Raw genomic sequence first — 288358 nt, forward strand, 5'->3', positions numbered from 1 at the left:
AACCTTCCTCTCACACCACCCACGAAGGTTTCCGAAGGTTAGTGCAGGTTAATTTGTTTCTTTTTCTTTATATTTTGTATTTTATTTATTATTTTGTATTATATTACAGTATTGTAATCATTTTTATGTGAATATTTTAGGATTGTGGAACGAATCATCTGAATTTCCATTATTTCTTATGGGGAAATTTGCTTGCACTTTGGATTACAAGCATGTTTCTGGAACGAATTATGCTCACAAACCAAGGTTTTACTACCGTGTTCTAATATGGGTAGATTTCAGTAGGTGTGCTATGTCAAAAAAGAAAACAGTCATGGGAGAGTTTGGGTTTGTTCTCTTTACATGCATACAATATTTAACTTCATTCAATTTTCCTGTTAGAAAACAATGGCAGAAATGTTTTATGGAGTCATCTCTCTTGATCACAAGGCTCTGTCTAGGCAGTTGTCAGTAGAAAGTGTTATCAACTTGACTGCTTTTTATGAGGGTATTACTTTTACATTTGCTTGTCTGTGCTGACCTCAATCTCTGGACTCTGTCTTACTTAAGTGGGCTTTTGAGGCAAATAATAATTTAAGGCTCTTCTTTTGAGGAAGGGTGAGAAGCTCTGCCCATCCACTCTGTCTGCCCTTTTAGGACTTCTCCCCTTCAGACTTCCTTTCCCTCATTTCCTCTTTCATTGTAAGCTGCTGATCCACTGACACACTAATTGGTGCATCAGTAGCCTTTGGCTCACTTATCCCACACCCCTTCTACCTCCTGATTTTGCTTCTGTTTCTTCCTGTAGGTCATTGAAGATCTTCCCTTAATCCTGGTGTTCAGAAACCTCACAATGATGTGTTAGGTGTAGGCCTTCTTTTAACTCATTCTGCCTAATATATTGTGTCCTTTTCAGTAGGAGACTAGTGTCCTTCTTCCATTCTGAGAAATGTTCCCATCTTTGTGAAATATCTTACCTTTTTCTGTTCTTTTTAGAACACCTTTGAGTAGTGGGTGGCCCCACTATTTATATGTACCTTTGCATATTTAGAAATGGATAAGGAACAATACTGCTCTCTTGCCCTGCATACCACTTTCTCCTGCCCACTGAGAATCTCGATCTTCCCCCTTGTTTCTCAGGGTACCATGGTAGTTTTCAATCCTACTCTTCATTACAACCCCTCTGGGATGGGGCTTAGGCACGCCTTTAAAGAAATGGGTCAGATCTCAGGTCTACCATGTATGAACTAGTTCCAATTCATTTAACCTTTCTGGCTCTCAGTTTCCTTATCTGTAAAATAGAGATAATAGCACTTACTTCATATGGTTGTCAGGAGGATCATATGAAATAATGCTTGTCAAGTGGCTTGTTACAAGCTGGTGGATGCTCAATAAAGACAGTATGACAGACAAAGTAACAGTTGAAATGTAGCACGTGCTTGGCAATGTATCAAATCCTTCATGTGAATCACTCTATCTTCAGAGCCTGTTTAGACAAGTATGTTTATTATTCGTTTGTGAGTCCACCAGGTAAGAACTGTTTTAATTTATTTGTGCTGCATTCTTTACCTTGTGGTATACATATTTTATGTACTTCGTAGCACATTTATGCTTCTTACTCTACATTTTAAAATGTTATTTACTATTTTTCAATGTTGTTTATCATGTGTCATGTTAATAACTATTCCATTAGGTTGCTTTCTGTAATTGACTTAGTCATTCTACTAGTGTCGGACCTCCATAGGCAAAGAACAGGTTTCTTCGAAGCTTTTGATGTGTCCTGTCAAACTGCCCTTCAAAGGTTGTGCCGTTTTGGAGTAACATGGGATAGTTTTTGACGTAGCTGTTTTAATCTCTAAATTCTCTAATTCTAATTCTGCTCATGCATACATGAGCAGGGGAGAGGCAGAGGGAAAGAGAGAGTCCCAAGCAGGTTTCACACTCAGTGCGTAGCCCCATGTGGGGCTTGATACCATGACCACGAGATCATGACTTGAGCCAAAATCAAGAATCAGACACTTAACCTACTGAACCGCCCAGGCACCCTCTTATTCTATTTATTATTATTATCATTATTTTTTAATGTTTATTTTTGAGAGAGAGAGAGAGAGAGAGAGAGAGAGAACAGTGGGGGAGGGGCAGAGAGAGAGAGAGAGAGGGAGACAGAATCTGATGTAGGCTCCAGGCTCTGAGCTGTCAGCACAGAGCCTGATGCAGGGCTCCAACCCACAAACCGTGAGATCATGACCTGAGCTGAAATCGGACGCTTAACCAACTGAACCACTCAGGTGCCCCTCTCTAATTCTACTTTAAAGTGGAATGGAGCTTGTGTGAAGTGTTCCTTAAGAAATTAGAAAAATGGCAGTAATTCAGTCAATCAAGCAATTAACCAAAAAGCATTTATATATTGTATTAGGAATTGTATAGAAGTCCAAAGTTAAGAGTGTGACTAAAATTGTAATAGTGATAAAGAAAAAAAAAACCCCAAAGAAACCTCTGGTCTGTAACAGGACCTATAATACTGAGTTTCAAGTAGTCGGTACAATTATGCAAATTATTACATTGTGTTACAAGCTGCTAGTCGTGTGTGTGTGTGTGTGTGTGTGTGTGTGTGTGCATAAATAGAGAGGGGACTTCTTGTCCCTTGCCTTCCTTGAAAGTCAGGACCAGCTCTGGATAAAAGCTGTTACACAGGTGAGGTTTATACTGGCAGACAGCCCCTTCCCACAGGGACTTTGCACTGTGTGCTGTGTACTACCTGTGGAGTGTCTCCCCCAGGAGCCACCAAAGGACACATGACATAGGCTGGGGACATTCAGAGTCTTCCCCAGATTGATTTAAGGAGGTGGATAGAGAAAAATCCTCTTTCCACTGGGGCCGTGAAGCTGGAAATCTGGGCTGCAGGGGCTCCTGGTGGCCATTTCTCCTGACTGCAGAGAGGCAATTTTGGACAGCAGGCTGAAAGCCACAAACATAGATGTTTGTTTCTAAACTAATTCCCACTTCTTCACCCGTGTCTCAGATGGCATTCTGTCCTGCAGTCTCCGAAAGGCACAGTCTCTCTCCTCTCTTGTGTTGCTCCCCCCCACTAACAACCCCTCTGCCCAGCGGTCCTGTCTTCCTCCTCAGCTCTCACTCTTTTCCTCATTCCAGCCAAACCTTTTGAAAGAGTGTCTACACTCATTCTCTCCACTCATTCTCTCCACTCATTCTCTCCACTTCCTTATTTTTCGCCTCAAGCTACTCCAAATGGGCTTCAGCCCCCATCCCTCTACAGAAACAGCTCAAAGATCACTGAGGATGTCCATTGCCATCTCTACATGGCCACTTTTAGTCCTTGTTTACTTAATCTCTTGGTGTCATTCGGCCTAGCCCACCAATTCTTTCTTGAAAACCCTTTGATTGTTTTTCACGATACCTGGATATTACATCGTCCTGGTTTTTCTCTTATGTCCCTGCTGCTGCTCTGAACCCCCTTGTCTGCCTCTCCTCCATCTATACACGTTGGAGTTTCTGGAGGGGTCTATTGTAGGTCCCTTTCTTTCCTCATACTACACTCTACTCCCATCTTTTCTCCATAGATGTTATCCACAATTCTGGCTTTTTATTAAAAATTTTTTTTTAACGTTTATTTATTTTTGAGACAGAGAGAGACAGAGCATGAACAGGGGAGGGGCAGAGAGAGAGGGAGACACAGAATCTGAAACAGGCTCCAGGCTCTGAGCTGTCAGCACAGAGCCCTATGCAGGGCTTGAACTCACAGACCGTGAGATCATGACCTGAGCCGAAGTCGGACGCTTAACCGACCAAGCCACCCAGGCACCCCCACAATTCTGGCTTTGATTGCAGATCTACATACCAAGGGCTGCTCACTTTAGGTCTTTAGCTCAGACTGCATCTCTGAGCTTCACAAGCAGGCAGCTGAGTGCCCACTTCAGATTTCAACTCAAATGTATCGGGATGTATCAAACCTGGCATGTTTCAAATTGAACTGTCTCTCCACAAATGTGCTCTTTCTCTGGTGTTTCCTACTCACCAATGGCTCCCCGGTCTGTACGGACACCTTCCTCTTCCTCATTCCCTCCCTTCTGTCCGTCACCAAGGCATGGCCATTTCACCTCTCAAACACCCCTCACATCCATCTCCACCTCCATCACCACCACTCAAGTCTCAGTCACCATCTTCTCTCCTCTGGACTTGGGCATCAGCTTCCTAACTGGTCTCCCCACACCCATGCTTGCTCCTTCCAAGCCACTCTTCACACAGCCCTAGAAAGATTTTTTTTGAAGTTTGTTTGTTTGTTTGTTTGTTTGTTTAAGCAGTTGTTACACCCAAGCGGGGCTTGAACTCATGACTGAGAGTCCCATGCTCTCCTGACTGAGCCAGCCAGGTGCCTCCTGACCCCCAAGCGATATTAAAATACAAATCTCATCCTGTCCCTGGCCCTGCTTAAAAACCTTAAAAGACTCTTACAAAGAGTCTTCCAGCTGCCTACAGACCATGTCCAAAGACTTTCCCAGGATTTACCAATCTGGTCTATCTTGGACACTGACCTACCTTTTCAGGTGAATTTCAGTCACTTTCCCCTCACCTTTTTTTGGCTTCAGCCACACAGAGCCCTCCCTGTTCCTGAAGGAGGCCAAGCTTTCCTTTTTCTTGGGCACCCTGAACAAACTGATGCTTCTGCTATGTACTTCTTCAGGGGACCCTTTCCTGACCACCCCCCTCCAGGTTCCATTGTCTTATTGCACCTGAAGCGCTTCCTTCACTGCACACCCTGCATGTGTGATCTATTTCATGTTTCTCTAGGCTATGGGACTAGAAGCCCCAGGGGAGCAGGCACCAGGGCTGTCCTGCTGATAGCTCTGTCACCCCTGCCCCTCCCCCCTGTGCCTGGTGCTGATGGGGCAAAGATGGAATATCTAGTGTCCCTCACATCCCAACCCCAGGGTAGATGTGCAGCTGCCCACTATTTGGGGACTGTCTTTTTTTAGTGCCAAAACCCAACAGCAGCAAATCTTTCAGCGATTCTTTTTTTTTTTAAGTTTATTTATTTATTTTGAGAGACAGCAGGAGAGAGCAGGGGAGGGGCAGAGAGAGAGGGAAGGAGAGAATCCCAATCAGGCTCCAGGCTGTCAGTGCAGAGCCCCACCTGGGGTGGAGGTGGGGTGCTTGGGCCCCATCTCCCCAACCCTGAGATCACGACCTGAGGGGAAATCAAGAGTCCCATGCTCAACCGACTGAGCCACCCAGGCACCCCTCTTTCAGTGGTTCTTAGAGCTAGAGCCCTGCTCTCTTAGGACAGGGTGACAGAGGTGGCTCAAATGGTCCCCTTGACCTCTTCCCCGGAGCACTTGGGCCAGATGGGAGCTCCCAGGATGTTTGGAAGCTTGTTTTATAAGCCTTACCTAAAGCAAAGTGTCATTAGGATGATGTGCTGAATCCCTGCCCTGTTCTCTTGAAGTTTTGATGTTTCTAAGACAGGTCCTCCCCCCACCCCCCCAACCCGCCCCACTCCAGACAGCCCATCGTTCTTACTTGTTTTCATAGTGTAGTGTGCCTTCCTTCACACGTGTGAAATTGTGGAGAACCTACTTAGGGAGCCCCAAACAGGGCTTTCAGTGGAGGGGGCTAGGAAGACCGACTGGCTCTTCAGACCGACTGGCTCAGAACAGCCAGACGGAATGTAATTTTCTTAAACATCGCCTAGGCTTTATGCAAGACAAACTGGTTGTGGCTGGCCCTCAGGAGCAAGCTTTGCGGTGGAGCAGAGCGGACGGAAAGGTTCTCCCAAGGGCCCCAAAATTACTGGAGCCACGGGTGGGAAGGAACAAAAGGCTGCCCACTCCAACACAGCAACAAACTGGAATGTTCCTCGGAGAGGTGGTTTCTTTGGCGCACACGTGCCAGGGGCAGTGTTCGGGTGTGAACATCTTCTGCCTTCCCTCTGCCGGGCAGACCGGGAACCACCCGGAGAGAAAGAGAAATCGCACATCTCATGTCTGTCTTCAGAACCGACCTTTCCTGCTCTTTGTGCAACAAGGCACACCTCTCCAAGGAAGGAGGCGGACAGGATTTCCATCTTTACCGCCGCCCTATTAACAACAACAACAAAAAAACAACCGTGTAATTACTCTCTGCAGGAAAGGCGCACAAACAGGATGGGCCCGAGCTGAACCCGGGATGAGCCATCCCAGGAAAAGATCAGGAAAAGGAACCTCCCCACCGTGCGCCCGCCTCTGCCCAGGGCCTCTCCCAGACGGCCAGGAAGGCTCGCGGGTCCAGCTCCTCGGGTGGTAAGGAGGTGCCGGCGACTCCTGGAGCGCAGGTTCCCTGTTCCTGCACCTCCTCCCCTCCTTCCAGCATTCCCTGGACTTGACTCCCGGGCCTCAGGTGTTGGCGCGCGCTAGGCCTCGAGCCCTTCCCTTTTTCGCCTGAACCTGGGGAAGCATCTAGCCCACAGGGCACGGCCAGACCCTGCGCGGCACGGAGCGCGCGCAGAGCGGGACCAGCGGGCCGGCGTGGGAGCTCCCCGGCTGCGTGCGCCCGGCCGCCGACCCACCGCCGGGCCCAACCGGCTGTGCGCCACGCCCCCGGGGTTCGAAAGGCGCGGGAGCCGGCGCAGGGCTTCTGTGAACTTGGAGCCTGGCGGCGCGAGACTCCTGCCGGGGATGCGGCGGCAGCTGCTTCCTGGTTTGAAGCTCGCCGAGGGGGGGAGAGCGTGAGCCCGCGGAGGCGGGGGCAGGAGGAGAAGCAGGAGGAGGCGGGGGCAAGAGACGCTTGGGGCTGGAGCTAACCGGACGGGTCGCTCCGGCTCTCCGGGGAGAGGAGCTTCCCGGCCCTGGAGAAGGGGCGAGTCCTGTGCGAGCCCCCGGGAAGCGCCTGGCGCTCAAGAGGGACGATCGGGCTACACCGGCTCGCGGAGAGCTCGGCTGCGGGCTCCCCTCCTTTCCACCTCGCGAGGGAGGGGGCGAGGGAAGGAGGGGAGGGGAAGGTCCCGCGGAGGAGGCAGAATGGCCAGTCGAGGGGGGCTTGGCCGCTGCTTTTCCCAGGAGCTGCCTCCACTCCTGCGGCTGCCGGGAGGGCTGGCCTGAGCAGGGGCTCCAGGCTCTCCCGCTGCGAGCCAGCGCGGCCCCCCCGGGCCGGGGCAGCGGCGCGGGCATGACGTCCGGCAACATGAAGTTCAATGGTTACTTGAGGGTCCGCATCGGCGAGGCTGTGGGGCTGCAGCCCACCCGCTGGTCCCTGCGCCACTCGCTTTTCAAGAAGGGCTACCAGCTGCTCGACCCCTACCTGACGGTGAGCGTAGACCAGGTGCGCGTGGGCCAGACCAGCACCAAACAGAAGACCAACAAACCCACGTACAATGAGGAGTTCTGCGCCAACGTCACGGACGGTGGCCACCTCGAACTGGCCGTCTTCCACGAGACGCCCCTGGGCTATGACCACTTCGTGGCCAACTGCACTCTGCAATTCCAGGAGCTGCTGCGCACCGCCGGCGCCTCGGACACCTTCGAGGGCTGGGTGAGTGACTGTGATCCCTCCCCGTTGTGTCCACTTGACTTCTTTCCCCCCTCCACTTTTCAAAACTCGCCCGGGTCCCGCTTTCCCAGCCTGTTGCCGAGCTCCGCGGCAGAGGGAATTCCCTTCAGATTTGGTCCTCGCCCAGGTGGCCGCGGCACTGGTGACGCGACCGCGGTGGGTGTGTGAGGGCTCATGTGTGTCTCCAGGAAGCCAGGCTGGACACGGTCCCCTTTGGGGATGGCAGCTTGGGCTAACGGGAAGTTAGGGTGGAGGCAGTCAGCCCCCCTCCTGCCCCCCCCCCCCCCCATGCTCAGACTTTGGGTAGGGCGCCCCAACTCTCCTCACATGGGTAATAACTAAGGAAAGGCGAGAAGATGTGATATGAAAGTGACTTGATTTGGGCAAAGTACTTAAAGGGCTTCTGAGAGAAAGCCATACATTCTCCCAAGTATTATTCATAATGTTTATGGATACGTGTTCGTTCAGCTGCTCAGACGTGCACACGTGTTTCGGCATGCAGATCCATTACATCCCATGGGTACATTACCTACACTGGCAGGGATCAGAGTTCCTGGGTCTGCACGTTGGCACAGCTTTATTGTTTAGCAGTTTTCCAAGGAGAGGAGGTTTATATGTGTTCGCAAGTAACTTCAGCAGCCTGAGCGGTGCGGGTCTTATAGTGCGCCGTTTCTGCTCCTAGCCGTCTGGGAGCTTTGGGAACTCCTTAGCAGTTTGTGGACCACCCCCAGTTCTCCCCGCCTGACCTGCTGGTGTCTCTGTGTATTGACCAGTAATTATCCACAACTTCCTGCTTGCCACTTCTTTTCACATGGTTCCCATGAGGCAGAATTTCTGCTGCAAATGATTAAATTTCTGTTAGCTTTTGCGTCTTATTCCTCATACTGTCTTTGTGATACAGGTGTTCTTCCCACTTTTACATGATGAAGTGATAATTATACTGAAGTGGTCTGGCTTGGCAAAATAAAGCCGTTTGAAGACTCTCAGAAGTCTAATGGTTTAAGTTCTTCTGGAGGATGCCAGTTTTGAGCCCAGAATGTGAATCAGTATTGAAAACCTGTTCGAAATTAACACGTGATAAGATCAGATGGGTAAAAATGAAGACTCATTTTAATATTATTTATGCTTTGAGGAATTGGTAGTTTTACCATATATTCTGTAAAATTACAGATGGCTTGTAGAACTATCTCTTAAATAGGGGAAAACATAATGACTTTTTAACCATATCATTATATGGGGTTAATTTCTCTTCGCTGAACTTATTTTATGAAATTTAGAAGTGGATTGGAGAGGAATGGCTAAAATAAAGTTAGAGACTTGCATTTTATCCTTTGAATTTCTGGACAGACCCAGGTGAGCCTAGGAATCCAAATGGAATTACTGAATTAGTGTTTGATAGGAGTTAGGTTGGGAAAGCTCTAGAGGAACTGGGTTCTAAGTATGGTGGTGTAGACTGGCCAATGGCAGTTAGAAGCATGGCCTCCGCTAGAGAACCTAGACTAGTCCTTCTTATCCCTGGTCTGCACCTTGACTCACATGGGGAACTATTGAAAATCCCCACTTTTAAATACTCTAAGAATCTCTGGCTGTGGGACCCCAGGGTCAGTACTTTCAGACTCTCAGGTGATTCCAATGGGCAGTTAAGGTTGAGAACCTGTGGCTGAAATGAAGACCAACAGATTAGGACTGGAAGAAGCATATGGTAAGACAAGCCAGGTTACCTGACATGGTAGAGATGTACAGAACTGCTTATGGCCCCACTGGATGAACAAAGATTTAAATGTAAATTAAATATCTATATTTATAATTGTCTGAATTAAATATGTTGCGATGTTTAACACACTGGTGGTGTTTTTGAAAACATGAATGTTTGGTTGGATCTGTCAGGATTTAAAAGACCTTGAAACCAGTGATTTGTCATACATTTATATTCAATGGGGGGAGGGGCAGAGGATTTTTGTAAACAGTTCTGGGTATTTTGAAACTGAGGAAAGGATAGATAGAATGGGAAGAGTGTTTCCTTACATTTTAAGAAGAATCTTGTTAGGAAAATATTGGGAATGTATTGACGCTTGTTTTTTGAATGATCCTTTATAGATCTAAAGGTGGTTTTTAGGTTTAAAATTACAGAAATACTTATTTATCTTTAGTATATTAAATTGAAATGTGTAGTTTATTCAGACATTTACAAGTAGATTATTTGGTTTTACTCTACAATATATTCATGTGGTGCAATTGGATTACATATCTCTGAACTTTAATAAAAGGAAACCTAGTGACTTAATTTTTGCTAGTTCATGAGTAGAGACCCAAAAATAGAAAATACGTTTATCATTAGAATAAAACAAAAAAGTTATGCATTCTTGCTTAATGTACTTTCTAAGTATCAAGAAAATCAACAAGATTTATTTTTGGACCAATTTTGTCAATACTACCTTCTAAGCTTGATGAAAGAAGGGATTAGATTTATTTTAATGTGGTGTATTCCTAGTACCAAGCACAGTGCCTGACCTGACATGGATTAGGCAATCAAATATTTCTTACCTGATTATGTATTTCATTTAATCTACATAAAAACCCAAGGAGGTGGGTGGGATACAGTTAAAGAAGTTCTTAAACAAAAATTCACAGCATTAAACAGTTAAATTAGAAAAGATCTCAAAGACCTAAGTGTCCACCTGAAACTAAAAAAAAGAGCAAGTTGAACCAAAAGTAAGCAGAATGAAGGGAATGGTAAAGATAGAAGTCAGTGAAGTAGAAAAAAGAAACAATAGAGAAAAATCAGTGAAACAAAGAGTTGGTTCTTTGGGGAGGGGGGAAACAATAAAATTAATAAACCTCAAGCCAGAATGATCAAGAAAAAAGACAAAATTACCAATGTTAGGAAAGAGAGAACATCACTATAGATCGTACAGATGTTAAAAAATAATAATATTATGAATAATTTTATGTTAATAATTCCATAATTTAGCTGAAATAAATTTCTTGAAAGACACAGACTACCTGTGCTCATTCAAATAACTTGAATATTTTTATGTTTATTAAAGTCATTGAATTTGTTGTTAAAAACCTTCCACAATGCAGACTCAAGTTCTTAAAATGGATTTACTGGTAAATTCTGTTATATATTTAGGAAAGAAATAGTGCCAACTCTACATATCCTATTTCAGAAAATAGAGAAGGAGGGGCACCTGGGGGGCTCAGTCGGTTAAGTGGGTGACTCTTGATTTTGGCTCCAGTTGTGATCTCACGGCTTGTGGGATCAAGCCCCATGTGGGGCTCTGTGCTGATAGCGTGGAGTCTGCTTGGGCTTCTCTCTTACCTCTCTCTCTGCCCCTCACCCATGCACACATGCTCTCTTTTTCTCTCAAAATAAATAACCATTAAAAAAAAAATAGAGAAGGAAACACATCCCAACTATTTCATGACCCTTATACCAAAACCTGATGAAAACATTATAAGAAAATACAAGTATAGACCAACACCCCTCGTGAACATAGATATAAAAATTCTTAAGTTTTAGCAAATCAAATCCAACAATATAGCAAATGGGTAGTACATCATGACCAAATGAGGTTTATAATCAGGACTGCAATTTAAAAATCAGTGCAATTCTTCATATTAACAGAATAGAAGAGGAAATTGGTGTGATCATTTTAATAAATATAGAAAAAGTATTTGACAAAATTAAGGATCCATTTATGATAAAAACTCTCAACAAATTAGTAATAGAATGGAACTTACTCAGCTTGCTGAAGGACATCTGTGAAAAACCTATAGGTAACATCTTAATGTTGAAAAAAGGAATGATATTCCCCTAAGATCAGAAATGGCAAGGATGACTATTCTTATTTCTGTTCAACAGTATGTTGGAGGTCCCATTCAGTGCATTAGGCAATTTTAAAAAATAAAATACATAAAGATCACAAAGGAAGAAGTAAAACTGTCTTTATTTGCAGACAGCATTACTGAGTAAATATAAGCTCCACTCACTGAAATCACACGGTGGTGAATGAATCTTTCAAATAATTCTTAAAAACCTCTTTTAAGAGGTATTCTTAAACAGTTCTGCACAAGCATCACAGATTGGCCATGTGTTTTACTTCTGGATGACTGTAGAAAATCCTAAGATCTCTATAAAAGGGCTACCAGATCTAACAAGTGAGTGTAGCTGGGTGGCAGGATCTAAACCAATATACAAAAGTCAGTTGTACTTCTATATACGATTAGTGGGCAACTGAAAACATTGAAATAGAAAAAATACAATTTTTAAGAGCATCAGAGATAAATAAAATTGGGTAAATGTGATAAAGGATATGCAAAACTGAAAATGACAAAATATTGCTGAAATGAAGATCTAAATTAATGGAGAAGGGGTACTGTGTTTATAAGTAGGAAGATTCAATATTGTTAAGACCCCAAATCTTCCCAAACTGTTCAATAGATTTATTGCAATCCTAGTCAAAATCTCAGCAAGCTTTGTTGTAGAAGTTGACAGACCAATTTTAAAATTTATATGGATGTGCAAAAGACCTAGACTAACCTAAGAATAATTTTGAAAAAGAACAAGTTGGAGGACTTACACCAACTGATTTGAAGACTTACTGTAAATGCTACCATAATCAAGATAATGTGTTATTGGAGTGAAGAGAGTCCAACAGGTCTGTGGGATGGAAGAAAGTCTAGAAATAAATCCATGCATATATATTTGGTTGATTTTTTTTTTTTGACAGAGATGTCAAGACAACTTAATGGGGAAATAATCTTTTCAGAAGTGGCACTTGAACAATTGAATAGCGAAATGGAGAAATATGAGCGTTAATCTTTACCTGACACCACACACAAAAATTAACCCCAAATGGATCATAGACCTCAACATGGGAGTTTAAGTGTAAAACTTCTATAAGAACACAGAAGAAAATCGTAGTGACATTGGGTTCAGCAAATATTTTTAAGATAGGGCACAAAAAGCACCAACTATTAAAAAATTAAATCAGACTTTATAAAAATGAAGAATGATTGCCTTTCAAAAGACTTAAGAAAGTGAAAAAACAAGCCACAGATAGGGAGGAACTATTTTCAACATTAAATCAGAAGGAGGACTTGTAACGTGAACATATAAAAGAACTCCTATAACTCAATGAGAAAAATAGCTGCTTTAAAAATGGGGCAAAGATTTGTATAGGCACCTTCATGGAAAATAGCACATTAGAAGATACTCAAAGTCATTAGTCATTAGTCAGAATTAGAACCAAAACCCATTTGAAAGGCTCAAGTAAGAAGACCGACCGTACCAAGTGTTAATGAGGAAGTGGAGCAGCTAGAACTCCCCTACACGGCTGTGAGGAATGTAAAATGGTTTAGTCACAATGGAAACCAGTTTGGCAGTTTCTTAAAGTGTTAAACTTATGCCTACCATGTGGCCTAGCTAATCGTAAGTATTTACCAAGAGAAATGAAACCATTTATGCAAAGACTTATACGTGCATGTTCATAGCTGCTTAATTTTGTAATAAAACTGGAAACTATTCAAATGTCAACAGTTGAATTAAAAACATTCTTTTACTGAAGTATAGTCGACATACAATGTTATATAAGTTTCAGGTGTCGAGCATAGTGATTTGACAATTCTGTACATAATGCAGCGCTCGCCATGGTAAGGGTAGCGATCATCTATCACCACACGATGTTATTACAGTGTTATTATATTCCTTATGCTGTACTTTTCATCCCCATAACTTACTTATTTTATAACTGGAAGTTTGCACCCCTAAATCCCCTTCACCTATTTTGCCCATCCCTGCAGCCCTTTCCCTCTGGTAACCACCAGTTCTCTATATTTATTAACGTTTTGTTTGCTTGTTGTTTTGTCTTTAGATTGCACATACAAGTGAAATCATCTGGCATTTATCTTTCTTTGACTTATTTCACTTAGCATAATATCCTCTAGGTCCATCCATGTTATTGCGAATGGCAAGATTTCATTCTTTATGGCTGAGCAATATCGCGTGCACGTGTGTTTGTGTGTGTGTGTGTTTGTGTTTGTGTATACACACCACATCTTCTCTATCAATGGATGCTTAGGTTGCTTCCATATCTTGGCTATTGTGTATAATACTGCAGTGAACATGGTGATGCCTGTAATTTTTTGTGTTTTCATTTTTTGGGGGTAAATAGTAGTAGAATTACTGGATTATACGCTATTTCTATTTTTCATTCTTTAAGGAACCACCATACGGTTTTCCAGAGTAGCTGCAGCAACTTATATTCCCATCACCAGTGTATGAGGGTTTCCTTTTCTCCACATCCTCGTCAACACTTGTTATCTCTTGTCTTTTTGATAATAGACATTCTGACTAGTGTGAGATATCTCATTGTGGTTTTGATTTGCCTTTCTCTCATGATTAGTGATGTTGAGCATCTTTTCATGTGTCTGTTGAACAGGTGAGTGACTAATGAATTGTGTACCCACACAATGGAATACTAGTAAGTAATAAAAAGTGATGAACTATTCATATAGGCAACAATATGAATGAATCTCAACGTAATTTACATTGAGTGAAAGATTCCAGACAAAAAGGGGTATATACCGTATGATTTCATTTATGCAGAATTCTAGAAAATGAAAACCAGTTTGTAGTGATAGGAGGCAGATCAGTGTTTGCTTGGGAATGGGGGAGGGAGGTGTGGGAGGGATGGGCTACAAACACACAAGGAAAATTTTGAGGGAGATGAATGTATTTATTATTTTGATTGTGGTGATGGTTTCATAGTTGTATCTGCTTGTGTTCAAGCTCATCAAATGGTTCACTTTCAAGGATGTACATATTATTGTATGACAGTTATACTTCAGTAAAGCTGTAGGGGAAGAAACAATGAGGATTTTACCAAAGATGTTGAATAAGTGACCGAATGAGGTTTGAGCCAAGGCTGACTCTTGAAAACTACATTGCCTCTTCAGTGCAGAAAATATTTATCAGAGTAAGCGCATACCAAATTCATTAAATATAGTTTCTGATTTTTTGGACGTAGTCTCATTCTCTAATTCACTGTCCGTTTCCTTTTCTGGTTCTTCTAGAACTGGCTGGTTTTGCACAATTTCTTGGATTTCTGAAAACTGAAAGTTTGTCTACATTAAAACTTTATTTCCGTCTTTCGTGTATTTTCTCTTCATTTGCTGACTGTCCAAATGGGTACCAGCAGCTAATACTTATTTCAGAACATGGGGAAATGGGGGGAGGCAGGAGGAGCTGGAGGCTGCGTCATGGAAAGACCTTGGCATCCCCTCAGGAAGGAAGGACCTGCTTGGCGGGATCTCAGGCTGTTTTCCTCCTTCACCCCTCCTGAAGACATTATGTTCCCTGCAGCACTGGAAGGCTGCTTTTCTCTGAACTTCTCTCAGTGAGATACCTTTTGGTAGTCCTGTCAGGCGAAGCAGCTAGGTTACCACTGGACAATTAGTGCTTACCTTTTCCCCTGATTTCTGGATCCAGGTATATGAATTGATAGCACGTAAATTCTTCCAGATTCATTGCCTAGCGGTTCACTCTCTTTTGTACTTTGCAGTGCAACTATTTATTCTAACAGTTATTTCTTTCCGAGCCAGATGGTCAGGAGTGTCCAACATTAACTCACAGTGGTGATGGGAAAAACATACTTTAGCTTCTCTAGGGAGCTTTGTCCCAGTGAACACGAATTGTATTGGATATATCGTGTCTTCAGTTTCTTTGTAAGAATTTTGCTGCAGTGAAGCTGGCTGCTTCTCATCACACAGGTTGTAGCTCAGAAGTACCCCCCCCCCCCCCCACCCCACAGAGAGCATTTTCCTGACCACATTATTATCTTTTCATCCTTCATCACACTCATCACTCTCTGAGATCGTTTTATTAATTTCCTTATTACACCTTCCTTCTTTAGAGTATAAACACCGTGAGAGCAGGAATTCCTCTTCTTTTATTCACTGTTCTAACCCAAGCATCTGGAGCCGTGTTCCGTAGAGTAGGCACTAAACAGTTCTCAAAAGAATAAATTGCTTAAATGTGATTTTGGAGCAAGTCGAGTATAAGTACTTTGGGAACATCTTTAAACAGTTGATTCATCTTTCAAAAAGAAATAAAAGTAATTGGGCAGTGACCAATTTTTACAATTATTACCATGTCCCTTTTTAAAAATCAATTGATGATGTATCAATATATATATACTTGAAATATTGGGCTGCCCCTTTTATGCCCTTTGAATATGGTAATAGATTCAAAACTCCATATGAAAAATTCCTTGCTTTTGCATAAATTTAAAAAACCGTGACTTTGTGGATCCTGAGAAACTTAACAGAAACCCATGGAGGAGGGGAAGGAAAAAAAAAAAAAAAGAGGTTAGAGTGGGAGAGAGCCAAAGCATAAGAGACTCTTAAAAACTGAGAACAAACTGAGGGTTGATGGGGGGGTGGGAGGGAGGGGAGGGTGGGTGATGGGTATTGAGGAGGGCACTTTTTGGGATGAGCACTGGGTGTTGTATGGAAACCAATTTGACAATAAATTTCATATATTGAAAAAAAAAACTGTGACTTTTAAGTCTGTTAATAGGTTGTTATTTCTTTCGCTGGTAATTTGCGAGCCCAACATGTTAAATTTGGGGCCAAAGCAAGAAATAAGCCTTCAACCTTGGAGAGTTAATGAGGTTGGTGGGCAGAGTATGAATCATTTCATCTTACGTAACTCGTTTGGTATCTAGCAGGTGTTCAGATTGATGATTCGTCATGATAGTAAAAGTGCGGTATATTTTTATGAGATGGGTAGCATTTACTTAGAGAGGTGCCTTGGATTTTCTGCAGTCTCTTTTCTATTTTTTTGAAACAATTGGCTAGATCAGGTTCTCCTTTTATGTTAACTGCTTAGCTCTCTTTTATTAGAATATGAGAAAATTGAGGCCTGAGTGAAAACTCAGTGCCTTGACCACTCTTTTCCACTCTTAATACTGCTGTATCCAAAATGAGTTTTCTCCATTGCCAAGCTCATAGTCATTCCTTTACTTAATACCTTCAGTGGTTGCCCGTGCTCTTGGATAAAGCACACATCTTTAAGATGTATAGATTGTTCTCCATGATCCAGGCCCTGATTTCCTCTTGCACCTTATTGCTCACCTCTGCACAACCCACACTCTGCTCCAGTCACATCTTTCATCCTCAAGGCTGCCTGTTAATTCCCACCTATGCCTCAGGTCTCACTGTAGATATCAGAAAACTTTTCCTGACATGCCAAGTCTGGGTTCTCCTCCTAGTGTTCCCTCAGCATCCTGGGATCTCCATTGCCCATCCTCCCCTCCATCCCGAAAGAATGGCTGTAAGAATGGATTGGGCTCTCGTGGAAGTGTGTGACATTGGTCAGAAGGATGTAATAGTATGGGTGATTAACTAGGATTTATCTCCCCTGCTCCTGGGGAGTAGAGTAGTACTCTAACAGACTATTATATTACATGTGTCTGTATGAAATGCCAAGCCGTAGGTGAGTCTTCATCCACCATTGGGCTTGTCCTATGTTCTGGGCACTGTGCCCTACCCTGGAAGGGAAGTGGACAAGAGAGGCATGGCCCCTTCCTTCGTAGGCCCTGGAGTTTTAAGGGGGAGAGAAATCGGAGGAGAAAACCAGCAAGCAGGAAATTTCAGAAAGGAAGTACTAAGTTACTGTGGATACATGGTTTGAGGTAATCATGAGAGCCATTTTTCTGGAGGGAAAACAGCTGATTTTAAAGCCCCAGCACAGATAGCCACAGGCCTACTTCAATGAAATGACTGTGAAATATCATTCCTCAAAAGAAAAGGAACTTTTGACCTCACAGTGCTTTCCCAGAGAGACATCACAGGTGCCCTTTTGAAAGGTAAATGTTCTCGGCCCATTAGAAGTGTTTCCATCTTTGGAAAGTGACAAAGTTGCCATGCCTGTGAACAGATGGCCTGACCCGAAAGAACCCTGGACTCCCAAAGGCAGACAACAGTGACACCTTATGTGAACCAGTAAATACCTTAAGCTTTGTGCAGATAGTAAAAGAATCATAGATGTTGAAGCAGGAGGATTATCTGGTTCAGGACAACAACAAAAAGCCTGCCGATGAATTCATTTAGCAGGGGTGTTTTTAATGTTGAGTCTGAAGATCTTTATTTAGTTTTGTGGTCCTCCAGTTTGCCAGACCCCACCACTCCCTGAAAAACTGGCCCTCTTCACTCATCACCTGCTTGGGTCTGGAGGTTTTTGAGTTTTTGACAACTACTGTAGCTCAAGCCTTTGTTTTCAGAATGTGGGAACCAAAGCTATAGCCAAAACATTACTGTTGCCCTAGTTCACGTGATGTGTGACCCACACATGCTCATACTTGTAATGTAAATATGTAGATATATTTACTTAGATTTATTTAGATGTATATTAATTTAGTGATGAATACATTAAGTTAGATTTATATTTATTTAGATAGTTATTGACATCTATATGTTTGTGTCCTAAAATTTTAGAGGAACTTGGCTTATTAGTAAATATAAATATTTAAATCTAAAAATATTAGGAGTTAACTTTAACTGGAAATCAGTATTATATTAACTTCCCAGTTAAAAAAAAAAATCCCTCTTTGTATTTCATTCCACATCTCCCAGCAATGTATAAGTGCGGGGCTGTACTGGGAGTCAGGAGAGTTGGGTTCAGGGTGTGGTTTTGTCATCTGTCAGCTGTGACCTTAGGCAAGCCTGTGTGTACCAGGGTCTCAGTTCCCTGGTTTAGATCATACAGAGGTTACACTAGAATGTCTCGAAGGACCCTTCCATCCGTAAAGCCTCTGCCTCCTCTGTGTTTAGGCAGTTACATCATTTCTTCTCGTTTGGGGTGACTGGTTGGGTGTTAAGCAGTCAAAAACTTTGATACTAACTTTATCAAAGTTAGTAACTCCTAAGAATTGAATTGGTCCAAATCTAAATTGCTCAGGCTTGAAGAGGATGTAGCACATGTCTAAATGACTTTTAGCATTGTTAGTGATGTTGGTGTTATTTCCCTGGTTTAGAATCAGCCTTAAGGAATTACAGTGGGTCCTCATTTCAAGACATGCAGTTATCTTTCTTGATTTACACTAATGGGCTCCTTGTCCTATAGGGTGGTTGTAAGTTATGTCCCTGTTACTTGTTTTCAGAGAGAGACTGAGAATCCCACTGTTGGAGCTTTTGCTGGAAGCCATTCTCACTAGCATGGTAATTAATGTTTTGTAGTCACAACATGTCTGTAGCCACCAGTCTATATATTCACCTTAGGTGATGACAAATACTATAAATCACTTGTAGAACAGACATTTTAATTAGATGGAGGAATGAGCCCAAGGGTATTGGCTATTGTAGTGTTTAAGCTATGTCAAAGAACTTTATGAGATGGGAAATTTTTGCTGAGAATCATGGTACTATCCAGGGTGATTTATCAAGATTATTGTTTTTAGTGTATTTCGGTAAAATACAGCAGCAATTGTCAAAGCACATAGAACTTTTTGTAGAAAGACCGCTTAGTAGAGTGGTCAGTATTTTTATTAAGTGCTGCCTTCTGCAGAATTCCTTCAATTTTACATAAGCTTTACCCTTGCATCTTACAGGGAGGAAAATACCTAGAAGGTTTAGTTTGTGCTTGTGGGGAAAGAAAGAAAAGAAAAGAAAGAAAAGGAAAGAAAGAAAGAAAGAAAGAAAGAAAGAAAGAAAGAAAGAAAGAAAGAAAATTAAGAAATTTGCCAGAGGATACGGGCACTTGGGTGGATCAGTTAGTTAAGCTTCTGACTCTTGGTTTTGGCTTGGGTCATGATCTCGTGGTTCATGGGGTCTGCCCAGTATCAGTCTCTGCGCTGAACATGGAGCCTGCTATGGACCCTCTCTCTCTGCCCCTTGCCCACTAGTGAGCGCTTTCTCTCAAAATAAGTAACAAAATTTAAAAATTTGTCAGAGGATGGACAACAAGAGCCCATCATTATATTAATAAAATAAGTCATAGGGGGCCAGTGTGAGCATGTTCTAGACTCAGCCCCTGTTCTATAAATGCTTAAACCCAAACCCCAAAGCTGTATTTTCATTTGTAAGTCATATTTATCCCTTGTACTTGCATAGCACTCTTTCTATCTCCCTTTAATAGCACTTAAATATGATGTTGTACCTTGTCCTCACATGAGGCTTTGGTATCCTTGTCTGTGATGTCATGGGCCCCCTTCCTGTGGCCTCTTCCAGCATCAGAGTTATGTGGTTCTAGATATGGTTCCATTGGACAATGAAAGTTTTGCTTCCTTCTGAAATTTCTTCTGGAGACCGTGCTGCTGATACTCAGATTTGTTCTAAGCTCTGAAATTATTTTTGGAAGAGTGCACAAAGGTCATAAATATATTAGCATAATTCCTCAAACAGAATATATTTATTAATTTGTCAGGTGTGGATCTCTTAAATGATTTATTATATTTTGCTGTTGTTCTATCATAGTATGGAAGAGTTGAGAACAGATTCTCAGCAGAAGCAGTGCTTCTGAAACTGGTTTTGAGTCCTTGACCCTTTTAGTGATGATGAAAGCTATGGATCCTGTTTCTAGAAGAATGCATATATGTGCATATTGACAATGTGCTGGGATCAGTGTCACCAGATTACTGGTCCCCAAAGCCTGATGGGGTTTTGAATTTAGAAACCCCCATTGGAAGATATAAAAAATAAGGCTTTTATTAATTTCTAATTCCCAGGGCATGATTCTAATCTTTTCCCCTATATTTGAGGACATTTTTCACTTGAACTGATTATAGCAGACAATTAACTAGTTGAAAAGAAGAGCTATACATTTTAGAGAAAGCTATGTGCTTAAAAATGTATTCTCACTTACTTTTGGCTCCTGGTAAAATATACTAGATGATGACCCATTTTAAGACTTATTTGGTTGTGTTATTTAGGTATTTTCAAAAGCCTCTATTTTTGAAGGGGTTTCTTTGAGGTTTGCCGTGGATGAAAAGTTAAAAAAAAAAAACAAAACAAAACTAGGACAGTTTGAGTGACTTTGCTTGTATCTTTTGTTAATACCAACTTTTCCCCTATGAAAAGAGCTAGGATATATCTGTATACTTAAAACATTTGCCTTCTTTTTGAGCTGTGATGAGCATTATGGTGAATCGCTGTGTTGGTCCAAGACAAAACGATGAAATCAGTGATGCTGGTCTGCTGCTTTGGTCTTGTGACCCCTGGTCTCATATGGTCTGAGTCCCTCTGACCCAATAAGATTTTCTGATCTTCTCTTGAGTTTCAGCTCACCTCACTGACATGTTGGGAAGGGACCTGATGATGGTAGAAATTGAGCTGAGTGAAGGTTGTCTAGATTGCAGCCCCCTAGCTGGTTAGAAGTGAAGTTAGAATCTAAGTCTGAGGACTTGAATCCAAGTCCCAGGCATCACCGCAGTGTGTGGTGGGGGCAGCAGAAAAGCCATTTAACCATTCATAGATCTTTACTGAGCGCCTGCTGTGTACCCAGCTCCATCTAGGAGATAGGGCAGAGAGCACAACACCCGGCGTCTTGGCTCCCACAGAGCTTCCATCCTAGTATGGAGAGGTTGATAATAAACAGGCAAACAGGTCATTATGAAAATAACAAATGGTTGTTAGGTGCTCCCTGGAGAACTAAAACAGGGTGATATGATGGAGTGTGACAGGATGACTGCTTTACCTAGAATGGACAGAGAAAGACTCACAGGGTGAGGGTGACGTTTTGGCCGAGACCTGAGTGATAAGCCCCCAGCCGGCAGAGGGATCAGCTAAGGCAGAGGCCCAAAGGTAGGAATAGGTTTGACATGTGGAGAAACAAAAAGGAGGTAATGGAAAGAGGGTAGACTTGGTATTACCAAGTTCAAGTTCGGTGCATTCCCCCAGTTCTGCTACAGTGAGCAGGTCCTTAATCTCTGACAGTTTTCTCCTCTGGAAAATGGTGCTAATGTTAGCTACCTTATAGGATTAATGTGAAGATTAGATGTAATAAATTAAAAGTGCCTAGCACCAAGTAGACCCTTAAGAAATATAGCTTTGATTACTTTTTTTTTTGATAGCTTGGGTTACTTTTAATCTCCAAAGGATATTAATATTTTAACAAGAGCCTCTGAACATAATCATAATGGCCAAGGAAAGACATTCAGATGGTTTCATTTGAGACAATGGGGTGGTTATTTAAAAGTTTTCCGGGGATAGGGGGTAGGGTAGGGCGCCCCTAAAGTGACACAGAAGTATTTGCTTAACTCTACTTCCTTCAGCACCATATTTTCTTTCTTTCTTTCTTTCTCTCTTTCTCTCTTTCTCTCTTTCTTTCTTTCTTTCTTTCTTTCTTTCTTTCTTTCTTTCTTTCTTTCTTTCTTTCTAAGTTAATTTGTTTATTGTGAGAGAGAGAGAGAAAAAGAGAGCACATAAGTTGCAGCGGTGGGGGTGGGGGGAGGGGGGTAGAGAGAGAGAGAGAGAGAGAGAGAGAATCCCAAACAGGTTCTGAGCCATCAGTGTGAAGCCCGACCAGGAGGGCTCAATCCCATGATCCATGAGATCATGACCTGAGCTGAAATCAAGAGTCAGATGCTTACCTGACTGAGCCACCCAGGTGCCCCTAGCCCCATATTTTCTAAAGGAGAAAGAAAGCAAAGATTCTGAATTTAATTTCACATTTTTGTATTTCTGAATGATCTATTTATTTTCTGTAGACTCATACATATTAATAGAAAGTTTTAATTCTTAGAGGGATAGGATAATTATTACACTGTGGTCATGTAACTGTTAAGGCCGCAAAGTGTTTCTCTTTTCTTTTCTTTTTACAAAACTGTAGACTTATGGATGAGAATTAATAAATAAGGTGCCAGTAATCACGAAATAAAACCTCAAAAATTATGAATAACTAGATACAGTTGATTCTGACCACTGAGAGCTTATTTGCTTTATTGACTATAATTTTGTGAATTAGCTCTGAATAGTTTTGCCTACTTGAGTAATTTTGGATAATGCCTATTTTGGCATCTCCTTGATCTCCAGAGTATCTCTGACCTTCCCTTCAATATCCGTTTGGTCTGTGTTTCATGTAAAAAGATACATTAGCCTTTGCCTAAGCCACGTAAATTAGGATACAGGATCTACAATTACAGAGTAATAGTACAAAGTACAGGCTTTGAGGAATATTTATTGGACAACTACCATAATTATCAATGCATCATAGTGTGATGGTTGGGTGTCAGCCAGATTGGGGTTCAACTATTAGTTGTGCCTCTCATTAGCAGAGGCCATTCAACCTCTGCGAGCTCCAGCTTTCTCACCCTAAGATAGCACCTACCTCCCAGGCGTATGTGAGAATACAGTGAGGACTTACGTAAACCATCAAGCACAGCGTGTGACATGTAGCACTGCAGAAAATTATCACTGTCACCATAACCACCGCCACCATACCTGCCAGTGCTTAAATAATGAAGTCGCAGGCCCAGCTTTTTCTGAAATCAACTCTGAAAAAAAGAAGACGTTTATTTACGTAGATGTTTAGAGTTTTTAGTTTTAGGGGATTTAGAATTTGGAGTTTTGAGAATTTTAGAAGGGATTTTTGAGTCCAGCCTTCTTACTCTTTTTGCTTTTTATTTAAGATTCTGGAGGGTAAATCAATAAGATGTTCACTGATGGATGAGGAGATGGCTTCTTTGCCCTGGAATCCTAGGGATTTGGGGTAAATTCTGTACATACGCACACTCTGAAAGATGTAGCAAGGAATCTGGGGAAATGAAACTGGAAATGCTATAGCTACCATATTGGCCAAAGTTAGTTTATGCAAAGCCTTGAACTTGAGTCTGCTGGCTTGCTCATTTGATGTTGGACAGATAGAAGAGTCTGAGTTAGTGTGAATAATACATCAGAAGGAAGTAAAGTTGTAATATTTGGTTGCAAAGGATTGAAGGAGCCCTTTCAAAAGCTGAAGTGAGCATTTTTATAACTGCAGTTAAGGGAAATGATGATAAATAGCCTCTTTCAGTTGGCATTGAAAGATGTTTCCTTGATTTAAGTTGGAACATATAATGCTCATCATTGGATGTAAATTTTTCTTTCATGCTTTCAGGGAGGAAAACTATACTTAAAAAAATTTTTTTTAATGTTTTTATTTATTTTTGAGACAGAGGGAGACAGAGCATGAGCAGGGGAGGAGTAGAGAGAGGGGGAGACACGGAATCTGAAGCAGGTTCCAGGCTCTGAGCTGTCAGTACAGATCCCGATGCGGGGCTCACACCCACGGACTGTGAGATCATGACCTGAGCCAAAGTCGGATGCCCAACCGACTGAGCCACCCAGGCACCCCTAAAAATGTGTCATTTCAACTTGCGATTTATGGATGAAATCAAGGGTACCAACAAGCCAACAATTTTGGCTTGCAGAAAAACATGAAGTCCCCTTCCCCCACATTGACTCATTTTCAAGGTGATTTGATACAGTTTTAGCTGTTGACTGGCTACTTGTATTGGGTTCTAGCTCCTTCACAGTCGATTTTAAGTTTGAGGTTTCTGATGTATGCATATTTAATTTTCAGAACAGAAGTTTCATTTGCTCCATAGTAAGGCCCAACAGTGTTTGCACAGATGTTAGCACAGTCTTGGTTTTGGGTATTCAGAAGCCTTAGTTGCCTCTTTGGCTGTGCAGAGAATATATTGTTTCTGAGTCTCCGTGCTGGGCCTCCTCACTATCTTATCATGCACATCCTGTACTCAAGTTGTGGTTGTATTGATTTGCTGGGGTGCTGCTGTTGCAACTGTCTGGGGGTGAATGAGAATGTGTTTGTGGGTGTCTGCCCTCGCTTCAAGCTGACCTGCTACTTTCTGCCCCGTGGTACCATTCTCTGTGTGAGGGCCTCCCTCAGAGACCCTCAGCCTACCCCCAGTCCCTGGCCAAGTGCCCTGAGTGTGATAGGGATTCAGGAAACATTTGTAGAATGAAGAAATTCCTCATTGTTTTCATGTCTGGAGTCTGATTCAGGATTCAAACATTGTCATTCATTTTTGCTAAAAGATTTTGTCTTTAAAAAATTCGTATTTCAGACAGAGACATGAAAACTTTGTGTGTGTGTGTGTGTGTGAGAGAGAGAGAGAGAGAGAGAGAGAGAGAGAGACAGAGAGAGAGACAGAGACAGAGAGAGACAGAGAGAGAGACAGAGACAGAGACAGAGAGTTTAAGAGCAGCCTCAGGACTAGTTAAGAAAGAAGGAATGTGCCAGCATGATATTTATTCTCTTTGTTATTTAAATAAATGTAAAAGGTATGTGAAAGAATAGCTGAATCCCAGGTTCCCCAAAGAAAATGTTAACTTTTGTTGAGGTGATAAGAGATGGTTTTCAAAATAGGAAGAACTGGAAGGCTTAGACTATCTTCCGGTACACATATGTCAGGAATATATTCATGACAGCCCGTCGCCCTTGGTGAGAACAGGACACCAACAACGGACATAAACTAGGACATGGTTTAACTGTGACCTTGAAGTGATAGCTGCCTTTTAAGCTTCTTTTTTGCCTTCAAATATCCTGTTCTGGCAAAGTAAATAAGGGACCCCTGAAGTTGCTTCATTATGACTCTACAATGTGCGTTTTCCTCTCTGAAATGAATTTCTCACAGCTCGTTGCTGACTCCTGCTGTAACTTGGTCCTGTTGAACTTGTGTATGTAGGATTCTGTTTTAAAACAGGAAACATCATGATTCTGAAATTGTTCATGTCAAGATATTGAACGAGTCTTTCCATTACTATCGTTTCCATTAAAATTTTGAAGTCCAGTTACTCAGTGACAGTCCGGCTTCAGCAAAGTTCACATGACAAGGAAGAAACCCATGGAGAGAATTGGCAGAATGAATAATAAAGTGTCACTTTATTTATTTAGTGTCACTCTCTTCAATCTCCCCTTCTTCCTCTTAGCCGGACTCTTGCTTTCTTCCTTGTCTCCTCCTTGGCCCATTATTTGGAAGAGCTCAGGTTAGTCAGTTATAACCAGGGAGAGCCTGTTTGTGTCCCAGCACCCAGATCATTCTCTGTAGGCAAGTACACCCATGTCCCGAGAAAACTGAAGCTGATGGAGTGAACTTCCACTCCCACCTGTGACATGTCCCCTCTGGCCCTGCTTTCCCTTGCAGACAGACTTGGGGTGAGGTGAGCTTGCTGTTGGGGCCCACCCCTCCAACTGCCTTGTCGGGGTCTTCTCCATGTCTTTCCTGGGTCAGGTGTTCCCTGTCCCATACCTTCATCCTCTCCCTTCCTCTGACACCTTCCCTTTTAGAAAGAGGCCCAAATCTCCCTAAACACTCAGCCTTCCCAGCTCCAACAGAACGAGCTGCACAGCCCTCCCATGGCCTTGCTTGCTTCCCTTTCGAGGTGGGGCTCGGTGTCTCCCCTCATCTCTTCTCAGTTTGCATGGATACCACTCGGGCAAAGCCCGGGAATGACTATGCCATCATGTCACTTCTTATTTGTCTTGTTGGTTGCTGCTTTCTCCTTGAGGTTCTTTTAAATATTGGCATTTCCTGGGGTTTTGTCCTTATTGCTGTCTTCTTCACTTCAAATGATCTCTGCTTTCACAATCTTAACCGTATTGTGCATATGCCAAGGACTTGCAATGCTTTGTCTCCCATTTTTGTCCCCGAGCCCTCTTCCTGCTTCTGCTTCTAGGACCGGGGCAGCTCAGGGCAAAGGGCTTTATACTCTGTCTCCATCAATCCTCATGACATCCCATGAGGCATGAACAGGTACCAGGTAGCTGTACCAGGTAGAACATGTTCTACCTGAGGAAACTGTGGCTTAGGGAGGTGCCAGAACAAGTCCAAGGTCTCACATCTAGTATACTTGCTGGGAAGACCTATTTGGACATCCATGAGGCATCTCCAGGTCAACACTGTCCACAATTAAATATTCCATCTTTCCCCTTAACCTGCTCCTCTGTCCATTTACTTGGAACTAGTCTCAGCATTGTTCAGTCCTCTAGGCATCATTGTGGAATTTTCTCTCTCTTACCCATTTCGCCATTTCTATCAATTGCCAAGTTCTGCTGAACCGGCTCACTAAATACTTGTTGAATCAATTTCTTCTTTTCCATCAGTACCACACCTGTTAGGCCCTTGTCCTATAGGTGGGTTATTGCAATAGCGTTGGAAGTAATCTCCATGAGTCAAATCTTGTTCCCTCAAGTCCACCTTCCACAGAGCTGCTTGGATGAGCTGTCCACAGCTCAAGCCTAACCTGTGTCCTGATGGAAATCTTTTAAAGGCTTCCCATTGCCCATAAAGTTCAGGCTTCCTGGGAAGATTCCCAGGAGTCTGGCCTTGCCTACCTCCCCTGTTCTGTCTCCCACCTCTCCTCGTGTCCAGTTCAGGATGTACATACAAACAAGCGAGTTAGGTTTTCTTCTCTTCTTATTTAATTCACTTCATTTCCAGTGCATATTGGGTGAGGAGGGCAGGTATTCCTTTGTACCTTGCACAGAAGGCTTGTTATATAACAACACTAGAAAAGATAAGAGGATGAAGGAGGTTACACAGAAAAAATATGTCACTCTCCTTGTAACTACAAACACACCCACTGACAGGCCTGAGCATGCATATGCACATGCCAGGACGCTTCCATGTGTCAGCTGACAGCCTTCACTGAGCACCTGCTATGGACAGAGACTGTGTTAGGTGCTGGATGGGCAAAGTTCAAGTTGCTCCCCTTGGTGGTGGGGAAGACAGCACAAGCCCACTGTTCTATCGGAGAGTAGTTGAGTTTAGGAATAGAGATGTCTGCGGTAATAAAAATGAATGTTAGGGATTGCAAACCTGGGCATTGAGAAAGGACTTTCTGGAGGAGGTGATATTTGAGTTCAGTGTTCAGGGTAAGTCAGTATTAACTAGGTTTGAGGTGGTACAAATACCTTTCTCCATTTCCCCCTTGGAAATTGGTATTTTTCCCATGGAATTTTTATCTATATGGGTCATTTTACACAGAGCTACAATACTTTTTTTAAAAATATTTTTAAATATTTATTTATTTATTTTGAGAGAGAGTGTGTGAGAGTGCGGGGGAAGGGCAGAGAGAGGAGAGAGAGATCCCCAAGTAGGCTCCGCGCTGTCAGCGCGGAGTCTGACCCGGGGCTTGAACTCAAACTGCGAGATCATGGGCTGAAATCAAGAGTCGAATGCTTAAATGACTGAGGGGGGCTAACAATACTTAAGTGCTTTCTAAAAGCAAATTGTTCCTGGTTCATTCTATTGACAGGAACACAGTTTATGAGGGTAGGGGGATTGTCTTGGTCTGTTCTCATTTATTCTCAGTGCGTGTCCCCTGATAGGTGCTGAATAAATGGTTGAATTGGATGCCTTGGGGTGAGGGGTAAGAAAAGGTTCTCCTCTTTACACCGGAGGTGGTAAAAGTCAGTGTGAAGTTGAGACTCGTGTAGGGGTGGCCCTGTGGTCGTAAGCTTGGTGGCTTGCCCCTGTAGTAGAACTGGGCTATCTCATGGGAGGGGCAGAGTGTGGTCTAGATGTCCAGCTGTCTTCTGAACACGAGTGCCAAACTCATTTGCAGGTGGAGGGCGTGCCCTTTTAAAGGCTAACCCAGTAATTAAATTCAAGCAGAAGGTTGCTGAAGGTGGAGCCAACTCATTTATTAGCATATAATATGATCAACCTAACTCATATAAACGTAGCTTATTGTGGTTTGTCCTTTCCTAACTGCAGAAGAGCCTTGGAGAGATGCCCTTGATTATGAGTTAGTCAATGAGCTGCTGCTTGAAGATCTGAAGATACCAGGATATGTCATATCTGCAGGTTTTGTGCTTTAATTAGCGAGAGAGTTTCAGCTTCACGTATGCGACGTTAATATTTATTCTTGGCTTCGGCTCTGAATGTTCCGCCCCAGACCCACCATTCTGCTGGACTCCATCATGATGCACTGTTGGTGCAAAGCCTTTGTTTTTTCAGAGGCCTGTTTCCACCAGAAGAATTGCACTGTAAGTGTTTCCACAGGAACTCTGCCCTTCGCCACTGTCATTGTTGTGGCTGCATGGCAGAACCCACAGGGTGGAGGTGTCTTAGCCCTCGTTGAAAATGCAACAGATCTTTCCATCTCTCACTGCACATTTTCCAGTGTGTTCTGGTCCAGTGTGAAGTCTTAAAGCCAGGTTTACCGATTACCACATAAGAACTGATCGTTAGATGTCTTAAATGATCTGTTGAAGACTAGCATTCAGAAAAGTCACTTAGAATTTCTCTACCAGCTGACCTTAAACAATGCCCTGTAGAAGCTGCTTGTGAAGGTCCAGGAACTGGGTAGCATCACTTCAAGACAGAGAAGCTTTACCTCTGACTGAGGCAGTAGCTTCTCCGTGGATCAGCAGATACTGTTCCAAATGAATCTGTGGTTCCTCTTGCACAGGCTTCTTGCCTTTACTTTGTTTCTGAGTGCCTGCTTTTTTTCTGCCTTTACTTTTTTTCTGAGTGGCCCGGAACAGTCCACTGTTAACTGTGCTTTGTGCTTATTGCCTGGTTGGTGTTTACAGTGGAGCAGTCCCCACAGTAGTCTAGTTATTCGGATTGATAAGTGAAAGGAATGGCTCAGAGGTTAGTGTATTATCTGGAGAAAGGTTTAACATTAACTTCAATTAGGAAATTAATGAATCTCCAATGATTATAGCCTGAGGGAGGGATCTTCCAATAGAATGGCCCTTTAGAGAAATAGTGACCAGCTCATTGAAAAAGAAGACACTAGGCTGGATAGAGAAGACTTCTGTGTTAAGACTGGTCAACTTCTCTTAGAAAACTATGAAAAGACTACCCTATAAGGAAAAGAGGGTCTTAAATTTTATTGGTGGGATTTTCATTCGTTCTGGAGCTGTGATAAAATAAGAACTAGACAATTTCAAACACAGAACATGTATCTAATGTGCACTGAACATTATTTTTATCTAAATGTAGTACCTGGCCACTTTTTGTAATCAAGCGGTATTTTGAATAATAGTCATTGCTTAACTAAAGCGTGTGACACATAGTGAAAGTCCAAAAGTTGATTAAAAAATAAAAAGAGTTTTGCCTATAGCTTTGTTAGACTGAAATGGGTGGAATCCTATTTGGCGTCAAGGAAACAGAGCTGGATTGTCTAGAACAGGGGTTTTCCAGGTCCCCATCTTCTGTGTGGAAGCAAGCCTGACTCCTTGGCTTTCTCCTGGGCTTAGGATCCTGAGAGGTGTTTTTTTTTTTAATTCTTTTTTTTAATTCATAAAGTGAATTGACATACAGTGTTATATTAGTTTCAGGTGTACAGCATATTGATTTGACAATTCTGTACATTACTTAGTACTCACCATGGTAAGTGTCAACACTGTACAACATGTTATAATAACTATATTCCTTATGCTGTACTTTTCATCTTTGTGACTTGTTTTATAACTAGAAGTTTGTACCTCTTAATCGCCTTCGTTGATCTCATCCCTCCCTATCCACTTCTGGCAACCACCAGTTTCTTCTCTGTATTTGAGAGTGGTTTTTCATTTGTTTTGTTTTTTTAGATTCCACATGTAAGTGTAATCACACAGTATTTGTCGTTCTCTGTCTGACTTATTTCACTTAGTATAGTACCCTCTAGGTGCATCCATGTTGTTGCAAATACCTTTCTTTTTTATGACTGAGTGGTATTCCATCTGACGGTTCTTAAGTGTAACTCTTCTAACCCCAGAATCTTGTCACCTTCATGCTGCACAGGTATTTTATGCACGGTGGCTCTTCTGGATGGTGACTTCTACTTCTAGCAATCTCCTCTCATGATCCTAAAATTAGGTCAGTATACCTTTGGAGCACCATTGAACTTGCCATGTGAGGGACACAGCTTGCTTGTGGGCTTGGGACGGAAGAGGCATAGCCTTGGTTCTGGCCATTGGTGAAGTGAGAGATCTCTGAAATTCTCCCAGCTCTTGAGAATTCTGATGTCATCCACGTCCACTGCCAGGATGGCTGCTTCATGACACTGGCTGCGTAAGAAGAAAAGGAAATAAATACGAGAGACCTAGCTTCGCTGAGCCCATGGGAAGTAGGGCAGCAGTCAAGTGCAGTGGTGCCTGGCATTTCCCAGCCGCGTCAGTACAGGTGTTTTGTGATGCAAATCAAAACAGGCAAAAGGGTCCACTCTGTGCCAGGCATTTCCACAAAAGGAAGCTGTTGTGTGACGCGTATAGCACACTTCAAGCAGGGATTTTAGTGGCCGATTTCATCTTTTTCCCCCTTTGGTGATTTGTTGCATGACGTGCTTAATGTTTATAACTCAATTTCAAGAAAAAGAGCTGGTGGAAAGTGCCAGAAGGTTGCTGTGTGACCAAACCTGCTCTTTTCAGGGCTGCAGAGCCAGCTGTGAGGCCATCAAACAGCTGCAGATACAGCTTGGGGCAGCGCCTGGGTCTGTAATCAACAGGTTTGTCTGTCAATGAGATAGATGGGGTGGTCACTTCCAGGTCTGCTCTGATGAACGTCCTGACCCTATTGATCTCTGCTTGGGTGAGTGTGTGTGTGTGTGTGTGTGTGTGTGTGTGTGTGTGTGTGACTTCTAGAAGTTCCTTCCGTGGCTTGTCTGTGTAACCTTCTGTTTTAATCAGATCCACATTTGCTAGCTCCTTAAAGCTCTAGGAACCAAGGAACCTTACTTACAAATCATTCAGGACAAATTTTTAAAATTTTAAATCCCCGTGACTGTCCTGCACTCCAGTTGAGTGATTGAGGCTAGACTGGAATTGCTTACCAACTATGTGGCTTTACATGACAGTTTTTTGGGTTCTGCTTTGGAAGAATGACCTCAGACATGCTAAGGGCTCATTTCTGTCCTTGTCACTATACTAGGCCGCGTACTCATTCTCTCTCAGTTCCTTTTTCTAGTATATTTCCTCACAAATCATTTTCCTGTTTCCACTATTTTTAGGGTAGCCAGTCCTAAGATACTCACACATAGACAATCTCCCCTCTCACCCCCTTTTCCAGAGAGCACGTTTGTGGAGCACCATCTCTCCCTAAAGTCTCTGTCACTTGGGGTCCCTTTGAAGCTGGCTTTTGTAAGAGTCTCTCCTTAATACTTAATTTCCCCAGACTGTGTAGTATTAGACCTCAAGTAAAAAGGGAGGAGCTTACATGAGGTGTCCAGTTAACGTTGACCACTATGCAGAAGTAGTATGTCGTTTGTATCTTTTCCTCATCCGTGGACTAAAACTTGTAACATGTATTTATGGAGAGTAGATGGACAGAGCCTCCAACAGCAATTTGACGGTGATGGGAATCAAGTGTGCACTGTGCACGCTGAAGAGGACAGATGATCCTCCACCATGAGTCTCAACTTGTTCCTTCTAAGAGTTCTGCTACTGTGTCCAGAGGGGCAGAGAAGTGATAAACGGGGCGGGGAGATGGGGTAATGCCTAATCATCGTAGATAGTAAGGGTTAATTAGGTGCCAGGTTGAGTGCTCACATGTGTTAACTCAGTCTGTTGTCAGAACACCTTGGAGATAGTATTTCTTCTCCTCTATTTGGGAGGCAGCGGAGGCCCAGAGAGGGTAAGACGCTTGCTTCGACTTAGTGATGGAGCTAGAGTTTGAGCATCTGTGTAGAGCCACCAGCCCCCATCATGCCCACTTCAGGTGATTGATAGGAGGCAAAACAAAAAACTGCAAGATGAACTCCCGTCTATTTGCCTTTTAAGGGTATCTATTTCTTAGTTCTGATAAAGTGGTAGAGAAATTAGCAAGGGTTTAATTGTTTATAAGGCCCCAGAGAGGAAGGATGGATGTCTTCTGCTGTGTGTGATTCTACCGCAGATGACAGGTCCTCAGATAGCACAGCGCTTCCCCACATTAACGTTGGCAGCTTAGCAATTTAATGAGTGAAGTATCAAATGATCACAGAGCACAAATTTGATCTCTGGGGTTAACCTCCCTTCAAACATTGCACTTGCTATACTGGACACTTCTTTTATCTTTAACTGTGTGTTCTCTTAACTGAACAGTGAATTGCTAGGTAAAGGCACAGTTGAGTGTGTCAGCACAAGTGCACTGCATCACGTTTTGGATAGATTCTACAAACAGTAACAGGAGGTAGCCAGAGGCATTTCCCAGTGTTAGAGGCTGTAGCCCACACCAATGGCCTTTTTTCTCCTTTGAAGATAGTTTTAAAATTGGGAATGCAAGGTGGTGCAGCCACTCTGGAAAACAGTATGGAGGTTCCTCAAAAAACTAAAAATAGAACTACCTGATGACCCAGCAATTGCACTACTAGGTATTTATCCAAGGGATACGGGTGTGCTGTTTCGAACGGACACATGCACCCCCACATTTATAGCAGCACTATCGACAATAGCCAAAGTATGGAAAGAGCTCAAATGTCCATCGATGGATGAATGGATAAAGAAGATGTGGTATGTATAAACACACACACACACACACACACACACACACACACACACACACACACACTGGAGTATTACTCGGCAATCAAAAAGAATAAAATCCTGCCATTTACAACTATGTGGATGGAACTGGAGGGTATTATGTTAAGTGGAATTAGTCAGTCAGAGATAGACAAATATCATGACTTCAGTCATATGAGGATTTTAAGAGACAAAACAGATGAACATAAGGGAAGGGAAACAAAAATAATATAAAAACAAGGAGGGGGACAAAACAGAAGAGACTCATGAATATGGAGAACAAACTGAGGGTTACTGGAGGGGTTGTGGGGGGCGGGATGGGCTCAATGGGTAAGGGACACTAAGGAATCTACTCCTGAAATCATTGTTGTGCTATATGCTAACTAACGTGGATGTAAATTAAAAAAATAAAATTAAAAAAAAGTTTTTAAAAAGATAGTTTTAGATTAGCGATTAATTGGCCAATACGTTCACGACTTTGTTGAAGCAATTATTATGTGTCTGAGGTTATGTTAGGCATGGAATGTGCAGAAATAAAGATAGGTTCTCTGCCCTCGAGATGCTTATCTAGGGAAAACAGGTACATGACCACTTTTAGGGATCACATATTTTATTGTGTGTGTGATAAGACCTTGATGCAGAAGTCTGTAAAGGAATAAAACTTTCATGAGCCAAGCAAGTGAGAGCCAACACTGCCACTGCACATCTTTCTGCCTGTGTTTTGTGAACCATTCTGTTAATGTGAGCTTGATTTAAAGTCTCCCTCAGTCCTGGACTTCAACCAAACAGCCATTATAGGAATGATCTTTGAAATGAGTTATTTTCCCTTAGCATTTAAGTTCTTCTCGTTTATCTTTCATTCCATCATTAGCGGATGACGTCAACATTCTCACAAGTCATGTTTAAGCATAGTTTAGGGATGGTGTAGGGGTTTTACCAGATATTTACTTGGGCTTGTCTGCTGCCCCTTGCTTTATAATCTGTTCTTCAGTTTATCTGTCTTATTTATTTATTTATTTATTTATTTATTTAGTCTCTTTGAATTTGGTTGGCAAGAGGTGGGCTGGGGGGAGGGAAGCCAGTAATAGGTATTCCTCAAACTGAAGGGATTTTGGTGAAAATTCAGGAGAGGCCATCATACTGCTGCTAATCTAAGGTGGTTTGATTTTGCCAAGGTAAAGAGAGAATACTGACTTAGTTGCTTTTTAAAAATGCACCTACCCTTTTTTTTTTTTTTGAGAGCGAGCGTGCACACACACGCATGCGCATACGCACACGTGAGGCGGGGAGGGGCAGAGGGAGAGGGAGAACCCACAGGCTCCACGCCCAGCATCCATCACATCATGACCTGAGTGGAAATCAAGAGTCAGACGTTCAACCCACTGAGCAGGTGCTCCCAAAAATGCACCTACTTTTTATTTAACTATTTTCCCGGAGCCAGGGGGATAGGGTGTTGCGGTGTAAATGACAATTTTGTACTGGTAGTATTTTTCTGATTATCTTCAAGGCTGCATGAAAAGCGTCCATGCAGGTGTATTCATGCTCTCCTCCGCCTTCATCCTCTGTCTCCCTGGCTGGGGTGTCCATACCCGCTAGTTGCTGGCCAGAGTACGTCTTGCCTGCTAGGAAAAGAGTGGTGTTTCTGGGCCTCCTGGAGCATCTGTAGTTTATTCTGAAATCTCAATTTTCTGGAGCTCTGTGCTCTTGGCTTGGATTTAGTTACCCCTAAGTGGTGGTGAATGTTAACTATAAGCTAGTGGAGGTGATAAACCTAATGTAGACCCCTCAGAGGTACTGAGTCCTTTTTCATCAGATTTTGGTTAGTAGTGCTTCTGTTTTACACCCCAGAAGCCTAATATAACTAGCAGTGAACCTTGTTAGTAATTTACATTGGCAGATCTGAAGGGTTAGATATTAAAAATCTGTTTTACACCGGCAGTGTTAACTTCATTCAGTCGGCGAAGTTTCCTGGGGTGTAGGACAACGCAACCACCTTTGGCCAAAATAGAAAGGAAGAGGACCCAGGTTTTGTAGGCAATGGCATTAAAGACACTTTAATGAGCATGGGTGAGACAGTGGGATGAAGAGAGGGGATGAATGGGTATGGGGGGAGGGGAGTTTATGCCATTGGGCTCCCCAAACCCATTCCTCCAGGTGCCGACAGAGCTTAGAAACCCACAGGGGAATTCCCGGGGTCCTTTCCATTCCTCTTTCTGATGAGATGTTTGACCGGTTTATTTGGTAACCAGGCTTCCATTTTGGTCAGCACTGATGTTTTCATGTCTTCCTAAATGTCAGACCGCACGGTTGATATTCTCAGGGAGGGGGTCACAGCCAGAGCAGTGTGCCATAGAGAAGGCTGATTGTGGCTGTGTCCGGGACTCCTCCTACTTTCGAATGGTCTGGAGGCGTGTGGCCAGAAAGCGGGTTTTGAACGAAGAGAAGGAAAGGGCCGGGTGGATGAAACCATGGGGCCATTTAAAACATGTGGTATCTGGAAAGGTGGGAGGTAGGACAAGGCTTGTTGGCAGATGGAGGGAAACAAAGGCTTTGCCTCCACTTCTGATGTGTGAGCCTCAGGTGAAGGAAGCCACTTTTCTATTTTGATTGTGTTGAGACAGAGAGAAGCTTCTCTCGTTCTTTATTGGGTCCAGTAAAAGGGAAGAATTTTTATTACCTATGTTCTTAATTTTAGGAAGCTGTGCTCTGAGCTGGTTTGCACACTGGCTTCAGTATATAATTTCTGCGGCTGACCTTTTCCTCTCCTTCCTCTCTGTCACAGTCACCAAACGACATTTTCAGTAACCCTGGGTAATGTGGCCTTTCCTGTGAGTCCTCCAGGCTCAGGGTTACCACCTCTGCCCCCACTTTACGCTTTCATCCCAACTGGCTCTTCTGCCTGGTGGCACTTTGCACATGATTATTTGTAATTGATGAGTCATCCCCCTGAGACTGTAGGCATCTTGAAGGCTTGAAGGCAAGGTCCATAGTCCGTCAGCATCATCAGCCGCCAGCACATGCCTGGCACACAGCAGGTGACCACTGGGCATTGCTTGTCCGGCCGACAGACTGACGCAGAGGCAGCTGTGGGAAGTGTGGTTCCATGGATTCATTCCGCGAATTTGATAGCATGATGGGGGAGGGGGAGTATCACTTGATACTCTTAAAAGTCTGCGCTTGAGACTTGTAAGTGGCGGCTCGTTTGCTTAGCCCTTTACAGGTTTCAAGGTGTTTTCCCTGTTTCCTACTCTGACCCTTCCAGTGATTCTCTGAGGCAGCCAGAGCTTCCCCTCCATTCCTGAGGAAACAGAGCGGTTTACACAGCCCGTGACCTATCTGACTCTAGCCTAGATCTGACTCTAGATACAGTGCTCTTTCTGCTGTCTCCTGCTGCCCTCTCCACATGTATGGAGGACTATAGACCAGTCTTTAATACTTCTTAGCTTATTTGATCTCCTGTCAGTCTTGTTGAGGTAGATATTATGGTCCCCATTTTACAGATGAGGGCATGGAGGCTCTGAGAGGTTAAGTAAATTCTCTAGGAACACGCATCCAGTAAAAGGGGGAAGGAAGGTTTGGGTGCAGACCCAGTCCTGTACTGTGGGAGCGTAGAGCTGTTGCCTGCACACTGTGCCAACGGAAACCTGCTACTGTTCTGGTGCAGGGTGGGGAACAGTGCTCGTGGCTTCAGAAATTCTGGATGGTGCCTAAGTATATGGTCGTTCCTGTGTTCGTGGCTGGGTCACAAATACTGTATTTAGCAAGTGCCTGTGCTATGCCAGGACTGTGCTTGGGATACAAATATGAATACGGTAACTACACAGAGAACGGTGACAAAATAATCTGTTATAAATGTCCCAAAAAGGTCTGCATGAAGTGCTATAGGAATCAGAGCTGGGAAGATAACCGACGTTTGTGTAGCACTTTGTATGTTGTCTTTTGAGTTCACTCCTATTTGCATTCTCTCTCTCCCTCCTCCCTCTCCCGTCAGGGCTGAGGATGAGACTGTAGCCCATCCAAAGGCCACCCGTCAGCCACTGGGCCCCAGAAAACACCAACACGTGCATTTGCCAGGCTGCTTTGTACACAGTGTAAAAACAGAGAGAAGGGAACTGACAGATATTTAGATCTATGGGCTTTTATAGAAAGTAATTTATTTGGTCAGAGTTTATGCCTCATCTTCAGGTTCCATACTCCTCGAGAGACTAAGAACATCTCATTGCCTTTTGGAGCCCTATCTGAAACAGACTAGAAAGTGCGGTAGGGTCTCTCTCCTCACTTCTCATCAGAGTCTCCTGCTTCTCCAAGACACTGAAGAATGTCCTCTCTCCCCCATGTCTGTGTCTACTGGGGAAGCTCAACAGCCTGCATGACTATGCTTTCCCCAGCATCCTGGGGAGGAAGGGAGGGGGATATTGTTACTGCTCCTTTGTGGGGTCGAGGTGTCCACTGTGCTGACCGTGTAAAAGCCCTTCTCTTAGCTTAGAGCCTCATGTAACTTCAAAATAACCTCGCTGACTTCCATCTTACAATACTCGGAGATCAGTCCCCTGGTGTCTGGGGGTGGGATTGTACAGGTTATTCTCCAGCTTTCCCTGTAAGAGCCAGTCTGTTCCAGGCAGCCACAGCTGTGGAAGTGGGTAGATTCTGGAAATGGGTGGGCTTTGGTGAAGCACCGCTTTGCTTTGTGTTTTAGGACCCCAGGGTGCATGAGCACACTGCATGTGTTTTTAACTTCTCAGTCAATTTATAGAATTGAAGCAGTCCTCAGGACATGGCAGAGGTTTTGTGATACTCTGTTGAAAAGCTTTCATTTTCCCCCACAGGATTGATTGGGCTGTAGCTCCGGGTGTCTTGAGAGAAGGCTGCATTACTGTAATTTATTTCCACAGTCTTTGTGAGGTGGGGGTTCCTTTGAAGGGCCGTAGGATTCTGGAAGTATATGTTTATAAACTTTATTCTCACAGATGGTGCTTCTAGCAAAGGGTTGGCCAAGTTGTGTCCGTCCCACTTGCTGCTGTAAGCGTGACGGGGAGGGGGGTAGACATGGTGGTTGGGGCCTGTGTGGAGGAGGAGAGGGAAAGGCCTGCTGATATTCTGTAGATTCACTCTTCTTTCCTCTGCTCTTCTGTATTGTGAATTCCAGGATTTGGATATATATGCACATTTTAGATTTGCTTTATGTAAACGAAAGCATACTTGCTTGTTGGGAGGGACACATTTGAATGAACCAAGTGGTTTTGGGGGCACAGCGAGGGGTGGGGAGATTCTGGAGGAGACTCGTCCGGTGTTGGTGGTTTTCCAGCTGGTAGAATAGTGTCAGTGTTCTTCGATAATGGGGTTAGCTCTGTGGGGCCCAAAAAGGCAAATCAAGGTTAGTAAAGAGAATGACATGCTCGTGGCCTACGGTGGCTTGATTTGAGAGAAAGCAACCTAAATGTGAACATCCAGCTTGAATTCTTAGTAATTGGGGATACCTGTCTCTGTTTAGCGACAAAACTATAAAAGCACATGCTGCTGAGTTTGCACGGGTACTGTTCACAGTGGTGGACGAACAGACTTCTGTATTAGCAGCTTGCACTAACCCCGGGAGCAGTCTGCGCATCTGCATGGAGAAAGCTGCTCCCACGGTTTTCATAGTTAATCGTGCCCTCACCTTTTGGGGTACGGAGTCTCAGAGCAGCGGCAGTGAGTGTGGTAGGAGCGCGGAAGTAGGACCCTGGGGCTCCGGTGGCAGGTGGCCTGCTAAATGGCAGCAGGAATGTAAGGGAGTCATCACCTCTGTCTACCCCAGGTTAGCTTTCTAACAGAAAAATGAGGCTGTTGTCCTGAAGAGCCTTTCTGGCTCTGAATTCTGTGATACCTGTTCTTTGCTTGTAGACTTCCTCCCTAACCATTCCTGTGGGTCTCCTTTTGAATTATTTACCCTTTCCTTAAAGTCAGGGTTCCCCTCATTCTTCCTGTCCTACTACTCCTCACATGTGTCCAGATGGCTGTTAAAGAGCACAGTGAATTGATGTGCAGAGATATCTCTGATGTATTATCACGTTGGAAAATCTAATTGCGGAGAAGTATTTATGGTATATGGTCTGCTTCTGAAATAGTGTTAATGATAGTAATATTTGTACAAGTGTAGGGTTTTTTTTTTTGTTTTTATTTTTTTCAGAGAGTGTGTGTGTTAGGGAGGGAGGCAAACCATAAGAGACTCTTAAAAATTGAGAATAAATTGAGGGTTGATGGGGGGGTGGGAGGGAGGGGAAAGTGGGTGATGGGCATGGAGGAGGGCACCTGTTGGGATGAGCACTGGATGTGGTATGGAAACAAATTTGACAATAAATTTCATAGTAAAAAATAAAGAAAGAAAATTAGCATGGCAATAATAAAAAAAAAAAGGAGAGAGTTTGTGTGTGCGAGGGGCAGAGGGAAAGGGAGAGAATCTTTTATTTTTTAATTTTTTTTTTACATTTATTTATTTTTGAGAGACAGAGAGCACAACTGGGGCAGAGGCAGAGAGAGAGGGAGACACAGAATCCAAAGCAGGCTCCAGGCTCCAAGCTGTCAGCACAGAGCCCGATGCAGGGCTTGAACCCACAAACTGTGAGATCATGACCTGAGCCGAAACCAAGAGTCAGATGCTTAACTGACTGAGCCTGAGCGCTTAACCAGGCGCTCCCCAGAAACACACTTGACTACAATAGTTCAAGTAAGGGATGTAGACTTGGGGGTGCCTGGGTGACTCAGTTGGTTAAGCATCTGACTCTTGGTTTCGGCTCAGGTCATGGTCTCATGGTTCATGAGTTCGAGCCCCACGTTGGGCTCTGTATTGAGCGAGGAGGGAGCCTGCTTGGGACTTTTTCTCTCCCTCTTGCTCTCTCTCTCTTTCTCTCAAAAATAAATAAAATAAACTTAAAAAAGTGTGTTTCTGAATTCAGGATTTTTCAATCTTTCATAGGGCCATGTGTCATCCATTAAATAATGGCTCTACTAAGGGGGTTGGATGGCACCCTGTAATCAAAAACATTAATGCTCTGCAGCGACACATGAATATTCACACTAAGTGGGATATATAAAGATTACAAATGACATTATGTATGTTCAAATCAGATTTTGACAACAAACGTTATAAAAGTGTTTTGGGTTTGGAGTTTTGTTTTGTTTTGTTTTAGTTTATTTATTTATTTTGAGAGTGAGAGAGAGAGAGAGAGAAAGAGAGAATCCCAAACAGGCTCAGCACTGCCAGCACAGAGTCCAATGTGAGGCTCGAACCCATGAACTGTAGGATTAGGACCTAAGCCAAAATCTAGAGTGGACACTTAACCAACTGAATCACCCAGGTGCCCCGGGTTTTGGAGCTTTTTGAATAATAGGACAGTAGATAAGGGATTGTGGACCTGCATAGCCAAAGGGAACAAAATCTTCCAGATTTTGTTCCAAACCCTTAGCAATAGTTTTCTCGGGTGGAGAAGTGGGGTGGAGTTATAGAGGACTTTCATTATCTAAACTGTGTTTTTTCCAGTGAGCATATATAATTTATTATCAGAAAAACTAGAGATACACATAAAACATAGGTAGAAACACACTTCACAAATCTATAGCAGTGTTTTTGTTAGGACATTAAGATTCAAATGATTTTTCTTAAGTTTTCAAACTTATGAAGTGGTCTATTTTACATACACTTGATTCCTTTCCTAGATGAGGGTGTTAAAAAGAAATATGTGATACTTAAAATGCCAGTGGTGAACAATAAATCCCTTGGGGTCCCGTGTGGGGAACCAGGAGCCACTTCTTCCTTGCTGATTTGTACATACAGCACATTATACTGACCTATAAAATAATAAAAATCGTATGGAAGAAGCCAATGATGATAGCAAAAATATAATGTATGGGAAGAGACTTTATAGAAATATAAGGCCTTATGGAAACGTAAGGTGTTACTAAGGTAACACTGCAATTCTTTGGGGACCGGAATGGATGCAGTGGGTGGGAATGAGCTTTGTCTGAAAATTGACTGGAAGAATTCCTTCAAAATAGAAGGAATTTGCAGTTTTATATATGGAATGTAAATTGGATGGTTGCTAGTTGATTAATTTTATCAGTTGATATGTGAGGACCTGTATTATTCTTAATTTTCACATGTTTTCATCTTTCTAAAGAAAATACACTTATTATCTTTTCCCACTTAAGTGCATAATTAGTTTTGTATGTTGTCCCATAATAGCTGCATAATATTTCAGTCACTTCTTCACATGATTTTTTTTTGTTCTGCTATTATTTTTTGTTCCAGATAACACCTCTCTGTTCCTGTAGTTCTTCTTCTTCTTTTTTTCTGTGTATACGGGTTGTGTTCCTGGGAGAGATTTTCTGAATGCTGTAAGATCTTGAAGTTTATCCCATAAATGTTTATTGAGTGCCTACTATTTGTGAGGCTCTGGAGATACAAAGATGAATTTTTAGGACCTATGCACAAGCTGTGTCCATGTCCCAGAACTCTCAACCCATTACTTAGTTAATTCTCCATTTAAATTCCACTTCACCAAGAGGCCTTTTATGAGTCCCCCAAAGCAATTTAGGTTTTTTGTACTTTTCTCTCTCGTATAATGACATTTGTGAGTACACAGTCAATCTGGGACTACTTGTTTGATTTCTGTCTTCCTCATTAGACTCTAAACTCCGAGACAGGTCTCAGGTTTGATTTGTTCCCCCTGGGGGCCTCTATACTTAGTACTATATACCTGGCATAAACTAGGTACCCAAATATCTCTAACAAATTAATATTTGAATAAATGGATTACGTGAACAAATATTTGAATGTGTTCCCTTCTTTGAAGAACATTAGAACCTGTTCTTAGATTATTAGAGAGGAACAATAGATTGGATTGATAATTTCAATGATGTGTAAATGCTTTACAGAAAATAAGCTTTTTTCCTCTTTGCAATGAAGTCGCTAGAGAAGGAAGGACTCACTGCCAACATCTTATTCAACGTCTTACAACCTGACATTTTCCCGTACTCTCCAGTACTCTTAACTCATCTTAAGTTCTTTTCTGCTAAAGCTATTGCTTTTCTGTATAAATCCTTTATCTGTCATCGCATTACACACCATTAACATTCACCTGTTGGACTTACTTTGACATCCTTGTTTTCTTATTTTCATCTTTATTTATTTTTTAAATGTTTATTTTTTGAGAGAGAGAGAAAAAGAATGAGCAGGGAACGCAGAGAGAGAGGGAGACAGAGAATCCCAAGCATGCTCCACGCTATCAGCACAGAGCCCAATGTGGGGCTCAAACTCACAACCCATGAGATCAGGACCTGAGCCAAAAGCAAGAGTCGTATGCTTAACTGACTGAACCACCCAGGCACCATTTTCATCTTATTTTTAAAAATATGTTTCAGGATATTTAACTGATCTTATCTGATAGTAATACTTATTTTGGTCTTTATGCTCTTTGAAAAGGTGTGCCTTGAGGGAAAGGATAGTTTGATTTCTAATAGTGTCTAATACAGATTCATGCAAAAGAGGGGTGGTAATAAAGCTTTGGTAGGAGACTTTAAAATATCCATTTTCTTGTGTACACTTTAATGTATCCCTTGTGTCAAATGGAGGATTCTTTTTTATTAAGGGTGATTATAAAATAAGTAAGTAATGGACTAAAATTTATTTTCTTGCACGTTTACTAAAAACATGCACGGAATAATTTTAAGGGAAGATTTTGGAGACTCGTGTTCAAGGTTGAAATCTTTTGACTACTCTTGCTTTGACTTAATTGTTTACTTTCTGGGTGGCTTTTGAATTCAGTTTTTGGGGAATGTTATTATTCAGGACCGACTGTTACTATTGTTATGTCATGATTTTATTTGCTGCCACTTCCGCATTCTAGTTCACCTGAGACCTGGAAGGTCTCCACCAAAACACCTGTATAATCCAGTCTGAATTTAGAAGGTGTCACTGGTGAGTCTCAGGTCCATGAGACTCGAATGAAGTCTTCTATAATCACAGATCTCCTTATACATGACAGAAACTGGCAGGTGACTCACCGGGGGTGGAAGCCTGGAAAACAGCCTGCCAAGAAGGGTAGTCTTTCTGGTAACACATTGCCACCCTTTTGAAGCATCCAGGGAACCTGAAGAGCAGGAACTGCCAGTCAGACTGACTGAAGGCTTGGCATTCTTTCATGGAAAGATGACAACTCATCCAGGGTGAAAGAGGAAGTGGTGGTGGGGGAGGGGGAGGGCATGGAACAGGAGGGTGACCTGACATTTCCATTGTTTTGGAGACTGCTAGCTCTAGTGCAGTGGTTGTTTGGGGGAGGGTAGGCATTGGAATCTTGTACTTCATTGTTACTCTCCTAAGCAGATGTGCTGTGCCATTTTGTCGAGGAGAACGTGGACTCATCTTATCCTTGTGTTGCTACAGAATCCAGATTGCTTGTGATTCCTACTATTCCCCTCACACTGAGTCCTGGACTCTGCTGATGATAATTCTAGCATCATTAGAAGAACTGGGATTCTCCTGTGTCAAATTTCTGTGAAATTTGAGAGCCAAAAGACTTTTTATAGGCTGTTTCTGGCTTTGCCATTGCCATGTTTTGAGTGTCAGTTGTTTTTAGTTTCAGTTTATAAGCTTATATAATAAGAGTCAAGCAGTTTAACTGTAGCTGTAGTATTTTTTGATAATTTTTAAAGTGCTGTCTTGGGAGATCTTCTGGGGAGAAGAGTTACTTCTTGGTTCTTTGTTACTGTGGCCAGAACTCACCCAAGAGTAGAATGAGAACCAGTGGTGAGGAGGCTTCCCAGAAAATGGTGGGTTATCTGAACACTAGTCAGTTCCCCCAAGTCAGTGGTGGATCTGAGCTTCTGCCATCTTTGGCTGGCAGGACTCCCTTCTCCAAGCCTGCGCCTGGGCCACCAAGTGGTGCTGGGGACACTCACAGCTGGGCAGGTTGGTGCTGCCCATTTCTTTCCCTTTCTAATGATTATTCCAAGCAGTTACCGTTGTCTGGAAGACCTCTCCACCCCCTCACTCAGATGACCTTGCATCTGACTTCATTAATAACTTGAGCTTCCTCGAATGATCACCAATTTCCTGTCCTGATGCCTGCAAACAGTGTGTAGTCAGAGTTAACTTCATCTGCTTTGCTCTGGTTTCTCCCACCCCTCTGGCCTCCTCCTGGACCTTACTGTATCATCACTCGTTGTGCCTTTCTCTTTCTCTAATTTTCAGCTTTCACATCTTTACTGTTTCTCTCCCATTGGCTGTGAAATGTCCTGTGTCTCCCATTTTTGTATTTGTCATACTTACTAATGATTGATCTGTTTGTCAGATCCAGTGGACAGTGCTGCGGTCCTTAACATTCTGGATCTCTTTGTTGTGTTCAGTGCACCTTGTCAGATCTCTTCTCCTAGAGTCTGGCTTCTGGCATGGTCCATGCCTCTGGTTTTCCCTCTGTTACTCTGTCTTGTATGCCCTTTGTGGGCTTCTCTTCCTGTACTCACACCTTGCTGTCGGAGTTCAGTTTGGGGAGTATTTCCCACAGACTCTGGCTTCAGGACTTCATCTGCTCACTGGCTCTTTGCCACCACCCATGTGTCCAGGATCCCATGTCTCTGCCTTGCACAGCAGCACGGTGTATAGCCATCTGTTGGTTGTCGTGTGTATATCCGAAAGGCTTCTTAAAGATACAGGGGCTGCACCCACTTCTTTTCCTCCTAAACCTCCCCTTTCTCCTGTCCTTTGAGACGATTGCATGATGGTGAAGTTTTGGGCTCTGGAATCAGACACATCTGGATTTGAATTGCAACTCTGCCCCTTCCTTGATGTTTGGTCTTGAACAGGTTATTTAATTCCCAAACCTCAGTGTCTTCCTTTTAAAAATGGGGATGGGGCACCTGGGTGGCTCAGTTGGTTGAGCGTCCGACTTCTGCTCAGGTCATGATCTCACAGCTCTTGAGTTAGAGCCGCACGTCAGGCTCTGTGCTGACAGCTCAGAGCCTGGAACCTGCTTCGGATTCTGTGTCTCCCTCTCTCTCTGCCCCTAACCCACTCACATTCTGTCTCTGTCTCTCTCAAAAATGAATAAACTTTAAAAAAAAAATTTTAAAAAAGCGGGGGGATAAAAACAGGATCTATCTCAGAAGGTTCCTCTGAGGCCATCCCTAGTGCGTCAGTATGGTGCCCGGCTCAGAATACGAGTGTGATAAATACTAGCTGTTACTGGTAGTGGTCTCTTCATTACCCTCATCACTGAGTCACCCTGTTTAGCTCCTGGATCCAGCCAGTCACCTGGTGTGGCTGATTTCTTTTCCTTTTTCTTTTTTTTTTTTAAATGTTTTTATTTATTTTTGAGACAGAGAGAGACAGAGCATGAGCAGGGGAAGGGCAGAGAGAGGGACACACAGAATCTGAAGCAGGCTCCAGGTTCTGAGCTGTCAGCACAGAGCCCAACACGGGGCTCGAACTCAGGAGCTGTGAGATCATGACCTGAGCCGAAGTCGGACACTCAACCGACTGAGCCACCCAGGCGCCCCAGGTGTGGCTGATTTCTAATTACTGTTTATTTGCTATTTCTGGGAATTTTGGCGTTTCCTCTTGTCTTGATTCTCACTACTAATGTCTGCGTGCAGGCTCATATTGTTGCTTTCCAATATAAAATCCTAGTCTCCTGCCTTTTATCCCTGCAAATTCTGTAAGCTACCAAATGGCCTCTCTCTAACAGGACCTTTCCCCAGGCTGAAGCCCTCTGGCGACTCCCATTTTGTGCAGATCAAAGACCAAGCTCCTTAATGTGGTATACTTGGCTTTGCCCTGGCCTTTGCTGACATTGTAGCCTCTTTTCTCACCACCCTCTTCCTCTAACTTTATTCTTGAGCAACACCGTCTTGCTATGTTCCCTGTGTCTACCATGCCATTTAGGCTGTGTCTTGTTTTTATTATCCACATTGCTTGGAATGTTTTCTTCCCTGCCTTTGCCTTACTAACTCCTCCTCATGCTGAGGACTCAGCTCAGGTGTTACCTCCTCCAAGAAGCCTTCCCTGACCCTCCCAAATTGGTTAGGTAACCTTCCATAGAATCCTGTCTTCTCTGTGCTCATCATATACTTCCATGCTAGATCATGATCTATTTATGTGGTTTCCTTCCAACCGAAGTCCTGAAGGGCAGAAACTATGTGTCACTCAACTTTATATTTTTTGCGCCTGGCTTGATGCTTGACATGTAGTAGTCTCATGAAATGTTTGCTAAATGAATGACTGAATTCAAGAACGAGCGAACCTCCCGATGACCTTGGTTTCCTGTTTGTGTGGACGACAGTGTTCTGGGGCAGGGCTGGGTATCAGCAGTTCACATCATAGCTGGGTGGCCACACCTGAGGTGGACACCCTAATATTCCTTCCTCTGAGTCCCTAGCCCTAGATCCTGGAGTGAGGCTATCAACTAAGGAGTGTCAGAGCCTGAAAGTTATTCTTGTGAAGAATGAAAGAAAATATATCACATTATTTGGGTTAATTCTAATGTTTTTTTTTCCTCATAGAGCACTTTAATGTTTTAAAACCTATGGTAACGTTAATACTTTCTATTTGCATGAGCACTTCCCTGTTAGGAAACACTGCAGGTGTGAAGTTTTCTGAGTAGTGTTACACCACAGTGGACCTACTTTCCATCAATATGGAGATAGAGAACGTGTATACTTTGAGACAGAACTTCTTTAGAGATGTAGACTGATCTATTTGAGAGACTGCCTGTTTCCTAATCTTTTATTTTAAAAAGATCATGGCCAAACACTAAAAAACCTAGATCATTTAGAACTGTGCTGCCTGACACGCAGACCGAAATTCAGATCCTCAGTCACATTAGCCATATTTCAAGTCTGAATAGCCACATATGGCCAGTGCCTCCCATATTGGATACCTCAGATATAGAACATTCCTATCATTGCAGAAAACTCTGGTTTTGAATGTAGGAGTCTTGATGGACAATATCAAAGCCACTTTCCCACAGAGGGAGTTTTACAGAGCTGTGAAATAAGAATTTTTACCGGGAACATCATAGAATTGCTGTATCATTTTATATAGTGGATGTAGCATTACATCATCTTATCATTTGAGCATGTCTCTATATTCAGGGACAACAACATTCAGACACCAAATAATGTTATATTGCCTATCTGAAAGTGTTTTCTTATACAACACAAAAGGGAAAAGAAAGAACACAGGTTGAGTAAATTGAATTATTTTTCTTGCTTCACATTATCAGAATAACTCAGAGGCTAAAATGTATCCTGGAACTAAATATTTACATTTCTTTTTTTTTTAATATTTATTTATTTTTGAGAGAGACAGAGACAGAATGCGAGTGGGTCAGGGCAGAGAGAGAGGGAGGCACATAGTCTGAAGCAGGCTCCAGGCTCCGAGCTGTCAGCACAGAGCCTGACGCGGGGCTCGAACTCAAGAGCTGTGAGATCATGACCTGAGCCGAAGTCGATCACTCAACCGACTGAGCCACCTAGGCACCCCAAATATTTACATTTCTTAAAGAAAGTCTTAAGCCGTGTGTGTGTGTGTGTGTGTGTGTGTGTGTGTGTGTGTATTTGGATGACAGAGAAATAAGAGATCCGTACCCTTGGATAATATAAAAATACTTTTAAAAATGAAATCAAAACAAAGGACAAGATTTCCTTTTATTTTGCTGCCCAGTTGACTTATCCACTTGGCTTCCAGTGGCCTGAAGAATTCAAGGAGCATAGGTTTAGTGCAACTGGAATCGTGGTAGGAAACTCTAACTATCTTGTATACCATGGAACTCACTAGAATATTTCTTTGTGGAGCAGGGTCACTGTAGACCAAACACCTTGGATATCAGTACTGTAGAGGGATTGGAGGGATAGGAACCCTCATTCAGAAAGAACAAGAATGACAGACCTGTGCAGCTCACTCACATGATTGCAGCTCACAGAGAGGTGTGGTGTGAATCATTCCATGATGAAAGACCCCAGGAGACCATAGGTGACTCCCATCTGCTTGGCTCTTGAAGCTCCGCTCAGAGGTTGTAGCAGGTGTTATCTTTTTTGGATTAAGAAATTCTCTTTTGTTTCATACCCACAACGTCTTTCCCTAGCCTGTTCAGCGCAGTGCCTGGAGAAGTTCTTAGGTTTAACTTTTTTTTTTCTTTTTTTGAGAGAAAGAAGAGAGATGTGAGCTTGAGGGTGAAGGGGATTGGATCTCCCTACTTTTACCTTTCTGTGCCTTTTCCTCTTGAAGTACTTCATTACTGAGGAAAAGAATAGAGGGTCTGTAAGTTGGAGTATGGTATGGAAACGTTTATAAGAGATGAAAAGCTAAGGGTGCTTGTTCTAGATGATAATTACAATGGTTGTTCTTGTGTAGAGGAAGGGGGTTCCTGACCAACGTGAAAACCTTTCAGGAACAAGTGAAACAGAATTCCAGAGAGTCAATTATTTGTGAACTTTGTGGGTTTTCTAAAACTTTCAGCTCTGTCTCCTTTAATGCCAGTGAGGCTTATTTTATACCCTGGATGTCCTCTTTTGAGAAGAAGCCGTACAACTGAGTGTTCTGAACTTGGGCTTTGGAGTAGACAGAGTGGAGATGGAAACCCATGGTCACCGCTTGGACATGTTTTTAAGCTTTCTGAACCTTAATTTTACAGCCTGTAAAATGGGAATAGTGATGCTTACCCCCACAGGCAAGAGAAGGACATTTCCATGTGTGGAAGAAGAAACTAAGTCAAGTTGACTCATTTTCTGAAGGATCTTTAAAAATTATTAAACATGCTATATTCCTTGATTACTTATATGATTACATCTGGTCACATATTTAAGTTTTACCACACATATGCACTTAGTGCTATAAAAGCATAAACAGAAAGGACTCTTGATGAAATCAGTGACATAGTTTCAGAATCTGTGTTACTTTAGGGCATTAATCTGAAAATAAAATTGAAGGTGATCAAAAGGATGTGTTTTAATAGCAAGTTGCTTCTTGAGACTTCTGTATTTATTTAAAAGAAAACAAAGGGGTCAAGGGAAATGAGGAAACTAGAATATTCAAAGGATATTCATTTAGAAAAACAATAAAAACCCTTGATGATTTACACTTTTTGCTGTTTGGAGTAGTATCATTGTTTACTGATTTCAGTCCAGCCTAAGCAGAATAATGAATCCAACTTCTCTTCCAGAGAGTTTTTGAGGACAGACTGCTCAGTTTTGACTGATCACATACATTATTACAGATTTGTAAAAGTCAGGTTTCATGTGACTCTGACACAGAGGAGGTGGAGTAATCAAGTGTTCCTCCCTAGAACACTATGTAGTGCTCATCACAGGAGGAAATGAAGTTCCTTTTTCCTTAATCCTTGGGCTGCTTATTCCCGAAGGTGTGTATTCTGTTGAAGCCACAGCAAATGCTGATGATCCTCTTTGTATCTGATAATGGGCTAATCCCTAAGGGTACAAAGATGGATAAAGTATGGCCCCAGTCTCGTGGTTGCATGTCATGTTAAGGAGGATGTGGATGTGAGTACAGGTGATGTCAATATCAAATCATGAGTGCCATGACAGGTTGCTAAAACAGGCTCTTACTGCATGTGAGAAGGAGGTCAAGATCAGGCTTGCTTCCTGGAGAAGTCACCTGCACTGAGTCTTGAATGAGGAGTAAGACTTATATGATGAATGGGCAAGAGGGAAAGAAAAAGATTGTAGGCTAAGGGAATAGCCTACAATGTTATGGCGTTAAACAGCTATGTATGCTTGTAAGTTCAGGCGTTTCAGTATTGATCAAGTATAAAGCATGGGGTGGGAGTCAAGGGCTGTAAGGGGTTTGGTGTAGTTGGGGGCCAGTCCACAAAATCCATAGTATAGTATGGATAGTATAGTATAGTCCATAGTATATATCAGATATATACTATGCGAGGGCTTAGACTATATGCTTTAGCTGATGGGGAACCATTGAAAAACCCCATTACAATGGGGTGTAAATGGTCAGATTTGCATTTTGGATGGGTTGTCATGGCAGCATGGTGGACCATAGATTTGCAGTTGGATGACAGGAAGCTCTCGTGGTAGGCCAGATGAAAGGATCAGACATGCAAGAAAGGAGTGAAAGAGCTGGAGAGAAGATAGGTTTGAGAAGTGCCCAAGATGTGAAGTCTATATGATTTTGATCAATTGGCTAGGGGAAATGGATGAGATGGAAGGGACTAGAATGTCTCCTAAAATTCTGGTGTCATTATGGATCTAGGGAATGTAGGAGGAGTAATTGACATTGGGCTAAGGTGATATATTGATTTTTCACGTGTCCACCAGCCAACTGAATGTGAGTCTGAAGCTCTGGGAGGGTGGGTGACTGGAGATATGTATCTGTACAGAGGTGGTAGGTAAAACAGTATGAGTAGTTTGATGCCCAAGGAGAACACAGATGAAGGATGGAGTCCCAGGGAAGATCAGACAAAAATGGAGGGATTGGTGAAAGAAGGCCTTCGTAGAGAAATCTCAGAAGGATGGTTCTGAAGGTGGACTCTGTGGTTGTTATGGAAGCTGGGAGGGGAGACCTAGCAAACCCTAGGCCACCATAAACATTTGATGAGATAGCGGGCAAAGTAAAATGGGATTGAGAGCTTGAAAAAATGGAGATTATTTGGAATATTCCAGTCACTGAAGGACATGGCAGAGGAGCTGATCAAGAAAAAGTGAAAGAAAAGTGAAGAGGTGCTGAGACCTAGCCAAGATTAGAAACTGAATTTACAGGGGCCCCAGTGTACATGGCTCCCGGCACTGTATGCCGGAGCAGAGGCAACAGATCGTGAGATTGGTCCAGGGTGGATTTTCGCTAATCAGATGTGGCTGAAAAGCAAGGTGTGAGGATGTTGCAGGGAGCAGTTGATAAGAGTTGGGAATGAAATGTGCCCAGGAGGGGCCTAAGAGGCTGGAAGGAAACAGTTCATGGTTTGGGGAAGGCTCTGTAGTGTGAAAGACAGGTGTAGTGGGAGAAGGGCAGGGAGCTGTAGGGTGGTGTGGAGTTCAGGACAGAGCAGTTCCAGGGTGTGGGAGTGGGTGGCAGCAGTGGCCTGATGGTGAAGGCCAGCTGAGTGGAGGAAGGCCAAATTGGGTAGAAAAAGGACTTTGATTACACTTGGACAAATTTGTAAGACTCACCCTGAATTACGAGACAATGTGTAGAATAAAAAATTGTATTTGGATGTTTATGAACACAAAAGATAGAAGGGTGTCCTAAATATTTTGAGCAGCCTTCCTAGATGCAGGGGGCATCTCATCTGAGTATCTCTGAAGACTTCTGTTGGGATTGTCTTGTCATTTATTTATGGTGTGGAAAAAAGGCTGAGTTTATGTCTCTTTAAGGAGTAAAATAGGGAGAAAACTTTGACAATGGATATGATTTATGATGCTACTTTATATATTTATACTTTTCAAAGTTATTTCATTGATTGCTATTTAGTTTGGTGTTTCTGCATGACCTATTAAAAGTTAATTTCCCTTTCTGTAGAGGGAGGGAACACATAACTCACATATTTCATTGGGTAAGAGAATGAATTATTAACAAAAAGAACTGAACTCTCTAAAGTAAATTTGAGTATTTTCCAGTGCTAAGGAAGGCAATAGATTGAGGCCGAATTATATGCACTTCTGTGCAATCCTATCTAAAGTTTTATTTTCAACTTTATGTATTTCTGTGTTTAATTTTTTTTAAGCTTCAGGCATCTATGTCTTCTGAGATTTGAAAAAATCCAAACAAATCACATTACCATGTATTTTCTGGAGTCCTACTGTGTGCTGGGTTGGTGTGAGGACAGAAAGATGCATTAAGACTTAATTCTGGCCCCAAAGGACTTCACATTCAGTCAAAGAAACAAGACATAAACACAGGAAAAGTTAGATAATTATGCAGGATTTAAATAGCATGGCATTACATGACTAATAGATGCATTGTTCAGGCTGCAATTCCTACAGGAGTTCAGAAGAAAGGTCATTTCCGGCTGTGACGGTAAGGGAAGGGTGTAATGACTGAAGAAATGAAGGGAAAGAAGAAAAGGGTTAAATCGAAAGACTGAAATTTGAGGGACACCTGGGTGGCTCAGTCGGTTAAGTGTCTGACTCTTGATTGCAGCTCAGGTCACAATCTCATGGTCACAGCCCTGAGTGGGGTCTGACGCTGTGTGTGGAGCCTGCCTGAGTCTCTCTCTGCCCTTCCCCCTGCTCTCTGCCCCTCTGTCTCTCAGAAAAAAAAAAAAAAGAAAGAAAGACTGAAACTTGGGAATTACTAAAGCCTTGTTCTGCAACTTCTCTACCTTTTGTCTCAATTTCCCAATCTGAAGAGGTAATGACAATGTGCTGCCTCCAGACCGTCAGAAGGTGAGACCGTGAGGGCAGAGCTCCTTGCAAATAAGCCCTATTTTTTCCATAGTGTGTAGGAGGTGCAAACTACACACCTTGGGAAGGTATGTGAAGTTTTAGGTTACTAGGGTGTCTTTTCTGTTGTTGAAATTTACCAAGTAAGATGAAAAGAATTAGTATATTGCCAAAAGTTTGGCCTTTTTTTTTTTTTTTTCCTAGTAAGGAAAGACTCCTAAAACTCTGAAGACATTTTAAACAAACTACTAGACAAATTCCTACTTTGGTAAAATGGTTTCCATGTTTATTTCTTCATTTCTTTGGGAAAAAAAAATAATGATTCCTAAGGAAGCAAAACAGGAGAGGAGCCAGATCCCAGTTAGGAGAAAAATAGCATGTAATTCACCAGTTCACCTGGCATCTGTGAGGAAGTGCAGTGGAGGCTGTAGGTTGGCTGATGGCCACTTCGGGTGAACCCAGCTCGACCTCTGGCATTTTGGGGACTCTGGCCTCAGAGTTCATGGGCATCCTGAATATAAGGACACGGGTGTCGGTCATTTCAACCTTATTGTTAATTGCTTTGGGAATACGGATGGTATTCATTAGGCAAGGGAGCTTGTACCCAGCCAGCTGTGGACCCTTCTTCTACAACCAGCAATCCTTCATCATCTCTGTATTCTATGTTTATGTGTATTTTTATACTTGCCTCAGTCGCCAAAGGCTCATCAGTGTAATGATGATGAAAATGGAACCCTAGAACTTTAGCCTTAAACCACAACGTTCTTCTCTGTTGAGAGTGGTGGCTCCTTCTGCTGTGGTCTTGCCTTCTTTCTTTTTGTTTTAAAATTTTTTTAATGTTTATTTATTTTTGAGACAGAGAGAGACAGAGCATAAATGGGGGAGGGTCAGAGAGAGGGAGACACAGAATCCGAAGCAGGCTCCAGGCTCTGAGCTGTCAGCACAGAGCCCGACGCAGGGCTCGAATCACGGACCGTGAAATCATGACCTGAGCCGAGGTCGGACACTCAACCGACTGAGCCACCCAGGTGCCCCTTTCCTTCTAAAATAATAGCACTAAGAGGCACCAAGTGTGACATGTCTGAAACAAGTATTTGGATGAATAGGGAAACTCTTCTTTTCCTGAATGTATCTACTTTCTCACATACTCCACTGCTCCACCCCTTTACTGCATCTGGAACTGGTGGCCCAGGGGTCATAAGCAGGACTCTTTCCTACTTTGGCAGGTTGGGGATGTAGAGCTAAGAGAAGGCAGAAGGTGTGACAAAGAACAGGAAAAGGGGAAAGAGACAGGAAGGTGAAGAAAGCATGCATTACAACCACAGAGACAGGGTAGAGTCAGCTTAGTAATTCCTGGTGTCGTCTGCCCTACCCCAATCTAAATGTCCATGTCTGACTCAACATCTCCAGAGGACATGCACCCAGGAATACCAACATGAGATGGTGCGACTCGAATATTGCATGTGTGTGTGTGTGTTGGAGGTCAGCCCTGATGTAATTGTCACACAGGTCACGATGGGTAAGGTCGCGTACAAAAGGTGCGGCATGCCGAAGTTGTCCCTGGGTGCCGCTCTTGTCCTGAGATTTCCCTGTTCTCAGCACCCAGCTTGGTGGCTGGCATGCAGTAGGTGCTCAATAAATGTCTCCTGGATGACTAATTGGATGAATGAATGTTAATTCTGACCCCGTCAGAAGTTCTATGACTTGGAATCATTCTAGAAAGAATTCCACCCAGGGCAGAATAATGTCCTGCTTTTGACCTTCTTGTAACAACTACAAGTAACGTGTTACCCAGATAGACTATATGCTCCTAACCTGGGGTCCTTGGAGGAGCCTCCAGGTGTCTGAGAGCCTTATGAAATGGGATTTTCTAGGGAAGGAGCCAGAGGAATCTGTGACCCAACCAGGCAGAGCAGAAGTGCTTTAACCTGGATGAGCCCTTGTGTGTGCATTACAGCACCCTCTAATCCAGCATCTGCTATAGGTTCCTGACATAGCCCACCCTTCTCTCTTCCCTGGCTATTACCAGAATTCCCTGAATTAGCCTTCATTATGAAAAAAAAAAAAAAAAGGAAGAAACCATCTTCTAAGATGATCTTGCCTTCCTTTGATCCTGGGGTGTGTCCTACCTGGCTAGAAGGCTTCATGCTAATGTTCCTTATGCCTAATGGAGATAGGAGGCGGATCCTCCAGAAGGATTTGTAAGGGAAGCCTTTAAAGGCAGGGCTAACTTTATGGAGTCACTGCCCAGCAGACACATGTTATGTTTGTGAAATAACAAAGGAAGGATAACTAGGCCAGAGGTCAGAGGATTTAATGCTGATGTGCCTTTTGGCAACTCATGGAGCTCTCCTGTAGGTATTTTCCTTCGGTAGAACCAGGGCTGGTACTAATTACCTCCTGGCTATGGACCTAACATGGGTTGATAGCTGGAGTGTGCTATGGAGGTTGAAATGTTTTTGCAATTAAACAAAAATTAAAAATAGAAAGATATTTGATTATAAATGGTGATTTCTTCCTTCTAAAATAAAGTCATTAAAAATGTTTGCAGACTTTGAAGGTGATATAGTTGATGGGGGCATCCGAAGCACAGCTGATAATAATTGGTACTTATGGGGAATTGTTTGAAGGGTATTGAACAATGCATGCGTGCATTTATTCCTCATTCATTTATTCAAAACACTTGTGTCCGTCTGTCTACTATGTGCCAGTCCCTGGGAAACCTACTTTAGCCCACGCTTCCTCTTGTCACCCAATCTGTATACTTGGCCATAGGGTTTTGGATTTTATAAATCTGCTTTACTCTGACGAACACGACTAGAATTTGCTGTGTAAAATACAGCACTGACTTACGGTTGGGATATTTCCAAGGTTTGTAACCACTTCCGATGTATCCTATGTGAAGACTCGCTTGAAGCAGTGGTTCTGAAACTCCAGTGTGAGCCTGTGTCAGAGTCACCTAGAGGGCTTGTTAATGTGATCACTGGGCCCCACCCCAGAGTTTCTGATTCACTACATTAAGGGTGGGGCTAGACTTTGCATTTCTAAGAAATTCCCTGGTGATACTGATGTTGCTAGTCTGGGGACCACACTTCGAGAAACACTACATTAGGAACATTTTTTTTTCTTTCTTTTTTTTAGACTTCAGGTCCTTGGAAGGACCTTGGAAGGTCCTTGGAAGTTTCTTCTTGAGAAACTGGTGTAGTTTCATTACGGTTAATGTGAATCATGTTTGTGAGGCAGGTTCCCTTTCTGCTTGGCTTTAGAAATTCAGATTCAAATTTGCAGCTCAACTTTGATAAGAGTTAAATTGTTTACATTTGAACTTGGCCCTTGGTCTTGATCTCCTATTTCATTTTCCCCATTCTGATTTTTTTTTATTTTAACCTGTTTACATCTCGCAGTTTTATTATATAACTTCTGGTAAATGGACTCTGTTGTGGAATATAGTATATATTGATAAATATAATTGCAGTCATTGTTCTTTTCTTGGGCATTTGGCTTTCAAATGAACTCCAAAGTACTACGTTTTAAGTGTTTAATGCATTGGCTCTGGGAGTAGTTTCTCCAGAAGGCTCAGGTTATTGATAGCAACTAACCAGTGCAGTGCATTAAAAAGAAAAAAATTTGATAAGAAGATGACAAAGTTCTCAGTAAAAAACATATTTTTTTTTTATAAAACAACTGGTGCATAGATAATATGATACAATATGTATGCAGAAAATTACATTTTTTAATGAGTTGCTCATAAGCAAATTACACAGTTACTTAGGTGGTTGGGTGGACAGAGTAGGATGGAGTAATGAGAACAGTGAAGGAAGAGTAATTATAGTGGTTGCCAGACTTGAGTGGGCATTGGAGTCCATCGCGGGAGGAGCTGGTTAAATTGGCTGCTGTTTACTGGGCCTGGGCTGGGGGCCTGTATTTGTGTGGAAGTACAACGGGAGACTCCGGCTTCAGGGGGGCAGGGACCTGGAGAAGTTCTTACGGCTCTTACTCCCTCGGCATTGAGCAGAAAAATGAAAAGCGGGGCTGAACCCCTCCTCTGAGTCCATCCATTTTTTACATGAGGCGTTCCTGTTCAGATTTTTCTACAACTCTTGGTGAAATCAGATAGTGTAATGGGCATGATGTCATTCGCATTACACAGCCTCAACTTAAAAAAAAAATACTCATTATATTAGACGGTAGTTGGAAGCCGTTTGTAGCTGATTTCTCCTCTCTCTCCCCCCTTTCTTTTCTTTGTCCCTTTCTCCCTCACTTTGTCTTTTTTTCCCCTACTTTTAGCTTAAGGGAAGACCCCCTATTAACAACTTGTCTAAGAGCAAGTAGAGAAAGGAATTCTTCTAAAATAAAACAAGTCTTGGGGTTCTCACTGTGGGCCTTCTCCAGGAGTATGGGGGTAACAGAACACCGCAGCATGAAAGCTGGCTGAGGTTCAATGTGCTAACACCATGCCAGATGGGGCAGGTTAGGAACGGGACATCTCAGCCTTCATATGGTAATGTTACATACACAGTCAAAAAAGGTCAGGTGTTCTTTAGCACAGCTGTCTCTGGCTTTCTTTTCATCCCTTTGGTGACAGAATCAAATTTATCAACCATAATATTGTTACTAATTCAGACTTTAATTTCTCTAAAAGTTACCTAGATTTAGCCCTCAGTGGAGGCAGTTTTTTTTTTTAATTTTTTTTTTAACGTTTATTTATTTTTGAGACAGAGAGAGACAGAGCATGAACGGGGGAGGGGCAGAGAGAGAGGGAGACACAGAATCGGAAGCAGGCTCCAGGCTCTGAGCCATCAGCCCAGAGCCCAACGCGGGGCTCGAACTCACGGACCGCGAGATCGTGACCTGAGCTGAAGTCGGCCGCTTAACCGACTGAGCCACACAGGCGCCCCAGGCAGTTTTTATTTAAAAGACATTTTTCTTAAATAGACATTTTTAAATGATTGCAGATTTCCAAAAAAATTGGAAAGCTAGTACAGAGAATTCCCATACACCCCACACCCAGTTTCCTCTGTTATTACTATCTTACATTAGCATGGTACATTTGTCACAGCTAATGAACCAATAATGATGTATTGTTCCTAAACTCTATAGGTTAATCAGATTTCATCAGTTTTTACCCAATGTGCCCTTTCTGTGTGAGGATTCCATCCAGGATACTACATTCCATAGTAAAACCTTGGATTGTGCGTAACTTTTTCTTCGAGGGTTCTGTGAGTCGAGCAAACAGTTCTAATAAATTTTAACTTGATAAACGAGTGATGTCTTGCAAAACGAGTAGTACGTGATGCCAAATGTCACATGATCACAACTGCGCCAATGGTTCTTGAAATTCATTTTGATACACAGGTGTTTTGGATTAGAAGCATGTTTCCAGAACAAATTATGCCCACAAACCAAGGTTTTACTGTATTTTATTGTCATTATTCCTTAGTCTCCTTGAGACTGTCAGTTTCTTAGACGTTCTTTGTATTTGGTGAGCTTAAAAGCTTGAGGACTACAAGTCAGGTAGAATATCCTTCAATTTGGGTTTGCCTAATATTTCTCTGTGGTTAGACAGGGCTTATGGAAGGCTTTTGCAGAGGAAGACCACAGAATTAAAGTGCCATATTTCATTACGTCACATCAATTACATTGCTACACATTACATACAGGAATACTATCAACATGATTTAATCCTGTGGATGTGGACCTTGATCACATGGCTGAGCTAATGTTTGTAAGGTTTCTCCCCTGAACTTACTCCTTTTCCTCCGTTTCTGCACTGTACTCTTTGGAAGGAAGTCACTATGCAGAGCTCACACTTAAGGTGTGATGAGTTATGGCCCACCTCCAGGAGGGGGGCAGTACGTACATACATTATTTGATAATTTTCTGCATTGGAGACTTGTCCTTTCTCCCAATGTATGTATGTATGTATGTATGTATTTACTCATTCAGTCATTTATTTAGTTCTCTGTGGACTTATGAATATTTATACTTCAGGTTATATACAATTCTGCATTATTTTTTTGCTCAAACTCTTCCAGTTTTAGTTTTTGGGAGCTCTTTCAGCGGCTCCTTTATCCTTTTGTGAAATACCTCCATCGTTGTGGGTTTTTTTTTAAGGCTTTCTTTTTTTTTTTTAATTTTTAAATGTTTATTTTTGAGAGAGAGAGAGAGACAGAGTGCGAGTTGGGGAGGGGCAGACACACACACACACACACACACACACACACACACACACACACAGAATCCAAAGCAGGCTCCAGGCTCTGAGCTGTCAGCACAGAGCCTGATGTGGGGCTTAAGCTCACAAATGGTGACATCATGACCTGAGCCTAATTCAGATGCTCAACTGACTGGGCCACGCAGGTGCCCCTTAATGCTTTCTTACTCTTGCTGGCACTACCTGGTGTTCCAGGCTCATTGTATATATTCCTTAATGCATCCCTGGAATCAGCCATTTTTTCAAGGAGCCCTGGTTCCTTTTATCAGAGAATGGAATTAGAAACCAAGTTCTGGAAGCTGTGTGTGCATGTTGCTCATTGGGTGCAGGGCCTTCCAGCTGACAGGTCAAGGATATGGATGTATGTGTCCTAACTTTTATGTATACACATATCTGTATTTCTGTGTATATCCATATGTAGCTGTATTAAGCAAACATGAGTTCATATGGATGTCTCCAACTCCAATGCAGTACCACATGGGTCATTTTGGCCTTTCTCCCCTTGTCTGCAGACTCCCATGCAACAGTGAGAAGCTCCCTCCCACCACCCTCCACCCATCCATTGCTCACACATATAGCGGTGTCAGAACGGTTAGCTGGGATCATTCCCACTGCTCAACTTTAGCTACAGTTAAGTGCCTCCTTTTGCCTAGAGTCTTCACTCCCAGAGTTACTTAGCTCAGCACCTTTTCCCCTACTCCCTTCGGTGAGGTGATTTCATACATTTTAATACGGTTGATTCTCATGTTGTGGTCTGCATTCCATCCTGGGATCTCTTGACCTCCTAAATGCTTTTTATTTTTTGACTGCATTCAGGTTCATTGTGCTGTGAAGTTTTAAGGGTTTTGACAAATGCTTCGTGTCCTGTACCTATCATTATAGTATCATATGGAAGAGTTTTACTGCCCTAAAAAAACCTCCTGCCCTAATGAAGGCATTTTAAAAATGATTTCTTATTTTGAGAGAGAGAGAGAGAGAGAGAGAGAATATCCCAAGCAGGCTCTGTGCTGTCAGCGCAGTCTGTCGCAGGGCTGGATCTCATGATCCAGGAGCTCATGACCTGAGCTGAAATCAAGTCAGATGCCTAACCAACTGAGCCACTCAGGGCACCCCATGAAGGCATTTTTAAGAGTTTGAAAGTGTTGCTAGGTAGAAGAAATAGAATAAATATTAGCAGTTTCTTATAGGACAAGGCAAGGCTGGCAGGGCCTTGTCATTTGCTGCTTTAAAAGAAGGAAGTAGTGTGGGATGGGTTTTCCATTTCCCTGAAAAGCCCCCAGAGAGTCCCGGTTCAGGTGTTTGAGTAGCTCCGATTTAGATCTGGGGTGGGAAGTGGTGGTGGGGGGGGAGGATTCTGTCTCAGGTTTCTCTTCTTACTTCCTAAGCCCATCAATGGCCCCAACTCACCATTTCATTTAATATCCAGTTGAAAGTCCTACCAGCCAGTTGTATCTGAAAGCGGATCTGGTTTTAATTTCACCTGATGTTTAGAAACTGGTCTGCTGTCAGCCTGTCAGCTGGCGGATGCCCTCGTTGGGTTGCAGCTGTGGATGGAAACTAGTTCCTAAAAGCAGACGCTTTAGGAAGAAGTAAGAGAATGGAGCAGGTAAACTTTAGGAAACCTTCTTGTGTGGTAAATATTCATTAATCAGGCTTCTCAAAAAGACATAAATGCTGTAGGATTCTCTTCACAGGATGGTGGGAATGGTAGTTGAGGCCCTAAAATCCAAACCTAGGTTAACCTGCCGCCAATTTATTACGTCTTTTCCCTCTGGGTGACTGTGCAGTACGGTGGGGATAATGGTGCTCTGCTTCTCCTTACTCAGAAGGCAGTTGTTGGGGCGCCTGGGTGGCTCAGTCGGTTAAGCGGCCGACTTCGGCTCAGGTCATGATCTCACGGTCCGTGAGTTTGAGCCCCGCGTCAGGCTCTGTGCTGACAGCTCAGAGCCTGGAGCCTGTTTCAGATTCTGTGTCTCCCTCTCTCTGACCCTCCCCTGTTCATGCTCTGTCTCTCCCCGTCTCAAAAATAAATAAAACGTTAAAAAAAAAAAAAAAGAAGGCAGTTGTGAAGATAGATGGCAAAAAAGCACGTGGAACTGCTCAGGGTGCCTCACGTGACTGTGGTGTCTTTCTGCACTCTCTTCTTTCTCTTTTGCTCATTCTGCTTTCTCCTATCCTCTAAACACGGTGTTGGCCCTTGACCCTTTGCTCTTTCAACTGTACCCTCTGTCCTTGGGATCAACTATCTTGTGGCTCAGTTGTACTTTTGCGTGGGTGACACGTAAAACTCTGCCTGGCCCTTTGTTCTACGTTTCAGACCCATCTATCTTTTGGCCAAACATTTCTACCTGAACCTGTCCTTTCAAAATCAAGATGTTTATAAATTAGAGTCATCCACACCCAACTGACCTTCTGGATTCTGTTACTTCTTCCAGGCTGTCTTACAAGCTTCCGATCCTGGAGCCTTTTTGGCTTTTCATCATCTTGAACCCTTAGTCTCCAAGTCATGCTGAGCTCCTCTTGCAGTGTTTTCCTCCTGTTTCCTCCACTGCCAACCTGTATGGTTGGAATAGACCTTTAACTGTGCCCGCTATAACCCAGTCCAGTCTGCTCCCTGCTAGCTTGTCTTCTAGCCTATCCTTACTATTACTAGTCTCATTTTTTACACTTAAATTTAAACTCAACTTGGCATCCAAACCTTGCATTTCTAGCTTTACCTTCAAAACTCAAACTATATAGTATAACTTAACTAAACTACATGTTCCTTCCTGCCTTTGTGCTGTTCTCTCTGTCCCTATCTTGGCAGGGTAAATTGTAGAGGTGGAACTGAACTTGCAGGGGAAGGTACAGGGATCTGGATGCACTTTAGCTTAGCATGAGGAGGACCTGTCCAACAGAGCTGCTAAAGATGGGATGGGTATCCTGGAAGAAGTCCGTCTGTTACCTCCCAGTTCCCAAGCCTGAGGACCCTATTGTGCCCTTACCTTCCTCCACCTGTGCAACATGTGGCTTCTCTTCTCTTTTGAAGCTGTTTTTTCTCACGTGCCACAACACCGCACCTGGGTGAGGCCACTCACCTCTCAGATTGCATCTCTGGTTCTTCTTTCTTCCATCTCCTAAATGAATTTCCTTTCCTGATTCTCCCTTTCCTGTGCTTTTTCTTGAAAAATTTAGTGGCTCTTAGTGATCAACTTTTGAGAAAGATTCCCAGATAAGAACCCCATCCCTATCTTCACAGTTTGTCCTTATTTCTAACTTCTTGCTAGATGTTTCTATTTGAGTACCTTGTGTCCAAATTTGAACTCATTTCCTTCCTTTTAAAACATGTTCCTTCCCCCTGCATTCCTTGGTTGGTTGATGGCAACAGAGGTTGGCAGACTTTTTCTGTAAAGGGCCAGACAGTAACTATTTTTGACTTTGTGGCCATAAGGTCTCGGTCATGACTCCTAACCTCTGCCTTTGTAGCACAAAAATACCCATAGATAATATGTAAACAAAGATAGGTGTGCTGTGTTTCAATAAAACTTTACTTACAAAAATAAGCAGTGGGCTGAAATTGGCCTGTGGGTCATAGACCCTAGGTTACCCAGCTCCAAAATTCAATATTCCTTTGCCTTTCTACTACTTTTGTTTACTCACTTCAAATTATTTTTAATTTCTGCTGATTCTACCTTTATGAAACTTTTCATATTTCTAGACCATAGTGATTCTCCGTTCGTTGGTCTAGTAGACCAAATGCCCCTTTTACTTGTTACTCTCCATTAATTTGCATAATCAGAAACCTCTAGTGATGGCTCTTCGCATGCATAATAAGGTTAAAGTTTTCCCAGTGCAGCAGCTTCTATGGTTTTGCCTCCAACCTCCTCTTAGTCCTCTGAATGGACACTCCTCCATGCACACTGGTCTAGTTTGTATTCCGATATTTGTTCTACCTCTGCTCATGATGTTCTCTTGACTCACAGTGGCCTCCCCTTCCACTTACTGTAACTTGATTGTTCCTTCTCTTGATCTGCATGTGCTTTTAATGTTGTCCTTACCTTTTTGGCTGAGACTGTACTGGGCTGTATTTTATATTTTTCTGGCCTTCCTCATTCTTCATCTGCAGTTGTTAAGCCGTAGATGGTCGATTGACATGGGTAATGATTAAACTCTGTCTCTCCTCCAAATCTGCTCATCCCTTTGGAGTTCTTGTCTCGGTTAATGGCACCAGGGACCACCATTGGCCCTAGAGACTCTGTGGCTACTTCTCTTTCATCTTCCACTACACTTCGGTTACAAGGTTTGGCTGCTTCTCTCTCCCCTGTCTTTCCTCTGTCTGCCTCCTCCTCTCCATTCCCTCTGCTGCTGGCTTAGCTCAAGTCAGTGCCATCCTTCACTAAGACTGCTGGACTATTCTTTGAATGTTTATTCCCATCACCAGCTTCTTTCTCCTTATAACCCCAACACTCTATAGGTAGGGACCTGTCATATAGATGTGATCCTGTAACATTGCTGACTAAACCCCCTCAGTGGCTCTCCATTGTCCTAGGATAAGGGCTAACTTTCCATTGTGCCATGAGGCAATGATTGGTCGAATACTCTTTCCTCTCCAGCATCGTTCTTGACCTGTTTCATTGACAGAGTCTGCATTCAACCGTATGTAACACCAATAGGTCCTCTATGCATTAGTATATACTTCCTCTTCTGGTCTACCTGGAAAGCTATCTGAATTTCTAGGAAGTGCATAAATGTCCCTTCTGTAGAGCTTTCATTTCTCCTTCCTTCTGGAAGACCAAAAAGAGTACAGGTGTCATAACCATTTGGGAGAGACACTTGGGCTGGAGGTATTTTCTGGTGTCCCTTGAAATTTAGAGTCTTTTCCAGTTGACCTAGAGCCTGAGCAATGGCCATTTAAGTATAAGCGAATAAAGCATCCTGAATGCTTAAGTATGCTAAATATGTAGTTTTGGCTTATTCCTTGATTTGGTTTTGCTAGAGCTTTTGCCTTCTTCCTCCATTATGATGGATAGTGAGAGTCAACAATGTAGAATAATTCTGGGTGTATTTATATCCTTTAAAAAAATAATCTGACATCTTCAGTTTAAAATGTTAGGATGGGGGCAGAGCAGTGGGGGATAATTATTTCATCACAAATATTTGATATATCCCTGTTCACTCTAGAAAAGTAACTTAACATCTGTGGCAAAACTTACTAGACTCTATCTCCTGCTATTTTCCCTTTTTTGTGAGAGCTTCCCCTCAGAGGAGGAGGCTTCTTGTGGCGCTGACACCTCTTACCAGACAGCCACAGAGGCTGTGGAAAAGGAAGGAGGCTGGAAGGCTGCTGAGTAGGAGGTTGGGCATGGACAGCATTTGTCTCCTGTAGCCAGGGTCAAACAGTCACCTGTCCGTTTCATCTAGTGCCTCATCCTGGCAAGTGGAGAGTATGTTCTCTTTCTGGAAGGGTCTATGGAGCAGGAAAGAGAAGGGTTGAGATCATGAAGAAAGTGCTCCTTTAAAGTGTTCTTTGATATGGGGGATATGCGGTATGGTGAGGGAACACAATTACTATGGTTCTCTCTCTCGCTTCAGGATCTGCTTTGGAGTGAGGTCCTCGGGGACATCCTATTGGAGGAGAAGGAAGGTGCCTCCTCGGTTTTGGGGGTGCTATTCAGAGAAGCCTTTGCCGGTTTCCAGGGTGGGTGTTTGGCTTCTTCAGAAGGGCTTGGCCTGCCCCTTTTGGTCCATTAGGAGCGCTAGCCTCTCTGGACTGCAGTGGGGCCTGGGCAGGGGCCTTCACAGCCTCTGTCCTCATTCACAGAGGATGCATCAGGTAAGCACAGAATTAAACTACCTGGGATGTAACTGGGGAGGAACCGTAGTGGAACATTTTGAAGAGCCTAAGGCGACCTTCATTTAATTTACATTTTCAGTCCATTAGATAGTGGAGTCAAAGACTGACAGAGAGACACAGCACTTCTCCAGAAGACCATTTCTATCTGTACTTAGCCCACTTTTGGCAGAGAAAACAAAACCTCTCCTCAGAGATATCCAATCTTTACTCTTCAATCAATCAATCTTGATTTTTCCTGATGGGCAGAGAAACTTTGAAAAATTAATTTTAATGCACCAGACTTTAACTTCGCCCGAGATACATCGTTTATGCTAGAACATAGAGGTAATGGAGTGTCAGTTAAATTTATAATGGTTTTGTGGGTATGTTTAGCTGGGCTCGTGAAGAGTTATCATGAGCCTTAAGTGTGAATTTCAGAGACAGATTCTTTAGTAGTATTGAAACGTCTTCACTTGCTCAATGGAGTTCAGAAATCACTTCTGACTTGGAACCATAGATATGAAAAAAAAAAAACCAAACAAAACTTAAAGTCTAGTCCACCAGATGTCCTGCCACCAGAGCTGTGGTCACAGCCTGGGGCTCTATGCCCATCCCCTTTTCTGACCCTAATGGAAGGCCCAGACTTGGCGAGATGAGGACATAATCACTAAAATAGAGATAGTATCTTCCTTCACTTACAACTTGAGTCAGATTTGATAAGCCTCACTCTTCTGTTCAGTTTTTGCCACCTTTTTCTGATAATTTTAATCTGTGATACCTCTTAGTGTGTTTTTAACTCCTAAAACTTGTCTGATTGTTAGATGAAAATAGAAAATCAGCAGGGCTGTGGGATTTGCCTCATTCACCCCCTTTTGCTATAAATGCCTTCCCACAACGAGGGGATGCGTTGTCTGTCTATAGCACATGACACTGACTCGGGTCCTCCAGGCAGATGACTAATGGCTCCTGCTCCAGCACAGATTTGCTATGCTTAGCAGCTCCTGCCTCATACCCCCCCATGGGGAGCCATCTAGTGACACCGTCAGGCTGGTGCCACTACCACTGGCCTTGGCAGTGAGGAGGCAAGCCTGGAACACTGAGGAAAACTGGCATTTGACAGGGAGCATCCTCAGGTGCTGATGGCATGAGTCTTGCCTGAGTTCCCAAAGGAGACAGGTGATGTGATGACCTACCATGCCAGAAACACAGGCAAGCTGGCATCAGGGGAGCAAAAGGCAAGGGGTAAGCCTGCAGTCACCCATAGACAGATGCCATCACACATTGCAGCCTTGAGACAGGCTGCTATGGAACCAATATGTGATCTTCATTGAATCTGGGTCTTGTCTTGGCCTTCACTGCTGGTGACCTTGGTCAATTCCATTACCTCTCTGAGCCTCCATTTTTCCCGTCCGTATAGTGGTGGTGGTGATACTTGCAGGTGGTGAAGGTGAGAAACAATGTAGGTCAGGCACTTAGCTCCTACATATTGATAAACTCAAGACATAGTAGCTGTTATTTGTATTATTAAAGAACACAGCTGTATATTTCCTTGTTGGAGATATGAACTCTCATTCTTAAGCCTGATAGTTTCAGCTGAAAGAGAATTGTGAAATGCTTTATCACGGTTTTAGGTGGTTACTTATCGCTAGAGAGCAGGACTGAGAAAAGTTATAGAAACAAGCCACCAAGCCAAAAATCTGAATCTCACAGATGTTTGGCTCAAGGCCCAGAGTCTAGGTGAACTTCTACTTTTGCCCAAATAAAGGATTGTTTTTTTTTTTTTTCTTTTAGTATGCTAGATCCCTCTGCTTATCCCAGGACAAGATGAATATTAAGTAGACAGAAGGTTCCTGTCTATGATCAATTCTAATGCCTTTTGTGAAGGGAAATGGTTGTAAATTATTACCAGTTAATTAAATGAGTGTTTCCATTGAGTCCTGTGTGTAGGCTTTTATCTAAGCCTGTTTAGAATCGTGCAACATCAGAGCTAGAAAGGTTTTTAGACAGTCCTCTCATTTCATGACCAAGGAGACAGAGTCGGGATGTAAGTGACTTGTTCAGCTTCTGCCAAGTGATGCCAAGGGAAGGCAAACACAGGGTAGGGGTGTAGAGGGGAGGGAGGGGATCCTAGAGATCTAGTGGGAACATCAAGCAAACAGAGCAGGATGCCTAGGCCGTGGGCCCATGAACTCCACATGCTACTGGTATGCCTTGGTGTCATTTTGGCGTGCTTTTATATTTTGTGAAGTGCTCTCACATGTTTATTATAGCATGTGGGGATATTATTCCCAATTTATAGGTGATGAAATTGAGGTGATCAAATGCAGCTTCCAATTCAACTCATTAGACTAAATCAACAGATATTTGTTGAGTGTTTATTTGGTTCAAGGTACTTTGCTAGGCCCTTTGGGGAACATAAAAGTGTCAGATCCTGCTGGAGTGGAGCTTACAGACTTACTGCAAGTGACAAGATATATGAAATTTTATCTAATTGTTCAAGGGCATAGGTGAGTATTCAGATAATACTCAAGATAGGAATTTTGAGACTAGAGGGATCAATGCTCATGTCAAGATCTTCCTGGAAAAAGTTCCTTCCTTCAACTCCTATGGCTGGTTCATTTTCACCAGGTACACTGGGTTCCATATCCCACCGGTAGCCCTAGGGAGCTACTTTGGGAAATCCTGAGCACCTGGAGATAATCCCAGCCCTAGGAATAATTCAGTAAAGGTTTGAATGAGTGGCTAGGTGAAGAGAGACTTTCCAAGCAGAGATAACAGCATGAGCAAAGGAACGGCTAAGCCATGGTGAGGAGATAGGCCTGACTGGATGAGCAGGTTTAAAGAATGGAAGCTTGAATAAGAGGTTTGGATAAATTAATGTGGAGGCAGTGAAAGGAACCCAGGTAGCCCAGAAAGCCAGGTGGAGCGGCTTGAGTTTTATTCTGAAGGCACCGGGAAGCCAGCTGAGGCTTCGAAGGGGAGAGTTTGATGAGAGTGGCCCTTGGGAAAGGGTATCTGGGTGGTGAGGTATAGACTCTGTTTTCCTACCATAAAAGTTTTTAACTTTGATGCAGTCCAACTTATCACCTTTTTTTTTGTCGCTTGTATATATTCTTGTACTTGATGTCATATCTTGTACTTGGATGTCCTACCTAAGAAACCATTGTCTAAACCAAGGTCAGGAAAACTTACTCCTATGCTTTCTTCTAAGAATTTTATAGTTTTAGCTCTGTCATTGGGTCTCTGATCCACGTTGAGTTCATGTTTACATATGGTATAAGGTACAGGCCACCTTCATTCCTTGGCATGTGGATATCCAGTTGCCCTAGCACCATTAGTTAAAAAGAATATTCTTTTTCCATTTAATTGTGTTGGTACTCTCATACCCCGTGGTAATCCTTCCCTATCACTTGTCCTATTTTCCTTACCCTTGCCCCCAGGCAACCCCTGATCACTTTTCTGTCACTATAGATTAGTTTGCCTTTTCTAGACAGAATGTACTCTTTTTTGTTTGGTTTCTTTCATTCAGTATTCTTCCATGCTGTTGCATGCATCAACAGTTCATTCTTTTCATTATTGAATGCTATTCCAGTATATGGCTATACCACATTTTAAAAACTCCTGTGAGCATTTGTGTGCATGTCTTTGTATGGACATATGCTGTCTTTAATCTTGGGTATATACCTGGAGCGGAATGGCCGGATCAAATGGGAGGTGTGTGTGTTGTGTAACTTTTTAAGAAAATGTCAAACTGTTTCCAGAGTAATGGTGCCATTCTACAGTCACATCAATAGTGTGTGAGAATTTCAGTTATTCCGTATTTGTGCAAATAGTATGGTTGGACTTTTCAATGTTAGCCATCCTAAGAGGTATATATTGTTATTGCATTGTGGTTTTAATTTGCATTTCTCTAATGAGTAATGATGTTGAGCTTGTTTTTATGTACCTCTTTGTCATCTGTATATCTTCTTCAGTGAAACATGAAGTGATGAAACCCATCTTTGAAAAGTTAGATTATTCGTTTTATTAGTGAGTTTTGTAAGTCCTCCATTCTGGATACAAATACTTTATCAGATATAGGATTTACTCCTAATCTGTTTTATACTATTTTCAACTATTTTATCCTAATCTGTGATTCATATTTCATACTCTTGAGCAGGTCTTTCAAAGAGAGAAACTTTAATTTTGATGAAGTCCAATTTGTTATTTTTTTCTTCCATGGATTGTGCTTTTGGTTTCATATCTAGAAAAATTTGTCTAACCCAGGATCCCCCCCAACTTTCCCTTGTGTATTTTTCTTGAAGTATTAAATTTTTAGGTTTTTCTTTAGGTCTGTGATCCATTTTGAGTTAATTTTTGTGTAATTTACAATGTAAGAGTTGAAGTTCACTATTTTGCATATAGACATCCATTGGTTACAGCGCCATTTGTTGACTTAATACTATTTGTGCATTATAATGTCATTTTTAAAAAGTCCATTGTTATGGGTGAATGGATAAAGAAGATGTGGTGTGTGCGTATATATATATATATATATATATATATATATATATATATAATGGAGTATTACTCAGCAATCAAAAAGAAGGAAATCTTGCTGTTTGCAACTACATGGATGGAACTAGAGGGTTTTATGCTAAGGGAAATTAGAGAAAGACAAATATCATATAACTTCACTCATAGGAGGACTTTAAGATACAAAACAGATGAACATAAGGGAAGGGAAGCAAAAATATAAAAATAGGGAGGGGGATAAAACATAAGAGACTCATAAATATGGAGAACAAACAGAGGGTTACTGGAGGGCTTGTGGGAAGGAGGATGGGCTAAAACGGGTAAGGGACATTAAGGAATCTACTCCTGAAATCACTGTTATACTATATGCTAACTAACTTGGATGTAAATTAAACAAAAAGAAAAGTCTATTGCTTTCTGAGTTTTGACAGCACCCAGGAGTGCCCTTCTGACCCACAGAAGTGGTCTATTGGAGAGAAGTGTTAGTATAGTTATTTCTCCCTGAATGTCTGTTACAGAAAGAATGCTAAATGTATCCATTTCTATGTGAAGCCTCCCTAACACTCTGGCCTCAGCCTTTTTCTGTTGGACATTCTCTCAGTGCTTTAGATGATGACATAGCTAACCCATGCCCTGACATTGGAGGCCGTAAAGCTGAGAAGGAAAATTATTTGAACCAAGTGGATGTGGGATGTAGCAAACCTTGGGGCCTAGAACAAACTGTAGTTCTAGGGAGAAAATAGGAAGCTCCTAGGATTTTGGGCCTAACCACTACACAGGATGTGGGAAACAGAGCCTGATGGCACATAGAAGAGGTGCAGAGGTTTTAGTTGATAGCAAACTCAACCTGGCTCACTAGGGCTTCTCATAGTGCTCACGCAGTCTGTAGCTGCATCAGCAATGGACAGTGTCACTGACAAGATCAAGGTTGGTGTTATTTTGCTCTCCTAAGGACCCAGTCATACCTACAGGCTGACTACCTACAGGTCATACTTACACCCTTTTTAAGGGTATATGGATAAATTAAGGCATATCTGGAGGAAACTGATCTGAATGTGGAAGGAGGAGAAAACCATGCCTTGTAGGAAGCTACTGAAGGAGCTTGGGATACTTACATTGTGTTAACTTATTTACTCATTAGTTCCACGAATGTTTCAGTCCTCTTATGTTCAAGGTAGATTCTAAGGGACAGGGCATAATGACTGTAGCATGATGTGGGTTCTAGCAACGGTGTCTAGAATGGTGCAAAGTTGTCCAACTGCTTGAAGAGGTCTGGGAAAATTGGGGCGCCTGGGTGGCTTAGTTGGTTAAGCATCTGACTCTTGATTTCAGCTCAGGTCATGATCTCATGGTTGTGAGATTGATCCCTGCATCAGGCTCTGCACTGGACATTAAGCCTGCTTAAGATTCTCCCTCCCTCTCTGTCTGCCCCTCCTCCACTCGTGCGCGTGAATGCATGTTCTCTCTCTCAAAGGGAAAAAAATAAAAGGTCTGGGAAGGTCTTCCTATAAGGATGAGTTTTGAGTTTTTTCTTTTAATTTTTTTTTTAATTTTTTTAATTTCTGATGGAGACTGAATGTGAATGGGGGAGGGGCAGAGAGAGAGGGAGACAGAATCCGAAGCAGACTCAGAGGAAGAAACACAGAGGAAGAAACAGAGGGCTTAGCATGGTTTAAAGGCAACCCGAGAGAGAGAAAGAGGTGTTGGAAAGAAACGCACGCGCGCTCGCGCGAGAGAAATATGTTGGAAAGGAGTCTGAGAGAGAAAGAGAACAGTGAGAAGATGAGGAAAGTGGGTGCCCTGGAAATAAGGAGCAAGGAAATCATAAAGAAGGAAGCTGTCAAGAGGATCAGAGCTGCAGAAATGAATGGACATGAAAACACATATCTTTGTATTTGACAGTGGTTTTTTCTTTTTTTTGTATTTTGTATTTGTCATTGGTTGCAGAAGCTGTTTTGATGCCAAAAGGAGGCAGAGGATCAGAGTGTAGGGGTAAAATGGATGTTTGAAGGTATAGAGGGGAGGCGATAACTTTTTAAATAGTTGACTAATTTTCTTTGGCTGCCAATTTGGATAATCTTTTGGGTACAGATGATAGGACACCCTACTCAAACTGGCCAAAGCAAAAGGAATTTACAGGCTCAGATAACTGAAAAGTCCAGAAGAATCAAGCCTTGCTGGATCTAAGGATGTAAATGACAATAAGACCTGGTCTCTTTCTGTCTGTTGGCTTTCTCTTTGTAACTGGCTTCCTTCTTTAGCCCAATGTGGTGACAGGAAGGGTGCCAGACACTCCCAAGTTTATGTCCTTCTAGATTAAAGCTCAGCAGAAGTGAGATCTTGTCTCTTCCTTATAGATCCAGGATTCCTAACTGGATCCAGTTAGATTTTGTGCCCACACCTGAGCCAGTTACTGTGGGTAGGGAATAGTGATTACTCAGATGATTGGTTATAGGGTATGTGTCAGCTCCAGGCCAGCCATCGTGGCTGGAAGAATTCAGTGCCTTGACTGGCAAGGCCTGGGTCACATGTCCAATCTGGAACTAGGAGTAGAATCCCAGCCGTACCATCTGGACCACCATAAGGGAGGGATAGTTCTCAAATCAAGCGGAAGTGCTGTTCCTGGAGGCTGGAATGGATGTTCTACTTGCAGAGAAAATAGCCACTGTAGCTGTAGAGGAAAGACTAGTATCAATGCATGGAAACTAATGGTGGAAACACTTCTGCTTTTGGAGAGAGATACATTTTTACACCAAAACCCAGTATACTCTTAAACATGCGTATGAAACCGCAAACAGCAGTTTCACAGCATAGCACTTTTCCTTACTGTGTGACATGCACGTATCTTCTGTTGCAGAATCCCTGTTGTGTGCAACCCACGCCATTGTTTTCCTGTCAGACTGATGGTGGACGAGTAGTTTGTAAAGCCCTCTTCTAAGGTCAGGGGTCTTAGCTGGGCTAGGCTTGATGCTGGTGTTTGAGGCTGGCTTTTCCATGGTGACGGTGGCAGTGGTCAAAAATGAGGAAGCAAACCCGTTTTACTTGTGAGGGCTCCTGATTCCGTGTGGTGGCACCTCCGGCTGTCAGAGCAGCTCTGGGCCCGTGGGGGTGGAGTGGCCTTCTTTGTGGGCCCGCAGGGCAGTGTTGCAGGGAGTTTACGGGCTGGCCGTGGACCACAGGATCTCGGAGGCGGCCCCGGCAGTCTGTCTGTCTGTCTGGAGGCTGGCAGCAGCTCCTTCTGTGCCAACAGCAGTTTATATTGTGAGTTGAATGTGTGTGCATGCCTGTGCTTTCTGCCAGGCCTTTATATTGAAGATGAGGGAGTGGCTTGTAAAAATAACATATTTTTGACTTGAAACAAGTCAAGGCAGAGAGTGGAGACAATTAGAGACTGACATCCTGTTTAGTCATCTCTCCAGAGAGCTCTATTTTCAGAACTGTTCCATAAAGGTTCACAAGTGGTATTAAGATAGTTAAGGGGTTATTGTTAACTAAGCGGTAGTCATGAGGTAAGTAGCCGGTTTGAACACTGGGGTGATCTACAGTGTGGTAACACCGTGACAGCAGATTTTGTGCAGAAGAATGGGGGGTTTATAAGAATAGGCTGTTGTACAGGTGACACTTTCTGAGTCAGAGCAAAACAGGCATCTTTTATTTGGAAAAAGTATGGAATTGGAGCGTGGTATTAAAAAAATATGTAAGGTCAATGTGTTTTTTCCACCAGTCTTTGTCACCTATGGGTATAGTAAAAACAGTAAATAGCACTGTCAAGGCTCTTTGAGCTCATCTGGTGGAAGCCATGCCAGAAATGCTGAATAGTGATGTCACTGACTTTTGAATGAGAACAGCGAAGCTTGGGGTGGTTAAAGACCTTGCCCAGAGACCTGGACCAGCTGGGGCAGTCAGGCTGGAGGCCATGTCCTTGCCTAGTTTGGACACGATACCATACGATTTGCAGCTTCTTTAAATGTAATATTCTACCAAAAATGACCAGTTGTATCTGTACTCAGCTTCTCTGGACCTCTCTCTCTCAGATGAAAAGTGAAAGGCAGAAATGGAGCTGACAAGATTTTGACAGCTGTAAATTCACATATTGGGGGCCAGAAGAACCTCACAGTCCAAGGCCCAGAGGTGTTCTTGGGGAGTTCAAGGTTAGCACGCAGCACGGAGAGGGCAGAGCCTGTCTACCTGGAAGAAGTGTGATCAGAGCAGATCTAGAGGGCGCTGCCCAAATCCGGAGGCATGCTGCATGAGGGTCTTTGGGAACCCGAGTGTGTGTGGAGGATGAGACCTAGCTGGGAGACTGCAAGCTGCCTCGTTTGCAGAGCGGATGTCTTGATATCTCAGAGCATAGATTAAGAGCTTTAAAGGAAGTTGACGCTCCGGGAATGAGCAAGAGCAGTGCATGCAAAGCTCCTGAATTGCCTTCCCTGGTGCTTCCTGAAGATGAACTACACTTAGAGAAAATGGTAGAGATGGAGACAGTCTTCTCCTACTTTTTACTTCCTAAAAGGAAAGGTTGCAACTGACTATGCCACATTTGTTCATTACCTTGTATGTTGCCATTGTTTCTCTATTTCATACACCCGCCATGTGGGTTAATAAAATGTTGCCCTGACATCAGCTAGGAATGTCTCAGAAACAGTGACCAAGTTTTTGCGTACTTCTCAATAATATCACAAGGAGCCAAAATGGAAGAGAATACAATTTAAGACCAGGAAAACTTATTGAAAGAACTGTTTCTCTTAGATTTGCTTTTTTATCTTTGTAGTTTCTTGTGCACTCGTTTCTTATTCCCCTACTGTTGAATGAAAGACTGCTGAGGTCTGATTTATGGCTGTGATTTGCACAATGTAGACCTCTTTGTAAAGAATTATTTGAGGCCCTCAAAAAAAATACTTTACAATTAGAATATGACACACAATTCTTTTCTCTTTCTAGGTGGATCTGGAGCCAGAAGGGAAAGTATTTGTGGTAATAACCCTAACAGGGAGCTTCACTGAAGGTAAGGATGAGTTTTGGCTGTTCCTGGTATAAGTTAGTTCATACACAGTAAGAATTTCTAACATGGAAATTATAAAAAGAGCATTTTGTAGAAGATGCTTTAGAAAATTGTTTTATGTTGGGTGGGCTGGTGTCTTGTTTCTAAGGATCTATTGCTTTGGGTTGCCAGATTCAACATATTTGCTAAATCTGACAATCTCGTGATTTAACATATGCACTGTTTTATTTTCTTCATCATCATTTTAGCCGAATTGGTTCTTGCCTCTTTTCGTTCATGCCTACTAAATTGTGCTTCAGATTTTTGGCTTGGGGCCAACCTTTTAGTTTGCCCCTGAATGTGTTAAAAATTTAAGGATCATGTTCCCTTTCTTATAATCTTTGTCTCATTCTCTCCTTTAAAGGATTCTATTCCTCTTCCACCTCCCATCCCTAATTTTTTAAAAAATAAATGAGGTAAAATTTACATATAGTGAAATGCACAGATCATTGGTGAAGAATTTGAGCTTTGGCAAATGCACACAACCATGTAAACAACACCCCAATCCAAAATAAAGAACATTTCCACCACTCTGAAAGTTCCCTTTCTGCCCTTTCCCAGTCAGCCTCCCGATGCAATAAATGGGATGTTTTGTTTTGTTTTCTCACCGTAGTTTTTTCTATTCTCGAAGCTTATATAAATGGAACTACATAGTATGTTCTCTTTTGTGTCTGATTTCTTGCGCAGAGCATAATTTCTTTGAGATCCACTCAGGTCATTGTGTGCATCAGCATCCTGTTCCTTTCTATTGCTGAGTATTCCATTATATAAACGTAGTAGAACGTGTTTACCCATTCTCTTCTTGATGGACATTTGGAGTCTTCCCTATTTTTGGTTATTATGAATAATGCTGTTTGCCCATTCTTATACATACATTTTTGTTGACGTACACTTTCATTTCTCTTGGGTAGCGATGGAATTGCTGGATAATAAAGGAGATACATGTTCAACTTTATAAGAAACTCTTAAATGTTTGGGGTGCCTGAGTGTCTCAGTCCGTTAAGCATCTGACTTGGGCTCAGGTCATGATCTCGCGGTGCATGAATTCTCCCTCTCTCTTTCTGCCTCTCCCCCACTACTGTGCACACGTGCCTGCATGGGCGCTCTCTCTCTTTCAAAAATAAATAAACATTAAAATTTTTTTAAGAAACTCTCAAATGTTTATCTAAAGTGGTCATATTTTTATATTCTCACGGGCAATGTATTGAACGTTCCAATTATCCCATATCCTCACCAATACTTGGTATGTTTATCCTCTTTAATTTTAGAGATTCTAGTGGGTATAAAATAATATCTTGTGGTTTTAATTTGCATTTCCCTGATGTTGAATACTTTTTCATGGGCTGATTGGTCATTTTCTTCCTAAGTGCATGAAGTCTTTTGTTTTCTGAAACTGAGTTTGGCTTTTTATTATTGATTTATAGGAGTTGTTTGTGTTTCTAGATAAGCATTCTTTGTGAGAAATTTGTATTGTGAATAGTTTCTCCAAGGGTGTGGCTTGCCTTTTCACTTTCTTAACACTTGAGCTGAAGTTTTAAATTTTTCTGAAGTCCAGGGACACCTTGGTGGCTCAGTTGGTTATGCATCCAACTCTTGATTTTGGCTCAAGATCTCACAGTTATGAGATCAAGCCCTGCCTCAGGCTCAGGGCTAGTGTGGAACCTGAATAAGATTCTCCCTCTCCTTTTGCTCCTCCCCTGTGTGTACTCTTTCTCTCTCTCTCAAAAAATCAATGTTTAAAAAATTTTTCTCTGAAGTCCAATTTATCAATCTCTTTTTTCATAGTTTTATATATTTTGTATCCTCCTTAAAAAATCTGTCATAGTGTCACAAAAATATTCTCCCATTTTCTGTTAGAAGCTTTTAGGCTTAGCTTTTATGTTTAGGCCTGTGTTATGTTATATTTAAGTTTTTGTTCCTTCTTAATATTTGTGTGTGAAGGGGTTGACATTTCTTTTCTCCATTCTCTAATCCAGTTGTTATACTACCTGCCATTTGTTGAAGACTTTCATTTTTCCATTGGATCACCTTGGAGCAGGGGCAGGGCAGAGAAAGGGAGACAGAATCCGAAGCAGGCTCCAGGCTCTGAGCTGTCAGCACGGAGCCTGACATGGGGCTTGAACTCATGAACCGTGAGATCATGACCTGAGCCGAAGTCGGATGCTTAACTGACTGAGCCACCCAGGGGCCCCACAGTATTTAAAATGTTGATGTCAGTTTTAGAGTCAGCTTATCAATTTCCACACAAAAGCCTGTTGGATTTCAAATTAAGTTGTATTGAATCTATAGGTCACTTTGAGGAGAACTGACATCTGAACAATTGTGAACATCTACAAATCCATAAACATGGTATATTTCTCCACTTACCATTGGCTTTTAATGTTTCTCATCTATACCAGTATTAACATTTCTATATAATTTTCAATATAGAGATCTTGTACATTTTTAAAAATGTATTCCTAAGTATTTTAAACTCTTGATGCTGTTATAAATGGTATTTAGAAGTTTTAATTTGAAATTGTTAGCAGAATTGTTAGCAAATTGTTAGGAAAAAAAAATGAATTTTTTTGTTTGTTTCTTGACTTTGCATCCTATGACCTTAAAAAACATCCCATTATTACTTCTACTAGAGTATTTTTTTTGGGCGGGGGAGATATCTTAGGATTTTCTCTGTAAATAATCATGTTGTCTATGAATAAAGGCAGTTTTCTTTTTCTTTCCTAATACTTATGGCTTTTATTTCCGTTTCATGTCTTATTGTGCCTGGAGGCCTCTAGGACAGACCTCCTTGTCTCATAACTAATTTTAGAAAGAAGGAATTTAGTCTTTCCCTACTAAGTATAATGTTAGGTGTATGCAGTTTGTAAATACTTTTCATCACAACTGAGGAAGTTCTTTCAAGTCCTAGTTTTCTGATCGGTTTGTTTTTTTCTTCTTTTTCTTTTAAATCAAGAGTAACTTAAATTTTAGCAAGGGCTTTTTCTTATGGTTTTTCTCTTCTGTTCTTTATTTTCTAGCAGGCAGCTAAAATACTGGTTATCACCTTAAAAGCCTTGTGAAGTCTTTTGAGAGTGGGATTTTTTTTTTTAACCCTTCCCCCTTAGTTCTTGGACAAATTCCATAGTCCTGGGACATAGTTTTCACTCATAAGGTGTAATCAAGTTGGGGTTTCAGTAGAAAGCCCAAGGTGTTTTAAGTCCCTTTAACTTTTTGGGACTTGGGCTTCGGACTCACTGTCCTACAGTAAGAAACAGAAATCTCATTTCCTTTCTTTCAGCCTTCTAGTTCTTGCTTTTTGTGGACCTTTTCGAATCTCCCATGCACATGCACAGATTGGAGGAGTTAATAGATTTGGGGATTCTTGTCTCTGTGGCCTTCTTTTCAGGTGTTCTCTGCTCAGTTTCCATTTATCTGTTTCTGAATCTTGTCATTTTACTCCTCAAGCCGATGAAACCCTAGCTTTCTGTTTGAATTCTGTTGATTTGGCCCTTTGCAGCCGGCGGAATAATCTTGGGAGATGGCCCATAAATAATGGATCTTGACCAGTGCAACTCCCTTCTTTCACGTGTCAGATTCCCTCCAATTTCTGTCCTTTTTTGGTTGCTCTCCAGTGTTTTTAACTAATTGTTTTAAGATATATTTTATAGAGGCTTTAATTCTTTTCGGTGGGAGGGTTAGCCAATTAAAAACTACTCCACCATTACTAAAATCTTTGTGAACGTTTTTAAGCATGTGGCTTAGTGGTTTGTCCATTTGATGTTGACATTTTGCAAATTGGTGACGCCTTTGAAAATTGGTTTTCTCTCCTCTCAGCTGACTGTTCTTATTCGTGTGGGCGAATTGTTTTAATGTTAATGTTTAATTTTTCTGTCGTCTCAGTTGTTGCATCTTATCAGATGTTTTGCTCCAATATGGAAATTAGCAGAGATGTGGGATACTTGGACATGAAAAAGCAGTCCAGATTCCAGTTTGACCTTTTTGTTTTGCTTGGTATCTTGTACATAGGGGGTTTGTGAGAAAAATGAGTCCACTGAGAGTGCAAATAAAATAGAATGTGATATCACAGACCACTGTCGCTAGAACATTCTCATAGCACGTGGAACATGGCCAAAACCATGGTATAGACAAACCCAGGCATGAGAGAAGTGACAGAGTGGGAAGTGGGTGAGGTTCTCCATGTGTTGAACTATCTTTCTGCGCTAAGTTACATGGGAGTAAGGCCATGCACATTAGACCACATCTGGACGTGCTGTAGTCATTATGTGACTTCTTTTTTTAAGAGTTATACCACCTCTGTAGGACTAAATTATATTAAGGTTCTATCCTCTTTAAATGTACACCGGCAACACTAAAACACTGGCACTGGAATTCTTACAGATATTCTTATTATATTAATTTATTAGTTTTAATGATAAGAAGAAACAAATGCCAAATATTACTAGGGCTGGGTTCTTACCAGGTCATTGCAAGGGTAGCCCTTTTAGAGGTGACCCTGGGTAAAATTGGGAGGCTGGCCGAGTTCCTCCTTGGTAAATCCTACATCCCCTGTAAGTTAGTTCTTTTTGCTCTCTGCCTTTAACTGTGTCTTACTCCGGTAAGATGCCTAGTGATCTCCTCTCTCTACAAACAGTTGGCAATAAGGAAGATAATGAATTCATGGGCGAATTCACACTGAAGTGATAGTGATCAATATCTTGGTACTCTACTCCTCCTAGGTGTGGCTGCATATTTTAAAAGATGCTAAAATTGATGTTTTATCCATGAGAAATAGATTTTTAATGTTGACATTTCAGGAGCGGTGGCATCTATGTGCGGGATATATCTTAGAACCTCGGATCTATTCTCTCTAGACTGTGGGAGCATTGCCTTGTCATGTTGGCTCCTAAGCTGGGGCACAGCTTGGGTTTGCACATTGCTGCTGCTTTAGAGCACAGCTCCCTTGTCAAATGAAGAGGACGTGATAGCTGCCTCTCTGTGTTACATGAGGAAATGGAGCCCCACCATGTACCTGCTATAGCTGTGGCAGCGGCCTGAGCCTGGCAGTGTGAGAATGTCCCTGGTTTGGCTTCACTCCTGTCAGCCACTCTAGGTTATCCCTGGCCATAAAATGACAGGCTGACAGGATATTTGGAGCTCTAGTTCTTATCTTTTTTTTTTTTTAAGTTATTTTTTTAATGTTTGTTTAGTTTTGAGACAGACAGAGACAGAGCACAAGTGGGGAAGGGCAGAGAGAGAGAGAGAGAGAGAGAGAAAGGGAGACACAGAATCTGAAGCGGGTTCCAGGCTCTGAGCTGTCAAGACATGAGGTTCGAACTCATGAGCCGTGAGATCGTGACCTGAGCTGAAATCAGATGCGCAACTGACTGAGCCACCCGGGCGCCCCTAGAGTTCTAGTTCTTATCTTGGATGCTGAAGGACTTTATATTAAAAAAGCACTATGAAGTCGGGGCTGCCCTGTGCCTCGGGCTGTCAAACGAGCATCAGCCTGGGATCCCTGAGGGATGGTCAAAGCTCGAGAAATATCGGTTGAGCTTCAGGGTGCATCTGAGGCTGTGGTTTTGAAGGTCAGATGTTAAAATGTGTAATGCTTTGCAAACTGTAGAGTGCTTTATGAAAGTATGCTAGTGGGGTTCCTGTCTCCATGTTCCTATTATGGTAACAAGACCCCTGCCTGGGACCCCATGAATACTCAAGCAGGTTTGTTTTATTTTGACATTATATTTTCAGAAGCCTCAAGAAGTTAGTGAACAATGACTAATATGCTCCTGACTTATCTCTATGCCTATTTTCCTTTCATGACTTCCTTTAGGAGTTCTGCCACCAGCTCAGATTCTAGAATTCCAAAGCTCTCCTTAAGAAATTGCTTACATGGGGCAGTGATCTGCGATATACAGGACTGGTATTAGGAGCTGCTGACTACTCCTCATTTCTTCCTCTCTCATTTTCTTATCTGTCATTAATTACACTGAAATAGCAGCTAAGGCAAAAAAGCTTTTATTAAATGTAAGACATGACTGAGAAAGGACATGGGAAACACCTGCTGGGTGCAGACCTGTGATTCGCCACAGATGCTGGGGAGATAAAGATGAACAGGACTTAGGCACTTTCCTGAGGGAGCTCGTAGGAGAGAGGGTAGACGCGCCCTATGTGTGCAGGACAGGCACCCAGGTCCCACCATGGGAATGGGTCCAAGGCATGGTCGTGGCGTGTAGGAATGTGTAATCAGATCAGCCAGAAGGTTTTAGAGAAAGCTTCACAGGGGAGGTGATGTTTAAAGGAAGTTCAAATGATAAATAGAAATGTGCCAGGAGGGGAGAATAGTTTAAGAGGGGAAGACAGTTTGTACAGAGGCACAGAGGTGACAGAGCAGCAGCATGTTCCAGAAACTGAAAGTAGTGGGGAGGCATCGGAGTTTGAGGAGTGTGAGGGAGATGTGGCCAGACACGTGGGAGGGCCTTCTGTGATGGTTTGCCTGGAACGGTCACAGTTTTGTCTCCTGTACCAGGGTAACTATTAACAGGGCCACCTTTCACTCTCAAAAGCTTAGAAGATAAATTACGTGGGCATATCACTTCTAGGTTAGTAGAAGTGATGGGTGCCAATGAAGAGTTCTAAGCAGAGAGAAATAAGATCTCCTTTGGTAGCAGTGGGTTCCAGGGGCTGGGAGCTAGGGGGTGTTAGAGCCTAAGAGGAGACAAAGGTGTGGAAAGCTTTTAAGAGACTATTAAAGTTGTCTAAGAGAGAGCTCCGTAGAGCCTGGTTTAAGTTGGAATCTGTGGAGGTGGATGGAGAGAAGGGGACAGCTGTGAGAAATGTATACATAGTATAACCAACAGGAGTTGGCGGCTCACTGGATGTCAGGGATGAACAGGGATGAGACTCAAATGATACTGTGGAGTCATTCACCAGGGTAGAAATAAAGGAATGGAAGGTGATGAATTCAGCTTGAATAGGTGGAGTTTGAAATGCTTGTGGGAAACCCAAGTGGAGATGTCTAGGAGGGATTGGAAATAAGAACGTGAAGTCTGGCAAGAGATCTGGTCCCAAGATATAGCTGTAGGTGTCAGCGAAAGACGGATCTATGGCCCAGCAAGGAGATTGAGAGACAAAACCAAGGCTGACTGACGGCAGAACTCTGTGGAACACCAGCACGTAATGACTCCAGCTCATGGATTACAACCTGTCCAATCGCTTCTCGGCCTTTTGGCTAAGATCAAACATACAATCTGTCCCACTCAGTCAAGCTATGTTGAGGGTTTACTGAATGAACACCCATTTTGTTTATATATATATATATATATATTCATCACTCATTCAGTAATGTTTGAGTGCTTACTGTGTGCCAGGGACTGTCTCACCAAATAGCATAATGTCTTTCAAATTGGCATCAAAATGTTTGATAATGAAGTTTGAATAAAGAGCAGCACACAAAAGGCTTTGAAAAGTAACGTTTGAATTGGTGTTAACTGTAGTGGCTCCAAAGTTTGGAACAGTGTGCTGTGTGCGGGTTTATTCTTAAGGCTGGGGTAAGAATGAATCTGCTCAAAAACCTACAGAGCTCCTCACTGAATTAAGATGGAACATGAAAAACTCTTCGTGTAAGTCCCGCACGGAGCCGAAGGCATAACGTTATCAACCGCATCAGAAACCCATCACCATTGTTCATCTTAACAAAGGCGTTGCTCTTGATCAGATGCAGAATTCCCCTAAGCAGCGCTGTTGAAGTAGACACGGACGAAGTGATTTGTTATTTTGAAGAAGCTGTCTTGTGTGTCACTCTTTATTTCATTCTGACTAAACCTTTCTGGGGCTAACAACTGGATCTGCAACCTAACCAAGACAAAATTGATTGTGGTGATGCAACAGACCTAGATTTCAGTGCCACTGCTGGATGCTGACAGAATGGCAGGATCTGGCCCTGTTTATGATTGTCACTATGTTGGAATAATTTTTACCTAGAAGAGGGGAGTGACCAAACCACAACCCAAAGAAACCCAACCGAGATTGAAATAAAGGAATCTGATGAAAACGCATCAGAGTGAATTGATAACTGCTATACTTAGAAGAGAAGTAACAGAGAGAAATTAAGTTAAAATAGTGATATCTCCGTGTGAGAACAAATCAAAAATATGTTGCTGCATTGTTATCCTGCTAAGAAATATGGTGTGAGATTTTAAGATTAGGTTTGCATAAGTGAAGTCTGCCTGACTTACGGTACCTCAAATTTAAATGGTTGGTCCCTAGAAAGAAAAATACAGTCACCACCATCTGTGAGGTAGCTCTGCTTAAAAAGTCAAGCCTGAATCTGGTCAGGCTTCCAGATCTACTCACCAGGTTAGAGGGCGGGAACATTTTTTTTTTTTTAATTTATTTTTAATTTTTTTAAATGTTTTATTATTTTTGAGAGAGACAGAGAGAGACAGAGAGCAAGCAGGGAAGGGGCAGAGAGAGAGGGAGACACAGAATTGGAAACAGGCTCCAGACTCTGAGCTGTCCGCACAGAGCTCGATGCAGGGCTCGAACCCACAGACCAGGAGATCATGACCTGAACTGTAGTCCGCTGCCCAACCGACTGAGCCACCCAGGTGCCTCGAGGACGGGAACATTTTAAATGACACTATGGGATGTTATCAGCAAAATCTAGACTGGAAAATTTTCCAGTATGAGAGACTTGGTTTTTTTCAACCACAAATTAGAAGAAAGAAAAGAGAGGGTAAGAAAACCAAAATAACAGAAGAGTGACATATTCACCAGTTTCAATATATGGACCACATTCTATCCCAATTCAAACACAAATTGTAAAACAGACAATAACCCCCAGGAAAGCACTGAGGAAATGGGAACAGTGATTGGAAATTATTAAGGAATTATTAATTAAGGAATTATTAATATTATTTAGGTATGATTATGGTATTGCAGTTACTTAAAACAAAAAGGGGGCATCTGTTAGAGATAAACTTTGAAATATTTACTAGTGCAATTGTTTGATATTTGACTGGAGCATTTAGTCCATTTACATTCAGAGAGATTATCACAAGATACGAATTTAGTGCCATTGTGTTACCTGTAACGCTGGTGTTTCTGGTGGTGGTCTCTGTTCTTTTCTAGTCTATATTTGAGATTTACCTTAGAATAATCAAGAAGTGGGAGGAGGGAATGGGGTACAGATAAAATCAGATTAGCCATGAATTGATTGATGAAGCTGGGTGTGGGCTACATGTGGGTTTGCTAGACTCTTCTATTTTTGTGTGTGTTTGAAATTGTATTTAATAAGTAAAAAATCAAGATAAAACTTCACATTAAAAAAAATCTATTTCCTAGACAAAAACCAGAATCTGGATTGCCTCTGTATCATCAATATGATGCTTTAACTTCAAACACGTATTACCTATCCTCATTTATAAATTAAAGCTGTGTTTGTTGGCTCCTTTTTTTTTTTTTTTTTTTTGGTCTCTCTCTATTTGATCATTAATTCCCAATTTTTATATATTGTGAAGAGGCAAGTTAAAAATTATGACTAAGGTACTTCAGTACATTTTTTTAAAGTTCTAAATAAACACTAAGCCGTGAGTCAAAAACGGCAGGTAGGAAGAGATGAGTAAGATAATTCCCTTCCTTCCATCGTACAGGTCTCACTTAAAATGAATGACAAGTAAATCATCTCCTACTAACAATTACATAACATTTTGTACTTGCGAAGTTTAATTTTAAGATAGTTTCCTAAAAGAATAAAGTAAATCAGAAAAATTAACCGTAGAAGTGTCTTTATGAAGATAGTAAGACAGAAGTTCTGTGAGGACAAGCTTTTTCTCCAGAAATCCCCAAGCATGCATGAAGGTATTCTGTACCAGAGTTTGTTTTGGCAAGGGGTGGGTGGGTAACTTCTTAAAAAACAAAAATACAACCTGACCAAACAGTTGTCCTTTGTGGATTTGAAGCTTGTCTAGAAAACTTTGCTAAAACTTGGACTTGCTTCCCTTCTTTCAGACTCTTACTATGTTGCTGGATATTCATTTCTCCTGGGGAGAATATGGAAGGTGCACTTGAATTTTGGGATCTGTTTATTCTTTTTGCCAAAGCAGTGCATTACTGTGTAGAGTAAGGCCTGATTGTTTTATTTTTTTGGGGGGGGGGCATTGCCTCAGTTTTTAGCTCAAATTTCCTGTGTCAAACCATTGGTTTAAGACTAATTAAGCTCTGTGCTCAATCATTGTGGCCTCATGCATGAAGGCAGATCAAACATGTTACCGTTGAAAGCTGCAACCCACAGTTTCTCACTGTGTCTAATGCTCACAGTGAATGTCAGTTTTATAGGGAAAAAGGTTATCTCTGATGGAGGTTGAGGTATTCCTTTCTCATGTTTCAAGCCAGGTGACAGCATGTTGATTTAATTTTTTTTAATTTAGCTTTTATACCAGTGTTTCATTCCTTTGCTATATTCAGCCTGAGAAGCGAGGGGGCATTTCAGTTTTGGTCCAAGCGGTTCTGTGGCTACCACTGGAAATGAATGCCAGGTTGAGGAAAGGGCAGGAGAGAAAGAGGCTTTGAGGGAGTGAAAAAAGAAGGGAAACTGGAAATGGGAGATACTTTTAAGGGAGGGAGGCTAGTTGTCCAGTGTTATAGTTTGCCTGCTTCTCCTCTCCATCACAGCCAGTTCATTTACTGAATGCCTCCTGAGGACCAGGTACTGGGCTTGGCCTTAATTTAACAAACAGCAGCGGTAGTTGTTGTTTCATTTTCTTTCTGGAAGCGGGATGGCCTCTTATCCTAGTAATAGGTGACCTCTCTATTTCATGCAGTCCTGTGTATTATGTCATTTGCTCCCCACACCAAATTTCAGAGGCAAATGGTGAATCCAGCTCAGAGACACTGGCTGCCGTGGTCTCTTGGGTGGTAAGTGCCAGACGCAGGCACAGCTCAGACTGGGGTGCTGAGGTCCAGTATCTTTCTAGGTCGCCCGGTTATCTGGGAGGCATTTTGTGTTTTCTCTTTATTCTACCTTGGAAGGAACCTGTCTTCTAGGTGGTATAATCTCACCCTCCTTAGAGTTTTGTCATCTTTTGGGATATGTTTTTGCAAGGCTTCCCTTGGGTTCCTCGTTTTTAAACTTAAAGACTGATGTTCACCTGGAAAAGGTGCTGTCTTCTCAGATGTCAGACATGGATCAGAGAAAGAATGAGCTTGAGATTTGTTCAAGTTTTACCGGGATTATCAGTAGGTTCTCTTAATGCAGATCTTAAACTAGAACTTGGAAGGAATTAAAAAGTGAATAAGTTCAGCCTAGGGTATGATCGGCATATTTGTGTAGTTATACCCCAATCACCATTGGCTTCATCCTGACTACTTCTCTTACTTTCATTAACTGTTGATGGAAACACTCTTAAGTGGTGGTTTTATTCAGAATTTTTCGATTGCTTCTCAAAGTAAGGTTAGACAGACCTCTGAGGGTTCTGAAGACCTATTCAGGAGGTCTGTCATTCAAAACTATTTATTTATAATACGAAGATGTTATTTGCCTTTTTAAGTGTACTGTCATTCGCTCAATGGTGCAAAAGAAATGATGGGTAAAACTGCTGACACCTTGGGATGAATCAAGACACCCAGCTATGCAGTTAACATTAGTGTAGCCAACGTCTTCTGCACTGCCAGACAATTGCAGTGAAAAAAAAAATAGTTTCACTTAATGTCTTCGATGAAGCAGTAAACATTAGCAACGTATTAAGCTCAACCTTTGGCTGTATATCTTTATAATCTGTGTGCTAAGATGGGAATTAGGCATAAAGCGTTTCTGCTACATTCTGAAATACTATCATGTCTCAAGGAAAAACACTTGCATGATTGAGTTGTTCGCTGAGCTAGTTGTTTGTTTTTCGTGGAGCACCATTTTTACTGGAAAGAATGACAAACTGTAGTAATGGAGCTTTGGGAATTTCTCAGGTATTTTCTTTAAACTGAATAAAGTGAGCCTATTGTGAATGGATTGTTTCCAGGAAACAACTGTGATTGGATACCAGTGATAGAATTCGCTCCTCCAAGACATAATTAGAATTTTGGAAAACATATAGCTACCATTATGAGCTTGTCAGCTTGCAATACTTAAAAAAAAAAAAAAAAGACTTGTCTCATGAGTTTGTTTTTGATATTAATTAGCAATTGTGTTTTTAAATATTGTATAGTAAAATGTGTCAGCATTTGGAAGAAGATCTTTATGATTCAGTGAATTCATATCTTCAAAATGACCGATGCAAGGTGTTACGAAACCATGTATGGGTTCGAACACACGAACCACGAGATCATGACCTGAGCTAAGGTCAGATGCTTAACCAACTGAGCCACCCAGGCGCCCCTTGAGTCTTTAATTTTTAAGACTATAAAATGCTACTGAGACCAAATTATTTTTAGAATTTATAGTTTAATTTTTCCCTTTATCTTTTTTTCAGAAGCCCAGCACTTTTAATTTAGTGACCACAGAAAGAAGGAACTGACAAATACTTGTGTATGTTGTATGGGGGACTGATGTTAGGTGACAATCAGGTGATACAGGTAACAGAATAATTCAGCAATTTTTTGACACTGTCATCCTGTTTTTCTAGTTATTTTTACTGTGCAGTGAACTTTTTCAGCCAGTTACAAACCCTTTCTCATTAAAAAAGAAGGTCCAGAAGTGACACCCAAACAACTGGAAGCTGACGGTGGTTTCTAACCTGGGAGATGGCCATTCCGGGTAGCTTTATGCTACACCTCTGCTTGCTTCCAGCAGAACAAGGCAGTCACAGTACTTCTGAGCAAGTGGTTAGAGGTGTAAATGCTAAAAGCTGAACCTCTAAAATAGCTCAGAAATCTATGGACAGAAGTATCAGCACGTTCACTTCCTGGGGCACTTGCTTATTAACTAACATGCTGCTTTGAAAACACAGAGTCAGACTAGTCTCTTAATTTTCTCAAGCTTCATTTTGTTGTTGTTGCTGCTGAAATTACATTAATGTGGTATTCTTTGAGTGGAACTGAGATTTAGGTAAAACAGAAATGAGTTAATTTTTTGATAGAAAAATTAATTGCTCCAGAGTCTATTTTCATTATGCTTCAGTCTCCTTTCTAGCAACCCCTGACCTCTCAGCTCTTTGTTTCAGATGAAGAGCCAGTTATCCTGTCAGCCCTTTGCTTCGGTTTTCCCCAATAACTCCTTGCCCTGTGTCAGTGGGCAGGTAGAGAGGAGGAAGACCTTTTTCTTCCCTTCTCTCCTGAAACTTATCTTCAGCATCATGGATTCATCCTGGTGTCTAAGATTTCTCTTCTGGGGCTCAAGTCAGTGCTGAAGGACTCCCTGTAGGAGGTTGAGAGTATGTGTGTGGGGAGGTGGGGGCACAGTGGGCTTAGATTTTTGTAAGTGGAAATTTAGTTCTCACATTATTTTGGAAAAAATCGGTAGCTACCTCTATGAATTTACATTTGGTTACAAAATGCACTGGGCTGAGCAATGCTTGTAAATTATTACCCCTTGGGTCTGATGGATCAGAAGGACTATCCACATATACACACAGAGAATATGTATGTGCGGTATTATGTGCAGTATGTATGCATGTGCTTGTTAATGACAATAATTGATTCCCACAGAATTCAAAGTTTGGTGTGTGGGAGGAGACAAACGATTAGATAAATTAACATAATATGCCAAGTGATAAATGCCATGGAAAAAATAAGACAGGGTCACGACAGAGAGGAGGGTTGGTGTGTGTTGTTCTTTTCCTATGAGATGGCCTTTGTGCCAGAGATCTGAAGGGAGGGAGGGAGTGGACATGGCTGTCTGGGGGAAGAAGGAACAGGAAGTACACAGACCCTAAGGGGCGGGGCATGGTTGGTGAGTGAGAGTTGCAGCGGTAGAGGAACATGGCTGGGCTATGACGTCCTGGGAGGTGCCCGGCGTCCTGGCTGGCATAAATAAGGTCAGCACCCTGGTACTGTCACTTCCCTGTTGGGGAGCATGTCTTGTTACTTAAGTGAAGTTCACTTATATTTGATGCTGGCTGATTGAACATAATCTTTTCTCCTTTGGCTAGGGTCTTGAAAAGCACCATATTACATCCGTTTACAATGATTTAACGTAAGTTGCTGGAGCCTGAACTATTTTAAGTTCATCTTGAAGACTTTCCCAAGTTCTCTGAACTCTAGTGTGGTTTCTTATTGTTCTAAGCTAAATTAGGATCCATTACACAGCTTAGTAAGCATTAAAAGTTCAGATCAACTGTTTGGAGATCCATAACAAGTCCGTGCACCTCTCAATATAATGAGCTATAATTCAATTCTGTTTGTGTGGGTTATTAAGAAATTACTTTTGTGTACTTCACCCACTTAAAAGAGAGAAAACTTAGGCTTAGCTGGAATCTTCTGTTCTTGAACTTGGGTGGGAACTATCATTTGTTGGGAAGTGTTTTGGTTTTTATTATTATTATTATTATTATTATTATTATTATTTTTACTTAAGTAATCTCTACACCCAAAGTAGGGCCCAAACTCATGACCCTGAGGTCAAGAGTCACATGTTCTACCAACTGAGCCATGTAGGTGCCCCTTGTGAAGTGTTAATAAATGTTAGTGATACATCTATTAAACATCTGGGGAGGTAAATAGATTGGAGCTTGATCTGGGTGCTCTGTTGGGACTTAATATATAACTTTTAGAAGCTTAGTTCTAATTGAATTTTGTTGATACTTCCTGTTTCATGTAAACGAGTATACTTCCAATATCTGAGTCCTTGGATTGGGATTTACCAAGTACTGAAAATAGGGCCTTTAAAAACTATGAGATAGCAAGAGAGGATCTGTTTTAGAGCAATGAAATCACTTAAGAATTTTGAAAGATATAGAGATTCTCATGCTACAGACTGAATTGGAATCTCTGGGGAAAAGGCCAGGGAAACAGATTCCTAATAAGCATGTTGGCTGGTTCTAATGGTTATCCACATTTCAATACCCTTGTTGTATCCTAAATCATTTCTAATGTGATTAATGGAAAATTTTGACAGTTGGGAAGTTTGCTAGTTGAAGAAAAAGAACATGTAGGAAAAAGAAAAAACCAAAGACGGGAGTATATTACTTCAGTGTAGTCTTTTAAGTTGACAAAACACCTAATGTTTTCTTTTAAGAGCTTTTAAAAATACTGTGACATAGACAGGTCAGGTTATAGTTTTTGTGCTTTTAGGAGGAGAAAATGAGACTCAGTGCTAAGGGCCTTGCTAATGTCTGCAAACACTCAGGGCTAATGCTGAGACTCAAGCCAGGATTAAAAGTGGTAAAAGCAGGCTGGGAGTGTTGACAGTATAGCCTATCGGCTATTGGACTGGAGACAAGTTATAGGTATTTCCCTTCTCTTAGAGCAACTGGGACCAGAAAAAGGCAATTTACAGTGATTCTAGTTACAATGGAAGCCAACATTACAAAAAATGTAAGTTTCAAAGGGTTTGCTTGGTACTCCACCTTTGAAAATTATGAAAGTCAGTTTCTTTCTTATATTTATCAGGGTTGAGCTTACAATGATACCTTTTTGCTAATTCTTAGAACCGAGAACAGATCAAATAACTCAGATGTGTACTTTTCTGACTGATTTGAAGGCATGATAACATTTTCCATTTCATGATAACTTTCTCAACAATGTCATGAAAAGGGATATATGTAGAAGTATTTGAAGACATCATCAGTTTCTCCAAAGGCTGGGCATGGCTCCATCGGTGTTGATCTTTTCTTCATTGGTGATGGACCTATACCTGGATTTACTGTATCAAGGGTTTGTTGTGATTGGAGTAGCTTGTCAGTGAATTCATGATCTACATCAGCTACAAGATCTCACTTTGATCTGGTACCTAATTGTTATTGTGTATGTTGTTGCATGGGATGTATCTGATACTCATACTGAGAACAGCAGCCATTCATAGGCAGGTCAAGAACAGGGTAGGTGTAAGCAGGGAGGAATGTCTGAGAAGGGACTCATTTAAAAGTGCTTAGTCTGTTCATTGGCGACCAGTTTTATGCTTTGAGCATTAAGTTTACCTATATCAATATCACTATTGTGGGGATTTGGGGTAATGAAAACTCAGATGATGAGTTAGGGTATAATAACTCTTAATGCAAGTTGATAGTGTTCGGATGCCGTTCTGTAGAAGGGACTGCATATCCCGGTATCACCATCTTATCTAATGCTTACTTAAAATCTGCCCAGGTGTGTTCGATTTGGCGCATATATACTAAAATTGGAATGATATGGAGGAGATTAGCATGGCCCCTGTGCAAGGATAACATGCAAATCCGTGAAGTCTTCCATATTTTTTGTATGATTCCTTTGACAGTTCATATGAAAGTTCCTTTTATAGTTCATAGTGTCATGTCCATCATAGGGAAAGCAATGGAAACAGAGAGTAGATGAGTGGTTGCCTAGGGCTGATGGAAGTGATTGCCTTTATGGGTGATGCAAGCGTTCCAAAACTTGTGGTGATTGTTTCGGAATTGAAAAAAAAAAAATCCACCAGGTAACGATACCTGGAGCAGTTCTTTATAACAGAGGACTTGAGGAAGGATTCGCTGACACAGACCGAAGCTTATCTCTGGGAGAGAACCATCAGGATTTTATTAATATATTAATAAGTGATGATTCAGTAGTACTCTAGTATTTCCTGCTGGCCCCTCGGTGAGGACACTGTGGGAACATTCATCCAGGATGCAAAGAGAACAGTTTCATAGTTCTGCTCAAGTGTACCTGTGACAGGTCATGTCTTGTTCCACGCCTCTGCCTCAGGTGTTGCGGGGCCCCCGTTGGAGGCCTCTGATTCCTCCATTCTTGGTCGTTGCCTCTGGGAATGCTCGTAGGTCACTCTAAATCCAGTCTTTATGGGCCTTCTCTCTAATATGCAGAATATTGGCTGCGTGCTGGCTGTGTCTGTTTGGACCATGAACTGCTCATGGACTGAAATGGGCCCATAGACCAGCTTTGTTTTGCGTGTGGCCTAGTACAATGTTTTTGAAGTTTTCCCCTGTGAACTCTTCAGACAGGGCAGGGCTCTCCAGAGCACTGCCTTAGCCAGCACCTGTTGTTGTCCGAATTCCCTCTGACGTCACACCTCCCCGTCTCCATCTCTCACGTTGTATCTGAGCATTTGTTCAGTGTGTTTATTCAGCGCTGTATGGTAGCTATGGGGGCACTTTTAATCGTCTTTTAAGGGGAAGGATCACTTCTTTGCTGGAGTCAACTGAAAAACACTTTGGCTTTGCTGAATACCATAAAGGTTCCTCTCTTGGACTCTTAGCACCCCAACCTACCCAGAGGATCTCCCACTTACAGCTTGGGGTGATGCAGAGTTTCACTGTTCTGAGGAGTTTGGGGGAAGAGTAAAGAGAGAAATCTTTGTTTTGTTTTATAATCCAGGAGATAAGTCAGGCTTTATTTCTTATTTTTATTTATTTTTTATTTACATTTTGTTATTTTTTTAATTTACATCCAGATTAGTTAGCATCTAGTGCAGCAATGATTTCAGGAGTAGATTCCTTAGTGCCCCTTACCCATTTAGCCCATCCCCCCCCCACAACCCCTCCAGTAACCCTCTATTTGTTTTCCATATTTAAGAGTCTCTTCTGTTTTGTCCCCCTCCCTGTTTTTATATTATTTTTGTTTCCCTTCCCTTATGTTCATCTGTTTTGTCTCTTAAAGTCCTCATGTGAGTGAATTCATATGATTTTTGTCTTTCTTTGATTAATTTCAGTTAGCATAATACCCTCCAGTTCCATCCATATAGTGGCAATTGGCAAGATTTCTTTCTTTTTGATTGCCGAGTAAGATTCCATTGTAGATATATACCACATCTTCTTTATGCATTCATCCATTGATGGACATTTGGGCTCTTGCCATACTTTGGCTATTGTTGATAGTGCTGATATAAACATGGGGGTGCATGTGTCCCTTCGAAACAGCACACCTGTATCCCTTGGATAAATACCTGGTAGTGCAATTGCTGGGTTGTAGGGTAGTTCTATTTTTAGTCTTTTGAGGAACCTCCGTACTGTTTTCCAGAGTAGCTGCACCAGTTTGCATTCCCACCAGCTGTGCAAAAGAGATCCTCTTTCTCCGCATCCTCGCCAACATCTGTTGTTGCCGGAGTTGTTAATGTTAGCCATTCTAAGTCAGGTTTTTTCGATAGTAGGTCACTTTTAGTGATTCCTTCAGCTTCATGAATGCCCCAAAACTTCTTTTCTGGTGTTAGTGTTAATTCTTTCCTTAATAGACTCTTACAGACAGAATGCCCTGGGAAATCCTATCGAGGATCTCTTACTGTGTTTGAGATGTGAGGTTGGTGGTGGAAGGGCATCAGCTTCAGATGAGAGTGACTGGCTCTGCTCCCTGTATTTCCTAGCTGTGTGGCCTTGAGCAATGGTTGCCTTACATGAAAAACATGGGGCTAGTGGCATCTACACCCAGGGTGTTGTGCATAAGCAAGCATGCACACACCCACAAAGGGCTGCATTAGGACCTGATGCAGATTGTGTACCTACCCACTTTGGAAGGAAATCCATACCCAAGTTACTCCACATACTTTGTGGAAGTCATCTAAAAGGCACTAAGAAAAGTCTGATGACATAAATCTCCTTTCTTGGACATTGTTTCAAATCCTAGACAAACACTGAGCTTGGCACGTGTGTCATATTCTGGGAGGGTGCAAAGTACATCCTGGTGTGTGTGTGTCAGAGGGCCTTCAGTAGGAGTTACCATAGTCAGTGAAGCTGTGAGTGGGAGAGAAGGTGTGGAAGGATGGCTACCTGTGAGGGGAGCATTACTTTGCCAGTTTCCTGCTGGCTGGGCCCTCGGGAATATATGTTGCCCCTATTCCTAAATCTGCCCATTAGAGCCAATGCTACCCTTAGCCCTAAGTCACTCCTTGAGGATCTAGATAATGTCTAGATTGATGCCGCTGGCATTTCCTTGTCAGGACTGATTGTGTCATGGATTGTGTGGTGTGTGTGTGTGTGTGTGTGTGTGTGTGTGTGTGTGTATAGACCAGCCCTATTCATGAGCAGCCCCACTGCCATGGGTGCTTTATAGGAATGTTGATAGGACAACAGATAGGGATTAGAGGTCTATTCTCCTGTCTAGCATGACCAAGGGAGCAGTGGATCCAGGCATTCCCTCTTTGGGATTATATTGAAAACCAGACTCTGTGGTTGGTTAGTTCTTTAAGCACAGATGCACAATTGCAATGAGTGCGTTCTTCCAATAGCTATGTTAAGATGCATGAGTTAATGTTTTCAAGACATTTCTAGGTCCCAGAAAGAAGGTGTGTTTTAAAGGCAGATTGTATAAACTATTGGCTATTAATTTCTTACCTCTAGAGGATCCAATATTAAATGCCAGGGCAGACATTGTAAATTGTCAGGCAGCATTAGCCCGTCTTCTCCACCTTTTTCCCCAGTACCAGGTTTTTGTTAGGTCTGGTCACCAGCCTGACCCAAGTGCTGCCCATCAACTTGGAGAAGCCCTGGGTATTTACGTTGTTGTTTATTCAAAAATTGCAGTTGGTTCACTCCATGCGGATATTTTTATAGTATTGGCCTCTCCCCAAATATTTGCCTTAGTTTATTAAATTACTTTCTCATTTATGAGTTAAAGTGTGTGTTGACTTTCGTGATTTTAATTGTACAGGCTTGGTTGTCTTTGTACTTCCAGATGGTGTCCCTTGTTTGAGTCCATAAACGGGGTTTGTTTGCTTGCTGGCTTGTTTAGGGCTTAACCACCACCCAATTCCTTCTTAAGTTAAAGATGGTGTTATTATGTTCACGTGAAAATCCATTTTAAATGTACAACTTAATTACTAATTAAAATAGCTCCTGTGCATTTTGGAGGCAAAACTGCAATTTTGTTGCATGTGAAGGAAGAACATGCACTGAAAAAGGATGAACTTTTGTGTGGATTGTAGGTAGAATATTATGAATCCAAAGGACTGAAGGTAGGCTCAGCTGTTTCTGGGAAACCTGATGGGTATCCCCAAGGTACAAGTAAAACCTTGGTTTGTGAGCATAATTCATTCCGGAACTGTAATCTAAAGCACTCATATATCAAAGTGAATTTCAAGAACCATTGGCTCAGTTGTGCTCATGTTCAGCATCACATACTACTCATATTGCAAGACTGCTCATTTATCAAGTTAGCGTTTATTAGAAATATTAGAAATATTCCTTTAAGGAATAGAGGGGGAGGGTCTGCTGCCTATAAAGGCAAACAGAGTCAAGATCTGGGTGTTTTTTCCTACTTTTAGCATCATTTCTGGCCCATGGAGTATAATGATGTAGGCTCTTGTGGCTAAATTGCTCCTTCTTCATCCCCCTCATATTCTCGGATGCTCCCTCTTCCCCTCTGTCAGGGGGAACCCAGTGGGCTTCCTGAATTGAGGAGATAGATCTGAATCCAGGAAGAGTATGGCAGCTGGAGGACTCCGATAGAACACCAGGAAGGAGACAGTTACCCAGAGAACGAGAACTCCAGGGAAATACAAAGTGTCCCCCTTGAGGATTCACTTGAGTGCTGATCAGTATATAGGAACTACCTGAGGCCAGGGAAAGAGCCATCTAAAGGATCAGAGAGAACTGTTCTGGTGCTTGCTCAGGGCCAGGAATAGTGCCTGTTACTACTAGCCAGACTATAAAACCTCAGGATTCATGGAGCATTGGGTTGAGTACATGGAAGGGTCTTGGCTGCCTAGACTCAGCACTGTTGTGGCTCACCTAGCAAATCTAAAAAGCAAGATCTGATAGGATCAGACTATTTCCAAGAAACTTGACTGTGTCCTCAAACAAAGCTCAAGAGTATTTATATGATACAAAACTATCCAGTACTCAACAGGTGGAATCCACAATGTTTGGCATCCAGTCAAAAATTCCCAGGCATGCAAAGAAGCAAGAAAATACAACCTGTAATGGGAGATAAATCAGTCCATTGAAAGGAACCCAGAACTAACACAGATGTCAGAATCAGCAGACAGGACATTAAGACAGTTATGATAATGATCCCATATGTTCAAAAGTTAAATACAGAGATGAAAGGTTAAAAAAAGGAAACAAATTGGATCTCAAGCATTATGTTTCTTTTAATCAATCCTTACGTTACTTCCTTATGTTTCTAATCCTTATGTTACTTCCACCAAATCCACATGACCCAAACCTGGTCCCTACTAATGTATCCAATTCCTTAGCTCCTGCTGGTCCACTTGGTGTTCTCTTGAGCCCAGACTCCAGGGTCATTACTGCAGTACTAAGTCAGTGATGCCTAAGAGTTAGCTGATCCTTTAATCCTCCTTCATGCTTGCCATGCCCATGCCAGACCTGCACAGTCATCCTACAGTCCTGGTCCTGGGACAAAGAATGCTGCTGGATCCACTGGTGTAGGACTTCTCGGTGTACCCAGAAAAAATCCTAGTTTGCTTCTTGTGGGTTTTTCAGGGACTCCAAGACCCTCATATCTGTAAGCCCTTCTTTTTTTTCTTTTTCTTCTTCCATTTATTTATTTATTTATTTATTTATTTAGTCAGTCTTCAAAATTCTGATTCTATACTCTGCTGAGAAAAATCTGGCAGTGACTTGCATCTGTGTATATGCATTGTCCCTCAGTCTGGCCATCTCCTGTCTGCCTTTCTGCTGGCTGCCAAGGAAACCTTTCTTCTCGCAGAGGCTATACCCTTTACCTGGGCAGATCCAGCCTCTCTGCCCTCTTGCCATATTCTTGCTTCCTCACTTGTCTGACTACACCTTGCAGGGTCCCTTATTCTCCCTTGGTTGCTTCTCCTTTGTTGATGTTGATGGAGAAAAATTCTTTGTTTGATCCTTGGCTACTATCCTATGTCTTTCCTCCTTGTATAGCCAAGTATCTTTACAAATCCTCTATACTCCTCACACTCCTTTTCTTCTCATTCTCTAGTTCTCTCTTGTTCAGATGCCTCCTGATTACAAAAAGTGCAGTCCTTTCTTAACAATCTTCCACTGTGACCTTCCTGCTGTATTTGGTTCTGCTTACTCTTCTTCTGAGAGCTTACATCACTCCTATGAATCTGTGTCCTTTATTCTGAGTGGTGGTCCTCCACACCTACAGCTCCTTCTCCCACTCCCTTCAATGACAACTCAACCTTCATCATGCTTTTCAGGACCCCCATTTACTCTGTGCCTTGATTCCTGTGGAATCAAGAAAATCACATCAGGTGTGACCTCCCTGACACACGTGAGACAGATCTGGGCTGCAGACATAGAGGCAGGGATAGAGAGCAACAGGCTGAGTGGAATCTCCAGATGAAAACAGTTCCCCATGTTTAAAACATTTTTAAGTAAAGCTTTATGCACATTGTGGGGCTTGAACTCATCACCCTGAGATCAAGAGTCACCTGCTCTACCAACTGAGCCAACCAGGTGCCCCCAAAAAGATCCCCAGGGATGTGAGTGAGGACTACATCCTGCTCCTGACCTTATCTACACTCCCACCCATTCTCATTCTTTAGCCTCTATCCCAGAGGACCTGTGCTCCTTCAGGGACTTCGCTTCCCTACCTCTAACTTCTCCATTTCCCTTACTCTTGGTTGCTTTCCCCAACCTGTGAATGTGCCAAGCCTCCTCACCCTAAATGTCCTCTAGCACTTCCATGGGCAATTCCAATTCACGTCCTCTTTTTCATCCAAATGTCTTGAGAGTGTAGTCTGTGTACATTGTCTCCACTTCTTTGCCTTCTGTTTTCTCCTCCAGCTACTACTGAAGCTCTCTGGCATCCTTCACCATCATCTACTCAATTAGCTCTTGATGAAGTAGCAAGGACATCTGTGTTGCCAGGTCGAGTCAGCAGCTTTCGGTTCTCATCTTACTGGAGAGCTCTATTGCATGTGATGATGCTTACACTCCTTCCATTTCAGGGCCCTACACTTTTTGGCTTCTACAACTCTGAAGTCTTCTGATCATCTCTGCACCATCCTGACTCTTCTTTCTTTGTATTTTTGGACTTCTCTCCCTCCCCCTCCAGTTTATATTCTCCAGGGTCAGTGCTCAGCCCATGGCTGTACTCATGCACATCCCTTGGGATCTGTTTTCATCTGGGGATTTCACTCTGCCTGTTGCTCTCTCCCTCTGCTTCTATGTCTGCATCCCAGATCTCTCTAATGAAGGCCAGCTACCATTGCCCAGTCACATGCTGGACATTCCTACCTGAGCTCTCACTCATTCTTTGAATTAGCAAGCATGCATCTTCTATTCCCATGTTTTGTTGAATATGATGAAAAAAAAAAAAAAACATTCCCCCTCAGCAGGGTGCTGTACTATTCTAATCCTTCTCCCATTTCTTTGTCCTTCCTTTGTTTGCTTAACAGGCCTCCATTCCTCATTCTCGATCTTAAAAGTGGGGACACCAGGGTGACTCAGTCAGATAAGCATCCAACTCTTGTTTTCAGCTCAGGTCACGATCTCACGGTTTGTGGGATTGAGCCGGGTGTGGAGCCTGCTTGGGATTCTCTCTCTCCCTCTCTTTCTGGCCCTCCCCCACTCTGGCATGCGTGCATGCATACACATCCTCTCAAAATAAATAAACATTAGGGGCGCCTGGGTGGCTCAGTCGGTTAAGTGTCCGACTTCGGTTCAGGTCATGATCTGGCAGTCCGTGGGTTCGAGCCCCGCGTCGGGCTCTGTGCTGACAGCTCAGAGCCTGGAGCCTGTTTCAGATTCTGTGTCTCCCTCTTTCTCTGACCCTCCCCGGTTCATGCTCTCTGTCTCAAAAATAAATAAATGTTAAAAATTTTTTTTTAAATAAATAAATAAACATTAAAAAAAGTGGACACCCATCCTCATAAGGTCTTTCCTCTTGGGGGAGACTGTCAGTTTTTACCTTTAGCCTCATTTCTTCCCATGAACTCTGGTTCTATGGTATCTTTCAAACACCTACAACTCAGACCTCAGTCATCATCGTCCTTGCCAGTCAATCGCTTCTGCTTCCTCCATTTCTGTCATTGCTGCCTCTCTTCTCCTGGACACCCAAGCCTGAAACCCACATATTTCCTCTACCTACATGTTTTGTCTCTCTAACCAAAGCAAAGGCAGTTTGAAGTTTGCGTTCTGTTGTGTAGCCTGTACTCCACCGACTCACCATGCTGATATATGAAGCTTTAGTGAAGCAAAGAGAAGGTAGAAGGAGAAGTGGTTCCTACCGTTTCCCATTTTAACAAGCATCTGCAGAACCTCCACCCTGTTCAACTTTGACATTTAAGTAGTTATGTCAGAAATGATATTTTCGGATGAGATTTCCTCTAGACTTTTATTTTCAGCCAGAAAGAGAGCTAGGGGACAGGATTAGCCATTCAAAGATGAGGATATAGAACCTGTTTAATGAGGCTTCTCATTGGGGATATTTTCAGGAATTCTATTAACAGTACTTACTTTAGATTATACTATGTGAAATCTAATTTCCCTTTGGGTAGTGGATTCCTTTACACTACATTGGACCAATTCTATAACTGTCCTGTTACCTTCATTTTTTCTTTCAGCTTTATTGAAGTACAGTTGACAAAACTGCAAGATATTTAAAACGTACGTCATGGTGACTTGATACACACATACATTGTGGAAGGATTCCCACCACCTAGTTAATTAACACATCCATCACTGCCTTCAGGTTTTTTTTAAGTTCTCTGTAACTGTGGTAAAAGACACATAATATAAAAATTTACCATCTTAATCATTTTAAGTGTTCAGTTCGGTGGTATTTATTATATGTGCGTTGTCGTGCAACGACCACTACCATCCATCTCCACAACTCTTTCTGGAAGCTGAATAGAAGTTTTATAGAACTGAAACTCTATGCATTAAATAATAAATTCCCATTCCCTCCCCTGTAGCCACTGGCGGCCACCCTTCTTTCTGTCTCTGTGACTCTGACTACCCTGAGTATCTGGTATGAGTGGAATCATACAGAATTGTCCTTTTGTGACTTGTTTCACTCAGCACGATGGCCTCAAGGCTCATCCATGTTATAGCAGGTGTCAGAACTTCCTTCCTTTTTAGGACTGAATAATAGTCCATTGTGTGTAAATACCACACTTCGTTTATCTATTTATCAGTTGATGGGCAAACTCCTATTACTGTTTTAGACTGAGTCCTGTTCATTTTGAAAACTTCAGTCATACACAGCTGAGACCTCCTTGGCTCACCTCCCCCAGGTTTGGCCCAGCTTCTTGGAGTGAAGAAGAGGGTGAAGTCTTTTTGTTTGTTTGTTTTGAGGTATAATTGACAATATCACATGATATTAGTTTCAGATGTACAAGGTGATATGCTACAACTAGATATTGTGAAATGATTACCATAGTAAGTCTAGTTAATGTCCGTTACCATATATAGTTACCAAAAAAATTCTATTTTCTTGTCATAGAAAATTTTAAGGTCTACTCTCTCAGCAACTTTCTAATTTTTTTAAATGTTTTATTTATTTTTGAGAGAGAGAGAGAGAGCGCGCGCACACAAGCATGAGCGGGGGAGGGGCAGAGAGAAAGGGAGACACAGAATCTGAAGCAGGCTCCAGGCTCCGAGCTGTCAGCACAGAGCCTGACACAGAGCTCGAACACAAGAGCTGTGAGATCATGATCCAAGCCGAAGTTGGACGCTTAACCGACTGAGCCACCCAGGTGCCCCACTCTCAGCAACTTTCAAACACGCAAAACGGTATTAACTATAGTCGCTGTGCTGTGCTTGACAGTCCCATAATTTATTTTATAACCGGAAGTTTGTATCTTTTGACCCCCTTCAAGGACGGTGAAGTCTTGTCCTAAGATCTAGCATCCTCTCCCCTTCTTGTCCCCCGAGAGTGATTTTCTTGGAGCCTGTCTCCTCAGCTTCAGGTTGGAGTCCTTTTCAGGTTCATTCTGACGTTGGGGGAGTGGTACAGAACTGGTGTATCGTGGGGTGGCGGTGGGGTAGCTGTCTCCAGAAAACCCTAATGGGAGGGAGCCCTCAGAACTTAGATGATGGCTACTTAGTGTCTTTTGTCCTGGGCTGAGAGGAAAAGTCCCACCTAGCATCCTGCTACACTTAGAAAATCAAAGGGGACCTAGTTCTATACATTTATGAGGGCAGCCCACAGGGACTCCAAAATTCTGTCTTTCTCCTGTCTTCCTCCTTTCAGTATTCTTCATACCTGAAAAGGAGGGGCTTGGGTCCAGTATAGGATGTGGATTAAAGCCTCCTCATTAATCACTGACAGCAACTTCAGTCTGTCAAGACAAGACTGGTCCTCGGAGTAAGACTTCTTTGAAAGAGCTTCCCTCTTATTGTCTGTACCCCAGACAGCTCTACCGAACAGAACCCCTATTAGCGTCTTCCTTTTGGCAATCTTTCCTGATCTCTCATTATCAGTTGAAACAAAAGAGCCTTATTTCTAGGGCTGTTAGTACAGCACAGTGGAGGGAAACTCTTTAAATGGACTGGCTTAGTGGTTTCTAACCCTAGGTTGGTTATCGAGGCCTTTTCTGTATTTCCCCGAGTCTTGTGTATGTGTAGCTATTTGAACCATGTCTCTCGGGACTACTAATATACTTAATGGAAAAATTCAGTGCATTCAGGAAAGTCTCTAATTGGGTTTAAAAATTTGTTTCAGAAGTATCTAAACACTAGTTGCACACGTTAGACATAGTTTGCATTCTGAGAGGTTGGTTGTGGAGTCCTCCTCCCTTCTAAGGGGCTCACCCCAGCAGTTCTGGACCCACAGCTTGGGAATGTCCCAGGACCCACTCTTCTTAAAAAGAAAATGAAAAAAAAAAAAGCCTATAGTGTGATTAAATCTTTATCTTCTAAGACTTGATAATCTAAATGAAAGCGTCTGGGTTGAAAGTGTGTTTGTGTTTGCAGTTTATTGTGTGTGAGGGCTTTTTTGTGTGGATCCTTCTGAGGACTGATGAGGAAGCCACACCAGGGTTGTTTCTCTGCTGCAAGGGTTGAGGCAAGGTCATCCAACCCGCTGATTGCACTTGAAAAGGGAGAGTGTGTCTTTTGCCACCTCAAAGGGCAGCTGTTTATTGAATTTCTCCACCCTCCAATTGTTTTACATATGGAATGGTTCCTGGAGAAAGATCTAACATCTGCACAGGCCTATCCTGTTCCACGGCTGTGTTTACTGAAGCGAGTTCTGTACTCACATTCATACACTGCAAGCCGCACGTACAGCGTGAGGAAGGGTCCGGCCTGCTCTACAGTTTGGGGAAGACTTACTTGGGAGCATGTCCAATGGTTGACAGGTCAAGCTCATTCATCCATTCATTGAATATTAGGTTCCTGGTGTGCCAGGCCGTAGGACACAGGCTACCGTGATCAAGCTCACAGCCTGGAGAGGAAGGTGGTCATGTAAACACAGTTCAGGATAGTGTGTTATGGTTAGTGCCCAAGTGCCCTGGGGCACCTCTTGGAAGAAGGCTTGATGGCTTTTGGAGAGAGAGAGAAAGAGATGGAAGATGAAGCAGGGCTTAGAGGGCCACGCGCGATGTGTCATGTAGGTTCTGTCTTTATATCTGGAAGGATTAGCCTACGCGTGGGCTGTTAGTTTCATTTGCTGAGAGACACCTCAGAGACCCTCAGAGTAGCAGGAAGCCTTCATGATAGGGTAGACAGCTGTAGTTATCCCCTCAACCTGAGAATCAGAATTATTCCTTTGGTTGGCATCAAAAGGTGCCACTTAGTCCATGGGTTTTGCATAGGAATTAGTAAATAGAGAGTTCACCAGCAATGACTGAGTGCTGCAGGACCAAGGACCGAACATTGGAGCCCAGGCCATTTTCCATCCTGGGAATTATGCTCTGCCCCTTCCTAAACTCCCATTGTGGTTTCACATGAAGAGGCCATTGTTCACTTTCCTTCCTAAAAGAAGCAATATATTTAACTTCTGGCTCTCTGCCTAACTGATGGAGACCTGATCTCTATGGAGCCAACACCCGTGGCTTCCCATCGGGACAAGCCCTCAGCCTCTGTCTGATCTTTCCTACTTTGGTTGAAGTTACTGTGATTCTACCCTGGCACAGAAGGAGGTTTGCATTAGGTCCTACTAGGTGGCTACAGCTCCTTGATTCCCACTCAGGGTTTAACAGAAAGAGAGACGGGGCCTTAGCTCTTTATAGCAGCTAGACCTATTACGGGATTTTAAAAGCCAGCGTCGGATGTGAAAATCTGTACTATCTGAGCACTTTGAAGCTCAATACAAAAGAGTCTTTATCATGTTGTTGAATAGTTTGGGTCCCGGCAGGTGTCCTAGAGCAGAAATTTTCAAACTTATTTTTAAGCAACAAAATACTTTTTTTTCCCCAGATGAAATCTACAGAATCCAAATACTGCAGGGTTTTTTAACTGCCACAAATGACCTTTGGGGTTGGATAACTTTTGTTATGAGGGCGGTGCTGTGTACTGTAGGCTGTTTAGCAGCATCCCTGGCCTCCACAATCCAGATGCCGGTAGCAAACCACCCCACCCCAGCTGTGAGAGCCAAAAATGTCTCCAGACACTGCCGAATGTCCCTAGGGGCGAAATCACTCCTGGTTAAGAACCAATGCAATACAATATAAAAAACTGATTTTTTCTTTTTGTTTTTAAGAAAGAAGGAACTGATTCTTTGGAAGGGAGATTAAACTCCTTTAGAACCTGCACAGGGTCCCTGGCCCTTACTGTGGGAGGAACTGGTGTAGAGCTCTGAGCCAAACAGGTGCACCACCCTAGAGGGGTAGGTCGTCATTTTTAAAGCCTGGAACACGGGAACTGGTTATCAGTACAGAAAAAAAACAAAACAAAACAAAAACTAAAATGAAAAACTAAAATTAGACAAATCCTATATTTTAAACCCAAATATACACTGAACTGCTTTATATATATAAGTAGGCATACTTTGTTGGCGTACTTGGATGTGAGAATAAGGGAAGAGAGCTGAGTGTTGTCCACCTAACTCCTGGGATTTGGCTATTGCAGTTTGTCATGTTTTGCCACAGACTTGAGCCGAAAGCCTGTAGTTCTCAGTGGTGGAGCTCACCTTTGCTATGTGAACCCTAGCTTCTATGAGACTCTGCACAACTGGCTCAGCTCACGGAGGCCTGGAAAGGTAGGCTAGCACCTGCAGCCTCTTCCGGCCAGACTCCAGCCGAATCCCAGTTTGGACCACAGTCATTTCAAAGGCATTGGATGGAAGTTTTACATTACACGTCTGCCCTTCATACTCAGGGATGCTAACGTGTGCTTCTGTATATCATGTGTGAGTGACCCTGCCTCTTCTCCGGAAAGCCCCGTGTGGTCTCCTTTCCCCTGCTGCTCTCAGCACCGTTGTGGGGGGGGGGGGGTGGTCACTGGGAGCTTGGCACGTGCCACTCGTACATTTTCCTCATGAACCCAGGCTGATGAAAGTGTTGTGGAAACCTGTCCCACAGGCAGACTCTGTACCCCAGGTATGTGGGCGTCAGTTAGTATAAAGAATTCACTCGCTGGTGAGTGAGTCACTCTCACCTGTGGGAAGATGCTCAGGGAGGGAGGGAGAGAACTGGCTGCCTAGAGGGCTCAGCTTTTGTTGGTCTAGCCAGCAAACTCACTCTAACCCCATGCCAGAGCTGGAGCCTAGCGTTAAGTCTCAGCGGAGAGCTTGTGCTTTACGTGAGGACCCGCCCCTTATCCTTAGTGATCTGTTTGGCTGCTTGGCTTGCAACAGTCTCTTGGTGAGTAGAAAAATGTTTCATTTTCCCCAGAGATCACATGATTGCTACAGTTAGCCTTGGAAACAAAGGAGCAAACAGAACTTATTTTATCTATATGTCCATCTGTGGATCTCCAGCCCTTCTGAGAAACCCTGGGCTTCAGGAGCCCTGCAGAGGTTTGCTCCGAATTCCTGAAAGAGGCTGATAAGAGCCTGTTGCAACACCCTTCCATCCCCCCTCCTCTCTCCTTTACCTGCCTCTGTGGGCTGGAGAAAGGGAGCTCAGGGGGACCCGAGACCTCTTACTTACCTGGGTAAGGGACTCGAGGCTTTTCCCGCAGCACCCTCTTACTTGCAATGGGGAAGCTTGCTGTAAGAATATTTGGGAAAAAGAAAGGTTTCTCCTCTTGGCTTAAGGTTTTAAATCGGTTTGATTTACTTCAATTCAGTCTCTGGTGTGGATTACTGCCATCACATAAATACAGAAACCATTGAGCTGGAAATAGGTCCAACAAAGGTTACCACTGATACATCAGTTTATAGAAGACATTATCTAGTAGGTGGTTTTGTGAGTGACCCAGGGATATAATTGGCGTGTTTTGAAAAGGGAGTGGTTTCCCAGAATGCTCTCTTCCCCACAGTGTCCTGATAAATGGCTGCATTTCCTGATCTGTGCCCTTTCTCCACCTTTTATCATGAAAATATACAACCAATTTTAGGCATATGAAAACTAAACACTATAAGATTAGTAGGTTAATAGCTAGGAGTTGCAGAAGATACTCTTACCTTTATACATTATGGTGTATGTTTTGTTTCTGTATGTGTGTTCTCTATTTAATCATGACAAACCAGCCCTGGGACCTGGGTCTCTCCTGGCCTTATCTTGAGAGAACTTAGGGAATCTCATAACATTTCTCCTCTATATGAAACCTTTTAGTGCCTTCCTGTGATCTGTGAAAGTCCAGCCCCTTCTTCCCGTACAGGTTTGATAGTAACTTTCCTTTAAAATTTTTTTCTTGATGTTTATTTATTATTGAGAGAGCATGAGCATGGGAGGGGCAGAGAGAGGAGACACAGAATCCGAAGTGGGCTTCAGGCTCTGAGCTGTCAGCACAGAGCCTGACGCGGGCCTCGAACCCACAAACCACAAGATCATGACCTGAGCCGAAGTCAGACACTCAACCGCGACTGAGCCACCCAGGCGCCCCAGTAACCTTCCTTTTAAATCTCATCTCCTACTAGTCATTCATACTCTCTGTAATTTAGCAATAGTAAACTACTTGTAGGTACAGGAATCTGGCAAGCTCTTTTATACTTCTGTTTACTTTTTCATGTGAGTGTGATTTTACCCATTCATTCATTTATTGCTGTTTATATGCTGGACATGGGAGATACCCTAACCCCCCACCCCCACCCCGCACACACCCCTAGTTCACAGTCTAAACAGGTAAATGTGAATCTGTGTGATAAGACCTTTGGTGTTGATGCTGGGGTTACTTTAAGGAGGACAGTCGAACCCTAACTTGAATAAGGTTCAGTAAAGCAAGTCCTGAAATCATTTTAGTTGGGGGGTAGGGTGAGAGAGGAAGGAGAGGAGAGAGGAGGGCAGAGATCAGGGCAGGCGTGGACCCCAGGGCCAGGCGGGGATGGATGAGTGATGGGGTTTTGATGGGGGCAAGGTCAGCTGCAGGTGTGCTAGTTTGTCCTGAGCCCCGAATGCAGCCAGTGAATGCCTTTTAAGCAGGAGAGTGTCAGAATGTGAATGACTCACAGAGACTTCCCTTGGGTATTTCTTCTGCTGTTCAGGCTGTAGAGTCAGGTCGGGCATCACCTCTTCTGTGTGTGCTCTTAATTCCCCAGCACCATCTGGGCTTCCTCCCCCTAGACATGCAGACACAGAGATAGGGCAACTATTGCGTTTGTATTTTAACTGTTTATTTGTGTGTCCTTCCTGGTGGGGCACTGGTTCTTAGAGTTTCAAGTGCAGATTCTTGGTCTCCAGATATTCCGATTTAGTGTGGAATAGAGTCTGCTATAAACGTTTGATTTAATAAGTGAATGAAGTTGCCCAAATTTAGGTATGAAAATAGTGTTTAAGCCTAAATTAAAGCTCACAAATGATTCTGACGCCAGGTCCTTTTAAAGATCACTACACCACAGGTGCCTCAATGAGACGGCCTTTGAGAAGCAGGCAATCCCACTGAACCATAGCATTCTAGACACCCTGAAATGGTAACAAGGGATCTTTAAGTTGTATTTATAATTTTCAGTTGCATGTTAGTGTCATGTGTAAGGATATCACTGATGGGTATAGATGCTCATTATGATAGATTCTGGGAGGATATAAAACTATAAAATCTTACTTTCTAAGAAATTTGTTCCACTTGAGAGAAAAGGCAAAAATATGTAGGCAATTGAATAACTGTGCAAGACTGCGAAGGCTACACAGAGTGCTGCTTGTGGACGAGCATTAGAAATTTGCTCTTCCTTTGCAGGTCTGCAGACAGCTTCGGGTGAGGAAGTACTTTTTTGAGGATTGGGTTTAGGAAGGTGAGAAGCCATTCCTGGTGAGGGGAGTGACCTGGGCAGAGTCTGATAGGAGGAAGGGCCCTGAGTGGTGAAGATCCCAGTTTGACTAGAGCACAGGTTTGTGTCAGGGAGGCATTGGTGGTTAACCTGGAAGGGGAGGTTGGTCTAGGCTCCAGAGGGCTGGCCTTCAGTGAAAGGCTGGGGCTATACTAAGCTTGGGGATATGTGGCCATGTGGCACATTTTAGTCCCAGGCAACTTCAGCTCTTTAAAAGTCTGTTGTCCTTATCTCTAACTCCATTCACCTTCTTAACCAAAGTCATGAATTTCTGAATCTAAGGTAATGACCCTGCACTCTTCTTTTTTGGAGAGCACTGATCACACCCCTGAGTTCCAGGTCAGTGGAAAACAGACCAAGATGCATCATGGGACAGTTTCGTTTGGCTTTTTCACAGGGAAGAATGCTTTCTTGTCTCTGCCTGTTCTGTGTGCGTGTGCCCCACATACACCGTCAAGCTGTCACTTTCCCTGTTGTGCAATGCATTTGCCAGTGCCTTCAGTAAAAACATTAAAAAAAAAAAATCAAGACTCTGATTTCTTTGTTTATTAATCTAAAACACCAGACACATGATCTAGAATAAGCTTTCAGTTCATAATGACCCTGTCATTGCTGAAGCCAGATTCGTAGCTCTTTCACAAGCCTGGGCAAACAGTCTCACTAAGAATGTTTTCATTAAAGGTGTCTCTTCTTAATAACCCTTTGATCCAGGGTAATTCCTTTATCGTCTTAGATGGTAATTTGCCCCAAGGAAGTCCAAGAGGCTTCCCATGAAGACTTGTTTTGTTTAGAGTTCGACACAAATACTGGAAGAAGAAAGCCTTCTAGTACTATTATTTATATAGTTTTAAGTAGAAAGCTAGAGCTTGTTTAAAAATAAGTTTTTCTGTTCAGTCATTTACCTGCAGTTATGGTATGAAGCTAACATACCTGTTCTTGTGTTCTCAGGGGAATTTTCTCATACAGCTACAAGAAAATGTGGAAGGTTTTGTTTGTGGAAATTTGACTCTCATCTCTTATGCGTTATTGCTTCAGGAATGCACTTTACCAAAGTGGATTAGGGACAGTTTGTAATGCGGAAATATAGGTAGTCACAAAAGGAGACCAGGCTCTCCTCTCTAAAATCCCCACCTTGTTACCAGTCTACACCAGATGCTGAGAATCACTAAGCCTGTTTATTCTCTGATTTGAAGCTACAACTGTTGGAGACCCTTACCAAAATAGGTTGTTTGAGAATTGATCCACTTTATTTCCACGAATAGAGCATTAACCTGGCACATTAACACCCAAAATGTGTCACCTGTGTGAGTGAGTGGGTGCTCTTTTTTGGGGAAAGAGAAAATTTCTGTGTCTATTGATTACAGAAAGTGTTCCCCACTGGTTTGATTCTGAGATTCAATCATTGCCTATAAAAGTAGAAGAATTGTTTTGCTAGCTAGCCTAGTTCCCTAAATATCTCTTGAAATACCCCTTTTTCGGATTAACCTTTCAATGACAATAGTTTTTGCTTTTCTGCACAGATGGTTTAAAGAATTCTGAATGCCATAGTTTACATCCCCCCCCCCCCCCGCCCCCCGCCACCGCCTTATCCGGAGTTCCACATTCAAGGCTAAAGGTTAAAAATAGTTCTTTTTTTTTTTTTTTTAATTTTTTTTTTTAACGTTTATTTATTTTTGAGACAGAGAGAGACAGAGCATGAACAGGGGAGGAGCAGAGAGAGAGGGAGACACAGAATCTGAAACAGGCTCCAGGCTCTGAGCTGTCAGCACAAAGCCTGACGCGGGGCTCGAACCCACAGACCGTGAGATCATGACCTGAGCCGAAGTCGGACGCTTAACCGACCAAGCCACCCAGGCGCCCCAAAAATAGTTCTTAAAGGACACAAAATTAAAGCAAGGGGGAATTATCTCTTAATTGTTGTAGAGAAGTCCCATAGTTCTACAGTGAGTATACAGTTGATGTGGAGAATAGAGTGAACCATGAAAAGCTTCATTCCTTACAGATCAAGTGCAACAGGCTCCTATCTTCTCATTTGATACAAATACAAAACGGAGAAAAAGTAGACTTGAAGGCCAGACAGAGCACAGAGGCTCTTTAGACCTCTTTCATCAGTTACTACATCACATTAAGGAACTAATTGGTAAGCTTTTGGGCAGCCGCTCAAATAGAAACCTTTAGAACTATGGGGTGCCTGGGTGGCTCAGTTGGTTAGGCGTCCAGCTTCTGTTCAGGTCATGATGTTGCGGTCTGTGAGTTCGAGCCCCGTGTCGGGCTCTGTGCCTACTGCTCAGAGCCTGGAGCCTGCTTTGGATGCTGTGTCTCCCTCTCTCTCTGCCCCTCCCCCACTTGTGCTCTGTCTCGCTTTGTCTCTCAAAAATAAATGTTAAATTTTTTTTTTTTTTTTAAAAGAAACCTGTAGAGCTGAATTAGCACTCTATTTCTCAAGGGCAAATGGTGAAGGTTTATAAATGCTTTACAGGTAGAGGACCTGCTGGCATGTACTGTTTTTAATCTTGTGATCAAAGATGGATTTGAGGATTGTTTCTGTAATACATACAACTAAGGATGCTACTACTAAATGAAGAAGATGAGCAGTCACACCCCTTGATGATGTTTTCAGAGCCTCAGGGAATCCTGGAATATGTGTCCCTTGGACTTTGCTTTGCTTTGCTGTTGACTGACTGATTGCAGTGGCAGTTGCTAAAATCAGATGTATTTCAGTTAATAAAGAACTTGACCATGATGTTAACCAGACCCATTCTAGAGAGGCCAGGAAAAAAAAAAATCTCTGTGGTATGTGCTAGGAATTATAAAGGGAGACAAAGTAGAATCATTGTAATTTAGATTATTCTATTAAAATTCAAATTTAACTGTATTATCTTATTCAGCTAAAGATTATATAAAAAACCTGGCAAAAATATGATTTTCTATGCTTGTTTAGCCAGAATATGCATGGAATTTTAAAACATAAGTCTGGATATTTCTCAACACCCCCTGCCCCACCAACACATACATATATATATATATATATATATATATATATATATATATATATGGTAGAAATGAACTGTAACCTTTCTGAAACCTTCTTTGTCTTATTCAGTTTGGACACAGTCTTGGTGAGAGTTCTCAGGTGAATCCCATGGAATTAATAGTAGAGGAATATATTTCTTAATAGGAAAAACAGTTGCTAGCTTATTTTTTTTTTTATGTTTATTTATTTACTCTTGGGAGAGACAGAGCACAAGTGGGAGAGGGAATGGGAAGGAGACACAGAATCTGAAGCAGGCTCCAGGCTCTGAGCTGTCAGCACAGAGCCGATGCAGGGCTCAAACCCACAAACTCCGAGTACATGACCTGGGCTGAAGTTGGACGCCTAACCGACTGAACCACCCAGGTGCCCCAACAGTTGCTAACTTCTTTCCAAAAATGAACAGCATATACCAGAAAGTTGTGGTACAAATGGAAGACAAACAATTCAACTTTTAAAAAATGGGCAAAGGAACTGAACATGTTTTCAAAAGAAGAAATAGCTAATGTCCAATAAGTATGTAAAAACATGCTCAACGTTTTTAGGCAATAGAAAAGTACAAATTTAAACCACAGTGAGATACCACTAATGGCTAAATGGCTAAAATGGCAAAGACCAACCACCCTAAATGTTCATGAGACTGTGGAACACTCAAACTTTTCCTATTGTTGGTGGGATTGCAAAATGGTACAGCTGCTTTGAAAAATGGTCTGAGATCCTAATGAGCAAATAAGGATCTTAGAATGTTTTATCTCTACTCACCCTCCTCTGGCTTAGGTACAATTGGTTGATATTTTAATGTTTTATTTATTTTTGAGAGAGAAAGAGCAAGCAAGCAAGTAGGTGAGGGGCAGAGAGAGAGAGACAGAATCTCAAGCAGGCTCCAGTCTCCGAGCTGTCAGCACAGAGCCAACGAGGGGCTCGAACCCACAAACTGTGAGATCATGACCTGAGCTGAGGTCGGACACTTAACCAGGCGCCCCCAATTCATTGATATTTTAGATGTATTTTTTATTTTTCTTTTGAAGCTCCGTTAACTAGACATTATTACTTATTTCATCATTGTTTGTTTATATTTAGCTAAATGTGTATAATTTTTTTCCTCACCATTTTCTTCTGTTGCTCAGATATTCCTTGGAGGATCATTTTTGTCCCCTTCAGAGTAAATCCTTTAGAAGTTTATTTAGTGAAGGTATTTGATGGTGAGCTATCTCAGCACTCTTGAAACATCTTTCTTTTGCCCTCATTCTTGAAAACTACTTTCACTGGTAACATATTCTTAAGAGTTATAAAAAACTTCACTGTGCATTTAGCTCGGCTTTTTCCATTTGCAGAGAAGGCCTGCCACTGGGCACAGAAGGAATAATGACTGTTCCAGGGTCCCTGCTTCCAGCGACAAAGTGTGATTTCTTAGCCAGATACTGGAGATGCCCACTGTTCTGCTACATTTGTGTCCACTCCAGGGTCACATCGTCTGTCCTGCTACTCAGTAGGAGTCTGTTGTGTTACAGAAGGTGGTTTTCTCGTTGCTTCCCAACACCCATATACATGGGCTTGTCATTCTTCCCAGACAAAAAGTCCTCTCGTAATGTCTCTACTTGGTTTGAGCTTCACTCTTCTGTCAAGGCCTAAATTGAATGCCATCTCTGCTTTGGAGCCTTCCCTGACCACCCCAGCCCTCAGGTATCTTTTCCTACCCTTTGCTTCCCTAATACCCGGACATAGCACTTAGCCTTGGTGCCTTTCATCTCAGTGTCACTCGTTTCTCCAACTAGAATGTAAATCCATCTAGATCAGTGGTCTCCAAACTTTTTTTGATCACGTGGATGTCAGAGCTCAGCATGCCCTCCAAATATATGTATGTTTTCTTTTTCTTCTTTTTAATTTATTGTCAAGTTAGCTAACATACAGTGTAGTCTTAGCTTTAGGAGTAGATTCCCGTGATTCATCACTGACATTATGTTTCTTCATAAAGTTTATATATATGTAATACTGTGTATGTTATAAACACTATAAAGGATTACAGAATTGAAATGAAGAGTATGAGAAACACACAAATGGGAGTTCCAGTAGTTTCTTCCTGTACCTCAGCATAGCAACTCAAGAACCTTTGTGAAGTACTCTTACCCCTACGGCTTGGTATTCTTGGCCCTAGTAAATAGTAGACAATTTGCTAAGTATTTGATGATGATGAGGCACCTACTAGGAGTTAGAGTAACCAAGTCAGAAGGTGAATATTAGGAGTTCCTTGAACCTTATGTTCTTTTAACTCTGGACATTGGTACATATGGCTGCTTCTTTTTGCAACATTTGTCCCCATTTTTCCTGATTCACCTCTTCTTCACTTGTTCTGAAGTTATAGCTTTATTGTGCTTCTTAAGAAAGGCCATCTCTGATTCTCCCACATCTGGGTAAGATTCCTGCCCACCCACACTCCCATGGAGATTTGTACTATGCAAAGTAACAGTTGTTTACAATCTTCCTCCAATGCTAGACTTTCAGTTGAAGATACTACTATACCTTGTTCACCATTGTACCCCTACCTCCCATCACAGCATCCAGCACTTAATAAAGGTTCAAGACTTGTTGGATGCATAAGCATATGATAGAAAAAGAAGAAAGAAGTTGAGTGTTCCTAGAGCTTAGGACTAACGCCATTGCAAAAGATAGCCTGCTATTTAACATCCACAATGGAGCAGAATGCCACCTTGTCCCCAAAGTGATTTGTGAATGAAAGACAGCTGAGGGTCGAAAAGCCCTGTTCACTCATTTTTTGGTGGGAACCCTAGCAGTTTGTTGAACTATTGTGTGTTTAAACTGTAAATAAACATTTACTAGATTATGATAAATGGCTGAATTAAAACAAATATCTAGACTTTTGTTGGTGTGGCAGGTGAGCTGATACTAAATACTCCAAAAGATAGAGGCATTTGTCACACTTTAGCCTGATATTTGAAGTATTCTTTTTTTTAATATATTTGAAAAAAAAAGTTTTTTAATGCTTGTTTATTTTTGAGAGAGGGAGACAGGGAGGGGGGAGGGGCAGAGAGAGAGGCAGACACAGAATCCGAAGCAGGCTCCAGGTTCTGAGTGGTCAGGACAGAGCCCAACGCGGGGCTTGAACTCTCGGACCACGAGATCATGATCTGAGCTGAAGTTGTATGCTTAATCAACTGAACCACCCAGGCACCCCGGAAGTGTTCTTACATACCTCTCTGACTTTCCTAGAAAACTATGAACTCTTATTCACAATGTAGACTGGGTTATTAATCGTAGTCAATAAAGAACTCTTTGAGTGGATTTTTAATTTTGTTTCCCTCTAATTTAAGGCATAATATAATCATCAAAAAGCAAACAAATAAAAAAGCCAACCTAGTAGCCAAGATATACACTTGTAAATTGCTAGCCTCTGACAGGAAGTGACCATATGATAGAAATGACATTTGATTAAAGCAGCTGTCTCCTTGCCTTTTTTTTTTTTTTAATGATCATAAAAAGCTGGCTGAGGTTCAAAGCTCTGGTGTTAGTGTTGCAGGAAATTGGGTTATGTGATAAAGATATTTTACCTTTAGTCCTGGGTTTGGAATTAGTCTGTGTATAATGAGCAATGGCACAGTGGTTTTAAAAATCATGTTGAGTCAGCAGCATGAGGGAGGTAGCATTGCTCTCATTCCAGCCATGTAGTTGGAGAAGGAAATGATTAGGCCTCATATTCCTCCTGGCTAATATCCTGTAAGGTTTTTCTAAAATCATAAAACCAGAACTTGAGGGCTTAGAAGAGACCTCAGAAATCTACTCGTGCAAAAGAGGGGAAAAAATTGAAAGGGAAACGGAATAAACCAAGCTATGGGGCAGGATTCTTTTTAGTTCTCAGCAGGAAACACATGTTTATCTGGAAAAGATTTTGGGTGGACAGGTTGTTTGTATAAGAATTTTTGTGTGCGTGAGGAAGGAAGACCAACCTGAGCTTAGAGGCAGGGGTGGGGGTGGAGAAAGCTGTCCCTATGCTTCAAGTGAATGAGAAAAAATGTAGAGATTTCAACCAGGGAAACCCTACTTTCACAGGGATTATCTGCTAATGCTGTTAGCTTATTTTTAAGTTTGTTGTGATGTATATTCGTTTTTATAAGATAGAATGACCAAATGGTAATGTTAGTATTAATTGCTATAAAAACGAATAGCAACTCTTTTTTTAATGTTTATTTTTGAAAGAGCACAAGTGGAGAAGGGGCATGGGGTAGGGGGAGGCAGAGGATCTGAAGCAGGTTCTATACTCACAGTAGCCAGCTTGACACTGGGCTTGAACTCAAGAACCATGAGATATGACCTGAGCCGAAGTTGTCTGCTTAACCAACTGAGCCACCCAGGTGCCCCACACATAGTAACTTTTAAAAATTATGGACAGCTTATGTCCATGCTAAAACCTGCACATTGGTGTTTATAGCAGCTTTATTCATCGTTGCCAAAACTTGGAAGCAACCAAGATGCCCTCCAGTAGGTGAACGGATAAATAAACTGTGGTCTATCCAGACAATGGGATGTTATTCAGCACTAAAAAGAAATGAGCTATCACATCATGAAAAGACATGGAAGAATATTATGTGAAAGAAACCAATCTGAGAAAGCTATATACTGTAGATTCCAACTGTGTGACATTCTGGAAAAGGAAAACTCTGGAGACAATAGAAAGATCAGTGGTTGCCAGAGGTGGCGGCAGGAGGGGAGAGGGAGATGAATAGGCAGAGCACAGAAGATTCTTAGGACACAGAAAATACCGTGTACGATGTTCTAATAATGGATATATGTTGTTATACATTGTCGAAACTCATAGAATGTGCAACACCAAGAGTGAACCCTGAAGTAAACTATGGGCTTTGGGTGATTGTGATGTGTCATTGTAGGTTTGTCCTTGGTAAACAATGTACTGTTCTGGTGAGTGACGTGGATAATGGGAAAGGCTGTGCTTGTGTGGCATCAGGGAGTATATGGGAAACTTCCATCCTTTCCTCTCAATTTTATTGTAAATCTGAAACTACTCTGAACAACTAAAGTCTTTTAAGAAATAAGATTGGAAAAGATATTTTGGGTGAAAAGTAGCTGGCAAAACAGCATGCAGGGTACGACGCCATTTACTGTATGTCTGAATGGTGTGTATATTTGTCATGTTTCCCAAAATATTTACAGCAGTTATTTGTACAGTAAGACTTAAGATGATTTTTTATTTTTTTATTGTCTTTGTGTTTCCTTTTTTAAGATGATTTTTTTAATTTTTTTAAAATTTTTTTTTAATGTTTATTTATTTTTGAGACAGAGAGAGACAGAGCATGAACAGGGGAGGGTCAGAGAGAGAGGGAGACACAGAATCTGAAACAGGCTCCAGGCTCTGAGCCATCAGCACAGAGCCCAACGCGGGGCTGGAACTCACGGACCATGAGATCATGACCTGAGCCGAAGTCGGACGCTCAACCGACTGAGCCACCCAGGCGCCCCAAGATGAATTTTTTAAAAGAAACTTTTGTCTTTAGAGTTTTCTGTATCATTTGTATTTTCTATAGTGTTCATATATTATCTTTATAAACAACAACAGCAAAAGAGCAAAAAGACATTTTATGTATTGTTCTCTGCACATTATGGTTTCATTGTCTTCTTACATTAAACTCAAAAGACTCTCAGGGAGACAGGAGAGATCATGAGTGAGATATTTGCTCCCCAGGTAAATTTAGTAATGCAGGATAAAAGAAAAATTGCCAGATAATTGGAAAATGCTAACATTTTTAAGCACATATAACCAAGGTACTTACTCTAACTTAAGCTTAGAGTTGAAGGTAATGCCATTTTGAGGTATTTTCCAGATAGTCAGGAGGACAGTGAGAGGCATAATGTGGGACGTGCTTTTATATGATCCAATATGAACTTGACGAAACAAACACGTTTCCTCATCATCCTGAAACCCAGGGTGATCATCCACTCAGCAATGTTTAACTTTCATTAAAAACAAAACAAAACAAAACAAAAACAAAAACCCCTGAAGAATGAAGAACTGGCAGCTAGATGTCTATTTATGGAGGAAATCAGTGTGGGTGGGAGGGGGGAATGAAATATTTGTAGAATCACAGCAACAGGGTAGAAATTCATACCATTTTGCAGAAAGGAATTGTAGGATCCTTGCTTTTGGTAATAGGGAGCAAGAGGGAATTTCTGTCATTAAATTATGTGTGCAGAAAGGAGTAGGCACAATAATAGTTGAAATTACTATAAGAATTTTCTATTTATACTTCACCTCATTCCACACAGTTTGAAGCAGGGTTAGAAGGTATATATGGCAGCAAAATACAAACAAGAAAGCAGGACAAGAGTAGTATAAATTCATTCTGTGGCAGATGCTATGGATGTCCTGTCCATATTTCCTCTCAGGTCAGAAAGGAAGGCTGGAAATACTAGAGAATTAATGCCCCCTGTCCCTGAAGCAGCCATCAATCACTGATAGATGGGAGCTGGAGGCTAACTATTCCAGTTTTTCTGCCCCCTTGAGATTGTTCTATTGATTCCTTGAGATTGCTGAAGGAGCCTAGTCATGTAGCAAGAGAGGGAATGGGTTCCTGAGAGCCAATGGATGTTGGGTCAGGGATTCTGGCACTGGTGTCTACTGAACAGACTTTGTAGAGGAGTGTCAGATCTGCTGGCTTCTTGACAAAGGGAATCCTAGTCCTCCAAGGTTGGCAACAGGGAGACCTGCCACCTGGGAGATTTGGCTAGATCTTGTATCCCCAGATCTTATATCCCAGGGTTCAGCTTTCTCTGGGAATTCTCACTTTTCATGAGGACCCTCTGTCTACCATGGTAGCCTCAGAGGGTGGCTTGTCCACTTTAATGTACTTTCTGAAGCAGAGCTCAGGCCTTTCTGGACCATGTAAACCAGGCTTACTGGCAGAAACTGAAGTGTACATAGAATAATATGCATTAGATAATCTCCCTCACAAGGGATGTTGAACACATTTTGTATGTGCTGTCACAACTGGGCTTACTCCTAACCTACTTCACTCTGCCTCTGCAGAGCCTTGTGGACACCCCATTCTTGGGGCCTCAAGTCCAGACCCCAAAGAGTGAGGACAAGGGGGAAAGATTCTGTCTCCCACCTAACTATGGCCCCCCTGGAAGCCATTTTGCTGCCTGAAGATTCGACTTTTCTCTCAGATGTTGGACTACCCTTTGGGGAAAACCCACCCCCTTTACCTTATTATGGTTCAACTAGGGCAACTACTGTAACTTCCATGCAGGAGATTTACATAGGATGTAGCAGGGGAGCCGTCTCCCTACAGAGTGTGACCTGATCTGACCTATATTTCATATGTGTAACTGGATGCGTAACTGGGGAGCAACCTTATGCAGAGAGTCTAGTTGGGAAAGTATTACATAGTCCAGATGAGAGGAAGAAGGTGGCATGAACTATACCCGGTGAGCATGAGAGGCAGAGATCTAGTCAGATCATAATAGGTTTAGTAGAACTTGACAGTTGATTGGTTGTGGGTGGAGAAGAAGGATCCGAAGACATTTTTAGTTTTTTTTTCTGGATGACTCCAAGGATAGTGATACTATTATCTAAGGGAAAGAGTGGGTTGAAGAGGCAGGGAAGAGGGCTCAGCCTACAAATATAAATTTGAGGTAATTTGGGATACCTTGGAGAGATGCCGAGAAGCTACTTAGAAATGTTTAGTATCTTTCTCTGTGTAGTTAGAAGCCAGAACTAGAGCTGTTGATTTGGGAGTCCTCAGTACAGAGGCAATTGTTAGCAATCAAGAGAACATGTGAGGTCTCTGAGGAGATGAATGAGCATCCAGGAAGACCAGAAGAATGGCATACAAAGGGCCTTGGGGCACACAAATTTCAAGGCTGGGTAGGAGAGAAGAGCTGGTGAAGGGGACAAGAAGAAGAAATTGTAGAGTGAGAGGAACCAGATGCTGTTGGAGCCGAGGTCCTTTTCTCCAAGTACCGAGAAGGGGAGAGTTTCTACTTTGGCAGTTCTCACGGATGAGAGAAGTGGAGACGGAGTGAGGAGCCTTTCTCATGGTTCTTGATGGAGCTTTGGTCACACCTAGGAGCTCTGTTCTAATCACCTGCTGCCAGAGAGGCTGGAGTGATGGGTGAGGATGGGCTCGGCTTTCCCAGTGCTATGGCCATGAGGGCACTCGGGAGAGTCAGTCTAGTAACAAATGATTTGTCTCTCCTCCTTTTGCCAATGATAGCCATCCCCATGATGCCCGATGGAAGGTGTTTATGCAGGCTGAGCTTCCTTGGAGGGAGCCAAACCCCTGAGAAACACCTGTGCGTAGTGCCCGTGGAGTCAGGTCTCCTAATGCGCTGAGTCTAATCACTCTATCTGAATTTGGAAATAACTATGAGTCATGTGGTGCATGCTTTTCAAAAACAGCAGATTCTGTACTGCTTAGTGTTGGGGGGGGGTGGCTTTTGCATGCCATTTTGAAATATGAATGCTCTTTTTTTAGTCTTTGTTGCTGGTGCTGGCATAAAGTCCTGCGGCCTTCTCCCGATCCTTGGGTATCAAATTTTTCTTTTCCAAGCAGCTGCTAATCTCAGTTAATTTATAAAGTCATCCTTAATTAATCAGAGGACTAGATACACAACTCCTCAGATTCTCTCTTCACTCAACACCCACTAAATGCTCTCACCCACAGTTATGTGTACTTACTGTAGAGGCTCATTTAAGTTGTGTGTTTGCCTAACACATGTCCTAATCTCTCTCTGTTTATATCATTATTGTCTCAGACAGGAATCACCTGATGTTAAATTCTTATGCATCATTCTTTACGCGCACAGTTTTGTGAGCAGACGGTTGCTTATTCAGTGTGTTTGATGATATTAAGCAAGATTCTCTCACGACCTTATCTTGTTGCCTTTCAGGAATATATTTTGGAGAGATAAACAATATAAGACTTTCTGGTGCTTTCTTGACTAGCAACTTGCTTAACTCTAAGGTCTTCCTGTTTGTTTTTCTCGCAGTTATTCCCTCCCTCATGCACAAATGATAAAACAAATATCTCAGGAAAAGGAAAAAAAAAAAACGTTGGATAGCATTACTCAATAGTTCAACTATAGTAAACAGCGTCTGGTGACCCCACTTCTATCAGTAGCTGCTTGACCTCACTTAACCTTCCTGTTAGTTTCTGTTTCCTCACCAGAAAATGCATTACTTTCCAGGGATTCCAGGAGACCTGATGTTCATAAAGGACCCTGTGCGGTGTGGTATTACCCATAAAGCCCTGGGATAAAATCAAGAGCAGAGGATTTCTAGTGGTAGTCCCAGCACTAGCTAGCCAGATCAACCTTGGGCACAGAGTTCAAGGTAATGGTTTCCTAAGTAGTGATTCCTCTTCCAGGCAATTAGGTGATTGAATTAAATCCTTTGTGCTCCTTGATCTCAGTGGTAGTGTGAAGTAAGTGTTTTAACAACAATCATGTGACACTCTGCTCCCTGCCAGGTACTTTTCTAATTATGTTACACTTACTAATTCAGCCATCATCCAAGTGGCCCTTTGAGGAAGGTTCTCCAAGTGCTTCATGTTCTACAAATGAGGAAACTGAGGCACGAGAGACTCAACATTCTGCCCAAGGTCACTCAGCTTATAAGGGCAGAAGCAGCCTGCCTCAACCACCACATGCTCCAGCCTGTTGTGTAGAAAAGCCACACAACTTCTTCAGCACGGCCCCTCAAAGACGAGCCACAGATCTTCGTTAAGATCTTAACCGCAGTGCCCTTGCTGTTAAGCAAATTCAACTTAACAAAGTTAAATCGTAGTTTTACACAGAATCAAAGTCATTCCCTTCATGCCTTTTATATTCTGAAAGTATTTATTTAATTCTGAAATTTAAAAGGTGCTATGCCATGGACTTTCGGTCTCTGATTTAATTTGCTTGCAATCATTTGAAAATTAGGACATGTGATTTCTGCTGTAAGAAGTACTTTCAAATATAGATTTCTGCAGCTGGAATAGAAAGCTTTAGATTCAGGTAAAGCAAAAAGCTTTAGGTAGAGCAAAAGACTAAAGAGGATGAAGCGTTTACTATTTTTGAGAAGTTAAGGCAGCTTTACAGAGACTTCACAGAGTCAGCCCTCCCCCACAAGGCCTCAGGCTAGCAACACATTTCAGTCCAATGAGAGTTTTTGACATGAAAACTAACCCTGCAGTGCTTTGGTGGCTCCCAGTCGCTTGTGCCTTTTAGAGTTAAAAGAAAAGTGTGGGGTGACAATCCGATTTTGTGAAACAGAATTTTGTTTCAAAATAGTCAATTTTCATTATATTTGACCTAATTATTCTCTACCCCATGGATGGGATGGCTTGTCAAAACCAACTCTGGGTGAGACAGATCAGGCAGGGCTCCAGGCCTGCCCGGCTCTGAGCCTGGAATGTGAATTTCCCTGCCGGGCACTGAGCCAGCTTCCTATTTACTTAGAGGCGGTGAGCACCTCGGGAGCAAAACAGAAGTAGTGATGCAAGTTTTGGCTGCAAAGGCTGTTATGGTTTGCCTAACGTGTTCAAAAAAACATGTGATCTGAAAGATGTCCCCAAGCCTGGGTTGGTTTGAGGCACAAAAGGATTAAATAATCTTTTGTTAGTCGTTTTTACTCCATCCTAAGGCAATAGGAGGCAGTGCAAACAGTGAGGAAGTCCCCTGTGCGCTCTGATTGTAAGGTGAGGGTAGAGACTGAACCCGGGCAGAGTGCAGTTCGAGAGCTCTTTCTTCCTGTCCGTGACATCCGTCAAGAGAATGTGACAGTGAAAGCCATTTGAAGCCATGGGGGGAAGGGGTACCTGTTTTTTTTACCAAACATCTTTCAAAATCCCAGGTGTGTGTGAGTGTGTTTTTGTGCTTTTATTTTCCATTTATTTATTTTGTAAATGTTTGTTTATTTTTGAGAGCGAGCACGCGAGTGAGGGAGGGGCAGAGAGCGAGGGAGACAGAGGATCTGAAGAAGGCTCTGTGCTCTCAGAGCCTGTACGGGGCTGCAACTCACGAACCATGAGATCATCATCTGGCTGAAGTTGGAAACTTAACTGACCAAGCCGCCCAGTTGCCCCTGTTTTTGTGCTTTTTAAACAAAAAGAGGCACCTGTCCGAAAGAATACAGAAGAGGGAGGAGTGAAGTTTAGTTAAAATGACCACATAGGAGATGCTTCTGAGGCATCTGGGATACCAGATGAACTCTTTCCCAGTGTTGTGAGTTAAAGGAAAAGATTGAGGTACACTCCCAGATTGCTTTGGGAAGAGGAAGGGTAGGGACATTCAGAATGTAGGGGTGGCTATTTAGGCTCTGAGATAGGTAGGATAAGCCCGAGTTAACTAACTAGTTGGAGGGAAAAAAGAGGAAAGGGCATTCTAGGAGGGGTAGAAAGCAGGAGAAAAGGCATTAAGTGCTGACCAACATGGTGGACGGCTGCAAGCAGTTTCTTCCTAAGTCCTACAGGCTAGAAGGAATCATTTGGAATATTCATAGGTCTTGTTACTACTGTGGCAGTAGCTGTTGAGGGGGTGGGGGAACATGATTCAATTCAAGAAATATTAAAAATGCAAGTGAGCTGACCTTTTAACCACTCTTCATGGTATTAAGGGCTTAAAAAAGTAAATTCTTGATAATTAGACCCCCGGAGAGAGTTTAATTTGCATCTAGATGTGATAAGTATTTAGTAATTCAATACACATTTTGCATTGGCCAATATTGAACTAGGTCTCAGGCTGGTGATAACATATGCTAGATATAGTGTGATCGTTAGACCAAATTTTATCATCTCTCCAACAAAGGAACATTAAAATCTGGTCTTTTGTCATTACTAAATGGCTTCTGGAAATACTGCAGAAGAGAGCCGTATAGTAGAATGACTTCAGTTCATAAGTGATGCTTATGCAGAATTGTAAGACTCTCAGGAATATTGAATATGACACTATCCCTATAGGGCTGAGGACAGGGAGATAGTTATCTCCTTGAGACAGATGGGAAACCTGAGAATGAAAATAATTAGGCTGCTTGCCAAAGGTTGTACACATACATACCCCAAAACCAAAACTCAAGCAGGTACATTTTTAACTGTGCCAGAGCCTCTGAAAGCATTGGTGTCTTAACCAAATTCATTTTCACTATTTCTACTTCATTCTTGGAGATTTCTTATGTAAAACCTAATTTTTACCATTACGTAGAAAGTAGTAATCGATATCTATATAGTATATATTCTTCCTGGCATTTTTATAGGAAAAAAAATCCTAGAAGTTGAATTGCTGAATGAAAGGAAATGCACATTTAAAGTTTTGACAGGTATTGGGGAACCTGGGTGGCTCAGTCAGTTAAGCATCTGACTCTTGATTTTGGCTCAGGTCATGATCTTGCCATTTGTGAACTTGAGCCCCACGTGGGCTCTGTGCTGACAGCACAGAGGCTGAGTGGGATTCTCTCTCTTTTGTTCTCTCTCACTCCAAAATAAAGAAATAAACTTAATAAAATAAAAATAAAAATAAAATAAAATAACATAAAATAACATAACATAACATAAAATAAAATAAAAACTTTGACAGGTATTATTAAATTGGTCTCCAAAAAAAATATTCTTGGAGTGCCTGGGTGGCTCAGTCGGTTAAGTGTCTGACTTTAGCTCAGGTCATGATCTCACAGCACGTGAGTTCAAGCCCCACATCAGGCTGTGTGCTGACAGCTCAGAGCCTGGAGCCCGCTTGGAGTTCTGTGTCTCCCTCTCTCTCTGCCTCTCCCCTACTCACACTCTGTCTTTCTGTCTCTCTCAAAAATAGATAGGGGTACCTGGGTGGCTCAGTCAGTTAAGCACCTGACTTTGGCTCAGGTCACGATCTCACGGTTTGTGAGTTTGAGCCTTGCGTAGGGCTCTGCCCTGCTTCAGATTCTGTGTCTCATTCTCTCTCTCTGCCCCTCCACCACTTGTGTTCTGTCTCAAATAAATAAATGTAAAAAATAAATAAATAAACATTAAAAAAGTATTCTTTTTTTTTTTTTTTTTTTCACTATTCTTGAAATAGCTACATGTGTCTGTCGAATACTACCAGGGGCCTACTTCTGTGCTGAACACTTTGAATGCATTACCTCCCTGGAAAAACCCTATAAGGAAAGCACTACGTGGTTTATGGATAGGAACATTGAGGCTCAGCAGGGTAAACACAGCCGGAGGTGGCAGAGCCGGGACTGGACCCAATTATACTCCTACCCGCAGAGAGGGAGGTGCCTATTTTCCCATTCCCTTGCAAGCATGGGCACATTAGCAATCCTTATAAATATTTGCCAATTTAAGTAAAATATCATTTACCTCCTGATTCTTACGTGTTCATCTTGGATAGATAGGATTAGACATCCAGTGTGTTTATTGTCTGTCTGCATTTATAACTTTTATGAATTGCCTATTCATCTCCTCTGCCCCATTTTTACTAGATTGTTCCTCCCTTATTAATAATTTCCACATATTATAAATAGTAACCCTTGGTCATGTGTTGCAAATCCTTTTTCCCCCAGTTTGTTTCGTTTAGCTTTCTGTTTTGTGTCTTTTGCCAAATAGAACTTTAAATTTCTTAAATTGCAGATCTGTGAGTCTTTTATGGCTTTAGAGTATTGTTGTCCTTATCCCATCCCAGGACTATGTATTTTTTCCCTATGTTTTCCCATTTTTCCATATTTTTTTCTTTAACATTAGCCTGAGATGATTTTGGTGTTAAGAGTGAGGTAAAAATAATTTTCAAAAGGCTTACTAGTTGTCTAAATGCTCTTTATTAATAATCTATCATTTCCCACTGATTTGAACTGTGTTGTCTTTAAGCAAAATTGATTTCTAGCTTTGGACTCTGCAGATGGAAGCATGTTATGTCAATCACTGTAACTTTAGAATATGTTTTAACATAGGGGACAAGTCTGCCCTCGTTAGAATTTTTCAACAGTTTTGAAATATCTATAGTACCAACTAAACTCTAAAAAAGCTGTCGAGTTTAAAGACCTCCTTTGGGGATATTTATTGGGATTTTGTTGAATTTAGAGATTAGTGTAGAAAGCATGAACAACTTTGTAGTATTAAGTCTTTCTATTTAAGAACTTCATTTTTACATATCTTTTCATAGTCTTCATTTGGGGGTTTATATGTTTCTTCATATAAACCTTGCACTTCTTTGGACAAATTATTACTAGATAGTTTGGGTCTTGTAGCTTAATGAATGGGGATATGTTTTTATTATATATTCTAAATGGTTCTTTTGGTATACCAAAAGAACTTTGACTTTTAATGATTTATCATTGTCCATCTTACTGAACTCTCTTTTTAGTAGATTAGGCTAACTTCTCCTGAGTTTTCTAGTCATATATTAACTCCAAATCATGGCATCTCTGCCTCCTTTTTTCCTGACAGCTTTCTTTCCTTCTTTCGTTCTTTTGTTCTTTCTTTCTTTTGTTCTTTCATTCTCTTTCTTCCTTTCTTTTTCTCTTTCTTTCTTTCTTTCTTTCTTTCTTTCTTTCTTTGTCTGTCTGTCTCTTACAGCTTTGGCAAGTACTTTCAGGATAATAGTAAGTAATGAGATGATAATTGGTCTTATTTGTTATTAACTTTCATGGGATTTATTATTTTTAAAAATTTACCATTCAGCTTTTGATTTGTGAGCATATTGTTTTAGTCATGTTTTAGTCATGTTAAGGAAACAATCTACTCTTTTCAAAAAGTTTTTTATTGGAGTTAAATTTTATCAAGTGCCTTTTAAAAATATTGAAATGATCATTGTTACTTTCTTTTACCTATTAATAGAATAAAACATAATAGATTTTCTAATAATATGCCCATTGTTGTGTTCCTGGGAAATTTTCCACTTGCTCACAGTGGGTATTTCTTATAATAGTGCTGAATAGTATAGAATTTCCTGTTATCTGAGTGTCATTGCTACCTGGAAAGGTGCACATAAAACGAATTCTTCAAAATGAGGAGTTTGTTAATATTTAAAAAGTTGGGAAGGGGTTTGAAAAACACAACTAAAATTATGAAAATCTTTATTGAATGCATTTTGTTGTTTTGTCATAGGCACTAGTTTTTGGAGCAAAATAATTTTTTCAGATAAAATTCAATGGCAGAATACTATATGTTTTATTTTTGATTAGTATAATGAAGTTTTCAATAGGGTATTTTTAGCAAGTGTTTGAGACTTCATCAGTTTCTCAAGGGCCTCTCCTAATACATTAATATTCAAAATTTTCTCTCAAAATAACTGTCATGTCATTTTTCTATATCAAATTTCTTTTGTTCAACTGTTAACAGATCTAACTCTATCATAGCCCTATCTACCATTGCCTTCGGGTGTGAATCTCACCGTACTCAAACATGACTTTCCATAGACTACATGAAAATTCTTCAACTTTTACAGGATTTTCAGTTTTACTTTGCAGTTAATTTATATCGCACATTAAGATGTTCACCACATATAGCATCACACCCAAGAAACTGAGAAGACAACGTGAGGGGCTAGAGTAGATGCTGTTATTAAGTGGGAAGGAACATTTGTGTTGGGGACTAATTGTCAAAGAATGGGAAAGAAAAAAATCCCATACCGTGCAAATACTAATATTTTCTAGTATTGCTTTCCTGTTCACTTTGTAAGTATACAGCCTTCAGTAGTGAAAATCTCTGCATCAGTATTCATGAACGAGCTTGATACGTAAGCAGAGGTGTACTTTTCCTGAAGTCCGTAATTAGAGGTTAGGTGGTCCAGAAAGTGGATGAGAGAAAAAATTTTCACTAACCTATAATGTAAATGTAGCATTTTCTCCCATTGTTCACTAAACCACAGAAGTGTGAGCAGTGTTTAGGATGTTCTCACGATAGAAATCTTGGATATTTTCATTATGTTAGTTTTTATAGATACTTTAAAATGTAACTAGTACTTCACTACTACTAAAGTAACTACTGCCCATCACTTCTTCACAATTACGATGATCAGGTATGCCACTAAGTATTTAATGTATTTTAATATAAATTTAAATATATATTGTTCTTGAGGTGCCTGGGTGGCTCACTCGGTTAAGCGTCCGACTCTTGATTTTGGCTCAGATCGTGACCTGATCTCATGATCTCAAGGTCGTGAGATGGAGCCCTCCAATGGGCTCCAGGCTGAGTGTGGAGCCTGCTTAAGATTCTCTCTCTCCGGTGCCTGGGTGGCTCAGTTGGTTAAACGTCTGACTTCAGCTCAGGTCATGATCTCGCGGTCCGTGAGTTCGAGCCCCGCATCGGGCTCTGTGCTGACAGCTCGGAGCCTGGAGCCTGCTCCAGATTCTGTGTCTCCCTCTCTCTCTGACCCTCCCCCGTTCATGCTCTGTCTCTCTCTGTCTCAAAAATAAATAAACATTAAAAAAAAAAAAAGATTCTCTCTCTCTCTCTCTCCCTCCGTCCCTCCCCCACTCACACACTCCCAAAAAAAAAATATATATATATATATATATATTATTCTATCTCACTTAAAATATATTTTGATACTTGATTTCCTTTGTAATTATGTGTGTGTGTGTGTGTGTAGTTTTTTTTTTAAGATTATAAAGGTTGACTCTGAGAAGGGATCCATAGGCTTACTTCACTGGACTAAGGAGTCCGCGACATAAAAAATGATTACTAACCCCTGATTTTTTTTTTCCTGTTATATCTTTAGATGTATCTGTTTTATCTTTCGGTCCTAGGATTGTATCACATAGTTCCCTATAAAAATACAGGGTGCTTTCTTTTCTCCTCTATTCTGGAACAGGTTTCAACACTAGCATCATCTTGTTTTTAAAGGCTAAAAATAATTCACGCATGAAACTATCTGGGCCTGGATGATTTCGAGAGGCAGTCCTTAGAAAATCTTATCATTTTTTTTTTCTAAAAAAATTCATCTATTTGGTTTATGCAGCTCAATTAATTTTGGTCATTTATGTTTTCATGGAAATCTTCTATTTCTTCCGGGTTTTAAAATTTATTAGATTTATTCTTGCATCTTTCTTACATTTTCCTTGCATTGAAGTGATTAATTGAAAAGCATTATTTTATTTTAGTTCATTTATTTCTTTTTGAGAGAGAGCGAGTGCAAGTGGGGGAGGGGCAGAGGGAGAAGGAGAGAGATAATCTCAAACAAGCTCCACACCCAGCCCAGAGCCCACGGGGGGGGGGGGGGGGGGGGGGGGGGTGCTTGATCTCACAACCATGAGATCACGACCTGAGCTGAAATCAAGAGTTGGACGTTTAACCAACTGAGCCACCCAGGAGCCCCAGAAAGCATTATTGAGGAAGACTTTCTATATCTTGGGAAAGTTAATTTACTATCTTTAAATGGTGAGCAGTTTTGATTCTTGAGGAGCCACCATTTGTAAAATGTGAGGTTGCAAGAGGAACTCGGCACCAAGCCCAAGTGAATTTCTACCCATTCCAGGTTAACAGAGATGGTGTTGAGACTGATGCTTTTGGGCAGCACTCTCACTGGGCTATGGCCATTCCCTCCTTCTGTTGGTGAGGATGCCAGAATGAAAGGCAAATAATGAGAAATCTCTTTTACCTGCTCATAGTTATAGCCAATCTATGGACCTGAGGTCCCATCCAGCTGGACAGGAGCTAGAAGTCCAGGCTAATGTCCCATACCGGAACATTAGAACCCTGGGGAACTCATGGTGTGTGCTGGGGAGACTGGTCCCAGGTAACCAGTTCTAATCAGGCAGTGGGTATCTCAGAGTTCACTTAGGTCCAACCTTACAAATTCGGAGTCCTAAGATCACTAGGAAGCATGGGGATGTTCTGGGGTGTTGTGCATCGTGAAGAAAGAAGAAACAATTTTGGAGAGTGTTTGGAGCTATTACGCTTTCCCATATGTTAGGTACAGCTAGATTTGTTGCACATTATTCTTTTCTCCTTTCTTTTAATGTACAGCAACTCTCCAGAGAGACCGAATCTTCAAACATTTTACCAGGAAGCGCCAAAGGGCTATGCGAAGGCGTGTCCACCAAATCAATGGACACAAGTTTATGGCCACATACCTGAGACAGCCCACCTACTGCTCTCACTGCAGGGAGTTCATCTGGTAAGTGGTTCCCTGGCTTCTCTCTTCCTAGGAGCTTCTTTCTATAATCCAGGCCTCCTCTGCTTGTGTGTGGTTTTAGAAGGAAACATGACTATTAAGAATTGTTTTAGGATCTGATTTTTGTCTTTCATTCTAATATGTTGACCCGGCGATTTAAATTGCCAATGAAAAACATCTGAACCATTTGCAGATCCAAGTTTTAGGTGTTATTTCTTTTTCCAGTCCTTTGGGGAAAGGTGCTAATGAACAGGAACTGGTTAAAAAGCAGTAATTAGGGAAGCTAATCAATCAGTACATAGATAATCGATAAATTGGATAATCAGCCCCTGAGTAAGAGAGAAAATAAAAAAGTGTGAGTCACATGATGAGTTATAGAAATTAACTGTTGCAGATCAAGTAAGCACACAGTAATCTTCAGCCTTATGGTATGTGGCCAAAGGTAATAACTTTCAGTGATTGTATACTATAGTCCTTGGCATTTAGGGATTGAGATAATTAACAGTTAAGAACTTCTAGATCAATTGGGGCAGCATCTTATTATACATGTGACTGAAGCTTAAGCCTCAGTGACAAATCTATAATGTAAAATAAATTTAAGTTAATAGTTGCGTTCAATTAGAGCTAACATTAAGCACATTTATTTAGAAAGAGGAAGGAAATGCCCCCTCACACACATCCGAACATATACATACAAACCCATCTCTGCGGTAGAAAAGACTATTTAATCTCTATAGCATGAAAAGAGAGCCTTGTTGTTTGTTGGAAACTTTTGTCACTTTAAGTCAAAAGCTCTTGGTTCAGAGTAATTTTTTTGAGTATTGATTAATGAGTTTGTATTTCGTGGGGTTTTGTTTTGTTTTGTGATGGCTTTGGTTTTTATGCCTTTTAGCAGTCAGGATCCAGGGTTAGTGTTCCTGGAATCTTAAATGAAGAATAGAGTCTTATCTAAACCAGAGACCCTAAGCTGGCTGTTGACACGATGCCTACACATGTGCCGTCACAACGCTCATCTTCAGAAGCAGGCTTCTGCTGCACTTCCTACTGAACAAATCAGAAGCTCTGGCATCTTTGAACCCGTTTTCTGCCCTTGCAGTAGGTCTGAACACCCGAGGTAGCTGCCATCCTCCTCTCCTTGCGGTTTGCCTGACCTACAAGGTCTGTCACTATTTCATGTCACACCGTTCTGCCTCCCTCCTTTATGTGACCTGCCTGCCCCTTTGGGCATTTGTGGTGGCAACCTGTGACCTCAACTGACGTTCTTAATGGAAACTTGTTTGGTAATTTCACGAAATGTTTTCCACCAAGGAAACATTAACTCCCACTCAACCAGCCTTCGATTGCTCTCTCTCGCTCTCTCTCTCTCTCTCTCTCTCTCCCCACCTTGCTCTCTCTCACATGCACACAATATTGATATATGTGCCACATATTATGGTTAAGAATATGGACTCTGACATCCAGTCTCATCACCAACTAGATGTGTCAACCTAGTTAAGTTATATAATTCATCAGTGTCTCCTTATTTGTAACATAAAGATAAGGGTTTTTTTTTTTTTTTTTGCTTGTATAATAAACTTCTATATAGCACTTAAAGTACCAGGCACTATTCTAAGCATTTTACATGATCAACTCTCTATCTTCATGATAACCCTAAGAAGTAGGTACTGCGATCATTATCGCCCTTTATAGACGAGGACACTGTGGCCCAAAGGAGTTAACAACATGCCCCAAATCATGCCTAGGCCATCTGGTCTGTGCTCTGAGCCTTCCTGTTATGTGTGCTGCCTCACATGACTTTTGTGAGGATTAAATGAGATGCTATATGTCAGCAGCTTGGCTCAGTGCCTGGCACAGCCTCTGAGCTTAATAAAATAATAAAATGTGTTCTCTGTTAGATGACAATGATGATGATATCACCACCCAGAGAAGATATTTAGGGAGAGACCAAGATGGTAGCTGTGGGCCTGAAGGGTCTCTTGTGGCGACACTTCTGTCCCCGCCCCCCCCCCCCCATTGGACTCCAGGGGGGTGATGTGGGCACAGGGAAGAGGAAGGGTGCCCCAGGCCAGGCAGCCGCAGTGGACCCCTCTGTTTGCTTCACTAGCTGCGCGTCTTCATGCGGATGGGGGTGAGAATGCCAAAGAAGGTGGTGGAGTGACGCTTCAAGCTGAGACTCAGTCACACAAGCAGGCGAGGACCCGGGTTTGCCGTAGGGGGAGGTGGTACAGCGAGGATCGCCGATACCCACCTGTGTGTGTCACTGGAGCATTCGAATCGGGTGACTTCCTCTGTGTCTCGTGGTAACAGACAAGCGCTCAGAAATCACCTCACCTTTGCCTCTTCTCTGAAATTGTGTTTTTCATACAGGAGGAGAGGATGGCATGCGCTTGTTTTCCTTAAGTACTATGCTTAGAGGAGCATTGTTGCTGAAATATTTTGACTGATGATAACTTTTGTTCTCTATTTGTCTTGAACAGGGGAGTATTTGGGAAACAGGGTTATCAATGTCAAGGTAAGAAAACACTTTTGAAAACCATATTTAATCTTGTTCCTGTGTTAAAAACTGATTATACTCAGAGGAAACAGGATACATTTCATTAATACTGTGATAAATAACTCAGCGGGTCAGGTGAGACCCTACAGAATTACTGCTTTTTAGTTGTGGTCTAAACTTTGGCTACATTTTAGACGGCATAGAGGGGGCATTTTTATTTCTAAAGCCCAGATACCTAATAAAGTTTAATTGTTTAGAATTTTGTCTCTGCAATAACATGAAAGCACTAAAGGTAATGTCATTTTGTGAGCAGTGCCTTTAAATCCCGAAGCTAAATTGTTGTCTTTTACAACCCCAGTGTTAATAGAGGTGAGAAGTGGCACAACATTGCCTGTTTACCTGCAGAGGGAATAGAAACTATTATCCCAGCTCCTTTTTCATTTTCTAACTCCAAAAAGAAGAAAGAAAAAAGAAAATGTGAGAATTGTTGAAAGTTAGAAACAAGTGAAAGAAGGCTCTTACTTAGATTTAGCCAGATTGGATTGATTTGTCTTCTATTTGGCCCTTTCTTGTTGTTGGCTTGAACATCATTATAGTGTATATATGTATGGTACCTCTTTTCTTGATTTGTACTCTACAGATGATTGGTAAAATAGCGCTACATATCCTGGAGTGGTAGCCTCCATGGTAATAAGGAAATTCTGCCTTCTCTTCTGGAGAAGGTGAGGTAGAACATTATTTCCCTTAGAATGGAGTAGGACACACGCTTGGATGTAGTTTTCATTTTCACATGTAAGCAATTCTGCATTTTCAAATTTGGAAAACAATACTGTTATGGCAACAATAATTGACTTTATGCTGTTAATCTCAGCCTCAGATGACAGCATAGTTCACAGGTGAGAATTGATGTCACTTTTTGGCACCTCTCCAGCACAGGGACATGCCCTTTAGTCACCTCTGGTCATTCTGCATAGTGCCAGGATATTTGATGGGCTGATTTTTAGTGGGCCACCTGTTGTTGAAAGAGCAGGAAAGACCATTGGTCAGGAGAAATGTTCACATCTTGTTAAGGGGCATAAAACCAAATACCTGGTTGAGAAGGGTATACCATGTTAACATTAGTCAAATGAAATAGACAAAACAGATTTCAGAACAAAGAAAATTTTCAGGGATAAGGAGAGGAATTATGTAATGATAAAGGGATCCATTTTTCTTTTTTTTTTTAATATGAAATTTATTGTCAAATTGGTTTCCATACAACACCCAGTGCTCATCCCAACAGGTGCCCTCCTCAATGCCCATCACCCACTTTCTCCTCCCTCCCACCCCCCATCAACCCTCAGTTTATCCTCAGTTTTTAAGAGTCTCTTATGGTTTACCCTCCTCCCTCTCTAACTTTTTTTTTCCCCTTCCCCTCCCCCATGGTCTTCTGTTAAGTTTCTCAGGATCCACATAAGAGTGAAAACATATGGTATCTGTCTTTCTCTGTATGACTTATTTCACTTAGCATCACACTCTCCAGTTCCATCCACATTGCTACAAAAGGCCATATTTCATTCTTTCTCATTGCCAAGTAGTATTCCATTGTATATATAAACCACAACTCCTTTATCCATTCATCAGTTGATGGACATTTAGGCTCTTTCCATAATTTGGCTATTGTTGAAAGTGCTGCTATAAACATTGGGATACAAGTGCCCCTATGCATCAGCACTCCTGTATCCCTTGGGTAAATTCCTAGCAGTGCTATTGCTGGGTCATAGTGTAGATCTACTTTTAATATTTTGAGGAACCTCCACACTGTTTTCCAGAGTGGCTGCACCAGTTTGCATTCCCACCAACAGTGTGAGAAGGTTCCCGTTTCAAGAGGGATCCATTTTTCAAGAAGACATAATAATCTTTAGCATATAGGCACCTGACAACAGAGTATCAAAATACATGAGGCAAAAACTCATAGAACTGAAAGGATATATAGACTAATCCACTATTACAGTGGGTGACTTCAATATCTCAGTAACTGAGGTCCAGCAGACAGAAATTCTGTAAGGATATTACAATTTGATCAAATTGACATTTATAGACTACCCCACCTAACAACAGCAGAATATACATTCTTAAGCTCACAAGGAATATTAATATAGACCACATTCTGGCCTATGATGTAAGTCTTAACAAATTTAAGAGAATAGAAATCATAAAAAGTATTTTTTCAGAGCACAGTGGAATTAATGCACACATGAATCAGAAACATAGCTGGAAAACCCCTCCCCCCACATATTTGGAGATTAAACAACACATTCAAAATAACACATGGGTAAAAGAAGGCTCAAGAAAAATAAAAACTATTGTGAAATAAATGAAAATACAGTTTATGAAAATTTGTGGGATACAGCAAAAACAGTACTCAGAGGAAAATTTATACCATTAAATGCATTTATTAGGAAAGAAGGATCTAAAACCAGTAATCTAGGTTTTCATCTTAGGAAGCTAGAAAAAGGAGAGAAGCTTAAAGTGAGCAGAAGAAAAGAAATAATACAATTAAAGCAGAAATCAGTAAAATTGAAATTAGGAAACCAATAGAGAAAATCCACCAAATAAAAAGCTGGTTCTTTGAAAAGGTCAATAAAATTGATAAACCTCTAGCCAAGCTAATGGATAAAAAACAAGCAAACCTCAGATTCTTCAGAATGTAGGTTTTGTCTTGGTGAGGGATGGTTTTGAGATCCCCTCATATAAAAGGATCAGTTCTCTGGGAACTTTCAATTTGGTTCTCCTGCAAATTCAGTCTGATGAAAGCTAGATTTTTTTTTTTAAGTATATTGCTATTTGCTGACATGTCATCTGTATTTATGTATTTAATCCTAAAAACCTCCACATGCCCTGGAAGATCTTAAAAATAACACGTATATTCATACTGCTTCATTGCAGATTGTTCATCTTTTAATGGCAAACTGAATTCTGTCTGCACTGTGTCAGTATCCAGATGAAAATGGAAAAAAAAGTTATTCAGGAGTTCTAAGTGTTTAAATAGTTGACTGAGTCATCCTGCAAATATTTGATGAGTGTCTACTTTGTTTGAGGCATCATGCTGCCCAGGAATTCTAAGGGTTATAGAGGCTATATGTGGAAGATTTGAAATGACAGGCAAGCTAAGGGTTGTAGAGATTTGAGGAGACAGAGATGGTTTAGTCTCTCTAGAAGGGGAGCCAGGGATAGTATATTTTAACGGAAGAGATATTTTTTAAGTCGTTGTCTTGATACAAACTTAAGGTTTAGTTAGGCGGTAGGCAAAGAGGATATCCTAGGGATTAAGCAGGACACGGTCAGTGTGCAGGGAGGGCGAAGCCTGCTCCAGGAAGAGCAGCTAGTCTAGTTTCTGTTGGACCAAAGAGCTCCCATAGAAGAAAGGTAACAAGTAAGCTTGGCTAGCTTCTGGAGGGCCTGACACTTGGCCGGGAAATTTGAACTCTACTCATGGGCAGTGAGAAGCCATTGAAGGTTTAGATCATGGGGCAAGGTGACCAGAATTATACTGTGAGAGGATTCCTGTGGGGGTGAGTGTGGGATCAAAGCCAGAAAGGACGAAATAAGCTCAGGACTTGAGTGCAAATAGTTTGAGTGTGAGCAAAGGCATGAGTTAGGTTGATAGTAAAGACGATGGGAAGGACGGGTGTGCTGGCTGCCATCATGTGGGCCAGATACCCACATCAAGTCAGCTTGCAGCCCTTGTTGACTCGACTGTAACTGGTAGACCGTCAGCCTCTGATGAATGTGTAATTGTGGGCTTAATTTCCTAGTGTGCACCTGTGTCGTCCATAAGCGCTGCCATCACCTAATTGTTACGGCCTGCACTTGCCAAAATAATATTAACAAAGTGGATTCAAAGGTAAGAAGATAGCAGTTTGCTAATTAAGTGCCTGCACAAGCTCACGTGCATGCTTCTCGCTCTCTTTTTTTTTCTCACTCCCTCCTCTTTCCACTTCCCTTCCACGCTCTTTGAAGCTGATGGTGATATCAGAATTGAATTTTCTCTTTTTTATATTATGGTATTTTTAATTCTATGCTTGTGTAGTGTGACCTGTCCTTGAGTTGATCCCACTTAGTGATCAGCTGGTTACAAGCTCTCAGGATCAATTTTGCTAATTCGGAGAGAGTTTTTGGAGGACTGACCGAAAAGATCCCTGAGTTTGGCATCACATGACCAGGAGTTGATGTGGAATCCAGCCTCTGCTAGTTAGCTTCTCTCTTAGCTCAGTCTTAAAAATGGGATTCATATTTCCTTTACACAGTTTTTGTGAGTGTTAAGCAGGACAGAATTGATGTGATGAGTATTTGTTAACTGTAAATTGTGCTTTCTCAATAAGGCGACCATTAGCCTCCTCCATTGTCTTCCCAAATATCAGGGAGGATGCATTTCTGTATATAAATGCCTGATCCTCATTCTTGTAACTTGTATTGTGTTCAGCTAGGGTAGGCACATTCCAGATTCTGGAGCTAGAAAGCAGATGGAATATTGCTGACAATCAGCGGATTTACAGATGCACTGGAGAGTCTGACTTTGAAACTCAGTGATGCCCTACAGCACACATACAGCACATATATCACCCATTAGCACATATAGCACACACATAGTACACATATAGCATGTGCCTGGTCTGATTATTTGCTGGAATCAGTTTGTGAGATTAAAGCAGGACCTTTGCCCTCAGATTGTCACAACGCAAATGCCAGGCAAAGGCTGGAAGGGCTGAGGAAGCCACTTGAATGTCCCCTGGAATGAATCCCTTCTGCAGTTTCATGCTCCCTGGGTGCTGCCTTCTCCCCTCTGCCCCCCACAATATCTGGAAAAACTCCTGGTAATAACAAGTGGATATAGTCTATAAAAGACCTGTTTAATCCTGAAGCTAAGAGGCTCTAGGAAATAGATATGGGTGTGGGGGAGTTGGCAGGGACAGATATACAGCCTGAATATAAAAGATGATAAAATGGTTTTAATTTCTACTTATCTTCCCAAAGGGTGAACAATGTAATGCTCATTACACCCTTTCTGTTGAGTCTTGTTTACTAGAAAATTGCACAGTCTGGTGAGTAAGGCCTGAGTACAGTGAAATGATATACCCAGCTCAGGTGTCACGGTAACGCTTTGCACTTGGGGGGCTCCTGTTACATCTACATGAAAGGTGTTGGCCTGGAATGCTAGCTCCTGTCCTTCTGTTCCCTTTTTACAGATTGCTGAACAGAGGTTCGGAATCAACATCCCGCACAAATTCAGCGTCCACAACTACAAAGTGCCAACGTTCTGCGATCACTGTGGCTCCCTGCTCTGGGGGATAATGCGACAAGGACTTCAGTGTAAAAGTGAGATGCTGGGCTGCCACGTGCCCACTTCATGAGGTCACCATGCTGCAAGCTTTTGGAATTCTATAGGTTCCGATTCTGACCTAGGACCGGTGGTTTTGGATACTTTGTAAATTAAATCTTACTGGTTCTATATGTATGTGTCCCTTGTCAGGCATGTAAAAAGAGCTACATCTGGTTTTAAGAGTTCCTAACTGTAGATTTAGTCAGTTGTGAAATTCAGTGTTCTGTCTAGCTGGCTGTCATCTGTTTAGTGCCGAGTGCCTGCTAATTGTTGTGTATTTGGAAAAGGGGGGAAATGGGATCTTGGTCAGAAATAGAAGACGGTAGGAGGCAAGGTGCCCAAAAAAGAGAGGCTTGAGTTGAGTAAGAACAGGCAGGAGAGTAGGTCTAGTGCCTTTACCAGAAATAAGCAAGAATTGAGTAAAAGCACAAGGAGAGCTGCCCTGAGTCTTCTCGAAGAGATTGATAGAGATTGGAGAGGTATGGGGTGTGAAGGATGCTTAAACTTCAGCCATGGACTTGCACCTCACTAACTATGCCCAGTGGAGCCCGAGTTTGGAGCTTTTGCTGTAGCGAAGGGTCTGGGATTAAGGACTGATTCCTGTCCTGCGAGGAGTTGGGAAGCTGTTGGCCTTGAGTTATCTCCCACTGGGTGTTGCTGTAACAATATGGCCATCCTGGGATGCAGTCCCATGCTGAAATACAAGTGAATGTCAGCCTTAAGCTTTAGATAAATCCTGAGTGACTGGGGGAGGCAGAGTTGGTATCATTGCAGCTGGACGACTTCCATCTATTGCCTGGACTTACAAAGCCTGCTTCTGTCGACAGAAAGGGACTAGTCACTTGTCTTTACGAAAGACAAATTCTGTAATCTCATTAGAACTTCACTTAATAATTCTTTTTTCCTAGATATATTAAATAATTAGTTTTGAACCAAAACAGCAACCAGCTTATGTGTAGTTTCAGTTCTGGCCTTGCTGGGTCTTAACCTGGAAGGTCTCCCCCGGTGTGGGTTTCCAATGCAAAAGTCACTTTCTGCTTTTGTATGGTTGTTGCTGACAATGCAGAGCCATGCGTGGGGCTCATCTGCGTTGTCCTTGCCCCCTGAGACCAGAGGGTAGCACACCTGTAGCGATCCATCGCCTATAATTTTTGCTTTTCTTGTCACCTGGTTCTTCAGAAAGGGTACATGAAGCTAATGAGGCTTCAGCCTCAGGCTCCCTCCCTTGCAAAGGTGTCTTCCAGAGCTCCACTCGATTGGATATTCTTTTTCTTAAAGAGGGGCACCCTAAATTACACAAATGCAGACCACACAAAACTGGGATCTGTGCACGCTTCCAAAGATAGGTTGACGCTCCAGGCATCTGCTGCTTGCTGTTCCATTCGTACCTCAGTGCCCATGGAAAGAAACTGACGGAACTTTCTTTCTGCTGATTAAACCTTGGGTCCTTCATCCTCCCGAGTCAGTTTCCTGTGCACCAGGAACTTAGCTTGCTTCTGTCCTCTTCCAACTGCCATTTACTTTGACCTTTAAAAAAGTTGCTTTTCTCCCCCACGAAGTAGTTAGAACCACAGGCTGAGAGTGCCGAGAAGCACAGCCCCCACAGGATGCTGTGTCCTGTGCTGCGAGGGCTACCCAACCACAACAGTACTCGGAAAGAAAGCTTTACTTAGAGGTTTTTCTCTCAGAAACACCATCTCCATCCTGTTTGAACAGTGCTCTATAATGTGGCCTTTAGATTGCTACCTTTTATTGAGCAATACAAAGAAAAGCATAAAGTCCGTTGGCATGGTTCCTTGTTAGTTCCTTGAATTGTCACTGTGATGAACATTTTGATTTCTGTATTGAATCATGCTTGTCAATCGGCCATGCCTAGTACACATGATTTAGGTGAATGTCTTTCATCAAGTCACAGTGGAAAGAAATGGATTTGAAATTTATTTTTCATTCAGTGTGCCAGACTTCCCGCTTCTGCACAAAGCAGACACAGAGAAAGTGTCAGGGATTGTTTTGAGAGCAAGTTCAGTTTTATGAGAAGATGGCATTGCTCAGCCCGTAGAATTCCTCTGTCATCATCTTTCAGGTTGTTAAAGTTGTTTTTTGCGGCACGTGTTGGCTTGGCTCCTTCCTGAATGTGGATTCCCTTCTCCTCTCCCTTCTAGTATGTAAGATGAATGTCCACATTCGATGCCAGGCAAACGTGGCCCCTAACTGTGGGGTGAACGCGGTGGAGCTCGCCAAGACCCTGGCCGGGATGGGCCTCCAGCCTGGAAATATTTCTCCAACCTCGGTGAGACTTTGCTTTTTTTCACTGTATTGTAATTAGAAGTTGCTCAGATGCAGTGAGTCCGAATAAGGGAATGTGGCGTAATCAAAGTTCCTAATGTCAGCAAGCATATTTGCAGATTTATTGTATTTTTAAAGAGCACTTTGGTCCACAAAAAGAAGATTCTTTATACAATTATATGACAAGAAATGACAAGCAGGAAGCAGAAGGATTTTTTTTTTTTTTTTTTTTTTTTTTAATTAGCTTCCTGTCAGTGTGGTCTGATGAAACCCTGGAATCCAGGGCCCTGGGTTATCCTCTTAGCTCTCAGCTGGGGCCCTGGCGGCACAGTTGACCAGCAACTGTGGGCCTCAGCTTCCTCTTCTCTAAAGGGGTTGAACTTGAAGATTCTCCACCACGCTGGAGTCTAGCTGTTCTGCAGTTTTTGTTTATGGATTGTGAATTTATCTGTCAAACTCAGCGACAAACAGGAGTTCCTTCCTCTCGGCTCTTGGGAGTGGGTGGAGTTGGTTAGTTGCTGTGGACATGTTTTGTCTTGCAGCCTCCCTGAGTGACCTCCTTGCTCTTGACCGTTAGAGCCTCGACCGCTTCCCAGGCCCAAGTGCTTTTGCTGCCTTCCTGGCTGGGTCTGCAGACTGCTGGGAAAGAGCCATGGCTACTGCTGTGGTTTGTGAAAGGTGTAGCTTGATATCCGGTTTAGGAAAACTCTAGAGTTAACTGTTAAATATCTCTGGGTGCTTAGGAAGAGAAGCACAATCACAGTCAAGTTCTTGGTTACCCAGAAAATGTCCGTACTCACCATCCCATTTCCTTATTACTAGTAGATTAGGGCCTTGGACAGACATTGTATTCCTTTATTTCAGGAAAGTGTTAGCAAAGTCTAATGTCTAGCTTATGGAGAGACAGGCAGGATGCTAATACCATGAGGGGTATTTCTAATGCATGAGACAGCTGTTCCCGAAGGGCATAGGTTAAGGATTTCAGCTTGCACTAGGGCTCCTAAAATGTAATGAGAATAAGATAGACCATGTGGCAAAACCTCTTGAGTGGGCAATGTCATTTGTCATTTGAACCAACTATCTTTGATATTCTATTTGAAAGTGGAAAAAACAAAATTACCTGTTGTTTGACAGCAAAGCATGAAAAGAACCTTAAGTCTATCAAAAGAGAAGAATGGGTTAAAAAAAAAAAAAAAAAAGATGGAGAAATACTGGCTTAGAGTTTTCTGGCCAGTACCAGCCCAACCAGGAGAAGTATTTAAGTGGAGGAAGTGAGATTCATGCTGGTAAAATTTTTCTGTCTTTGAAATATTTATGAGCAGAGACCTGGAGGAGAAACTATTAAAAACAATTGGATTTTTCAGTCTATCCATTTGATAATCTGTAATCACTGTTTTACTGGGGCGAGCAAGTAAAATCCTTGTAGCTTCAAGCAGTTGCACAGTTGTTTGTGGGAAACATTGCTTAGAAGTCGCTCCAGATGAGCTGGGGTTTTTTAGCTGAATAGGTCAAAAGCTACAGAGTGTTAGACTTCTCATCTGGTGTCTGGTGGCAGCTTATCTTATAAGTGTCCCGAGATGGACACCTGTGTGTCACTTTGCCTTTAGGTAGCTCCCTCACTGTGGCAGGGCTTGTTCCTGGGGCTGAGTTACCCACTGAGGAGGCCACAGCTATTTCTGGTTCAATATGGTGACAGTGGAGCTCTCAGTGTGCTGGTGGTCAGCTTTTGTAGAGGGCAAGTTGGCTGTGTATCAGAAGTCTTCCAAATTAACATTTGGGCCCTAAAGATTCCATTTCTGGAAAGTCATCTTAAGAAAATAGATGATGATCGTGATCATGATGATAATAACAGCAGCTCAGCTTGTGTTTTAAAGAGGCCGGGCACCGGTCTAAGTGCTTTATACACATTTATTCATTTCTCATAATAATTTGCATTCCAGTAGCAGGGGAATTAATGAATAAACTGTGATGCATCCATAAAACAGAATATCGAACAGCCCTTAAAACTCGTGTTCTTGAAGGATATAGAAAATACACATGACAAAGTGTTAAATAAAAATGTGTGTTATGAAACAACAATTTTATTATATTTTTAAAAACTAATCAAGTGTAAAGAAAGATAGGTATGTGTGTATGTGTAATTGCTTTTATTTTTTATTTTTGGAGGGGGGACCTAATGAAATTAGCGGTGTTTAAAATTTTATCCTTCATTATTCTAGTTTTACATTAATTTTTATTTCTCTTATGTAATTTTAAATACTGTGTAATAAATATTGCTTCGTTCATTCACATCCTGGTGCGGATCCTCTGAGCAACTGTGAAAACCACTCTTTGAATGAAATGGACACCAGGTGGCGCTCTTGGATCCTGAGCATCCTCTAGAAAGCCGTCACACCAGACTAAGGCGTTTGTGCTTCATACACTCCCATTCGGGCTCAAACTGAAACTCTCAGTGGCTTAGATATGTTTTTAAATTATTCTTTCCTAAATGTAGTCCGCACACATCGGGAGCTGGTACTGAAGTAGTTTCGCATGGCAGAACCTGATAATGTGTCAAGCTGAATTGATCTTTCCCCACCTGTTGTGTCGAGGGTTGAGGCAGCCAGTAACGTCTTCTGCATCCATAAATGCTTCATGCACCTGCCACGACTTCTGACTCCATGTTTTCCTACTCTTCCTTGCAGAAGCTCGTTTCCAGGTCGACTCTAAGACGACAGGGAAGGGAAAGCACCAAAGAAGGAAATGGGATCGGGGTTAACTCTTCCAGCCGACTCGGTATCGACAACTTTGAGTTCATCCGAGTGTTGGGGAAGGGGAGTTTCGGGAAGGTGAGTCATGGCTTTAGGTGTCCGGGTTAAAGTAAGCATGTTTGAGTGTGCGTGTGTGTATACACACGCATACTTCCTGAGTGCCGGGAAGTGTGTGTTCCCACACCCTCGGAGCCTCAAGAGTTCTCACGCCTGTGCTCCATCCTCCCATGCTACCGTAGGTGATGCTGGCAAGAATAAAAGAAACAGGAGACCTCTATGCCGTGAAGGTGTTGAAGAAGGACGTGATCCTGCAGGATGACGATGTGGAATGCACAATGACAGAAAAAAGGATCCTGTCCTTGGCTCGCAATCACCCCTTCCTCACTCAGTTGTTCTGCTGCTTTCAAACGCCTGTAAGTAGGACTCACACGCATCACCTCAATGCCCTCCTTTCTTAAAGAGTTCAGATGTTAAAGGTTTCATAAAGAAGTGCATCAGACTTTAGAAGGATGAACTCCCATTCTAGGCTCTGTGAAGGAGCTTGGGTTTTAGTTCTGAGAGCAAATGGAAGAAATTTAGCAGACGAATGACAGATCAGGTTGTATTTTTTAACTATAAAAAAGATAACTTTCTGCAGGTGGTAATAGAAGCATCCTTTAATTATCTGTATCCTTCCTCTGAAGGAAACTGTTATTACTGATTTCATTATGTACCTTTCCAGAGAATTTGTTGCACAGGAAAGCATACACCGACACTACATATATGTATCTGTATTTTTTAAAAACACAAATGGTAAGGATACTTTGCTCACTGGGAGATCATGACATGAGCCAAAGTTGGATGATTAACCTGCTGAGCCACCCATGTGCCCCTCCAGCTGCCTTATTTTTAAAATAACTGCAGAGTGGGGTGCTTGAGTGGCTCAGTGGGTTACGTGTCTGACTTCGGCTCAGGTCATGATCTCGCGGTCCGTGAGTTCGAGCCCTGCATCGGGCTCTGCGCTGACAGTTCAGAGCCTGGAGCCTGCTTCAGATTCTGCATCTCCCTCTCTCTCTGCCCTTCCCCTGCTCACACTGTTTCTCTCTCAAAAATAAAAAACATTAAAAAAAATTTTTTTTAATAGTTGCATAGTATTCCAAGGCCAGGACGTAATTTATATAACTTGTTTCCTATTGTTATACATTTAGATTGTGCCTAGCATTTTTATTCCAATCAATGTGGCAGTGAGCCCCCTTGTACTTTTATCTTTACATATTGTTCTTTTATTTCTGTATGACATACTATTAGCAGTGGTATTGTTTGGGCAGTGGTATGTGCATTTAAAATTTTGACTGAGTCCAATTGGCCTTCTTCCCCATAGTAATTCAAGATAGCTAACATTTTAACACCTGTATACCAGGCACTGTTCTAAGTGTCTATGAACATTGTCTCACTTAATCCTTAGAGTAGGCCTGTGAAGTGAGTTCTGTTAACACCACTCCCATTTTTCCAGAGAAGGAGACTGAGGCCCAAAGAAATTTAGCTTCCAAGAGATGGAGGTTTTGACATTGGGCAGCCTGACTCTAGAGCCCAGGCTCTTATCTCTTGCTTGCCATATTTTTAAATGTACACTTTGAAGCCATGCGTGAGGCCTCTTTCCCCCGTTGTCCCATCGCACCATGTAGCCTATCATTTTGATGATCAGAGAGATTTACAAAATGGTTTCTCCAGAGTCCTAATTGGCATTTCTGGAACTGTGAGTGAGGCTGAACATTCATTCGCAGATGTGTAAGGATCACTTGTGTTTAAATACGTTGACCCTGTGCAGCCTGGAGAAGGTGGGGGTGGCAGGCAAGCCTAGGAGCTGGGAGACAGGATGTATGAAGAGTGTGTACTCTCATGCCAGCCAAGCATACTGAAAGTTGCTGGGGAGTCAGTTAATGCTCCTTCCTCTCATGGTCTGCACTCAAGGAGGCCACACCCTGCTCACCTCATGGTCCGTGGTTCAGTAAAACAGCCCTGGAGCCCGCACTGCCCCTGCTGCCCTGCCGGATTCTGGGCTGCCCATTCCTGGGTTCCTTGGACGCTCGTTATGCTCATCCTCTTCGCTTCCTGGGGAAGCCTTGAAATTCTATTTCCTGTGCTCTGTGCTTTGCCTACACAAAGCCCTCCTCACCTCTCCCATCCAGCGATTATCGCAGAGGGGAATAGGGTGACAGCTCAGGCTTGAAAACAGCCTTGTCAAGAAGGATGGTATCATTTGATGGATACCAGTTGTCTGCCTGCATTTCAGGCTTGAGCCTCAGGCTTCTACCGTGAATCACACAGCCAAACAGGGCTACACTCAGATCATCTTTCCATGGCCTGAGCCAAAGAGTGGATGGTTTTCTATGATATTGAGTTAGATAATCTAAACTGGCTGATAACCTTTGAATCAGACAGTTGACAGGCAGGTAGTGAACTTAGTCTGGTGGAGCAGTGGCCATTATTTAAAGTTACTCTAATGAACGAACAAAGAAGTGTCTCACGCTCAACTCCAGGGGACTTCTGCCTGCCAAAGGAGATCCCCATGATTCTATAGAAGCCGTCAGAAGTCTCACCACAATTAGATTGTGTTATGGTAGAGTAGAACAAGAAATAAGCCTGGAACACACTGAGAGCCCAGTGAAAATAGCATGAAGAGTGCATAATTTTCTGGAAAAATATAAATTATACAATATAACAAATTATTGGTGGCCACACCGAATTTCTACAATGTTCAGCAGGTGAAATCTTAAGCATTGGCGGTTATTTTTCCTAGTGATAGTTTCATGTGTGGCCACGAGGTGGCAGTCGTTACCGCATGGTGATTTTATTTCTCCACCCGAGCTGAGAACTGACACAGGGGGTTAGAATTTGTGTTTTGCAGTAGATGTCTCCAAAGCAAAGGATAAAAGAAATTTTCCCTTGCCCTAAGTCTAGATGATAAAGGAGAGAGGACCGACTTAAAGAATGAACTGAACCTTCCTCATGCTGAGATAGAGATACACAATTTTTATTTTGCTGTAGTTTATTCCTTCTCTCCAGTTGGCAAGGTATTACACTCCTTACTATGCGTGGCATTTATTTGCTGTGTCTGTCAGAAATCCTCAGTAACTATCTCCATTTGCTGTTGAAAAAGATAACTGTAAAGAATAGAAGATGTTAATTACTATAAGGAATTGCAGCAGATTCGTTACATTTTAGCTACTCAGTTTGGCAGGTCATGGCCTCTAAAATGAGATGCTGATCTGTGTGTTATGCTGAACTGTTACCGTCAGCATTTAGAAGTGAGCCGAGGTGAGGTACTGGGGTCACATCCCAGCTGTCTACAAAGTATTGTCTCGTTATAAAGACTGTTAGAGGGGTGCCTGGGAGGCTCAGTCAGTTACGTGTCCGACTTCATCTCAGGTCATGATCTCACGGTTCATGGGTTCAAGCCCTGTGTCAGGCTCTGTGCTGACAGCTCAAAGTCTGCTTCAGATTCTGCCTCCCTCTCTCTCTGCCCCTCCCCTGCTCACACTCTGTCTCTCTGTCTCTCTCTCTTTCTCAAAAATAAATAAACATTTAAAAAAAAAATTGAAAGACCCTTAGAGAACTCTTACTCTCTCCTGTCCATCCCTGTGGAGTGAGTGTCCCTGGGGCCTAGAGAAAGGGAACAGGAAACTTGCAGAGGCAGAGGGTCGCTTAGACTGTAAGTAGGGAAGACAAGGTTCACCTCTGGGTCGGGCTGACCCTGGAGCTGCCACTGTGCTCTGACCCATCAGCGCACATGTCATTGATTCAGCATCTGCCTAAGCACCTCCTGTCTGCCTTGGCTCCCCTCCAACCTGTTGCTATAGAAGCAGCATTGCCCTTGGAAGTGGAAGACCTGAGTTCTTCCAACTTTGTTTTCCTCTGAGTGGCTGAAGTCTACCTGAAAATTCTTTTGGGCTTTAAAGTTCTCATGGTTAAGATGAAAGAAGGATTGTGGTGAGGACCAAAGGAGAGAATGCAGAAATGCTTTGTACATGTGCAGCACTATTCCAAAATGAGTAAGACTCATTGCTGTGATGACTGCCTCCTTCCTTACACCAAAGAAAAATGTCCTGGGGCTTCCCAGGGGCCAGCATAGACCCCATATAGAGGGTATAGTAAACCCCTAATAGTAGGACTTTGGGAGCCACTCTAGTTCTTGGCAAACGCACAAAGGTCAATTTCAAATTGGTAGATAATTTATCAAGTTTGCTTCATAGGATTGTGTGCTCATAAATTACTGCCTTCAATTTTTTTCCTAATACTGCATGTTACTCACAAATACATAATTAAATTGCCATCCTCATACATTGGCGATAGCATAATTCCTAATAGTTTATGAATAATTTGATAATCTGGATCAAGACTCATAAAAGTATTTAAATTTTTTTATTTAATGTTTATTTATTTTTGAGAGAGAGAGAGAGACAGAGTGTGAGCGGTGGAGGGGCAGACAGAGAAGGAGACAAAGATTCTGAAGCAAGCTCTAGGCTCTGAGCTGTCAGCACAGAGCCTGATGCGGGGCTCGAACCCACAAACCGCAAGATCATGACCTGAGCTGAAGTCGGATGCTCAACTGACTGAGCAACCCAGGTGCCCCCTCATAAAAATGTTTATACTCTGGGATCTGTTGGTTTTATTTCTGAAACTAGCCTAAGCAATAAAAATAAACGTTATATACAAAGACGTTTAATTTTTCAGTGCACCATTTATAATAGGAAAATATTGGAACCAACTTGAGCATTCAGGAACAGGAATTTACTTAAATAATAAAATACTTAAATGTGATGAAGATTTTTCAGCTGGTAAAGAGATAATGAATATTAAGCTGTTGAATGACAACGTGTCATAAGCACCTAGCATGTATTATTTATTGCTTACGCTTCTTACAACAGCCCTATAAGATAGGTACAATTATTGTCTTCATTTTGCTGAATGATAAAGTCCTGAGGACTTAAGTCCCTTGCTCAAAATCTAATATAGTAAATGGTGGAGCTAGGAAGTTAGAGCCCAGGAAATAATACAGAATTTATGATGATTGGTAGTGTATATCCACATCAGGATCTGCCCAGATGGTGAATGGGCAAACCTAGCTCCTCCAAAAAGAGTCAGGAAGGAAATTATGTGAAATAAACTACCAGGGATAGAATGAAGGTAGTGACGTGGCGGATAGTTTTTCTTCTTTGTTCTATTTTCTGATTTGGGTAATGTGACTATATTTCTTTAACGTTGAGGGTGGGGGGGATGGGGGAGGGCCCTGTGGGGGTGCAGGCCTAGTGAACACTGCCTTCCCGACTCTTCCAGGTTCTATTCCCTTCACACTCCTTTCGTCTTCATCAGTGGCTCTGGTGTCAGCAGCTGAGCATCCTGGCATTTATGGCCCGGAATCCAGGCCTCCCCACCCCCATCCCCAGCTCCCAGGGGCTGTCCACTGGCTCTCCTCCTGGAGCCTCAGCTGAGTGTGAAGGGAGGAAAGAACAAAGACGGGGCAGTAGCAGGAGGGGGAGTGGCAAAGTAAATACTGGTCAGATGCCTTAGCCTTTGTTCAGAGACCCAGTTTATTGAAGCAAAAATTTCCATTTGGAAGACATAAGACACGCTGTGCCCGGTGCCCAAGAACTGCCTGTCTGTCATCCGCAGGACCCGGGCCCAGGTCAGAGAGACAAGCCACAGCAGAGCCTCTCTTTTTTGGGATTGCTCCAGTCTGTGTTTGCAACCTGCTGCGTTCAGGGGGGCCACAGGGTGCATGGACCCTTCCTTCATGAGGACAGAAGCCCAATGCTCTCATTTTCTACCCCCACCCCTCCTTCACTTGTCAGTGTTTCCTCAGGACATCTGGGCTGCCGGGGAGGGCCCAGGGTGTCCGCCTGCACAGGTTGTCCACGAAGCAGTGCACCTGGAATGCTGGCAGGGACACAGCTTTGCATAAGAAGCCACTCCTCAAATATTGATCAACAAAGCAGAAATCCTCCTTCCCAAGGTTAAAGTGTCCGGGAAACTTGTGTGCTACATGCTGTCCGCTTACACAACTGGTGCACAGTGATTTCCATGTACTTAAGTCACCCTTGAAATACGTTATGAAAACTGTCTGGCAATGTGAGTGCTTGGGGACATTATTCTCTCCCTTGCAGTTATACCGTTGTATGAAGTATTAGGAGTGTGTGTGTGAGAGAGAGAGACAGACAGACAGACAGATGAGATAGCAAGATAGTCACGTGGCTCTGGAAGGAATCTTCCAGAATTTTATCAGGCAGGTGGCTCCACTGCTGCCTTCAGTGTCAGAGCTCTGAGTTCTACTGCTGGCTTAACTAGTAGTCCCCTTGTTTTTAAGAAGGTCCTTTCATTAGATTTTTTTTTTTTTCTGTATAAGCCCCTCCACCTGAAAATGTGTTTTTTGGTTTTTTTCTGTCAATGGACCCGTTGGTGCAGAGAGTGACCCTGCAGTTAGCTTCACGCATGTGGTGGGCGGGAAGCTGCAGCCTGCCCCAAAGCCCCACAGCCCTGCACGGCCCTGCTCGGCCCTGCACAGCCCCACAGCCCTGCATGGCCTTGCACAGCTCTGCTCAGCCCCATGGCCTTGCACAGCCTCACAGCCTTGCACAGCCCTGCACAGCCCTGCTCAACCCCACAGCCCTGCACGGCCCTACATAGCCTCACAGTCCTGCACAGCCCTGCACAGCCCTGCTCAACCCCCGCACAGCCCTGACTGCATTCCAGTCTCTCCAGCTCTTTTTTCCCTTTCCTGAGTGTTTAGTGGGTATTTGGCGGCGGTCACCAGGCCTGTTTGTCTGCTGATCTGGGGCTAGCAACTGGCCTAAGGGAAGAGAAGGCACACTTGGCCCCAGGAGAAGCATTACCCATGGTGCCCTGAGTTACAGTGACATCCAGACGAGGGGCAGAGACCCTGTGAGGTGAGGAGAGGGGAAGGTGCAGCCAAAAGAGCTAGAAAGGACAAGGGTTCTGAAGAGGCCTTTGTTAATGCCTTCAGATAGCTGGTCAATTCTTGGAGCCTGGAGGGTCCCAGTTTGGTAGAGGGGGTGGGCGAAGAAGAAATGGAGGCAGCAGCTACTGTTCATTGAGACTTTAGTGTGTGTTCTAGGTGCTCATTCATTACCAGTGCCTGTACAATTGTGCATGTGGGCATTTCATAAATATCTGTTGAAGAAATATCTCATTTAATACCCTCAACAGTCCAGGGTGTTGTAGATACTATTATCTTCATTTTAAAAATCTGGACACTGAGAGGTCCAGAGAGGTTAAATAATTTGCCCCCAAGCATACCTCAAGCAAGAGTTAGACCATGGATTCTTAACCAGGTCATCTGGCTTAATACTCTATGCCGTTACTTTTAAAATACCTCAGATAGAAATGTCTCCTCCCTGGAATGTGTACAGCTGAGAAGAGTGTCATTAGGCAGGAATGAGGGCAGTTTTTCACAATACATAGTTTTGTAGCCTTTTATGAACCACCTAAGGATATTTCCCCTTATCTGTTTGGAACTAGGTTTCCTCCTTTCCCTGAGCAATGACGGCCACAAATACTATTTGGTCTGCTTATGGGTCATGTGTTAGAGTTTGCCTTTGGCTCAGATCGAAATAGAAAATGAGCCAGAACATGGTGTTTCCCAGTTGGGCATGTTCCCAGCTTATTAGTAGCGCTCCATCTGGGGACAAAACGCACACAGACCATCTCCAGACTCTGGGTTTGTGTGTGTGTGTGTGTGGGGGGGGGTCATTTGTGACCTTTGCTTCTGTCCTCTTGGGCTTTCTGTGGCCAAATGGGGCCATGAAAATGAATGGGGAAATAGGAGAATCTGAAGTTCGTGCTGTTCCTTTGGCTCTCCCTGCTCGGGTAGGACTGCCAGGGGACTTGGTGTGACAGAGGGGTTTGAAAGAGCTGGCGTGCTTCTCAATTTGAGGTCGTTGGGCTGTAACTGGCCTTGTTGTCACTAGCCATCACCCACCTGACGATCTGGAGATCATGTAGACCTGCCACTTCCATATTCGGTAAGCTGGTTCATGGATTGTGTGTAATTTCCCTCCGTGTATCCAAGACTTGCCCTGGTCACAATGGGCCCTGTGCTTCCCTATGACTGTCCAAGCGTGGTGGTGTTAAGTGCTTTGTTGGACTTTTCCCTGACTGTGACTGGGAACCTGCCAGACTATAGATGCTCTGGCCCCCGCAGGGCCCTGTGTTGAAGCACTGGGCTTGAAGTGCCAGGGTTGGCTTCAAGGAGGAGAATGCGATGGGCCTTTTGCCAAATAGTTCAGTGAAAAGTCTATCAGTTCAGGATCACGCTGACTGCTAGCAAGAGAAACAGTCCTTTGAATCCTCAGTCTGATTGGGAAGAGAGGATTCATGCACATGGAAAAGCATACGGTAGAGAGCGTGGAGTAAACACAGTCATACTACAAAAGGAAAGGTAGCTGACAATGAACACTCCAGGGCGCCCAGGAGGCTCAGTCGGTTAAGCGTCTGACTTCGGCTCAGGTCATGATCTCCTGGCTCGTGAGTTCGAGCCCCGCGTTGGGCTCTCTGCGGTCAGCACAGAGCCCCTTCGGATCCTCTGTTCCCTCTCTCTCTCTACCACTCCCCCTCTCTCTACCCCCTCCCCTGCTTGGGTGAGCTCTCTCTCTCTCTCTCTCTTTCTCTCTCTCTCTCAAAAATAAACAAACATTAAAAAATTTTGAAAAAGAAAATGAACACTGAACCCCGGGGAAATCTTTCCTACGTCCTGCCAATCTTTCCTCAGAAATGTAACCAGAATGGCTACAAGGCTAAGTAACTAGCATCTGAGCTGTAAGCAACACCAAGGGGCGGCCTGCAGGTGTTTCCCTCGGAAGCTGGATTGAGTCCTACCAAGACTGGGGCATTCAGGCCAAGGCCTAAAGCTACACTCGTGAGTGGCTGGGGGGCGTCCACCCCGCCCTGATGACAGAACTGTGCAGCATGAAAACCTGACCACGGCTCACACGCAAACCATAGACTGCAATGTATTCTAATTTTGAAACACTTGAGTTTTCTGTAACTACTTCATCACTCGTAAGTGCCCAGCTGTGTCCATCTTCCCTCAGTCCAACAACTGCCTATCCAGGGCCTCCCAACACAGAATCAGCCTTGTCTGTGCGGATAATCTTAGCTCAACTGCAAGTGTACCGAATTGCTGCTGGCCGGTGAGGCTAGAAGGTGTTTATTCAATCAGCAAATGTGCACTGAGTGCCTTCAGGGTTTCAGGCTCTGCTGTTAGCCCTGAGGATGCCGGCAGTGAACAAAACAGACAACTCTGTTGGACAACAAAACAGACAACAGGCAACTCTGCCCTCATGGAGCTGAGGTTCTCCTGGGGAGTCCATGGGCCTGAATAGGCTGTTTATAATGTCAAATCAGCTGGCGACCCTCCTTGGTGGGTTGGTCACAGAAGCAGTTCTGGGATTTCCGTATAGCGTAAGCTCAGAGCAGCCATGTGCCTAGAAGAGAGTCTAAGGGACTTGTCTTTTTTTTTTTTTTTTTTCGAGTCTCGTTGGCGTATAACTAGTTTCGTTAGTTTCAGGTGCACAACATAGTGGTTCGACAAGTTTGTATGTTATGCTGTGTTGGTGGGAATGTAAATTGGCACAGCCACTGTGGAAAACTGTATGGAGACGCCTCAAAAAATTAAAAATAGAAATGCCATATGGTCCAGTTAAGTCCGCTCTTGGGTATTTACCCAAAGAAAACGAAAACGCTAATTCAAAAAGATATGTGCCCCCTTATGTTTATTGCCGCGTTATCTACAATAGCCACGATAGGGCGCTTGTCTTGAAGCTACATTTGCATTTGAAGCACACTCCTGTTTTTTACCTGGGCACGGTGGATCTAGAACCTGGTGAAGATCCTGGGTGGCTCAAGCTGTCAGCGCGACCTCTGCTTGGCGATGGGTCCATTAGCACTGCTGGGCTTGGGGGCTCAAAGCAGGAGGCATAAGCGGAAGGGCAGCAGCCCAGTCCAGCCTGCTTCCTTGCTCCCCGCTGCCATTGTACGGTTATTCTCATCCCACTGGGGAAACCGGCCTCTTCACTGACAGTCCCTGCACAGGGCTGCCGAGACACCAGCCTCCCCCACGTTAACCCCGTGCCATCAAGACTGACTCTGCTGGTGTGCAGGGCTCTTCTTCACCCCCTTCCTGCCTTCTGTTGTCAGCTGATACCTTGGCTCACCAGCAGCCCTCCCTGCCTCTGCTGGAGGGCTTGGGCATGCCCAGTCTTCCCTTCGGGCCACCCAGGGAGTTCCTGTTTCCTTTCTGCGGAGGCATCCAACTTGTAGCTTATTTGTACTGCAAAAGAGCCTGCTGTATCTCTAGCTCACTCCTGCCTGCTTCTTGAGGATGTTTTGTAATGACTTACGGCTTCGGTGTCACGAAGGGATCCTTGGAGCTTTTCCCAGAGTCTCTTAATTCCATTCTTATGGTGTATGAGATTTTAAACATTAAAAATGATGTAATATCAAATTCCCAACTAAAACACAGGGGGAAAGTCAGTCCAGCACAATTCCTCCCTTTCCCACAATGCATGCGGTTCCCTTCCTCAGCGGTGGACCTTGGGAAGCACCTTCGTCTGCTTCCTTGTGCTTCCTCTCTCCTCCTCACTCCCAGGGAGCCCTGAGCTATGATGACCTTGTGAAGTGGGGACTAGCAGCAAGCCCAGACCTTCTAAACCAGGGTCTATTTACCAGTGAGTGAAAGGCAGTTCAAAATGAGTCAGATACCACCACCAACGTCAGGAACAGATACGGCAGAGCTGACCTAGACACTGGTTAAAGTTCTTCTGGAAGCCTGTAGAATTGAGGGACTGATCATTAGATTTGTCCCTTTGTACTTGGGTTTCAGAACAGATAGGAAGCAGGAAGCTTGCTTCCACCTGGCTCAGAACTTTATCCCCACTACCCTGACCTTCACCCAACGGGCCAGACAGTTTTAACAATCGAATGTCTGGTGGATTTTCAAACTTCCTCGTAAAAAAACATTCACTTATTTGCATAGTGTCATGTCATTTTCCTGTTCCTGACATTTGGGGCAGGGTAATCTTTTCTTATGGGGGATTGTCCTACGCATTGTTGGATCAGAGGCATCCCTGGCCTGTGCTCACTGCATGTGAATAGCATCTCCCTAGTTGTCTCCAGATGTTGCCAGATGTCCCCTGGGTGGGGTGGGGGAAAGGAAACCACTGTCTTATATGAATATCAGGTGGTCTGTCCTAGATACAGAAAGTTAAATGGACTAGAAGATCACGTTAGTCTTTACAGGGACCAAAGCAAAGTGTGTTAAATACTCCTCATCAAATTATAAGCATTTTTTTTTCTCTTCTGACAGGCAAAGTTCTTGCTTGGGGGCCTGTAACAGTTCTCAGTGGCTGCACTGAGGCATTTGCTCAGTCTCGGGCCGTGGCTGGGAGGAAACTGGGTGCAAGCGTAGCGGGTCTGTTGAATGTGAGCCAGGGTTAGCACACTGCCAACAGCTCTGAACAGCAAAGCCTGCTGCGATAAGGCAGACGTATCAGAGCCTGGGGCGTCTAGGGAGCCAAAGATTAGCTCAGCGAGCATATATTTACAATGGCTTATATTTAAAAGCAAGAGATCGAAATAGCACAGCGTCTCTTGTTTTGGCATCGAATGATTTGCTTCCACTTTGCCATCAAGGTGTTGAATCAGTAACTTTTTATGAAAATCGTCTCCACCCTGAATCGCAAAGGGTGCCAGCCTATCTGTGAGTCAGACTCCCATCCCATGTGTGATGCGTATGACTGGGTTTTACAAGCAGAGATCATCAAAGCTTTAAGAAACATTTCTCAACCAGTGTAGAAAAATGTGCCAGTAGCAATCCCAGTGTGCTTTGGGGGAAGCATGCTTGCTATTTTCTTTTGTTTGCCATACAGGGAAAACTTACAGTTACAAACTTACAGTTACAGATACTTTAGATACCTCAGAACTGAGTGCTGTCTAAATATTGAAAGTAGACCCTAACCACTGGACACGTTGGCTGTTTCTATATTGAATGGTACTATTAGGTCTATCTTGCATTTCTAATTCACTTCAGTAAATGTTTCCTTAGGGCACGTTGTGTGCCAGGGACTGAAAGCAATAAGGAAAAACAAAATGTGGACCTGCCCTCTAGTTGCTTTCAGTCAAGGATCATCTTAAACACAGACACCTATAACCATGGGATAGAAGAAAAGTCATGACTTGCCCCTTGCGGAGGTTGAAAGGGCTCTGAGAGAAAGAGCTGTCTCAGCTGTATTTTGAGGATGCATCTGAGCCCTACAGTCATAGAGGGCTGAGGAGAGGACACAGGACGGGCCTCCCGGACAGAGGTGATAGCAATGCAGAGGCACAGAGGATTAAAATGTATGGTATGCCTAGGACACCCCAAATAAGTCGATGCAGCAGGATTGCAGGAGGGGAAATGTGGGTAGTGATGAAGCAAAGTCATCATGGGCCTGCCATCCTTTGCAAAGGAACTTAGACTCAATCATGGAGGTGAAGGGTGCTAGCAAGGGTTTTAAGCCAGAGAGCAACGGAAGACGTGCATTTTAGGAGGTGGCTCTCTGCAGGAAGAGGAGACCAGGGGTAGCAGATCTGGTAAGGATGCTGAAACAGGGTCCTGTCGGACCTGCTTGCTCCAAGGCAGCGGTCACTGAGTGGAGTCAAGGACATACTAAGGAGGTGGAATCGATAGGACTTTTTAGGGTAAGAGAGTGGGAGGAGTGGTCACAGTTCTGGTCAGTTGGGAGCCTGGGGGAATAGAGTATGATGAATTCGCTTTGCAGGAAGCCAAGTGGTAAGATGTTTGTTGCTCAGAAACATGGTTCAGATGGGAAATTGGATTTTGGTGTCCTCAGTGTCCTCTGGGTATATAGTAGAAAGTGTAATTTTTTTAATATTAAAAAAATAATAATTTATGTTGAGGGAGAGAGTGCATATGAGTGGGGGAGGGACAGAGATGGGGGAGAGAGAGAATCTCAAGCAGGCTCCACCCTGTCAGTGCGAGCCCTACACGGGGCTCGAACCCATGAACTGTGAGATCATGATCTGAACCAAAATCAAAGCCAGACACTCAACCGACTGAGCCACCCAGGCACCCCCAAAATGTAATTTAAAATATTTCGGTAGGTGTTTGTAGATAGGAGAGGAGAGCTGAGAAAAGAATTCTACGGAAGAGTGGAGAAGGGTGGCAGAAAGTCAGAAAGAAGAATCAGAAGGAAGTGGTTTCATGGGAGGAGGAACCCAGTGCCCACATGAAGTCAGTTCACCACAGGACTGGAAGCTGTAACTGGATCTGGGATGAGACTGTTGGTGTTGCTGTCTTAGTCTCTGCTCTGGTCCTTGCAACTTTAAAGGGCCCATCGGAACTCCACGTAACCAACTGAAGCTTCTCTACAAGGCCAACACGATATCCTCTCCCCTGGCTAAACCCTTAAAACTATTGGTGATTGCTTTCCCATCTTATTAGACTCTGCCTCTGATGCTTTGGTCTCCCTACCTTTATATAAGTCAAGTCTGTGTCTTTTTTCCTCCATGGACAGCAGAGATCAGTATGTGGCCCATAGTGCAGAAGGGGTTTGGAAAGGGGCTGTGGGGGCGTCGTTTGCTTGAGCACATCTCATTCCCCAGATGAAGGGCCGGAGAAGAATGCGCTGTGGCTGTGCTAGAAGGAACAAAACTCAAAATAGCACATGGAATGCACATTCCAGGTGGAAATTCGGCAGGTACTACAAGACTGTAGAGCGGAGGCAAGAACAGACTCTTGGCTAACAGATTCCCAGGCATCCTCTCGAGGCAGACCGAATATTCTTGGCCTGATTTGCTGCTTCTCTGAGTGATTATTTAGACAACTATAACCCAGAATCTCCTCTTGTGAGGCAGACATGTCTAATTCATCCACAGATCATACGGAGAGATGAAATCTTGCCTTCTTTAAGAGGCTGCAAAGTTTAGGAACCTCTGTCATGAAAAATGATCTAAATAGTAAATGGCATTTTTACTCTATCCAATAGCCCTGTACAAACTAAATCCATTAATATATATTTTTTATTTTATTTTATTTTATTTTTGAGAGAGAGAGCGAGCAGGGGAGAGGGGCAGAGGGTCAGGGAGAGACAATCTTAAGCAGGTTCCATGCTCAATCAGGCGCAGAGCCCTGCATGGGGCTCAATCTCATAACCCTGGAATCATGACCTAAGCCAGAATCAAGAGTCAGACGCTCAACTGACTGAGCCACTGAGGCACCCCTAGATCCATAAGTATCTTTAATAGACCTTCTATTTGGTGCTTAAACCAAAACCTTTACACAGAGAGTTGTACCATGTGAAATAATAATTTAAAAAAATCCTATTGTGCATATTTTTAAGTGATGAAACCTTTTCTAAAAAGGAAATTATAACCTAAGATATCGTCTTGGTAAACCAAAGTTCAGAATTTAAATTTGTGAATTTAATTCAGAATCAAAACACTATGACCAGTTGGCAGTAATCTGTTCTAAGATGCCTGTGTTTCCAGGCTAATAAAACTGATCTTTATCATAAAGTATCCTAAGTAGATACTCATACCATCCTCTTATTTCCATTAACTTAAATAGAGGTCCAGCTAATTGTAGGACTTCATAGAAATAGCACTGAAAATAGTATGCACCTGTTAAAAAAATTCACAGTTCAATGACTAAGTACATCAGGAAATTTATGTAATATAAGTGGAAAAGGAAAGATACATTTTTCATGTTCTCTTTTTCTCTTCTTTAAAGAGTGGTAAGTAGGGCATAAGGGGTAAATAAATTCTAATTAAAAACACCCTTGTTAAATTTCTTGTTTGCCCTGAAATCGCCAGTTCCTTGTATCCTAAAAGCCACAAAGGGTTTTGTTTCCCCTTGTATTTGGATTCTATCTCTGGGTATCAGGATTATAGATGATTTTATTTTCATTTTATTTATTTTTTTCCTCGGTTTTCCATGTATTTACTTTATAACTACATTTGAACTATGAACATGTAATTACTTTTGCTTATTCTTTTAATGTTTATTTATTTTGAGAGAGAGAGTGTGTGCACAAGCCAGGAAGGGGCAGAGAGAGAGAGGGAGACAGTGAGGGGGAGAGAGAGAGAGAGAGAGAGAGAGAGAATATCCCAAGGTGTCTCCCTGTTGTCAACACAGAGCCCGATGCGGGGTTTGATCCCATGAACCATGAGACCATGACCTGAGCTGAAATCAAGAGCTGGATGCTCAACCGACTGAGCCACCCAGACGCCCCTGTAATTACTTTTAAAAACAGAGAAAAAAATCACAAAGCTTTATTCTTAAAGGGAAATGAAGTGGTGCGTGAAGCAGGTCTGCTTCTCATTTCGAGCTCTTCCATGAACTATTTTAACTGCAGGTAAGGCAGTTTACTTCGTTGCCCTTACATACAATAAATGGGTAGAACTGATCTTGGCAGTTGGTTCCAGCTTTTGTGACGTTCTAGTTTAAATCGTCGTAGAAACCAGAAATGGCCTCCTGCCATGTTAGCTCTCCAAGGGGTTATTTACCCTTTGCCAGGTCCAGGCACTACGCTTGGTGGTAGTAGAGATGTGTCATTTCCATCCGGGCTCTGCCTTCAGAGGTTTCAGGTCCTTAACAGAAAACAACACCAAGCACACAAGGCCAGTGCAGCCCAATGAGACTGGGCAAGATGTGTGTGGACCATTTTTTTTTTTTTTTGGAAGTATAAAATACATTATGATTTAATTCTATTTAAAACAATGCAGTTTAAAATTTTATGATAAATTTTCTCATTAATGGCAAGTCACGCACTTGGATATTTTGAACTAGAGAATGTATTTGTGATATTGATCACTGTCCCCTCTCCCCTTGGGAATTACTGAGTGCTATCATTCAAGTACAAGTCAGACCAGAGAGGGCTCTGCCAGGAAGTGGAAGGACTTAAGCCCTGACGTTGCTCTGTCTCCAGTCATGTTGACTGCTTAGTTATGCTTTAAGAATATTCTGGCTCAGGGGCACCTGGGTGGCTCATTCGGTTAAGCGTCTGAACGGCTCAGGGTGTCATCTCGAGGTTCGTGAATTTAAGCCCCGCATTGGGCTCTCTGCAGTTGGTGCCGAGCCCACTTAGGAGCCTCTGTACTTCTCCTCTGCCCCTCCTCTGCTCACTTGCACGTGTTCTCTCTCTCAAAAATAAATAAACATTAAAAAAATGAATCTTATGGTTCAAATGCCTCCCAGTGTGTTGAACTGCAAGTTAGATTGCCTCACACAGCCCAGTCCGTTATACATGTCGGTGAGCCTTGTCACGTTTCACTACAGGTGACGATAGGCAGTGTAACTGGGAAAAGTCTTAGTCTTGGAAAGAGCCGAGTGTCCCTCCAGGTTTGAAATGCAGGTTCCTAAGGGCTTGTTATATTAGAGACATATTTCACCTTCCTGAAGACTAGTGTCTGAGCTCAGACAGGATGTATCATGCCTGTGGGCTTGAGAGAGGGGTTGCTGAGTGATTGAATTAACGTCTGATATCTTCTGGGCTGCACAAAATGGTAAGTCCAAAAAAAAAAAAAAAAAAAAAAGGAAGCCATTAGATTCCCTGTCCTTGTTTCTTCCTTGAAGCCTTTGTAATCATTCTTAATGTGGTTAAATTTAAGTTGTTTCCAGTTCAGGCATGGTGCAATCAGATTTCCTCATGAGGGTGCTTTTCCACTGTGACCTCTTTGACGTCAATAACTGTTTCCTGTTGATTTGAACGCCCTATTCCCTCTGTGGATGACTTTGTTGGAGCAAAATCATAAAGCAAGGAGCAGTTATGAGAAATTCAACACAATGCTGTCTGTTACTGGAGATTTCCTTCTCCATGCCCACAACCAGTCAGTGACACTGCAACTTTTGATACAGGGTTGGTGTGTTATTCTTTCAGAAATAATTCCAAAGTAATTGCTGAGAACTTAGGTAAGTCTAGATGTGGTGCTCAGCTTAACATTGCTTTAAAACCATCACTCAATTCATTAACGGTAAATGTTGTTGCTATTCTTTGAATTATTTCCGAAAGGTAATCTGCATCCTCGCTGTAATACATCTTCAACTGAAGATTTATATCTGTTGAGGACATGTACAGACTATGGATTCTTGCTTTAAACAGAAAAATCTTTTTCACTCTGTTGACAAGAGTGAAGCAACTGTATGGAAAGGGAGAAGAGCTACTACAAAAAGTCTCACTCTGATGTGTTAGCAGTCCATTTGCTTTGCAACAGTATCAGTTATGATTATCAAGCTCTTAAAGTAGAGAATATTATCATCTGCTATTAGAAACTTAGAAAACTTGCTGGAACTCAAGCCCTCGGTTGGCATGTTTTGGTTATCAAATCTAGTTTTGTGACCTCTTGCTTTGTAATCACTTCCCAGAAAGAAAAGCTCTCCTTAATAGGTCAAGGCCATGACCACGCAGTATCAGAAGTGCCCCCGCGGCTGGCGGAGGTGTCCTCCTGACTCCTTAAACCCTCCAGATTCCTGTCTCACATTCACATTGCTGTTTTGGCTGCCATGTCATTCCTGTCTACTTGCCAGCCTGAGAGGCACCATCTCTGCATCCATGCAGGGCAGCCCGCTGCCCAGGACAGCACCCCCCCCCACCCCCCACAGAGGGGCCAGAGCCCTGGGAGCAGACGGCCGTGACGGTGGAAGCCGTAGTGATAGTGAGGATGATATTTGCTCACACTTAGTGAACATTCACTGTGTGCCTGGCACCGTTGGACATTCTTAGCTTAAATCATGTAATGCTTGTACACCTGTGAGTTCAGTCCTCTTATTATCCTCGTTTTGCAGATTGGAGTTTTGAGACAGAAAATAAATACAGCATAGCGGGAGCTGCTTTGGCATCTCAGACGCCCTGGCTCCAGAGGCCCCGTGCCCTCACCACCATGCTGTGCTTTGTCTTGGTGACATCAGGGACTTGGGCACTGGGTGCAGGACCTCCTAGAGTACACGTTAGCCTGTTTGCATGATGTACTAATAATAACAGTTTCTGCTTGTGGAACCTCTTCTGGGCCTGGCCCTGACAAGGCACTTTGATTCTGGTTTAATCTGCACATGGTCGTTGTAGTGTGTTATTATCCCAGATTTGTGAATAAGTAAACCTTCTGCCCCTTAAGAATTGCTGTGTGTTTCAGTTAAAATTCTCCTGGTAGCAAGTACAGAAAGCGGTTTACCCAAGGTCATGCAAAAAAGTGAGAAGTGAAAATAAAGATGTAGAGATACAGGGTGTGTTTCACAGAACCCAAGGGCCAACTTTGTCCATGTCTCTTCCGGATCTGGAAGTGGAAAGGCATGATGGGCCCAGGTGGTTTCCTTCTTGGCTCCCTCATTCGCCCTTATCTCTTGCCTCTGCCTCACTCTATGTTTCTGTTCCATTCTTTTCTCTTGTCCTTCTGTCCATCCATCTGTCCAGCCGTGCTTTCAGCACTCTGTTTTACCAAGACGTGTCACGTGGTCACACAACACAGATAACCTCAGCTTCCTAATTCACGTTTCCTCAGCTCCTGCACCCCACACAGCCTAAATTAACCTTTCCATCTCAGTTCCGATTTTCTGGGAAAGATACTGGAGAGGGGGTGGCCAGCTTGCTCTAGTTAGCTGCTTGCAGGGTATCCAGCATGGCCCCCTGTGACCATGCCAGGGCAGTTCTCTGAGAAAGGGATCAATGAGCTGAACAGACACCTCCAAAGGTACCTACCACAGTGACCCTAGGTGATCTCATCCCTGGTTCCTCTACAGTCATCCTCCTCAGGTGATGTTGTCTTGTCACAGGTTATCATCTTGGTATATCACTTTTCATCGACCCAAGTGTTTTGTCTCGAACTTTTCTGTATACAGTTGCCTATCAGTTTAATTCCTTTATTTTCATTTTCATTTATTTTATTTCCTTTAATGTTTTATTTATTTTTGAGAGACAGAGCATGAGTAGGCGAGGGGCAGAGAGAGAGGGAGACACAGAATCCAAAGCAGGCTGTCAGCACAGAGCCCGATGCGGGGCTTGAACCCACGAGCCTTGAGATCGTGATCTGAGCCAAAGTCAGACACTTAACCGACTGAGCCCCCCGGTCCCCTCAGTTTAATTCTTAAAGAACAATCTTTATGAGGGCCTTTAGGGAATGCACACTGCTCATACTGACAGCCACTATCAGTTTGGGGGATATTTTTATCCCCTTTGACCCCTAAGAAGTAACAGCCCTGAACTGATAGCCAGGACAGATTTGGGCCAGGCTGCAGCGGGTTAATGGAGGCAGGCAGGTGATGACAGGAATTCTGTTATTAACCAGGCACCAGCTCCTTGGCCTCCTAATCCGAAGGGAGGCGTGGGACAAAGGGATTTCTGTGTTGTTTTTATTCCCCCAGGTGTTCCTCACCCGTGTTAATGACTTGCATTTGTGGTTGGTTGAATGGGGGACAAAAGAGGAGTAAGGGACAAAGGGCTGGGCCACTTGGCTTTAGAACTGAGGTTACACCGGTCTCCAGTCTCAGGGACCTTGGGTTTCTTACCTTGCAGATCAGAGCAAAATTTACCTGAGAGGAGCCAGAGTCCTCGGGGAAAGCTGTGCAGGTGTCCAGGACTCGGTTTCTAGGAGACTGGACTTTAGAAAAGCTGGAATGGCTGTCTACACAGGCTGAAACACAGAAACAGTTGTTTTTGTACTCACTGCCATAGGTGGGATTTGGAAACTGCTCCCTGCCCCAGAAGTGACTCACAGGCAACCTGAATCTATTATGCCCTGCCTCCCTAAACTCGGGGGGCCCGACAGATGTTTCCTCTACTTGCTTCACAGCTGCGTTTGTAAAGCGTAACTTCGTGCTTGTCGGGTGGTGAGGGAGACTAGTTCTTCAACAGCGCAGACTGCGAGTGGAGTCGTAGGCAAGAGGCGATCTCCTGCCTCCTGTCACAACGTCACGTCCATGACTCTGCTTTGTAAAGGGCACGCGCTAAGTGTGAAAGGTTTCCCTCTGGTTGGTGGAACTCATTCCAGGGCAGGAACATTTAGCAGGGCTGATTTGCGTTTGTAGCTGATGTGTTAGTATGTGTGGCGGGTTCTGCTCGCGGAGTCTTTTTCCAGCCAAGCACCATAGCTGCCACCTGGTTTAGCCCAGACGCTGGGCTTATAATTGTAGAGACCGATAGGTGAGTGAGCCTCTCTCTGAACAGGACTATAGTCCTGAACTTCTCAGCTGTCGGTGTCCTGAGGATGGGGTGAAAGGAAGTACCCTAACTAGCCTTTTGCTTTTTTAAAAAATTTTTGAGTTTATTTATTTTGAGAGAGAGAGAGAGCCCAAGGGGGGCTGGGGACAGAGAGAGAGCGAAGGAGAGAGAGAGAATCCCAAGCAGGCTTTGCACTGTCAGCGCAGAGCCCGATGCGGGGCTCGAGCTCACAAACTGCAAGATCAGGGCCTGAGCCGAAATCAAGAGTCGGACACTTAACCGACTGAGCCACCTAGGCACCCCATAGCCTTTTGCTTCTTCTGTCAACACTTGATTATGAAAGCAGCATATTCCAGTGATGCCCCACACTCAGAAGCTTCAGCACTTAGGGACGGTCTCCCTTTGCAGCCATTGTACCCTGCCTCATACCTGACAGTTCAGCTGTTCGTATACCTTGATGCCTCCCCACTCCAGCCTGACTCCTGCTTCCTCATCCTTCAAGGCTGGGGAATTAGCTCCTCTTGGAAGCTTTCCCCACATCCCACCCCAGCCTCCAGGCTGCTCAGGTGCCCTGATCTGTTCCCACGACAGCCTCTGTGTGCCTCCACTGCTCTGAGTACACTGGGGTGATGTGCTCTATCCACACTTCTCTGAACTTCTGGAGAGCAGGTGTGGGGTCGCGTTCACTTTACAATACTTTGTCTCTCCCCAGGACTTGGTATTGCGTGTGCTCAGTAAACATTCCTTCTGGTTGAGAACCTTAACAGTGTAAAAGATCTCTGAAAGCCTTATTAGGTACCATAAAGCCTGCATACCAGAACTCAGACTCTTTACTCCCATGGAGCCCTGGGACCCAAACCAGGGCTGATTGTATCTCATTTGGATGTTGTTCCAACAAGCTCCATGGCCTGGTGACTTTAGGTGTCAGAAAGGCCATTATTAGGGTGAAGAGATATGCGTGTAAACAGAGGGGCTCCTCTCAGCAAAGGCATTCTGTGAGTTGATGAACACATTTTTATTTTCCTACCTTGTGACATTATTTTAGGTCTTTGATAGGATGGACCATTACTTTTGGTAAATTGTCATTATATCTGGCTGGCTTGTTTCCCCTTCCTGCTTGCTTCGAGAGCTGTAAGTAGCCTCAGGGATGAGAGTTGTTCTAGGTGGTGCCATATAGGAAGTTAGAAGTGAAACTCTGAGGGGCGCCGGGGTGGCGTCTGACTTTGGCTCAGGTCACGCTCTCACATTTGTGGGTTCAAGCCCCATGTCAGGCTCTGTACTGACAGCTCAGAGCCTGGAACCTGCTTCGGATTCTGTGTCTTCCTCTGTGACTCCCCCACTCATGCTAAAAATAGATAAGCATTAAGAAAATGAAAGTCTAAATGAAAAGAAACCCCTATTTTCGCATTCCTGAGGCTTATGACCTTGTTGCAAATCACAGGCGGGTGTGACCCCTTGGCCCTCCTACTTTTTCTGAGAACCCACCTCCAGGGCTGGGCTGAGGAACAGATGAAAGAGACAAGAAGGCAGTATTTCCTCCCCCAGATTTGGAACTCAGCCCCTGCTCTGGCTTTTCAGACTTGAGAATATGAGAACGATTTGGGGGAAACTAGAAATGGATGAAATTGCCCTTACAATACCCTCATCGTTTTGATGCCTACTGCCTTAGGAACTCTTGCCAACTACACTGACTTTCAGCAGCCTAAGGAATGGCCCCTTACCTACTGACCCAATTCCAGTAATCAGGTATTTCGAGCTCTTGGAATTCACGTGACTGCCAGTCACAGCCATGAAGAAGGTGAACAGGCTGGTTAACAAAAATGTGTAAGACTTACCTACTTGTCGAGGGGTGGTTTGGGTGGCTTTACCACTTGAGTCTTCATCGTGTCCCCCTTGGCCACCCCTTCAAAATGGACACAGCATTGTCATTACAGTGGCCTGTGCGGATGCAGCTCTTGGACGTATCTCCATCTCGTACTTAGCCTCCATCCCACTCCACTGCTACCCTGCTCTCGGGTCTTTCCCATATGGAAAATAAAGAACACCATTGCTCATCGAAGCTTGTCCTAACCACATCTGCCACTCCATTTGTCAGTCACACTCAAATGAAGGCCACTAGCTCAGTCAGATGGCTCACTGTATTTAGCTTTCAATTGACTTACACTGGCCAACCTCAAGAGTTGTTTTGTTATTGTTTGGTTTTGGTTTTGTGTGTGTGAACCTTGTCGTTCCTTATGCACTCTTTTTTTTTTTTTTAATATTTGTTTGTTTGTGTGTTTGTTTATGTATATATGTATTTAGAGCATGAGCGAGCCTGCAAGCTATGGAGGCACACAGACCAGGGGAGAGAGAATCCCAAGCAGGTTCCACACTGTCAGCACAGAGCCTGATGCGGGGCTCAAAACCATAACCATGAGATCCTGACCTGAGGCGAAATCAAGAGTTGGATGCTCACCTAAGACGCCCCACCTCCCCCCATCTTCACTCTTAAATTCATACTTCTCATTAACAGAAGTTTCATAGACCCAGGGGATTTTTTTTTTTTTCTCTGAATTAAGGTCTTACTTAAAATCAGCACTAAGAGGTCATGAGTCCTGTTTTCTGATCTGGAAGGCCTGATGAAACCAGTGGTGACTTGGGAGTGTGAGCTACAACTCGCACAGCTGTGTCCACTGCTCAGCTGTGGATGCGGGGTAACATTGTGAACAAAGCTGGGGCACTGAAAACCACAAGGAAAGATGAGTTGTCAGTACACATCCTTTGTGAATTGGCAAAAACCAATTTCCTTCAAAATGACGTCCACCACCCCCGCCCCCCCCGCCCCCAAAACGATGAGGGCTGGCCCTGCGGGGTTATCCTGTAGACCTTTGCTTACATGTCACTCGCTCAGAGACTCCTCCACTGACCCCCAGGCAGATGACCAGATGTCTCCTCTTCCTCCCCTTTTCCTTCACAGGATTTACCAGAATTTGTAACTTTATTTGTTTATATGACTCCTTGTTTATTTTTTTAAATCAGTGTCTGTCTCCCTACCAGACTCTGTATGGGTAGAGGTTGTATCTACATTATGCCTGTTCTACTCTCTTGGATCCCCAGCACCTCATTCAGTGCCTGGCGACCCAGGGACTTCGTAGATGTTAGTGGAGGGGGTAAGGAAATCCACTGACCTCAGAGGTTCCTGAAACAAAGCACTTGATACTGTCAGTCTTACAGACTTCGCTTTTTCATTGAGGCTTCACGTTCCTTTTATTAAAGTCTTAATCAAGGCACTGTGTTCACACCACATGCTCAGTACTTAGTGCACTGGCATGGGGAACCGTGAGGGCCCTTTCCTCTGTGAGGTTGAGAGCTCCTTCCAAGTGGAGCCAGCATCCCACCAGTCTGCACCTTTCCACTCCTAACTCGGGAATTTCCTCATGGCCCGAATGGAATTTCTAACACTGGGGCTACTCTGAGGCTGTCGTTAGACTGCTGTTTGACAGGCTTGTCTAAAATGTTTTCCTCTTTCTGTGAGTGTTCCCTGCCCAAGTGTGAGGACCCGGTAGGTGTCCCTTGCATTCTGCAATTAACCCTGCATGTTCCAGAGGAGCGGCATGTGCCTTTCCATTTATGTTGCTCTCCTCCACATTCTAAAACCCCATGATTGGGCTAGGGATCCTGCCCTCATCCTCACTTTGCTAACGTCCGACGTCCAAAACAAATTAAACTCAAGGTTACGTGGCGTTTAAGTGCAGAGCTGCTACTAGAACCAAAGGCTCCTGAGACTTTCCTACTTTTTGTTTAATGCAGAGATCAAGGCTGTGTGGAATTACTTAAAGGAGATCCAGGTGTTACGTGCCCCCCCCCCCGGCCCCCACAAACACCCTCATGCTTTGCACTGACCCCATCAGGATATTCCACTGAGTACCTCCACTTGACGACCTCTTCTCCCCACGCCCCCGCCCAAGGTAACATGATGCTGACCAGATTCTAGGCTAATGGTTACACCACGTTGGATCCTCTCTTGTGTTTGTATCCAGGATCGCCTGTTCTTCGTGATGGAGTTTGTGAATGGGGGCGACTTGATGTTTCACATTCAAAAGTCTCGTCGTTTTGATGAAGCACGAGCTCGTTTCTATGCTGCAGAAATCATTTCGGCGCTCATGTTCCTACACGAGAAAGGGATCATCTACAGGTGAGTTTTGGTCGCTGGTAACCTGTCTCCTAATTCATCCGCTGTTTGCCCTCCTGGCTTCATCCACCCTTTTGTTTTTCCTGTTAATCAATTGAAATCTTTTTAGAATTAAATTTACAAAGGTATGTGTCCCTTAGAATAAATAACCTAGTGTTACACATTGCCTGCAAACCAGAATTGCCCCCATGTGGTGTTCATAAAATCGGCTTGAACTGCTGCACTGAGATTATTCCTGAATTCATACAGCCAGCCCCTGCAAGGTGCTGAACACATTGTTGCTCTCTTTTTCTGTTTTAACATTGGAAGCAATCCATTCCATTTTAAGGATCCATACCTACACTGAAGAGTGTGGCTGACTGTTGCCCTAAATTACTGTGATAAGAATCTCGGTCAGTTGGGGTTACAGCTCACCAGTCAAGCAACCAAAAGGTGAACTGTTGACGAGCAGTGTCCTGCTTGATGATATTTATCATTTGTAGCCCCTCCTGAATGTTGACTCTGCGTCATGGCACACAATTTTCTGATGATAATATACTTGGGGCTTAAAATCTGGTTGCCACTGTTAGATCTCAAAATGCAAAGGGATAGGAGATGAAACTTTGTTCAGACGCAAGATTGGGTAAGATGGGAAATGTAACAGTGAGTGTGTTAGACGATGTTTATTTTTAAATTTTTTCCCTGTGGTCAGTGTTTTCCTCCTCTTTACACAACTTTGTAGCTTAGTTGCCATATAAACTCTTCTTTCTCTTGAGATGCAATTGTTTCCTTTTGAGAAAAAATCATTTTTATCTTAGGAGCATGAATGTCAAAGTAAAAGAATTTCCTGATTTAAACTGGCAATTTATTAGCCTTGCTAACACTGTTCCTTTTGGGGGCTCAGAACAGTATTGACATCACTGTGCAAGTGTGAAAGAACTTTAAAAACTGAATATCCTTAAATATCTTAGAGTCAAAACAGGAAGAGAGGAGTGAGGCTAGGAAAGAATTCATCAGGACGGATCGACGATGCCAGAAAGAAGAGAGAAAGCAAAGGAAGTATGACAGGCACGATACAGAAATGTTAATTCTCAGGGCAGAGCCCTAAAGCCTCAACTAGATGCGGCCCTTGTCTCAGCCTCAGCTGTGGGGCAGAGAAGTGGGCAAAGAGCTTGGAGCCAGGCTGGATACCAGCAGTGGGAGTCTTCCGCTTGAACAGAATCAGGAATCTCCACTCATTCTTCAGGCGTGCAGCTGCCACAGGTTGCTGAAGATGGCCTGTGCTTTGAGCTTCCTTGATCAGGCTCTCTGTTCCCCCGGAGCCTCCAGCATGGGAATTTTCCTGTCAAAGAATTCCACCCAGTGCATGATTGGAGGGGGTTGCTGGTGGCGGAGGGAGTTCAGAGATCTTCCTGATGGTAGGTAGCATCAGACTCTGGGCCACGAGCTCTGCTCTTGTTCTCCTTTCTGTGGCTTATCCATCCATCTGCTCTCTGTTCATCCCAGAGAGAGTCTTCCCCACATTTAATTGTTAAGAATTATGACTTCCCAACTTGACAGGGACTTCGGTAAATCCAAAGACTAATACCAATGATGGCAACAAGAGCTACATGGAGCATTTGTGACAGTCAGTCTTTACCTGAATTTCTGCCCTCATCCTTCCAGCACTATTATTATAACAATCTTATTAGTGTTATTTAGGTGAATAACCAAGTCTTAGAAAGGCTTAGCAACCACACTGCTAACTGGTAGTAAAGCCACAATTCAAATTATACCGTTAGCCACTGGGCCGCACTGCCTCCTCAGGAGAGACTTGAACACTCTACCACTAAAGAGGGGACTTCTTATTCCCCTTCTGGTGATAGGGCGACTTTAATTCATGAAAAGGAACCAGAGCATGTGTCTTCATTCTTCTGGGCTCCTTTCACAAAATACCGCAGGCTGGGTGGCTTTTAAACAACACAAAATCATTTCTCACAGTTCTGGAGGCTGGAGGTCCAAGATCAAGGTGGCAGCAGATTCAGTGTCTGGTGATAGCTATCTTTTCTCTATGTCCTCACATGGCAGAAGGGGTTAAGGGAACTCCCTGGAGCCTCTTTTATAAAGGCACTAACCTCGTTCATGAGGGTTCCACCCACATGACCTAAGCACCTCTCAAAGGCCCCGCAAATACCATCACGTTTGGGGGTGAGGATTTCAGCGTATGAATTTGGGTTGGCGTGGGGAGAAGGATGGTCAGGGACACAAACATTCAGATGGAAGCAGTGGAGAATAGCACGGTTGTCAAAACTCATTTTCTTGAACCCTTAGAGGCTTTACTTGCGGACCACATCACACTGGCATGAGGCCAACAGACTTGCTCTCCTGTGTGGGATGTGACCGCCTCTCAGTCTACTTGTTTCATTTGTCTTCAACTATGGAGGATGGACACTATAGCCTGATGTCGTTTCTGTGAAGCTGTATCAGCCCACATCTTGAGAAGTTTTATTTAAATTCTTGGCATCTGTGGTTCAGTTTTGAGAACTTATTTTAATTTACTCTTCAACTTGAATCCCATATGCAGGCTCCAACTGATATGGTTGACTTTGAAGGGAACACATTTAATTAGGATAGATTCAAAAGCTATTTTTATCCTGTGGATTTATTTCACAGGATAATTTAATTCCATTCAGGTTACTGGCCTGAGAGCAGAGTCTTAAGGATAAGCCTTTGAAAACCAAGTCCTTGGAATTCACACACAGTAAAGGGCACAATTGGGTCGTACAGGGTATGAATTTGATCCATCCAGAGAGCACAGGGAGAAACTTGGGTGCATGAGACAGCCTCATTGATCATACATGTCCTAGGATGGCCTTTATGAGAGCCAAAATGATATGGATGCTGCCTCTGACCTATCCAGATACAGGTATACCTTGTTTTATAGTGCTTTGCTTTTGCTTTATTGTATTCCACAGATAACTGTGGATATAGTGGATAACTACCTATCTATATCACAGTTTTATCATATATGTATGTGTGTGTGTGGTTTGTGGCAATCCTGTGTGGAGCAAGCCTACCGGTGCCTTTTTTTGAACAATATTTGCTCATGTTGTGTCTCTGTGTCACATTTTGGTAATCCTCAGAACATTTCACACTTTTTCCGTATTATTGTATTTGTTTTGGTGATCAGTGACCTTTGATGTTACTATTCTAGTTGTTTGGGGACTCCATGAACTGTACCCATATGAGATGGCAAACTTAATCCACAAATGTTGTATGTGTTTCTGACTGCTCCGTTGACCAACCCCTCCACCATCCCTGTCTCTCTCCTCGGACCTCCCTATTCCCTGAGACACAACAATATTAAAGTTAGTCCAGTGATTAACTGTGGCTTCTCGGTGTTCAAGTGAAAAGAAGAGTCACATGTCTCTCACTTTAAATCACAAGGTAGAAATGATCACGCTTACTGAGGAAGGCACGTTGAAAGCCAAGATTGGGTGAAAGCTAGGCCTCTTGCACCAGTTAGCCAACTTATGAATTCAAAGGAAAAGTTGTTGAAGGAAATAAAAAGTGCTAGTCCAGTGAACACACGAATGGTAACCAAAACAGCCTGAATGCTGATACTGAGAAAATGTGAGTGGTCTGGGTAGATCAGACAGCAACAACATTCCCTTAAGCCAAAGCCTGATCCAGAGCAAGGGCCTCACTCTCTTCAAACCTGTGAAGGCTGACAGAGCCGAGGAAGCTGCAGAAGAGAAATTTGAAGCTAGCAGAGGGTGGTTCATGAGGTTAAGGGAAAGAAGCCATCTCCATAGACATCAAAGTACAAGGTGAAGCCCCAAGTGCTGATGTGGAAGATGTAGTGAGTTATCCAGAAGCTCTAGTTAAGATAATTCATGAAGGTGGCTACACGAGAGCACAGATTTTCAATGTAGATGAAACAGCCTCACATGGGAAAAAGATATTATCTAGGACTTTCATTGCTAAAGAGGAGAAGTGCATGCCTGGCCTCAAAGCCTCAAAGGACAGACAGGCTTTGTTAGGAGCCTGTGCAACTGATGACTTTAAGTTGAAGCCAGTGCTCATTGACTATTCCAAAAATCCTCAGACCTTTAAGAATTATGTTAAATCTACTGTGCCTGTGTTCTATAAATGGAATGACAGAGCCTGGATGACAGCACATCTGTTTACAACATGGTTTACTGAATATTTTAAACCCACTTTTGAGACCTGCTGCTCAGAGAAAAAGGTTCCTTTCAAAATAGTACTGCTCTGGCAATGTACCTGGTCACCCAGGAGCTCTGGTGGAGAGGGATGAGGAGATGAATGTTGTTTGCATGTCTGATAACACGGCATCCGTTCTGTAGCCCATGGATCAAGGTCATTTTGACCTTCAATTCTTATTATTAAAAAATACATTCCATAAGGCCATAGCTGCTATGGCTAGTGATTCCTCTAATGGATCTGGGCAAAGTAAATTGGAAACCTTCTGGAAAGGATTCACCATTCTAGATGCAATTAAGAACATTCTTGATTCATGAGAAGAGGTCAAAATATCAACATGAACAGGAGTTTGGAAGGAGGGGATTCCAACCCTCATGGATGACTTCGAGGCTTGGAGACTTCATAGAGGAAGTCACTGCAGATGTGGTGGAAATAGCATGAGAACTAAAATTAGAAGTGGACCCTGAAGAGGGGACTGAATTGCTGCAATCTGGTAATAAAACTTGGATGGATGAGGAGTTGTTTATTATGGCTGAGCAAACAAAGTGGTTTTTTGAGATGGAATCTACTCCTGGTGAAGATGCTGTGAAGATTATTGAAATGACAACAAAGCATTTAGAATATAATATAAACTTAGTTGATACAGCAGTGGTAGGGTTTGACAAGTTTGACTCCAATTTTGGAAGAAGCCGTGTTGTGGGTAAAATGCTATCAAATAGCATCACATGCGACGGAGAAATTGTTCATGAAAAAAAAAAATTAATCAACGTGGCAAATTCCATTGTTACCTTATTTTAAGAAATTTTCACAGCCACCTAAGCCATCAGCAACCACTACTCTGATGAGTCAACAGCCATCAACATGGAGGTGAGACTGTCCACCAGCAAAACATTACAACTTCCTCAAAGCTCAGATGATGGTTAGCATTTTTTAGCAATAAGGTATTTTTTAAACATATCATACTTTTGTGTTATTTTATTTTTTAAAATTTATCTATTTTGAAAGAGAGAGAGTGGGAACGGGGAGGGGCAGAGAGAGAGAGAGAGAGAGGGAGAATCCCAAGCAGGTTCCCTGCAGTCGGTGCAGAACCCAGCGCAGGGCTGGAACTCACAAAACCATGAGATCATGACCTGAACCGAAATCAGGAGTCGCACACTTAACCGACTGAGCCACCCAGTCACTCCATCAAGAACATATTTTAAAATTAAGATTGTTTTTTAGACAATGCTATCCCACAATTTTAATAGATTACAGTGTAAACATAACTTTTATATGCACTGGGAAACCAAAAAATGTATTGACTCATTTCAGACAGTTCATTCTGGAACTGAACCTGTAAATATCTCTGAGAGATGCCTGTAGAGGGGCTGTTGTTTATTGTTAGGAAAGGTTTTTATTTTTCAGTGTGTTGCAAATCATTGCCAATAGGACTTTGGAAGGTAGTACCATAGGCTCCCTATGACTTGACTTTCTTCTGTCTCTTAGCCAACTGTGCCTTGTGTGAGAGGAGAAAGGCCAGTTACATTTCTGTGCTTTTCCGCTTGACCCTGATTTTCAGACGTGTTCACTTGCATTTCTTGGAGGAACAGAAGTCCAGTTCCCTGGAGATACAGCAAGAACAGGAGTTGTGCCTTCGCCTTTGGTTAGAAGGTCTGGGGCTGCCACGGCCCAGACCAAGAAGAAAGGGCTGGGAAGTAAGCAGTCAATGAGCCACTTTGCTAAGGGGAAAAAAAGACTATTCATTCCTTTGTGCTGGGCTTGTTGGCTGATTGGGAGCCCAGATAGAGCTCATGAATAATTTACAAGGCCATTGACTTTTTTTCAGAGTCAAGTCCTACAGAAAAGTTAGGAAGACAAAAGGGCACGCATCCCATTTACCTGCCCTCCAGCATTACAAGCCCCATTTTCAATCATGTTTCATAACCTATTTTAAAGGGAAACTCAGGCGCCCTTGACATTTCAACCCCAAACTCTTAAAGCCAGCCAGCACACATTGGAGTTGCTGTTTTTGACAAAGCATAGGATGTATCTAAAATATGTTTAGTGAGAAACCTTTATGGAAGGGCACAATTTAACTTTTGATTCCTCCTTACTGTCTTAACACCTGAACACAGTGCATTTTAATACACACTGTGAACCCATGAGTCAGACCACCCTGTACCCTATGCAGTTCTTGGCTTGCTGTGTGCCTGATAATCAGTGTTTACTCCTAATGCCCCAAGTGCTTACCATGGAAATTTGCTGTCCTGTCCCATTGTCCAGGTGTGGAACTGACCCACAGAGGCTGACTGCCAGACCTGAAATAATGTCTTTTAACATGTAGCACATTAACTTTTCAAGAAAATCAACTTTGATTTCTCCTCAAATCGAGAGAACAGTCTCTACCTAATTTGACTTTTTTAAAAATTCAGAATTTGGGAAGATTAACAATCTCCCTCCAAGATAAGGTCTGTTCAGCTAGTCTTTGAAAACAGTTCTGGGTGAATATCAGTCTCTAATAGCATCTGACTCTTGTTTCTCAAGGATGTCATACGGGACTGTCAGGTACCTTGCTGACTTCACATACCTGTGTGATTTGAAATTAGCTAAGCATAGTTTTGCTTGGGGAGCCCTCCACTGTGAGCATTGCTTCTATGTCTAAGAATTCACAGTTAATCTGTTTCCAAATCAATTTGTATTTGGGTCAGTAATGAAGGTCACCTGCTTGAGTCATTGTTCTCTGATATCTACCTCTTCCCCTCTCTTGAAAATCTTGTAACATTTGTTAGATTCCCATCTCCTGGACCTTCTCACTCCTAAGTGTTTCTTATTGACAGAACTTCAAGGTCCTCAAATGTCTTTCATTTGAGTCTGGAATTTTGGGCCCTTACTGTTACCTCACCTGTATTGGAATTCATTTCCATATTTATATTTATTGTACTCATTCTAGTGAGAAAAAACTTCTCTTTAGATAAAGATGAAAACCAAATTTAGAAGCTCTGTGTTCCCTTTGTCATTGGATAACATCATTCCTTCTCCTCCGAGAAGTAGGTCTAGCCTTTCTTGATCTGTTTGTTGCAAGGAAAACTACAAATTGTCATTTGTCATTTTCATGAGAGTCCTTGTTTCCTCAGGATGTGCCAACCATGGGACTCTCAATACAGATTTTGACTATGAACCCTTCTTAGAATTGTTACTAAAACTCCAAATTATGTAGTCACATTCCTGCCTCTTCTCTTAGCTTGTCATGATTGCTCTGTCAAATGGAGGCCTCATTCAGTGCCTTCCACGGTCACCAGAAAGTGACTTCACGGTCCCCTTTCAAAGATGTGATGGAGAGCTCAAAGGATTTCCAGCTTATTAGAATAGTTGGACATTCCCCCCCAATGAAACTTGTCTACTTTTCTCCTCCCTCACACAGCCTTTGGAGATATTTAGCAGGTGTTTATTGAGCATCAACTTTCTGCCAAGGATACAAGCATAATAATGAGCAAAAACAAAATATTCCCTTATGGAGAGTATGGTATAGTGAGGGAGAAAGACATCAATCAGATGGCCATACTAGTAGAAAATCACAACTGTGACCAGTACCACAAAGAACAGGAATGCACTGCAATGAGTGAGAACTTTTAATACAGTGATTCAGGCTGGTCAGGGAGAGACAGAAGAGTTTTCTAAGGAAGTTACTCTTGAGCTGAGGTGACCAGTGAAGAGGGATGGAAATACCATTTAAAACAGAAGGAACAGCAAATGCAAGTTCCCGACATCAGGAAGAAGCATAGCAAGTTCAAGGGCTCTATAGGTGGCCAGTGTGTTTGGAGTCTAGGAGGCATATTCTCCCACAATAGGCATTTCATTATCCTAGAGCATTCACTGTCATCTGATGACTTCACGATTTTATTAGACACTCTTTGTAAGTAATTTATTTAAAAGTTAGGTAAGTCTGATCATGCTGCCAATTGCTGGAGGAGCGATCCATTCACAGTGGGCTCCTTGTGTCCGGTTCTATGTGTTTATGTTCAACAATGGAATTATAAAAATATTGGAGCCAGATGAGGCCTCCAAGATTGCCTAGTGCCAAGTTCTCTTTTATACATGAGGAAATTCAGGTCTGAAACATCCAAACAGTAGATTGTTTCTCAGAATGGGTGTTTTCTTAAGATGGCTCACCTGTAATTTATTTTCCATCTCAGGGGGAAAAAATTACCATTTTGTTTCAATCTTTAACTTACTACTGACACGGAGAGCTAATCAGGACATTTGGAGGCATTCGATACCGTTCACTCCATTTCAGTGAGGAAAATGCAGTTGACCTCAGAATATATTTCCTGAGCTCTTACTTTTATTAGGAGATATAAATACAAAATGAATAGATGTGGTGTCTGCCCTTTGAGGCTCTATCTGTGGGTTGGGAGAGATGGCCCATAAATACATAATGGCAGATGGATTCCAAAATTGGAGTATTCCCAGCATATTATGGGAGCAAAGAGAATGGCCACTTAGCCTAACATGGAGGTTTAGACAGACTTTCTGTAGGAAGTGATGAAAAGTTAAAACCTGAACAAAAATAAGGAGGGTGTTTAGGTAGGGGGCAAGCTTGAGCAAAAGTTGAGAAGTATGAAAGCTCCTGGTGAGTGTGTGTGTAGAGTGGAAAACTACAAGAATTTTGGAACTTACAGTTTGAGCTATGGTGGAAGATAAGGCTAGAGGGTTTGGCAGAAATGAAGCTATGAAAGGCTTAACATTCTTGAGATGTTTGAATTCTCTATCACTTAGGATTTGGGGCCATTGCCTGTAATAGGAAATGGAATATGATGGTGGCTTAAGCCAGATAGAAATGTATTTCTCTCTCCTGTAAAAAGTCTGGAAGCGGGCAGTCCAGCTCATGAAGCTCCATGAAGTCATTTGGGACTCAGATTTCTATCTTTTTTGTTCAGCCATCTTCAGGGTCACTCTGTGGTCTAATATGTTTGCTAAAGCTTCAGGAATCATCTCTGTATTCCAGATGGGCAAAGGGTACTTCTCCCAGCTGAGTTAGTTCCCTTTAGGGAGCCTGAAATTCCACACAATACTTACCGTGGAAATTGCCAGAACTTGGTCCCTTGACTGCACTTAGCTGTAGTGAAGGCTAGGAAGTTATTATGCGGCCATGTTCTAGCGACAAATCAGGGTTTTCTTACTAAGGAGAGAGGGGCAGGATAGTTATTTGATAGGAAACTCACAGTGTCAGATACAAATTCCATGCCAGGGAATTTGGTTTTTCTGTAGCAGGTGAAGAAGAGTTTTTGAAGAATTTCCAGCAGCTTGCATGACATGAGTGGATTTATATTTCATATTTATGTGTGGGAGGGAGCATGCAGACACATACATGTAGGTAGCAGGGGGAGGTTCAATTTGTGACCATTGCAGTGTTCCAGGTAGGAAGATAATGAGGACCTGGACTAAGATGCTAGTTGGGCTGAGGAGAAGGGCATACGTTTAAGAGATGTACAACGGACAGGACTTAGTGACTGGGTGGGTCCAGGGGATGAGGGAGCAACGTGGAGTCATTCCTAGGTGTTTAGTTAGAAGATTGGATAGACGATGGTACCATTAGCTGGGAGCCCAGCTAATGAGCCCAGGAAGCCTTCTAGACAGAAGAGGAAGATGACGAGATGTAGAAACATAGTATGTCAGGCACCTGAGACACATTCCAGTGGAGATGTGCAATGGGAAGGTGGATATGAGTCTGAAGCTCAGTGAAACAGATAGACTGGAACACATATTTAGAAGTCATCAGGACATAGCTATCAGTTCAGAGCATGGGGACTGGATGAGATCACCGGACAAGAGTGTCTTAAGTAGAACTGTGAGCCAAGGACAGAACCCTACGAAACTGGACCCCATTAGAAATGTGCCTAAATTTGGCTCTAGGGCTTAAAAAAAACTTTTTTTTTTTTGGTATATTGCATCATTTAGAGTGTCCCCCAAAGTGCAAATCCATTTAAATTACAATGCTATAAAAGAATAGTAGAAGATCACTTACATATTCTTTCAACTGAAAGAATCCTGGGTGTGGTTTTCAGAAGGTCTTGGTGTTGGACCCAGCCCTGCTTCATGCTGGTTCTGGGGGTGTGGACAGGTTTCAGAATGCTCTGAGATTGTTTGCCCATCTGTACATTGATGTGGCTTCTCTGCAGGGTATTGTTGAAGCTCAAATCAGGTGAAAGTGAAATGTGAAAGCTCTTTGAAACATGCCATGTCAATATAAGAGGTTATTCTTTGGGGTACCCAGTGGCTCAGTCAAGCCTCTGACTCTTGATTTCAGCTCAGGTCATGATCTTAGGGTTTATGAGTTGGAGCCCTGCATCAGGGGTTGTCAGTGTGGAGCCTGCTTGGGGTTCTGTCTGTCTCTCCCTCTCTGCCCCTACCCCACTGTGTCTCTAAATAAATAAATAAACTTTTTTAAAAAAGGTTATACTTTGCATACATGTTATCAGCTGATTTGGATTTTCTTTGTAGCATGGGCTTGAACTGAAGTTATCCTCAAGATGCTTCCTCGGGAATGGGGAATTCTTTACAGAAATTGGAGTTTTAGCTTGTAAATATCAACCTTCTGAAGACCAATCTTTTTATAGTAAACTAAATTTGATTGTAAACTAAATTTGATTGTGTTTTCTTTTCAAACGAAATTATTTTCTTTGCATTTTAACAATATTTTGAAATTGTATATAGTTACTATACTTACCACATACTAATCGTAAATCTTTAAGATAGTTTCCTTATGAACCCTGGAGCATATGGTACAGATTGTAAAATTTGAACACTCTACTTTTGCATTTTGTTTAAATTTTAACTCTGTAATGTATGGAGGGAGCAATTGAACTCATTTGGGACTTAACTTTTCCAGTACTGAAGCAGATTTTTGGTTTTTCATTTGAGGGGAGGTTCCAGAACTTTTTTGGACCATATGCGGTGCATATCCTGACAGTTTAGTCCGTGTGGTTTCTCAAAGGACCCAGATTAATGGCTGAAAGAAATTTTAGCCCTGAAACATTTTGTTTCTGTACTTTACTTTCTGTCCTTATTCAATCAGGGTACTGATCCTGGCATACCTCATCAGCATTTGACCTTTTGTATCAGCAAGAGCTGTGGTTATTTGGAACTAGTTGATAAATGTGTTAATTGATTCCACTCACTGATGAAATCAAACCACCAGTTTTGTTCTTCTCCCCACCAGATTGATAGAGCAAGCAGCTTATTGCTTCACTGTAATTAAACACAATCTTGGGTTTATTTGCTAAGCCATAAAAATACAGTCAGTTGGTCTTTAGGTATCAGATGAACATTTGTAAAAAGTGGTTCAGTTGTACAGTTCAGCAAATGCTTATGAAATGCCTGCTTAATGCAAAGCTTTATGTCAGGTCCCAAGAGAGTTAAAGAAGACTAAAGAAAGGCATCCCCTCAAACTTGGCGTATTTATTCATTTCTTTAACACATATGTGTGAAGAACGTACTGTGTGCCAGGCACTGTGCTAAGCTCTGGAAACAAATGAGACAAAACCCTGTACCCTCAAGGAACTTAAATTCTAGCACAGGTAGTCAGATAAACAAAAAGTGGATATATGGCATGTTGGAGCGATGAATTCTATGGAGCAAAAAGCTGTGTAAGGGGAAGATCAAGTTCAGGGAGGGTGGGACATTTAAGCAGATGAGCAGAGACCTAAGGACATGAGGAAGCAAAGTCTATGTGAATATCTGGGGGAAGAACATTCTGGGCAGAAGGAATGGCAAGCTGACAAAGCTTTTGGGAGGGGAGCATGCTCTATAAATTGAAGGAGTGGCAAAGAGAATGGTGGGCTGGAGTTTCTGCGATACAGAATAATGGCCACATGTACTTAGCATATATCTCTAAGGATAAATGTCTCTGTAAGGAGTCCTACTTAGTTAATTTCAGCTTCTTGGGATATCTCTCCAAGGTAAATGGTACTATCCCTACTTTACACATAAGGAAACTTGAGGCTCTGGGAGTAAAATAACTTGTTCAGGGTCACATAGTATGCGGGGGAACTCTACAATCCTACCTCAGGTTTGAATCCACGAAGATACCAAGTTTCCTCAACCAACAGTGCATGGGATGCTTTGTGTTCTCTCTGCCAGGCTAACTCCTGCTAACCTGTGCAGTCTCAGCTAGATGTCACCTCCACTGGGAGACTTTTCTAGACTCCCTGCCCCCTAACCCATGAGCTAGGTTCGTTGCCTATCCTGTCTGCTCCTGTGACATCCTGTAATACCCTTCCCCTCACACTTTTTCTGGCCTGTGTGTCTCTTCATACGGGCCACTTCATGAAGGCAGGGAGCATGCCTGTCTATCCCATTGTCTGTGACCAGCATTACACTAATCTAAACCCATGATTTGCTCAGAATTCAAGGTCATGCTTTTTCATAAATGAAAGCCTTCTGAGAAATTGCTCTACTTAAAAGAACAGTTGAGCATCCATACTAGAAGTTTTCAAATGATAATTCTAATTCTTGAAGAATGTTTAAATTTGGATTTTCATTTTGGTTAATAATATAAATAATTCTTTCACCGGTTATAAGGACACAATTCTTCCTTGCAATTGTAATTCTCAAATGAAAGTTATTGCATAGGAAAAGACTTTGTGTTTCTTCACATGTTCTTGAAAAAGGAGCCATGCAGTAGACAAGTTGGAAAAACAGTGCTGGTCTCTGCCATGATTCTTCAACCACGGCTCTACACTTGATGGCATGGAGCCACAGCACTTGTGACACATTCAAGTTGTATACTTTTTTAATTGTTTTTAATGTTTATTCATTTTTGAGAGGTGGGGGGCAGAGAGAGAGGGAGACACAGAATCTGAAGCAGGCTCCAGGCTCTGAGCTGTCAGCACAGAGGCCGATGCGGGGCTCAAACCCACAGACCGCAAGATCATGACCTGAGCTGAAGTCGGATTGAGCCACCCAGGTGCTCCTAGTTGTATACCTTTTTGCTTAAGGTGGTGCTAATCTCTCTCAGAGTTACATTAGATCTGTCTGCTTTATTCAGAGGACTTCAGTGTTTATTGATCTCAATTTTTATGCCTTCCTGCTAAAAGCAAAGGTAATAACTTTTTCAAGGTCTTTTTATAAATTGGACATTGACTTTAAGTTTTTTAAGCCAACCATATATATTTTGCACATAATGACTGAGGGAGAAAGCCTGGTGATGTCACTTTTTTACAGTTAGGTGTAAGTTATTGAATAATGCTAACACCCTGAAGTTATTAAGGGGCTATCTTCAAACTAGGCTCTACCAAACTCTTCCTCTCATAAACACACACACACGCACACACACACACACACACGCACACACACACACACACATCATCTTCATGGGGGTATATACTCATCAATGAGAGCAATGATTTTTCCCCGTGTTTTAAATTTTTAAAATAAAATTTATTCTTGCCTTTCTAATTATAGAAGTAACACATAGTAACTGCTGAAAATAAAAAAGATAAAAATGAATAACCTATATTCCTACTACTGAAATATGTCTTTTGACATGTTTTCTTAAAGGTTTTAAATGTTTTTTTTTTAAAAAGAAACAAAGTTGAAGTCATACCATGTAAACATTTTCAACCTGATTATATTTATTAATATACCATAACCATTTTCCCCTACCGTGAAAGTTGTCTACATTCTCTTTCAAGCTAATATGATGTGACTGAAGTGATGTAGGTGGTTTATCACATGGGCCTACTTAATTTACACTCCATTTAACTTGATTCAGTATTATTAATAATCATGGGGTTTTTTTAAATTAATTTATTCATTTTAAGAGAGAGAGAGAGAGAGCACGCAAGTCAGCACGAGTGGGGAAGGAGCAGAGAGAGAGAATTCCAAGCAGGCTCCATGCCATGAGTGCGGCACAGCCCAGCATGGGACTCGAACTCACAAACGCGAAATCACAACCTAACCCTAAATCAAGAGTCAGCCACCCAGGCATTCCAATAAATGATGTGTTTATATTCTTGTACACATCTCTTGGATCGGTCTTCAATTCTTTCCCTGGAACCACATTCCTTGGAGATACTGCTGAGTCAAAAGGCCTGCACATTGTTACAACTTTTTTTTTTCCAGGATTTCAAGGCCTTGGCTTCCAGTTTTGCTTTGCAACTTCCCCGCTGTGGAATTTTGAGCAAGTTACTTAACCCTCTATGCCTCAGCTTCATCACTGATAAAATGAAGATCCTAGAAATGCACATCTGAGGGTAGTTGTTAGGATTAAACAGGGGTGCACATGAAGCCGTTCAGCTCAGCAATACTCGCTTTTTTGAACATTCCGTGGAAAAATATATCAAAGCACATGTTTCTGGTGTTGGGTATTGGTGTCATCTTTCCAGTTTGCTTTTCCCCATACTTTGCTTTCCCCATACTTAAGTCTTATACAGTTTGATGCATTTTGACAGGTGGACACAAATATGGAATCAACACTCAAAGTAATATATAGAACATTTCCATCAACCCAGAAGGTTTCCTGACACCCCTTTCAGTTAATTCCTAACCACCTCCATAGGCTACCGCTGCTGATTTCACATGGTTGTTATAGGATGTGAATATCCACATTAGGATCCTGAAAGTAAAGTCACTTCTCAGCAACATCCTTCTGAGTATAAGAGATGGAGTTCTTTAAGATGTCTCAATGAGTACAGTGGTGGTTGTGGTCAGAAGAAACCACTGAGGGGAGGACTTTGTTCTCTCAGTCAGTTTTATTCTCAATAGGGAAAATAGTTCTAGGAGGATAAACATTGGTATGTCAGCCGTGGTTGTTTGAGTATCTAAGGTAACGTAGGTGTTTTTATTGTCTTTTTAATAGTTTTCAAATGTTCTGTATTGAATAAATATTGTGGTTTTGATATTTAAAAATGATATTTTCGAAGGGATATCACATGTGATATTGAATATACCCTAATATGAGTTTTTCAACATGATAATGTCAGAAATAGGTAACCTGCTATTGTACCAGTTAAGTTCTGCCAAACCTTGACCATCGGGCTGTGATCACTCCTAATTCATGAATCCTAGTTCTAGTGAAGTCCTAGTCATTGTCTTAGGCTGGTCAGGCTGCTGTAACAAGTACCATAGACCAGGTGACTTAAACAACAGAATCTTCTTTCTTACATTCTAGAGGCTGCAAAGTCCAAAATCAAGGTGCCAGCCAATTTTATTTCCAGTGAGGGCTCTCCTCCCAGTTTGCAGATGGCCACCTTCTTGCTGTTCCCTTACATGACAGAAGAGAGAGAGAAGAGACAAGCTCTCTAGTTGTCTCTTCTTACAAGGGCAAATATCCCATCGTGAGGGTCCCATCCTCATGGCCTCATCTAACTCCAACTACTTCCCCAAAGGCCTCATCTCCAAATACCATCATATGGGAAGGTCAGGGCTTCAGCATGAATTGCAGAGGAAGGGCACATAAACATCAGCCCATACAGTCATTCATTCACACACATGTTCAGTTTTTTTTTTTAATGTTTTCTGTTACAATAAGCAAGATGCTCTGCAGCCGCTTGCCTTAATAGTGCACAATCTACCTGGAAATGATTTCGGCCCCAAGGAGGGCGGCACCTGCTGGAATTGAAAACATAGTGGGCTGATATGAGCAAACAGCTAAGGATTAGATGCCTTCATCACCATTCTTTGGGTTCACTGAGCCATGTATGTCAGTCGTGGAATTGTTTTCAGATGTGTTAAGACAAAAATCCTTCTCCTAGATCCCAGTTCTTAAGCCTGGCAGGATAAATAGCTGAGTGTAACATGGTGTTAGAGTTTTCCTCTTGATAGACAGTCTACAGCATCTGCCTAAAGGTGGGATTTTTTTTTCCATTGTCTTGCAGATGCCAAATTTTACTTAAAAGTAATTTTACTTAACTTGTTAAGTAAACTTCTAAACTTACTAGCAAACTTCCTGGGCAGAAATATAACTCGGTGCAGGCGCCCTGTTAGCACTTAACAAAAACACTCAGACCCTCAGAAAATCGATGAATTTCTGGGTTTAGTTGCAAAGAGAAGTGAGTGAAAACTGATGGGCAACCTTCCCCACCCCCAGAGGATGACATCACTGAATGATCTGGTTCTGGAGGTGTGTGCATGGTGCACACAATGGGGAGGTGGCAGCTTGTGTGGCCTTTCATTTCTCCTTCCTCCCTTGGCACTGTTCCTCCTGCCTCCAGAATACCCATTCTGACCTCTTTCACATACAAAATCACCATTCTACACCATGTTCAATACTTGCATCAAAACTTACCTATCCCATGTCCCACTGTTAAAATTCTAGAGTCAGGGTTGGAAGAGAGTTCAAAGTTACATAATACCCTTCTCTCTCTCTCTCTCTCTCTCTCTCTCTCTCTCTCTCTCAATTTATTTATTTATTTGGAGAGAGAGAGCAAGTGAGCACGAAGTGGGGAGGGGCAGAGAGAGAGGGAAAGAGAAAATCCCTAGCAGTCTCTGTGTTGTCAATGTGGAGCCAGACTTGGGGCTTGAACTCATGAAACATGAGATTATGACCTGAGCCGAAATCAAGAGTTGGGGGCTTAACTGACTGAGCCACCCAAGCACCCTACACCCTTCTCTTTCAAAGCACGAATGCCTAACAACCTGCTGAGTGGTCTTTTTTTCCTATACCTCTAAACAGAGTGTAACTTATTCCCTCCACTTTTAGGCACATAGAATGATTGGAAATTTCACCTTTATATTGGCTCAAACACTGTCTCATTGTATCTTCTGTTCCCTGGTGCTAGATCACCTTTAAGGAATAAAGTGGAAAAACACAAATTTTGCATAAAAAAGGCTTTCAGATTTTTGAAGGCCATCTGGATCTTCCAATGTAGTTTACTTGTCAAAGAAGGAAATATTAGTGGTATGATACTGTTTATCCTGGCTCTCTTGTCACAGTCACTGATTTCTGAGCAATGATAAGCCATCCATGTAATTTTTAAACAACGTTTTTAAAAAATGTTTATTTATTTTGAGAGAAAGAGAGAGGCAGACAGAGAGAATCCCAAACAGGCTCCATGCTGTCAGCACAGAGCTTGATGCAGGGCTCGATCTCACATACCGTGAGATCATGACTTCAGCTGAAATCAGGAGTCAGACGTTTAACCAACTGAGCCACCCAGGCGCCCCCATACATGTAATTTTTTATTCTATAGTCTTGAACCAATATCCAGTTGACTTGTTACATTCTTCTTCTTTTACAAAACCAGAAGTATCTTAAGTAGCAATGGGTTAAACTAATATGAGTTGTGGTAAGAGGTGTTCATGTTACCTCTTCCAGATCAGTTATGGGCTTTAATTGAATTTTGTTCCTGCTGAATATAGGGGTAGTAAGCATATTGTTGGTGTGATTTAGAATAGGGTGTGCAAGGTCTCCTTTCACGTAGATCTTAGAGGAATTTAATGCCTTACCTACCTTTGTAGTATAGTGTCAGCCTCTGTGTGCACATGAAAACAGAGAAGATAGTCATGAACCCCAGAGTTAGGGGTCTCTGTCTGCCATTCACTCTGAAAAGGTGGGTACTTTTCACTCAGGTCATCAGTGCCTTGTTCGAGGGTGAATTGCCAAAGGTGAGGCACAGGATGAGCATAGGTGTGGGGATCAGAGAGGCAAAGACAGGAACACCTCAAGATAGGGGTACCTGTGGAACTCCTAGTCAAATGATCTGTCTTCAGGTTGTAAATACCAGGCTAACCTTTAAGACAGTGACCACAGACTCTAGGTTGATTGCACGGCAACAGTGTGAAAATGGGGCTGTGCTGGCTTCCCGTTAAGTACTATGTCCTATGGGATTATTGTGAGACTTCAGCTCATGGGGCTTGTTTATGCCAGCATCTGGTATCAGTTAATGCTCCAAGTGCATTATCAATTTTAAAGACGACAAGTGATCCAGGGAAGAAATTTGAACAGTGAATCCATTTAAGAGGTGGACAGATCCAACACATTTCAGTATTATTTCAATTCTTTCAAATTGAACAAATTATGTCATACCCATTCTGTAGAATATTATGCAGCTATTAAAAGAGTGAGTTAGATCCACATTTATTGATCTAGGTGGCTTGTCCCCAATAGATAAATAAGTGAAAGGAAGAAGTTAAGAAGTGGTATGTATGCTCATTTAAGTCTTGTTTTTTTGGTACAAAAAATAGTAGCAAAAGCCATCTGAACATAGATCTGCGTGGGGAGAACATTGTGGAATAACAGACACAAAACCATTTGGGAGGGGATGGACAGTTATGATTTTTCATCATGTATCTTCCTTTTGTATCACTGTGGTGAGAATGTGTTACTTTTGGGATTTTTGAGAACAAATTTTTTAAAAAGAAATAAGCAAAAAAAGTGGGAGGTGGACCAAAGAAGAGGAGAAACTTCTCAGCAGGGCAGGAGAGGGAATGGTCGGAAGGGAGGAGGTGTTGTCCAGGAGGGAACACGACGAAAAGCCAAGAGACCCACACTTTTCCTCTCCTTTGTCATGGCCGTATTAGGGCTTGCAGCCAGAGCTTTGCTTTTCTTATTCGTCTTCAATTTCTGGCGCAAGGCATAGCAATAGTTTTTATTTCTTCATTTCTGTTTTATTTCTAGCAAAGTGAGTCAACACTTGGGGAATACTCATCGGGAGAGATAAGTGGTATGAAGATGGGTGTCAACGTGGTATTGTGTAATCAGAAAATGGAGAGGCACGTCAGTGTAATTTAATTAGATGAGAGAATGTGTACATATGATAAAAAAGAGAACTGTTTAGCTATTCTAAAAAGATTACAGTGAACACTAAATCCAGCCTCCCAATTTCTTTTTCTCAAGGCAACCAGTTAGCCATGCCTTTTTTTTTCCATGTTTATTTATTTTGAGAGAGAGAGAGACAGGGAAAGAGAGAGCAGCAATGGGGAAGGGCAGAGAGAGAGAGGGAGGGAGAGAGAGAATCTGAAGCAGGCTCCAGTGCTGTGAGCACAGAGCCAGACCTGGGGCTCAAACCCACGCTGTGAGATCATGACCTGGGAAAGGATCAAGGGTCGGACCCTCAACCAATGGAGCCACCCAGGCGCATTTCTTCTGTGTCCTTCCAGAAATGATTTATGCATGCACAAGTTCTGTGTTTGAAACAGTGTTTCCTCTTGAGAGCCAAATGGCACTGTCGGATGCCCTGAAAGAGTAGAGGTTTTTCCTAAGTCTTTGGAAAGGCCAGCTCTAAACTATAAAAAGGTAGCAGCTGAGCCTCCTTTTCTTCTCCGAGAAGGGTGTGTGGGTGAGGGTTCAAACCTGCAAAGAATTCTGCTCTTGTTGGAGAAACTGTGCTGGTTTGTTCAGATCATGTAACAGGCTTATAAAAGTTTATTGCAGTTACATAGGCACAGAGAGAAATTGCTTTCCAGCCCTACACGGAGAGCAGCTGCCGTTTATAACTGGGCTGAGGAGTAGCAGCACATTACTTCCAGCCCGACTGGATGGGGCCCGCTTTCTTGCACAAGGGGCTCGCTCCTTTACCAGGAGCCTCTCAACCCCTTTCTCTGCAAGGCCCTGGAGCATGTGTGGCCCCGGTGGGGAGGAAGGGGAGAAATCCTGTGTGAGCTCCTGTTCTCTGAGAACATGAGGAACGTGTGGAGGCATCCAAATCTTGCAAATTAAGCAAGAAGTGAGTATTAAATCTTCATTTAATCCAAGCAGTGAGAAGCCTGCCCCTCCCACGTTCACCTCGTGAGGATTCTAACACTTCTTTGACAAAGAAATGGGGCTCTGAGCAGTAGACGAAGGCAGGTGACAGTGAGTCAGGAAATTCACCCTTTAGAAGTACAGGTCTTGTCATCACGAGCCCTTCCCGGGTACCTGTGGCTCTTGTGTTAGTTCTTGAAGGGAGGCAAGGAGGAAGGAAGGAGAACCTTTGGTTGGTTGGTTGGTTGGTTGGTTGGTTGGTTTTGTTTGTTTTAACTCCTACACGTGAGGACGGAATTGAGAAAAATGCACCGTGGCAGTGAAATTAATTTACAGCTGGGGAGGAAGCTTTGGAACCCGTGAAATCTGAATGCTGTCTGCTGGCTGCTTTACTGCCACGCTAAGGAAGGGGATATAATTTTGGCCGAAGGAACAGTGGAGTTTTGTTTCCTCATCTGTGAACAGACAGGTTCAAACCTGTCAAAGGCAGTAACTGAGTTGCCTTATGACTGACTCGTATGTGGGGTGGTGATTTTTTTTTTTTCCCGTAAGAATCTGGTTGAGTCATTCAGAAAGTTAAAAAATAACAAAAACGAAATAAATGAGAAAAGTTAGCCAAGGTCTGCCACAGATGCCAGGAAGGTACACACAGACTGGAAGAAATCTGTGAGGTCTTTGTTTGTTTCTCCCCATGCAAATACTCAGCCATGCTCCACAGAGCTGGAGTTCAGTATCTGTCCTGCTATTTAAGAAATAGGACTCTGTTCTCCACAGCTTATTCCTTGGGGTTTTAGAATGTAAAATATGAAGTGTGTATAATCACAGTTCCCAGCATTTCTTGGCATTTCAGCTTTGGCAGCAAGAATGGGAAAAACTGAAGCTTTTATGGCCAGGAAGGCTGAGTGTAATCTTTGTGCTGTGGCATTACCAAAGGAAGTAAATACGTTAAGAAGCACTTTCCCTCTCAAGTCCGTCTGAGGGGCGGCCGTACTTTGTACAATTCACTGCAAGTATTGTATATTTTTATATTCTGTTTTCATCAGAAGAAAGAGGCAGAGTTGAGGGCTTACCACGCGTGAGATATTTTCACAATGTCTCACTTGACATTGTGACACACACACTCTAGAAAGGGTAGCTTGTGTCACACTGTTGAAGGAGTTAACGCTAGAACTAACAGTTTACCAGAGAAGCTCAAGATACTGTACTTTCTGAGAACTAATTCTCAAGATCAAAACTCATCAAGGAGCTTAACAGGAGAAGAATTCAATGAAGAGCAAGTACTTTCATCAGAAGATGGATTTCAAGAAAATGCTTTGAGTGGGCTTAGATTAACCGACATGGTGAAAGACATACTCAGCCAACGTGTCTCAGTTTGCCCAGAGAAGTCCTGGTTTGGTCCTGTGACCTCCTTACCAGCACCTCCTCTCACCTTTCACCCTCAGAGTCCCATTTTGAACAATACACTGCACAGTCATGCTGCAAAGAGGTGTCTACATGTAACAACTTTTTTTTTTTTCTTCTGTGAAATGGTAGAACCAAAGGAAAAGATATTTTTACTAACTGAGAGGGGCCCCCTTCTGTAAGCGGGGGATTCTCCCAACACTTTCCTTTCAGAGACTATTTGCTCCTAGTCCATGAATTGGAAAAGCAATTACTAACCATTTTTAAATACTTTTTTTTTTTCTATAAGTCACTATCTTAGTCTCAAAGACACATTGGGGGAAACTGCCTTTCCCAGATCCCATGTTTTATTTCCTTTGCATGATACTTTAATATATTTACATGTGATAAACATTTATTGTCATAACTTTATGAGCCTACATTCATCTGTTTATCCACGCATCCAGTCAGTCATTCATTTATTCGTGCAACAAATATACACTGAGACCTACTTTGTGCCTCAGAATATCATTGTGAACAAGATAGGCCAGGAGTTGGCCTACCAGAAGCATGTACTCTAATGTAAATATATAAAGACGTAAAAGTAACCACCAGTTGTGAAAAGTACACGGAAGGAGATAAGTGAGTTTTTCATTTTCACTTTTGTTCCACAGAACTAAAGAAAAGGGAAGTGAGAGAGACAGATACCTCTCCCCACGTCTTTCATTGTTGAATGTCTAAAATATTTTATCTGGGTTCAAACTCAAAATAGCTTCAGAATAGGGTCTAATGGGGGCATTCCAACCACAGAGTTTTAGCCAAATAAAATTCATATGTCTATACAACTAAAGTTCGGTTTAAAAAAGAAAAACAAGGTGCCCAAGGCTGGGCCAGCAGGAACTGTCCACACTCCATTTGGCCCTGGCCACTAATTAACTTCCTCCAAAGCCCCCAGGTGTTCTTTTGCTCCAAATCAATGCCCACCAGGCCTGGTTCAGTCTTCCATTTCAGTAGCTCCCGTTGTGGGTCTCACAGAGAAAACGAGGGCAGTATTAGAATTTTACAACCACAAGTGAGCTTTTCTACCTCACTTTGGAAACATTGAGCCATCCCTCCGAAGTCTGGAAGACAGAAAGACTGCTCAAAGAAATCTGCTGGAAAATCTGAGAGCTAAGAGAAATGTCAGGAATATCATCTTTCATCACAGAATTTCTACACACTGCTGTGGTCTCCTGTGAGTCAGTGGGAGGAACTTCGCCACAATGCGGCCTCAGGCCTCAAATCAGCGGGGCTGTGGCAGGGTCCCAGCCCCAGCAGGGGTATGTGGAGGGTAAGTGGTGGCACTGTCCATGCCAGCCCAGGAATGCAGGCTCCTTTGAGTGTGTGAGGCTAACCTCCTAAGCCAAGTTCAAACTCCCCGGGTTCTTGGGTGGGCTGCCTCTGAAAAGCTCATCTTCCTTTGTTCTTTATCCAACATCTGCCTCCTGCCACTCTCCCAGAAAGTTTCTCTTCAGTGCCAAGAATGGATCTCCTAGAGAACTAGACAGACACTCGTTATCTGAGACACTTCCCACCCATGAAGGATGGGAAAGGCCATCAGTCACCCGTTCTGTAGCTCCCAGGTCTCAGACCAAGAAAGAAAGGAGCTCTAAGAAGCGGGAACCTGACCGCCTCTTCTTCCCCTTGACCACACAGTGACTTCCTGAACAGACATTTAATGTAATAGTTTGGTCCTAATAGCATAAGAAAGTTCCTGCAGTCACTGGCCTTCCATGAAGCCTCTTATAAGGCATTGGTGCCTTCAAATGGAGTTATCTAGACTCTGTTTTCTTTGAAGGTGAATCTGTTAGATTTCCTTGTTCCCTTTGGTCCCCAACCTTTAACACAGCAACTGACAAGAGGAATGTGTACTAACCGCTGCGTTTCCTTGATTCCAAGAAGCTACAGATCACAAGATGCCGATAATTTTTGATTTGATAGAAATGAGAGTCATGGCAGTTGGCAAGGCTTTTTGGTCATTAGTTTTAAGGAACTTAGCTGTTTCAGAAGCACTAGAGGGAAGGGAGCAGGTACAGATCTTAGAACCAAGGCAATACAGAGGCTGCAATTTCGTTCTTCTCAACACAGCGAGAGAGGAATTTTTTTCCCTTTCTAGGCACAGTGATAGAGAGTGGCTTGGTTAAAGATATTATTAAAGCCATCCTAGTGACAGCAAAAGAGAAACAGAAGCCCAGATGGTTGGGAAAATGTATGATCAGCTGGATTTTCAAGTTCTTCCCTTTTTTATGTGCTAGTCAGTCTTCTTCAGGAGAGTATATAAAGAACAGCGGTATGTGATACACCCACATTTTCCACTGTGTCAGAAAAGCAAAGTCTGTCTAACCCTCCTCAGTTTCCCGCTTGGTAAATTTGTGCTCTTGGTAATTTCTTTGCCAGAAACTGAGGAATCTGGTCTCAGAAAACAGTGGGTTTGGATACTCAGTATTATATAGGGTAAAGATGAAAAAATGCTGGTAATGTGGTTGAATTTATCTGCACGCAAGGTGCTGTATTATCAATGGTCTTCCCCTGCTGGATTCTCATCTGTAAATGTCTCATGAAGAGTGGAATCTGAAGACATTATTGCTCTCAGTCAGAACTTACTCTCACATTGTTATTTTCTCAAGAGATGCTCCTAACTAGATTTGTAAGCATCCCACTTGTCACTTCATTCCCATCCAGGTCCTCACCTTCTCAAGGTGACTATTGTTCTGAGAAGCGTTTAGCTTCTTGTAAGGCTTTATTGGCCTGGGTGGTGGGGCCGGGCCAGTCCAGGGTCTGGAGAGCTGGACAGAACCAGAACGGGTCTCCAGAATGAGCCCTAAATCCTGCCAACCCTCCTTCAAGGTGCCGAGTCTATGTCCCCTGCCAGACTTGTGGGTTTCAAGGAATTACATTTCATGCAGACTGTGAGTTATAAATGTGTGTTTGTTTTAAACGGACTTTTTGGTTTGGAAAGTGCCCTTCACCTCCACCTGACATACTGTACTACACTCACCTGTCCTTGTTTGCCTGATGCATCGAAACAGACACACAGGCTCAGAGTAGACCGTCATTAAGTTGTCCGTGGGCTTTGTTTGACCATGAGGATTTCACCACGGGGTTACTCACTCAATGTGACCTGCACATCTGCTTTGTACCACATTTGGCTCTGAAGACCAAAAGATAAATGAAACAGAATCCTTGCCCTCAAGGATTGAGTCTACTGGGGGCTCCAAATGCATCTATAAATTGACAGTTTAAGACATGGTTCCCTTAATGCTCAAAGTAAAATGTAATGCAGTGAGAGTACAGAAAAGGAAGTTATGAATTCTAACCGAGAGGATCAGCAGAGGCTTTAGAGAAGAAATGGTATTTAAGCCGTAGGTTTTCGTTATCAACAAAATACAGAATTACATGCCAGGTAGAGGGAACAATGGGAATGAAGGCCTGAAGGCAGAAAAGTGTCCTGTGCTAAGGAATCGTGAGGAATCCGAGCGACCGGAACTGCAGAGCAGGGAAAGGTGGCAGTTGAGGTGGGTCGGTGTGAGAACATTGAAGGCTTTGAGTGCTAGGCCAAGAAGTTTGGGCTTTATTTGCCTATCAATAGAAGCCATCAGAGGTTTTTGAGAAAGAGACTAACAGGAAATAACTGTAGTTAAGCAGAGTGCATAGGAGCAAACCTGGAAACCAGGAGCTCAGGTAGGAGGACTTGGAATAAGTCAGGCAAGAAATAGGCATGGTGCAGTGCCTGCCTGGCTCAGAGCATGCGACTCTGGATCTCGGGATCGTGAGTTCAAGCCCCATCTTGGGTGTAAAGATTAATAAAAATAAATAAATAAGCTTAAGAGGGGGGAAAAATAGGCATGACTTGAAGCAAGCCAGGATAGTGAGAAGAAGAGGGAGAAGAGGAAGGGAGTGTGATACAGCGGAGGAAGAGCTTGGAGGACAGTGATGAATGGGGTATGGAGCCCAAGGAGTAGACATTAAGGATGCTTTCCAGATTCCCAGCTAAGAACTCTAAGGCTTTTCACTGAGGATGACAGTTGGGTAAAATCTAGGTTTCATCTTTTGCCATTTGAAGGTTAGCTATGCCCCCAAATCAGTTACTTTCTTATTTGTCATGAAGGTCTAGATCTCTGGAAAGAGCTGTCAGGGTAGAGATTTAAATTCTGGGCAGACTGTGCACCGAACGGTTCTAAGCGGACCACTTCATCAGAGTCCTTGAAGATTTGTGTAATGACTATGAGTTTTCTAGGAGTTGGTGGTAACATGTCTAGGGAAAGGGGAGCCTTTTTCTAATTTGTGCTAAGGTGCGATTTGGTCTAGCAGTGGTTCTGGAAAGAAAGCTAAGCAAGGGCCAAGAACAGAGCCTTAGGGAACAGCCTACCCTTTAAGGGAGAGTGGAGGAGAAGGAGGAGGAGGAGCTCACAAAGGAGACCCTTAGGAGTGGTCAGAGACTTGAGTAGGATTGTATTCAGTTGCCTTGGAATATACCTGAAAGCATAGTCCCCACTCAGCAAACTGTCATCTTACTTTGCTTTAATGACTCAGGTAGAGCCTCTACCAATACTATCCCTCAATTTTCCCTTTTCACATATCCAAGGCGTTTTCCTTGACCCAGCAGATGGGATAGTTAGCAGTCTCCATTTGGTTAAGACAGAGAATTATCAAGCCTGCGGCTCTGGTCCTGAGGGCCAGTGCTGGGCAGGTGAGAATTATCCAGGGCAAATAGCGCTCACTCCAGAGGCTGCCCTTTGGGGTCCTGGGAGAGCAGACCATATTTGCTGTCCCTAGGAAAGGGCACTACCTCTGGCCACTCACCCCTGTTACATTTGGCTCCAGACAGCCAGGAGTCAGGAGTTGCTGAGGCAGCTCCCAGGCCAGAACAGGCAGAACCTCTCAGATGGCCCTGAGTCCCACACTGTGAAGGCCTGACAGGGCAGAGGAAGCTTTGTGCCTCCTGAGCCACCCAAGAAAGAAAAGGCATCCCCAGAACAATGGCTTGGAAGCTGTCTTGACTTCCTTGTGGCATAAACTATAAAGCTTATGGCCTTCCCCACGCATGCCCACAGGATGGTATAAATGCTTCTTACAGAAGAGAAAGCGTGTGCCCTGCCTTGGCCCGTGATTCTCTGCCCACACACACCTGTCATTGCTGCCTCCGGGCACTTTTGACCTCATTTACATCAGTGGAAAGTTATAGGAGGAGAGAGAGCACCACTTTCCTGGCCAGGAATGTGTCAGCCCAGATCAAAAATTCCAAGCCCACACCTGTGTCGATGGGATTCAAGCTCTACAGGCAGACAGAACATTGTTTGGCATGGTCATAAAACTCAGACCAAAACTGGAACTTATCTGAGGGGGTGGAACTCAATTGCTTGTGTATCACCTAGATCAGTCAGTCAAAATGTTGTGTTTTCAAAATAAGTCATTTTTTTTCGGACCCTAAATTTTAATAATTTTCTTTATCAGCTGATTCTCTGCTTCTTAATTTGAATGAGGAATACAGTTCCTTTTCCAATAGGAGAACAATCACTTGTCCTATCTCTGGGGCTTGCTTGTTTTCTTTTTTCCTAACCATAAGCAAGCCTATGTTCCCTGACTCCATGCATCAAAGGCCCTGGGGAAACTCTTGGGATGATTTCATACACTACATCCTATAAATGGGCAGGTGATCACGTTACCCTTTTTTAAAAAGGACTCTGCAGCAGAGGAGAGGAGAGGAAAGCACTTTTCCATGGCGTCAGGGGGAAAATCCAGGAGTAGAACCCAAGAGGCTGAGGTTCAGGAACTGTGTTCCCAAACTGCCTTCTCTGGAAAACGCAGGGAACCGGCTTCTTTCCAGTGCAATTTTTGGTTTATCAACTTTCAAAAAGAAATTAGTTCCATATGATGGGAATCATGTTCTTTGGTTTGAGCTTAAATTGAGCTTTGAAGCAGTTTCTATGTAATATTCCATCCCTTCTGGTTTTGGAGTTTTCCATTAAACTTAAAAAAAAAAAAATCAAATGAGCTTTTCAACTTGATGAAGGACTTCAGGAATCTCATTATTCCTTCTCTTCCTGGACTGACCTTTTAATTTTATGCAAGATGTACAGGGGTGATTTGTCTTGTCTGGTTATAATACTGTGCTGTTGTAAGGATGCTTAATCACCAGGCAAACACATTAGTCACCAGTTGTTGTAGCTACAAGCCCAGCTTCCTTATATTAACTCTAGGACTAGGCTGAGAGCTAGAGAGGGGACAACCCGACGGGTGGTGTCAGAAATTCACCCCCAGATGCAGAAAGCAGTTCTTCTCATTTCTTCCTCATTTCCTCAGCTTCCATAATGTGGAGAACACGGAGTAGGCATCAGAGGGAGAGAACACAGGCAGGAAGGATTTTACACACAAGGAATATATGGGTAAAGGAAAGGCAACCAGAGTATAGGGTAAGAAACTTAGGGCTTGTTCATTTCAGTCAACACTTAATTGCTCACTCAGCCCTGGGCCAGGCACCTTGTTCTGAGGTTAGCAGAAATAAGCATGGGAAGGACCTGCAGGGAAACCAACAATTACAGTCGGCGCAATAAATGCTATAATTAGAAGTATGCACCAAATACCACTGGAGCATGGAGGAGAGGCACCAAGCTTGTCTAGGAAGGGATGCAAAAGACTCCCAAGACAGAGAGCCTTCGGCGAGGATGAAGTCATCTGCCCAGGAGAACGGAAGGTAGAAGGGTGCTGCTGGCCAGAGCTCCCCATACTGTCTGTGGTGGTAAACCAGTGTTGTTGTGTTTTTCCCTTTTCAACCCATTTAGGACTGATATTTTTATAAAACGTAATAAAAGTCAATTACTAGAAAAAGAAAATTTTAAAAAGACATGAAATAGGAGCCCAGATTTTTATTATTAGATTCAACAGACATAAAATTGCTGTCAGGTAGTTATAAAAGTTTCTAAGCGCTTACTCTTAATTTTTCTTCTTCCCCCATTTATTCACTGTGATTCAATCATTTTCTGCTTCATTGCAGGCCAGTAGCAGTTTATGAGTGAGTGCCCATCCAAGGGCACAACAGCATGTACGCGGGTGGGGGAGAGGTCCACCTCTCGGCGTTGGGTGCCTGGAGTGCGTGAGGATGTGAAGCAGGGGAGAGCGCTGGGGGAGAAAATAAGGCTGCAGGGCAGACAGAGACCCCACCGTAGAGCCTTATGGCCAATAAAGTTGGGCAGGGCCTCTTAAAGGGTCAAACATTCAAGAATTGAATTTCAGAAAAACAACTGGCCCAGCATAAAGAGGGGAGGAGAGTGAAGGTAGTGAGACCGGTTAGGAGATGCAGCGATGCAGGTGGGAAATGATGGGGCTGAATGGAGGCCATGCAGTGTGGTGGAGAGAAGGTGTCTGGCTTTGAATACAATCAGGAGGTGTAATTGTCAGTTCTTAGTGATTGACTGCCCGTCAGAGAAGTGGGGAAGGCATGTCATCCAGTACCATCCCATCATTTACAGGTGAAGAAACTGAGACCCAGCAAGGTGACAAAGCTGAGTCTCGAAGCTCTGCTTTCTGGCTCAGGAAAAGTTTTCTTGCCCCTTGACTAACTGACCGGACAGTGTACCAGGTAATACCAGCATTCCAGCTTGTCCCACTCGAGTCCCCATGATGCCTCTGAAGAGAGGGAAGGATGTGTGTCTGTCAGAAGGTTCCAGGTGCACCGAGACACTAGCTTACTCACTGACCCCCCCCCCCCCCGCCACGTCTCCACCCCCACTACCCAGCTGCATTCAGCCAGCCTGCCTGACCTCCTGTGCTCTCTGTTCATGGTCATTGTCTTAATGACAGAAGCCACTGCAAGGTTCTCTGTGTCCTACAGTAGCCAGTTAAATTCACGTAAATCCTGTTTAGGCAGTTGATGGAATTTTTAATATCCTTCTTTTATAGACACAAAGGTTGCTCTCACCTGTAAGCCAAACACGAACAGGCAGTCACTAAGCAGGGCACATTTTCATTTCTGGTATCTCTTGGTATCTCAGGACTTGTCTAGAAGGATTAATGCCTGGAATAGCGTGTACTCGAGAGTGTGTTCAGAGCCACAGAGTTTCCTGGGGTGCTGACCTGGTCCTCCTAGGTCATCCCTGAGACAGGACTCCAGCAGGTACTGGCAGCTTCCTGTTGGCGTCAGAGGTCCTGGATTGGTGCCAGAGGCCCAGCACAAACCCGAATCCACCCAGTTGCCTAACAGTCCTCCACATCCTCTTTAATCCAGCCTCGCTTGGGTCTCAGAACCAAACCAGGACTAGAGGGCAGAGAGGGCCTTGCCGTTCAGACGAACAGCCATTCGTTAGGGGCCTACTATGTGCAAAGGGAATTCAAAAATACAAAGACGAAAAAATGAAAACCATGAGGCACTTCTCCTCCTGGAGATCACATTTCTAAAATAACAGTAACTTAAATAACCTAAAATAACAGTAATTCCAGGCTTTTGGAATTTGTGCTCTCTGCCTGCCTGCTAGTTTGAATACCCATAATCTTTGTTGGCTTCCTGTGGTGAAAGAAGGCAAACACCAATGCAGTGGCCTTAACAGAGGTTCTTAAACGTGAGCATGGTGCCTGGAGTTGACTGCTCATTTGTGCATATGCATGATAAAAAATATTAATAGGTTTGGACATGTTAAAAAGATACCTTCAATCATCACAGCATTGTTTCTAACAGTGAAAAACTGGAAATGACTTCTCCCCAAAGTAACTTTGCAGAATCTGGGTCTTATCACATCACTGAATGTATGAGACCAGAATCCACTGTTGGGTTTATGTCCTGAATCATTAGGCAGGGAGAAGGTGGAAAACAAAGACTGGCTGTGCCAGTTGAGTTTTGACTGCATTATGAGGTATAGATAGCATGCCACTTCTTGGGAATCCTATGTTTTATTTCTAGAGAATCACAGTTCCTCTTTCGGCTTCTTCTGCTTAGAAGAATGGGTCATTCATGCATTTGACAGACAGGGATGGAACTGGATGAACCTCAACTTGAACCAGCCTTTTCTCATTGCACTGAGCAGGGCTGTCAGCAGTGAACCGAGATCAATTCCTGTATCTTTTCATTTTTAATTCAAGTATAATCAGTATACAGTGTTATATTAATTTCAGGTGCACAATATAATTTACAATTCTATGCATTTCCCAGTGCTCATCAAGATAAATGTACTCTTAATCCCCTTTATCTACTTCACCGATCCCCACACCCACCTCCCCTCTGGCAATCACCAATTTGTTCCCTATATTTAAGAGTCTGGTTTTTTGTTTGTCTCTTTTTTCCTTTGTTTGTTTTGTTTCTTAGATTCCTCAAAAACTTACCATATGACCCAGTAATTTCACTACTAGTTACCCAAAGAAAGTGAAAACACTTAATTCAAAAAGATATATGTACCCCTATGTCTATTGCAGCATTATTTACAGTAGCCGAGATATGAAAAACAACCCAAGTGCCCGTCGATAGGTGAATGCTTAATTTCTGTATCTTAATGCGTCAGAATTTGGCCTCAGCAAAGACGGATAAAGTAGACAAAGGTATTGTGGCTGATGGAGCTTAACCAGTTCTTGAGACATTTTGCCCATTGCTAGTGCCAGGCCCTGGCACTGTATGAGAAACTCCCTTTGGCTCCTTGCTCTATCACCCACAGAGCAGTTTATAAGCCAGATGTGTCACTTTATAATATAATAGGCCCACCTGTCCCAAACTCCTAAATTTCCAATGTTACTTAGTATTTTCAAAGTTTGTGTCTACCATCAGTTTTGATTCTTACAATAATCTCAAGGAATAGGCCACGTATGTGTTCTCTTTTTTGCTGATGAGGAAATAATAGTTCAGGCTTCCATAGTACTTAATACAATCAGGCACTGTTCTAAACAATTCACATTAAATAGCTTCATTCTCATGAGGCAGGCACTGTGGTTATCTGCATTTCATGAAGAGGACCAAATATAGAGTGGTTAAGTAACTTGCCCAAGATCACACAAATGGTAAATAGCAGGGCCAAGACTCAAGCCCAGGCAGCCTGGCTCCAGAATCTATACCCTTAACCTTCCATTATACTGCCTTTTGGAATCAGACAGACAGAGGTTGGTTGAATAACCATGTGGGAGTTAGGGAAGGAAGCAGAGTGAGGGAGGCATACGGGAGCTATCTCGCTCCCTAAGAGGACAGCTGAGAATTTGCCCTTGGCCTCTATCTCCATGTGTGTGAGGACTCCATGCTTGGCTACTAGTCTGAATTTCTGTGTTCCAGAACTGATCACAGATAAGCTTATCGGCATGGACTCCAGTTCTCTAGGAAATGTAAAATATACCCCACTATTAATGGTATATGAAACCTTATATTTGCAAAAGATCTTTAATTGCCTCCGTAATGTACATATGGGCATAAAGTGTTTTCACACAGGTCGCTTGTGGAGTGAAATCCAGGGTTAGTGACTAGATTAAAGTCTATCACCTTGCCACTTTAATGTTTTAACAGAGGAACTGAGGTGCTGGGAAATTGACCAAACTGAAGTAACCATTATTTATTGGATCAAGATTTGTCCAACATTTAGGCAAGAAGAAGGTTAGTCTCTCAAAAGGTCTCTTTATCAGTTCCTTTTGTTTAGCGGTTGGATGATACTTTCTAAGCTAAAAATAAGGCACACAGGCCCAAAAAATAATTTTCTCCCTGATTTGTGAATTGTTTACCTTTAAGATCTTAGGAAGTTATAATGATGTATGCATTTCAGAGATTACTTTTATTAAGGATACTATTACATAAAATTGGAAATAGTCTTTGGCCGATGGCTGCACATTTACTCAAATGGATTACTCAACAAAATGAATGTCTTGGGAAATGAATGTCTTGGGAATGTCTTGCAAGGCTAAGTGCTGGACACAGCATGGGCGGGTGCTCAGGAAGTAGCAGCGAGTTCTTCAAAAGGAAACTTCTTAGGGGTAAATTTGATGTCTTCTGCACACTTTGCTGTGATATGCCCAGCATTAGGAGGAGATCTGTAAATCCCTGGAAAGGGACTGAGATGTGTGTTGCTGTCATATGTCTAGCCTGTGATCAGTACACTGGAAATGACTTAAGAAATATTCCAGGCCTACCCTTGGAGGCTGTAATCACTTTCGAGAAAACAAGGCTTTATGCAAAACACAGAGAACAAAGTGATACCAACTATAACCCAGAACTAACATGTGAGGTTCGCATTTAATTCCAAGGGCCTGGGAGTGGTTCTGAAACCGTAGGTGCCTTCTTGGGTTTTTGAGACTTCCGTTTAAATGGCTCAGGTTTAATCTCTGATGGAGACAGCAGGTAACCGAATGAGACCTGCTGATGTGGCCAAAAGTTCTGGTTCAAGTCAGAAGTCTGTCTCCCCTCCCCTTTGATATTGCGTAAGGCATTACTAATGCTGGCAAAGGTTTGTGTTTAGCCAGTTGCCAAAAGCAGCCTGAATATCCCTTCCTGAGGTCGGTGCTATAAACTGCACTCCTTCCTGTTGTAAAGCATTCCTCATCACCCCGCCTCCCTCCACTTGCCCCCACCCCGCGGTATCCACGTCCCCTCTCACATGCTGTTTTCTCTCAACAAAATGTGTTCAGGGAACTGGCCTCACCGCTGGCAGAGTCTAGTACCCCCAAGTCTGAAGAGCCCTGGGTTTCCATAGAGGGAACCAGCCACAGCTAGACGGGCTAAGATGTCTCATCGTCCCTTCACTTGCTAGTGTGTGTATTCGCACTGATACCTCAGTTGTCTGGCTGATCTTTCAAGGGTGACAGCCACAACATTTATCCACTTACTGGCAACAGTAGTGGTGACAACAGTGGCCAACGCTTACCTAGCACTGCGTGCCCTCTAACGTTTAACAGAGTTTCATTCTGTCAACCTGTTGGTTGGTATTGGTGCCACGTGTCCACCATAAGCCTCGTAGGATCCATCTGCCCCTGCCCATCCCCACTCCACAGCTGCCCCAATTATCATTGAGATCACATTGGTTAAGAGGCTGCCGTGTTCTGATTCTTCCTCTTGCAAAATCTTTCCTTCCTTTACCTTCCTTAACGCATCCTCTTTGCAGGCAGAGGGCTCCTCCACGACTATCCTGTCCCTAGTTTGCAGGCTCTCAGGATCCCTGTGACTCTCTGATCCATTTCTTTGTTGCATTTCTATGGCTGGGAAGCAAAGGTGCCCTGGAAAGTAATTTCCCATGGGTCAGCTGCACCCACCTCTCTGCACTGGGGAAGCCTGAGGAGCCGAGCAGAATTCAGTATGTTGACCACCTTATCCCCCCCTAGCCTATCAACCGCAGGTGTCTCTTTTGCGCCAGCATCTTTTCTGTGTTGTCGGAGCTAGGCCCAATGGTCACGAGACCCCTAGCCACCAAGGGTCTGTCATCTCCTTGGTGTCTTTATCGGAAGCCCTCCATTCTGCCTCCCTGCTTCCCCTTGCGGAGGGCATCTGTGTGCATGCCAGACACAGCCAGGTATCACGCAGGAAGCATTTTGGCAAGGAGAGTCAGTGAGAGAGGTTTTCTTGGCAACTATAAAATAAAAGTACTGTAAAGAGCTACTAAATAAACTTGTGCCACTTCAGCTAGAGAATTTCAGCCCTCCTGGGAGGGGGAGGGGCGATGCTAGGAATGAAAAAATTTAGAGAGAAGGCTCAACTGTCAGCATGATGGCTCATTTATTTGATGGCCCCCAGGGAGATGTATGATCTGCACACTGTAGACGTTAATCAAACTCATTGCCTCTTTCATTTGTCCAGAGAGGCAATGAGTGTTTTCTTTGTACGTGTTTTCCAACCATAAGACACGGCAAGGGGAAATCTCTTGGTCCCTTTGCTCAGGTTAAATCGGTCTTGTATATAAACAGTGGTGAAGGTGGAAACATGTTGCCTGCATATCAAGTGCATCCAACACCAGAACTGGATGGAGACCAACACCTGACCTGGGGGGATTAGTTTGTGAGTCCCTGGCCCTGTTTTAAAGGGTGTGTAATAGCCAGACTTGCACAGGGTCATTTTTATGATTATTTCCCACCTCAAGTAGCTGTTGGGAGAAATACGAAAGGGTAGGAGGAGCCTCAGAGGAGATTTGGTAATACTTTTGGAGTTGGAAATTGTTTTTTGATTTTCTGTATTCATTAGAAAATGAGTAATTTTACATTCAGCCTCATGATAATGAATGTTCATGTTTCCCATATTTGTTCTTTTTCTTTCTTTTTTTTTTTTTTTTAAAGTTTTTTTTTTTTTTTCAACGTTTTTTTTTTATTTATTTTTGGGACAGAGAGAGACAGAGCATGAACGGGGGAGGGGCAGAGAGAGAGGGAGACACAGAATCGGAAACAAGCTCCAGGCTCGGAGCCATCAGCCCAGAGCCCGACGCGGGGCTCGAACTCACGGACCGCGAGATCGTGACCTGGCTGAAGTCGGACGCTCAACCGACTGCGCCATCCAGGCGCCCCTCTTTTTCTTTTTTTTGAAAGCTTATTTATTTATTGAGAGAGAGAGAGAACATGCAAGCTAGGGAGAGGGAGATAGAGAATCCCAAGCAGGTCCTGTGCTGTCAGCACAGAGCCCCTGCATGGGGCTCAATCTCCGGAAGCATGAGATCATGACCTGAGCCGAAATTAAGAGTGGGATGCTTAGCTGACTGAGCCACCCAGGTGCTCCTACGTATTTGTTCTTAATTTGTCCTCATGGATCAGCCCCACAAAACTTCATGAGGAGAAATGGTATGGGGACTTCATTTAATAATTAGGAATGTTGCAGGTCACATGGGTGGGTCAGTCGGTTGAGCTTCCGACTTCTGTCAGGATCTGTAAGCAAGTAAGTTGATTTGGTTTTTTTTCAACATGCCCTTGCAGCCTGCATTCCAAAAGAAATCCTTTCCATTTCTATCAGTGGTTTATGTTCCCTACATATCTTCCTTGGGAATTATAGCAATAAATGGTACAGAAACCAAAGAAAAGAATTAAAGCCAAAACATGTGGACATATATCTTAATGATTTCTTCCTGGTTATCAAAATGATACATGATTCCCATAAGAAAGTTAGCACAAAGAAAAGAAAAATTATTTATAAACATAGCACCCAGAAATAGACTTTTCTCTTTCTCTCTTATCTTTTCCCATCTCTCCTTCTTCCCTCCTGTTTTGCTTCCTTCTTTCTATCCTCTGAACAACTGTAATTAAGAGAATATTGAGGGGCGCCTGGGTGGCTCAGTTCGTTAAGGGTCTGACTTCGGTTCAGGTCATGACCTCACGGTTTGTGGGTTTGAGCCCCATGTCAGGCTCTGTGCTGACAGCTCAGAGCCTGAAGCCTGCTTCATATTCTGTGTCTCCTTCTCTCTATGCCCCTCCCGGCTCGCACTCTGCCTCTCTCCCTCTCTCCCTCTCAAAAAAAAAAAAAAAAAAAAAAAAAAAAAAAATTGAAAAAGAGAGAATATTGAAAATACAATCTTTGTATCCTGCTCTTCCACCTGGAATTGTATCAGCCTATAAATAAGTCATGAAATACAGCAGCCATAGAGGAACGATTGAGAGATTTGACTGGACAAAAATATGAAAGTTACCGTAAATAAAACTTAAAAACAAATTGGGCAATGACATTTGCAAACAATGTAACAAATCACTACTATCCATAATATGTAATAAGCTTCTAAAAAATAATCAGGGGTGCCTCGTTGGCTCTGTTGGTTGAACATCTGATTCTTGATTTTGGCTCAGGTCATGATCCCAGGCTGTGGGATTTGAGCACCACACTGGGCTCCACACTGAGTGTGGAGCCTGCTTGAGATTCTCCTTCACTCTGCCCTTCTCCCCACCTTGTATGCACACTCTCTCTCTCAAATAAAAATAATAATAATCAAAAAGATAACTCAAACTTTAAAATGGGTAAAAAATGTGAAAAGGCAACAGACAGAAGAAATACAAATGGTCATTAAACATGTTTTTAAAAGCTTAATCTCATTCATAAGAAATGAAGTTAAAACAATGAGATCATTTTCCCTAGCAAATTGGCAAAGACCTAAGGATGATTATGTCTTACTTGAATAAGGAAGCCAAATGGATGTTCTCATACACTATTGGTGGGAGTATGAATTGATGCAAACTTTTTCAGCAATTGTTCAGCTTCTGTTTTCATTTTAAACATTTATATCCTTTGACACAGCATTTTTATTTCTTAAACCCAAGTAACCCCTCCTACAAGTGTGCGAGTAATGTTCATTACCCTCTGGCTTGAAGTTGCAAAAAATTAAAAACCATCTAAATGTTCATGGAGGGGGGACTATTTAAATTATGATACACCTTTCTAACGGAATTTTAGATAACCATTACAGAGAATGAGGTAGATCTATATAGAAATATGTCCAAAATATTTGTTAGGTAAGAAAAGCAAGTTTCTCATAATATGTATTAGTGTCGCATTGAGAGGAAAAGATTTGAAGACTGTGAGCCTGTCATCGTTTTCCCCATAATTTTTCAGGAATGATCAAATTTTATATGATGAAAATGATTTTATAATCACAAAAGAAGTAATTTTCAAAAGATAAAACTTCTGTCATAAAAATTTCCCATTTTTCATCTTTTATAAAATTTTATCAGCTCCCATAAAATTCTGTCATGTATATACCATAAGTTGTTTAGCCATTCCCCTATTAATTAATAATTTGGCCTATTTCCAAATTTTTGGTATCATGCAAGATGAAGCAATGAACATTTTCCTAAAATAGAACACTTAAGTTTATGCTCACAAAAGCACCACATCATGTAGCAGAGGTTGAGGGTTAAAACCAGAAAGAACCCATTAGATGATTTTGAATGTAAAAGGTTAATATTTTCTAGCCCTTTTAAACCTTGACAAGACTAGGGATGCCCCACCTAAGAGGCAAAAGAGGGGCCCTTGCTTCCCTGGGTACTCAACTATGCTACCCACTCTGGCTGATAAATTATGAGCAGTATTTGTGGTCCCAGTGTGAAAAAGATCAGGGGCCTTATCCTCAGGATACTCTTCGCAGGGCTCGGTTCCCCAGCTGCCTTCTTCCCATTCCATTCCCTCTCCCCAGGTGAACTCATCCACACCCAGCTAATGACTCTGAAATTTGTATCTCCTGCCCAGCCTCTGAGTTCTAGCCATGTATATTCAGCTGCCTCTAAATGTCTCCACTTGGATGCCTAAAAAATAGCTCAATATGTCCAAAATAAATCCTGTGAGCCAGAACATGCTCACGCCTTCTTCCCTTTCACTGTCTATATCCTTCCATTACTGAATCCCATTACTTTTCCCCCCTATTAGTTTTGGGTCCATCTAGTTCCCTTTGCCTTCCTGCCACACCCTGCTCCAGGCCACCATCTTTTCTTTTCTGAACACTTCAGTTGCTTCCCAACTAGTTTCCTCATGTTCTCTCCTCCCCCACTGATCTGTTGTCCACATTGTAGCTGGAGGCTCATTGTACGATCACAAGTTAATGCTATCCATCTCTGTGTGTGACCTTTCAATGGTTTCTCTTTCTCCTTGGGCTAAAGACTGGAATTTTTACTGGCCCCTGCCTTGGCAGGCTCCTGCCGTTTCCTGTCTCATTCAGGCTTCTGAGCCCCTTGCATATTGTGTGATTCATAGATGGTACTCTAAGATTTGTTGGGTGGGTGAATGGCTAAACATCTTGTGTTAGGTAATACGTGAATGGCACTCCTATCTAACTGATGATACAATGAGATTTTAGGCTTTTGCTGTTTCAGTGACCTTTCAACATTCTTTTACCAATTTAACACAATCAGTCTTGCCTTGAAAAAAAAAATTACAAGTTTATATAAACCCAGACACGCAAAATACAAGCCAGTCCTAAATGGTTTTGTTGTGAAATTATGATCATAATATTAAATTTATTCTTTTCGGCCACCTCTTCACCCTTATCCATGTACCAGCTTCTCTTCCTTGGAAGAGAGCAGTGAATGATCTTCAGAATATTTGACCACTAGAGACACATTTGCTGTGCACTCCCCTATTCCTGTACATGCAAGGATTGGAAAAAATTCATTGAACTCCTCTCCATGCACACACTAAAAACCGAAGCAAAAAAAAATTTTGGCAAAATTTTGACGATGCATTTCATAGTGATGTGCACAAAAATGTCTCTTTGCCATAATTCATTTTTTGGGATACTTATTGATTCTCACACAGTTCTTGTTGCAATTGGGGAAGTCTTCTCAGGAAATAATCTACTAGGGGGATTAGCCAGCAATGCAATGCCAGTATATAAAAGAGTGTTTGCCCACTGTAGTGGGTTATGAGCCCATGCTTTGGAAGGAGGTGAGCAGAACTGAGAATCCTGGATTTACCCCTGGGTAACTAAATAATGTTGCTGAGATCCTCGTTCACAGGGTTTGTTCAGGATTAAAATAAGATAATATGGCTAAAGCACTTAGCATCTGGTGAACATTTAGTGTAGCTGAATTAGCTACTATCATACTATTGTGCTCTACAGAAGCTTTTTTCAGGTTATACGGACATGCACACACATAACTCAAATGAGCAGAGAAAAAGCAGTATACCTTGAATAGTATATTGACTGTATATTTTTAATAACCAATATCAATGTTGTATTTCATTAAAGAATTATTATCTTTCAGATTAAGATATTAAAATATTTACAGATGAGATGGTTTTATGTCTTGGATTTGCTTCAAAATCTGAAAAAAAGATGGATCAGGAATGGAGTAAATGTATACACAAAACAAGATGGGACATGCATTGATAGCACTTATGCTCTGTGACCACTACAGGGATTGTTATATTATTCTCCGTACTTTTGTATAGATTTGAAATTTTCCATGATAAAAAAAAATTTTAATAGATTAAAAATAGTTACTGAATAGCCTCTTAGAGTCATTCTTGTTCAAGGAGCCAGCTCACAACTCACCTTCCTTTATTTCTTTTGGAAGAGTCACTGATTCCGGTGATCTAAGCAGAAAGATTCATGTCATTCTGTTTTATGACTCTCAGAATAGCTCATGGTGGAAACAAAATAAATACAATTTCTGAATTTCCTTTGTCCTCAACCACTTGGGATGCTTCTCTGAAACCACTGTGGGCATTTTAAAGTAACCCTGATTATGCAGCAACAACAATGCATAAAGTAACTCTTTCTACCCTTCTATGCTTGTGTGACAAAAGTTACAGCTATTAAATACCGGTGCTCAGTGACCTAATGAAGGATGAGCCGGTAATTGCGTATTTGGCACTTTGGGATCTGAGCCTCTGCCCTGTATGAACTTGTAATCTTCATTGTATAGCCTTGTTAAGTTTGGCTGTTGAGTTACATGTTGGCATTGGAGGCTAAGGAACTTCAAAGCCAAAAACTGACCTTTGCATATTTCAAAGTCAGAAGTCATACAATGACTTTTTTGCTTTTGCTTTTTTTTTCTTTACCATCTTTTTTTTTTTTAAGTGTTATTTTATTTTGAGGGAGAGATAGCACGAGTGAGAGAGGGACAGAGAGAGGGAGACAGAGAATCCTAAGCAGTCTCCGCACTGTCAGTACTGAAGCTGATGTGGGGCTCAAACTCATGAACAGCGAGATCATGACTTGAGCTGAAATCAAGAGTCGGATGCTTAACCAAGTGCGCCACCCAGGTGCCCCATTTTTTCTTTTTTTTTTTTTAAAAAAAAGTGAAGATCATGATTTACCCTTAAAATGGAAGCTGACCGTGTCCATGAATGGCTCTGTAACCTTTGAATCTGTTTGACTAACCCTGTCAATGTTTTACTCTGTCATCTGGCTGCAAGCCATGGAAAAGTATTATGACTGGGTCCTCTCTGCTTTATAATCGTCTTTCCTAAAGTAGTTTCCCTTCTCCAGCTTCACCAAAGCAAAGAATTTGAAATTACATTTCAGGATTCTTCTTCTCCTCCCTCTGGAATCTGTCTCTAAGGGATAAAGCACATCACTTTTTATAAGTTTAATTACCTTGGAACAAGGATCCCAGTGAGGTTTATGAAGCTTCCTTTCTTCCCCTGAAAATAAGACAGGCACTGAGCTGGCTAGGGAAGCTCACTGCTGTCTGTCTGACATGCTTCTGTTTATGTCTTTGGTCAGCGTCTTCTTCCATGACCAAGCTGGAGCTAGGGAGGAGTAAGGCTTAGCCTCAGCTAAGGGGGAGACAGGTACACAGACAGAGCCTTCTGGAATACCAGTGCAGGGCATGCCGTTATAGGAGCAGGAACTCACTGGGTACTCTGGGGGCAGAGTTGACTCTCTGGGGATATCAGGACAGAACTTACAGAGAAGGTGTGAGATATTTAGGCTGAGGGCAGAACTAATAGCCTGGGATTATATTATGCTCTTAATTGAACACCCTTGGAATCCCAGTTTGGGAGTTTTGTCTATTAAGTAACACCTGGTGTAAAACAACCAATGGCATTTCCCTCAGGGCTTGTACAGGTCTAAAGAAGGCCTAGAATTAGACTGAAAAGTCAGGATTGAAGTATAACCTGCCTCTGTGGCCTCAGGCATTCTGTGGCAGGGATGCACTGTGCTGTCAGTTCTGTCTTCTGAGCAGTGAGGCTGTGTTCTGGACTTCTGCAGAGGTCCAGATTGCAAGCACTTGTCTCTCCCTGAACGATTCCTGCTGCCCATGACAGCGACTGAGTAATAAGCAATTAAACCTCTTACCTGGGATGTTAGTCACAAGCTCTCTTGGGCAATCAAAGGTCGGTTCTCCAGACCGTTGTGGGTTTCTGTTAGCACTTGTTTCTGTTACCAAACAAAATCCTTTATGAGTCCTTAGCAGGCATAACAGCTTTAGGAGAAATCAGAAACCCAGTAACCTTGTTTGGCAGTGAGAGAGCTTGCTCTAGGCACAGGTCCACAGGGGCCTGGACGACTGGGCTAGAACCTGGTGCTGAAAGAGTTCGCCCCCAGGCTCTGATTCCCCACAGGCTTGCTCTCCCCTGGGGCGGCCGACTGTGATCTCTAACCTTGGCCACTTCTTTTTTTTTTTAATTTTTAAAAATGTTTTTATTATTTATTTTTGAGAGAGAGTGTGAGCGGGGGAGGGGCAGAGAGAGAAGGAGACACAGAATCCGAAGCAGGCTCCAGGCTCTGAGCTGTCAGCACAGAGACTGATGCGGGGCTCGAACCCACAACATGTGAGAGGATGACCTGAGCCAAAGTTGGACACTTAACTGAGCCATCCACAAGCCCCTAACCTTGGCCACTTCTAATGTGTGCCATCTGGCTGAGAGGAGCCACACGACCAGGCACTGATAGGGCCTAGAGTCTGAAACCACTCCTGGAAGAACAGCTGAGAGAGACCATGCTCTTGGCTGTGACCTTCCTCCCATGTACAGGACCACAGTCATCCCACCTGCCACCCTGCACCTCGTGATTCCACCTTCAGATAAGTCTTGCTTGAGGTGCCCAAGTGGCTCAGTCGGTTAAGTGTCCCACTTCTGCTCAGGTCGTGATCTCATGGTCGTGGATTTGAAACCCACATCAGGCTCTGTGCTGACAGCTCAGAGCCTGGAGCCTGCTTTGGATTCTGTGTCTCCCTCTCTCTCTGCCCCTCCCTGACTTGCACTCTGTCTCTGTCTCTCGCTCAAAAATAAACAAACATTACAAAAATACGTCTTGCTCATATTGGGGGAAGGAAACCATCTCCACTGATCACAGCCTACTGAAAACAGTTGCTTGTTGGAAAGTAGGGTTTTGCATGGAGAAGGCCAGATTCGGTTTAGAGGCAGAAAAGGCTTCCTTTCCTGAAGTGGGCAGCTGAGTGCTTACACAGCTTATGCCCAGGGAGATTGCTGCCAGGAGCAGGTGAGCAGAGAGGTCTGGTCTGCGTTCCCACTGATCTGTGCCAGGAAAACTCTGCTGCTTTGACCTCATTTATCGGGGATTCCTAGAAAACAGGACTTTGTTTTCATTCCTGGGTATCTCCAGTGACCTCTCTCTGTAAGACCTATGTGGTCACAGTATCAGCTCCCAGGGCACAGCCTGGAAACTGGTCACGCCAGTTCTGTCATCACCGATCTCCTCTGAGCCGAAAGGTGATCCTGGGCTGGACAGAGACCAGTCTGTCCCTCGGGCCACACAGGCCAACACAACTTGATTCCCAGAGCAGAGGTAGGTACATAGAGCCATGAGCGCCCTGACACAGCCCACTGTGGGTGTGAAGCTCCAGAATGACAGTCCTGTGCCCGCTGTGAAGATGCCCTGGTGAGGGGACACCATCACACCTAGGTTTTTATATGTGGGTAGCCTATTCATATGGGACCATCGTCTAGGAGCCCTGAGGCAAATTTTCAGAGTTGGTCTCAAGTTTTTTCTAAGATAACCCAAAGACGTTGGTTCCCTTTGAAATGTATGCAGAAAGCTTGCTTGGTGTGGTCTGATCGCCCACCCCATGAGCCAGCCCGTCCAGGTTTGGGGCCCGGCTGCCCTAGAGCACGCTGCTCTTTGTTTCTTTCAGAGATCTCAAACTGGACAACGTCCTGTTGGACCACGAGGGTCACTGTAAACTGGCGGACTTCGGGATGTGCAAGGAGGGGATTTGTAATGGAGTCACCACAGCAACCTTCTGTGGCACACCCGATTATATTGCTCCAGAGGTGAGTACGGCTTTGGAAATCCTGAGCAGAGATGCCACGGGCTGCTCTTGCGTGCTGTGGCTCTGGGGGCGCATTGCAAGCTGATGCCTCCACACTCCCTTATGCCTCATTGGGTGAATGATGGCAGAAAATGCCCTCGGTTCCTATAAATAACAATTTGAATTAAAAATGTTGTTGTAAACCTTGTAGTTGCTTTAGGCATTAGCCCTGAATGAGGACAAAGTGTGCTCTGCTCACAGCTAGTTATTTTCCTCTTTGTCTCTACTCAGTGCTTTGATCCCAGCCCCATTTAGCAGCAGTAAAGTTCCTCAGTCTTTCCCATGCAAGTGAGTGAGCCCAGTATCTTCCTCCCTCTATAGGGATGCAGTGCCAACACCCTTTCTGTTTTGGATCTGCACACGTACCATTACCTAGGCCGAAACAGGCTGTAAATGTTTGATCACCTGGATGAGAAGTCCTCTGAGTTGAACCACAGAGAAAACGGACCAGTCTCTAGAGATAGCATGAAATGTGCATTTTTTTTTTTTACTTTGATATTTCCTAATCCAACATTTTCCCTAGTCTTTAAGGACACTTTTGTTAATCAGATGTGCAAAGCACATCTCACATTGCCTTCTTCACACAGATCCTCCAGGAAATGCTCTACGGACCTGCAGTAGATTGGTGGGCAATGGGCGTGTTGCTCTACGAGATGCTGTGTGGTCACGCCCCCTTTGAGGCAGAGAACGAAGATGACCTCTTTGAAGCCATACTGAACGATGAAGTGGTTTACCCAACATGGCTCCATGAAGATGCCACAGGGATCCTGAAATCTGTAAGTCTGGCTTACCTAGCCAGGTTTGGCCGGCTGCATACCAGCTGGCCGTGTGTGCTGCTTGTGTTTTTTCAGTACCTTCCCATAGTAAGCTCCCAGTGCTAACTGCAATATATGTTTTAAATTGCAGAATCAAAGAATGAGTTCTCTCGGAATGTTTTCCTCTGTTATGCAATAGTTCTTTCTGGGCCAAATGCAAGCGGTTGATACCATTGTTTGCCACCTATCAAGTATTTCTAGCACCTGTGACTTTAGTGTAGGTGAAATGATGCACTTCCTTTATACAGTCAGGACATGCCAGGGCGTTGGGTCACGTGAACGCTATCCCCAGTTTGTTTACATACTGACTGTTTCTGTCTGCAGTGTCCAAGAAGCAGGATGAAGGGGCCTTTCCCTTCGTGCTGGGTGAAGCCGGGAGAGGTTTTCCAAACTTCTGCAGATTCCTTTTGCATTCATATCATTCTTATGAATAATAAGTGAGGTGCCAGGCCCAGATTCAGGAGCAGTGCAGTTAATGTGTCATGAAAAGTCTTTTTTGTGTGCATTTAAGGTACCATGTTGGAAGCCTTATTTTGAAGTGAGGAAGAAACTTGGATTTGATGCTTTTATGTTGAAAATAAAAAAGCACACGTAATCTAGATTATTCCTATAACCACATTAGTTGAATTTACAAATCATGTATTACCACCTGCTGTATGCATAGGGGAATAAAGGTGAATAAAAGCTCAGGTCTTCCAGTAGGGAAAAATCAGAACAACCCATTCTCTCTGTTGGATAATTTCTATGGGATAAGAATTACTTTCCTTAAGTTATGTCCTTTTCAGTGATTTGAGGCAAAAAACTAAATTTGGGAAATATTGGCTATCATGTTGAGAGACTTGTCTCCCTTTAGAAATCTTCAGTCATATGATCAGCGCCTTTTCAAAAACATTTTGTATGCAGGTCACTGTGTACTGGCTGAAGGCACGATTGTCCCTGAGAATTCTCTGTATCACTAAAAGTGAAATAATCAGAAATCCTCTTCAGGCAAATATCATCAAAGTGAATTGTAATTGGTAACTTGATTCCCAAGGTTAGGTGCCAGTACCCCCCTGATATTGAGGAAACACTAATCTCCTATAGAAATAAAAGTGAAGTCACTTTGGATTCTGCCAAATATCTCCTAATAATGGCATATGTCCGTAAGAACAACTGAGTCGTAGAGTTAGTAGAAGTTTTAGACTGAGGAAACCAAGAATGTGGCTTTTATAATTTTATGAATAAAATACAAAGGAGGGCTTTTCTTTGTGGATTCATGCCCTAAAGTTTAACTTCTGGAAGGGAACAGCACTTGCTGAGGTTGGCTCCGGCTAACTCTGATGACCTAAGCTACTTTAACACAACCTAATCATGCTACAGAATCAGGCTTGCTTTGCATTATTACTTTCCCAGTACCATGGTCCATAATCTGGCTCTTAAGGCACGCTAAACCCCTGTGGCCTACAACCACCATCATTATATTAATGGTTTTTCATAGTGCACATATTTAGTTCAATTTCTGTAGCTGATTTAGCATTATTTTTTAAGTTTTATTTATTTTGAGAGAGACAGAGAGAACATGAGCAGGGGAGGGATAGAGAGAGAGAATCCCAAGCAGGCTCCACCCACTGTCAGCACAGAGCCTGACACAGGGCTCTATCTCATGAACCATAAGTCATGACCTGAGGTGAAATCAAGAGTCGGACACTCAACCGACTGAGCCACCCAGGCGCCCCTGATTCAGCATTTTTAAAATGTAAAAGAAAACCCCAGAGTTTATGATTCAAATGAAAGTACTAGTTCAAAGTATAAAGAAATGTGTCTTGTTCACATGGTGTATGAATGTCATTATGCTTGCTACCATGAAGTGTAGGAATAAGTCAGTCTGTGCCTTAGGAAACTTTCATGTTCTCTCTATAGGGTTAACAATCCAGTTCAGCGTTTCTACGATAAATAATCTCCTCTCTTTTGTCTGGATCCAGGGGAAATCTTGAGGCCTCATCATGTGAGTTGGACATCACTCACATCTGCTTCTTTTGATTTTTTTTCTTCAAAATTGCAGTAGTCCTTAACTGTATTCCAGTATTTCAGAATCCTCTTGAGAGAATTCTTCCCAACTAAATCTGGGACCTAGATCTTAGCTCCCTCATTCAATGCCTGCGAAACCTAGAATCGGTACTAAGTCAAGATTAAGATCCGTATGAAACTATTAAGCTTCTTCTTAAGCAGGTAAATCCAATTACTTTAAAAGATATCTTTGATGTGTGTAAAAATATTTTTTGGTAATGTGAATATAGGTTATCCAGAAATATTCTCCCTCCACAGTCTTTGTTCTAAGAGAAAACTGAACCTCTGGTGCCTAAAGTGAAGCTAATCTTCACTGGAGACTGACTTGTTCCCTCCCCTTGCAGTTTCGCTTTTTGGGAAACTGTGAACCTCTTCACTTCCTTTTAGTTTTCTTTCAGATACTAGTTGCTCAGCTGGGTCAAGACAGAACCAGAGGTCGTGATGTGTCATTGACCTTGCACTGGTTTTCCTAAGTGGCATTCTGTGTTCTCTGTGGGGTGTCTCCCTGGAGGAAGGAGCACGGGCTTTCCTTGATGACAGGCTTACCTCCTAGCTCTATTATATTTTGGCTCAGTGACCTTGGTAGTTACTGCACCTCTCTGAATCCTGGTGTCCTTGCTTACAAACTCAAGGTAATAAAACCCACGTCATAAGATTATTGTCCAGAACACCTTCAGCATTTGATTCCTTCTTTCTTCAAAGAGCATTCCTTAAAAGTGATTTTCTGGAAAACACTTGAAAAAGGTATCTGATAAAATTACTAAAATACATTTACCCAGAGGATTTCTGGGACACTTTTGTACATTTCAGCCTCTATGCCTAAAAATAAAAAGCTTAAATGCCATAGCTGAGGAAATGCAGCTCTTCTCTGCAGAGGGCTGAGACATTTAAATGGAAGTGTGATCAAGGAAAAGCGAGAAAACAGTTAAGAGCACTCAAGACTTGAGGAAAGTCTTCGTTCACCAAGAAGGAAAGGCTTCGTCTGGGAGTGGTGGTGAAGAACCTGCCTCCATAGCAGAGCTGTCCAAGGACAAATCGTGGCTCTTTCACTCACTAGCTGTGTTATCTTTGGCAAATAGCTTAATTTTGCCATGCCTCAGTTTCCTCATCTGTACAACGAGGGTATGAGATAGTGTGCAGGGGATACTTGGAACAGTGTTCGGCATAGATTAGATGCTCAGGAGGTGGCCACTAATGTCATTAATGAAAGCTGGATGCATGAAATCGTTGTTCGACTCTGTCCTTTGAAAAATGATTACTTTGTGTCTTGTGTTAGGAAAAGAGCTTAAGGTATCAAGTCATGCTTATAAACCATTCAGACTACTTTCTGGCTTTAATTGCAACTTGATTTAATTAGGCCAGTACAGTTTTTTACTGCTAGGAGAAACCTTAGAGATTGTCTGTTGTCTATTCTGATCCCCCCATTTTATAGATAAGGAAACTGAGGCCCAGAGAAATTGTGACTCACCAAAGGCCATTAAGCACATTTCTTGAAACAAATTAGAACCCTTGTGCATTATTCGCGGGAATATAAAATGGTGCAGCCACTGTGGAAAACAATATGGCAGGCAGTTTCTCAAAAAATTAAGCATAAAATTACCACATGGTCCAGCAATTCCATTTCTGGATGTATTGCCAAAAGAAATGAAAGAGGAACTTGAACAGATATTTGTACACCAATGTTTATGGCAGCAGTATTCACAATGTCAAAAAGGTGGAAACAATCCAAATGTTCATTGACAGATGAATGGATAAACACAATGTGGTAATAAGCACACAATGGATTATTATTCAGCTTTAAAAAGGAAGGAAATTTTGATACATGTTACAGCATGGATGGACTTTGAAGGCATGCTTAATGAAATAAGCTAAACACAAAGGACAAATGTATGATTCCTCTTATATGAGGGACCTAGAATGACCTAGAATGTCAAATCTATAGAGACAAAAAGCAAAATGGTGTTTGCCAGGGACTAGGAGGCGGGGCGTGGGGAGGTAGTGCGTAAGGGGTATGGAGTTTCAGTTTTGGAGGATGGAAGAAGTTCTGGAGATGGATGGGTAGTGATAGATGCCCAACAGTGTGACTATGCTAATGTGCTACACACTTAAAAGTGGTTAAGAAGGTAAATATCATGTTCTGTATATTATACCACAGGTTTTTTAAAAAATAAAAGAAAAACCCAGACCAATAAGAACACGGGCGCAAACATGACTAGGGTACAGGCTGAAGAATAAAAGGAGGTTGGAGGATGGGGCTTAGGGCCCACCAGGGTTCAAGGGGTGACAGTGGAAGAGGATTCAGTGAGGAGGTTAGGAAGGGATGACTTCAGGTTGTATAAACATCCAAATCTAAAACGTGTCTACTAGTTTTACTTGTGGCGAAATAGGCCAATGGTTTTACAATGTGATTTATTCACAAACTGTTGTCTGCAGTAACTTTTGAGTGGTACTGGCTCAGTAGGAACAAATGGTCCTCTGCCAGATAACGGAGGGCTTGGGGAGTCCATCTATGTTAGAAGTTTGATAAGCTGAGACATTTTTAAGGACTCTGAACAAGCCTTTATTCCGTTGTGCAATTCCAGTTCAAGATAAGGCACATTGCTTTCTTTAAAAATATTGACTTCAAGCCCTTTTCCAGGATTTTGTGACCGCCTATAATTCTGGGAACTTGGTGACATCAAGAGTTCCTAATGTTGAACGTTGACTCCATTGGCCGGTGTCTTGCATGGTCCTAAAAACTGTCAGGAGGTCCTCCAAGCTAAGTTTTGGACTGCAATCACTTGTCATTACCCTTAATTTTTAGAGCATGGTGACTATTAGAAACATACACACAGAATTGCTGAGATGAAAAAATCTTTAAAAAGCAGTTTGTCTAAATCCCTCGTTGGCAGATGAAGCCGAGACCCAGAGAGGTGAACCGACTTCACACGATAGAGTGGAAGAAACACGCACTAGTCTGAGAGGCACGCAGCCTCATTCCCCTTCTGCCACGGCTCTTCAGTCTCCCTCTGCAAAGCAGGGATGATGACACCACTGGTACCCACTTCAAATGAGGGAGTACACATGAAAGCACTTTCGAAGTGGCACGCACGATACGGGAGTTAAGTTCTTAGGATTGCCGAGTTATGAGTAGTAATTTCATAGCATACTGAGAGGTATCGTTATCATCACCCTCTCTCCTTGATCAAGATCCACCAACATCACCAAGGTCATTAAGTGCTAAATTGTACACGAGGCTGGGTTGAATTTTTATTCCAGAGAGAACTGTATTGTGTTTTTCCAGGAGTTTCTGTCCAAACCAAAGACACCTATGGGGGATGTAAATAGCCACACAGATACTGATTCACTTATTCATTTAACAGGCATGTATCCATGCATATACACATAGCAGCCATGGTTCTGCTGTGTTCAGGTACTACACAAGGGAAATGACAGACATCGTCCTTGCCCTCAAGGAATTTAAGTCCAGCAGGAATAGGAAGGAAAAAAGATGTTCGCAAAAGAAATTATACAAATAACAATATACTTAACAATTTGATTTCTTTTTTTAAAGTCTAAGGTGCTTTGAGAAGATATAGCAGGTCAATGTAACCCAATCTAGGTCATCGAGGGAGGCCATCCTGAGGAAATGACATTTAAGCTGAAACCAAAGGCTGAAGAGAAGCTAGTCAGGTTCAAGAAGTACACAAAGATCTTGAGATAGAATCCATTTGAGTACCTCTCTGGCAGTGGGGCTGGACTGTAGTGAGTAAAGGGGTAGGGCTATTGGGGTTGTAGGAGATGATGCTGTGTGTGAAGGACACTGGAGGCCATGTGAAGGACGGCCAAGATAAGTCATTGAAGGATTTCAAGCAAGTATGAGTCACAAAATTGTTTTTTTCATGTTTAAGAGATCATCCTGAATAGTTATAAAGAGATACTGTAGACCGGACAGAAGCATTTGCAAGTGAAATATCTAGGATTATTTTTTCACAGTAATCCAGGGGTAGCAGAGTGGAACAGATGAAACAAGATTGGGCGTGTATCGTAAGTGTCAAGGCTGCATGATGGTTACATATTTGTATATGTTTGAAAATTTCCGGGGGCGCCTGGGGGGCTCGGTCGGTTAAGTGTCCTACTTCGGCTCAGGTCATGATGTTATGGTCCTTGAGTTCAAGCCCTGCATCGGGCTCTGTGCTGACACCTCAGAGCCCAGAACCTGCTTCAGATTTTGTGTCTCCCTCTCTCTCTGCCCCTCTCCCCCTCACACTCAGTCTCTCTCTGTCTCTGAAAAATGAATAAACCTTAAAAAAAATTTTTTTAAAAAGGAAAACTCCCATAATAGTACAATTTTTTCAATCAATCAATGTTATATGTTGTGTGTATGTGCACATACACAGGCACATATGTATACATACATACTTAGAACTTGTATAACATTGATTTTATATGTATATGTAGGTACACACACACACACACACACACACATTACAGACTGTGTAAAATGAACTTGGTCTTCATTAATGCATCAAAATCGTTTCACAATACAAATATACAAACAGAAGAAATAATGTGAGCCACATAGCAGCTATCTGGCCAATCCAGTACATCTTTTTTTTTTCTTTTTTTCAGTTTAGTTTTGAATTTATCATGAAAGATTTCATTAACAGTGGATCTGGATCCAGCTATGCCTTTTAATTGCCAGTAAGAGTCTCAAGGTCCTGGACTGGGAGTCTATATCATCCTGGTCATTTTTATGCTACAAAATTAATCAGATTTTAACATTCTCATTCTTCAACATCCATGAACAATCTCTGTACCTTCCCAAGAAGTATACCTCAGCCCCAAGTTGATAAGCTAAGTGTACCCCAAAGAATGATTTCTTTTTTTTTTACAAAGAACAGGGAAGAAGAGAGCCCTCACTGGTGAGCTCTGCCCCGAGCTGCTCCCCTCCTGCCCTGTGGGATCCTTTCTTGTGGGCTGGGTCCTCCCTTTCCCACCAAGGCAGGAAGGGCCAAGATCTCAAGCCAGCCCTTCACGTCCGCTCCCCCCACCACTCTCAGTTGGTGGGCCATCCCTATTTGGCTTCCTGAGATTTCCTGATGCTTTTTTCTTTAGAACATAAGGTCAGCACTGTTCCTGGAATTGGTGTCTGCTGGATATTTTGCTTGCCTTTTTTTTTCCTTCAAAAGGAAATACTGTTTGAATTTCTTTTTACCTTTTAAAATGGAAGGTATTTAGGGGTACCTGGGTGGCTCAGTTGGTTAATCGTCTGACTCTTGATTTCAGCTCAGGTCATGATCTCACAGTTGGTGAGTTTGAGCCCCGCATATGCTCTGACAGCATGGAAATTGCTTGGGATACTCTCTCTCCCTTTTTCTCTCTCCCTTTCTCTCTCTCTCTCTCTCTCTCTCTCTCTCTCTCTCTCTGCCCCTCCCCTGCTCTCTATCTCTATCTCAAAAATAAACTTTTTAAGAATGGAAGGCATTATTATCATCTCTGGAAACTGTTTGGATACCCATTTATATAGCATACCATAGATTCAGGTGTTAAGCATCTTGTGGCTTCATATGGTGTAATAATGTCAGTGAGTCCCCTGAATCAAGGGTGAGGGGGTATTCTTGTCCCATGTTCCACAGAAAATGAGTGGTTGAACAAGCTGGGCCCCAGCCAACAGAACTCCCAGTGTTACTTTCCTACCCTAGCCCTTCCTGTCATCACCTTTACCCCCACCCCCAAGATTGTGGACTTTTAAGTTCCTTGTGTGAGGATGTTCAAACATTTCATATAAACGTGGATGGAGGCAGAGGACTTGTTTGTGAGGACACCCTTGGGGCACAGAACCATCGGGAAGAGGGGAACTGGAACATACACAGTGGAGCCCAGGACTTCTACTTGGGAAAAACTCCCAAATCATTAACCATGATCCTTAAAACTAAAAATACCCATTGCACGCACTCAAAAAAACTGCAACGGGAGGCCATTTTTCTTGTCTGCTTTTTTGTCTCTCATTTCTCATCGTCCCTTTAAATGTGTATGTGAAATGCTCATATGTCCAAGCCCCAAAAGCAAAACAATCCCACCCATTAGCTCTCATAGATTATAAAAACTGGCAATACCCATAGAAGTTAACACAGAAAAGAAATATGAAGACACACTTGTGTAAAAGCATTCCAGATTTATGACTTGAAAAATGATTTTTTAAATGTTTTTTTTAACTTGGTTTTAGAATAATGCATGCTTTCTGTTGGCTGAGTTTCCTTAACTGGCACTAAATTATCCCCAAATGCTAATAATCATAACACAGAAGAAAATACAGAGTTTGCTTAGAGTTTCTATGGTTGCACTGAGTGTTGCCTTCGTGTAGCTCCAGAAAGAGAGACTTGGGGAAGTCCTCACGAATCCGAAGAGCTTAGGAAGGTGATGGCCTTTCTGTGAGGTGAGTGTTCCTTTGTACTAAATCATCTCCTCTCCTCGGAGGGATCACGAGGCTCAGTGCTGACTCAGGTGGAGTCAATGCCCTTTTCTGTGAGCTCACACAGGTGGCCAGGTTAAATAAGTGCTGAAAGGAGTTTGGGGCACTCTCCTGAGTCACCTTTGTCAGTTCAGGAGACATTGTAAACTTGGCATTAGAGGGAGATTACAGAGTGCTTTTGTTCTTAAGCTTTATAGAAATTAAAGTGTGTGTCCTTGTGTGGGTTTACCTGTCATCACACCTATCAGATTTCATCATCTGCATTGTCTGCAGGAATCCTGTTTGCCTCTGTGCACAAAGGGGGAATCACAATCAGTGCTGGGAGCCTCTTTTAGCCATGAGTGTGTCCCACGTCTGTCACCAGGCAGTTGATGAGAGCAGCATTGAATTTGACCCTCTCCGTTTCCTACTCCTCTCCTGGCAGAAGTTGAGATGCTCAAGGGAGGTGGTCAGCCAGGAGGAGGCTGAGGAAGTGGAGGGAAAACTGGGACCAGATTAAGGTAGAGGATCTAACTGTGGATCATTAGAACCGATGTTTCAAACACTGTGATGGGGAAAATCCAAAAGAAATTTACTGAATGATTCTTTAGCAAGAGAGATGGTTAACACCGGGACTGGTGTTCCCATATGAGGAAATGGAGCTGCTCCACAGGCCTCTTACTGAAACTGCTAATGCAATGAACACCTTTCAGAAATGAACCATTTTCTTACAGATAGATCAATGTGAGTGTTGGCAGAAGATAGAAAAACAGTAGCACGTTGATCTTCCCATAGACTTTTTGACATTTTAAAAATCATATTTTATTAAACTTACTGTACTCAGCTTCCTTCCCCCTTATTTTAGCTTATATGTTTACTAGGAATAGAGGTCCTGGTGTTTTATTTGTAGCTGGCAGTGTGAAGGATTTTTTTAATGGAGTAATACCACTCCATTAAAATATACCACTTGCCTATTTTTTTTTTAATTTTTAATTTATTTTAATTTATTTTTTATTTTTTTTAATGTTTATTTTTGAGACAGAGAGAGAGACAGAGTATGAGCAGGGGAGGGGCAGAGAGAGAAGCAGGCTCCAGGCTCTGAGCTGTCAGCATTGAGCCCAACATGGGGCTCAAACCCACAAGCTGTGAGATCAGTACTTGAAGTCGGGCACTTAACCTACTGAGCCACCCAGGTGTCCCATTTTTTAAATTTTTTTTAATTTTTATTTTTAGATTTTGTTTTAGAGAGAGTGAGAGAGAGAGAGCACATGCGAGTGGAGGAGAGGGGCAGAGGCAGAGAGAGAATCTTAAGCAGGCTCTGTGCTCAGCACAGAGCCCAATGTGGGACTCAATCCTATGACCCTGGGATCATGACCTGAGCTGAAATCAAGAGTTAGACTCTCAACCAACTGAGCCACCCAGGTGTTCCCTCCACCACTTGCCTCTTCAGTCTCCATATCTCAGCCAGGAGAATGAAGATGTCAGAGGTTTTATAAAATGAGCATGGAAACCCTTTTGATGTGGTAGTTTGCTAACCAAGAAATGTGCGTCGGAAGAGCTTTTTGTTTCAAGCTGGAAAAACTCTTGTGAACAGAACTTGTACACTTATTTTCTTTCATGTGCCCTTTCCAGCTATCAAAGACCAATAATTTTTAGCCGTTGATAGTTACGTTTGGTTCAGACACCAAAGATAGTGTCTATCCTAGGTAAAGACAAGTATTGGCCTGGGTTCCATCAGGAGGAAATAAAAGGCATTGTGTAGTGTCCTCTAGAGGATCCTTGTTTAGTACTTGCTTCCTTTAAATAGCTACATTTCAGGGGATCACACCTGAAAACAAGTGGTAGTGGCTATGGTGAATAGAGCTTCCTTTTCCTTTAACGCTTGGGAGTTACTGGAGAGCAATGAAACCTGACCTGTCAGTCAGAGCTGCTTGAGACCGGTTTGCCAGGAATAAAACCATCTTGGCCAACAACACTGGTGTTGGCACAAGTGTCTGACCTTGGGCTTTTCTGTCTCTGGGACTCACCTCTGACCTTTACTTTTTTTAAACCAACATTGTCTTATGACTTTGGATTTAGGGGAAGTTATAATGATTATAAAACACAGGAAAATTAGAGTGTTAAGAGCACTGAAAAGGAATTAAGCAGTTGCCCACAAAAAAGGTGCTGGATTCCAGTCACTGACAGCATGAGAAATATAGCCGACAAACTCACTACAGACTTTAGCACTGTTTCTACTCCATTGCAGGATCAACAGTACAGGGTATTATACTGGCTTTCATGAGGAGGAAATAAAGTACACTGTATACTGTGTCTCTGGAGATACGGAATATTCTGATGTAGATTAGTTACAAGTAACTTAGCAGTAAGATGTTGATCCATTGGCATTTTCAAATATATACTCGCGTGCCCTCTTCAGTGTCTCGCCCAAGGAGATTAGCTTGACCAACCTTTGTTTCATTTTATTGTTTATAAAGACAACTCCACTTGAGACCCAAGGAAAATGTGGCTTCTCTAGCTGAGGGAGGTATATCTTCAAAATGTCAGCTCTTCTCTCCCAGAATTTTAACGATAAAACTAAGAAGAGACCAAAGATAAGATAAGATTGTAGACTCTTGATATTAGCATAGGCCATGAAAGGCATTGATCTCCCTTCCCACCTGATGCCAGATAGGTTATCCAGAATCCTTGACAACTCATGGAAGTTCTTCTTTGAATGTTTCCAATAAGAGAGTCGTGTTCCTCCTAGCAAAGCTCTTTCTATCGCTTAATGGCATTGGGTATTAAACTTAATTGTCTTTATAAGCTTATATATGCTCCCTTAACTCCAACTCCCTAAACAGATTTCTCCTACTTGGAACTGCTTCTTATGGCCGACACCTCTTCTGGTGTTTGAAAATATCAGCAGTGCATTTCTATCCTTTTTTCTCCAATATAAAGACCTCTGTTGTTCAAAGTAAAGCAAGGTAGTCAGACTAAAGGATTCTCTGGGTTCTTTTCAAGACTATTTGTTGTCTCTCCCTTCTCTTAGTACCTGCTGGTCACATGGGCCAGCACAGGAAGTATAACATAAGTAAGCACACAAAATGCTGTGCATTCTCCTTCACAGGTGAAGTCCTGAATGTCATCCCATGATTCCTCCTGACCTGTCAGCCCACACTGGTTTTTGATCCAGAAAACAAATTAGAAGATTGGTCGCCTCAAGAGGTGGTTTAGCACAGTGACTGAAAGCAAAGGTTTCTAGTACTAGATAGAAACTCCACCGCTCCCAAACTGGGTGGCCTGGGGACAGGTTACAGATTGGACTGTTCCTCGGTTTTCCAGTATGTAAAAAGGGAATGATAATCAGGGTTGCTGTAAATATTCTATAGAATGAACTTGAAACACTTAAGTCAATACCTGTTGTAATGCAAGGACATATATGTAGAGTAATGGTAATGGCTACCACTTATCAAGCTACAACATTTACAAAAACTATACCATTTTTTAAATTGAAGTATAGTTAACATACAGTATATTAGTTTCAGGTCTACAACACAGGAATTCAACAACTGTGTGCATTACAAAATGGTCGCCATGATAAGCACAGTTACCATCTGTCACCATACAAAACTGTTGCAAAATTATTGACCGTATTCCCTATGTTATATTTTTCTTCCAGTGACTTATTTGTTTTACAACTGGAAGTTTGTACCTCTTAATTCCCTTCACCAATTTTGCCTATCCCTCCGCTGGCAACCATCAGTTTGTTCTCTGTATTTAGGAGTCTGTGTCTGGTGTTGTTTGTTTTGTTTTTCAGATTCTACATATAAGTGTAATCATATGGTATCTGTCTGACTTATTATACTTAGCATAATACCATCTAGGTCCATCCATGTTGTTGCTAATGGCAACATCTCATTACTTTTTATGGTTGAGTGATATTCCATTATATGTGTAGACCACACCTTCTTTATCCATTCATCTATTGATCAAAACTTGGATTGTTTCCATATCTTGGCTATTGCCAAAAAAATGCTGCAGTAAACATAGAGATGCATATGTCTTTTCAAATTAGTGTTTTTGTTTCCTTCAGGTAAATACCCAGAGGTGAGATTACAGGATCATACAGTATTTCTATTTTTATTTTATTTTATTTTTTTTTAGGAACCTCCATACTGTTTTCCACAGTGGCTGCACCAGTTTACATTCCCACCAACAATGCATGAGGGTTCCTTTTTCCCCATCCACATCCTCATCAACACTTGTTGTTTCTTGTCTTTTTGACATTAGCCATTCTGACAGGTGTGAGGTAATAGCTCATTATGGTTTTGATTTGCATTTCTCTGATGATTAGTGATGTTGCACATCTTTTCATATCTGTTGGTCATCTGTAGGTCTTCTTTGAGAAAATGTCTATTCAGGTCCTCTGCCCATTTTTTAATCAGATTGCGGGGTTTTGGTGTTGACTTGTCTTACGTTTTTTCTGTATTTTGGATATTAACTCCTTATTGGATATATCATTTGTAAATATCTTCTCCCATTCAGTATGTTGCCTTTTTGTTTTGTTGATAGTTTCCTTCACTGTGCAAAACCTTTTTATTTTTGGTGTATTCCTAATAGTTTATTTTACTTTCGTTTGCCTTGTCTGAGGAGACATCTCCATAAATATGTTGCTAAGGCAAATATCCAAGAGATTATTGCTTGTGTTTTCTTCTAGGAGTTTTATGGTTTCTGGTCTCATATTTAGGTCTTTAGTCCATTTTGAGTTTATTTTTAGGTATGGTATAAGAAAGTAGTCTAGTTTCATTCTTTTGCATGTAGCTGTCTAGTTTTCTCAGTAGCATTTACTGAAGAAGAGACTGTGTATATTCATGCCTCCTTTGTCATAGATTAACCACATAAGTGTGGTTTTATTTCTGGGTTCTGTTCTATTGATCTGTTGTCTGTTTTTGTGCTGGTATCATCCTGTTTTGATTACTGTAGCTTTGTAGTATAATTTTAATTTTGGGATTGTGATACCTCCAGCTTTGTTCTTCTCTTTTAAGATTGCTTTGGCCGTTGGGGTCTTTTGTGTCCATAAAAATTTAAACAGATAAATGGAAAGATATACCATGCTCATGGGTTAGAATTAATGTTAAATGTTGATACTACCCAATCTATAAATTCAATGTAATCTCTATCCAAACACCAATATTACTGTTCACAAAACTAGAACAAACAATCTTAAAATTTGTACCATTCTTTTTCCTACTCCTGCAGCTGCTCCTTGCCCAAATCAGTCTAGATCTGGATCCCTCTGTGCTTTGAGAATGGCAAGATGGTCTATTGCCAGCAGTGTGCAGATTACTAGTTCCAGCCCTGCCTAGTAAATTCCATTCAGACCCAATCTGAACAAGCTAGAACAACTCTCCCTCTCTTGGCTCTTCCAATATTCCATGGAAATACCATTCTGTAGAATAAACTGTACTTGAGAAGATTAGTTTGCCTCCCAAGAGATATTTAAAAAATCCATTATCTATCCTTTCCACCTGCCCCCGAGACCCATCCCACCCCCAATGGGTTGTTGTGTCTCATTTTAGGTTTAAATGTCTGTCTCTGCCTTCTTCTATGGAAAAGTGACTTCTCAATGCCAAGCCAAAGCCCGGTGTCTCTCTCCTCCCTTGCTGCTCCGTCAGTTAATTCACATGCCTCCCTTTGTCCCTCTTACCACTGCTCTGGGCTGGATGGTGCTCCTGGGTTAGGTCATTCCCAGGTCTGTGCCTCACCACTGCAGCTGGCATGAAGGGCTACAAGGGTGGTTGATGAGTAGTCTTCATAACCAGGTTAGATTCTGCCTATAACAGTGGCAACAGACAGACATATGACTGCAACATGCACACACCGGCATTCACTTTGTCACCCCCACGGTGGCCATCAGCTATGCACCTATGGTGGGGTTGGCCAACATAGCTGTGAATCCTATTCTGTGTCCTGTGTTCTTTCTCTGCACTCCCTCCCCAGCATTGTCTGTAGAGCCTTAAACTGCCTTCTTCCCATTTAGGAGCATCTCCCTGGAATATTGATGGGAATGTCCTGTGGTATGGTTTCCTTCCCCACGACTTGCCAGAATTAACCCTTTCTGCCTCTTTGGTCTGAAATTGAATGAAAGGAGAAGGTCATTTTGTTTGTCCAACAGCCAAATCCAATTATTAGGAGAAAATACAGTGTTTTCTCCCTCCTGGAAGAAAATCTAATTAGACTAATTGGTCTATTTGTATAACTAGTCCTCTTCCTCTGAAATCAGACAGATTTTGAAAGAGGAAAAAATAGCCATTGCCTACATTTTAATGAGTTTCAAAGTACATTTGAATCCTGTTCTCTCAAGACACATTATTATGTGGGGTTAGTTTAAACTCTATCCTCCAGAACATTCAACAACTCAAAACCAAAGCCTCCTCCTGTGTAGCAGAGCCTGTGACACATCAGAATGCTGCCCCCAGCACCAGATTCACAAAGAAGTTGCCCCGTTGCATCCTTGATCCTGGGTTCAGTATCTCCCTTCTATTGTTAAAGCGGATACAACTGCACAATAAAACCTGAGTATTATTTGTATCTCTTGTCTTAAGATGGTCTTTAGGAATCTTTGCTGTCAGAAAAACTGTTTTCCAGACACCACCACAATGGCCCCACCGTGAAAGCAAAAACAGACCTTGTTTTATCTTTCCTGGCTGCAATGTTGAGTAGCAAGGAGAGCCGCTTGAGCCTCAGGGTCAAGGGTGACTTCAGACCTTACTCTTGGAGGCGTTCAGTCCATGCCCCTGACTCTAGGTAAAACAGGATGGACCTACGCGTGGTTTAACAAGATGCTTACTAATACATTTATTGAGGGCTTCCTTTGTGCCAGGCATTTACTTGTCATAACAACCTTATGAAGTACAGGAAAATCTCCATTTTATAGTTGAGGAATCTGAGGCCCAGAGAAGTTAATAAATTTATACAAGGTCACACAGCTCATTAGTGGTAGAATTGGTATACAAACACAAGGAGTTGAACTGCAGAGCCTAACCAGTTAACCCCTGTGCGTTATCAGAGGAGCTCTTCTACCCTTCATATATCCTTCCTTGGTGTGCAGGAGGCTTCCCAGGACATTCTGGTACAAACCTGGCCTAAACTGCTTACACTTCACTGTAGAGCTACCTTCAGGAGGACAGGTGACTGTTTTCCCCTGTAGTCTTGCCTTCTCTGCAGCCTTGAAAGAACTGTTAACTCTCTCATTCTCAGGGCAGATGTAGCTCTGGTTGCTTCGGTATCCTCTAGTTAAATTCCACTTTAATGAGGACTCCAGAAGGAAGGGGAATATCAATGAAACCATCCAGTCTTGACCCCCCTCCTGTCCCTATTCTCCAGTTACTTTGACAGTTAGATTTGGGGTGGAATCAGATTTTCCACCCTGGCCTCTTCACTCACTCTTTGCAGCTTATAAAGTGCTTCTATTGACCCTAGAAAATATCCTGTTTCCTTTAGTAAATGTGTCCATAATCTTTCATGAAGTCACTTTATTTTCCTCCTTGGCTGACTTTCTCATTTGGACCACAGTCGGGAAAAGATCAGTTGAGGCAAGTTTAAGTATGACCTTAGGTGTGGATAGACATTGCTCCAAACAACATTGTTGCTAATTTGTTTGGTATTTGAATCCCATTAGGGACATAAGCAAACAAAGGAAGTTTTCTGCAAAAGAATTATGCCATTGCTGTTCGCAGCAGCGGGAATACAGTGTTTAGGGAGAGTCCTGTTCCTGGCCTAGAGCAACAAGTCCCCTCTATCCCCAACCCTATACACCTCTTTGCATCTTTGGAGGGTTGGTCATGAAGGGACTATAATCTCCACCTTGGGATGGTCCCTGTCCTGGTTTCTGTTTCATTCATCCTCCCTTTTTTTTTTTTTTTTTCAATGTTACATTAATTTCACGTGTACCACATAGTGATTTGAGAAGTCTGTGTTATGATATGCTCACCACAAGGTTAGCTACCACCTGTCACCATACACTGCTATTACAGTACCATTCATTAGGGTCCCTGTGCTGTACCTTTTATCACTGTGACTTATTCATTCCATATATCCCACTAGCCTTCACCCATTTTGCCCGCCACCCACCCCCCCCCGACCCAGCCTCCCCTCTGGTAACCATCAGTTTGTTCTCTGTATTTTGGGTTCTGTTTCTGTTTTTTGTTTTAATTTTTAGATTCCACATATAGCTGAAATCATATGGTATTCGCCTTTCTCTGACTTATTTACTTAGCATAATACCTTACAGGTCCATCCATGTTGTCAGAGATGGCAAGGTCTTATTCTTTTTATGGCTGAGTAATGTTCCATTGTACATTGTACCACTTCTTCCTGATCTGTTAATCTCAGTGGCCACTTGGGTTGCTTCCGTATCTTTGCTATTGTTTCTATTGCTGCTATAAACACAGAGCTGGCATGTATCTTTATGAATTAGTGTTTTTGTTTCCTTTGGGTAAATACCCAGAAGTAGAATTACTGAGTTATATGGTATTTCTATTTTTGATTTCTTGAGGAACCTCCATACTGTTTTTTCCACATGGGCTACACCAGTTTACATTCCCACCAACAGTGCATGAGTGTTCCTTTTTCTCCACATCCTTGCCAGCACTTATTTCTTGTGTTTTTGATTCTAGCCAGTCTGACTAGGTGAAAGGTGATAGTTCGTGGGTTTGAGTTGCGTTTCCCTGATGATGAGTGATGTTGAGCATATTTTCATGTGACTGTTAGCCATCTGTAGGTCTTTGGAGAAATGTCTGTTCAGGTTCTCAGCTCATTTTTAATTGGACTATTTGTTTTCTGAGGTTGGGTTGTGTAAGTTCTTTCTACAGTTGAGATCTTAACCCCTTATTGGATATGTCATTTGCAGATATCTTCTCCCATTTGGTAGGTTGACTTTTTGTTTCGTTGATGGTTCTCTTCATTGTGAAAAAACTTTTTATTTTTATGTAGTCTTAATAATTTATTTTTGCTTTTGTTTCCCTTGCCTGAGGAGACATATCTAGAAAAATGTTGCTAAGGCCAGTGTCAAAGAGATTACTACCTATGTTTTTTTTTCTAGGAATTTTATGGTTTCAGGTCTTACATTTAGGTCTTTAACCCATTTTGAGTTTATTTTTGCATATGATGTATGAAGGTGGTCCAGTTTTATTCTTTTGAATGTAGCTATCCAGTATCCCCAGTACCATTAAAGAGACCGTCTTTTCCCTATTGTGCTACTCCTTTGTCATAGATTAATTGATCAACTAAGCATGGGTTTCTGTGCTCTCTTTTCTGTCCTACTGAAGCATGTGTCTGTTTCTGTGCCAGTACCATACTGTTTTAATTACAACGGCTTTGCAGTGTACCTTGGAATTTGGGATTGTGATACTTCCAGCTTTGTCTTTCTCAATATTGCTGTGGCTATCCAGGGTCTTTTGTGGTTCCATACAAACTTTAGGATTATTTGTTTTAGTTCTGTAAAATAATACTATTAGTATTTTGATAGAGATTTTATCGAATCTGTAGGTTGCTCTGGGTAGTATGGACATTTTAACAATGTTAGTTCTTAGTCCAATCAATGAGCGTGGAATGTCTTTCCATTTGTTTGCGGGGTCTTCAGTTTCTTTCATCAATATTTTATGCTTTTCAGAATACAGATCTTTAACTTCCTTGGTTAAGTTTATTCCTAGTGATTGTATTCTTTTTGATGAAATGGTAACTGGAATGTAATTTTTTTAAGTTTGTAAATGTTTATTTACTTTTGAGACACAGAGCATGAGTCAGGGAGAGGCAGAGAGAGAGGGAGACACAGAATCTGAAGCAAGCTCCAGGCCCTGAGCTGTCAGCACAGAGCCTGACATGGAGCTCGAACCCATGAACTGCCAGATCGTGACCTGAGCCAAAGTTGGACCCTTAACTGACTGAGCCACTCAGGTGCCCTTGGAATTGTTTTCTTAATTTCTCTTTCTGCTACTTTGTTATTAGTATATAGAAATGCCAGCATATTTCTCTGTGTTAATTTTGTATCCTGCAACTTTACTGAATTTATTATTTTTCATAGTTTTTTTTTTGGTGGAGTTTTTAGCCCTGAAGACTATGTATAGTATCATGTCATCTGCAAATAGTGACAGTTTAACTTATTCCTTGCCAATTTGGATGCATTTTATTTATTTTTCTTGAAAATTACTGTAGCTAGGATTTTCAGTACTATGAAGGTGGTGAGAGTGGACATTCTTGTCTTGTTCCTGATCTTAGAGGAAAAGCCCTGTTTTTTCCCCTTGACTTGATGTTAGCTGTGGGTTTTTCATATATGGCCTTTATTTTGTTGAGGTATGTTGCCTAGATCTAAACCCACTTTGCTGAGGGTTTTTATCATGAATGAATGTTGAATTTTGTCAGATGCTTTTGTGCCTCTTTTGAGAGGATATGAATTTTAGTTTTCACGTTGTTAATGTATCATATTAATTTACAAATATTGACCCATCTTTACATCTCCAGAATAAATACAGTTTGATTGTGATCAATGATTTTTTCAATGGATTGTTGAATGTAGTTTGCTAATATTTTGTTATTATAGGACTGCTGCATCTTTGTTTGTTATGGTATCTGGGTAATGCTGGCCTCAGAGAATGTATTTGGAAGCTTTCCTTCTTCTATTTTATGGAATAGTTTGAGAAAAAGAGGTATTACATTTTCTTTTTTTTTTTTTTTAATTCTTAACATTTATTTATTATTGAGAGACAGAAAGTCAGAGCATGAGCATGGGAGGTGCAGAGAGAGGAGGAGACACAGAATCTGAAGCAGGCTCCAGGCTCTGAGCTGTCAGCACAGAGCCCAATACGGGGCTCGAACTCACAAACCATGAGATCATGACCTAAGCCAAAGTTGGATGTTTAACAGACCGAGCCACTGAGGCACCCTGGTATTACACTTTCTTTAAATGTTTGGTAGAATTCACATGTGAAGCCATCTGGTCCTGAAGTTTTGTTTGTTGGAAGCTTTTTGATTACTGATTCAACTTCATTACTAATAATTGGTCTGTTCAGATTTTCTATTCCAGGTTGAGTTTTGGAAGATTATGTTTCTAGGAATTTATCCATGTCTTTCTTCTAAGTTGTCCAGTTTGTTGGCATATTATTTTTTGTAGTAGCCTGATTCTTTGTATTTATGTGGTGTCAGTTGTTACTTCTCTCTCATTTCTGATTTATTTGGGTCCTCTGTTTTTCCTTTATGAGTCTAGCTAAAGGTTGATCAATTTTATTTTTTCAAAGAACCAGCTCTTGGTTTCATTGTTTTTTTAGTCTATGTTTTTTTTTCATTTCTGTTCTCAGATCTTATTAACTTCCTTCTACTAACTTTGGACTTTGTTCTTTTTCTAGTTCCTTTAGGTGTAAGGTTAGATTGCTTGAGATTTTTCTTGAGGTAGGCCTGTATTGCTATCAATTTCCCTCTTGGAACTGCATTTGCTGTGGCCCATTTTGGACTATTGTGTTTTTATTTTTGTCTTCATGTATTTTTTTTTTTTTATTTCTTCTTTAACCCATAGGTTGCTTAGTAGTATGTTGTTTAGCCTTGACATGTTTGTGTTTTTTCCATTTTTTTCTTGTGATTGCTAGTTTCATACTGGTGTGGTCAGGAAAGTTGCACAATATGATTTTAATCTTCTTAAATTTATTAAGACTTGTACTGTGGCCTAACATGTGATTTACCCTGGAGAATGTTCTATATGTACCTGAAAAGAGTGTCTTCTGTCGTTTGGGGATGGAATGGTGTGTGTATATATATATATATATATATATATATATATATATATATATATATCTCCATCAAGTCCATCTGGTCTAATGTATCATTTCAAAAACATTGTTTTATTATTGATTTTCTGCCTGATCTAGCCATTCATATAAGTGAGGTGCTAAAGTCCCCCACCATCATTGTATTACTGTCAATTTATCCTTTTATATCTGTTAACATTTGATGTATTTAGGTGCTTCAATGTTGGGTGCATAGATATTTACAATTGTCCTACCCTGTTGTTGGCTTGATCCCTCCATGATTATGTAATGCCCTTCTTTGTCTTGTGTTGCAACGTTTGTTTTAAAGTCTATTTGGCTGACAAAAGTATTGCTTTTTTTCTTCACTTTCTTTGGCATGGAACTCTTTTTCCTTCCTCTCACTTTCAGTCTGCATGTATTTTTAGTTCTGAAGTGAGTCTTTTGTAGGCAGCACATAGGACAGCAGAATGGATAAGAAAACAAGACCTATTTCTTTTGATTACAGCATTTAGACCATTTAAAGTGATTCTTGATAGGTATGTATCTTTTTGCCATTTGTTCATTGTTTTCTGGTTGTCTTTGTAGTTCTACTCTTTTCCTTCTTACTCTCTTAACTTGTGATTGATGATTTCAAGTATTATACACTGCTTGGCTTTATTTATCTTTATTTTTTGTGTATCTATTATAGGTTTTGGGTTTGTGGTTACCCATGAGGCTGATATAACATCCTAAATATACAGAGTTCCATATGCAGTTGATGGTCACTTAAGTTCAGACATATTCTAAAAACTTTTTTTTCACTCCCTGCTCCATGTTTTATGTATATGTCATATTTTACATTACTTTTATTTATAATTTTATTCTAATTATGGCCTTTTGTTTTGCACTTAAAGAAGTCCCTCAGGGTGCCTTGTTGACTCAATCAGTTAAGCATCTGATTCTTGATTTCACTTCAGGTCATGATACTGGGGTCATGGGATCAAACCCTACATCTGGCTCCACGCTGGGCATGGAACCTGCTTAAGATTCTCTCCCCCCTCTCTCCCCCACCCCCAAAAAAGTAGTCCCTTTAATGTTTCTTAGAAGGCCAGTTTAATGTTGATGAACTCCTTTAACTTTTATTTGGAAAATTACCATTCAGAATTGAAGAGATCAGGAATCTTGATGTTTAGAGTATTCTTGGTTTTAGGTTTTTATCTCTTGGCACTATGAATCTATCATGCTACTCCCTTCTGGTCTGGAAACTTTCTGCTAAAAAAACCAGCTGATAGCCTCATGTAATTAACTAGTTGCTTCTCTCTTGCTACTTTTTCAATTCTCTATCTTTAATCCTTGACATTTTAATTATTATGTGTCATGATGTGACACATCATGGGTTCTTCTTGGGTTCATCTTGTTTGCAGCTCTCTGTGCTTCCTGAACCTGGATGTCTAGGTTTTTTCCCAGGTTAGGAAAGTTTTCAACTATTTCAACTATTTCTTCAAACAAGTTTCTGCCCATTTCTCTCTCTCTTCTCTTCTTCTGGGACCCCTATTATGCAAATGTTTGTTTGATGTTATCCAAGAGATTCCTTCATCTTTTTTTTAATTCATTTTTCTTTTTGCTGTTAAGCTTGGGGGGCTTTGCTTTATCCTGTTCTAGATCTATAGTGAGTGCTGACCAGAAGCATCCTGATATACACCATTCTGGGGCCACCTTGGTGTGATAGCTGGGGCTGGTGTGGGCTAGAGGCCTGGGGCTCACTGAAGTAGAAGGTTCACTAAGACACTGGACCTTGCTCTCCATGTTACCAAGTTATAAAGGGATTGTGAATAACACACACCAGCCCCTCCAACCTGGGGAGATTTTGTGTTTTGCCATTTGTCAGGGTTCTAGGGCTGAATGCTTTATATTCTAGTTGTGCTTTAAAATGGTGTTTTTTTCAGTGCTTCAGGGCAGTTGAATCTACCCAAAGTCCCTCCATAACTATTTTTCCCCACTGTAGTTTGCACCATTGGGTATTCCCTTTATTATGTTATCATGTTTTGATCTTTTATTGTGCAGAAGCTGGTCAGTCCTCAGTTTCTCTTCAGGAGGAATTGCTTTGATAGGTGTAGATTTGGTATGTCCATGGATGAGGTCAGTTCACGGTCTTCCTATGTTGCCATCTTGGACCAGAAGCCCCACCCCAGCATTTTTTCTATCCCTATGCCAGGTCTCAGAGCCATATAGAGTCCGTGAGTGAAGCCAGCTAGGGTGAGGCAATAGGGAATGGTGGGACATGTGGCTAAGGATCATATGCTCCACAAAAAAAAAAAAAAAAAAAAAAAGCAGCTACTGCTAGACTCTAGGCCATTTATATCAAGAAGTACGGGTTTAGTGTTCCAGAACATCCTATTTTCCAAGAGAAATTGGAAAACTTGACTTTAAAGTTGACATTTCCTAGTTTTTAAATATTTGACAAGTAATTAAAATTATTTTAAAACCTGTCGTGTGAGCCAAGTAAGAGGTCTGAGGCCTGGGGCTGGTCTTACAGCTATACTCTCTCTCTCCTTCTCCACAATCTTGCCTACCCTTTCATCTCTTGCCCTCACACCAAATGTTGAGGTCTCAGGGAGTTAGAGCTCTAATCCTGGCCTGAATCCTGGATTTACAGGACTAGTCATCTCCTGGGGATGTCTGAATACCTCAAATGCAAAGCTGAGCTCAGCCTCCCAGATCTGCACACTGTTAGGTCTTGAGAAATGCTGGTTTTGTTTCATTCCCCCCAAATACTGCTGTTAATACTGTTACTGCTGTTACTATTTCTATTAATACTACCCACAATCTATTGCCTTTCTTTCATTACCTATCTCTGCTATCCAATACTACCCCTCCATCAGGCAGCCAGAGCAGACCTTGTGACCCTGCACTCCTGTTTGCCCCTTCACTGCAAGGCCAACAAGTGTGGGATTGTGTCCATTCTTCCACAAGCCTACTAGGACTTGCTCCTAACTTTTCCTTGCCACTAACCAGAAACCTTTCTAGTTTCTGAACTTGTCCAGTCTTCTCAGCTATTTTCTCAACCTCTTCACTGTTCACCTACCATCTCTTATCTCTTCGTTGACTGATTCAGTCCACTGTGGCTAGAGTCATCTCCTACCTCACTGGCCAGCTCTTACCACTCATCTTTCCATAGGATGTTGGTGACTCCAATGGGCTGCCCCTCTCCCAGATCTTCAACCACCCCAATGCACCAGTCATACTGCAGCATACCAGGTGTTTGCATGTACCTGTGCTGGCTCCTGGGAGCAACTGTCATCTTTGTTCATGCCTGCATTCCTTCTATTCATCTACCTCCTCTCTCAGCAAATAGCTACCTCTTCCATGAGGCCATTACTTGCCTTCTCATGACCAGACCCCTTCTTCCAAGCTCCTACACAGTCTGCTCTTTTCATTCCACCCAGTTGTGATTGCCCATAAACTTTTCTGGCCTCTTCCCCACTTCATCAGCTCCTCATGGGGAGACACTGTCTTTGTCATCTATATCCCCACAATAGCTAGGTCACTGCCTTGCATACAGTAGACACCATGTAAACCTTTGTAAATGGATCCCCTTTTAAGTGTAGAATAGCTGTATCTAAAGGGCTTAGGACAGTATATTAAAAGTCAAAATAAAACTGCTTGGTTATTCAGGACTTCCCAGAACCTAAGAGAAAGTATCAAGCTAGTGAAAGGATTATTCTGACTGCCTCCATTTCCATTTTTAGAGGAAGAACAGTTGTGATTTGGTTTATTTTCCCTCACGGAGTTCCTTTCCACAGTATCCCTTGGAAGCTTGGCTTCAGTGCCAAGGGCAAGGAAGAATGGTCACTGGGCTTTTGCCACCCTGGCATTGAGAGCCATGCACTGTTCCTCTTGTCCAGAAGAACAAGTTGTACCCACACACAAGATGCCCTCTGCACTCATCATTGGCAGGCCTGGGAATTTCCCACAAGCCATCTGAGTCTGTTTTACCATCCTTGTAAATTAGCTCTTCAAATAGATGCCTACTCCATCAGGGATTGTATCCCATTAATGTTCCTAAGGAGGGAACCTACTCCTTTTTTCTTGTGTATATATTTTCCCCTTCCTTTCTGAATGCACAGGCTGAGCCACGAGAACCCAGGCAGCATGAAGACCTCACTTTTACAGAACTGAGCTATTTATGAGACATGTACTTCCTAAATCCACATTGACCACTGTACATGCCTGGAGTGCTAACTGCCCCAATTGGATCAGTGTAGCTCTGAAAGCCCCTTTTCCTTTCGGGTTTCCCCTACAGTCCACCATCACCAATGGCCTTGCATTCATTGTCAGTAGAAGAGAGGAAAAGCTATTAGACCCCATCAGCATCTGCATTTTTTTATTAGCTCCCTTGGTGGGCTTTTTAAAATTTTCTTCAGAGGTCTGTCCGGTCAGATTTGCTTAGGGCTTTTTACAGCCTTCTCCCTCCATTTTTATTCAAACCAACACTGGATGCGTTGCAGCTTTGGACACCTGGCCTAGCAGGGATGGCCACCTCCAAACACTACCTTTTCATGTCTGCACACCTTCAACAAGATTGGCTTTTCATTTACTCTAGAAATTCCACTCTAAAGCAAGTTGTATGAACACAGCATTACTTTTGTGCTCACAAATCAAATTTGGAAAGCAGTGTTTGGGGGTGTTCTTAAAGACAACTTGATTTAAATTTTAAAACAACACTTTTTAATCCAAGGCAACTTTTATTTTGAAAACACAAAGTTAAATTATCTTATGTGTCTTTAAAATAAAAAATCACATTCTGGCCCTGAAAAGCTGAGTTCTCCTGTACAAATTCTTGGTTAAGACATGATCAGAACACCTTACTGGCCTTTTTGTCAAAGTAGACTTAGTTCCAAATACCTTGACAGGGGCTCAGCCTCAAGGGAGCTTCCCAGTTGATATGCAAAGGATTATAATAGATATATATATGTGTGTGTGTGTGTGTGTGTATCACATATATATCATATATATCATATGTAATTATATATATATGATCCAGGTATATATATGATATATATATATATATATATATATATATATATACACACACCTATTATACACACATTGCTTAAATGGTCTAAGTAGGATTCTGAATCATTAAACATTTCAAAATGGGCAGGAGGAAAAGGAGCATCTTTGTTGCATAAAGAAAAGTGGCCAACTTTAGTTTTTTTTTAAACTCTCACAGCTTCTTCCCACAGGTCTTCAAAAGAATGACTCTCCCTCTTCTCCCTGTGGTCTTGTCAGAGAGCGGGAATCCTGGCCGACTCGTCAGGGCCTCAAAAAATGGCACAGCTGTTTTCAAAAGTAGCCCTATTCATAAGCTGTGGGTTGTCTACAACTGCAGTGTGGGAGAAGGGCACACTATTTTATAAAGAGTCTTTTTAAAAGGGAAAGAAAAATACATGGTATTTACAGTAAAGAAAACTGGACCCTTCAGCTTTATTTTAGTGGCCACGTCTGAAATGGAAGTGGCGAAGGCCATAAATACACACAAGCAATTGCGCCTTAAGGGATGATTCATGTTGGCTGTCCTGCCCATAATGGAAAATTCAGCTTGTTAAGCAAGATCAGCCAGAAGGCCTCACATGGGCTCCTCTGCCAGAACTGATGCCTACCATCTTGTGTCATACTTGTTGTAGATTATTGAATGATTGACTCTCTTTCTCCCCCTTTCAGTTCATGACCAAGAACCCCACCATGCGCCTAGGCAGCCTGACTCAGGGTGGTGAGCATGCCATCCTGAGGCATCCTTTCTTTAAGGAAATCGACTGGGCCCAGCTGAACCATCGCCAAGTAGAACCACCTTTTAGACCCAGAATCGTAAGTGTCCAAGACCTGCAGAGTAGACTTTTTCTTCAAATGTCTTTAAGAATCTGTTGAGCAATGGGATGGTCCCCTATGGAATAACCAAACCAGAAATACAACCTGACATTTTTCAGGGCAGCCTCACCCAGAAGGAGGTATGCCCTTGAAGCAGCATCTCTCCCTGTACAGGTTACTTCTCTCAAAGTTTTCACCTCTTGCTCGCCCTGGCCCCATCCTCTCTTAACCAAAGTTTGCACTTTCTGCGGTCTAAGAGGCCTGAAATGTTCCAGATTTCCCCAAACAAGTTGGAATGAGAAATTTATTGTTCCTCTACAGTGTCCTCAAGCTCCTTAGGGTGGATTTCCCAAGCCCCCAGAGAAGGAGAAAGGGTAGGTAAAGCACTGCCCTACCCACCTCACCAAACCTGGCTCCTTGGCTTGGAGAGCCTGGGCCTGTATCAGTTACCGCAGCACAGAGCTCAGGCCAAACCCCTTTTGACTGGAGAAATGTTGGCAGCCCCAGGGGTACCTTCCCAAGCAAGGCAGCTGATCCGTGTAGCATTCCTGAGGGTGGTCTAGCTCTTGGTTGGAGAACTAAGCTCTTTCTCATCCATGGGTTGAGACAGGAGAGAATGGCAGAAATGATCTTTTCAGCATTGGTTTATAAAGATGTAAAATATCAACATTTCCAACTACACAGCTAGCTTAATCTGTAACATCCCATAAGATTGGACACCAGACACCCAGCCGTAAAGCCACTTCCTTTAATGGGCCTCCCCCTGCCAACTCCTTGGGGATGAGGGAAGGCTTTGCCAGCAGGGCATCATGGCTCCAACTGGTGAATAAAGGGAGAGGCAGTGGTTTCCTAAACTCCGCACTTGCCCATCTTTCAAGAAAGATCTCTTCACACACATAGCCCTGTGTATAAACAATAGGTGAGGCAAGTGTGAACTTACACTCTGTTGACAGCCAAGTGTGTGCGGCCTTCAGCAAGACCTGTTGAGAAGTGGCACCTTAGTGAAATGCAGAGTAAAGGGTGATAGAGACACCTGGATCAGGTGACCAAATTAATTGTTTTGCCTCCCAACCTAAGGCCGGCCTCCTCAGTACGAGTTTCATGGGGTTAGTGAACTGGTGGTTACCAAATGCCATACCATACACAGTGCAGCAGAATTACAATACAGTGCTCTTTAGCCATAACTGTCATAACTGTAAATAATGCTACTGAGAGAGTTTCAGTGCCATTCTTGGACCTCCCTGGAACAGGCACAGGCCCAGGGAAGATGAGGAAGTCTCATGTGCCCCCAAACTAATACTTGTTTCCTTTTGACAGAAATCCCGAGAAGATGTCAGTAATTTTGACCCTGACTTCATTAAGGAAGAGCCAGTTTTAACCCCAATTGATGAGGGGCATCTTCCTATGATTAACCAGGATGAATTTAGAAACTTTTCCTTTGTGTCTCCAGAATTACAACCTTAGCCTTACAGAGAATGAATCACAAGGGGATACAGATTTTCCAGGAATTTCCTTTGTGGGGCATTCCCTAGTATCAGCCTTAGAACAAGAACCTTACCTTCGGAGAACGGGTGGAAAACTCTGAAGGACAGAACTTCAGCTCTTTCACGTCCTGAGGGAGCCGTGGTACTGGAAATAGTTGATACTGGAATGAGACTTCATGAAGAAATCTGCTCCACCGAGGAGGTTCCATGGCTACTTTGGGCTTGGGATATCAAAAGGAATCAACTGAAGAGAAGGTGTGAAGAATCACCTAGATCTGAGAAAGTGAGCCACGGCAGCTTTTTACTTCCAAAGACAAATCAAGATTTCATATGGACCACTCTGTGCTCTCCGTTAAGCCAGGGAGTCCCGAATACTAGCAGTGTGCCAGAAGTCTGTAAATGCTAATCAAGAATTTGAAGATAAGGAAATGGGCTATCCAAAGAGAATGATATACTCTGAGGAAACAAAAGAGCATCCGTCAAACAACTTCAAGCCCTATCTTGAAAACAGATGATGGGCACCAAGACAACTGTTCCAGCTTCAGGTCTTATACTTACTTTAATGGATATTTATTGAGTGCCCAGTGAGACGGTGCCATGACACCTACTAATGCAAACAGACTTGTGTTCCCTGAACTTTCCTTCTCCAGTCCACTTCTTTACCTGAATGGTGTTTGCATTCTGTGAAATGCCGCCTCCACATTGCGTATATCATGCTTCTTTGTCCGCACATGACTTTTTCCACGTAAGAGGGCTCGCGGCCACCACGGCAACTACTCCTCCCACCAGCAGGTGAGCTGGACACGTTTGCTGCCTGCTAACTTGTGAAATCTCATTTTGGGACCACGTGTGGATACGGCTCTGAACTCGGTGAAGAATCGCACGCCACTCAGGACTCCTACATTAGCAGGTTATTTAAGTTATATTTTAAGAGACGAATGTTTGGTATGCATTTTAATAATTAGAAATGGCTCTTATAAAAGGACATTTATCAAAAGAAGGACTTTATGTACTCATTATATGCAGTTGGAGAATTTTGTCTGTCTGGAAATAAACGCATTTTGTAGCAAAAGGAAACTTTTTGTCCAGGAGGATTTGTCCTATCCCCACTAGGAGAGGAGAGATCTAATTAAAAGTTCTAAGCAGAATGGATAGGGTCCTTAAAGCAAATACACAAAAGGTTAGTATAACTTGTGTGTCCCTTAAGTGGACATAGCCTATTACTGACCAAAACTTCTGTTCTGAGTCAGGGTGATAACTGCTAAACATTGCTGCAGTATCTTAGTGCCTAGGCATAATGTTTATGTGAATGAGAAAGTATAGTGCAAGTTCAATGGCCCGCTTCTAGCTTATAAATATGCCATCTGGAAAATATAGCAAGGAAGAAAGTGATGAAGGGGCCCACATCAAATTGACCAGAACATGGCCTCCCTCTACAAACAGGATGAGGAATTACAGAGCAGCTCAAGGGTAGCTAGCCAATATTGAAAATCTCTGTCCTGGGCTCTTTATTTATATTGCAAGCTAAAAAAGGATGTTTATTTTTGAGGGAGGGGGGAGAGGGGAGGAGAGGCAGAGAGAGATGGAGACACGGAATCTGAAGCAGGCTCCAGGCTCTGAGCTGTCAGCACAGAGCCCAATGTGGGGCTCGACCTCCCAAACTGCGAGATCATGACCTGAGCCAAAGTCCGATGCTTACCTGACACCCAGGCGCCCCTAAAAAAGGTCGTTTGAATCAATAGAGTCGCTAGGAGCCTCCTTTTGCTTTTGTTTAGCACGGAGCAGTTCATAGGCACACTCAACCTGCATAATTTCATTACATCTTCAGGTCATTCTACCACTACTTCCAATGTGAATACCATGGGACCTTTTACAAATAAGAGAAAGACTCAGAAGTTTAGTTGGCTGCCCAAAGGTTTCAGACTTGGTAAAGGAATGCATCTAGTCTAGAGTCCAAAGCTCGGAAGTTCTAATCCAACAGACTAATGGAAAGGGAGGGATTTTTCTATTTGCAGGGGTAGGGGGGTGAACAGGAACTTTCATGGCTACATTGCAGCTCAATCTTCTAGTGCTGTGTGGAGCTGATGATCCACCCAATAGGCTTTATTTCACACCGATATAAGATCAACAAAGTATGCTTCCTGTGTTTGTTTACAAAATCCATTATAGCCCAAGGACCCAGATGTCCTCTTTAGTGAGTCTGAAATCAACTCGGCAGCTTTTCTCTTCATAACCTATTCAAACCTGCTACCTGGATTCCCCTATAGTTGGCTTTAAGTCCATTCTTTTAACTCCAGGCCTACCCCATGGAACACCAATGATCGTGCTAGGAGATGATTTCCAGTGCTTCTTCCTCCTCCCTCTTTTATGGGAGGGGAGAGAGAAGAGTTACAGGATATTTACCTAAAACACCAGGAGTCTCCAAGTCCAGGGTTAGGGCTCCCCTTCACGTGTTTAATCCATTTTCCTTAATCTTCTATCCTGAGGATCACAAGGTCACCCGCCCATACTTCCTGCAATAGACTGGACACAAGCCACTTGATCAGCAGATGCTGCGTCTGCTGGGGCTGCGGCGTTCCCCCAGCTCAGCTGACAGCATGGAGGTCAAGACAAGGTCACATTTACCCTTCCCTCTGGTTACCATCTTGCCTCTTGGATAAGGAATCTTGAAAAACCCTCAGGCCTTATCACCCTCCTGTCCTCCCCAGCTCATCCTCCTCCCCATGCCCATGTGTCCCTACTTGCCCAAGCTATTCCCCACTGAAGTAGACATGTGGGCTTGAGTCTTTAAAAGGAGACTAACTACAAGCACTTGCTTTGACTACAGAAGAGGTTTTCACTTAATAAGGACTAACGTTTAGTTCATATTTGTTCTGTGTGAGGCCCTGTTCCAAACACTTTAAGTGCATTCATTCATTCAGTACCCCAAGTGGTAGGCACTCTCCATTGTACAGATAGGGAAATTGAGGCACAGAGATTAGGGAATTTGTCCCAAGTCCTACAGCTAAAGCATTAATGTCAGGATTTGAACCAGGCAGTTGAACTCCAGAATCCCTACTTTTTTAGTCAAACTGGTGAAGGTCTTATATTAAGGCCAATTTTAGTTTTCCTACTTTTTGAGGTTTTGAAAATAAATAGGGTGTAAACCAGAATTAGCAGGGAGCACTAGATAAAATACCAGCTGCGCAGGGCAGTATTAGTCATCCTGTCTGCAGAACCATTTAGCAGCAGGGAGACTATATGATTTGCATGTAAAGGGCCTGGAACCGCTAATCCCCCCTCACAGGGCCTGGGGCAGGCCAAAGTGATGCAATCAGGGTCTGGGCCTCCCTACTGAGGAGGAAATAGTCTGAGTCATACTGAACCTTATAAACCCCATCTGAACCCCTAGGGAACCTCTGACCCTTGGTGGGGCTTCCAGTCCTTTCCTCACCACCCTCCCCACCGCCCCAGAGGCACCTCTTGTTTCAGTAACATCTTGCATCCCCGCCATGGCATCACTGGGAAGAAGGCTTGTAGAGTGGAACCTACCTTGGCAGCTGCAGAGAGCTGATAGAGCTTGGTGGCAAAGAACATAAAAAAAAAAAAAAAAAGAAAGAAAGAAAGAAAGAAAAACCATTTATCATTTATTGATCTTAACTGGGTGTATGTTGCCTTGAAAATATGTCAGCCACACATGATTTGGCCTTGCCCCTATCGTGGCTCAACACCATAAAACTTTGTAATCTTTATTCCCAGATTTGGTCATCCTGATTGCTTAATCGGGCTGTACTGACTTAAAATGAAAATGCCCTTGGTGCTGAGTCAGTGGGTCCTATAACTTATTGTACATCATCTGAGGATAAGACTGAGATAACAGCCTGGGCATTTGCAGTGGAAATGAACCCTGTGGACACATGTTCCTCTGAACAGAGTTGCAGGCTGGACACAGTGGACCAGAGTGCAGCTATGCAAGGGGTTTGCAGTCTCCCTCCCTTCCTGTGAAGTAGAACCAAAACTAAGAGTGCCACCCTCAGCTTCCTCCTGCCCCAGCTGCCCCCCATCACTTCCTCTCCCCATCAGGTGTTTCTTCCCCTCTCCTGCCACCTTCCTCACTCACCCCAGTGAGGAAATCAATTCTGCACACTCTTCTTACCTCCTCTAGCATTTGATTTTTTTTTTTGAGCTTGACTAGTCACAGAGACAGTTTTCAAACCACCAAGACTACATGAAATTGACTCACACATTTCTTTGAGAGCCCAGAAATGGCCTTTACCTTGGTATTTCTCCCATGTATGTCTCCATCTTCGGCATCACGCTGTCAGCTCTTACCCTGGCACAGGCAGCCTGGGAGAGCCATCCTGCCTACTCCCAGGGGTTAACAGTACTGACCTGAGTACGGCGTGGACCTCTGCACTGGGTTGCCACATACTGTAGGTTTTGGGGAAAATGTGTTCTTTTCCCTAGGTCTCAGTGTTCTCATTTGTGAAAAAGAATGGCACCTGCCTGCCTTGAATTATTACTGCGGAAATTAGCTGTAATAGTCTATGCCAAGGACTTAACCCAGGACTGGGACATAGAACATGCTCAATCAGTATTAGCAATTATTGGTCAGCGGTTCCAGAAGACCAAAGGAAGGTTGCATGGGAGGTCTACCACAAAATGGGCAGAATGGGACACCGGTGTTCCTCATACAGCCCATCCCCCCACCTTGACAGGGGTGCTGGGCCAGCTCCAAGTTGGAGGGGTTTTACTTTTCTAACTTATTGGCTACAGAAATTTCTCAGGAGAGTCTTAAAAACTTCCTTTAGGCTGTTTGGATTTCATCCTGCCCTGATTGGCATGCAGAATCATGCTTGAAATTGTGCAGCTCACTCTAAAAAAGAGGCTAAGGTATATCCATGGTTTTCCCTCAAGTAGCTCCTCCCTCAAACCTTTCAGGAATTCTTTTGTTCTTCCAGATTTAACCTGAAGGCACATTTAACTCCCTTCGTTCCTGATAACAGAGACTATAGCCCCATACCAGTACCAGCTGGTCACGCTCTGGACACTCAACATGCCTGTGGACCAGTTCAGAGAAAAGAGGAGGTGTGCTCAAGATGTTCCCTAGGTCGTGGCATCCCTTAGGGTTTGAAGCCACTAGAACCAAGGGATTTGTTTTCCTATAATAAGGTAGCTGTGAAGATGATTTCTAACATAATGAGAGACCCTGAAGTCCTGTGTGTTCTTATTAGGAACTGGGCAGTACACCCCTGTCCTCATACAATACCCTTCCACACCACCCAGGGCTGCCTTTCTTATGCCACGAAGGCAGTTCTAATGCCACAGAGGTTTTGTTTTTCTAAGGGCTTGGACCATAGCTAGAAGGATTCCAGCTAGACAGAGTGAAGATTGTGTAGGCACTGAGTATAGTCAAACATTCAAGTGGATTGCAGAGGTTGAGACAGGAATTTTCTTCAGAGACATTTCCAGTTAGAAACAAGGGATAATCTAGTAGTTGTTTGACCTGACAGTGCCGGTCATAACCTAGATGATCCCTCAAGTTCTTCTAGCCTTGTGTCCTCAAGACTAAAGGTGAACAGAAGGGTATGGTTGATCAGCCTCTACCAGTAGAAGCCAATGCCACATTGCCCTTGCCCACACAAAACTCCATCACTCAGATTGCCTCCCTGTCCATCTCTGTGCAACTTTCACACCCTAGCATACCCATACACCTTCTCCCAAATTCCCTTTATGTTCCTACAGATCACTTGCCCCTAAAATCACATACTAATCTCTCATACCTAATTGCCTTCTCATACTTATTCATACATGGAAAGGAAAAACGACTTCCTCAAGATCAGCACAAGATCTAGAAGATAAGCCCCCTTCTAGAAACTGATGATAGAGCACAATGAATGAAGAAGATTTCTCAGCTCTCCTTCCTTTTCTTCCTTGTGGAAAGTGATTTTCAAGATAAAAAGCTCACAAAAGTCATAGATAAAAAGATTGCCCGAGTCATTGATAAAATGAATTGCAGTCCAAGTAAATAAAGAGATTATATAAAGCATTCAGGTAAGTACAGGCAAAATTGTAGGACAGAATTATTTAAGCAGTCATTTATGAGCAGCAGGAGTACTCATGCCCAGGACTGTACAGGGGCTCATAAAAGTAAGTCTGGAAAGTCTAATCTCATTTTCTTGGATGGTTTCTAAACTAGTTGATCAGAAGCATAGGATAGGTTTCACATACTTGAGCTTCAGCAACATATGTAACAAAAATCTCAGTAACCTGTGGCCAAGCTGGATTTAATGGATAATGGTAACCTCAGTATGATAATTAACACATTGATAGTAATCTGGAATAGTGTTCTACAACCTTAGATAACCTCTACACCCTTGAGAGTAAGCATGACAAATTTCACAGCTTTCTTTCATTTTAACAAATAAGCAACATCATGACAAAATACAAAAATTAAACCATGGGACAAAAAGCTACTATCAAACTATACCTGCCCTCCAAGCAGATTCTGACACAGGGGAGCAAGCTATAGCTTAGAGATCCATTTACTTATTCAACTGATATTTATTTGAGCACTGACTATATGCCAGGCATAGTCTCGTTGCTGGGAAAACTAGAGTGAAAAAGACACCCAAAGATCCTTGCGTTCATGGATTGCACCAGAGAGGTTATACTGTTTGTCTGAATTAACCTACTCGGTGGGATGGGGGCCTTTGGTCTTCCTCATAATTCTATCCAGGGCACCTGGCACATTGTAGGTGCTTAAGAAATATGTGCTACTGAATGACAGAATCAGAGCTGCATATTAAACACATCTTTTTGATTCCTACAATATTCTTTCAAAGCTATATGCTAGAAACAATGTAAAAAAATAAATATAGCCTATATTGGAGTCTGAAAAAAACTATGTCAGAACAAGATGGAGTTAAGACTTGATGAGTAAAAAATTTGAGGAAAATAATGAATTCAATATATGTATTCAACAGATTGGGATTTAATCAGATCTTTTCCCAAGTGATGCGGATACTACACCAAGTCAAGTCAGACCCCACCATCTTGGAGCTTACAGTCCAGTGAATATACAACAGCAGGGTACTGTGGCTGCCACGAAGATAAAAATGTAATCTTAGGCTCCAAAGGCCTAGCCATGGGGTCTCAGATGAGGGAAATGATAAGCCCCACTGAGCTCTGCCAAGATTAGACTGTGCCTAGAAAACCGGACTCAGCTCCAGACACCAGCATGGGGAGATAAAAAAAAAAAAACTCCACCATATTCAGAGGAATGCCAATTGAGTGATGAAGGGAGCAAAAAGTATGGAACACAATAGTGATGTCAACCGAAGCGGGGAGCCTGAGGAGAAAGGCAGGAGAATGTCCTAACTACCTTCAAATATATGAAAAACTATTGCGGTGATCATTAAGGCTACTCTGAGTATTTCCAGCTCTCTGCCTCCTGAGTACATAACGGGAGCCTTGCTATATGGACAGGTGAGGCCACATGGACAGTTCTAGCCAAGAAGAGCAGAACGATGTACAATATTTGCAAAGTAGAACAGTTCAGTGCTGCTGAGAGACTGTCTTTTCCTTACAGCAAATCAGACTCTTTCCTCCAGTGAATGGCTGTGTGGAGAGATGACAACTGGGCTCTGAGAGCCTGCGTCCCAAGTGATTAACACCAACAAGCCCTTAGCCAACCTTTGATGGACACTTTGCATGAGCAACAAATAGTTACTTTTACTATTATTTAATGTCACCAAGATTATAGCAGTTGTTCATCACTCTAGCATAACCTGGTCTATCCTGACTTGTATCTTCCATGTGGAGAGAAACTAGCCTGGTAATTTATAGCCCCAGGGTTAGAACAAGGCTGTCAGGCTGCAACGGGGGTGACAGAATTTGTTTTAGCACAAAAATAAACTTTTTTTCACAAAGGTTCTCAAATGTGTAATCAACTTCCTTGGGACGGAGGGAGTTTACCATCACTGGTAAGTACATCTTCAAACGGTCTACAACTCTTGATGGGATGAGGGACAGGAGGTCAGACTGGACAGAGAGGGCCCTGCCAACCTTCAAGAGACTATCATGCCACAGTTTGGAAGGGGCTTAGCAAGCACACCATAATAGTGTTCTTTCCCCTGGCCCACTGGGGCAGGCCTGGAGTTGGCCTACCATAATGTTTCCACTGGCCATATGCCCAGGTTTCTGCCATTTCACACAGTAATGAGTCTGTGCACAGCACTGGTGGGGGATGGGGTGGCACTCAGCAAGTGTGCACAACATGCACAGCAGCTCAGCTGGCAAAGAGATGAGGTGATGGGAGAGGCTCTCTGGCTCATTAAAACAAAGAATGGTAAGTAGCCCTCTGGGACTCCTGTCTGCATCATTAGCATCTTGGAGACATTAGAAAACCTCTGAAGTTCACACTTATTGGTCGGTCCCTCATAGTGCTTATCTGCCTTCTAGGAACAAGAGCTAAGCATCCTTCCTAACAAGGCAGAACTCTAGCATAAAGATCTGCTCTAGGGAGACATGTGTTAAGAGAAAGCTCTGTTTAGGAAGTTGTTGAGAAATGTGGTTCTTAGCACCAAAGACTGGGTTTAAGCACTTGCCCCATTTTCTAGTGGCTTGCTGGAGCTGGCTCGTACAGGCTCACAAGAATCGATTGTGCAAAACGCTTCCAAAATTAGTATTCGGTATTCACGATAGAGCCTAAAATTGGGCATAGTGAGAATATATATTGAATGTTTTTAAGCATTTACTAATCAAAATGTTTTAGGTGTTTGTTTTGGATTTGACAGCTTATCAGCACACCCCAGGTAATAGGTTGAAAATCATGGTCTCTGAGACTAGGCTGAGCTGGGTTTATTTTGGCTTTGCTGCTACTAGCTATTGTCATTGGGGAGAAAGTACTCAAGTTTCTGTGAACCTTAGTTTCCCTGACCGTAAAATGGGAAGAATCATCAACATTGGGCTACTAATTACCTCAGAGGACAGTGTGAGGGTCAAATGTGAGGTCACTTGCTAAATTAAACAAAGCTCTTTCACCTTGGGGCACAGGCAGACAATCACCTCCAGAGACTGAAAAAGAACACCTCCAAGTCATAACTTCTGGGTTTAATGTAGAGAACCATCCCAGATTCCATTGGGCAGTTTAGCATCACATGACCATACCTAAAGCCAATCACTTGCCAAGGGAAAGGACAGCCAAGCCACTGCTCCTGAGGGTGCCAAAGAGCCCCAGGTGGGCTTTTGGTGGCATTTTTAAAACTTCCCAGATGGTTTCAATACACAGTTAGAATACAGAACCAATGGCTTAGAGTCTAAGTCTTAGACAAATTATGACTTGGCCAAATAGGGCTAGAGAGGGATTCATTCTCCTCTGAAGGATAAGAATGGAAAACCAAATCATGATTTTAGAGTATGGGAAGGATAAGAGAAGGAGAGTGGTTTTATCAGGTAACCAACAGGGTTGGCCCCAGTCTCCATTCCCAGCTAACAGACCTTTTGGGGGCAAAGAGCTCAGCAGACACATTGAGAAATGGTTGCTCTTGGGGCACCTGGGTGGCTTAGTAGGTTAAGTGTCTGACTTCAGCTCATGATCTCACGGTTCGTGGGTTTAAGCCCCATGTCAGGCTCTGTGCTGACAGCTCAGAGCCTGGAGCCTGATTCAGATTCTGTGTCTCCCTCTCTCTGCCCCTCTCCCAATCATGTTCTGTCTCTCTCAAAAATAAATGAACATTAAAAAAAAAAAAAAAAGAATACAAGAACACTAATTCAATAAGAGATATACATACCTGTGTTTAAAAAAAAAAAAGCAAGAAAAAAAAAAAAGGTTCCTCTTATAGGGAAGATAAATCAACTGAAAACAAATGGTCTTGGATTAAGATTTGAGAAAATAAGGGGTAGGAGGGAAAAGGTTAAGCTTTTACAGTTCTGGTTCAAGATGGTGACACACAGGACTCCTGAACTCCTCTCTTCCTGCAGACATACCAAATCTATAGCTACATACAGAACAGTTTCCTTTGAAAGAAATATAGAAACTAGTTGAGTGACTCTTACACATGGGTGAATGAAAAAAAAAATACATCAAAATTGGTAGGAGAGGTGGAGACACAGTCTTGTCATAAACCTTACCCCCAGTGCTGCGTCACACAACTGGGAAGGAATTCACAACTCCAAGCTCTTCCCTGAAAAGTAAAGGGTTTAGACCTCTTATCTGGTGCCCCAGCTTTTAAGATTTCCACCTGAAATATGAGCCTTCAAAACATCTGGTACTGAAAGCCAGTGGAGGTTGTGTCTATGAGATCCACAAGGCTATAGCAAGCTAAGAAAAGTTTTCGACAACATGGACTCACCACGACTATCCCTCTACCCCCAGGGCCCAGCACAAAAAAGCAGAATTAAAGTCCCCAGTTCTTCCTTAAGAGGCCTATTTGCTTATCTTAAGACCTATGGCCTGAGGCACAGGCTTCCAATGTAACACTATCCAGGAGCTAACTGGGATACTCTCCAGAGACTGGGAAAGCCAGGAGGTGCCATCTTTGCCCTCTGCCTCACTCCAGGTCACTATTATCTCCCAGAAAGGAGCTTGTGCTCACATTTGGCACCCCAGGTATTATAGCGGTCACTCAGGAGAGGCACCATTAGGCTGCCTGACTTTGGTGGCCAGCAGAACTTACATTTGTGGGTTTCACAGGACTGTAATAAACACAGTTCTTAACCATCCCAAGGCATGGTACAGAGACAGACAGTAGAATTAGATGTCCAGTCCTTCCATAAGGGAGGCCTATCTACACATATTAAAAGCTAACACTTGAGGGCCAACCTTCTAATTTAATATATATCTAGAAGCTGACTACAATCTTCTCCAGAGGCCAGGGAGGCCAGCGGGTACCATCTTTACACTGTACCTCTGCTCCTCCCCAAGGATAGCTCTAAATAAGGAGGTTCTGTATACATCTGGTACCCCACTTTTTGTAGCCCCTGCTCAAAGAATACACCCCTGAGAGTCTGGTAGCTATCAGGGCTTATGTTGACAGGTTCAATGGGACAGTAGGAAACAAACGGTTCTTAACTGACTATGCCTCCAGGGCTCAGTGCAGAGAGAACAAACCCTCATCTCCAGGCTTCTCCTGAAAGAGATATATTGGCATATATATTTTTTAATGTTTATTTCTTTTTGAGAGGGAGCACAAGTGGGGGAGGGGCAGAGAGAGTGAGGGACAGAGGATCAAGAGCAGACTCTGTGCTGACAGCAGGGAGCCCGATGCAGGGCTCGAACTCATGAAATGTATGATCACGACCTGAGCTGAATGCGCAACCAATTAAGCCACCCAGGCACCCCAGCATATTGGCCTATTTTTAAAGTTTCTGTTTGAGGGTCCAGCTTCCAATCAGCCTACATTTAGGTGTTGACAGAGATTCACTGCCAGGTCTTGGCTCACCCTCCACTACCAGGAGCCACTAAGAACAAAGATGGCTGCTTGGATAATCACAAAGGTGAGAGAGACAACACAGGTCTAGGGCAGGGTTAAATAGTAAGGTTCAACCTCCTACATGAGGCCACTCCATCAAGACTAACAGTCAAAGGTAGTTACCAAGGTCAGGAGAATAATGCATAAACAAAGGGAGAATTTCAACAAAGAAAACCTAAGAAAGGACTCAACAAATCAGAGTTGAAGAATACAATAACTGAGCTAGAAAATTCAATAAAGGGGTTCAACAGCACACTACATGAAGTAGAAAAAAGATCAATAAGTTCAAAGACAGGACAGAACAATTCACCCAATGAGAGGAACAAAACGAAAAATGAGTGATGTTAACTTTTAAGGAATTTATGTGACAACATCAAGCAGGCCAATATTTACATTATAGATATCCCAAAAGGAAAACAGAAAGGGGCAGAAAGCTTATTTAAGGAAATAATGGCTAAAAAGTTTCCTAACCTGGGGAAGGAAATAGACATCTATATTCAGGAAGGTCAGGGTTCCAAATAAGATGAATCCAAAGAGACCCACACAAAGACACATTAAGTTGTTAAAAGTTAAAGACAAGGAGAGCAATCTCTATCAAAATAACACCAGCATTTTTCACAGAGCTAGAACAAACAATCCTAAAATTTGTATGGAACCAGAAAAGAACCTGAATAGCCAAAGCAATCTTGAAAAAGAAAACCAAAGCAGGAGGCATCACAATCCCAGACATCAAGCTGTATTACAAAGCTGTAATCAAGACAGCATGGTACTGGCACAAAAGCAGACACTCATATCAATGGAACAGAATAGAGAACCCAGAAATGGACTCACCAACATATGGCCAACTAATCTTTGACAAAGCAGGAAAGAATATCCAGTGGAATGAAGACAGCCTCTTTAGCAAGTGGTGCTGGGAAAACTAGACAGCAACATGCAGAAAAATGAACCCGGACCACTTTCTTACACCATACACAAAAGTAAACTCAAAATGGGTGAAAGACCTAAATATAAGATGGGAAGCCATCAGAATCCTTGAGGAGAAAGCAGGCAAAAACCTCTTTGACCTTGGCTGCAGCAACTTCTTAACACGTCTCCAGAGACAAGGGAAACAAAAGCAAAAATGAACTATTGGGACCTCATCAAAATAAAAAGCTTCTGCACAGCAAAGGAAACAATCAGCAAAACTAAAAGGCAACTGACAGAATGGGAGAAGATATTTGCACACAACATATCAGATAAAGGGTTAGTATCCAAAGTCTATAAAGAACTTATCAAACTCAACACCCCCCAAAAAAATCCAGTGAAGAAATGGGCAAAAGACATGAATAGACACTTCTCCAAAGAAGACATCCAGATGGCCAAACGACACATAAAAAAAATGCTCAACATCACTCATCATCACAATGAAATGCCATCTCACACCTGTCAGAATGGTTAACATTAACAACTCAGGCAACAACAGATGCTGGCGAGGATGTGGAGAAAGAGGATCTCTTTTGCACTGCTGGTGGGAATGCAAACTGGTGCAGCCACTCTGGAAAACAGTGTGAAGATTCCTCAAAAAATTAAAATAGAACTACCCTACGACCCAGCAATTGCACTACTAGGTATTTATCCAAGGAATACAGGTATGCTGTTTCGAAGGGGCACATGTACCCCAATGTTTATAGCAGCACTATCGACAATAGCCAAAGTATGCAAAGAGCCCAATGTCCATCGATGAATGAATGGATAAAGATGCGGTATATGTATACAATGGAGTATTACTCAGCAACCAAAAAGAATGATATCTTGCCATTTGCAACTATGTGGATGGAACTAGAGGGTATTATGCTAAGTGAAATTAGAGAAAGACAAATATCATATGACTTCACTCATAGGAGGACTTTAAGACACAGAACAGATGAACACAAGGGAAGGGAAGCAAAAATAATATAAAAACAGGGACGGGGACAAAACATAAGAGACTCTTAAATATGGAGAACAAACAGAGGGTTACTGGAGGGGTTGTGGCGGGCGGGGGGGGGGGGGGGATGGACTAAATAGATAAGGGGCATTAAGGAATCTACTCCTGAAATCATTGTTGCACTATATGCTAACTAATTTGGATGTAAATAAATAACAACAACAACAAAAAGCTAAAGAAAAGGAGAGAACCTTAAAAGCAGCAAGAGGAAAAAAAAAAAAAACCCAAAAACCTATTACATACAAGGGAACCTCAATAAGACTATTAGCAATTTTTTTTCCAGCAGAAAAAAACTACTTTGTAGGCAAGAAGGGAGTGGCATAATACATTCAAAGTGTTGAAAGAAAAAAACTGGCAACCAAGAATACCCAACAAAGTTGTCCTTAAAAATTAGAGACAAAGTTTTCCAGGTAAGGAAAAGCTAAAGGATTTCATCACCACCAGACCTGTCTTACAAAAAATGTTAAAGACACTTGCAGCTAAGCTGCAAGAAAAGGGCACTAATTTGCAATAGGAAAACGTATGAAAGTATAAATATTACTGGTCAAATATATATATTCAGAATAATCTGTTGTAGTGGTAGTAGGTTAATTACTTATAAAACTAGTGTGAAATTTAAAAGACAAAAGTAGTAAAAATAACTAACTACAATAACTTGTTAATGGATACATTAAAATAAGATGTGAATTAGGGTATCAAAAACATGACGTGAGGCAGTAAAAGTGTAAAGGTTTAGAATGTGTTCAAACTTTGTTATGAATTTAAAATTGACTGTTATAAATATGTTTCACGTAAGCCTCATGTTAATCACAAGCAAAAGCCTACAATAGATACATAAAAGAAAAAGTTATCAAAGAATACCACTAGAGAAAATCATCAAATCACAAATGAAGAGAGCAAGAAAAGGAATAAGTGAATCAGAAAACAATTAACAAAATGCCAAGTCCATACCGATCAATTACTTTAAATGTTAATGGACTAAATTCTCCATTCAAAAGACATAAAGGGGATGAATAGATTAGAAAAAAACAAGACCCAACTATATGCTGCCTACAGGACTCATTTCAGCTTTAAGGACCCACACAGACTGAAAGTGAAGGGATGGAAAAAGATATTTCATGCAAAAGGAAATGGAAAGGAAGCAGGGGTGGTTGCACTTCTACAGATAAATTAGACTTTAAAGACACAATCTGTAATAAGAGGCAAAGACAATCATCATAGGACAAAATAAAAGGTCAATCCAGCTAGAGGATATAACATTTATAAAAATTTATGCACGTAGCATAGAAGCACCTAAATATATAAAGCAAATGTTAATCTAAAGGGAGAAAAATATAGCAATACAATTTTAGGGGCCTTCTATATCCCATTTATATCAATAGATAGGTTATCCAGACCAAAAAAAAAAAAAAAAAAAAAAAAAAGCCAATAAGGAAACATTAGCCTTAAATGACACATTAGATGAAATGGACTTAACAGACATATACAGAACATTCCACCCAAAGGCAAGAGAATACACACTCTTTCATGGAACATTCTCCAGAATAGAGCATATGTTAGGCCACAAAACAGATCTTAGTAAGTATCAAGCACTTTTTTTCTGACCACAATGCCATTAAACTAGAAATCAGCCCTAAGAAGAAAACTGGAAAATTCGCAAATATATGGAAATTAAGCATGCTTCTGGACCACCAATGGGTCAAAGAAATCAAAAGATAAATAATACCTTGACACAAATGATTAACGCAAATACAACATACCAAAACTTATGCGATGCAACAAAAGCAGTTCTAAGAGGAAATTTTTCTTATGTATATATTTTTTGAGGTTCATTTATTTTGAGAGAGCAAGTGAGAGTGAATGGGGGAGGAGCAGAGCGCAAGGAAAAGAGATAACCCCAAGCAGTCTCCATGTTGTCAGCGCAGAGCTTGATGTGGGGCTTGAGCCCAGGACCCTGGGACCATGACAGGAGCCAATATCAAGAGTTGGACACTTAACCAACTGAGCCACCCAGGCATGCCTCTAAGAGGGAATTTCTAAGTCCTAAACCCCTACATTAAGAAACAAAAAAGAGCTCCTACAACCTAAATTTATACCTGAAGGAACTAGGACAAGAACAAATGAAGCCCAAAGTTAGAAAGAAAGGAAATAAAGAGGGCTGGAAATAAATGAAATAGAGACTAAAAAGACAACAGGAAATACTAAGGAAACTAAGAGGTTTTTTGTTTGTTTTTTTTTTTTTTTGAGAGAGAGAGAAAAAATGGACAAAACTTTAGACTCAAAAAAAAAAAAAAAAAGAGGGGGTTCAAATAAAATAAGAGGAGACATTATAAGTGATACCAAAGAAATACAAAAGATCGTAAGGGACTATTATGAACAATTACAGGTATAGCTCATTTTGTTGCGCTTCACTTTGAGATTCACAGATGTTCTATTCTTACAAATTGAAGGTTTATGGCAACCCTTCATTGAGCCAGTCCATTGGCACCATTTTTCCTAACATTAGCTCACTTTAGGTCTCTGTGTCACATTTTGGTAATTCTTGTAACATAAGTGAAGAAGTTTGAAATATTTCATTTGTTATGGTGATCTGTGATCTTTGATGTTACTAATGGTTTTGGGGCCCCACAAACCATGTTATATATATATATATATATATATATATATATAACATATATATATATATATAACATATATATATATAAATGTTTATATATATATATATATATATATATATATATATATATATATAAACATATATATATATATATGTAAGATGGCAAACAATGTATGTGTTCTCACTGCTCCACCAACCAGCCGTTTCCCCAACTCGGTCCCTCTTCTTCCGCCTCCCTATTCCCTGAGACACAGCAATATTGAAACCAGGCCAATTAAGAGCCCTACAGCATCCTCCAAGTGTTCAAGTCAAAGAAAGTGCCACACATCCCTCATTTTAAATCAAAAGCTGGAAATTATTAAGCTTAGTGAAGAAGGCATATGGAAAGCCAAGACTGGTATAAAAGGCCTAGCTTTCAGCCTAACAGCCAAGGCGTGAATGCAAAGGTAAATTCTTGAAGGAAATGACAAGTGTTAGTTCAGTGAACACATGAATGATAAGAAAACAAAACAGTCTTATTGCTGATAGGAAGAAAATTTTAGTGGTCTGGGTAGAGAATCAAACCAGCCACAACATTCCCTTAAATTAAAGCCTAATCCAGAGCAAGGCCTATTACTCTCTTGAGTTCTGAGAAGGCGGAGAGAGATAAGGAAGCTGCAGAAGAGAAGTCTGAAGCTAGAAGAGCTTTATGAAGTTTAGGAAGACAGCTCCACAATATCAAAGCACAAAATGAAGAAGCAAGTGCTGATGTAAAAGCTGTAGCAAATTGCCAAGATGACCTAACTTAGATAATGAAGGTGGCTACATTCAACAGATTTTGAATGTAGATGAAACAGCCTTCTTTCGGAAGAAGGCATGATGTAGAACCCTTATAGTTGAAGAGGAGAAGTCAGGAGACTTCTGGTCCTAAACAGTGACACAGGAAGACCCTGAACTCACCTCCTCCATAAACACACCAAATCAACACCTATTGAGAGCAGTTCCTCCTGACAGAAAATTGAGGGCAGACTGAACGGCTTCTGAACAAGGAAAGATAGAAAGACCACATAGAGAATGACGAGACAGAGACACATTAGCAAAGTGAATCCCCACCCTGGATGCTGTGAACTGTAGTGGGGAGGGAGAATACTGAGGGACCAAGAGCAGATTCATCTGCCCTGGGGCACAGGAAAAAGCTGTGGTTTAAAAGGGCAACTAGAATCAACAAAACAAAAAGGCAACCTACTGAATTGGAGAAGATATTTACAAATGATTTCTCCAAAAAGGGATTAAAATCTAAAGTATATAAAGAACTTCTACAACTCAGTACCAAAAAAACAAACAGTCTGATTTAAAAATGGGCAGAGGACAGGGTGCCTAGGTGGCTCAATCCAGTTAAGCAGTTCAAGTGGTTAAGTAGGACTCTTGATATCAGCTGAGGTCATGATCTCACTATTGTGAGACTGAGCCCCAGTGTGGGGCTCTGTGCTGACAGTGCAGAGCCTGCTTGGGATTCTCTCTCTCCTCTCTCTCCTCTTTCTCTCTCTCCCTCTCCCCCCACCCATGCCCTTGCTCTCCTTCTCTTTCAAATAAATAAACATGAAAAAAAAAATGGCCAGAGGACCTGAAGAGACATTTTGCCCAAACAGCCATAAGATGGTCAAAAGACACATGAAAAGACATCTGCTCAACATCATTCATCATCAGGGAAACGCAGGCCAAAACCACAATATCACCTCACACCTGTCAGATGGCTAAAATCAAGAGATGAAACAACAGGTGTTGGTGAGGAAGTGGAGAAAAGGGAACCCTCTTGCACTGTTGGTGGGAATGCAAGCTGGTGCAGCCACTGTGGAAAACAGTATGGAAGTTCCTCAAAAAGTTAAAAATAGAATTAACCCTATGATCCAGTAATGGTAATGGTGGTACACTAGATTTTTACCCAAAGAAAACAAAAGCACTAATTTGAAAAGATATATGCACCTATATGTTTATAGTAGCATTATTTACAATAGCCAAGATATGGAAGCAACCTAAATGTCCATTGATAGATTCCACACAATGGAACATTGGCCATAAAAAAGAGATCTTGCCATTTGAGACAACTGGAGACCTAGAGGGTATTATTCTAAATAAAATAGACTGAGAAACACAAATACCATATTCTTTCACTTATATGTGGAATCTAAAACAAAACAAAAACAAAAATGAAAAAACAAAACAGAATCAGACCTATAATACGGAGAACAAACTGATGCTTGCCAGAGGGGAAGGGGGTGTTCAGATGGGCAAAATTGGTAAAGGGAAGTAGGAGATAGACTTCTAGTTATGGAATGAAGGTCATGGAGATAAAAAGCACAGCACAGGGAATATAATCGATGATATTGTAATAATGTTATATGGTAAGAGATGATAGCTACACTTGTGGTAAGCATAGCATAATGTATAAACTTGTCAAATCATTATGTTGCACATCTGAAAATAATGTAACATCGTATCAACTTTACTCAAATAAAAATTATTTAAATTAAAAAAATAAAAGGGCACCTGGAATACAAAGAAACTCGTTCCAGACATGGGGATAAAAGGTACAGCATAGAGAATATAGTTAATGGTATTGTAATAGGGCAGTATGGTGACAGTAGCTACACAAATCACTATGTTTACACCTGAAACTAACGTAACATTGTGTGTCAAGTATACTTCAATAAATAAAATTAAGGAGAAGCAAATGACTGACTTCAAAGCTTCAAAAGGACAGGCTGGCTCTTTTGTTAGGAGCCAATATATCTGGTAACTAAGTTGAACCAATGCTCATTGACTCTTCTGAAAATCTTAGAGACTCTTAAGAATTATGTTAAATCTACTGTGCCTGTACTCTGTAAATAGAAGAGCTAAGTCTATATTACAAACATCTGTTTACAACGTGGTTTACTGAACATTTTGAACCCACTTTGAGACCTGCTGTTAAGATTCCTTTCAAAATATTACCATTTACTGACTACTCACCCAAGAGTAGTGCAATTAAGGTTATTGTTCATATCTGCTAACACAAAATCCATCCTGCAGCTCATGGATCAAGAAGTAATTTTGAAATTGAACTATTGTTTAAGAAATGTATTTCATAGGTACCATAGGTAGGGATTCCTATAACAGATCTGGGCAAAGTAACTTGGAAGCCTTTTGGAAAGAATTCACCATTCTAGATACCATGAAGAACATTTGTGATTCATGGGAAGGGGTCAAAAAATATCAACATTAACAGGAGTTTGGAAGATGTTGACTCCAAGTCTCAGGAAGGACTTTGAGGGGTTCAAGACTTCAGTGGAGGCAGTAACTGCAGATGTGAGGGAAATAGCAAGAGATCTGGAATTAGAAGTAGAGCCTAAAGTAGAGCCTGAATTTCTACAAAATCAAACTTGAAAGGACGAGGAATTGCTTCTTATAGATAAACAAAGATAGTAGTTTCTTGAGGTGGAATCTACTCCCGGTGAAGATGTTGTGAAGTTTATTGAAACAACAACAAAGGATTTAGAATATTGCGTAGATTTTGTTGATAAAGCATTGGTGGGGTTTGAAAGGATTGACTCCATTTTTGAAAGAAGTTCTACTGTGGATAAAATGCTTTCGATCAGCATTACATGCTATAGAGCAATCATTTGTGAAAGGCAGAGAGTGAGTGCAGCAAACTTCGTTGTTGACTTATTTTAAGATATTCCCACAGCCACCCCATCCTTCAGGAATCACCACACTATCAGTCAGGAACCGCTAACATCAAAGCAAGAACTTCCACCAGCAAAAAGATTACAATTTGTGGAAAGCTCAGATAATGGTTAGCATTTTTTAAGCAATATTTTAAAGTATATGCATTTCTAGACATATTATTGCACACTTAATAGACTATAGTATAGTGTAGACTTTTATGTGCATTGAGAAACAAAAAAATTCATTTGACTCTACTGCAATACTCTCTTTATTGCAGTGGTCTGGACCACAAGATCTCTGAGGTTTGCCTGTATATGCCAATATATTGGACAACCTAGAACAGATAAATACCTAGGAACATACAACCTACCAAGACTGAATCATGAAGAAACAGAAAGTCTTAAACCAAGAGATTGCTAGTAAGGGGGTGAATCAATAAATTTAATATTTATTTTGAGAGATAGACAAACAGAGTGTGAGTGGGGAGAGGGCAGAGAGAGAGGGAGACACAGAATCCAAAGCCAGCCCCAGGCTCTGAGCTGTCAACATAGAGCCTGATGCGGGGCTCGAACTCATGAACTGTGAGATCATGACCTGACCCAAAGTCAGACGCTCAACTGATCGAGCCACCCAGGCACCCCAAACCAAGAATTTAAGAGTTCTCAAACAATAGTGTAAGGGTAGATGGCTTCACTGGTGAATTCTATCAAACATTTAAAGAATTAGTATCAATCTTTCTCAAACTCTTCCAAAACTAGAATAGGAAAAAAACACTTCCAATTTCATTTTATGAGTCCAGCATTACCCTGATACCAAAACCAGAGAAGGTCATTGTAAGAAAAGAAAATTGCAGGCCAATATCCCTGATGAACACAGGTGCAAAAGTCTCCAACAAAATATAAGCAAACTGAAGTCAACAATACATTAAAAGGATCATACACCATGATCAAGTGTGATTTATTCCAGGAATGCAAAAATGGTTCAACATCTACAACACCAATTTGATACACCTCATTAAAAATGAATATAAATCATATATGATCATCTGAATAGATGCAGAAAAAGCATTTGACAAAATTCATCCTCCTTTCATTATAAAAACCTTCAACAAATTGGGTATAGAGAGAATGTACCTCAACATAATGAAGACCACATATATGACAAGTCCACAGCTAACTGCATACTAAAAAGTGAAAAACTGAAAGCTTTTCCTCTTAAGATCAGGAACAAAACAAGAATACCTACTCTTGCCATTCCTATCCAACACAGCACTGGTTGTCTTAATTATAGCAATTAGGCAAGACAAAGAAATAAACATACAAATCAGAAAGGAAAAAGTAAAATTATTATTTCTATTACAGATGACATATTATATATAGAAAAACCCTAAACACTCCACCAAAAAACTGTTAGAATAATCAGGTTCAGTGAAGATGTAGGGTACAAAAATCAACAAAGATTAATTGTGTTTCTGTACACTTAACAATAAGGTATCTGAAAAAGAAAACTCCCCCCACCCTCCGCCATCAAATGCATCAGAAACAAAAAAAAAAGTACCTAGGAATAAACTTAACCATGAAGATCAAAGACCCATGCATTGAAAGCTATGGACATTGTTGAAAGAAAATGAAGAAGAATAAATGGAAAGATATTCCATGTTCATGGATTTGAAGAGTACTGTTAAAATGTCCACACTACCCAAAACAATCTACAGATTGAATGCAGTCCCTGTCAAACTTCCAATGGCATTTTTCACAGATATGGAATAATCCTAAAATGTGTATGGAACCACACAAGACCTCAAATAGCCAAACCAATCTCAATAAAGAACAACAAAGCTGGAGGCATCATGGTCGCTGATTTTAAACTATATTAAAAAGATGTATGTTGTTGAATTCGATTTGCTAGTATCTTGTTGAGAATTTTTGCATCCATATTCATCAGGGATATTGGCCTATAGTCTCTTATTTTTTGCTTGGTCTCTGTCTGGTTTGGGAATTAAAGTAATGCTGGCTTCATAGAATCAGTCTGAAAGTTTTCCTTCCCTTTCTACTTTTTGGAACAGCTTGAGAAGGATAGGTATTATCTCTGCTTTAAATGTCTGGTAGAATTCCCCACAGAAGTCATCTGGTCCTGGACTCTTATTTGCTGGGAAATTTTTGATAACTGATTCAATTTCTTCACTGGTTATGGGTCTGTTCAAATTTTCTATTTCTTCCTGTTTGAGTTTTGAAGTGTCTGGGAGTTTAGGCATTTGTCCATTTCTTCCAGGTTGTCCAGTTTGTTGGCATAAAATTTTTTCATAGCATTCCCTGATAATTGCTTGTATTTCTGAGGGACTGGTTGTAATAATTCCATTCTAATTCATGATCTATTTGGGTCATTTCCCTTTTCTTTTTGAGAAGCCTGGCTAGAGGTTTCTCAATTTTGTTTATTTTTTCAAAAAACCAACTCTTGGTTTCATTGATCTGCTCTACAGTTTTTTAGATTCTATATTATTTCTGCTCTGATCTTTAGTATTTCTCTTCTGCTGGGTTTGGAGTGTCTTTGCTGTTCTGTTTCTATTTCCTTTAGGTGTGCTGTTAGATTTGTATTTGGGATTTTCCTTGTTTCTTGAGATAGGCCTGGATTGCAATGTATTTTCCTCTTAGGACATCCCAAAGGGTTTGCTGCATCCCAAAGCATTTGGATTGTTGTATTTTCATTTTCATTTGTTTCCATATCTTTTTTAATTTCTTCTCTAATTGCCTAGTTGACCCATTCATTCTTTAGTAAGGTGTTCTGTAACCTCCATGCTTTTGGAGGTTTTCCAGACTTTTTCCTGTGGTTGATTTCAAGTTTCATAGCATTGTGATTTGAAAGTGTACATGGTATGATCTCAATTCTTTTATACTTATGAAGGGCTGTTTTGTGACCCAGTATGTGATCTATCTTGGAGAATGTTCCATGCACACTTGAGAAGAAAGTATATTCTGTTGCTTTGGGATGCAGAGTTCTAAATATATCTGTCAAGTCCATCTGATCCAATGTATCATTCAGGGCCCTGTTTCTTTATTTATTCTGTGTCTAGATGATCTATCCATTGTTGTAAGTGGGGTATTAGAGTCCCCTGCAATTACCACATTCTTATCAATAAGGTTGCTTATGTTTGTGATTAATTGTTTTATATACTTGGGGGCTCCCATATTCAGCACATAGACATTTATAATTGTTAGCTCTTCCTGATGGATAGACCCTGTAATTATTATATAATGCCCTTCTTCCTCTCTTGTTACAGCCTTTAATTTAAAGTCTAGTTTGTCTAATGTAAGTATGGTTACTCCAGCTTTCTTTTGACTTCCAGTAGCATGATAGATAGTTCTCAGTCCCCTCACTTTCAATCTGAAGGTGTCCTCAGGTCTAAAAGGAGTCTCCTGTAGACGGCAAATAGATGATCAAGTGGGATTCATTCCTGGGCTGCAGGGCTGGTTCCATATTCGCAAATCAATCAGTGTGATACATCACATTAATAAAAGAAAAGATAAGAACCATATGATCCTGTCAATTGATGCAGAAAAAGCATTTGACAAAATTCCTCATCCTTTCTTAATAAAAACCCTCGAGAAAGTCGGGATAGAAGGAACATACTTAAACATCATAAAAGCCATTTATGAAAAGCCCACAGCTAATATCATCCTCAATGGAGAAAAACTGAGAGCTTTCCCCTGAGATCAGGAACATGACAGGGATGTCCACTCTTACCTCTGTTGTTTAACATAGTGTTGGAAGTTCTAGCATCAGCAATCAGACAACAAAAGGAAATCAAAGGCATCAAAATTGGCAAAGATGAAGTCAAGCTTTCACTTTTTGCAGATGACATTTTATGTGAAAAACCCAACAGACTCCACCAAAAGTCTGCTAGAATTGATACATGAATTCAAAGTCGCAGGATACAAAATCAATGTACAGAAATCAGTTGCATTCTTATACACTAATAATGAAGCAATAGAAAGACAAACTGATCCATTCACAACTGCACCAAGAATCATAAAATAGCTAGGAATAAACCTAACCAAAGATGTAAAAGACCTGTATGCTGAAAACTATAGAAAGCTTATGAAGGAAACTGAAGAAGATACAAAGAAATGGAAAAACATTCCGTGCTCATGGATTGGAAGAATAAATATTGTTAAAATGTCAATACTACCCAAAGCAATCTACATATTCAATGCAATCCCAATCAAAATTGCGCCAGCATTCTTCTTAAACTAGAACAAGCAATCCTAAAATTTGTATGGAACCACAAAAGACCCCGAATAGCCAAAGTAATTTTGAAGAAGAAGACCAAAGCGGGAGGCATCACAATCCCAGACTTTAGCCTCTACTACAAAGCTGTAATCATCGAGACAGCATGGTATTGGCACACAAACAGACACATAGACCAATGGAATAGAATAGACTCCAGAATTGGACTCACAAAAGTATGGCGAATTAATCTTTAACAAAGCAGGAAAGAATATCCAGTGGAAAAAAGACAGTCTCTTTAACAAATGGTGCTGGGATAACTGGACAGCAACACGCAGAAGAATGAAACTAGAACACTTTCTTACACCATTCACAAAAATAAACTCAAAATGGATAAAGGACCTGAATGTGAGACAGGAAACCATCAAAACCCTAGAAGAGAAAGCAGGAGAAAACTCTGACCTCAACCGCAGCAATTTCTTACTCAACACATCTCCAAAGGCAAGGGAATTAAAAGCAAAAATGAACTATTGGGACCTCACGAAGATAAAAATCTTCTGCACAGCAAAGGAAACAATCAACAAAACTAAAAGGCAACCGATGAAATGGGAAAATATATTTGCGAATGACATATCAGACAAAGGGCTAGTATCCAAAATCTATAAAGAGCTCACCAAACTCAACACATGAAAAATAAATAATCCAGTGAAGAAATGGGCAGAAGACACCAATAAACACTTCTCTAAAGAAGACATCCAGATGGCCAATAGGCACATGAAAAGATGCTCAACATCGCTCCTCATCAGGGAAATACAAATCAAAACCACACTCAGATGTCACCTCACACCAGTCAGAGTGGCTAAAATGAACAAATCAGGAAACTATAGACGCTGGCAAGGATGTGGAGAAACGGTAACCCTCTTGCACTGTTGGTGGGAATGCAAACTGGCACAGCCACTCTGGAAAACAGTGTGGAAGTTCCTCAAAAAATTAAAAATAGATCTACCCTATGACCCAGCAATAGCACTGCTAGGAATTTACCCAAGGGATACAGGAGTGCTGATGCACAGGGGCACTTGAACCCCAATGTTTATAGCAACACTTTCAACAACAGCCAAATTATGGAAAGACCCTAAATGTCCATCAACTGATGAATGGATAAAGAAGTTGTGGTTTATATACACAATGGAATACTACTTGGCAATAAGAATGAAATATGGTCTTTTGTAGCAACATGGATAGAACTGGAGAGTGTTATGCTAAGTGAAATAAGTAATACAAAGAAAGACAGATACTATATGTTTTCACTCTTATGTGGATCCTGAGAAACTTGACAGAAGACCATGGCGGAGGGGAAGGAAAAAAAAAGTAAGGGAGGGAGGCAAACCGTAAGAGACTCGTAAAGACTGAGAATAAACTGAGGGTTGATGGGGGGTGGGAGGGAAGGGAAAGTGGGTGATGGGCATTGAGGAGGGCACCTGGTGGGATGAGCCCTAGGTGTTGTATGGAAACCAATTTGACAATAACTTTCACATTAAAAAAAAAAGAAAAAGCTATACTAATCAAAATAGTAAAGTAGTAGCATAAAAAGATAGATCAATGGAGTAAAACGGAGAGCCTATAAATGGGAATCACCATATATGTTCAACTTATGACAAAGGAGCCAAGCAAATGCAGTAGGGAAAGGATAATCGCTTTACTAAATGGGGTTAGGAAAATTGGACAGCCACAGCAAAAGAATGAAACTGGGTCACTGTCTTATACTACACATACATACACACACCAACTCAAAATGGGTTAAAAAAAATGTAATACCTGAAAACCTTAAAACTCCTTAAAAAAAGGTGGGGGGGGGGGAGGCAGGGGTAAGTTCATTGCCATCAGTATTTGCAATGATTGTTTTTGGATTTGACACCCCAAAGCAAAGGAAACAAATGTGAAAATAAACAAGTGGGACTCCATCAGACTGAAAGGTTCTCTATACTAAAAGAAACCATTAACAAAATGGAAAGGCAACCTACAAAACAGAAGAAAATATTTGCATGTCCTCTATCTGATGAGGGGGTAATATCCAAAATACACAAAGAACTCCTACAACTTGATAGCAAAAAACAGACAAACAAAAAAAACACTTGATTTTTTAAAAAATGTTTTATTTTATTTTTGATAGAGAGTGCAAGCAGGGGAGGGGCAGAGAAAGAGAGAGGGGGAAACAGAGGATCCGAAGCAGGCTCCATCCACACTGACAGTGGTGAGCCGCATATGGACTTGAACTCACTAACTGTGAAATCATGACCTGAGCCAGAGTCTGACTGAGCCACCTAGGTGCTCCGCAACCTGATTTTTTTCAATGGGCGGAGGATCTGAATACACATTTTTCCAAAGAAAATATACAAAATGGCCAGCAGATCCATAAAGAGGTGCTCAGTATCACAAATTTCAGGGAAGTGCAAATCAAAGCCACAGGAGATCACATCACACCTGCTAGTATGACTATTATCAAAACGACAAGTGGCACCTGGGTGGCTAAGTCAGTTAAGTGTCCCAGTTTGGCTCGGGTCGTGATCTTGTGGTTCATGGGTTCGAGCCCTGTGTGAGGCTCTGTGCTGACAGCTCAGAGCCTGGAGCCTGTTTTGGATTCTGTGTTTCCCTTTCTCTCTCTCACTCTCAAAAATAAATAAACATTAAAAAAAAAAAAAAAAAGACAAGAAACAAGTGTTGGCAAGGATGTAGAGAAAAGGAAACCCAGTGCCCTGTTGGCAAGAATGTGAACTGATGTAGCCACTATGAAAAAAAAATATAGAGGTTCCTCATATTAAAAATAGTACTACCATATGATCCAACAGTTCTACTTTTGGGCATTTTCGTGAAGGAAACAAAATTACTATTTTGAAGAGATACATATACCCCATGTTAATTCACTGTGGCATTATTCCCAACAGTCAAGACATGAAACAACCAAAATGTCCATTAACAGGTGGATGGATAAGAGAGGCAAACACACACACAAAATAGAGTATCATTCAGCCATAAAAAAGTAGTAAAATCTTGCCATTTGCAGCAACATGGATGTACCTTAGGGTATTAAGTGGAATAAGTCAGAAAGAGAAAGACACTGTATGATCTCACTTATACGTGGAATCTAAAACAACAACAAAAGCCAAACCCAAAGATACAGAGAGCAGTTAGTGGTTGCCAGAGGCAGGCAGTATGGTGAAATGGGTGAAACTTCGCGTGATCAGATAAACAGGTCCTGGGGATGTAATGTACAGCATGTGACTATAGTTAACCATTCTGTATTGTACATTTGAAAGTTGCCAAGAGCACAAATCTTAAAATTTCTTATCACAGGAAAAAAACAAAAGTTGAGGCTATGTGATGGATATTAACTAACTGTGCTAATCATCTCACAACATACACTACACCAAATCATTTTGTGTACCTGAAACCAATAGGTCATGTCAAGCGTACCTGAAAAAAATAGTAAAATTATTAATAGACAATAACACTTTGAATTAACACTCCTCAAAAAGAAATATTCCTTAGGGGAAATAAAAAGCTTTTGCAACTTATACAGATACACAGAGAACATAAGACACGCTTCCCTGTTTGTTGTGCTCTTCCTGAGCTACTGCACTGGCATGAGCCCTGTAAGAACCACTAAGATTCTGGTCAGGAATTTGGATGAGGGGGGTAATTCCCAGCAAGTCCAGCTGAGGGTCTTACAAAGCAAGTCACTTATGCCACTATCTATGTGGAGGTAAAGTCAGCTCCCACAGGTTAAGGCCAAGACTGCCCCACCCATGCCACTTGCAAGTCCAGATTATCACCTGTGCTTCTGACCAATAAGCTATAGGGTGGAAGTCCCCACTACCTGCTCCTTGGTTTCAATTGATTTGCTAAAACAGCTCACACAACTCAGAGAAACTTTTACTTACTAGATTATTGGTTTATTATAAAAGGATATGTGGTGCTTGGGTGGCTCAGTTGGTTAAGCATCGGGCTCTTGATTTTAGCTTGGGTCGTGACCTCATGATCATGGGATAGAGCCCCATGCTGGCTCCCCGCTGAGCGAGGGGACAGATTTTCTGTCTCTCCTTCTGCTCCTCCCCTTCCCATGCATGCGTGCATGCTCTCTCTCAAAAAATAAAAAATAAAAAGATATAATTCAAGAACAGCCAGATAGAAGAGACATATACATAGGGCAAGGTGTTGGGAAAGGTATAGAGCTTCCATGTGTCTCAGAGTGCATTACTTTCACCAGATCTCCAAGTATTCACCAACTCAGAAGCTCACTGGGTTTGTAATGGAGGCCTTAGTAAGTAGGCATGATTGATTACATCATTGGTCATTGATGACTGAACTCAATCTCCAGCCCCTCTCCTCTCACTGGAGGGAGGATAGGAGGGATGGGGGAGGAGTGAGACTGGACATTCCAACTCTCTAGTTAGGTAGTTGGTTCCACTGGCAAGCAGTCCTGTCCTTAGAGGTCTTCAAAAAAAATAAAAAATCACCCCATTAACATCACAAAAGACACCTTCATTGCTATCACAGGAAATTCCAAGTGTTTTAGGAGCTCTGTGCCAGGAATGGATCACAAACCAAATATATATTGTAAATCACAATATCACATGTGCCTATTGCAGACCAACACTGCCACAAAGCCACAGGCTCAGCAGACATCTCCATTTAATCTGTATCTTCTCAAAATGTTAGTGCCTTGAGAAAGCTAATTCGTATACCGGGACCCACAGAACAGATGCTGCCCCAGCGGTCCGGCCCGTGTCACAGATTGAAGTCAGCCTGCACTCAACAGGAAACACCTGTCAAAGAAGCCAAACACCAATCACAATCCTCCAACTCTGCTTTAGCTGGCTCACCTTACCCTAGAAAATACGATTTCCCAGCCAATCATGCCATGCTTCTGAAGAATACGGACTTTGAGTCAGGAGACATGGATGTAAAACTTGACTCCGCATTCACCCTGGGCCAACCCTCCCAAACCTGGCTGTCTTTACTGATTCAACAGCAATAATAATACCTACTTCAGAAGACTGTGACGAGGATAAAAATAGGATACCTTGTAAACTCTTAACTCTCCGTGCAAATTATAGTTATATTTGCCATAACTGAGGAATTGGGTTTAAAAGCAGGGGCCTTCAGCTTGGTCAGCATTTCCCAACTAAAGGTTCCATAAGCCATCAGTCAAGGGGGAGGGGGAAGGTGGGGGAGGTCTTATTCCAGTTCATCCTAGAGGAGGCTTGGAGTTCAGTCACTGTTAAGAGCAGGCCCCAGTCCTCAGCTCCATCTGTTTTATTCCCCAGACACATCATCCACTCTGAGTAGCTTTCCATTTACTGGGGAAGGGATAAGGAAAGTAGAACCAAGTAGGTTTATTTTTTCATGTTTCCCACTGCAGTGTTGTCTCAGAGGCAGAACAAGTCCAGAATTTCTCCTCTCCCCTCTCTGTACATCCCAAGTGAAAGCCTCTACACTCAAAAGCAGCAGAGAGACTTGGATTCTCCTTCATGCCTCCTTTATGTGAGAGAGAGAGAGAGAGAGAGACAGACAGACACAGAGAGAGACAGAGACAGAGACAGAGAGAGAGCAAGCGCGCGCAGACCAAGGGTCAATCAGGGGCACTCCCAAACCAGTGCCTTATTTCTGACAAAAAGCCAATACCGATTCAGTGTGGGACCAGATAGCTTTCTATTCAGACCAGCTGGAGAGCTGGGCAGGTCAAGAGAAAGGGTCTTTGTGAAATGCAGAACAAAGCAAGCTCAAGGCTCCACTCCTTTCTCAGCTGACAGTCCTATTAGGGGAATCAGGACAGTCCTGCACTTCCCGGATGACTGGGAGCCGTACATAGGCTTCCACATGACTCCAATGTCAGCCAGACAAATGCATGGCCCCACTAGGGAAGTCCAGAGGTCGTGGGGGTGACTGGACCTCAAGTCTCCAGAGGGATATGGAGGCATGTTGGAAACAGTGTGTCTGGAATCTCGTGTGCTTGACTGCTCAGGAATGCATGGTTTGGGTAACTTTCTGGTTTGACTTACAGGAAGGTCTGATGGGTATTGAACAGGAATGTTGTAACAGCTCTGGATCACCTTGGAAAAACACCATTCATTTGCCAGCCCTGCGCTGCAATTCCAGGAAGCAGCTGGTGGTGAATCAGAAAACTCTTTCCCTGTGGCTTTAAGGAAGCACGTCCAAGGCATCACCCGCCTCCTCTCCAGTGGGGAGAAACAACCCCTAGCCACACACAGGCTTTTCTGAAAGGGACTAAAGTGTGTGTGTGGGGGGGGGGGGGGGGGGGAGGGGGGGGGCTGCATGGTAGCTCCCCACCCCTGGGGCTGGAGAAACAGGCAGAGGAGAGATCTCAGAGCCCCAAGTCTTTTGGAAATATTTTCAGTCTTTTGAAACAGAAGATCTGTTCGCTATTTCGATTTTTTTTTTTTTCTGGAGTTCATAGCAACAATGAAAGTAGGCAGAAGTCTCTACGTTCTGAGTGGCAAGGCTTGTATTTTCCTCAACCTGAGAACAGCCTCTTACCTGCAGAGCCAGCCTGGGGCAGAGAAGCTCACAGCAGCTGCTTGTCAGTTGGTGCTCTGTGGGTCACTAGGCAGCCGGAGGGGGGCCTCCAGCTGGCCTCACCCCGTCCAGGGTCCCCCAGTGCCTCTTCTCTGGGCGGAGGGTTCCTGCTGTCTGCCTTTGCGTCGACTACTCTCTAGTCCTCCTCCTGCTGTCGCTGGAACAGCTTTAGGCCCCCGGACATAATATTTGTGCCTTGGTTTTCCCACAGCCAACGGGAGCTAATCAAACAGCTAACAGATTTGGAGAGGTGGGTCGTTTTTTTCACACCCACTTGAAAGTTTTGGTTTTTTTCTCCTGTGTATCTGGCTCACTCTATCCTGTTACATTCAAACACATTTATGACCCACATTCAGACCTGAAGTCCGCGTTCACTGATGATTCAGGAGAACTTGAAACATGAGCTGAGTCAATGTGAGCTGTGGTTTTTAATTCCTCCACCCATCCTATCGTAATGTGCGCCCCCCCCCCCCCCCCCCCGCCTTTACCTTTCTCTGGGCTTTCCAGGGCTCCTGTGAATGCACAGGGGCAGCCAGAGAAAGATGGGGAAGTTAGCTACAACCACCCTCCAGGACTCTATCCTCAGGACCTGAGGCTCATGGGTAGCTGGCAGCTGAGCAGCCTGCTGCATCGCAACAAGGAAGCGAGGATGAACGGTGTTGGAAGAGACGCCACCTCAGAGCTTTTTAAGCGCAGGCTCTAAGGCTTCTCATTTAAGTGGGGCTTTTGCCCTCACCTGTGGGCCAGAGCGCAGAGGGTGGGGGAGGGGTTTAAAGGAAACTGTGAAAACTTCTGGGTAAGCCTGAGATCAGGGAGGTTGAGGAAGAGGAAAACCTCCCAAGGCCCAGCCCTTCAGGTTCATTTCTTGCCCTGATACGATGTCACCCCTACCCCTTCCCTTCTTCCTTCCTTTGCTTAGTTTCCATTCTTTCTTTCTCTGTTGCTTTTTGGCTGTTCATAGTCTAGCCCAGCGGTTCTCATCAGCCACACCTGGACACTTGTTAGAAACGCAAATTCTCAGACCCTACCCCACATCTACTGAATCAGACGCTCGGGGAGTGGGGCTGGCGGTCTGTGTTTTACCCAGCCCTCCAGGTGACTGATGGTGAGCTTGCTCAAAGTTTAGAGCCCTGCTCTAGTCTCCCTTTCCCCAGTGAGGCTGAGGCTCCTCAGAGGACAGACTACAGAGGGCAGGGCACAGTCCTGGGCACCCAGAGACGCAGCCCTGCCCGGAACCTGTAGCAGGAGGTTGCAAGATCAAGGAGGCAGCCTGGAAATCATCAGGACCTGGGCTTTAGTTGGGTGGCCAGAGCGAAGTCACTCACCTTGCCAACTCTGATTCCTCCTCTGTAGCATAGATGAAAGAAATTGGTCTCTGAGTCTGGATCTGGCCAGGGCCTGCTTCATTATTCCTCTCTTTCCTACTGATTCCCTTCCAGCCCCCCGTGGCAACTCTGGGTTTCTTTTTGTCCTCAGGTACTGTTGTGTATGAGTGAGAGAGACAGAGAAACGGAGTGGAGAACTCAAATAGGAACATGGCCTCCACCAGAAATGGGGCCATGCTTGAAGTGTGTGCTCCCCACTGGGTAGGGGGCTTGAGGAGTCCCTCCTGTCAGGAGCTCAGCTCAGAGAGAGGGAGAGAGGGCTTTGCTGTCAGGAGTCAGAGTAGCCAATTAAAGCAACAAGCCTTTAATCACTCACTGTGACAGTACAAGCAAGAGTCTAAAATCAGAGAAGGTGCCCATCTCCTGTTCCATTTTCTGCCATGGAACTGCATACCAGTCAGGGGCAGCTGCATCAGTGTAGATGTGAGGCTTGTCTTGCTCATGAGGAAGCCCCTGAGGAAAAGGCAGCTTTATGGACCCTGAGGTTGGAGGAGAAGGCTGGGGAAAGGGCTCCGAGTGGAAAAGTACTGGGTACTGAGACAGTGAAGAGAGTGTCTTCAGGGTTTCCTCCCCCACGTCCATCCCTCCCTCCACTAAGGAGGATTCAGCAGAGATGGGCACCTGAAGAGGACCGCTGCTCAAGCCTCAGACAGGCAGATGGGAACAAAGGTGTCTCCCAGCTAGGAATGCAAAGAAGCCAAGAGCGTGACCAGCGAGGGGGACCTGAGTGCTTGACTGCACCTCCCTCCAGATGCGATAGAGGCCGTGCACCAAGGTTGCTGTGGCGAGAGAAGCTTCTCCGCAACCCCCCCTCCCCCCCCCCCCCCCGAGGCAAAGCCTCTGTAATTACCTGTTGTCGGGACTAAAAAATCACAAAATCGCACGTAGGTTTTTAAGCAGGAGCCAGACAGCTTGCCTCCTCTCAGTGAGACACGAAGTGGCCTCCTACCTGCCTCCTTTGAGCCAACTTCAGCTTTCAGGCTGGGGTCAGGGCACCTGCCTCTGCACAGGGACGCAGTGACTTTGTCCAGGTGGAAATCACTTGTCACCCACTTCTCTAGGCTTGATGGTCCTGATATCTGTCATTTTAAACCACCAGTATTTCTGGGAAGTGATTAAAAGAAGAGCAAACGCCCATGAACAGTTTGCACAATTGGCATATAGGAGACTCTACTGTTAAGTGGCACTCACCTTACCCCTTTTCTGGAGATGATCAGGTATTCATTCATTTTTCTTCTCTCTCTTTGTATCACCTTCCCACCCAAAGTGACTCAGTTCCTGGTAGAAGAGATGGGTGTATACCTGAAATGGAGGTGATGTACAGGAATGGAGAGAGAAGTGAAATCCAGCACGGGGGCTAGACCACAAAGTTTGATAATGGTGATAGAAGTGGCTGTAATGTCCTGACCACTAATTCCAATAAGGTGAATCCCGAAATGATCAGAGCTGTCTTCCCAAAAGACGTCTAGGGTATGGGAAAAAAAAGTTGGATATTTCAGGACAAGCCCTATTGATGCTAAAGCAGATACTGAATCACTCTCTCGTCCCAGCCTACACTATTTGCTATATATCCATACTGATACATTCTGTGTTCCCTATTGGAATGCGAGCTTCTTGAGGGCAAAGACTATGCCTTACATGTCTGCAAATGACCCGGAATATAGTGCACTCAAATACACACTGGGCAAGTAAGTGGTCAGGATACAAAACCCCAGTCAACCACAAGCCAGTTCTTCTAGGTTGGTCTGGGAATATCTAAGTCCTGTATTTATTTACTTTTACACAAAATTGTGTCTTATCTTCCCAAGTGGCTTGTACATATATTCACTGAGGCTTCACAGTACCTGGCCAACAGTAAGCTTTCAACAGATAAATACTTAACAGATTTCTCAGAACAGTCGTTGCCAAGAGACAGAAAGTGGAACTGGAAATCCAATCCTTCAAACCCCTTGAAGACCCATCCTTGGGGATGTGAGATTCCAGACATGATTGGACAGGATAGCACCTTCCTGGAATCCCCCAGAGGATGGTTATACTTATGGGGTCTACTTCTGGGAACAGTGAGCTAACAGACTCCCTTTGCTTTAGTTTGCCCCAGTACTCAGACATAACTGGTAGAGATTTGTGGGTCGTGTATAACATGCTTGCTGATTTGTTAGTTACTCATCACAGTCACCATTTGAAACCGGTCAGTGTGAACATCCCTAGGTCTTGACCATGACGATCAAGGTGGTGCTGAAAAGGAGTCTTTATGTCAACAAGCCAGAAAGCTGGTCTCCTGCTTTCTAACTGGACAATTGATACAATTTAGGCTGAGGAAGAAGCACTGTCCACTCTAGGCAGGCACAGCCACCCTACCATCCAAATACATTCTACCCCGCCCTTCTATTTACCCACCGCCGCTACCCCTCCTGTTTCTCTGCAGGCATGTCAGCAGGTCCCAGGCTTACAGGTCCAGTGGACTGAGCTTGCCCCTGTCTTCCTTCCTAGTGATTTCTGACTGTCTTATGACTAGGAGCCAGACTCTGGGTTTGTTCTCCCCATCGACCATGTAGACAAACAGCCATCAGAGAAATCCCTCCCAAGATCAGTAGTTCTAACTGCTCAGCAGAATTACCTGGAGGGGAGTTTTAATAATATGGCTCCATGGAACCTACCTCCAAAGATTCCAATTTAGTCAGTCCAGTGATATTCAATCAGCTGTATTTTTCAGAACTTTACAGAGGATTCTGGTGCATGGGCAAGTGGAGGGACTACTGGACAAATTCTGAGCTCTTTGAGATCAGGAAACATGTGAGTCTTCCCTTCCGCACCCCCCAGTGATTGGCACAACACCTGGCATATAGCAACTTCTTATAAGTGAGATGAGTAAATAAATGATTGAAAACAGGGTGGTAGATTGGGAATACTGTCAACCTAGTATCTTGGCTAAAGTTTAGGAAGGGCCAGTAGGACGCCAAAGAACAAACCAGTCACAGTGGGGGTGGGTGTAGGAAAAAAGCATCAGGGAAGGGGTGAAGAAATCACCCCAAGTAGGAGCCCCAATTTGAGCCCCAAGTGGGAGAACATAGCCCCTGCCCTTGAAAATGCTGCTACTGACCCTGTATTGGGACTTACAGGACCTCCAGGCCCACCTATAAATCAAATCTGATTGGTCACTTCTTTGTTAAAAACCCTCCAAGGCAAACCATACAAACAAAAAAACAAAACCAAACCAAATGGTAAAACCCCCTCCAAAGCCCTGTATTGTCAGGATAAAGTCTACATTCCTTTCTCTGGCTCACAAGTCCCTTTCTGGCTTTTTCCCAACTCATCACATGCTAATTGCTCCCCTCTCTTTACCTGGGTGGCCCCTCTGCCTTCTTTCAGGCCTTACACCTTGCGGTGTTCTCTCTGCCTGCAATGATCCTTGCCCCCAACCCCCATTTCCTCTAGCAAACTCCATAGCAACCATCAAATCACAGCTTAAAACATCACCTTCTCTTCCCCCAGAAGATTGTGGGCTCCCTGAGGGTCAAGGTCAGTCTGCTGTATCCAAAGCCTAGCCAGCAGTTGCTCCAATATTCAATGAAGAGAAGTTGGGACAAGAAACTAACAGCAGACACTCAGGACTAGTGTTGCCTTGCAATTGCTGTGAAACAGGATTCTGCAGACACAAACAAGCTTGCTGATTTGGACCTAAAAAGGAACTGGGCTGCAGGGTGAGAAGTGTGTTGAGAAGAAAAGCAAGTGAAGGTGGGAAATTCCAAACCGGAACAGAGAGCAGGCAGAGGGTTCTACCCAATCCCTCTCTAGGGTCAAAGGCCGTGGGAGGCTGTCCGTTGTGGTCACAGTCGGCCAAGGCAGGCTGCCAAGCGGGCTCCACACGGAGAAACCGCGGGGGCTGCAGGTGGGAGCAGTCGCCCTGGGCGCGGGGGCGGGGCTCGCTGGCCGGCTGCATCCGGACAAGGTCAGGTGCACCGCGCTGGGCGGGCGCAGCGAGGCCAGTGCTGGAGGCAGCTGATTCGCCTGCTTGACGCGTGGATGCCTTGATTTGGTCTGACAAGTGGAGGCTGCTGTGAGAAGCGGCCTGGATTTTTGACATTCAGCAAGCTAGAAATAACCAGCGGGGCTCCTGGCGCTGTGGCCACAAATGTCTTGCCCTTCCCAGGCGACGGCCTGATTGAAGGGGCTTTTCGGCCAGTGCAGACCAGTGTTCCCTGTGCCAGGCCTGGATTCTAAGTCAGACTTATCTTCTGACCCCGTGGTTTAGGACAGTCACTTGAGTTGACTGTACCTCAGCTTTCCCTCTGTAAAATGGGGTTGCCGGTAGCTGAGCCCCTTTCGCCTCTGCTAGAAAATGATTCTAAGTGGCTGTCTTGGCCCTCCGAATCCCACGACCTGAGCTTGATGTCTGCCATTTCTTGAAGCCTAGCACTCTAAATATCCACTCTGGGAGGGGCTAGGAAACGATCCTGGTTGGTGCTGATTAACCTTTTGTGAATCAGGGACCTTCTGAGAATCAGTTGAAATCTATGGACTGGAGTTGCTAATTTAAACCCCTGCCCCCAGACTTAATATCTCTAGTCTAGTCCAACTCCTCTTCTTGCAAGTGACAGGACTGGCCTGGAATGAGCCCTCTGGAGCTTTCTGCCACCTTCTAATCTTCATACATGTGAGCACCACCTTTTCCCTACTTTCCCAGTTCAACCATCCTCCTCACCATCCCCCACTCTTGGGCACTCTCAAGAAGGAAATTGTCCTATAAATATTTATAAAAGGCGTGGGAAGCCCTGTAGCAGAGAAAGTGAAAAATAATATCCCCCAGTCTGCAGAGCATGGCCCGATGCTTCTCTCCCAGCTTCCACCTCATCTTTCCCATAAGCCTGGGGGGGTGGGAGCGGGCATTGAGTGGGAGCTAAAGCTGCCACAGCAAAGTACTCTTCACCCCCTTCAGAATCAGCACCGTCAACGCTATCATATAAAACTTCCTATTCCAACATCAACCAGCAGCCACCTGTCAGGCAGCAGAAAGAGCCAAAAATGTTTTGCATAGTGGCTTGCTTGCCTAAAGTGTCTTGTTACAAATGGGCTTCTTGTGCAATGGGGAACTACCGGGAGGGGCTTTTTTAATGTAGCTGCAAGAAATAGCTCTAACAATGGATGATTCAGGAGGCTAATAATTGGGTATCACTCCTACTATATTGTTTTGATAAAATGACATAGTCCAGCTGAGGGTAGGAAGGCAGTAAACAAAAACCCAACCCCTTGCTACTCAAAATGTGCATGGGATCAGTGGCCTCAACATCACCAAGGTGCCTGGTAGAAATGCAGGCTCTGTCTGAGACCAGACTGAAAGGAGATCTGCATTTTAAAGTCAGGAGGATCTGTATGCCTGTTAAAGTTTGAGAGACCCAACCCAAAGTGTGCTGCTAGTGGTCGTTAGTAGAGTCCCAGTCATTTCTTTCTCCCTCTTGGGAAAACCACAACAGGTGGATGTAACTTCACTAAGCTCTGTTTGCAGGACACGATGACCGTGCTCACAAGAAGGACCCAGCACTCACGGATACCTCCTGCCCTCGACAAGAGACCTCATCCACCTGTGTGCACTCACCTTGGGCTACTTCTTTTTTTATTATTTTACCTCTGGGAAAACAGAGGTTTCCAGAGGTTCTATCTGGAGATGAAAATGACAAAGGACCACCTCCTTAACAAAGTCGAACTGGGATTTAGCTTTAGCAGTAGCTCTGACCTCAGCGCTGCTGGAATCAGTTCCAAGGTCTAACTACCAACTACAGGAGAGACAATGGGAGAAAGATTACCCTGGAGTTGTTCATTTGCACAGCCTAGCACGATTTTCATTAGCATTTGAAAATGAAGGTGCCGAAACCATTGGAGGTAAGAGCAGGGAGAGGGACAGACTTCCAGAGTGGGACAGACAGGGGAAAGACGGAAGTACAGAAGACTACTCTGGGGAAGACAGGCTTGAGTGACACCAGCTGAAACAGGGCCCTGATCTCCCAGGCTGTCCTTCCCTGCCTGTTCTCTACAAACACTCGGGGTTTGTGGTTTAAAATAAAAAAAGATGGGTGGCCAGCTTATAACAGATGTGGGCACTTTGCTGCTGTCCTGGCATTTAAAGAGGTCAAAAGCAGACCAACTTGAATGTGTCAGCTGCTCTGTTTGCAGCCTTAGAAAGACATCCTTGATCTTTTATTGTCCTGCCTTTGCTCCAAGCTGCAAACTCCCTGGGGGAAATGGCTTGCCTTAAAAGAGATGCTTTTAGCTTCACTTCCAATCTCTGACTCCTCGTGGAAAGTAATTGCTGTTGCGGTATGCCTTGTGCCTTTATTCTTGCCCCTTTGCCTAGGTGAACAGAAGCTAAGTGGACACAGCTGATTAAAATTCAGGAGGACTTCAGTGTTTCCTTGGAGAATGATTCAGACAACAGGAAAGATAACAAACAGGAAGCAAAAGTGCTCAGTCCAAGTTATAAGATAGTTTTCAGTTCTTTTGGGAGTGGGGGCCTGATTCAGCTGGTGAAACAAAGTGATTGTTACCCGGAATCCTGGATGCATGAGAGAATCAGAGAGCCACTGGGACTACATAATATCCTAACTTGAAGTTGTAAAGCAGGACAAATCTTCACCCACATCGCCTAGATGTTACAAAGGGATTTACTTTTTCTCCAAATGGTTGAGGAGAGGCATCCCATGTGACAACAGCGCTCACACAGACTCTCAGCCCCAGGCAGCATGGTTACTGTAGGTCCAGTTCTGCTCTCTTTGCCAATCCATTTTTTTCCCTTAAAGCTCAAACTGACCTCCTCCAAGAAGACTTCCTGAATGACCTCATTCGTAGGGATCTCATCCTTAAAGCAAAGGAAATTCGCTCAGGAGGAGGGTCTGTACCATCCCATCACACTTTTACTTTTGTGTAACCTTGGAATTATTCTCTAATTGTTCTGTTCTTATCTGTCTACACAGCTACATCAGCAGCCTTCTATGTTCTTCATCTCCTGTTATCTCCCAGGCTCCTACTATACACAGTCTAGGCTCGACCAATGTCACTTGGGGTTAGCAGACAGTAGTCTCTAAGTGGCAGGTCCTTGGTTCATCCATCTGAGACCCAGGGCCTCATAAGCAGACTGAGAAAGGGTTAGGACTGTTGACTCAGGGACATTCTTGGCTCTGTATGAATGCTTTGTTTTAAAAACAAGGGGTTTTGCCTACAGTGCTTTGAAGAGATATAACTCCATGTCAGCATATTTTGAAGTATGTGCTATATTGGATCCCACAGTCAGGCCAGAGTGCCTCCACACAGACTCCCTCACTTTGCCCTGTGTGCTCCCCCAGAGACAGGGCAGGTGGTAGAATGTGTTCCAGCTGGGTTTATGTCTAAAGAAAGTCAACAAGGAAGTTTGGGATTTCAGCTCTTCTCAAATTCCCCCAGTGTTGCCAACAGCCAAAACAACAGAAAAGAATGAATTTGTTTTATTCATAGGTGCTCCATTGCCCAGTAAGGCCTGCAGGTGTGGATCATAGCAGTGTTCTGGATTTCTAGAGTAAGGTTGCCATCTTCCATTCACATCACCTTCATCCTAGTGAGATCATTGGATCTTGTGCCTGCTCTGTGCCAGGAGTTTGGTAGGCATTAGAAATACAATGGCAAGTAGATACTGCTTATCATCTTGTGGGAAAGTCTGGAATTAATCCACTAAGCAAACAAGTAAGTATGTAATTATCAACTGTGATAAAAGTCCTAAAAGAAAGGAATAGGATGCTCTACAAGAGCAGTATGAGAGGTTTTATCTGATCTAATACCGGAAGATTCAAGGAGGGCTTCTCAGAAAAAGTGTTATTTGAGCTGCACACTGAAAGAAAAGTAGATATTAAAACGTAAAGAAGGGTAAGTGAGTGCTCTAGATAGAAAAAGCTTGGTTTTTGGAGGAAACGAAATCTAGTCCTTGAGGCTGGATTAAAGGGAAGGAGGAAAGCAAGGGTCTGGAGAGGTAGGGAGGGACTGGATCACACGGGGTTGTGTAATCAGTATTGAGGAGTTTGGCTTTTATTTTAGAATAATGGAAAGCCATTTTGAATAGGGGATAAGAACATCAAATTTAAGTTTTCCAGAAGATTGCTCTGGTGAGACAATGGTGAGCAAAAATATCAGTTCTCGATGTCTTCCAAGTATCCCTTGTGTGGGCTGATGAACCACCCAAGTCCTGCCTCTATACCTATGAGCTAACAAGGGTTATGCCTCCCCAGACCCACTAGAAAGCCCTCAAGGCTTGTTGAAAGGCGTAGGAGCCCTAATAAAACTCACGGATAAGGCATTCAAATCTGGGCTGCTCTATTTCCATCATCATTTTGCCTCCACTCCCAAAGAATAAATCCTTAAAATTATAACCCTTGGGTCCCCATGCCTGGGCAGGCTTACTTCTGTTAGATCACAGTAATCATGGCTTTGACTATGAATTACCAATCCCAAATTAAATGATTAGCCCAAGGTCAACGTTCCCTGTTCTCTGATCCAATGGTTCCCTGTCCCCTGGTCCAATGCTTCAGTTCCCTGAACAAGAGGCACATGTGCTCCCCAGGAATGTTGTCAGGGGCTTTTAACACTGGCCCCTGAGAAAGAAAAAGAAAGAACTTGTCTTCCCAAGAACATTTGGATTTGTTCTTTGGTATTCATATTTATTCAAAGGTGCTGAAGTTCTCAAGATCACCTTCTGGGATGATCAGAAACTCTCTTAGAGTGGGAAGCGATTCCTGAGTTGAAAAGCCTTTTTAACCAAGTTTGGTTCTGCCTGAGCCGTGAACATCCTTTGTGGTTGATGCTAGCTTTCTTGTGGGCTGTCCCACCTTGCTATTTCCTGACGCTACTGGCACAGGTGAAACAGGCAAATGAATAATAATCCCTGGGTTTCCGGAAAGACGTCTTAATTCTCAACAGGTTTTGGTCTGAAAAGTAACAGCTTGTTAACTAGATTTGCTTTACAAATTTTGCACTGTTGGCATTGTGCATCTGGGCCTTTCCCCAGCTCTCTCTGCAGAAATGAGCCCAGAGTTACTCATCCTGCTGCATTTTAAAGGAATTCCAGGAGTGCTCAGACAAGCCGCTGAAAAACCTATGTTATTTCAGGACTTCTGAGCATGGATGTTTCAGGCCCCAGTAATGCCATTGAAATTAGAAATGACTCTGTGCCAGAGGTATCATTCTACTTCCATCAGATGAGGTGGCAAGGCATGTGGGGGTTTATGGGTGGCTCCCTCAGGAAGAGAAGCAGCTTGAAAAATTGGACCTACATGCCCAGCTTTGTCCTTGTAGACAGAGCCTCCTCCCTTCAACCCATTTCTCACTCCATGAACTGATCTGTCCTGACAGCTGCCAAATTAGCCCTCTCACTCCTGGGACTTGCTTTGGCATTACCAGAGATCTTTGCTTTCAAAGTTCACTCTTCATTTAAAAAGTTTTTTCAGCCTTATTTCAGGGGTCAGTTAAACTGATTTAAAACTCTTCATGGGGAAGGGTAGTTTTGACCAGCAAAGGGTATGCAAGTCTGTGGTGCCACAACTTACTTATTCACCAAAGGTAAGTCTATATTTGAATATAAGTGATCTAAAAAACAATTTTGAACAACACACTGGTCAGAGGGAATCCTGTGATATCTGTCATCTGTCTATGATTGTTTTTTTTTCCCCCTTCTGATCCATGCGCCATTGAAATTTCTTCTCTGTTCCGTTTCCTCAAATTAGAACAGTCCCTCTGTTTGAGCCTACAACCTGTTCCCTGAAGGACAGAGCCTGAATCCAGTCTAGAGTCTGCTGGAAAATAAAATGGAGTGTTCCTCCTTCAGTCACTGACTGATCATCCCATCCCATCTGTCACCAACCGATGGAGTGGCCTTGGGCGAACCACATGACTGCCCTCTCCTTCTTTTCCTTGTTTGTGGAATAAGGAAAATGCAGCTCTTTCGCTCTCATAGAATTACTGTGAAACTTACTTAATTTGCAGTATGTGGGTGAACTGTGCAAAGTTTTAAAATAGTACATAAATATAGCCATGCTATTATGTGAAGTCGTGTTTCCTATCCTTTCTCCCTATTCTCCCTGGGAAAAAAAACAGGAACAAAATCCTTGCCAAACGATATGATGGCACGCCTAATTTAAGTCCTGGCCAGAGTGGAGAAGGCTAGCACTATTGTGGGACGCATCCAAGAGTTCCTAAGAATACACATACCCTGCATCTCTGTTTTGTTTGCTTTCTTACACTGACTCCATAGCCTGGACCTCATGTTGGGGTGGAGGAGATGTCATACAAATTCCTGGAGACATAGTCTGCTGCTTGTTAATAATATAAATGCTGCAAAGAGTTTTAGCCTGGCTGCCCATATTTGGAGGGCTTGAAGACACATTTTTGTGTGTTCTGACTCCGACAGTGTCTTTCTTACACTGGAAGTTACTGGAGTCTCTGCCATCTATTTTTTTTTATGATGCAGTAACTTCCAGACAATGAGTAAATGTTTCTGTGGGCAAAGGGGCTGTGTGCCAATACTGTCACCATTTAGCTGGCATGCGTGGAGTATGGCTCTCAATTTCTCTGGGCCTCATTTTCTTAAGTTGGAGGTTTTCAAATAGTGTCCATTGAAACCCTTTATGGGCAGAAGGAGTAGAGACGGACTTAATGAAGATGATGATGATGATGATGGTGGTGGTGATGATGTCAGTGATGATTTGGCACTTGAGGCATCTTTATAAAATGTGGGGTAATAGGGAAAGTTTGAACATTGCTGTCTTCCAGCGTTATTTTCTATGGCCCCCAAATTCCACCAGAACCTTCACTGATTGCCCCTATGAAATATTTATTTTCATATAGTCAGATTTTTTCTTCTCTTTCCCTTCACAGCTAATAGCTGTCAGGAAGGAAAGTTTAGAAAAAAGGTATTCACACTTACCCGGTAGATTAGGAATTCTCCGCTTGACCCATCCAGGCTAGAAAGGTTTTCTGTGGGAAACAGCTGTGACAGGAATTTGGTCAGGTGAAATAGAGACCAGGGCTGGAGCCCTCAGAAGCATAGCCATCTCCCATGAGCTGATGATACTTAGGCACAGCTTGCAAATTTCAGGTAGTTCCTGACCCTCTATACTTGCTAGAAGTAAAATGTGCATTTCTAGGGTTGGTTGCATGCTCTATTTTCTGGAGTAATTTTAATTAAAATAGACTTTGACATAAAATAAAGAGGTAAAGAATTCATTGAAAACCTAAACTGCGCTGTCTTGTAGAAGTGGCATAATTTCCTAGTCTCCTCCTGGCTGCCAATATGCTGTGAGCGCCATTGACCCGAGTTGCTATGACTTTGCGAAATAAGGACTTGCAGGACCAAGACTGTGTGTCTGATGGGGCAAGGAGAGAGGTGTCCCAAATGAGGACTACAAAGTAAGTCTGCTGCAAAAATGCGTAAGGTCCCCAAACAATCCGCATGGCCTGGCCCATCAAGCCCACCATAATCTACTGACTGAGAAAACAGTGTCATCACACATCTGGCATCTATATTCTTCTCTATCATCTCTAGCAATGATTCTCCACCATGCAACCTTCCCAAAGCCCTCAGTCTAGGACTTTCTCCTTTTTCACCAAAAAGGTTTACCTGGCAACTGAGTGACCTTGTGGACGTGTAGGGGCTGGTAGATTTTCCCAAACCTGTCCTTAGAGCTCGTCTCAAAACCACACGTTGCTCATCCATCTTTTCTCTGTTTTCACTTCTCTCTCCTCCTTCCTCCACACTCACGTTTACTCCTTGGTGATCGCACAGCATTGCACGATATTCCTGCTTTTATCCTCCACCATTGGATCTTTCTACACAGTGCTGAGCGTCTGGAAGCAATCTCTCAGCCACGTGTTGACACTTTAGCGCTCTTCTGAAGTTAAGAGCCAGATTTCACAGGCAACATTTTAAAGGAGATTGGGTTGCACTGTTTTGAATCACGACCCATGGAGAGAGGAGTCAAAACAAAGTATTGTGAATGGCTTCGAGAAATCCTAGGGTCAAAACTTCTTAAATAAAGTTTTATGACCTAGTTGGAATGTGGCACAAATGGCGTTTTTGGTTCATTTATTTAAAACAATTGTGTGACATCACTGTTTAGTCACTAGTCTGTGTTTATCCCCAAGGCAATTCCTAACAAATGGTGCCAACAACCCTGAGATGCTGTTTCATACACAACAGACATTGTGGGCTACTTTGCTCATTTGCAGACCATGCCGTTTTCTCACATAACAGGTTTTTGTTTTATCCGATCAGTGAAACTGAGAATCTTCAGAAGGGAAATTCATTCTGGCAAATCACTATCCTTCTTAAAAGACAGAACTATTTGGAGTTTTAAATAGTTTAACCACTAACTATTTAACTTTAACTCTGACTGCATTAGTTTTTTTTTTCTTTTTAAACTTTTTATTTTGAAGTTCAAGCTTCCAACTTACACAAAAAATTATTAAAAATAGTGTAAAAGAATATTGTTTGCCCTTCACTCCCGTATACCATTTTTGTTATTTCTCTCTAGGTATCACCATCATCATCATCATCTGATCAATTTGAGAATGTTCATATGCCTCTATCCCTAAATATTTTAATGAATATTTCTTAAAAAATTTTTTTTGATGTTTTATTTATTCTTGAGACAGACACAAATGAGAGCTGGGGAGGGGCAAAGAGAGAGGGAGACACTGAATCCAAAGCAGGTTCTAGGCTCCGAGCTGTCAGCACGGAGCCTGATGCAGGGCTCGAACCCACGAACCGTGAGATCATGACCAGAGCTGAAGTCAGACGCTTTACCAACTGAGCCACCCAGGTGCCCCAGTGAATATTTCTTAAGAACAAAGACACTCACACCACAGTATAATTATCAAAATCAGAAAATTTAATATAATGCTATTATCTAATATATAGACCTTATTCAAATTTTGCCAGTTGTCCCCAAAATACCATTAACAGCATTTTTTTTTTTTTGGACCAGCTTCCACAGGTTGTAATATGAGGTACTTTCATTGTCATTTACTTCTAAATATTTTATCATTTCCATTGTGAATTCCTTTTTAACTCATGAGTTATTTAGTAGGTTGCTTTGCTAGTTTATAGACATGTGTCATTATTGTTTTTATTACTTTTCATTGCTAATTTCAAATTTAATTGCATTATAGTCAGAGAATATGGTCTCTATAATATCCTTGTACATTTGTTGAGCTATCCTTTGTGACTTGAATAGGAGATAAGATTATGTAAATATGTATTTAGGTCTAATGTTGAGTATAAGGACTTTTTCCTACATATCTAATAGATTTGTTGTTCAAACCTCTTAAATTCTTGCTAAGCTTTCATTTTCCTTGATCTCGGTAATCTACACTATGATTATAGATTTGTTGATGCCTCCTTTTATTTCTTTCAGCCTTGGCTTTGTATTTTTCAGAGTTATGCTGTTAGATGTGGATAGATCATGAATGCTACATCTTGGTGGATTATTTCATCTGATATTATATAGAGCCTTTACCTTAAAATCTATTTTATCTGATAAAATATTACTGTACTGGGTTTCTTTTTATTATTATTACATGGTTCCTCTTTTTTATTCTCTTTTATTCAAATTTCTCTTTTGGTTTTGTTTTACTTATGTCTCTTAAAAGAGGAATACAGCTGGATTTTTAAAAAATCCACTCTGATAACCATTTTTACTAGATAAATGTGATCCCTTTATATTTTTTGTGGTATATTTGAACTGCCTTCTTATTTTGGGTTTTCACCTTACCATAATTTTTTTTTTTTTGCTTTGTAAACTTCTCCTTTTCTGCCTTCTACTGTATTAATAGTTTTCATATACTTAGAATGTTTAAATAGATACAAATTTATTTATTGATACAGTGGTTCCCTTTAATTTTTAAAAAATACATATTTATAACCATAAACTTATTCTTTTTTATTTTTTGTATTCTTAGAAAGAGAGCACATGCAAACAGGGGAGAGTGGCAGAGGGAGAGAGAGAGAGAATCCCAAGCAGGCTCCATGCTCAGCACAGAGCCCAACATAGGGCTCGATCCCACAACCCTGGGATCATGACCTGAGCCAAAATCAAGAGTCAGATGCTCAACCAACTGAACCACACAGGCTACCCTAACCATAAACTTTTTAAACAAAGGCTAAAGTTATTCATAATTTCTATCCTTTTTTTTTCTTTTTACTATGGCATAGGCCTAATAGAGATTAAACATGGTATTCCTTTCCCCCTATCTTACTATTGCTGTAAGCTTACTATTGAGCTTGAATTATACCCTTTTTAAAATCCAAAAGTATGGTTATGGTTAATATGCATGCCCTCATGGTCAATAATTAATTAAACTCACTGATAAATGTTATCAATTTCTGTCTTATTATTATTTCTTATATTCCATGCCTTGGGTTCACTTTTCTTCTTTGTGAATAACATCCTTTAATATTTCTTTCAGCGGAGTTTTTGACTGTGTTGTTATTGGTAAGAAATCTACTGTTAATGCAGTTGTTACTCCTTTATAGAGAATATATTTCCTCTCCAGAAATTTATGATTTCTTTTTTTTTTTTATTAATGCTTACTTATTTTTGAGAGATAGAGAGACAGAGTGTGAGTGGGGAAGGGGCAGAGAGAGAGGAAGACACAGAATCCAAAGCACACTCCAGGTTCTGAGCTGTTAGCACAGAGCCCAATGCAGGGCTCAAACTCATAAACCATGAGATCGTGACCTGAGCTGAAGTCGGATGCTTAACCAACTGAGCCACCCAGCCTCCCCAAACTTCTTCTCTTTAATGTTAGCACTCTGCATTCTTAATTCAATGTGTCTGGTAAGCATGGTAAGCATGAGTTTTCTTTATTCATCTTAGCACTCAGAGAGCTCCTTTCTTGTGAGGACTCTTCTCTTTTTTCAATCATGGAAAAGCCTCTGCTATTTACATCTCCAAGGATTGCTTTCCTTCTTGAGAACTCCTATTTGCCATGTGTTGTAGCTATTCAAACTATGGTCCTTGTCTTTTTTCATATCTTTTCTATCTTTGGCTGTGTACAGGTAAATCCCTCAGTATGATTTTGCAATTCTTTAATTCTCTATGTATTTGTGTTCAGGCTAGAGCTTATCCTATCAACTGAATTTTTAATTCAAATTACTAACATTTTTAGTTCAAATATTTCAAATAGCTTCTTTTTTCTTTTTCTTTTTTAATGTTTCTTTATTTATTTTGAGGGAGAGTTGGAGAGAGGGGGAGGGGCAGAGAGAAGGAGACGGAAAATCCCAAGCAGGCTCTGCACTGTCAGCTCAGAGCCCAATGTGGGGCTCAATGCCATGAACCATGAGATCATGACCTGAGCTGAAATCAAGAGTCAGATGTCCAACAAGCTGAGGCACCCACGCACCCCTCAAATAGCTTATTTTTCATATTTACATAATTTATTTTATTTATGCCTATTAGTTTTTCATAACATGCTCTTTTTTAAAAAATGGAAGCTGGTCCTTCATTTTATTTCTTTGAATACTCTAAAACATACTCATTTAAAAAATATTTTCAGGCTATTCTATAAAATAATTTTACTCAGGATAAGTAATTTGTTGACTTCATTAACTTTAGACTTTTTTTTGGTAGAATTTAGAATTTTGGTCTACAGGCTTTCCAAATCTTATTTGGGAAGGTTTTAACTTTTTTATTTTCCCACCTCCCCCAAATAGTTTTGCAGTTGCCTCACCTGAGCTTAGAAACAGGTGAAATTGGAGATTTGGTGAAATTGGAGATACAATACATCTAGGCACTTAGCCAGCATTTACTCATTTTCCATTCATAGATTGTGTCTGGGCCCTCTCACTTTCCCAGGCTCACAGTTTGCCAAAAGCCATGATTCCAAATAAGAAATGGTCAAATTTTAGATAAATATTGAAGGTAGATTTAACTCTATTTCCTGGGATGTTTGTTGAGAGATATGAGAGAATGGTTATATCAAGATTTTGGGCCTCAGGAACGGAAGGACAGAGTTGCTATTACCTGAGATCAGATAGATTAAGGGTAGAGCAGAGATATTAGGGCAGGGGAAAATCAGGAGTTCATTTGAATTTGAGATTTCTGTTAGACATCCAATGAAGATATTAAGTAGGCTTTTGGATATATAGGCCTGGAGTTTTAAGAGAGATCTGAGCTAGAAATTTAAATTGGAAGTGGTCAGGATCTAGATTATATTTAAGGCCATGAACACGGATGAGATCATCAAAGGAGTGACAATGTATCCAGAACAGGACCAATGACTGAATCTAAGCATTCTTCAACATTAAAAGTTTGGGAAGAAGAGAGGGAACCATTAACAACAAAACCAAGTAAACTGGCCAATGAAGTAGAAGGGAAACCAGGGAAGTGTTGTATCCTCACACAGAAAAGAGGAAAATTTGAGAGGATCAAGTCTGCTTAGTAAAATGAGGACTGAGAACTGACCTCTAGCTTCAGCAAAGTCAGTAGATGAAGCAGGGGGAGAATGCCTGACTGGATGGTAATACTTGGCAATTATTTTTTTTTTTAGTGTTTTTTGTTTTTGAGAGAGAGAGAGAGAGAGAGAGAGAGAGAGAGAGAACATGAGTGGAAGAGGACATGGGGGTGGGTGGGGGATACAGAATCCTAAACAGGCTCTCGGCTCTGAGCTGTCAGCACAGAGCCCAGTGTGGAACTTGAACCCACGAACTGTGAGATCATGACCTGAGCTACCCAGGCACCCCATACTAGACAGTTATTTTTAAGCCTCCTTTCATGCACTGTTGACACTGGGGGGTGTTATCTACCTCCCACCAACCCCCGGCTTCAAGCAGTAAACTGGCTTTTATCCCCTGCCATAAGTGAAATTCCCTTTACTTTGCAGAGACCAAACTCCCCAGTGACCTCTCCTTGCTTTCATTCCTATTCCTCAGCACTATAAGTTTCTGGTTTGTTGAAATGTTTGTCCATGAGCCAGCTATCCAGTTTTTATTTCCTATTCTATCTCTTATTACTATGAGTTTAGGGCACCAAAATTATATAAATGCATAAATTTGTGGAGTCATATGGATTGACTAGAAGTTCCTTACACTCTTTAAACATCTGAACATTTTGGACGGTGTGTAGTTAACTATTTAAGTTTTGTGGAAAACTTAGTGGCTTAAAACAGCAACAATTTATTTAACTCATGACTCTGCAAATCAGCAGGTTAGGGTGATCAACTGTACACTCTTCTGGTCTTTGCTGAGTTCTTTAATGCATCCATGGTCAGCCACAGGTCAGCTAAGGAGTTCTGCTTCTGAGATATAACTGATGGTCAGCTAAAGCCAACAGGGGCAACAAAGTTGATTTGGCTATGTGGTCTTTCACATAGCTTAATCTTGTTCACATGGTAGCTGGAGAGAATTCTAAGGGAGAGAACAGAAACTCACCAAACTTCTTAAGGGCTAGGCTTGGAAATGGCACAGCGTCATTTCTGCTGTGATTTACTGGTCAAAGCAGGTCACATGGTCAGTCTACATTCAAAGGGCGGGAAGATAGATACTATCCTTTGATGGGAGGAAGTGGAAAGCCACATTGCAAAGGGTCACGGATACAAGGAAGGGGATGATTTTGACCATTTTTTCAAACAGTATACTACGAATGGAGTACAAAATGGACTTAAATTGTTGTGGGATGAATTTGAATTAAGTTTCAGGAGAAAAGATGTCAGCAGTGGAGCAAACTAGGAATTCCCGAGTGTTGCAAGTATAGGAGGTAGTGATAGAGGCTCTACATCAGATTCAGGACAGCTGGATGAGTATTTGCCATAATCAAGGTATGTGCTAGGAGCCAAGGGAGAGTCACAGAGGAACTCCTTCTTGCCTTTCAAGCAGCTATTACTTGAATAAGGGAGCACAGGGCAAGACTCCAGCTCTACAACAAGGCAGAATATTAATGCTACAAGATGACTGGTCAAGGGAAAATCTTTGGAATGAGGCAAACTTCAAGTGCAGGCTGAAAGGAAGAAGCCATGGAAAGATTAAAGACTCAAAAGAGAAGAAGATTACAGGCAGTGGTTGCCCTTTTGCCAGCATTTTTATTTAATAGGTAGAAAGGCCAAAAGCCTGAGAAATGCATCAATCCTCAGAAGACAAAGGGAAAAGAATCCAAGTTGTCTCAACTGTTTCTTTCTTTTTTTTTTAAGTTAAACCAGAAGGAATTTATTGCTTTTAATTTAAAGAACACTTGTATCAACAAGAATTCTGTACGCCTCAGCAGAGATGGGTCCCAGCTTGTGGTAGGTCTGTCAGAATTTCAGGGTGTTACCACGACACCCCCTTCATACTATAGCCATCCAGTTGTTGATGTTCTTGGTGCCCGGACCAAATGAGGCCGGGGAGAGCTTAGAGGCTGGTACTCAGAAGGTACATTGAGGGGCGCCTGGGTGGCGCAGTCGGTTAAGCGTCCGACTTCAGCCAGGTCACGATCTCGCGGTCCGTGAGTTCGAGCCCCGCGTCAGGCTCTGGGCTGATGGCTCGGAGCCTGGAGCCTGTTTCCGATTCTGTGTCTCCCTCTCTCTCTGCCCCTCCCCCGTTCATGCTCTGTCTCTCTCTGTCCAAAAATAAATAAAAAACGTTGAAAAAAAATTAAAAAAAAAAAAAAAAAAGAAGGTACATTGACCTGTGGATCTGTAGTCCCTCACTCCAACAATCCTAAGTTTCTTTTTATAGAGTTGATTTGTTCTATAGATTCTGCAGAACTGAAGGCTGCCACCAAAAATGTCTTTTGGCTACTTCTTCATCTGTGTAAACCACACAGTAATTTTTTTTCATACTATCAAAATTTGACCAGGATTTCAATTCTCAGAGGTTATTATTGAAGGTAGGAACTATGGCTGGTCTCCGATATGTCTTAAAGGGCCAGAGGACCAAAACCTCCAGGGGAGTCAGGTCTATTAAGACATTGCTCCTCACCAAGCCTTTGTTCTCCATGGAGATCACCCGAACTCTACTCACTGGAGCCAGAATGAATCTGGCAGAGTTACGGCCAGGCGTTTTCATAACGCTCAATACTTTTTTCCAGGGGTGGGGAGAGATGATTCAGAGATTAGTCAATCATCCCAATACAAAAACTAGTGTACATTTTTGGAAGTAAGGAGGAAATATTTAATAACTGCGCTGTTCATGCTCTGTCTCTGAGATGAATTCAATACCACACCAATATTGCACTAGGAGTATAAATTTTTGTTACATGAAAGATCTATTCCAGACTCAGGGAAGAGTAGAGATGGAAACAAATATATTTGAATGTGATTATGTGCTAGAAACTATGCTTTATTTTTGCTCATTCACCACATCTAATCAATTCATCTGTCTCTTCAGTTCTGCCTCCAATATTTCTAGGATCCAATCTCTTCTCTGCATTCCCACTGCCATTAATTTAACTAATAACCTTGTCATCTTCCACTAGGATTATTTTAATAGCTTCTGTTGTGGGCTGAATTGTATTCTCCCACCCAGATTCACACACTGAAGGCTTAGCCTCAAGTATCTCTTGATACCCAGATTCACACATTGAAGGCTTAGCCTCAAGTATCTATGTGTCTATTAGGACACAAAAAGGCACAGAGGTAAGACCACATGAAGACAGAGGGAGAAGATGGCTGTCTACAAGACAAGAAGACAGGCTTCAGAAGAAACCAACCCTGCTGACATCTTGATCTTAGACTTTAGACTCCAGAAATGTGAGAAAATAAATTTCTGTCATTTAAGCCATTCAGTCTGTGGTATTTTGTTATGTTGGCTCTAGCAAACAAATAGAGCCTTCTATCTTTCTTTTCTTTCAGTCATGTCCTTCTCAAAATCGATACTTCTAAAAGTGGAACGATCTGTCTCAATCACTGGTCTGTGTCACTTGCCTGCTTAAAACCCTTCAGTAGCACCCCACCTCTCCCTGTGGTGTTTTCCACATTTAAGTTTTCTGGAACATTTGTTATTAAGATGTCCCAGGTATGTAAACTTGGAAACTGTAATTCTCCAACTCCAAGGGGTACAATGTCCACTTACATATTAAAGCCTCCAAGAAGTTTTGTAGCCAAAAAACCCAGGTTAACTTGGTTTAACCCAATATTTGCCAAATTTAGCTGACTATGGAGGTTCTTTCTTAGTATAATACACATTATATCCACCACAACTTTGTTCTGTAATACAAACTAGGAAATGCTGCCCTACATAATCAAGTCCACATACTTTGACATGTCATGCAAAATGAGGATCACCAGATTTAGCCAACAGAAATATAGGATGCCTAGTTGGATTTGGAATCATTTGTTGTTTATCTGAAATTCAAATTCACCTGGGCATCCTATATTTTATCTGGCAATTGGATATGGGACCCTTTGTGACCTATAATATAGCGAACAGACTGAACCAAAATGAATTTGATAAGAATTCCCCCTTCCACCTCCACCACCACCCCCACCCCCCCCCCCACCCCCCAGTTAACATGCAAGGAAGAAATTAATTCAAGGTTGACTCCTGGCTTTTAGTTGGATTCCTTGAATTT

At 42.4% G+C, this 288358-nt stretch overlaps 1 protein-coding gene and 1 non-coding gene across 2 annotated transcripts; both read left to right on the top strand.

Moving 5' to 3' along the window:
- The first annotated feature begins 6731 nt into the window (after nucleotides 1-6731).
- PRKCH (protein kinase C eta) lies at nucleotides 6732-237363 on the top strand. Its single transcript, XM_042943436.1, has 14 exons — nucleotides 6732-7503; nucleotides 73816-73879; nucleotides 127178-127328; nucleotides 129803-129837; nucleotides 133617-133705; nucleotides 135048-135177; nucleotides 137344-137471; nucleotides 140152-140295; nucleotides 140457-140630; nucleotides 164438-164592; nucleotides 207302-207440; nucleotides 208066-208254; nucleotides 234256-234399; nucleotides 235717-237363. The coding sequence occupies exons 1-14, from the start codon at nucleotides 7141-7143 to the stop codon at nucleotides 235861-235863; spliced, it is 2052 nt and encodes a 683-aa protein (XP_042799370.1). The 5' UTR covers nucleotides 6732-7140; the 3' UTR covers nucleotides 235864-237363.
- Nucleotides 90132-90235, top strand: LOC122223285. The gene has a single exon (XR_006204170.1). It is a non-coding gene; the product is annotated as a U6 spliceosomal RNA (small nuclear RNA).
- Nucleotides 237364-288358: the final 50995 nt, after the last annotated feature.

This window comes from Panthera leo, chromosome B3 (assembly GCF_018350215.1).
Source record: "Panthera leo isolate Ple1 chromosome B3, P.leo_Ple1_pat1.1, whole genome shotgun sequence".
NCBI lineage: Eukaryota > Metazoa > Chordata > Mammalia > Carnivora > Felidae > Panthera > Panthera leo.

What these genes read in the sequence shown, in the direction of transcription:
- PRKCH (XM_042943436.1), top strand. Translation starts at nt 7,141, where the DNA reads ATGACGTCCGGCAACATGAAGTTCAATGGTTACTTGAGGGTCCGCATC. An exon ending in CACTGCAGGGAGTTCATCTG is followed by an intron (nt 127,329 to 129,802) that starts GTAAGTGGTTCC and finishes TGTCTTGAACAG; the next exon opens with GGGAGTATTTGGGAAACAGG. An exon ending in TTAACAAAGTGGATTCAAAG is followed by an intron (nt 133,706 to 135,047) that starts GTAAGAAGATAG and finishes CCCTTTTTACAG; the next exon opens with ATTGCTGAACAGAGGTTCGG.